This window comes from Cupressus sempervirens, chromosome 10 (assembly GCF_028749045.1).
Source record: "Cupressus sempervirens isolate cs-2001-9-10 chromosome 10, ASM2874904v1, whole genome shotgun sequence".
In the NCBI taxonomy this organism is placed as follows: Eukaryota; Viridiplantae; Streptophyta; class Pinopsida; order Cupressales; family Cupressaceae; genus Cupressus; species Cupressus sempervirens.
In genome coordinates, this window is record NC_143127.1 from 538,894,591 (window position 1) to 539,182,948 (window position 288,358).

Below are 288,358 nucleotides of genomic sequence, written 5' to 3' on the forward strand. Positions count from 1 at the left end.
TTGAGTTCATGTGGGATAATTTTGGGTCGACTAGAAAGGATTTTGATGATATTTAAATGGTTTTGGGTTGACTAGATGAGATTTTGATGATGTTGAAATGATTTGGAGTCGATTATGTAAAGTTTGAATAAAATAGGAATCTATTTTGAAATGATTTGCAATAGATTTGAAAGGGGGTGTGAGTGATGAAGAATATTGTCACAATATGCTTAAATGATAATATAACTGGCCAAAAGAACAAAATTAGTGAAATAAGATAAATGAGATGTGTTAGTAGGAAAAATGTGATCAAATAGTAGACGTGAACCACTTTTTAGCATCTACAAGTATATGTTGAGTGAGTTAGTTACGATCAAGAATACAAAAGTTGAGGTACAACATGAATATTAGTTATGATTGAGTGTCAGGATATTCAAGTGTTGAGTAAATCAATTTTGACATAGGGTAAGTGCACCAAGTTGTGGTGCCAAAAGGGGGGTATAAGTGGACACCTTTTTTCTGAAGTTAGCAATTTTTGAACTTCAACAAGAATTTGAAGATAGTTACACTCAAAATTTTAAGATATGAGTAAAACAAAAGTAGTAGTCCTTTGAACCTAGTTTCTAAAAAACTATTTTTATTCAAAATGGTTTAGTTTTAGGTCCTCAAAAAAGGGGGTCAAAAATGAGTGCCAAATTGAACCAAGGGGTCAAAAATGAGCAATATAAGTGATTTTTCAAGGAAAAAAGGATTTTTATATTTCTTAGAAGGTTATAAAGGTCCTTAGAGTCATTGGGTTAAGTTTTAGGAGTCTAGGAGTTCAAATGTCAAAAATCGTAAAAAAATTGCAAAAGTTGTCGAAGCAAAATTACAAAAATGCTGACAACTTTGAAATTCTGTTGAAAAACTAAGTGTACATTATGAACACAATTTTAAATGTGGTTATAACCATTGGAATGGAAGCACATATTTATGATATGACCATACAAGCCTCAGTGGGTGATGGTTGTATGGATTTGATGTCTTTTAAAGCAATAAAAACTTAATTTTTTGTCATTTTTCCTGTGTTTTGCTATTGTACAGACATGTACAGATTAGCACATGTGAAAATTTGATATGGTTGGATAATTATTTGAATTATCTTTCATTTTCATTTGGTTTGAGGTTTTGATCTATTCATTTGTGTAAGATATTACCATTTTACTGAGGGTTGTCTGGGTAAGCCTGTAAATTGACTAGATTGCACTTCTGGCCCTCTAACTTGCAATCCAACAGTCAGATCTTAATACCATTTGGTGGGAATCAAGTTAGGGGTGTATTCTTACATATGTCAGAGTTTTAGGGGTATAAAAGTTGGTTTACTATTTTTTCTTGTAGGCCCTAGGTTGAACATCATCATGTGTTCATCCCGATTTTGAAGAGAAATTGGTGTAAAACTCTCAAACTTGCTATAATGACCCAGGTGAAGGGTGGAATGGATTATTGGAATTTTGAGAAAGAGTCCCAAGTGGTTGTGCTGATTCTAGAGGGCATTGATATATGGATTGGAAGAAGTTGCAAAGAAAGAAATTTAGTTTTTCAGTCATTTTTACTATTGTTTGGATGTTGCACAAAATGTACAAAATTTTAGACAAATGTGATAGATTTTTGAGATAGAGATTTGAATCAAATTTTTTTTTCTTCTTGTGTCATTGTTCTATGTGTTTTCTAACTGAAGTTATTGCATTTTTAGTGAAACTAGGTTTTTATGATAGCATTTTGGTGCACACAGCAAAAATGGGCCTCTAATTGCAATTTCCTTGGTTGAAATTTCATTCCTACTTGGGAAATGGTAGTTAGTAGGGTCCTTTTTAATATTCTAAGGTTTCAAGGCTAGAGGATGTGTTTTGTGATTTTTCCAATCAAGCCTTAGGTCAAGTACCATAAAGGATTTGACCTCTTGTAGTGTGTTGATTTGTGAATGGCAAGAGTTTAGAAATTGGTGAAGGGTTGAACATTTGGAAATAATTTATTTTAGTGTTGCTGAACCTTTTCCAAGTTGATGAAGTGAAATTGACTAAAAAATGTAAAAATTGCACTTTTTGTGCAAAGATGCATTGTTGAAAGTTGTAAAAGTTGCTCAAATTTGCAACTTAGTGGATAAAAGGGTCATGGTATCAAACTGTCTATTTTGTTAGCTCTAGGTGGCTGTGTAAACCCTAGCCCCAAGCTCATCCTATCATGTAGAGCACTCAAACATTCTCGGGCATGCCAAACTGGAATATCTCTAAGGGTCACTAAATGCCATAGGGCAGTGATCTTTGATGGGGCATATCTTGGAGCTCGTGCGAGATATGGATGTGATTCTAGATCCTATAGGACATTGTTATGGAGACCTACAATAATGTCTCTCACTTTTTGGATATCTTACTCTATTTTGATTTTGTGATGCCATCTCAAGTGATGTTGAAACTTGTAGTGTTGGCCATTACAAAGTTGCCAGCTGCCAAATCTCCCTCACCACTCATCGTGGGATCGAACTATCTATTATTTTAGTTTAGAGTGGCTGGGTAAACTCTAGCCCCAAGCTCATCCCATCCCATTGAGCACTCGAATGTTCTTGGGCACACCAAATCAAAACGTCCCTAAGGGTCACTAAATGCCATAGGGCAGTGATCTTTGACAAGGCATATCTCAGAGCTCGTGTGAGATATGGATGTGATTCTAGGTCCTATAGGACCATGTTGTGGAGACCTACAGTAACCTCTCTCAATTTTTGGAGATCTTACTCTGTTTTGATTTTGTGATGCCATCTCGGGTGATGCTAAAACTTGTAGTGTTGGCTGGTACAAAGTTGTCAACTACCAAATCTCCCTCACCATTTTTCATGGGATAGAACTGTATGTTCTATTAGCTTTGGGTGGTTGGGTAAACCTTAACCCCAAGCTCATCCCATCTCATTGAGTTCTTGAACATTCTCGGGCATGCCAAACTGAAACGTCCCTAAGGGTCACTAAATGCCATAGGGCAGCAATCTTTGATGAGGCATATCTCGAAGCTCGTGGGAGATATGGATGTGATTCTAGATCCTATAGGATTTTTTTGCAGACACCTACAATAACCTCTCTCACTTTTTGGAGATCTTACTCCATTTTGATTTTGTGATGCCATCTCAAGTGATGCTAAAACTTGTAGTGTTGGCCAGTACAAAGTTGTTAACTGCCAAATCTCTCTCACCTTTCATCATGGGATCGAACTGTCTATTCTGTTAGCTCTGGGTGGTTGGGTAAACACTATCTCCAAGCCCATCCCATCTTGAGCACTTGAACATTCTCAAACACACTAAACTGAAACATCCCTAAGGGTCACTAAATGCCATAAGGTAGTGATCTTTGATGGGCCATGTCTTGGAGCTTGTGCAAGGTATGGATGTAATTTCAAGTCCTATAGGACCTTGTTGTAGAGACCTATAATAAATTCTCTCACTTTTTAGATATCTTAATTCATTTTAATTTTGCAACACCATCTCGAGTGATGCTAAAACTTGTAGTTTTGGCCAGTACAAATTTGCTAACTGCCAAACCTCTCTCACCTTTCATCATGGGATTGAACTATCTATTATGTTAGCTCTAGGTGGTTAGGTAAACCCTATCCCCAAGCTTTTCCTATCTCGTTGAGTGCTTGAACATTCTCGGGCATGCCGAACCAAAATGTCACTAAGGGTCACTAAATGACATAGGGTAGTGATCTTTTATAGGGCATATCTCAAAGCTTGTGCGAGGTATGGATGTGATTCTAGGTCCTATAGAACCATGTTGTGGAGACCTACAATAACCTCTCTCTCTTTTTGGAGATCTTACTCTATTTTGATATTGTGATGCCATCTCGGGTGATGTTGAAACTCATAGTGTTGGCCAGTACAAATTTGCCAACTGATGTAAATGGCTTGCTAATGCTCTCCCTCATTTCACTTTTTATGGTACATATATATTGCGGCTAGTCTTAGCATATTGCATGGCCACTCCATTAATGGATATCCTCATGCAAAGCATCCATTCTCTCCTTCTATTGGTGGTCATCGAGCTACTCCCACAGCTACTAACTCAAGCTCCCACTATCCATCTAAAACTCGAGCATCCTTCTTAGTGTTATCGAGTCCCTTCTACACCCAACCTCTATCATTATGCAAGCCACCACCTTTCCATTATCATTGAACCCTTCCAAAATGGATGACTCTATGTTCTTCTTCACACATGCTAGTTTCCACATGGTATCGACTGATGACTTGAACACGCTCTACAATGACCACATTCTCGTTATCTGATTTTGGGTGAGAAATGGCCACCCTCTCCATTTCAACCTCATGATCTTCTTGGTGGCTGAATATTATCATATTCATCACAATGAAGTTGCACCTTTTAAATTTCCCTTGGCCTCCACATGGTTGCAACGACCATGATGAACAAAGCTGCCACCATTTCTATAAGACCCTCCTTATCGGGTTCTTGAGATTGCTTTTAGGCTCACGGTATCCATTCACACCGCTGCAATGCCCTTGTCTTTTTAAGACATTGTTTAAAGGCTCAAATTCTTTAACCCAATATTGACTCCCTTTTACAAACTCAAAGCACTCATAACTAACACAAATTGATTTCCTTCCACTCGGCTGCACTCCAACTTAGAAGTTGATTGCTTTGTCTTCATAATAATTGGGTTCTTAGTTTTAAAGTTAACATAGCTTGCACACACATGGATTTATATACTTCACCACCTTTCTCCATAATCAAACCCGTATTCAAAAAAAACAACAAAGAAATTAGCAATTGAATTGAAACAAGCATTTTATTTCAGTTTTTGTAACCGAATCCTCTCCATGACTAAATCATCTCTTTCTCCTCTACAATTAGCATCTAGAATTGATGGCTATGGGAAAATATGAAGGAACAAACATTATCATATCAAAAAACTCACATGGAGATAGAGAATAGACACAAAAATCCAACAAAAAGAACATAACATTCAACTCAAAAACTTTACATGCATGGCTCTCTGGCTACAAGCTAGAGAGCTGATCCTTTTAGTCTTACTTGCACACCAAGAATTGGTTCTTTCTTAATTGCCCTCTCTTAACTCCAACTGTCCCATTCAGTTCCCACTCTTTCTTTTTTAAAGAGTTGCCGGTGGTTATACAAGGTTGGTTATTAAAATCATATTTCCACTTTTTAAGCCCTATGTTTCCCACATTGTCTCCTCATGGAGATCGCTTTCCTATTCTAATGGAAATGCTTTTAAAATACATCTTAATGCTATACATAACCATTAAAACATATACTTCAATTTTCTAAACCATGTCTACCCCATGGTTCCCAGATTTGAAATTTCTCTAATATTGTGAACTCTTTCCATGATTGGCCATGTTCGAGGGGTCTCCCATCAAACTCTCGGACTGAAAAATTTCCTTGTCCCAAGGAAATGCGCTAGCTTCTTTGTCATGGTCTATTGCTCCTTAGCTTTCTCTACGTCACTCTGATGATGTCTTTGCATCGTCATTGTTGTCCACCATTCTTCATACTACTGCTATACAGTCATCGTACCCATCAAAGATTCTGGAAGATTCTTCCCACTCTCACTCGGTGGTTGCTTCTTGCACGTTCTACCCAACTTCATCCTCATGGAGACAATACCAAGATCTCTGCCTAAGACCTTCCCAAGAACTCTCTTCGTTCTTCCTGTAGCTTGATGGAACACATTGTGCAACCATGAATAACTTGTCCCACTATAATAATGCCAAACCTTTTGCTGGCTCTGATACCAATCTAATGTAAATGGCTTGCTAATGCTCTCCCTCATTTCAATTTTTATGGTACATATATATTGCAGCTAGTCTTAGCATATTGCATGGCCACTCCATTAATGGATATCCTCATGCAAAGCATCCATTCTCTCCTTCTATTAGTGGTCATCAGGCTGCTCCCACAGCTACTAACTCAAGCTCCCACTATCAATCTAAAACCAAAGCATCCTTCTTAGTGTTATCGAGTCCCTTCTACACCCAACCTCTATCATTATGCAGGCCACCACCTTTCCATTGTCACTGAACCCTTCCAAAATGGATGACTCTATGTTCTTCTTCACACATGGTATCGACTAATGACTTGAACATGCTCTACAATGACCACATTCTCGTTATCGACTAATGACTTGACCACGCTCTACAATGACCCTCTCCATTTCAACCTCATGATCTTCTTGGTGGCTGAATATTATTGAATTCATCACAATGAAGTTTCCACCTTTTAAATTTCCCTTGGCCTCCACACGGGTGCAATGACCACGATGAACAAAGCTGCCACCATTTCTATAAGACCCTCCTTATCGAGTTCTTGAGATTGCTCTTAGGCTTACGGTATCCATTCACATTGCTAAAACTCCCTTGTCTTTTTAAGACATTGTTTAAAGGCTCAAATTCTTTAACCCAATATCGACTCCCTTTTACAAACTCAAAGCACTCATAACTAACACAAATTGATTTCCTTCCACTTGGCTGCACTCCAACTTAGAAGCTGATTGCTTTGTCTTCATAATAATTGGGTTCTCAATTTTAAAGTTAACATAGCTTGCACACACATGGATTTATATACTTCACCACCTTTCTCCATAATCAAACCCGTATTCAACAAAAACAACAAAGAAATTAGCAATTGAATTGAAACAAACATTTTATTTTAGTTTTTGTAATCGAATCCTCTCCATGACTAAATCGTCTCTTTCTCCTTTGAAATTAGCATCTAGAACTGATGGCTATGGGAAAATATGAAGGAACAGACATTAACATATCAAAACACTCACATGGAGATAGAGAATAGACACAAAAATCCAACAAAAAGAACATAACATTCAACTCAAAAACTTTACATGCATGGCTCTCTGGCTACAAGCCAGAGAGCCGATCCTTTTAGTCTTACTTGCACACCAAGAATTGGTTCTTTCTTAATTGCCCTCTCTTAACTCCAACTGTCCCATTCGGTTCCCACTCTTTCTTTTTTAAAGAGTTGTCGGTGGTTATACAAGGTTGGTTATTAAAATCATATTTCCACTCTTTAAGCCCTATGTTTCCCACATTGTCTCCTCATGGAGATCGCTTTCCTATTCTAATGGAAATGCTTTTAAAATACATCTTAATGCTATACATAACCATTAAAACATATACTTCAATTTTCTAAACCATGTCTACCCCATGGTTCCCAGATTTGAAATTTCTCTAATATTGTGAACTCTTTCCATGATTGGCCATGTTCGAGGGGTCTCCCATCAAACTCTCGGACTGAAAAATTTCCTTGTCCCAAGGAAATGCACTAGCTTCTTTGTCATGGTCTGTTGCTCCTTAGCTTTCTCTACGTCACTCTGATGATGTCTTTGCATTGTCATTGTTGTCCACCATTCTTCATACTGCTGCTATACAGTCATCGTACCCATCGAAGATTCTGGAAGATGCTTCCCACTCTCACTCAGTGGTTGCTTCTTGCACCTTCTACCCAACTTCATCCTCATGGAGACAATACCAAGATCTCTGCCTAAGACCTTCCCAAGAACTCTCTTCGTTCTTCCTGTAGCTTGATGGAACACATTGTGCAACCATGAATAACTTGTCCCACTATAATAATGCCAGACCTTTTGCTGGCTCTGATACCAATCTAATGTAAATGGCTTGCTAATGCTCTCCCTCATTTCACTTTTTATGGTACATATATATTGCAGCTAGTCTTAGCATATTGCATGGCCACTCCATTAATGGATATCCTCATGCAAAGCATCCATTCTCTCCTTCTATTAGTGGTCATCGGGCTGCTCCCACAGCTACTAACTCAAGCTCCCACTATCAATCTAAAACCCAAGCATCCTTCTTAGTGTTATCGAGTCCCTTCTACACCCAACCTCTATCATTATGTAGGCCACCACCTTTCCATTTTCACTGAACCCTTCCAAAATGGATGACTCTATGATCTTCTTCACACATGGTATTGACTAATGACTTGAACACGCTCTACAATGACCACATTCTCGTTATCGACTAATGACTTGACCACGCTCTACAATGACCCTCTCCATTTCAACCTCATGATCTTCTTGGTGGCTGAATATTATCGAATTCATCACAATGAAGTTGCCACCTTTTAAATTGCCCTTGGCCTCCACATGGGTGCAATGACCACGATGAACAAAGCTACCACCATTTCTATAAGACCCTCCTTATCGGGTTCTTGAGATTGCTCTTAGGCTTACGGTATCCGTTCACATTGCTAAAACTCCCTTGTCTTTTTAAGACATTGTTTAAAGGCTCAAATTATTTAACCCAATATCGACTCCCTTTTACAAACTCAAAGCACTCATAACTAACACAAATCGATTTCCTTCCACTTGGCTGCACTCCAACTTAGAAGCTGATTGCTTTGTCTTCATAATAATTGGGTTCTCAGTTTTAAAGTTAGCATAGCTTGCACACACATGGATTTATATACTTCACCACCTTTCTCCATAATCAAACCCGTATTCAACAAAAACAACAAAGAAATTAGCAATTGAATTGAAACAAACATTTTATTTTAGTTTTTGTAACCGAATCCTCTCCATGACTAAATCGTCTCTTTCTCCTTTGAAATCAGCATCTAGAACTGATGGCTGTGGGAAAATATGAAGGAACAGACATTATCATATCAAAACACTCACATGGAGATAGAGAATAGACACAAAAATTCAACAAAAAGAACATAACATTCAACTCAAAAACTTTACATGCATGGCTCTCTGGCTACAAGCCAGAGAGCTGATCCTTTTAGTCTTACTTGCACACCAAGAATTGGTTCTTTCTTAATTACCCTCTCTTAACTCCAACTATCCCATTCGGTTCCCACTCTTTCTTTTTTAAAGAGTTGCCAGTGGTTATACAAGGTTGGTTATTAAAACCATATTTCCACTTTTTAAGCCCTATGTTTCCCACATTGTCTCCTCATGGAGATTGCTTTCCTATTCTAATGGAAATGCTTTTAAAATACATCTTAATGCTATACATAACCATTAAAACATATACTTCAATTTTCTAAACCATGTCTACCCCCTGGTTCCCAGATTTAAAATTTCTCTAATATTGTGAACTCTTGCCATGATTGGCCATGTTCGAGGGGTCTCCCATCACCAACTACCAAATCTCTCTCACTTTTTGTCATGGGATCAAACTGTCTATTTCATTAAGCTCCGAGTGGCTGGGTAAACCATATCCCCAAGCTTGTCCTATCCTGTTGAGTGCTCAAATGTTCTCGAGCACGCCAAACTGAAACATCCCTAAGGGTCACTAAATGCCATAGGGCAGCGATCTTTGACGGGGCATATCTTGGAGCCTGTGCGAGGTATGGATGTGATTCTAGGTCCTATAGAACCATGTTGTGGAGACCTACAATAAATTCTCTCTCTTTTTGGAGATCTTATACTTTCTTTATTTTGTGACACCATCTCGGGTGATGTTGAAACTTGTAGTGTTGGCTAGTACAAAGTTGTGAATTGCCAAATCTCCCTCACCATTCATCATGGGATCGAACTATCTATTCTATTAGCTCTGGGTGGCTGGGTAAAACCTAGCCCCAAGCTCATCTTGTCCTATTGAGTGCTCAAATATTCTCAAGCATGCCCAAACTGAAACATCCCTAAGGGTCACTAAATGCCATAGCGCAACAATCTTTGATAGGGCATATCTCAAAACTCATGCAAGGTATGGATACGATTCTAGGTCCTATAGAACCATGTGGAAAAGACCTAGAATAACCTCTCTTTCTTTTTAGAGATCTTACTATGTTTTGATCTTGCGACGCCATCTTGGGTGATGCTAAAACTCGTAGTGTTGGCTAGTACAAAGTCAGAAAATATTTTGTAAATCATTTGCCTCTCTGTTTCATTATTTGAATCGATTTACACCTCCTCTAAAGGTTATGAAAACTTTTAGAGATTTGTAATTTGTTTCTTGCCAATAGTGATTTTTTTTAGTACCTTCTAAAAATACATGAATTTACAAGTTCCAACATTTGAAATTTGAGAAGAGCAGGCAAGGAAGTTTTTATTATCAATGGCATGTGAACAGTGCATGCACAATTGTTTGTGTTTGCATTTATCTTTGATTTTGAAATCTAATGGAGCCTCATTTTTCAAGGTCATGATAGGAAACTTCTCCACTCAATTGGTGAGTAAAAATCTTGTATGAATGGCTTCCTTATTTACACTTGTAAATGAATAATTTTGTAAACATGATATAAAAATCTTCTAGGTCTTCAAATCTTGGAGATATAGAAATTGCAGACAGGAAATATCTTAAATTCTGGTTGCTTTTGTGTTTGTAAGATTTAGTTTTCTTCATCTTTCCATTACTATTGTCAGGATTCATAAATCCTCTACTTCTCTTGTGCTTGAATATTTTTTACTGTGTATGCTCTATTTCTAGAGTTTATAATTTGATTGCATCTCATTATGATTATTCACTTATTTTGCAAAGAAATTTTAAAAAGGAAAATATTTGAGAAATTAATGATTTTGTTTTATTTCGCAAAGAAAAATTTCTTTTGAGTAGTTCTATTACAGAAATAAGTGTTGATATAGTGACTTTAGGGGGAAGATTTGTCCCATGTAAAGTTTAAGTTTTCCAAATAGTAGGGTGGGAGTTGATTGGGTTTCCTTCAAAGGAGATGAAGGTCTACTTTTTGCTTTTCTCCTAGACCCTATAAGGTTTGGTGAGAAGTTAAGGTCTTGTAATTATTAAAATATAGAACCAGGGATACCTTCCCTTTTTTGAGATCTATTGTATAGTCTAGAGAATACAAAATCTAATTTTCCCAACAATGGTTCACAGACTAAGATATTTGGGATTCTTGGTTTCTAGAGGTTATTCAATTTTTTCTTTGTCTTTGTTGTTGTAGTTGTCTAACAACATCATATATATCTTCTTCCTCCCTAAGAACTCTACTAGCTCTATGCTAATCTTCTCGAGTTCTCCTAGACTGCCAAGCAAGAATATTTAACTAACTAAGAATATCTTCTTTCTTGTCATGAAAACCAATATTGGGTTCCAACATAGGTATAATATTTTCATGTAATTTGTAAAGAAGCTTTGAAAAAGCCCTAAAAACTATCTCTAACCCAAGGAGCAACCTATTTATTCTTGGAGGAACCTTAATCAAGGGTTGACAACTCATTTCTTGTACGAATCCATACTGTTGGAATGTAGGCAGCAGATTGTGATTGTTTTAGCACAGATTTTACTAGTTTTTAATCTTGTTTAGAGGAAAATCACGTGGATATTATCATTTTGTTGCATGTTGTAGTTGTCTTATTGTTTGTTTTCCATTTTACATGCATTCATTATAGTTTGTGACCAAGTTTTGAAAGGTTTTGTAAATTTCTTTAGAGATACCTATCTGCTGCCAGTTTTGGAGTTGTTTGTCATGAAAGGGTTGAAAGTCTTGTCTCCACCATGGAAATTCCATGGTATGCTAGATTTCAAGGTTAAAAACCCTAATTTATTATATTATTCAAGCAAGGGCCCTGAAAGTGAGTGCAAATAATTCTTTGACCAAGCCCTAGGCGAGCTAGGCAATGCTTGGTTAGGGATTGTCAGCAAAGAAAGAGCTCTCGAGAGCAAAGCTTGAAGAATGAAGCCTTGTCATTTTGAGGAATTGAAGAGGGGTATGAGGAGGTTCTAAATTGTGGAGGAGGAGTCTTTATGAAGTTTGGAAGGTGTCTTAAAAGTAGGGACAACAAGAAGCCAAGAAAACCCTACCAAACCCTCAATTTTGCTATTTTTGTTGTATGACCTGTACGCACCTTGAGACCCTAAAAATACTTGAGCATGATTCCTATGCATCAATTTTTCTTAAGGCTAGAGGTGTTGAAATTCTAAGACAAAGGAGCTATTGGCCCTAGAAATTTGGGTGGAGGCCTAATTAGGGGCTCTCCTTGTAGCCTTTTTGTGAAGAAATCTTGAAACCAGGTACAAACCCATTGTTGTTATCCATTTAAGCATAGTACAAGTGTTACAATAACACCTTAGGACATCATGGAAACCTTTTTTGGATTGGGGAGTTCTATGATACCCTAGCAGACCTATAAAACCTTTGGAGGGATACTGTTCCTAGAAGAGTAAGGGAGTGATGCTACAAGTTTGGATCAGTTAACCTAGTGAGGAGGTTGGGCAAGGTTAGGGGATGTTCTAAGTAGCAAGAGATCCTATAGACCGCATAGGTGTATAGAAAACATCAAAATCCACATATAATATACAAGGTTTCATGGGGGTCGGGGGTACTTGGGGTACTTAGGGTATGAGTACGGGTACAGGTACGAGTATAGCTATTTTTTATAATAGGGGACAGGGGTACTTGGGTATGTCAAACTTTATTTTTAATTATACTTTTATGTTTATAGAAAACCTGAATTTATGAGTCATGAAAATGATTTTTCAAATCAAGAATAGTGATAAAGTTTGCAAATGTAATGTATTGTTTTCAGTTTCAGATTTGTTATATGTTTGTTATAATAATTTATGATAAATGTTTAGATGCAAAACATAGAAGGTAGGTTTAAACATGAACAAGAAGATCATAAATAATATGACAATGGCATATTGTAAATGATAAATTTATGGCTTTAACACTGATAAAGTTTATTGTTGATCAATATTGTATCAAAGTTTCAAACTAATTAGGTATTGAATTAAGCTTGATAAACAAATAACAGAGAAGGAAAACTTTAAACATGAACAAGATCATAAATCATATGACGATGACATATTGGAAATGATAAACTTATACTTAAACAGTGATAAAGTTTATTATTAATCAATATTCTATCAAAGTTTTGAACTGATTTGGTATTGAATTAAGCTTGATAAACAACAAGATGATACACAAACAAAAAAATGAAAAAAATAAATCTAAAATCTCAATCAAGGATCTTAGCTATGATGCTCTCCACCGAGTACCCAATACTTGGGATACATGTACCTGGTGCTTGGGTACGTGGGTACGAGTACCAAGGGTCTGGGTACAAGTACCCATGCAACTTCATAATATATTATGATAAGCAATAATGTCATACATGAATGAACATATAATATATTATGATAAGCAATAATGTCATACATGAATGAACATATAATATATTATGTTAACCAATAATGTCATACATGAAGGAACATATAATATATTATGATAACCAATAATGTCATACATGAACAAACATATAATATAAAATGATAACCAATAATGTCATAAGTCTAAAAATGTCATGCATTAAATAAATGTCATACATCAAATATAAAATGTCATATATACATCAAATGTATATCAAATATGTCCACTGACATAAAATCCAACATATATGTCTGTTGATGCCTATACATGTATGTCTATCAACTATATCGTCTCCTTCCCATGAGGGGAAGGAAACAAATCTCTAGAGGTCTTTGGTCATCATGTGGAGGGAGATGATGGTGATGATGGGGTCTTCCTCACATGTTCCCTCATCCTCTTGTTGAGGCTCTTCTCTAACTCGAGCTGATATAGACAAAGTAGATATAAATCAATACTTATTATACATTAAAATCAAATATATGTACACACAAAATTAATTATTTTCTTACCGCCATCAAATAGTCACTCTGCAAGTCCACCTTGAACGCTCGTGAAAAATTGGGTGTAACATGACACTACAACAATTCAATCAATATAATCACTTATAAATAACATTAGAAATTTTGATTTATTTATTTCAGTTATTATGTAAAACTTTTGGGTTTTAGGATCCCTGTAAAACCTATTTTACTTAATCAAAAATATTAGAAATTTTGATACTAACTATTATAAACAACAACTAAGACCAAGAAAATTCTTTCATACCTCAGTCAATGGCTGTGAACTAGCCATAGCTGCATCAACTCCACAATCGATGGACTACCAAAGATGAGGAGGAGTCTTAGATGTCAAGAGTTGCATGTCATACAATACATGTTACATGTAACATGAAACATGAAACAAATATAATCAAATGAATTAAATTAACATTAAACAAATGTACCTCTATGAAGCTCGTATCATGTCTAGGCTCAAAGTCCATAGTGAATGTCAACAGTCCTATAGAGAACTGATGCACATGCATAAAAATTTTTGTCAATCCTTCATATGATTACTTACTAAATATATGTATTAATTTAAATGATTAAATTGATACATACCTCTAGACTCGTCAACAGGGTGAAAAATGGGGCTGGGGGATCGCTACTAGGGCCACCAACACTCTAACCCTAAAATTTGAACAATGTCAATACATGCTAATTAATTAGTCATTCACTATGCATATGAAATGTGATCAAATTAGTTTATTATAATTGTAATTTACATGTGTGCCAATGCCAAATGTCTCATTCAGGAACTGATCAGTTACTAGCCCATCATCTGCACTATCTCTGGCATGACTACCAAATGTGCATAAGGATTTGCATAATGTGCACATGTGATCATGACGCACAGAAGGCTCCCCCTCAACTAATGGACTCGTGCAATAAATGAGGGTCCACATCAAAGCATTAATATTGCCTAGAGTGTTGAGCTCTACATGTTCCTTCACAACTGAAGGAATAGTCACATGCTCACCCTGTGGCTTTACCAAAAGTGCCCTAGCTACATTAGGGTCACGATGTGCCCCCGAACTCTCAAATGATGACCCCCCACCTCTATCCTAAGATTCTATTATATCAAAATAATTAGAGATCTCCCCAAGGACAAACTCACAATACAATTTCCTTAAGAAATACATTGGGACCTCATGATTGTTGCAAGGAGAGGCATCAACAACCATCCACTGTCTATCTCAAAAATTATTTCTAATACCATCATGTATGCACCAATGGATGGGGAACCGTTTAGTTGTCTCTCTAATAGTATTTTGTTCACCAGGCTTTCTAAATAATGCACAAATGCTACCTTTTGGTATATCTTTTTTTTTACATCTTGATATGATAATTTTTTTGCATAATATATTTTTTGTTCATCCCTCTTAACCCACCAAATATCTAACTAACTACTAATAGAAGCTATGTGGGTCATAATGGACTTGAGGGAAGATGCCAATTGAGCTCTCATTGGATTGGTTTGTCCACAAGCTTTCAACCTACCAATGAGTGCTTCTAATTCATTTTTGCCTCTTTTTGTTTCATTTATTATGTTTTATTGTGTGCCAGGAGGAGTTCTTCCAATCGGTGCAGGTTGAAAAATTTCTTGTTCTTGTTGTGGAGGGTTTTGATTCTCATCTTGTTGAGGGTTTTGGTTTGGATTTTGTTGAGGGTTTTGGATTTGATCTTGTTGGAGATTTTTTAGTTCATTATTCACATTTCCTGATAAGAAATCAATTGCAATCTAAATAAATAAACAAATTTAAAGAAAAATTGAAAAAAACTTACAAAACAATACAAAAAACATATAAAACAATGCAAAAAGAAGGTTAGACAACATACAACATGATCGTGATCTCAAACTTTGATGACGAGGAGGCATATTGATGAGGCGGGTGGCAAAAATCTTCAATTTGCTCAATTTGCATACGTGCTATGAGGAGAGGAAGTTGGAAAATGAGGAAAAAATGAATGGACTATGGATTTGCAGCCCATTTATAATAATTTGGGGTTTTATAAAGCACGTACGCACTATAGCTTGGGATACCCAAGCCATAGTGTGTGCACGCTATAGCGCATATGTGCTATTAAAAGTTAGAAAAAAAATGGGTGTCATCTTTTTGGCACCATAACTTGGTGCACTTACCCCATACGTGTTTATGATGACACAAACACCTATGTGAATAATTTTTGGCTGAATTCTATGCAAGATTTTAGATTGTGGAGATAGCTATGGAGGTAATTATGTGTTTTGTCAGAGGACATAAATTCCTAGGAAGTTAGAGTAATCAATAAGAAAATTAGAAGGACTAAGCGACAAAAGGGAAAATGTTGTATCGTTGATCATAATCTAGAACCTTCTCCAATTATCTATTTAAGAAGGGTTCAAGTCCTAAATCATAAGGATGGTCATGTATGTGTGAGAAGGTCAAGGAGAGAGAAAAGGAAAGCCATCTTTGATGATTAGAAGTAGAAATTAGATAGAGAAGCCTAGCAGTGAAGGGAAGACCATAGTATATCAGATAAGGAGATCAAACCTGTCAAGGAAAGAGAAGATTTTTAATCTAGCATAAAGTACTAACTAAAAAATTAGGTATTGAGACATTCTCACAAGTGAATCAGGGTAAATCTCTTAATAGAGTGGTTTTAACAGACCTATTAAAATCTCCTAATAGAATTCTTACTTAGTTGTAAGTTTAAATCCTTTAATTAAGGTAGACTTAATAAGTCTTGTAATCTCTTAATAGGGAAGACCTTTCATAGGGTAGATCACTAGAAGTGATCAAACATTGTAGCATTAATAGGAACACTTTATTGTTGCACTAGTAAATATTTGTGGGTGTCATCCCCACCCTAGTTTTACCTTCACCTTGGAGGGTTTTTGGGTAGCTAAAATCTTTTTTGCTATGTGTTTACATTTATTTTCATGTTAATGGATGTGATGTATGCTTATATCTATTTCTTTTTTAGATTTTATGGTTATATGGTATGTAATCTAGATATGAGATGAGAAAATGGTGAATGTACTTATTTTGTTTCAAGGAGTTAAAAGTTTTGCAGATCCTGATTCACCCCCCTCTTAGTATCTTCTCATTAATACTTCTAACAATTACAAAGGAACCTCTCCTAGTTTCCCAATGCTAGATTAGAGTTAGCATAGAGAAATTCAAAGAAGAAACTTTTGGTATCTAAGATGATGTCACCTTCATCCCAAATTGACTTATCATTCTTGACCAATACAGAAATTCTATGGTAATATGGTGTTTGAGAGTAGTAAGGTGGAAAAATATGTCATTCCTGTCTCCCTCTTTGAGTCAATTGAATTTGGATATTTTCTTCCAAAACACTTCCTATTTATAAATGATGGCATGATAAGAGGAAATAAAATTTCTCTTTGAAGATTCTTTCAAGGTCATAATCAATTTTTTGTATCTCACCTTGAATCTGAGTAATTTCCATCAAGATTCTAGCTTTGGACTAAAAAATGTTGTTGAAATGAAATTTATTCTAGGACTTTTTTTTAGCATGTCTTGATTTCTTTTGAATTCTAAACATATATATTCCATCAATTCTAATGCTCCACCACTACTAAATATTTTCCATTAAAGCCAAATGGAAAGCCATTTTTTTTCAAATCTAAATGAGAAATTAATTTTCCTCTCCAAAGAATCCAAAAATAGATAAATGAGAAAGTGATTAGAGCCAACCCTATTTAGGATAGACAAGGAACATAAAAAGAGAGATAACTAGTCAACAATGATCAAGCTCATATCCAACCTCACTTGGATACATTCCTTACCCAGTCTTCTGTTAGACCATGTAAACTCATCACCTTGGAGATCCACATTAATAAGGGCTAGGTCATTGATAAAACCCATAAGATCCAATCTACTATCTAGGTCAGTGGAAAAACTCCGCTATTCTTTTTTAAATCTTAAGAGAGGTATTGAAATCTTTGATAATAACCCATCTATTGTTATGAAAAGAAGCAATTAGTACTCTTTTTTCTTTCCCATTATCTAGATTTTCCCCTTTTTGTATTTGGAGCATATAATTATTTTTATTCCAGAAGTCTTCATCTTTGATATTAGTAAAATTAATGTAAACATGATGTTATATTCTTTATATGTAAAATCTCACCTTTTAATTTAGATGAACTCCAGAAAATAGCAAGTCCACCCAAGGCCCCTTCCAAGATAGACCCGACCACTAAAAGATTCTTATTTTTTTAAAGATTATCCACTCTATCCTTTTCATTTTATTCTCTTGAATCAAAACAATATCATGAATATGGTCTATAATCAATTTTTTCAAGATATGCTTCTTGTGTGGTCCATTAAGACCAAGAATATTCCATGTTTCATTTTTCTTGAGAGAGAAGGCTTCCTATATGGTCAACTAGCTTCCATCTACAATATTCTTTCATGAATCTTCATCTCTTATCATGTTGGCCTTTTTCTTCCTAGTGTTTTAGGCTTTTCCCACATCCTCTTTGTTCTTACTTCTCATCGCAACTACAAGTCCCTATTTCTCTTTTCCTTGGGCCTTTTCTTGGATATGATTCCCATTTTTATTCATTATATGTGTTCCCACCTTTGCACTACACAAATAGGAGCTCCATATTTCTATCCAAAAGGAAATTCAAGGTTCTATCCTTCTTTCCCTCTAACAATTCAAGAATCTAAACATCAGATCCTCGCAAAATATTTCATGGCTGACCATCTGCAAATGGGATAGGATTTGGTGTTAGAATTTCCATAGGTTCACTCTTTGGGTGAATTTCCCCTTCCTCCAAAGACTAGTCTTGAGTAGAGTCAGGACCAAAGAGATATTATCCAGATCCTCCTGAATAGAATTTGATGAACCACCCTCACCCTGATCCTAAGCCACAACATTCTCTTCATTTTTATGGCTCCCATGAGAGGTGGGAACCACTTTTGTTGGAAATATTCAAGACTATGCTAGGTTACTGAGAGGGGAGGGGTGAATCAATAACCTCAAAAAATTTACCAAAATCAGATTTTAATTGCAATAATCCAATAACCATTAAATTAGATCTAATCTGCATGCATGAGAAACTGAAAACATAAATATTCATGGCACATGAATACAATAATTTGGTGACCTAGAAACCTTCCAAATAGAAAGTAAAACTGGGGTGGGGATGATACCCACAAAACTTCAATACTGCAACATAAATTTGGTCTATTAAGGCTCACAATGATAACTTCTGATGATCTGCCCTCTTAGGAGTAATTAGGACTGCTAGGTCCACCTTGTTAGAGGATTTTCAAACATACAAAAAAGTATGCAGTCGGTAAAGAGATTTGATAAAAGATTGTTAAGTCTACCTTATTAGAGGATTTAAACTGGTTCACCTGTTAGAATGAAACAGCTAATCTTTGACTTACAACTGATTTTCTGATAGAGATTCTTTGAAGTATTGATCACCTTTATGTGATAGATATGACTCTGCTGCTCCTTTGTTGATATGGCCTTACAATATACTTTGTTGTTGATTCTCATTTGCATACATACATTCATCTATTTTTTCCTTCATATATATTTTTGGATATGATACAATACATTACACACACACACACACACACACACACACACACACACACACACACACACACACACACACAGATATATATATATATATATATATATATATATATATATATATATATATATATATATATATATATATATATATATATATATATAGATATATATCCAATTTACAAAACTACAAAGTCAGCCAATATAAAAGTTAACACCAATATTACAAAGTCGTCTTGAATGAAGACACTCGGGTTGAGAAAACTAACTTGGTGAAGTTTTGATACATGACATCCACTATCATTACTCAACATCATCATGTATTCGATAGAAGTAGAAGCTTGGTCCATACTAATCATCTCAAAGTAGTGTCGAATTCGGTCTATACTAACAACTTGGTATATATTGTGTAACTTGGTAGAAACTGAATTACACATTTACCATGATTGCACTCAATAAACATTGATCATTACATAGCTCAATTAACACTAACTTCACTTGGTAACCATTGGGATGCTTAGTAGGAACTGTAAAGCTCAGTGGCTATTGAATTACATGGCAAACACTGTAGACCGTTCAATGAGCTCGGTAACCATACATAATCTGAATAAGTGTTGTCACTAATAACAAACTTGACTTAATGTCAACACCTTCCCCTCTAAGCTATTTGGGTTCCATTCCTTTCTTCTAATTAGTTATTTCATTAAATCATCTTTATTTTGTAAAGTTCCATCTTCCTTATTCATACTTGATCCTTCCATACCAAGGTTCTCATCCTTATCAATAACCATATTGATTAGTTTCTCTATAGCCATCACTTTATGTTCCCATTATTTCTTTTGTTCTTTCGTAGCTTTCTCTTTTGCAATGAAAGTAGGACAAGATTTCACTATATGACCCACTTTCTTACAATGAAAACAAGAAAAAAGAACACTTTCATAGACATGTTCTTGCAACCATTTTCCTAGCTTGGAATGGATATCAATGATTTTTAGCATGTCCTTCCCTTGTTCCATGCCAATGCAAATCCTAGCATAGGTAAGTCATCTATGAGACACTATAACATGGTCAATAGAGAGGAACTCACTAAAAGAGCTAGCAATCCCATTAAAGATATCTTCATACTAGAATTTGAGTGGGATTTATGTAAGTCTCACCCAAATAACAGCTGGAAAAAAGAAGGAATCATTTAGATAAATGTTGGAGACCACTTCTAAAAGGAAATAGTAGACTAATGAGTCACCCAAGGGCCAGTGCCATAGCAAAGATCTCCACCTGACCTTTTAGGTCCCATTTCTTCTTTGCAAATGGAGTAACATCTATATTAGGCCTCAAACCAACAAATTTTCCATCAAGAGTCAATACCATAAGCCTAATATTATGATTAATAAGTAAGTCTAGGATAAAAATCAAAAAATTCCCATTTTCCTTATGTGATGAATCTTTGATATCTAGGAGTCCAGACTTCCACATTGGCTTAATGCCAAAAAGTGTCATCTTTCAACCAAACTTTCTCATCCTTTTGATTGTACATGATCATAGGAAGGACTAGCCTTACTATTATCACAAATTGAGGGACCCTATAGTTGAAATTTCTCCTTTTTGTTGTCCTCCCTATGAGAATCCTCTTTCCCTAGATCTTTTTGTAAGGCTATTGGGTCCCCATCAGGTTGATCTTCCTCTGCCTGCCCAAAATCATTGGAATCTTTGGACCCATCTCCCCTCGGAAGATTACACACCCTACCTATAAGTATTCCCACATCAATAAAAATTCAAATTTTCTCCTTGCTTACCATGTGACTACTATATGAATCTTATTATTATGTTGCTTTTATTGATTATGAAGTTTTGAAAACTTGGGTTTATTTTATTCTAAGAAAACTTAATATATTTTGAAATATTTAAGAAATGGAAGCTTTGGTTGAGAATAAGGCATAAAACAAGTTAAAAAGTCTTAAATAAGATAATGGGGGTGAGTATTATAGAAGAGAGTTTGATATGCATTTCTAATATCATGGACTGCAGACAAATGATAATTCTTAGAATGCCATAGGAAAATTATGTATTTAAAAGGATGAATAGAAGAACCATGGGGTGTGTAAAGAGGATGAGATTGCATGTATGAATATCCTTACAATTTTGGAAAGATGTTTTAGATACTATCATTTAGTTAATAAATATAGGTCCTTCAAGTTTCTTAGATGTCATTTATTCCAGATGAGGTATGGAAAGACAAAAAGATAAATTATTCATTTATTAAAACTCTTGGTTTTGAAGCATTTGTCCATATCGATGGAGAAAAATAATCAAAGCTTAAGGAAAGATTCAAGAAGTGTACATTCATCAAATTTGGATTTAATAATAACTTTTATCAGATTATGAGAATCACAAAATCATTAGGAGTAGAGACATTATATTTAATGAAAAAATATGTGCAAGGATTTGTTCATAAAAAGAAGCAAGAAAAGGAAGACAAAACACATATTTCTTGATAAAATTCCAAAAAATGTGAAACCACCTGTACCAAAAAATTATGAAAAAACAAAACCACAACATGTTCCATAATTAAGCATGCTTGAGCTGGAGTAGTACTAGGATGGGTGACCTCCTGAGAATCACCTAGATTCAATGAGTAAGTGTTCCATTTATTCTCATGAGAGATGGATTCATGTGTGAATCACTACTCATGAAACATGGGTCAATGAGTTTGACTTAAAAACTACACAGTTAAATCTTGATAGCAATATCCTAATTTGACTAACTGTGGAAATATCTACTACTTATCATTTGATGAGCTTAAGGTGATTTCTAATGAATGGTTTGTAAGGCACAATACTTGGTGAAGGTTTTGAAAATAGGGTTGCAAGAAGAGTGGGTTTAACCATGGAGGAAACTTTGTAGTTAAGCACGCTCAAGCTAGAGTAGTACTGGGATGGGTAACCTCCTGGTAAGTCCTGATGCTTCATCTCAGAAGAATCACCTAGATCCAATGACTTCTAATTATTCCATTTATTCTCATGAGATATGGAATCATGTGTGAATCTCTACTCATGAGACATGGGTCAATGAGTTTGACTAAAAAACTAAATAGTTAAATCCTGAAAACAATATCACACTTTGACTTGTTGTGGAAATATCTCTTACTTATAACTTGATAAGCTTAACGGATTTCTAATAAATAGTTCATAAGGAACAAAAATTCATTAATTTTTTTCAAATGGGGTTTCAAGAAGATTGGGTTTAACCATGGAGGAAACTTTGTAGTTAAGCATACTCAAGATGGAATAGTTTTAGGATGGGTGACCTCCTAGGAAGTCTCAATGCTTCACCTCTATGAGCATCATTTAGATCCAATGAATGTTAATTGTTATATTTATTCTCATGAGATATGGATTCATGTTTGAATCAATACTCATGAAACATGGGTCAATGAGTTTGCTAACAAACTACATAGTTAAATCCTAATAGCAATATCACAATTTGACTTACTGTGGAAATATCTCCTACTTATCACTTGATAAGATTAACGGAATTTATAAATAATGGTTCATAAGGGAAAAAAAATTGTGAAGGTTTTTAAAATGGGGTTTCAAGAAGAGTAGGTTTAACCATGGAGGAAACTATGTAATTAAGCACACTCAAGCTGGAGTAGTACTAGGATGGGCGACCTCCTAGGAATTCTTGGTGCTTCACCTCTGTGAGCATCACCTAGATCAATTGAGTACTAAGTGTTCCATTTATTCTCATGATTTATGGATTCATGTGTGAATCACTACTCATAAAATATGGGTCGATGAGTTTGATTAATAAATTACACAATTAAATCTTGATAGCAATATCACAATTTGACTTGTCATGGAAATATCTCCTACTTATCAAAAGATATAAAGATAGACTTGTGGTTATTATAGTTATTAAAATAAATTTTATTTGAAGTATTATAAGTCTTGAAACTACAAAATACTTTCATCTAGAATTATTAGATGTCAAGGCAATTTTTCTCAATGGATATTTGGAGGAAATGATTTATATATTGCAATCACAAGGATATGAGGTCAAAGGTAAGGAGGACTTAGTGGGTAGGATAAAGAAATGTGTGTACGGGATAAAAAAAGAACCCCAAAAATGGTATTTTAAATTGATAGTTTTTAGATGAATATGGTTGTGATTTTGATCATTGTGCTTATTTTATAAGAGTGGGTGATTACAACTATATTAGCCTATTATTATATGTTGATGACATGATTGTTATTGGGTCTTGAATGTAACATATAGATGACCTTAAACATAAGTTATCATATTCATTTTATATGAAGGATTTGTGTCAACAAAATAAATATTTGGAATAAGGATATCTAGAGACAATAAAAAGCACACATTAACATTGTCTCAAAGTGATTACATATAGAAGGTGTCAAACATATATCAAATGAAGGATGCAAAATTAGTCAAAGAATCTTTGTCCAATCATTTTAAATTGTCCAAGGAGATGAGCCCAAAGACACAAGAAAAAATGGAATACATGTAGAAGGTCTCATACTCTTCAATAGTTGGCACTTTGATGCATTTCATGGTGTGTACATGACCTATTATTACACATGTAGTGAGATCTATAAAAATGTATATGAACAATCTTGGAAAAAAGAATTGGAATGTAGTTAAGTGGATTTTAATGTACTTGAGAGGTAAAACTTATTTTTTATATTTTGGAGGCTTTCATTCCACTATATAAGATTATGTTGATTCAAATTTAGCATGATATATTAATAGAAAGAGGAGCACTGTGGGAAATTCTTTTACTAAAGGCGGCATTAGTAGTGAGATAGATATTCATATTGTAAATGTTTGTATCACTTCTAACAATAGAATATAAAAATATTATTGCTACAAATACTAGTATGGAGATTATTTGGTTACAATAGTTTATGGAAGAATTGGAAAAGACAAAAGAGAGTAGAAGATTGTTCTATGATAGTCAAAGTGCAACTCATTTGTTAATTTAACTCAACCCTTCACGCTAAGACCAAACTCATACAACTTAGGTAGAATTTCATATGCTTATTATTTTAGGATGGAAAATTAAAGCTAAAGGATATACACATTAGTCAAAATCCCCACATATGTGATGACCAATGTAGTAACTCAAAAGAAACTAACTTCTTTCCAAGTCTCCATATTAAAAAAGAAATAAGATTATATGATGGAATATTAAATTATATTTTATTAAGAATTCTAATGCTAATAAAATATTTAAAACTAATAATTTCATATGAAATATTGATATTGAGTTTGAATTGTTCTAATGAAGAGATTATGAAATACAAAATTCATAGATTTTCAAAGGACAATAGATTGGTTTAAAATATTCAAATAAATATGTTGAATTTCCCCAATAAAACTCTTCTTATCATAAAGTGTATTACCTTGAACATTAGAGTTCTAATAGTTCCACTTAGTATTCTTGATAATATATGTTGGTTCATTCAAGTTGTAACAGACATTCTTAAGGTTTGAGTCCATCACAATGAAGTAAACATAATTCAAGTGGGTTTTTGATGCAAAGAGGCCTCACACACTTTGGTTATGTATTTATGCAATTAATAATTTCTACAAGCCTCCTATCTTAGTAGTGACATGAAGTCATATAGGAAAGTGAGGGTTTTTATAATCTAAATGAGATTGTTTGACCCCTTGAACCTCACAAATCAATTTTTATGGAAGAAAGAAAGAAAAAAATCTCACCTCATTATCTTTATACTTTCCAAGTTACAAATTTATACTAGTCCATACAAAACTATAGCAACATGTTAAATGACTAAAACTTGTATTTAAACTTTTTTGAACAAGCCAATTTTACAAAAATGAGCACAACTTATTCAATTCTCCATGACAATAAACAAGACTTGAAGAAGATAAAATTATACTCATATCTATACAAAATAAAATTTATTTCATGTCATTATTATCTATACAAGGTTGTACAAGGTCTAAGAACCAAAGAAAAAATCATATGAAAACTTTAAAAACAAATACACAACCTTAAAATAGGGCATCACCCTACAAAAATGAAAAATCTTTGTCAAATCGCTAAACCTCTTTGAAAATCTTTTTAAAATGATTTGAACCACTCCACATAGCTACAATAATATCAAGAGGTAGAATGGGTCAAAATCCCATTTTATAGTCTCAAACCCTCCTATTAGTTGTCTACATATGCCCATATAGAAATATGGATATTAAATTCATGTATGTAAATGAAAAATCCTAAAAATTATCTTTCTCAATGTAGAAAAACTATTCTATGATTTCCAATTTCAATTCATTCAAGATGAAAACTTGCATGTCATGTACAATGGTTAGAAGTTTAGAACTTAAGAAAAAAGCATTGGAAATCAGCTCTATATTCTTTACAAAAATATAATATTATCCAAACTCTCCACATTGATGTGTAAAAATTCCTAAATAGGCTCTCATTACCTCTTTAAATGACTCAAATTGCCACAAACTAACTATTGCCTTTTTACAAACCCTTGTCTTCCCAATATTGCAATTTTTCAACTGTGCAACTTGATTTTTTTCTTTCAATTTTGACATTTTTCTCCTTGTACAACCAAATGACATATAACACACTTGATTAAATTAAAATAGTTTTTCAAGACCTTAAGAAACACATAAATAATATAAAACCTCATGAATCCTAATTGTTGACCTCAATGTTGCAAATGTTAGCCTTGGTGCTTTGACACCATACACCTAGCCTTAAAATATTTCTAAGTCTATTGAAAAATTCTATACCTAGAAAAGAAATTGATTAGATACTCCTCTTTGTCCTTGTAATCATTTCATCTTCACCTTGGGATTATATTTTTCCTCCTATTGAATTTCCATGCTTTATTTGTCACTTTGATCCTTTAAGTTTTCTCCATTAACTTGAATTTGTACTTCTTGTCTCTAATTTTCCTTCATCCATATACTCTTCCTCATTTCTTCAAATTATTTCATTAAAAACTAACTCATCCTATGAATACTCTCCTTTATCTTTACCCTTGGGTTGACACCCATTAATAATATCAGCATACCACAAAATAACAAATAACTTCCCTTATCTCTGGCTCTTGACCTTCCTCTTCATATAATTTCTCTCAAGTTCTCTATACTTGATTACCATAATAACTTCATATAATGTCTAAAAAAAAAAAGATTGATTAACAAAGAAAAAATATCTTCCCTTACCTTAATTCTTCATCTTCTCTCAATCTCAATTGGATACTTTACAAACTCTTTCTCCTTCTTATGGCTAAATCTAACTTCCTTTCTATCTTAATCCATGATCTCCTAGAGATTTTTGTAAACATCTTTATATATTTACTTCACCCTTCATGGTGACAAGCTCTTCTTCATGCAATTTCACTATTCCCTTTATTATTTCATTTATTTATTGTTGTCTTAATGTCATCTTATTGTCTATCACAAAATCTCTACCAATGCTAAGGCCTTACATAAGACCTTACATTCTTTTATCTCTATACCCTCAATGGTTATCTTCACCTGCATTATTCTTTCAATCTTAGTGCCTTCTTGACAAGACCTTATACTTGAGATTTCTTACAACAAATTTTAATCTCATCATGCTTAAGGACACCATGTAACTATCTCTAATCACATCTTCTAGTTGTTCTCTTGTCTTGGTATATTTTAACCAACTTCTTCTCTATTACATGGGTAAAAGCACAAACCTATGTCACCCTTTTGTAAAGGAAAAGGCTAACAAAAGTATAACTGTTCACCTTCAATGACATAAAATTGGTATTATTATTTTGGATTTGAAAATAAAGTAAACTAATGAAATGTGTATAATGAATGAAGTTTAATTTTTTACAAATTTTAATAATTATTTGGAATAAGAATTGATATATGTTCTTAATTTTTATACATAATTTTTTAGTTGCTAAAAAACACTAAAAAATAGGGGTCTAGTTCCCACCAAAAAACTATATGGAAGTAAACTTATTTCCCTTTGATCTCAAAATATGTTATAGATAACATATATAGCTAGAACAATCAAAAATAAAAATTAGTTTTCTAACCTATATTTTCTCTTTTATAATTATTCAAATTTTAACTCACCTTAAATCGACAGTTTTCATCTCCCACCACATTTTTCAAAACAGATCTATTCTAACCTGGAGAAAAATTATACATTCTAGAAGAGGACTCTCTCCTCTAGAACATCATATAGTTTTTAAATTTTTTTGATATGATTTAATATTTTTTTTCTTTCCCAAACTCAACATCTTTTCAAGTATTAAAATACATGCTTGTAGAATTTTTTAATTACAATATAATATATTTAATTAAAACACTATAAAATCTACATAAGAATATTCTTGAGTCTAAGATCTATAAAATGATGTTTACATCTTATTAAAAATGCATCTTAAAAAATAGTAAGATTTATTGAAATGCCACTTTTTTGAAATAATTTTATTTCTTTAGTAATTGGATATAAACTAGTATAAAACATGAATTTAATAGACATTTCCAAATGGAAAAGTATAAGACCATTTATAAATTTGCTAGAATGAATTTATATAGATCATATGTTTGAAAAAAATTGATTTTTATATAGAAATACTTAAATTTAGTCATTTTGATATGTCAACCTGAAAGGTGACACAACTTTGTACTTTTACCAACATGCCATTTCATTTGGCATTATTTTTCATTCACTCAAATGTCTCTATCCACCTTTATGACTATATTTTAAGTGATAACTCAGTATATTTTTAGTATTATAACCCACTATCATAGTGGTATTTGATTGTCCTATGCCTTTATCCATCTTCAATGGAATCAAGTCACTCTCACTCATAATCTTCTTATCATCTTCAAGCCTTTCAAGATTTGTCCCTTTGTTTTCATCTTTGATATATTCTTTATTTACATTTATCTCAATTTTTAAGACCTCTTTATCCATAAGTTTGTCAACCTCATCTCCATATATTTATTTATTTTTATGTAATCCCCTTCTCAAGAATCCTTGCACACAAGGATCAATCATAAGATAACATTTTTATTTTTGAAAAAAGGTATAACATAGACATTTGGGTTAAAAGAATCAAACCCTATTGGTACTCCAATGGTAAAAAGTTGTAAACTTTTAAGGAAGATGATTCTAAATAACTAGATGAGACACCTTACAAATCAATGATTAGTAAGATCCAATATGTAGTGCACAACATACCAAATATAGAAAAGACAATTGGGTTAGTGGCTAGAATTTCCTCTAATCCTAAAGAATCTCATTTGATTGCAATAAAGAGAATCTTTAGATATCTCAAGAGGACTCAAGATTAGGGTCTATGGTATGAATACAAATGTGATTTTATATTGAATACATTTATTGATATTGGCTAGGTAGGTAATGTAGATGATCACAAGAGAACAAGTGGAGGAGGATTATTTCTTGGTGATAGGCTTATGTTATGGACAAGCAAGAAAAAAAATTATGTATCTCAATAAATACCTAAAGTTGAGTATGTGGCTACTAAAATTAATTAAACATAGGTGATATGGATAAAGAATATTCTTGAAGGAATTTAGGAGAAGATAACTGGATAACTAGTTATCTACTATGATAAGACAAGTGCCATTAACATCTCAAAAACCCCAGTGATGAACTCTAAGACCAAGCACATAATAGTAAGTATCACTTTCTTAGAGAATATGTTTAGGAAAAGGAAGTGAGGTTGGAGTATGTGAAAACTAATAAAAAATTCCCAAGCCCTTTATTATGTTCATACATTTCAACTTCCACCTACTTGATTAATATGCAATCATCAAATTAAAGCTATTAGATTTCCACAATGTATACTTGAATGTTCTGTAGTTTCTAGATTCAATTGTGTTAAAAAATTTACATCAACAATTTGGATCACACTCTATGATTCATCTTTCTCTTTTGCTACTCTCTTGCATCTTGATGATGGATCACAGAGTGTGATCTGAAATGTTTATGTAAGAAATCTTACACAATCAAATCTAGAAACTACACAACATGCAAGATTCATTGTGATTACCACATTGTCATTAATTTTTAAGCCCAAAGAACAATGTCTAGTTTTTTAACCATACAGGTTCATTTACCAATTTAATTGAGAATACTATTTATGAGTCCACATTCAATTTTTACCAACTTAGGGATTTTCCCATCTATATTGGCATGGAAGGATGCATCTCACAAGATGACATTTTAATATATGACAAACTAGTTTAACACATGTGAGGAAGTACATATTTCCCAAAAATGAATCTTTACCACAAAAATGACCTTCTAGATGTGACTAAGCATTTGGGATACAACTAAAGTAAAACTAAGGGAACCCTAGGAACCAAAAACTAGTTAAGACTAGCTAAAAATGACCAAGTGTATCTAGTTATCACTTTATTAAAACATCTTCATGTTACCTTATCGACCACTTCCAAGATGGGGTGCCTATGAGAAGTCACTCCACATGTATACCTATATTTACCCTTTCATGTTGTACAATGAGTGCCACTATACAATGTAAATTTCCAATCCAAACCCCAAATAAGAAAATACTCAACTACCTCTGTCGAGGAGTTTGGGTCTCACAAGATCCTTCCATATGAATTATCACGTGCTTCTGGAGAACGCAACCAAATCCCACATGAATCAATGATATACAATATGAAAGGTTTAGATTTAGGGAATGCACTCAAAAGTCACAAATATAAATACACTTCAAAAAATTAATCAAGTTGAAACCATAAGAAAAATGCAACACATAGCTCAATCAAGCACTTTTTCAACAGCACAATTTCTTCTAGAATCTATAATCTATCTTGCTAGAACATGAGGAAGACAAAAAATGATTAAAAGGAAACCAATAAAAAAAACCCAATAAAAATATGGTAAGGAACCAAAATCCAGAATTTAAACTTAACAAATCACTTTCAGCTCAAGATATAAAAATACTTGGAATTTTCTTTGGCCATTCCAATTCCATGATCCTAATCTTCGTAGTAGAGGGTAATAACATCAAAGTTACAATAAGGCCACCAAAAGAAAAGAAAAGAAAAGATTCTAGGTAACACACATAATGAGGTAATGCATAAAATGCCCAAAATTCAATCTTCCCAGAATTTGACAAAATCAAAAACCCATTTGCAAAGCATGCCCAAACTCCCACAAATCAAATTAAATTTTAAGTTTTGAGTACATGTGAAAATTTTGATAGAACAACTAGGTAAAAAAATTCATTTTCAAACATGAAAACTTATAAATGAACATGCATATCCAACCAAGTCATGGAATCACATGAAAATAGAGGGGAACACTCGTTCTCAACCTCAAACCATTTAGCAACCAAAGGAAGATTAAAATAATTAAATTGAGAGATATCCCTATCTCACTATAACCTAGAAACCAAGAAATAAAACAAATAATTGTAGAGAGATCTAAAGATGATGAAAATCTCAAGGAAGATGGAGAATTGAGCTACAAATTGAACGACCCTATCCTCACGATGATTCGATGAGCCAATCTCCTAGAATGAACAAATCTCTAAAAACTCCAAAAATAGTTTTGGAACAATTTCTCAAATTCTCTAATTCAAAAAAATAGAAGTGATTGTAACAACTCACATTTTGCCTAATATAAGCACTTTAATTAAAAGTGATGTATAAATTAGTATATTAACTAATTAGTAAACTAATTTGCCATTTTTCCCATATTAAATTAAATAATTTTAGCTATTTAGAATTCAAAAACAAAATAATAAGCCAGTAGATCAAATCAAATAAGTTATTAATTAAAATCCCCCAACATTAACTTAAATTAGCTTTTTTTAATATTTTTTTGTGATAACTATGAAACCCTAAATGTATAGACACACTCACTAGTCTAATCACATAATGCATTATGAATCTAATTTTACCAATATTTACCAGAGGGTTAATAATATCACAATAACATGGATATATCATCCATATAAGGAAAACATTGGCTCAGTGTGAAAGGCCAAAGTCACTATCTCTTGTTGCCCATTGTTGAGGATATAGATAAAAACTCAATTCTTGTAACTTAGGATGAGTATACCTTGTACCTATTCAGTAAAAAAGAAAAACTCAAGTGAAGATGCTCAACATATAAGCAAAGTACATACAAAAACATAGTAATGTTGAAGGAGAATAGGATGCCATGTATATCTCGCAAGCAAGTGACTATGCCTCTATTCCCACTTTGTACTAGCACCAATAAACAAAAATGCATACCAATGTAGTACAATATAACCACATATAATAACATGGTATTTCATTTTAAATTTAAATATTTAAATAAATATTTGAATTCAATTACTCATATACACAACATAAAGGCACAACAATCATGAATCCAAATGAACATCCTCTACATATATAACCCATCATCCAAACTCAAATATAAATAAATCATTTCCCAAGTATTCTAAGAACATAGATCAAGGGAAGTAATAATTGAATTACTCAACAACATATATGAAATAGTATACCATGAAAACTCATCCATTAAGGGATACATTTTGTGGAAAATATTCACCAATTGGTGAATTCCACTCACTGGGGACCCCGAATTTGGCAAAGAAAATTGCACTTTCGAAGTGGTTGTGTCATCCACACTTTATGAAAATTGGTCCGATGATTTGACCAATCACTAATAATGATACAAAATTATTTTAATTTTAGTGATTTCTTCACCAATAGAATTTAACTTTTCACATAGTACATTGAATATTTTTACTTACAATTTCCAAGGCTGTCCTTAATCGATAGTCATATTCGCAATTGTGTGGTATAAATTTATGTTAGGTTACAAGTTAAGTATATATATATATGAAACATATCTCTTTTCTGGAGAGTTTCCTTAGAACTTTATATACTTCCTCACTTTGTCCCCAAATAGATTTTTTTATAGACACATATCTTTATTTCGGGAACTCACTCTAAAACTTGGCATCCTTAAAAAAAATTCCCAAAATAGGATTTGGTTGATTGATTAAGGACCATCCAATGGTTATAAAATAGGGTTTCTATATGTCATATCATATAATATTAACTTATGTTCAATTTAACCTTCAAGTCTAATAATTAATTAGGCTCCATAGTAATAATAGAATAATAGTTTTTAGGTATGTGTACTTATGAGCCTATGGCTCATTGGATTTGATTTTCTTCAATAAAAAAGATTTGCCAATATTTTATAGAGTATTAATAGGATTGCAAAAAAATCACCAATTTTTTTTTCCTACTTTGGAAAAATAATCATCAATAGAAATTAATTTTTCCCCCTGAAATAATGTCAAACTCGCCAAATTTTTATAGTTTTTTAACAAAATTAATTTTTCCCTCTAAAATAATGTCAAATTCACCAAATTTTCTTAAAGTTATCCCTACATCCATAATATAAAATGAAAAGTATACCAGATAACATCATAAAGCATCATCATGAAGATACAATAAAAATGCTACTAACAACACAATATAATAAATAGGTCAACACTAATGCAGGAAATGGAATTAGGTACAATAGATAAATTCATCACACAGTGCAACCACTACTTATATCTCAAGGATTCTGACAAAATGACATCATGATACCATACAAATCTAGGTAACCACTAGTGCACACCTTAGTGAAACCATCAAACAAATCACGAGTCTCATAAGCTAGACATAAAGCATAACTAGTCTATAGATATAAACATATGTCAAATCACTCTAAGGGTGTAGAATACTCATGGGTCAAAACATGATTACTCAATAAGAATAATATCAAGGTCACATCCATCAGGATGGAATATAGAATGTAAATAGTAAAGACACTGCATTATCACCCCAAAGACTATGATTTCTCTTGGAAGCCTATAAGTCAAACATGACGCACACATGAAGTGTGAGATCAAACTAATCAAATGCAAGAATAGTGAATTGACTTCTCCACAAGTCTAAACAACTCACTCTAATACATCCCAATAATCTCTACAACCATTGAAAGGGTCACTAGTAAAGTAAAGAGTTCCAAACTCTTATGAATTCCTTCAACAAGGAACTAATGTATTCTAAGAAACATTCATAGCCATGATCTCTATGCTAAGAGGCATAAAAAATCCATTTTACCTTGTCATGAGGTGTCTAATTGAAAATTAGTACCTACCATGTGATTACTCTCTGAGGTTGAAACACCATAACTTCCAATCCAAACCTAGGAACATTGTGAAGAATTATCCCAAAATATTGAAGAACATTACCATGTCCACCTAGAGCATTCTCAAATCCAAAAAAAGACTCATTAAATAACCCAAAAATCTCAAAGGATGAATTTTCTCTGCCAAAATTTCACTCTTCTAAGGATGCTAAGTCCAACTTATGATATCAAGTCATACAAGAATACTCGATTATGAAAACAAAGTAGAAAAATTAATTAAAGTAAATAAAATAATAATAGAATATTGTGAGATTCAAACCTTGAACACTACCACTCATACCATCTCACCTTCAACCAACTCACTTACATGAATGTTTGAAAGTCCTTTATAGGAATTAGGAATGAGGATTTGCACTCATAATTAACAAGGAGGTGAAGAAAAACTTAGAATGGGAAAATATAAAGATTCAAACATAAGGCCTTTTGAGGGAGATTTCACAACCCAACCACAAAACCACATGACTTCCTTGGAGCTTCTTCCATACACATATTTAGATAGCTAGAAATTATTTTGAAGTATTGATCGGTTTTCCAAAACTTAAGCAAATGAATAAGAATTATTAAATCAAACATTAACCAAGGATAATTTCCAACGTACACAACCATAGTTAATGGTATTAACATCCTATAAAAGGGGAGTTTTCCCTACAACCAACATATAGAAAAAATATATGCAAAAACTATAGTAAAATATTTGGAAGGAATTTTCACTTGAAGGAGATCTAGAAAATTGAAGGAAGAAAACTAGACCTAGTTGGAGTCAAGGAGGGACAAGGAATTGAGAACACAGAGAAGCTTTTCCACAACACATCTCGGAGAAACAAGTAGGCCATTATCATACCAATTCTTACTTTTAAAATTGTATGCACTAAGATATGAGAGAAAGAGATTTGTCTATATGAAAATTGTTGCTTGTGTTATGTTTTGTAAAATCTCTGTGCATTGTGGTTATTTATAAATGCATGCACTTCATATTGCTTGTATGATAAATTTTGTTAGAAGAGTGCTAGGAATTTAATCCCTTGGGATGGATTGGTTGGAGGACTCTGTTCTAGGGATTAAGCCCAGATAGTCCTGGAAAACCCTCCACCCCCATTCAAATCTAGGAATTCAATCCATAGCATTCATTTTTTTTTTTGAGTTCTCTAGAATGTTCAATTATATTGCACATATTCACAAGTATACAGTTTATATGCATAAGACTATGAGCCTTATCTTGTCAAACTTCTATCAACATGTTTAATACATATGTGCCATTCTTCTTTATCTATGTGCAACCATTCTAAAAAGATCTATCAATCTTACAAAAGCACAACTCAACATGGAAAATGTGTCATTCTGTTAGATGAATACATAGAACAAGTGAAAAGAAAACAAAAGTACATTTTTTATGTACCTATGTGTCTTTCTTCTTAACAAATGCACAATTATAATACAAGCACAACAATAAAGGGCATATGCACAGTTATAGAAAACAAATGTACAGTTGTATAGTTGCCTAGCCATTTTAATCGAATGCCTTAAATGTTTTAATCCTCTCTTTGATTGATTTTGGTACCTACTTGTTATTGTTCTGATGTAGAGGCTAAAGCATGTTGTTTCTTGCTAATGTGACATTATTAATGGATTTGATCTTAGATTTTTAGTAGGGTAGAATCCCTAGGTGAGTGGCTCACCATAGGTGCTAGGGCTTTTAAGTGGCAGCTAGGGAATTCTATGCTAGGATTCCAGAGCCCTACGTAGGCTTGCTCCTTTATGAGTAAGTAAACAAGTGATAACATAATAAAAAATTTAACTAGGGATTGGGTCATGGGAATTCACATTATATAAGATAATTGTAGAAGTTCTATTGGAGTACTTAGAGTAGGGACTCACTTCATATACTATAGGTCCCTATGCTCAGGGGGTTGATGCCAACATTACTTGGTTGTGCCTATACCTTTTGGAGTACTTAGCAAAAATATGTTATGTGTGGCAAGACAATATTAAGTCCATGGGGTGGATCCCATCATATAGTAAGGTATGATGACACTCACCTAGAGGTGGATATACCCTTCAATCTTTCTCTAGCATTTGAGGTCTCTTGTGATCCCTTTTATCCTTGTGCCCATTATTTCTTTCTATGGGATTAAGCCATAGTTTTCTCCTTAGGCCTTTCTATATCATGGTTTTGTCTCCTAGCTCAAGGGGTGGTTCCTTAGGGTCCACATGGTTGGGAGGAAAAACATAAGGCTTGTTTGTGGCTTAACAATGGAGTTCTTTCTTGAAGATGTGTGGATGATGCTTATGTTGATGTCTTTGAATATGCTCTTAATCATATCGTATTTTATGTAAATTAAAATCTTGCATATTGTAATAGCAAAAATATTGATGTAATTAAAGGAATCTATGTAGAGGGATGGGTAGATAGGAAAGAGGCTTGTATAATGAGATTGTGATATGTAAAAGGGAGGCTTGTTACCTTTATCTTGGAAAAGTTTTATCTTGATAACTTCATTGTGAAATATCTTGAAAGATTTGAATAATATTATGGTTCATTCATTAAATGATAATCTTGTCTATCTTTCTTTTAAAAGCCTGTACATATTTGATTTGATTTGATGTTGTTAAATATTTGTGAGTACTTTGTTTAAGTAGATTGAGATTTAAAATAACCAAGATAATTTAAGGCAATTAATCATAAGATAAATCTTTTGGGAACTTGAATGGACATTATTCAAAAATAATGCTCATTCCTTAAAGGATTCAGTTTAGTCTTACTAGGTTCCTTGGCATGGCATTAAATTTGGTATCATCCCTAGGTTGCTACACTAGGAGCTCCAAGGCATTATTTGTTAAGAAAACATAGAATAAGAAAGACAAAAACATATTAGTTACCTATGAAATTTTGGTCTTCAAGATGCCTCCAAAAACATGAAGGGCTGGAAGGGTAGAGTAAATAAATCACCCCAAGATCTAAACACATAAGATCTCAAGGAGAGAAAGGGGAATCAAATTGGATTAAAGGTACTAGAAGTTAGGGTGAAGAAAATGAAGTAGTATATCTTAGGAGATTAATGCAACAAATGATACAAAGATTAGATCAAATAGAAAAAAAGGATGAATAGGGAAGAAGCTTATCATTTCCATATAGGCGGCCACAAGGAACACAAAAGGAACTAATGTAGGGGCACCGGAGGTTTTTGAAGATTCAAGCATTTTTTATGGAAAGTTAGAGGTGCTCGCTTGTCTCTATGGCAATTCTTGGTTGGAGGCTTGATCGAATGGGCTTGGTGGATAAGCTTGGTGCACAATTAAAGGAGAAGTGATTCTCGATTGCTATTGGATGTGGTGTTGGACAAGGTGCTTAGTTGTTGAAGGAAGGGGGCTCAATCTTTTTTGGAGCTCGACATCTTCTGTAGCTCAACATGTGTTTGTTGCTCGATAGATACTATGCTCGACATGCACTGGGTGCTCAAAATGCACTTGGAGCTCAACAATGCTTGTAGTTTAGCTGATGCTCGACTTGGTTTCCTTGACACTCAATATGGTATTGGTTCCTATAGGTGTTGATTTATCTATGAGTCAACTTTTGGCATTTAATTCATGTTGTATCTAACTTTGGTTATGTAATTTGTGTTGTAGCCAACTTTTGGCTCAACATATATTTAATGTAAAGGTTTTAATTTAATTTTTAATGAACTGGGATGACTTGTGGCTTAGTTGGGTATAAGTAGGGAGTCTTGTCCTTAAGTCATTTTCATCTAGCTTGGAGAAGAGGATGAAGTGTAGGAGAGAATTTTGAGAGGGAGGATGGATCCTAAGTTCAACGTAGAGTAGCTAAAGGGCAAGTTTTCCTAAGTCTATGGATAGAGCACCGAATGTGAGGCAGTTTATAGTAGGATTGTGGTAGAGTTGTGAGTTTGTTAGTAGAGCTAGTACCTGAGGCTTGAGAACCAAAGGATTTCTTGGTGGACCTAAGGGTACAAGTGTAGATTCTTCTTGGTGTTCTTATTCAGTTATGCATTTGGACTAGCAAGGGTTTAGATTGGATGTTGAGGGATCTTGTAGAACTATTACTTTCTTTGTAATTGGTCATAACTTGGAAGGCCTTACAGCCTAACACATTGCATGTAATCAATTATTTTATGAATAAAGAGCTATGATTTGGTATTATATCTTGCTTTGTTATTTTGTTTATGTTGTGTGGTTATTTGTTAAGGGCTAGGACATCTCCTTTGTGGATTCTCCTACCTTGCACTACATCAGATGGTATCAGAGTGAAGGTGTTCCTGAGTGTGTAGACCGATTGGTAAAGTTGAGGAAGTTTGCACGAGGACCTTGGGTTAAGAGAAGTTGATCTAAGAAGATCTTGATCTGGTGGTGGATTGTTCTTTCTGGAGTCCTAAATCTCTTGGTTGTGAGGTGGTAGATCGTGGTTCTGACTTGCAATAATAGTGGACTTTCATATGGATCGATGGATGGAAGATTGATCTTGTTGAGGCATGATCATAGAGAGTTTGTGTATTGCAAATTTGTGTTCCCAAACTTGTGATTTGGCTCCTAATTGATTGTGCGACATGGTAGGTTGCGATCTGACTTAAAAACAATTTGGGTTTGTTACAAGGTGTGGGAAGGATTTGTTGTAGAGGGTTTATAAAGATCTTGGGAGATGGCTTCAAGAGGATTGGACCTTGGGATGGTTGTGAAACTCTGTGATGTGGTGGAGAGAAGGCTTTATAAGTTTTTTGCTCAATTTGAAGCTAGTTTGGCTGATCGAGTTAAGGATGGGATAAGTAAGGCATTCCATAGATTTTTGTAGAGCTGGAGTCTACTGATCCAAAAGAGATTTGTCTGGCTTGTTAGAAGACTTGTTTGTGAGAGAAGATGACATGGCAAGGTCAAGGTGGAAGAGGTTGATTTTGTTGATCAGTTTATAGAGTCTGATATGGAACCTGCAAAGTAACAAGAGGTTATTGCTAAGAATATTCCTAATCTTGTTGATGTTGGGATGGACATTGGTTTTCATGATCAATTGGTTGGGTTTAACATAGAGATTACAAAGCACTTGGTAGTGGATGATATGGTTGCTGTTGGTGGTGAGTTGTGTGTTGTAAAGCATCTTGTTGTGAGCAATGAGATTATTGGTGTTGAGAGTTTGGCATATATTGCTGAGGGGTTACATGTTGTTGTTGATGTGGAGTTTTTTGTTGCTAGTGTGGATTCACTATTTGGTGATGTGAATGAGGTTTTGTTGATGAAACATTATGTTCAATTTATTCCTGGGAGAGAGCATGTTGATTGGATGGTTGAGATTCTAGTGTTTGACAGAATGAGGAAAATGTGGATAATTTGCATGTTGGTTTTCTTGTTCCTATTAGAGTGGAAGCCTTTGGTGCAGATGAAGATGGTTGTGGATTTTTTATTAGGTATCAAAGTGTGGAACACACTATTCTTTGTACCCCAAGATTCGGATGTAGGGGAATCTGAGGTTCCTTAAGATTCAAGCATTTTTATGGAAAGATGGAGGTGCTCAATCATCTCTATGGTATTTCTTTGTTGGAGGCTTGACCAAATGGGCTTGGTTGATAAGCTTGGTGCTCGGTCGAAGGAGGAGTGGTGCTCATTTGCTACTAGATGTGGTGTTGGACAAGGTGCTTGGTCATTGTTGGAGATCAATGTCTTATGTAGCTCGACATCTTCTATGTGCTTGACATATATTGGTTGCTTGGCATGTGTTAATTTCTTAGAAGATACTGTGCTCAACATACACTAGGTACTCAACATGCACTAGGAGCTTGACATGCATTGGGAGCTAGGCAATTCTTGTGGTTTGGCTAATGCTTGGCTTGGTTTCCCTAATACTTGGTCTAGTCTTGGTTATTGTAGGCATTGAGTTGTCTGTGAGCTGACTTTTGGCATTTATTTCATGTTGTAGCTGACTTTGGATATTTAATTTGTGTTGTAGCCAACATGTGGCTCAACATGTATTTAATGTAAGGGTTTTAATTTAATTTGTAATGAACTAGACTGACTTGTGGCTTAGTTGGATATAAGTAGGGGGTCTTGTGGAATGTTTAAGTCATTGTCATCTAGCTTGGAGAAGAGGATGAAGTGTAGGAGAGAATTTTGAGAGGGAGGATGGATCTTGAGTTTAGTGTAGGGTACTTGATGAGTGAGTTTTCTCGAGTTTGTGGAAAAAGCATTGAATGTGAGTCAGTTTACAATAGGATTGTGGTAGAGTTGTGATTTTGTGAGAAGGGCTGGTAGCTGAAACTTGAGAACCAAAGGATTTTTTGGTGGACCTAAGGGTAGAAGTGTAGATTCTTCTTTGTGTTCTTATCTAGTTGTAGATCTGGACTAGCTAGGGTTTAGATTGGATCTTGAGAGATCTTGCAGAACTATTACTTTCATTATAATTGGTCATAACCAAGAAGGCCTTAGAGCCCAACACATTTCATGTAATTAGTTATTTTATAAATAAAGAAGTGTGATTTGGTATCAAATCTTGCATTGTTGTTTTGTTTCTGCTATTCCTAATTGTGTAAATCGATCTGTGAAGTTGAGGTAGTTTGCACTAGGACCTTGGGTTGAGAGAAGTTGATATGAGAAGATCTTGATCTAGTGGTGGATTTTTTTTATGGAGCCTTAAATCTCTTAGTTATGAAGTGGCAGATTGTGGTTCTAACTTGCAATTGAAGAGGACTTGCAGATGGATTGATGGATGGAAAATTGATCTTGTTGAGGCATGATTGTAGAGAGTTTGTGTATTATAGATCTATGTTCCTAGACTTGTGATTTGGTTCTTGATTATTTGTGTGAGGTGGTAGGTTTTCATCTGACTTACAAATAATTCAAATTTGTCACAAGGTGCATAGGAAGGATTTTTTGTAGAGGGTTTACAAAGATCTTGGGAGATGGCTCTGAGAGGATTAGTTGCTAGGATGATTGTGAATCTCCATGATGTGGTGGAGAGAAGGCTTTTTAAGGTGACTGCTCGATTTGAAGGTAGTTTGGTTGATCGAGCTAAGGAGTTGTCTGCTTGATTTGAAGCTAGTTTGGATGATTGAGTTAAGGATGGGATGAGGAAGACATTCTATAGATGTTTGCGAAGCTGGAGTCTACTAGCCCAAAAGAGAGTTTTCTAGCTGGTTAGAGGACTTGTTCATGAGAGAAGATGGCATGGCAAGCTCGAGGTGGAAGAGGTTGGTTTTGCTGATCATTTTGTGGAGTCTGATATAGAATCTATAGAAAAACTAGAGGTTGTTGCTAAGGATATTCCTAATCTTGTTGATGCTAGGATGGAGATTGGTTTTCATGACAATCAGTTGGGTCTAACATGGAGATTGTAGAGAACTTGTTCTTGGATGATCCAGTTGTTGTTGGTGGTGAGTTGTGTGTTGCAACGCATCTTGTTGTGAGCAATGAGAATATTGGTGTTGAGATTTTGGCATATGTTGCTAAGGGGTTACATATTATTGTTGATGTCCATGGAGTTTGTTCCTACTAGTGTGCATTCACTAGTTTCTGATGTGAATGAGATTTTGTTGATAAAACATTATGTTCAGTTTGTTCTTGGGAGTGAGCATGCTAATTGGATGGTTGAGAATCTAGTGTTTGACAGAATGAGGCAAATATGGATAATTTTCATGTTGGTTTTCTTATTCCTATTGGAGTGGAAGCCTTTGGTGAAGATGAAGATGGTTGTGGATTTTTTATTAGGTATCAAAGTGTGGGACACACTCTTCTTTGTATCTCAGGAGTCTAATGTAGGGGCATCTAGGGTTCCTAAAGATTCAAGAATTTTTATGGAAAGTTGGGGGTGCTCAGTCATCTCTATGGTATTTCTCAATTTGAGGCTTGATAGAATGGACTTGGTGGATAAGCTTGGTGCTTAGTTGAAGAAGGAGGAGTGATACTCGATCATTACTGGATGTGGTGTTAGCTGAGGTGCTTAGTCGTTGAAGGGGGTTCTTTCATTATTGATAATTGACATCTTTTATGTGCTCGGCATGTATTGGTTGCTTAACATGTATTGGCTTCTCAGGATGTGTTGGTTGCTTGGAAGATACAATGCTTGACATGCACTGGGTGCTCGACATGCACTAGGAGCTTGGCATGCACTAGGATCTCAGAAATGTGTGTAGTTTGGTTGATGCTTGGCTTGGTTTCCCTAACACTTAGTTTGGTCTTGGTTCCTGTAAGTGTCTAGTTGTTTGTGAGCTAACTTTTGGCATTTAATTTGTGTTGTAGTTGACTTTTGGATCAACATATATTTAATGTAATGTTTTTAATTGAATATGTAATGAATAAGTAGGGTGCCTTGTGGAGTCTTTAGGTCATTTTCATCAACCTTGGAGAAGAGGATAAAGTGTAGGAGTGAATTTTGAGAGGGAGGATGGATCCTGATTTCATTGTAGAGTAGCTAAAGGGCATGTTTTACTGAGTCTATGGATAAAGCACCAAATGTGAAGCATTTTACAGTAGGATTGTGGTGGAGTTGCGAGTTTGTGAGCAAAGCTAGTAGCTAAGGCTTAAGAACCAAATGATTTCTTGGTGGACCTAATGGTACAAGTATAGATTCTTCTTGGTGTTTTTATCTAGTTGTGGATCTAGACTAGCCTGTTAGATTGTGGTGACTGATCAGGAAAGTACTGTACATACTTCATAAATAGTGGGGTTCGGGGCATCGCCCCGAAAATTTTTTTTTTTTGGGAAGTAGCCGACATGGTAGCCGACATATTATGGCCAACATATGGCCGACATGTTATAACCCTAAAGCGGTTTAATACTTGTATAAAAAGGGCTTAGGGTTGGGTATTTTATATATGTGGTGATACGAAATTGGTTCTTGCGGCGGTATTGAGCTGTAAGGGATTACCGATTGTAATCAGGTTGTAATCACTGGATTGTAATAAGATCAGACTTGTTGTTTGGTGGATGTAGCCCAGGGATTGGGTGAACCACGTTAAATCTTGGTGCCTTGTGTTCATTTCTGTGTGTTCTATTATTTTCTGTTATTGGTTATATTTGCATGTAGTTTTTTATTTCTGTCTGTGGTTTATCCTAACATAGCCAAGGTTTGGATTGGATCTTGAGGGATCTTATAGAACTATTACTTTCTTTGTAATTGGTCATAACTAGGAAGGCCTTACAATCTAACACATTGCATGTAATCAGTTCTTTTATGAATAAAGAGTTATGATTTGGTATCAGATCTTGCATTGTTATTTTTTTCCACTGTGTGGTTATTTGCTAGGGACTAGGACATCTCCTTTGGGGATTTTGCTGCCTTATACTGTATCAGGATCACTAGAAGAAAAATATCATAAGACCATCAAAAACTTATTTCCACCCAAATGAAAGATTTACTTAAGTTACAAATACCTAAGTTGTATGCCAATGAAGGAGGATCTATAAAAGAAACTTGGGGTTTTGACCTAGAAAGATGTTTTACTATGCACCCATTCAATAGTAATGTTAAGGATAGATGTGATATTATGAAATTAAGGAAGAACACATCAAATTGGTGGCATTAGGAAGAAGAAAGGTTGCAAATAGGTGTAGATGGCATATAGTGGGAACAATTCATAGTGTCTTTTAGGGATAGCTATCTCTTTGATCAATGGAGATGGGAAAAAGAAGAGTTCCATCAGCTCAGATAAAAGAATTGATTGTAGAGGAATATGAAGTAAATTATATGAACTTAAACCTTTCTCTAGCTATAAGGAAGATGGTTCTATTGTAGTTCAACACTTCATCAGGGGCCTCAATGACTAAATATATGGAGGGGTAGCAGTATTTGAACCAAAAACTCTAAGGGATACAGTTGCTAAAGTCCTTTTGGCAAAAAAAAAAATGTTATACTAGGAATGAGAGGTCATATAGGAAGCTAAACTACCCAAAATAATAACATAAATAATCTAGGGGCCACTAATTCTCAAACAAAATCATCCTTTAAAGGAGGTAATATTTTCCATAAAAGGAAAATGTTCCATAATATTAAGGGGAAGCATGCCAATGATAATTAAAATAGGAAATATAATTCATGGCAAAAATCTCAAAATAATGATAAAGGGAGTGTTCAACAATCCAGTGGTCCCTCCTCCCAGAAATTTGGTATAAATACAAGTTGTTCTTCCTGTGGAAAAAAGGTCATTATAAGCTAGTTTCCCACAAAGAATGAAACAAACTTATTAACAAAAGAAGGAAGTCTCTAATCCTATAGTAGGAAATGCAGGATGCTTGCATTAGATATTTGTAACTCTAGATCAACGTCAAGCATAATGTTAGGGTACCATGGTGGAAACCCTAGGTGTGTTAAAGATCAAAATAATATCTATGTTATTTGATTCATGAGATATAGATCCCTTTTATTCATCCTACTCTGGTAAAATTGTGTGGGTTAGAGGCTAAGGGGTAAGCAGACAAATGACAAGTGAAATTGTCCTCAGGAGCTAAAATATCCACAAACTTGGTGGTAGATAACTATGAGATTGATCTAAGACCTTTATCAACAAAATTAATCCTTTAGGTTATTACATTAGGTTCTTATAGAGTAATTTTGGACATGGATTGGTTGGGTACTCATGAATCTAGCATGGATTGTCAAAATAGGAAATCCTTTTTAAAGATGATTCTAGAAAGGAAAACAAAATCATAGGGATACAAAGGTCCATCCCTTTAAGAATGATATCAACAATGCAATTAAAGTAAAGCATGAGGAAGGGATGTCAACCTTTTAGTAATAGTTAGTGACCCTGAAAGGGAAGGAAAAGAAACAAAAACTTAACCATCCCTTGTTGGAAGAATTTGTAGATGTGTTTTTGAAAGAAGTCCCAAGGATGTCACAAAGGAGGGACATTGATTTTCATATTGGTTTGGTACCAAGGGAAGAACTCATCTCCAAGAAACCTTATAGAATGACTACACAAGAGTTGAGTGAATTGAGACTTCAATTAGAAGAACTTTAGGAAAAAGGGTTTAGTAGACCAAGTGTATTTCCTTGGGGAATTCCCATAATACTTGTCAAAAAGAAGGTTGTGTATTGATTATAGAAAACTTTTAAAAGTTTCCATTAAGAACCAATATCCTTGATGACTTGTTTGATCAAATGAAAGGGGCAAAAAAAATTTCAAAGATTGATTTGAAGTTTAGGTATCATCAACTCAGAATATATGAAGCAGATATTCATCAAACAACATTTGACACCTGATATGGTCATTATGAGTTTAGAGTTGTACCTTTTGGGTTAACAAATGCACCCTCGGTATTTATGAGTTTGATGAATGGAGATTTTAGGACTTACTTGGAAAAAATTGTCATAGTATTTTTGGATGACATACTTGTATATTCCAAAACCATTGAATAGCATGAGAAACATCTAAGACAAGTCCTTCAATACCTTAGACAAAACCAACTACATGCCAACTTGGAGAAGTGTGAATTTTTCTAGACATAAGTCAAATACTTGGGACATGTAATCTCAAGAGAAGGAATCTCAATAGATCCCTCTAAAATACAAGTGATAGTGGACCAGTCAACCCCTACCAATGTGTCAAAAGTAAGGAGTTTTATGGGCTTGGTTGGGTATTACATAAGGTTTGTGATTGGGTTTTCTAAAATTACCCACCCAATTACATCCCTCCAAAGAAAAAAGAAACAATTGATTTGGAAAGAAAAATGTGAACTTGCATTCTAGCATCTTAAATAGAAATTGACTAGTTCCCTAATTCTTGTAGTACCTAATCCAATAAGAAATTTTTTAGTATGTATCGATGCATCTTTAGAAGGCATACGGGAGTTTCTTATGCAAGAAGGAAGAGTGGTTTCCTATGATTCTAGGAAGCTAAAAGATCATGAACTCAACTAACCCACCCATGACTTAGAGTTGACAATAGTAGTGCATGCTCTACTCAGATGGAGACATTTCCTCCTCATGCATAAGTTTGAGGTACATATAGATCACAGAAGCTTTAAATGTGTATTCATTCAACCAAATCTCAATGTAAAGCAATTAAGATGGATGGAATTCCTATGTAAATATGACTTTGATGTAAAGTATATTCGAGGAAAGGAAAATGTAGTAGAAGTTAGTAGGTGAAGGTATGAAGTCTCCTCCCTCAAACTTAATATCGATATACATAGTTAGATTCTTCAAGGGCTATCTTCTAACCAATGGTACCAAGAAGTTAAGTCAGTATAAATAGATTCTAGAATGAACCTAGAAGAAAGGCATATTGTATACTATTTACAGGAAGATGGGATTTTAGGGCATCAAGGTCAAATGTATGTTCTTGAGGGGCTCAGGGGGTTCATCCTATCATAAGCACATAATATACCATACTTAGATTACCCAGGCATTAAGAAAATACACACAAAATTGTGGCAACTATATTTTTAGGTAGGTCTCAAGAGGGATATAGCTGACTTTGTATTCTAATACCTAGAGTACCTAAGATTAAAAGCAAAACATCAATGTTCAATGGTTCATTTACAACCCCACTTTATACTCGAATGAAAATGGGATATTATCATTATGGACTTCATAGTTGGGTTACCCTAGATATCTCAGAGACATGATGCTATCATGATAATTTTGGATAGGCTCATGAACGTATCACATTTTAGTTGGAAACTTACAATTGGGACAATTTTTGTTTTGTTATTAATGTGAAGTCTATTGGTAAGACAAATTTCTACCTAATCTTAATGTCATATCTATTTGATTGATGAAGAGGATTTGAGAAATTGCTCATAACAATAGCACCTAAAGGAAAGGTTGAGTTATGAAAAGGAAGCTACACTAGACATTTGATTAGATAGACTTTGATAAAGCAAAGCGATTGTTCATATCAAGAAAGGTAAGCCAAGCCGAAAAATAGAGTAAAAGGCTAAGGAATGTCTAGTGATGCTAGTGTTAACCAAGCCACAGTAAGTGCCAAGAAAATCTAGTGTTGACTGAGAATTAGTATTGACCAAGAAATTTAGTTGATGTTGAGCCAAAAATTTTACAGAGAATGAGTGTTAAGTGATGATTGAATGTTAGAACTTAGTGATTGTCGAGTAATAGTGTTGAGAATGAATTTGAGGAAATCGTGATTCCCAACTCAATCATTTGATTTCTTGGGAATGTAAACTGTGTTAAAGATAATATTGATGAGTTGGATCATTAAATTCAAGGTGAAGATTTGGTAAAAACCTAACAGATGGATTCTAGAGAATTTTCTAAAGGAAGATCAAGAAAATGGATTTATACAATGAATCATGTTGAATCTGATTATAAACCCTGAGATCTATGGTGATCATGGAAAATGGTAAAGAAAGCATTTCCTATATAAAGAGGTACAAGGATAGTTGAAGAAGAGAGAGTGATAGTGTATGTGTTAATGTGTGAGGTGAGTACAAAAGAAGGATGATCAAAGATGCACAAGTGCATGAGTGAATGTGAAGCTAAAGGAGATTGCTTACACAAATGTTGTTGATATTGATAAGTGAATTTGAAAGGAATTCTTAAGTGTTGTTGAAAAAGGACGATTGATTTCTTGAAGGGTTGCCAAGCTAATCAAGAACAGAGATGACAATGGAGAGCTTATCAGTGACTCAACACATGAAAAGAATAGTGATCTAAACTTGCAAAGTGAGTTGTAATCATATAGATCAAAACCTATTGTTTTCTTTCTAATCATTGTAAACAATTTGTATTAAAATCCTTTTAATAGAGGTTGACCTAACAGTCATTTGGAAGACTTAATAATCTTTGAAAATCCTTTAACAAGGTGACATTCTAAATGGAATAATTAAATTCTTCTGATAAGGCCACTCCTAACAAGGTGATTAAATCCTCTAACAAGGTCACATTTAACAATGTGAATTGTAAACCTTTAACAAGATTGACTCCTAACAGAGCTCACTTTGAAAGAGTGAAAAAGTGGTGATATGTTGGTGGTGGTTTTTTCCAAAATGGTTTTTCATGTAAAATCCTAGTGTCAAACTTGTGTTGAATGCTTTATATGTTTTTACATTTGATAATATTTTCATTAAGAAAATCATGTTATGTTTGAGATAGTAATTTTATCATTACAGTAGAGACCGAGCAACAATAGGATAAGAAGAGCAGTGAGTGTTTATGTTTAATAGCTAAAATGGTACTTATGGAGCTTGAGTAACTAATTCACCCCCTTCCCATCTTAGTTATTCTAAAACATTTCTAACAATTGATATCAAAGCTTTGTTGTTATAGAAAAAATTTTGAAGGTACTTAAAGCCAAAGATCATGACTAATAATAAAGATGCACCAAATCTGAACAAGGAGAACTTTCTTGCATGGAAGACCTTGATGAGGTTGCACATATCCAACATTAGTAATGCTACTATCAACTTTTTGGACAATGAGTATGTGAAGGTAACAACTACTCCTCTGATAGTTGAGCAGTTGAAGCAAAAGAAAGAACACAACAAGCAATGTTGGAGATTGCCTCAACCCCAAGACTTATCAAGTTCGATGACTTAAAAGAATGTGATAGTGAAAATAAAATGTGGGACAAATTGAAAACCATATATGTAGGTGATGACAATGTCTTAAGAGCCAAATTAGAAAGCTTGATAGGAAAATTTGATGAAATGAGAATGATGGAAGGTGAGAATATAGTGCAATACTTCACAAGAGTCAAAGAGGTTGTTTATGCTATTCATGGTGCAAATGGAGAGATCAAAGATGAAACAATAATAAACAAGGTATTGAGGACTCTACTCCCTATATATGCCATTAGAGTTTTAGAAATACAAGAACTAAGATGGACACCAGGTAACACTTCGACATTAGAAGGTGTAATTGGTAGACTTACTACTTTTGAGATGTCTAACTTTTCATTTATTCAAGTGGTATTTAGCCAGAGTTGAAAATGAAATAGGGAAGAGTCTGAAGTTCTTGAGATCTGACACGGGTGGTGAATTCACTTCAAACGAGTTCAATACATTATGCATTGGTAGAGGAATTAAAAGACAGATGTCAGCACCAAGGACCCCTCGTTAGAATGGGATAGCTAAAAGGAGAAACATATTAATAATGAACTATGCAAGAACATTAATGATGGAGAAGAGAATATCAAAGAAGTATTGGAGAGAAGTTGTTAGTATTTTTGTTTATACCCTGAATAGAGTACAAGTTAAGAAAGGTACAAATGTTACACCTTTTGAACTGTGGTATGGGTATGCTCCTAATGTGAAATATTTCAAAATCTTTGGAAGTAGATGCTATATACGTAAAGATAATAGGAATGGGAAACTTGATGCAAAGAGTGATGAAGGTATATTCCTAGGATATTCTACCAAGAGAAAACCTTACAAATGTTTGAATTATAGCACTAACAAAGTTGTGGAAAGTGCAAATGTGAAAGTTGATGAGTTTATAGAAAGAAGTGAAACTTCATATAATGAAGAACCTGAAGATTATAGTACATTCATCTATGTGGATGATGATGCTCCTAGCACTCAAAATGAAAAAGAAAATCAAGTTGCAATTTCCCAACATATAGGAAATGATGAAGTGCAAATACAAATTGTCGAGTAGTAGGGAGTGGGTATCGAGCAACATAATGAAGATGTCGAGTCATAGATAGGAAATGTTGAGCATTAGATAGCAAATGTTGAGCATGCAGAACATGAATTAGAATCTGAACAAGAAAGAGCAAATGAGCTTGAGATTATTTTTCAAGATGAACCTATAAAAGAACAAAGAAGGAAACTACCCATGTTAGCAAAGTATGTGAGAAGACATCATAAACTTGAACAAATCATTAATGATGTTGAATCAAGTGTTATGAAAAAAAAAAGACTCAACAATGACATGTGATTACTTTTTGAATTTGAGCCCAAATTAGTAAAAGATGCTTTAGAAAATGAAGATTGGATTCAGGCAATGAATGAGGAAATTGACCAGATTGAGAAGAACAATACTTGGACTTTAGTGCCAAGACCTAAAGACAAAAATCTTATTGGAACAAAGTGGGTCTTCAGGAACACACTCAATGAAAATGGAGAAGTAAAAAGAAACAAGGCAAGACTAGTATGCAAACGATATGCTCAAGAAGGAGTTGATATAGAGAAACTTTTGCTCCTATGATAAGACTTGAAAGAGTTAGATATTTGCTTGCATACTAAACCTGCAAGAATTTCAAGATATATCAAATGGACGTCAAATTTGTATCTTTAAATGGTATACTTCAAGAAGAAATGTAAATTGAACAACCTAAAGGATTTGTAGACCCAGACAAGAAAAACATGGCATATAAACTGAACAAAGCCCTTTACGGATTCAAATAAGCCCTAAGAGCATGGTATGAAAGATTACATAATTATTTGCTAAAAAATGGTTTTGAGAGGGCAAATGATAACTGCAATCTAGATTTGAAGAATGGAAAGAAAAATGAAGTACTGTTATCTGAAATACTCATTGATGATATTGTATTTGGAGGAAGAGAAGCATTAAGTAAATCATTTGCTAATGAAATGAAGAAGGAATTTGAAATGTCTATGTTTGGTAAAATCAAATTCTTTGTTGGATTACAAGTATGCCAAATGAGGTTTGGTATTTTTATTACTCAATCCAAATACATCAAGGAGATACTAAAGACTTTTGGTATGGAATATTCAAAACTAGTGAGCACACCTATGTCTATAAGACATAAGCTATCTAAGAATGGTTAATCTACTGATGTGAACCAGACCTTATATAGATCCATGATTGAAAAATTATAATATGTTGTTCACGGTAGACTAGATATTTCTTTAGCAGTTAGGATAGTTTCTAGATTTTCAACAAATCCTAAAGAGAATCAAATGATGGCAGTGAAAAGAATAATGAGATATCTGAAAGGTACAAAAGACTATGAATTATATTACAAGAGAAGTGATAGAATTTAACTGAAGGTATTCACTGACTTAGATTGGGAAGGAAATATTGATGACAGAAAAAGAAAAAAAATTAGAAGAGGTGCATTCTTTCTAGGAAAGATATTGGTGTCATGGACAAGCAAGAAGAAGAATTGTATTTCCCAATCAATAGCTGAAGTCGAGTATGTGGCAGCTATAGTGAACTGTTCAAATATCATGTGGATAAAAAAATTATTGAAAGGTATGAAAGAAGAAATTATAGATCTAGTAGTATCTATTGTGATAACACAAGTGCTATCAACATTTCAAAGAATCTAATGATGCACACTAAGACAAAGCACATTGCTATCAATTATCACTACTTGAGGGAATTAGTTCAAGACAAAGAAGTGAAGCTAGAATATGTATGCACCAAAGAATAGAGTGTTGACATATTCACAAAATCCTTACCTAAAGATGCTCATGAATATCTTATAGGTAAATTAGGGGTGATTCCCCTAAACAAAGCTACTTAAGGAGACAAGGTGCATTGCATCAAATGTGCTAATCATAATTCTTACAAATTGGTGCAACACAATTCTACTTTGGGAAATGCCTAAGGTAGATAGTTAAGTACAAAATAAGAGATCAATCATAGACAGATAACAGCATGCAAATTCTACATAATTCAGATGTGTGAAGAGCTTGAAGCTATGAAAACTAAGTGTGTTTGGCATTGTTTTCAAAGAGGGAGATATACAAAAGTCAGAGACAATGATCTATTGTTTTAGAGGGAGAAAATCAGCCAAGAGAATTAGAGTGAAATATTTTGGAATGTATGGTAATAAAATATATATTGAGATGTCAGAGATGTTCCCATCAATGCCAAAGAGGGAGATTGTTGGAAACTTACAATTGGGACAATTTTTTTTTTGTCATTGATGTCAAATCTATTGGTAAGACATACTACTACCTAATCTAAATGTCATATCTATTTGATTGATGAAGAGAATTTGAGAAATTGCTCATAACAATAGCACCTAGAGGAAAGGTTGAGTTATGAAAAGGAAGCTACAATGGACATTTGATTAGATAGACTTTGATAAAGAAAAGTGATTGTTTATATCAAGAAAGTTAAGCCAAGCTTAGCAATAGAGTAAAAGGTTAAGGAATTCTTAGTGATGCTAGTGTCAATCGAACCATAGTAAGTGCCAAGAAAATCTAGTGTTGACCAAGCATTAGTATCGAGTGAGCAAGTTAGTTGATGTCAAGCCAGATTTTTTACAGTGACCGAGTGTTAAGTGATGACCAAGTGTCATAACTTAGTGATTGTCTAGTAACAATGTTGAGAATGAATTTGAAGAAATTGTGATTCCCGATTGACTCAATTAATTTCTTGGGAGATGTAAACCACATTGAGGATAAGTTTGATGAGTTGGATCATTAAATTCAAGGTGAGGATTAGGTAAAAACCTAACAAATAGATTCTAGAGAAGTTTCTAGAGGAAGATCAAGAATATGGATAGATACAATGAATCATGTTGAACATGATGTAAACCCTAAGATCTACGGTGATCGTGGAAAATAGTAAAGCAAGCATTTCCTAAATAAAGAGGTACAAATCCTAATGAAGAAAAGAGATGGCCAATGTGTGTGATAATGTGTGAGGTGAGTATAGAAGAAGGTTGATTAGAGACATACAAGTGCATGAGTAATGCAAAGCTAAAGGAGATTGCTTATGCAAATGTTGTTGATATTGATAAATGAATCTAAGAAGAAGGCTTAAGTGTTGTTGAAAGGGGAAGATTGATTGCTTGAAGGGTTTCTAAGCTAATAAAGAACAAAGATGAAAATGGAGAGCTTATCAATGACTCAACACAGGAACTGAACAGTGCTCTGAACTTGCAAAGTGAGTTATAATTATACAAATCAAAAACCTATTGTTTTCTTTCTAATCATTGTAAACAATTTGTATTAAAATCCTTTTAAAAAAGGTTGACCTAATAGTCATTTGGAACACTTGACAATTTGTGTAAATCATTTAACAAGGTGATATTCCAAATGGAATTATCAAAGTCCTCTAAGAAGGCCACTCCTAATAGGGTGATTAAATCCTCTAACAAGGTCACATTTAATAGTTTGTATTGTCAACCTTTAGAAGAGTTGGATCCTAATAGAGCTAACTTCAAAAGAGTGAAAAAGTGGTGACATGTTGCTAATGGTTTTTCCCAAATTGGGTTTCCATGTAAAATCCTAGTGTCAAAAATATGTTGAATGCTTTATATATGTTTTTACATTTGATATTGTTTTCATTAAGAAAATCATGTTATGTTTGAGACAATAATATTATCATTATAGTAGAGGCTGAGCAACAACAGGATAAGTAGAACAATGAGTGTTTATGTTTAATTGTTCAAATGGTACTTATGGACCTTGAGTAACTAATTCATCCCCCCCACGCCCCCCCCCCCCTCCCCTTAGTTATTCTAAAACATTTCTAACACATTTTATCCAGATTTCCTCTTATACAGCTAGCTCGATGGCCATAATTGTCATGAAGGAGGTGGTCCTACTTCATGGGGTACCTAATAAGATTATTTAAGATAGAGATCTTGTATTTACCTCAAAACTCTAGACGTCACTTTAGAAAGAATTAGGTACACAATTGAACTTCAATTCATCTGATCACTTCAAAATAGATGGACAAACTGAGAGGGTGAATCAGGTCATGGAGGATATGCTTTGGATGTATGTTATGGATCGACAGAGTCATTGGGAGTACAACTTATATCTAGTAGATTTTGCGTACAACAATGGGTATCATAGCTCTATTGGTATGGCACCATTTCAAGCTTTGTACAATTATCCCTATTGTACTCACTTAAGTTGGGATTATCTTCAGGACAAAGTGAATTTTGGTATTGAAATGCTTCAATACATGGAAAGATAGCTACAGAGAATCAAAGAACACTTGGTGACAACTTAAGATAGATAGAAGAAATATGTAGATGCACATAGAATTGATAAACAATATGCAATAGATAGAAAATCTTTCCTAAGAGTGAGGTCACGAAAGAGTCCAATCAGATATGGGTAAGGATCTAAACTAGCATCATGGTTTGTTGGGCAATTTTAGATCTTGCAGAGGTTTGGGCCTATTGCCTACTAGCTTTCCTTGCCACCTAACCTTGCTCGCATATATAATGTTTTCATATATATGTTCTTAGAGAGTATATTGTTGATATTTCTCATGTTTTGGATTGGCATTCCTTACAAGTCACAGATAGATAGCTCACTTTGTAGCCAGTGCACATACTCCAACAGAGGACCCTACACCTTTGGGGTCATACCGTGGAGCAAGTTAGGGTTCAATTGGACCCCAATGATCAGCCATTTTCCACTTGGGAGGATGCTAGTAGATATCGATTATCTTATCCATATTTATTTGTAGCCTTTCAGGAGAAAGCCTAGTCCTAGGGGAGGAGGATGTAGTGCCAATTTATTGACTTGATTTGAGACTTATTATGTATTGGATTTATATTTTATTCTAGTGATAGGAGATGTAATGTTACTTTATATGAGATGCTTAGTGATACATTTCTTATATACATATACACATATATCTTGAGTTTTTAACCCTACCAACTCGCTTGATGCTTATAGTATTGTACTCGTGAGTTTATGTAGATACGTCTGTATTTTAGTTGGTGATGCAGGTGTGTGTGGGTACAAGTACAAAATCCTCTATTAAATCTAAAGATTCGAAGATGGAACCAAGATCCATATAGGAACCCTGAGCCTAGAGATTCCTTATAGGAGAGTCAATTAACGTAATTTGGGGAACTTGGGGATATTATAATTATTGTGATCAATGCTTTAGTTTTATCCATATTTTTAATTTTTTCTTATGGTTAATATATATAGTTATCCAAGTGTATACAAGTGCACATGTATATGCCTGAATATATATGTGTGTGTGTGTGTGTGTGTGTGTGTGTGTGTGTGTGCATGTGTGTGTGCGTGTGCGTGTGCGTGTGCGTGTGTGTGTGTGTATTTGTATCATGTGTATATTAACGTTGGATGTGATTTATGCCTAAATAAAGAAGCAAAATTAATTAAAGTAAATAAAAATAATAAAAGAATATTGTGAGATTTGAACCTTGAACACTACCACTCATACAACCTCACCTTCAACACATTCACCTACATGACTCTTCAAAATTCCTTTATAGGAATGAGGGTCTACACTCATAATTCACAAAGAGATGAAAAAAATGTCAAATGGGAAAACAATTACAAAGATTCAAACCTAAGACCTTTGGAGTGAGATTTCACAACCCAAACACAACACCACATAACTATCTTGGAGTTTCTTCCATACACATATGTAGATAACTAGAAGTTATTGGGAAGTACTGATCATTTTTCCAAAACTTAAACAAATGAATAAGAAATATTAAATCAAACATTATCCAAGGGTTTTCTCCAACGGATACAACCATATTCAACAACATTAAAATCCTATAAAAGGGGAGTTTTCCCAGCAACCAAAAGATCTTAAAACAATATGCAAAAACTATAGTAAAGTATTTGGAAGGAAATTTGCACCTGAAGAAGATCTGAAAAATTTAAGAAGGAAGAAAACCATACCTAGTTAGAGTCAAGGAGGATTGGGGAATTGAAAATACACATAGGCTTCTCCACAACCCATCTCAGAGAAATGAGTAGGTCATTATCATAATAGTTCTTACTTTGAAAATTATATGCACTAAGATACAAGAGAAATAGATCTATCTATATGAAAATTGTTGCTTGTGTTATGTTTTGTAAAATATTTGTTTATTGTGGTTATTTATAAATGTATGCACTTCATATTGTTTGGATGATAAATATTTTTAGAAGAATGTTAGGAATTGAATCCCTTAGGATGGATTGGGTGGAGGATTCAAATCTAAGGTTTAAGCCCAAATAGTGTTGGAAAACCCTCCACCATCCATTCAGATCAAGGAATTCAATTTATAGCATTCATATTTATTTTTATTTCTTTGGTATAAATGTGTAGGTATATTGCACATATGCATAGGAACACCATTTATATGCATAGCACTGTGAACCTTAGTTTGCCAACCTTCTATCAGCTTGTTTAAAACATATGTGTTATTCTTATTTATGTATGCGCAACCATGCTAAAGAAATGCGTTGATCTTACAAAAGCGCAACTTTGCCTAGAAAATGCATCATTTAAGATGAATACATAGAACTAGTGAAATGAAAACTAAAGCACAGTTTTTATGCACCTATACACCTTTCTGCTTAACAAATGCATAGTTATAATACAATAGTAGCAATAAAGGGCATATGTGTAGGCCTAGTCATTTTAATTGAACACCTTGAATATTTTAATCCTCTCTTTGATTATTTTGGCACATGCTTGTTATTATTCTCATGTAGAGACTAGGGCATGTTGTTTCTACTAATGTGACATACTTTTATGGACTTGTTCTTATGTTTTGAGTAGGGTAAAATTCCTAGGTGAGTGTGTCATGCCCAAACTACGAGGGCAAAAACACACAATTTTTTTTTTTAAATAAAGTTATTAAATATTTGCCACATACACATAATATGATATATATATTCAATGATAAAACAAACAAATTGTTAATAACTTATTGGTTAAAAACTTTATTTAATTTAAAACTAATACCCGAATTTACTTTGAAAACAAAACACTTATAATGAAAACTATTGATTAATTTAACTATCTTAATTTAAAAACTTTACACAAACAAAACATACTAACTCCAAGTTATTAACAAAATCTAAATACATTTAAAATTTAAGATTTATTCTAAAATAACATTAATAATATATCTAACATTGAATAAATCGAAATCAAACCAAATTTTATTAATAAAACTTTACTATCTTAAAACGAAAACTACTAAATATATATTAAATTTTGAAACCTTTAAAAACAATTAACAACTAAACTAACATTAAGTTTCTACTAACTTAAAAATTAAGCGAGTCTAATACTAATTTAAATTTAAACTAAATCTAAACTATCTTAAATTTAAAATTATCATGATACTAAACTAAACTAACAACCTTTAACCAAAACTAAACTTACTGACTTAAAACATACAAGGTTGCTAGTGATCTTTTTTAATTAATAGCATTCCTAGCAACTAACCACTAAACTAGAACTAAAGTCCTACTTAATTTACTAACTACCCCAAGAATATTATAACTCTATTATCTAAACACCTCATAAAAGGATCATGCCTAAATTTGAATCTCTAAACATTCATTAATACTAGCTATGCACTGTTCTTAACCCTATATGCTACTCTTCCCTCTTACCCAAGCACCTATCCACCTTAAATTGTGTGCTAACTAACCCCCCACCTTGACTTTCTCCCATGCGAAATAAATCTCAAACCATGGTTTATTTAAAAATTTTGTTTTAAAGTTTCTTGTTTACCTCCAAGCTCGTGCCCCATTCAAGATGGGACCTTCACCCAAGGTTGGCGACCAAGGAGGCAAGGGTGACAAGACATTCCCTAACCTATGTCAGGCTTAGACAGCGCTAAATGCGCTTAGCAAACTTGGAAGGCGTGGGAGGGGATGATGGGGAGGTGGGTCCCCCATCCTCCCTCTTCCATACAAGGCATTTAATAAAAACCTCCATCAACTTGGTCGCCTACCTTTTAATAGGCAACAATTGTTTCAACGTTATTTATTTTTTTGTTAATTATTTAATTGTTAAATGTCCCATCCAAATGCTGGGTCGATCCTCACTTAAGGAATTCATCATTAGTTCTTTTTGACTCTTGATTTGAATGAAAGAGATTTGTACCTTAGGGGCTTACTTTAGATTATTTTATTATGTTATGTCTTACTTGTAAATTAGGTATTCTCTTACTTTATTTAGAAGATACTACAATATATTCCCTGATTATTATATTGGTCTGTATTAGAAGATATTATTTCCACTTCTTCCATATAAAATCCAGAGAGTAAATTGTGTGTCTACAGCAAGCTTTATGTTTTATATCTTATAACTTATATATCCTCTATTTGTTCTCTCTACTACCAAAGTCTAAGGCATCACGATATCTATTGCAATGATACATTAGAGAATCCTAACTATGTTTGATGATCTATATTGATGATCTTTTTCTTTTTTCCATTTGGCTAATAGTCTCAACACTAACAACACATAAGGAGTTATATGAAAGAGATCTGACTATGCTCATCCATGGATTTAGAAAAAATGGAGATACCTTATGTATATAGCTCACAAATTTTCAAGTATCTTATCATTCAGAATAATATTCATAACATGACTATGAGCCAAATTGCAAATTCATTATCTCAGCAATTCATTCTCTACGATAAAAAAATTAACTCTTCACCTCTATACACTTATATTCAAAACATTGCAAACAACATTACCATTACATTGAATTTGAATTATCCATTTTAACCACAATGCAAGAATTGTTTTAACCCCATTAATCACAAAAACTAATCTTTCATTCATAATAGAATTTTCGTTTCCATCATATAAGAAAACTTGAAATTTTGCCAAATTAAATCAACATCATTATTTCCATCCTATTTTTGATGCACATCCATCTAAATTTAAATCGCGATTAAGTCACATGATAACCAATTATACTCAAACACCAATTTTATTGGCCAACCTGATTCAAAGGCTCAGCCGGGAAAGAATCAGGCCAAACCAACAAAGTTTTGAGATAAAAATTACATAGGATTTCAATCCTGAATTACAACACTTAAATGAAATTTCCTTCATGACCCTCAACGAGGGTTCCATATCCAATACAACAACACATTTCTACGAACTGTGGAGGAAACAAAATCTGATTAGGTGATAACAAGCATGTCCAAGAAACAATTCAACCATGCATATTCACACAAGGTTATCACTAAATGATTCACAATGAATCAACACTAGGGAAAGGTGGATTCTTCCAACCAGGAGAAGTCAAGCACAACACCAAACAGATGCCCAATGGGGGCTATAAACCAAGAACTTCGTTCTTCCATTGCAACATACCATAATCATACAAGGTTTGTGCTGACAGGTAGGGGCCCATAACACCCTACCCTTTCTCCCTCTTCTCATCCTGAGAAGAGACTCTACACTGGTTGGAGTCCAACTAAACAGACCTTTCCCAAAATTGGTCACTTCTGCCCTCTCCAAGGGTGAGTAATACCAAAACACCCATGCAAGAAAATCTCAAAATTGCAAACATAAATATGAAAGGAAAACATCCAAAAATAACATGGTTTTCAAATCTTCCCAACATACCCACAACCATACAAACATTCAAACAACAACAAGGTAGCTTAAGCATGAAACAAGAATGAAATCTGAACGAGGGAGATGAGAATTCCAACCTTCACAACGAGGTAATGGCAAATGAATAAGTTTGAGTAGAGCTTCCCTTTCCTTGCTTCAATCTTCAAGAACTCCTCTCTAAATGTAGAGATTGGGTAACAACCTCCACTAGACCAAGAAAGGCCTCTAAATAAGCCTCAAGCTCAACCACCCAAAAGGATCAATAACTTCTCCCACCCACTTACAATTCTAGAAACTCCTAACTCAACCCATACCATGGTTAAACACTAAGTGGAGGTGGGGTGAGACAACTCATGGTAACCACTTGCAATTTTCGCACATAGGCAAAAAGAGACTTTTTGAGTGGCCTCAAAAGTCAATAAAAGGGGCTTAGGGGTTGGAAAAGACCCCTAACCCATACCCATACCCTATGGGTATAATTATTCCATGTTTTAAGCCTTAGGAAAAAGGTTTAGAGCCAAACAAAATCTAAGAATAAAATAGGACCTTCTAACTACTCTAACATGCAAATTAAGCACTAATTCAGATTAGGGATGACTAACCCTGATTAAGAACTCAATTAGCAAACTGACACTAACTTAAACCGACTTAGGTCCATGGATTACACAACTAACCCTAAATAGGATACAGAAGAACATAACCAATTTACGAGTGTCAAGCGACACTAACAGAACATAGTTACGAACATTAACATTCATTGAACACAGAAAGATACATACATACATCTCACAGTACAATACGTGAATTATGAACAACAAGGTTTCCAAAATTAGCACATAGAGATCAGTTATGTTCCTCTGTCGGTTTCCTCGACTAAAATATCTGCACACTCATTGCACACATCAGTAGTCCCGAAAATCACATGTACATATGTACGTATCAGAAATTCACATAAATTGAAACATACATCAATCAGGGTTTCTTTCATCCTACTTAATTCTTAACCATATAAAAAAAATCTCTTAAATCAAAGTATCAATCATACATTTACCGATTTCATCAACATACATATACATAAAACATTAAATGACAAACATCAATATATCTGAAAGTAACATCACATAACATGAAATAATATAATATGTTCTAAGTATCAGATAATGTCTCGACATCTCGAGTCGTGAATGTCAAAATGATAAAGTAACATCTAAGGCTACGAAGGGTCAGGGCGAGGCCTCACAAAGTGGCTCACCATAGGTGTTGGGGCTTGTAAGTGGTGGCCAAGGAATCTTATGCTAGGAGTCGAGAGCCCTATGTAGGTTGGCTCTTTGTGAGTTAGTAAACATTTGATAACATAATAAATAATTAACTATGGATTGGGGCATGAGAATTCACATTAAATAAGATAATTGTAGAAGTTTTGTTGGAGTACTCGAAGTAGGGAATTATTGCATATACTATAGGTCCCTATGCTCAACAGGTTGATCCCAACATTACTTGGTCATACCTATCCCCATTTGAGTTCTTGGAGAAAAGATATTTTGTGCGATTGGACAATCTTAAGCCCAAAGGGTGGATCCCAACATATAGGAAGGTACAATGACACTCACCTAGAGGTGAATATACATTTTACTCTTGCTGAGGTCTCCTTTGATCCCTTTTATCCTTGTGCCCATAGTTTCTTTCTATGGGATTAAGCCCTATTTTTCTCCTTAGGCCTTTCTAGATCATGGTTTTGTCTCCTAGCTCAGGGGGTGGTTCCTTAGGGTCCACATGGCTAGGTGGCAAAAGTTGAGTCTTGTTTTTGGCTTAACAATAGAGTTATTTCTTGAAGATGCTTATGTTGATGTCTTTGAATTGCTCTTAATCATATTGTATTATATGTATATTGAAATCTTGCATATTGTAATAGGGAAAATATTGATGTAATTACAGGAATCTATGTGAAGGGATGGTTAGATAGGAAAGAGGATTGTATAATGAGATCGTGATATGTAAAAGGGAGGGTCGTTATCTTTATCTTTGGAAAAGTTTAATCTTGATAACTTCTTTGTGAAATATCTTGAAAGATTTGAATAATATTATGGTTGATTCACTAAATGATAATCTTTTTTATCTTTCTTTTAGAAGCTTGTAAAATTGTGGTTCTATTTAATGTTGTTATATTGCCATGAGATCTTCGTTTAAGTAGATTGTGATTTAAAATAACCAACTAAGATACTTTAAGAGAATTAATCATAACAAAAACCTTTTGGGAATTTGAGTGGACATTATTAAAAAAATGCTCATTCTTTAAAGGATTTAGCTTAGTCTTACTAGGTTCCTTGGCAACTAAAGACAACTTAAGGGTGACATGAGAACAAAACGCAGCTTAGGACTGGCTGAAAATGACCCAAGACTGCTTAAATGTGACTTTCTGATAGTTTTTCCTAAAATAAACATGAACAATCTTCAACTAGGGCATCACGCTACATCAACCAAAACACTTTTTTAGATCAGAAAACCTCTAACAACATATTAAATAACATTATTGGACCCATTGCACATAGTTACAACAATGTAAAGTGGTGAAATGTGTCAATATCCAATTTTATACACTCAAACCCTCCTATTAGTTGTCTACATGAACATACTTGGAAATATGGCAATAAATTTCACATATGCACATGAGTACAACTCAAAATAGGCTTGTTCAATTGTAGAAATGCCATTCTATGACTTCAAATTTCAATTCATGCAAGAAGACAACTTGTTTGACCTAAAAAATGGCTAGAAGTTTAAAAATTAATGGTTAAAAAAATATTAGAAATCTACACTATATTCCATTCAAAAAACATAATATCCTCCAATTTTCTATATGACATGCACAAATGCCTAAATAGGCTCTCAAAACCTCTAGAACTGACCCAAAATGATAAAAAATTTACCTCTGGAACTGACCCAAAATGATTAAAAAAATTAACTCTTACCCTTTAATGACTCCTCATCTTCCCAATATTGCAAATTTTTGACTTTGCAATTTGGCAATTTTTTTAACAATTTTGACAGTTTTCTCCTTATACAACCAAATGATGTTATACAACCAAATGACGTTCTATGACCTCCAACACACTTTAATACATTAAAAATGGTCTTTCAAGACCTTATGAAACATAAAACCTCATGAATCCTAAACCTTGATCTCCATGTTGCAAATGTTAGCATTGGTGCACCTATACCTATTTGCAAAGATGCTTCATGTATATTAAGATTGATCTTTGATGGATTTCATTCAATTCTATATTATTAATATTGTTTTTATCCAATTCATAGTCGATATTATATTTTCACATTACTTAAGTGTCAAAACCTTTCAAACATGAGAGGGGTCTTACAAACTCAATTAAACCTAATTATTTAGAAAGCAACACTACGAGAATTACAACATAACATCTTGTTAAGATATGTCCTACCGAAAGCTCTTATGGTCCATATAAGTAAACACATATCCTTTCATTCTTACCTAATAAATTGTATATTCTATTTATATTTACTACATGCTACCAAGTACATGTGACAAAATAAAGAGTTCTCTAATTATTTTTTCTACAAATCTCATATAAATTAAGTTGATTTTTCAAGTATTTATTACTACCTCATAAGACTTTAAGAAATTAAATAAAATGCTAAACACATGCATCTATAAATTGCTAGATCGTGGAAAAACACACATGCATACACTCACATATACATGTGCACATGCACGTACACATACATAACACAACACAAAATCCATATGTACGTGCATGCACACCCCATGCACCCACACCCACCCACGCATCGACACATCACACCCACACACATACATGCCTCTATGCAAGTACACATACACACCCACACACATGTGCACACCTACATGCATCCAACCTTACACCTACACATGCATGGACTCCCACTCATTGTTGCATGTATAAATATACCAACATATATTGTCTAGTTTTCATTTTTCACATATGAAATGCCTCTAGTCTCTTAGTTAGTAATATACACCCATGTATTTATTGAATATCTTTAATATCAATATGTTATATGTATTATTCAGTGTCATCTAGATTATATTGTGATGCTTTTAGAGAAAGAATAATGATAAATGATACATCAGTTTGAGACCGGTCGTTGTTATTTGTATATAATATGCATTTGTATGTTCTAAGATTATAATATCTTCTTGTGAACACCAAGGTCATTAATCATTTAATCTATATTAACCTACCAATATGAATCACAATTTTGTATATAATATACAGTTTTACTTATTTCAATATTTTTTGATATATTTATATACATGAGATGTGTGATCTTGAACCATATCAAAACTATAAACTTTGTTTCCAAGGAACTTTTCTCTTTAAAAATCATACTTAAAATTTATTTATTTATTTAAATGTGGGCTTTATTTCTAACAAAACTATCTGATAGTTTTGCTTTCTATATTCTACTAAAGTCCATAATTTAACCCCATTAGTAAGTAGTACCTTATTGATCATTCAATCTCATCTAAACAACTATAAAACACTTTAAAAAGACTTCATCTACAATCGATTCCAAAAATGAAATGAAGTATTCTATGAAACTTTGACATGTTCAAAGAAATTGGTTGGGTAATATACCACCTTGTACATCAATTGTCTAGCTATTTAGATGTTGTCACGAGGACAACCCAAGTATAAACCAATATGAGATTAAAGTGCATAGTATTTTTCTAGGGATTTTGATCCATAATCTCATTAAAAGTAGTCCCAACTATAATAAAGCAATATTGCTACCAATAAAAACAATAAGATTAGACACTCATAATGTTCTCAAAACACTTTTATTTGCAATAAACATGAGACTATAGAAAAATGTTTAATTAAAACTATTATGAACCACCAATTTTTGACATAATTTTTTAATAAAATACACAAATATACTACTAAGCATTTTCTAATTGAAGTAAAATAAACAAGTTTCAAGTAGCTAAACCCAAAAAAATGATTTGTCCACTTTTACTCAAGATCCACCTCATACCATTGCAAGGAACCTGTCCCACCACCTAACTCAAGTTCACAAGCAAATTTGACAAGGTGATCTACAACATCATTAAGATTATTGTTGAATTTGGAAAGGTCCAAAGGCATTTCCAAGTTCTTAGGCCATCTCTTCAACCACCCCTTGATTTTCTCTTTAAGCTCATCTTTTGTCACAAATTGTTCATCTTTAGCCGGTTCTAAAAACACATACATTTCTGATCTAGAGAATGTCATTCGCCCTCTTGCTCTTCTCGATGTTGCACAGGTGACCTATTCAATTCAATGTTGATTCAACTACCATTTTAGGTTCTTTTAAGCTATAAATATCTAGCTCATGTCAAATCAAAATAAAATACACAATTTTCATTCCACATTCGTACTAGTAGGTTATTATGTAAAATTTGACAAATATTCTTTTGGCAAAAAATATCTTTCATTCTATATATATCATATGAGTGCTTAAAATAGTGAGAGTTACAAATCAACACTTTCTCTGTAACAATCATGTTAAGGTTAGGGTTGCTTGTATTCTAGATCATCTTATGTTCAATTTTAAGATTACAACTATAATAGAAAGGTCCAATTTGCTCCTAACATATGTGATAGAAGTATAAACTAGAAAAAAGATATACAATAAGATGGCCTTAGGTTTATGATAACTTGAATCAATTGACAATTTAATATAGTCAATTTTGTTTTCTGCATTACTTATATCTGATTTTTGAAAAAATCAACACACTACAATTTATTTAATTTGTAGTTTTGTTCGGGCTCCATTGAAAATATTTTGATGTGTGAAGGGTTTCGGCACCCTTCAAAACCTGTTTTCCTTAATCAAAAACATTATGTAACATAATTATAAAATATGGTATTTCATAAATATATTGTCTTTCCTATGGAATTTAAACAATCATCTTAAAGATGAACTAAAAATTATTGAAGAAGTGAATTGAATGTACATATATAGTTGATAAATATATACTTTACATCTCATTCTAATGAATGTAATTTTGTATTTACTTCAAAATAATTTTTTGTTCATTTTTCAAATTTTTATAATTTAAAATAGGTATTAAAGCCCAAGCTTTTAGAAGAAAGAGAAAATCTCTATCCTATTTTTTTCTCAAGCCTACATTCCTAATTCATGATTTTATTATCGTGATAGAAAAACTCTTTAAATTCTCCCTCCACGAGATTTCTTCAAAAGTACAAGTTTTCAATCTTTAAACTCAAAATTATGTAGCTTTAGCTTCGCCACATTCTCAAATGGATTAACCCTTCCACTCATACTAAATAAATTCATATTGATGCATTTATGCTTGATAATTTTTATCATGGCTTTTTTCCATTCTGCATACAATACCCATTACCAACTTACATGGAGTTGTCTTTGAAAAGTTACATGAAAATCATGTAGAAACAAATGACTTTGTTAGCAACTCCTCCATAGCCAATGCCCATTCGGATTCTACTAAAATGAAATATACAAAAACAATGACGATAATACTACTATGACTAAGATTTTAGTAAAGTTGCAAGAGAGAAAAACATAAGCAATTGATATGTGATTGACGACATATAAACTTTGAAAAAATATTCTATGGGATATAATTATAATTTTTTTAATAGAGAAAAATAAATTATCAATATTTTTAATTGATAGAATTTGTTGATTTGGTTAGAATATTATAAAATTATTCATGTTGGTACATAATATTCGAAAATCAATATTAATTTTATAAACTTAAAATAAATTGCAAAGTTTAGTATATGTGATATATTTAATTCACACATACAAGTAATGTAATTGTACTCAAACTATTAGCTTGATATAGATATAACATTAACATCTAAGCCTTTGACCTAAATAATTAAAAGAAAATACATAAACTAATTATTTGTTCTATTTTGTTCCATTCTCTATAACAATTTGCCTCTATCAATCCTATAATAATGGGTCCCACTTCTAGAAAATCTTAATGATATTTGCTTAAATCATTTTTTTTAATGATATATAATGATTTTACGCATAGATAGGTTCTATTCAAAAGATTTTAGTTGCAAAGGGTCAGACTAAACTCCCTTGGATAGAACCCCTCTAATATTAAATTATGTATGCATTGGAGTCTTCTCTGCGCATACAAAAAAGTAACTCTACTAAAATTTCATATTCTAAGAGCTAAAGAGTGAGGAGACAAAAGGAAAAAGAAAACCAATGATGAGCACTATGGAAAGAAATATGCTAGCTAAACATACTTCACATGTCTAAAAAAGCAAGTTATTAGGCTCACAAATGCAAAACATCATGGTTAAGTGAAAAAAACAAATGAAAATAATGATGAAAAGAAAAACAATATTATGATTAAACCTAAGTTAGTTTACAAGTAATTTATTACTAAATTTCACAAGATGTTAATTATACCTAAGAGAATTCAACATAGTTTGGACCCTATATCCTATTACCACAAAATGTTAGTGCTTGTTAATTATAGGTAGATTAAAATTAAATGTGATTGCTGCTCTCAAAGAAGTTAATTAAAGTTTTAAATCAAAATACCACATGGGACAAGTATCAAGTACTTAGAGTCAAGAATCTTCAACAAATATACTTCTATTATCAAAATAGCTAAATGAATAGGGCCAACTATGAGAAAATGATCCTCTATCCCACACCTAGAACTCTAAAAAGCTCATGAGGGTGATCCTACAAGATCCATGAATACTATAATGAAAACAATTTTGAATTCTTTAAAGTTCTTTAAATTGATGGAAAAGATTCATTAACTTTATTCGATTGATTAGAGATTATTTACATAAAAACACTAGACGTTGAAGACACAAAAATTAACCCAAATTATATATTATTAATTTGATGTGTTAGTTTCTTGCATATAGATGGATAGATCTTCATCAATTCTAGTCAAATAATTTTCATAATTTGTATTCTTAAGAGTAGTTGAGTTTATAAATTTATTAAATTATGCATCATCTAGGTTTCATTTTAAAATGTTAAGTGTGTGGTCAAAAACCTATAGATGAATCATATCCATGTGCATAGAATCAAATATTGAGTAACTGTGTGGAACCAAATGTCAATATGATATGTTCAAATAAAATTTTTGGAAATTCAAAAATCATCACAAACTTCAAAAGAGAAGAAATGCTTTGCAAACACATTTTAACACTTTGTGAGAATTTAATAAGAAATAGGAGACGAAAAATGGAATGATAGAATGTTGAAAGTGCACAAGAAAATGATCAATGAAAATGCACAAAAGGATGAAAGTATATTAGATTTGGATGCGAACAAATGAACAAGAAGAAGTTCAAATTAATCACGAAGTCCACAAAAAGGTTAAGTGAATAAGGTTGAACATGGGAATAAACTAGAAATTCAGATCAAGAGATGAAGGGAAGACAAAAGAAGTCCATTAGAACTCCATAAAAGGGATTGGAAATGATGGACAAAAAAATCAAGAATCGACAAACGGAAATGGAGCTAGAAGTAGAGGGAATTCAAAGGTGGGGAAAAAGGTGAAATCTATTAGAAACCAACAAGTTTGCAAAAAGGAAACAAGAAATCATGGGTCACAAGAATTAGAAGAGAGTAAGTATTAAAGGTTTGGAGAAAGAAGGGAACAAGAAATTCAAATGAGCTCCACAACTTTCCAAAAGGGAAACAAGGAAGAGAAACAAAATAAAAGAATGTTGGGATATGGATGAGGATGGGAGTCAAGAAAATGTAGAGGAAAATGGACTCACAAGAGTACAAAATATCTATATAATTGACAAAATTAAGACATGATTTCAAACGAGTGGAGGACATTTAGGAATCCACTAGAAAACTCCACAAGTCTACAAATAGTGAGTGAAATGACTTAAATACTAAAACATTTATATTTTTTTAAAGATTTTTACTTCCATCATTTGATAGGAACATTGGGGATGGTAATGCCATTAGGTAATTAGATGAAATGAAAACCAATTTGAAGATGGCTTAAACTAGTTCTATCTAATGGGCATGCTAAGGCCTAATGCATGAAGAGGTTAGGAATGAACCAACTTTAGTGTTTCTAGGTTTAACTCCAATTTTTGCATGGGGGAACATTAAGTGTAGATTTAGATGGTGCTTGCTACATTGATTCTAAGTGATAAATATGTCTACCATATGGGTTGGAGAGAACAGGGTGCTCAAGCCACATAATCATGTTATGATCATTAGGCAACAGGTGTCCCATCATTCTAACCTTAATGTTGGTACATCAATAAGAGTTCATCATTCTTCCTTAACAAAAATCCCATTTCTTTTAAGGTTGAGTTAGTTAATGCACTTTTCAAAATTGTAACCTCTATTCTTAATGAACATGTCACAAATTACTCATCAAGGAGTGTTCTACCTCATCATGCAAATTTGAAACCTAAAGCCACATCCTCAATTGCTCATACCACCAACCTTCCTCCAAATATTTGGTGAGTAAGATGCCCAAGTTTGCAAGAGAATTGATGTAGTTGGAGAGGATTTTTCCACATCATAGCAAGCATGAGAAGGGCCCTTTTAACATGCAACTTTTAATGGATGGTCAAAATCAAGAACCTCAAGGTTGTGATCATCACTTTTCCAAGGGAGATCAAACTCATACCCTCCTCACCTATACTAATTCAAGGTGGGTGATAAACAACATGATTTTTAACAAAACTTTGTGTCAAGTTGGCTCAATCCCAAATCAAAATTGGGAGGCTTTCTATGGTCCCTAATTTCTCCCAAACTTTCTTGTGGCATGATAAGTTGATATTCCAAGCTTAAGAAGATACATCAAAGTGGTGTGGCACACTTCAACAATGTTTGGAGGTAGTTCCCACTGAATTTAGTCATAGCAATCAAATTATTTGTAATCCTTAACTCACTTTAGAAACTATCTATGATGCTCTCAGTATATATGGCAAATGTTAAGACTTTGAGTCTTGATGAGTTTCCTTGAGAGGTTTACAAGGTCATATTACATTTGATGAGATCAAACCTACTCTAAGTTTATGAATGATTCACAAGCATTCATTCGAGTGTGTTTTCAATCATGGTAATATCAAGTTTATTCCTAAAGCTAGAGATCTTAAGCTTACCAATAGTTGGCAGCTCATTACCTCATTAAATATATTTTCCTAATTATTATTCTTGCTAAAGAAATTGCTCCATGTATTTTGTCTTCCATTTTGTGGCTTGAGAAAACTAGTTGTACTAAGTCACTAAATTCTTAATAAAAATAAAAGTTTGGGAAGGGATGAAAAGCTTTAGAGAATCTTGCCTACATATTCTTGTTGTGATGTTGATAAAGAACAAGGTCAGAACCAAGCTATAGAGTATATGTAGAAGAGTGAAATCAGTTGTTATATTGCCATTGATGTCAACTTGTTTGACTGCACCAATTCATGTTAGTTGCAATCATCTGAAGGATGTGATGTTGGATAGAGAAGTAGAAGATAATGAATGAAGATGTGATGTAGAAGTGATGTTGAGTATGGGAACTTAACTGGGCAGCTAATTGATTGGTCTATGACAACATAATGTTGGTTTGATTGTTTTACATGACTTCATGAAGTATTCAGATAATGTATAAACAAGTTATTTTGGGCGGTAAGCATGGTCATGAAGTTGGAGAGTGAAAAGAGAAAGAATCAGTAAGTTACACTGAGCTGGAACTAGTGGTCGGTAAATAAAGAGTAAGTGAAAGGTTCAAGTAAGGCAAGTGTTAACCGAGCAAAACAATATTCATCGAGCAAGAAAGGTTAAAGAGCAAGTCTAGTGTTAATCGAGCGTAGTATTAACCTAGCAAGTATAGTATTGATCGAGCAACGTAAAAGAAAAATAGTTTGGGAAGATAGAGCTCAAAGCCAACATGAAACGAAGATCTAGACGATTCTAGAAGATTCTAAGATAAGGAAAAATTTTGTTAGCAAGATCAATGGCTAGAATAATTAAGAGAAGATATGATGATGGAGATTTGAAGTGTGTTTGGTAAGCCAAGGAGAAGTTCAAAGTTCAAGGTAAAAAGTGTGTCTAGATTCAATGTACTTGAGCTAGAGATTGATCGAACAATTGTGATTAAGTGGCAAAAACCTGAAAAATGTGATGAAGTGGCAAAAACCAGCCTATATAAGAGATAAGCGAGAAGGAATTCCTTGCTAGTCAAGTTATTCATAAGGTGGTAATAAATTTTTTGAAGGAGATCCTACCAAGCAAATCAGAGTGTGAAGTTGACGTGAAACAACGATATTAATGTGATGACCAGTCAGTGAGCAGAGGATATGGACAGAATGGAGATCTAAACATGCACAATTACTTGCACTTTTATCAGTTCATTTCATTGTTACTCTCTAACCATTGTAACAAAAAAATTGAACTAACTAAGTGGACTTAACAATCTTAATTTGTAAATGCTTTTGATGGTGATATTCCATTGAATGTTTGCAAGTCCTTTAGATAGGCCACTCATTGAAGGTTGGCAAGGTCTAGATGATCTTTGGTGAAAATCCCCTACTAGGGTCAGTGCTTGTAACCTTTAACAGGGCTAACTCTTAACTGAGCTCACTTCAGAAGAGTGAAATTGTTTCAAGTGACTAGTCCTAGGTGGTTTTTACCCTAATCATGTTTACATGTTAAAAATCATGGTGTAAATATGTACATGAATATTTTGGATGTTATTTGCTTTTACTATTGAAATCTATCATTGCTACTATTATTCAGTTAATGAAGCTGATACTCGGTATAATAAGTGAAATCTGTTTAAATGCATGAGTGATTAAGTTTGTGGATTTACTAAGAAGTTAAGTTGTTATAAGTTGGTAAAATTATTTAAAAGCGTGTAGGGTAGTTGAGGAAAACTGATTGACACCCCCATCCCCACTCCCACCCCCTAGTTATCTAACAATTCTTTTATCTACGTTGGTCTTTGAGAAGGCCTATCTTCATATTGCACAACCTTTTCTAGTTGTGTTCAAAGCCTTGGGCTACAGGGATTTCTTGACAATACGTTCAACTCCATACATGCATTTCAAAAGCTTCAACTTGTCTTTCCACCAATAGAAAAGCTTTTAAGGATCTCAACCTATTGTGTTCCATCAAAAAAGCATGTCCTCTTGCTCCCTCGATGCATATTCTTGTCACTAAAGATGTTGGGTATAATTTGGTTTGCAAAGCCTCACAGAGCCTAGTTAAGGGTATTTCCATTCCAACTTAATAATAGACATTTTGAAAATGGCTTTTTTCTCATTTTGATGGAGCATCTTGAGTTTTTGAAAGAGGCCATGTCTTTTGTAGACACCTCTTAGCTCATTTTAATATCCAATCTTCAATGTAATAAGACTCAATGGCATAGCCAAAGCCTTTTCCTTGTGCCTTCTTGGTTGAAGGAAACTCATTGAAGTAGATTGATAAATGCAACATGTTCAAGTTTCCCAACATCCCATTTGCCATAAAAAGTGTGACTACCACCTTTTGTTATGCAATTCAATGGGTGGAGATACATATAGTTACATCCCAATTTTTGCCCTAAAATTTTTAAACTAAATATAGCCGTTGAACCAAATTAACTTTTCATGTTCATGTGAAATTGAGTTAGTTCATTATAGCCGTTGTTATATCATGGTAGTTATAGCCATTGTTTATTTCTTCATGTTCATGTGAAATTGAAGCAGTTAATTTTAGTCATTGCATCAATCTAATTATCATATGAAACTGAGTCAGTTAAATCTAGCCGTTGTGTTCATGTGAAATGGAGTCCGTTAACTTTAGCCGTTGTACATTTATGATGAATGAGTTAGTGATTATAATGAAATTTCCTAACGATCACTTGATGATTTTATTTACCAAATTATGAATCTTGAATTGATGTTTTGGCGAGAACGTTGTTCTAAATGTTACAAGATGAAGACCGGAGAAAGAGGGGAAGCATTATGAAACGAGGTCATCGAAAAGGGATGGTCATAAGGTTCAGTCATCAGAAGTGACAAGTTTGACCTACAAACCACCCTGGCAAGGTTATTAGGACTTGACAATATATTTCTTGGTGGAACTGCATGAGCTATAAGTAAAAACAATATAAATATTAAAAATAAACAAAGTTCTTACCTTTAATAAATTTATCAAATAATAATATCATTTAATATTATTTTATCCTCTCAATTAAGATCATAGATAAATAATTACAATGTGGCACCATTACATTAAAATCATTAATCCAATAATGCCACCTTACAAATACGTACCTATAAACTTAATCAAGATAATAAGATAATATAAATGATATAAATTATTTTAATAAAACTCTTCATCTTCCTTTCTTTTAAATTTTCTTTTCCCTCCTCTTTATTTCTTCTAGCTGATTGAATAAAGATTTCGAGCATAATCTTGGTAACTGTTGGGTAGCCGTATGGTCGGCTCAACATTAATATATGCAACCTTGACGTGTATCAAAAACCATTGATTTTACCATCTATCTTTCATACGCAATTTGCTACTGCTTCCATTAAACAGAGTATTGTGCCTTTAGCACCGAAGTCTGAGAACTTGCATCCATTCTCATTATTTCCATTCACCGCTACAAACAGAGCAAAGAGGCGAGTTGAAGCCAAGCGAGAGTCTCTCTGACTACGGTGACAGTGTGTCATGCAAGAACAGTCTTTCTTTCCTTTTTATTTATTCCCTTTGCTATGTCGGGTCGGCCTTACGCATACTTAACATAAATTATGATGTTTCTAAGTAGTAATGCAACATTGTTGTTTCTCTTATTTGAAATAGAATACGAACTGTATGAGAGTCAAACGTATATCGTGCTGTCCACCTCTTAATTGTAATGATTCAGAACATTAGTTGAGGCCGACTGTAATCTCATTTCCAAATTTAAAATATCTTTCCAGAATAAATCGACTACCTTTGAATTGCTAGATAAGAATTTCATCATCATAATAACCAAACATGTAAATCTCTACAAATCTACTTGAATGATTTTTCTTCTTGATAAAAGAGGTTTTACAATATGGAATAATGTTCATATCTGAAATGAGTAACAAATCAGAGTGCCAAGGAATTCACCAAGCGAGAGCCAGATTAAGGTGATTAAGGTACAAGACATATTAGTAAAAGTTAATTGTTCATGCACCAAGGAGTCACCGGCCTGATGGCCTGATTATGGTGAGGAGTTGTAGATGAACTTGTTAAAAAGAAATACAAGAATGAAATCAGTAACCAATACATTTATACATAAACAAACTAATATATGATAGCTCATGCAAGTTCCACTTCTAAAATAGTTGTCAAGCTGAGTGATGGAGAATGGGTTATAAACCCACATTTGAAATCCTTGGCCAGGGTGGAATTAGGGAGACTTGACACAACAAATTGATTGTAATGACCCTTACTATAAAGGCCACTGAAACCCTCAAACTGGACTTAGGAGTTTTGTCAAACAGTTGGCATGTAACCAAATAAGGTTGCAATATTACTAATTGTTGTACAACAAAACCTCAATATATGATGCCAATAATGTATGAACAACAATTCCAGATTATAACACTACCAATCTAAGAGATAGATGATAATATAAAACTCAAATATGAAGTCCAATGCAATTCTGATTTTATGACAGCAAATAGAACTGATTACAATGAGAGACTGTCACAACTATGCACTTCTAACACATCAAGCTCTTGACAATGCAATGTTATGACATGAACAATAACCCAGTTCAGATTTGGAATGCAAATGACGAAACTTTTACAACAGTTATTAATGACTGGAAATAACTGTTTATGCAATGACGGTGCTGACTGTTCTAATCCATAACATGCAATATTTTGGCAATCAAAACTTCAGTTTGTGCACCTGGAATAGCTCCAATTTTGCCGGATATGAATGCTGGATTAATGCCACACGAAGACCTCACAATCTACCCCAAACCAACTCACAAAATTGATGTTGCTGCCCAACTGACAGGGCCGTACAGGTACAGCCTGGTACGGCTGCTAGATAAAAATATTGCAGCGTTGTTTGTCACTCCAAAAGCAATAAATCTGGGCACCTAGGGTTGCTGAATAACCCCCTAAAATATGAAATTCATCTGTCAAGCCAATTAGGAGTTATGAGCAAAAACGTGGGTCCAAACCCTGGACTGACAGTCTGAAATAATGCACAACTGTGTCTACAAACCCTGTTAATCAATCCACAAATGCTAGGGCACAACTGAAACCCCTTATTCCAACCAAAGTAAACCCTTATAACTGAATCTCAATGAAGTCCAAATGAGATGGTTGAATTACCAACTCCTCAAATGCAACAATTCAGGTGATATTTCACACCCTCAAAGTCGCCAATCCAAGGGAGTGATTCGTTCCCAAAGATCAAATAATAATTTGCAGACCCAAGAGACTACAAATTTGCTTCACAATGGAAGAAGTAGAAGAAATTTCAAATCCAAGCATGTCCAAATGAGAGGCCCAGCCCTCTATTTATTCACTTTCCTAAGAAGTTGCTAGAACTTCTAGAAACATCCTTTATAAAATCTCATTATAATGCACTTTTTATAATAAAGTAATTTTATAAAATAAAAAGTGCAACTCAACTTAAAATTATAACATGTAGGCCTCAATAACACATAATAATAAAATATAACCTCTTAACACTTCTTCAAGAGCAAGATATGACCATCTGATCCGCAGAATTGACTCTCTCTCTACACCATTTGCCTACGAGAGTCTGGAATAGGCAAATCCATGATCAATGCCATGTCGAACTAAAGAGGGGACATTACATTGATCGTGTTGTTGTCCAGACGCTTCAGCTATTCCTTTGAATAGCTGCTGGGACTTCAACCCACCTGATTACTCAAATGGCTGGATCAATGAACATCCCAAGCCCCACCTCAGAGTAGGGAGGGTCGTTCTATTAAATTAGAATCTATGGGGATAAGTAAAAAGGTCCACGGCTGGGAGGTTAAGCCTATGTTAATGCTTCTCCTCTCACCAAAGCCAAAGCTTGAACAACCAATTAAGGAAGATTCACAAATAAACATGTGTGTCTTTTTAACTTATAAGTTTAGCATTTCCTTTTCAAGCTTAAAAATTCATTTACTTTAAAGTTAGCTATTTTCTTTAAAATAGTAGATGATCAAATGTATTTAGCTTGCATTTCCATTACAGTTGAACTATAAATAGTTAAGTATTTACTTTCATCTGATCATATAAATTAGCAGTTATTGATGTAGCACTTGTTAGAATTGAAATGCATTAAAGATTTAATTTTCAATTTTTAGCTGTTATTGAAAACTTTGTCATGTGAAAAAGAAATAGAAATTAGTTAGTTTAATAGAAGAAAACTGGTTGTTATATATGGTATCAGAGCGTTGGGCTCCACACTGAACCTAGGCCACATCACCTTTTTTAGATCTAATAAAATTTAAAACTGAATACAGGATGTTAGTACGTAGAACACCTCCCAAGAAAACTTGACATCCTATTTTTCCATACTTCATTAAGAATATGACTAAGTATGATTACTCTTTTTGTTCCGAACCTCAAGATAATGAAACACTGAGCCAAGCTATTCAACGAATGAAAAAGGAGAGAATCCGATTGACTCCTGCCAAGAAGGCAGCATACAAGAATAAACTGATTCAAAACTGGAATGCTCGGCAGAGCAGCCCCCTCCTCCATTTTCATAGATCATGGATGGTACAAGACATGTAACAGACAAAACCAGAAGCTGTAAAATAAGAATAAAGATATTCTATGAATGTAGACTACCTCAATAGAGGAATTTTGTAAATAAAGATTGCTTTGTCAAGCAATGGAAATGAATTTCACTTTGTTAAGCAATGGATATAATTTTGTAAATAAAGATTGCTTTGTCGAGCAATATAAATTTGTAATTAAGGATTGCTTAGTTGAGCAATGAAAATAAATCTTGATATTGAAAATATTTTTGGCAAACAATGAGAAATTTTGAACAATAGAAATGAAATTTTCTTTTTTGAGCAATGAAAACTAAACTATAAATTTAATTGTGTAAACTAACAGGTGAAAGGCGTAAAATACAACATGAGTAACAATGCGAATACAAAAAACCAAGAGATATTTCGTGAGAACCATCAATCCTCCAACGAACTGTTACTTCAAATTTTACAAGAAACACAACTAAAACTAGAAACTATGGAAAGAAGAATGAGCAAGATGGCAGCCCAGAGGGGGCAACATCGTGAGGAAATGCAAGACACACCCAAGGTTGAGATACAAGTCTCGGACATAATAAAACCCCCTCCCCTAAACAAGCTAATAAACAAAAGAAAGGAAATCGTGGCCGATTTATCAGCAAATATTAAGAAAATTAAACCCCCTAAGTTCTCTGGTACTAAGTTCGGAGAAGAAGTCGAAGCATGGTTGATAGAGATGGAACAATACTTCGAGATCCTAAACTTTTCAGAGACCTAAAAGGCAGTTTGGGGCATATACCAATTCACCGGGGAAGCAGCAACTCGGTGGGGAAACACCAAGGTGGAATTAAACATTAGATCTACTGACATCACATGGGCAAAGTTCGTAAACATATTTAGGATGCAATGGCTGCCTCAAACTTTCTATGACCAGAAACTGATAGAATTTCAGAACTTGAAACAAGGAGATTTGTCAGTTCACAAATACTGAGAGAAATTCACCAGATTGCTTAAATACGTACCACCATATCAACAAGATACCAACCTGAAAGTAAGAAATTTTATTATGGGATTGAATAACAGGATAGGGGGAGCCGTAGATGTACTTGCACCACAAACCATGGAGGAGGCTTTGGAAAAAGCTGTCCGACAAGAATATAAGGTTAAAAAGGATGATTCTATTCGGGACAATAAGAGAAAGACCATCTGGAAATCAGAAGGCATTGAATCTGGACCTCCAAGAAAACAGTTTAGGGATTATAAGAACAACAAACCTGAGAACAAAAGCAGTGGAACTAAAGACATCAAAAGAAATTTTCATGTGAACAAAAGTGACAGGAATAATGAGAAAGGAGGACCACCAGGGGGTTGTTATATTTGTGGAGGGAATCACTATAAGAGACAGTGCCCTAACTTCAATCAGCGACAACGCCCATCTTTGCCACAACAACAGCAAGTTTTTCAACAAAGAATTCACGCAGCCTTGGATAATAGATAGGCGGAGCAACAGATAGGTCTCATTGAAACACCGGGTAAGATTTACGGAAATCCCGTGACTATACTCATTGATACTAGAGCAACTGAATGTTTTATTTCACCTAAACTGTTAAGTAAATTTCCAAAAAGAACTGGTTTTATGGCAAAACCATGGACAGTCAAATATGCAAACCAGTCAAGGGCCAAGGTAGAGCAATGTCTATTTGAAGCTCATGTTGATTTTCCTAACTTCTCTACAGAACTGAATTTATATGTAGCTCCACTAGGATCTTATGACATTATCATTGGAATAAATTGGCTTAGTGAACATAAAGCTAAGGTAGATTGCCTTGCCAAAACCGTCAATTTTGTGGATGATAGAGGTAGACCCACAAGTATTTCAAGGATCAAGCATGAAATTAGAGCTCAACAAATTTCAGCAATGTAACTTAAGCAATATGGAAGGAAAGGCTGTGAAATATTCGTAGTAAGGGTTGAAGATACAAGGGAAACCACATATGGAGATGATTATATTTATGAAGATGGAGAAATTAAGCAAAAATTAAAAGAATCATTTGAAGAGAAATATCCCTATTTGAAGAACTATCAAGATGTATTTCTTGAGGAACTTCCTGGATTACCCCCTTCTCAAATATTTGATTTTACCATAGACTTAGTACCAGGAGCAGAGTCTATATCCAGAGCCCCATATAGGATGACCACCATGGAACTTATGGAATTGCAGATTCAATTGCAGGATATTGTAATGATCCCATCTTTTGGCCTTCACGTTCTTTTAGTAGTTGACCAAGTGTGTGTGTGTGTTAGCCTTGTTCTACATGGTCTCGAGGGCTAACGAAGGGTTTAGTGGGATCCTAAAGTGTTTTGGCTTAGTCATTTCCAGTTTGGACCAAAACGAAGTTGATTTACTCAGTTTCAGGCATACTTACTATTTTTAGTAAGTCGGCAGGACACAGTGCAGGTCAATTTTGGTGATTGGATTCGATACTCCTCGGTGAGAGCTTTTCAATGAGCTATCACTCGCATTATTCGGAGTCCGATTGCTAATACATTTTAATGCCTGAAGTTTTGTTAAAGTAATGTCTAATTTAATTGTAAAATATTAAAGTCTTACTTTAATATTTATTTTACGGTGATGTGTACCCAAGGGAGACATAAGGGGTATTTTAATATATGTTTTATATATTACACATCTTTTATCCCACATTGCCCATATGAGTTGAGCGAACCCTTGGGAATAGAATAAAAGGAAGCATTTGTGGCTTTATTAGAGAGGTTGAATATGAGAAGAAATTGGTGTGTGAGTTGCAACTCCGTTCTTGGCATTTGAGGATGTCTATCCTCTCTTGTAACATTCTAGACGTCATTCCCTTGGGGTTTGGCCTTTGGAATTCTTTGTTATTGGCTTCATTATCAGGCAGTTTAGTTGCATTTCCGGCTACAGGCAGATTTGGTATTTTGCTCATATCTTCTTCACTACTTGTCTGACGCTTATGCCGCTTTGAGGGAATGGTATTATGAAGGTAGTGGACTGATTGAAGGACAAAGTATTGTAGCAGCAAGTTCGAAAGCATGGGCTAGAGTATTATGTCAATACTGCTGAAGTAATTAGTGAGTTGATAAATCTGCCATGTATTTGGTTTTATGAATTCTGAAAATAACATTTTATTAGCAGTAGTTCATTTCCACTTTGCATATCATTGTAGTTTCTTTCTTGCTTATGTTGTATGATACCAATTCCATGCATGAAACACAACAAACAAATAAACGTTTGATTTTTGAAGTTATAAGGGGTTTAAAACATTAAACAGAGAAATAAGAAGTTGAATGCAAACTGTTTGACATAATTCCTTTCAGCAATTTGGTTTAGTTTTTGGGACATCCAGGGTTGCCCATTACAGTGGTATCAGAGCTATAAGTCCTGCCATCCTGTGGAGATCATATTGATAGCTAGATAAAGATGTATATTAGTCCAGATCAAGATGTGATGTTCAGACAGTTATTGGGTACATTAGAGAAGGGGCAACATATGCAACAGGAGCAGAATAGGCGAATGGATATGATGTTGCAGGTTATGGCTAGACAGATGGGCATCAACATTGATGATTTGTATGTTGCTCCAGAACAAAAGGTAGTCGATTTCTCAGGTGGGATCGAGACACGTATAGAGTCAGCCAGCTATGATCTTAGTGATGTGGGCATTTTGGCAGAGTCAGTAGAGACATGCGTGCGAAGTCAGGAGACCACATATGAAGCCTTGTCGGGGGATGATGACGTAGCAATAGTGGAATTAGGAGAATGCGAGGATACTATCATATCAGCAGCCACTTCTATGTCAGTTGAAGCATCCAATGAGGAGTTTAATGGTATAAATGCAGTGGTTGATGTATATTCTAATGAAGCCACGCATGTTAATGATTATGAGTTTTCATCAACTACAAATTCAGTTCAGTTTTCTGTTGCAGCAGTTAATGTTGTTCCTATGTCCATATATTTCGATGCGGCAACACCTATTGTTGATACAGTTAGCATGAGTACATATGGTTCACCTACAACTACATCTTTTTCAATGCATGATGGTGATAATATGCATTCCAGTCCAATATATATTATGTGGATGGATAAAGGGAAGAAGACGTTTCATAGATCTTCTATGGAGTTGCCTTATGGTGACACTCTGACTTCATCAGCACAAGTTTTGAATGCTAGGCTACAAAGGTTGGTCCTGATGATGCGGATTTGCAGTTGGTTTAACTTCCATATGGATATCACCTATTGGGATCCAGATGGAGGTTGGAGTCCATTATGTTACTTAATTGCTTGAGGACAAGCAGTTTCAAGGAGGGCGGATTTGTAATGATCCCATCTTTTGGCCTTCACGTTCTTTTAGTAGTTGACCAAGTGTGTGTGTGTTAGCCTTGTTCTACATGGTCTTGAGGGCTAACGAAGGGTTTAATGGGATCCTGAAGTGTTTTGGCGTAGTCATTTCCAATTTGGGCCAAAACGAAGTTGATTTACTCAGTTTCAAGCATACTTACTATTTTTAGTAAGTCGGCAGGACACAGTGCAGGTCAATTTTGGTGATTGGATTCGATACTCCTCGGTGAGAGCTTTTCGATGAGCTATCACTCGCATTATTCGGAGTCCGATTGCTAATACATTTTAATGCCTGAAGTTTTGTTAAAGTAACGTCTAATTTAATTGTAAAATATTAAAGTGTTACTTTAATATTTATTTTATGGTGATGTGTACCCAAGGGAGACATAAGGGGTATTTTAATATATGTTTTATATATTACACATCTTTTATCCCACATTGCCCATATGAGTTGAGCGGACCCTTGGGAATAGAATAAAAGGAAGCATTTGTGGCTTCATTAGAGAGGTTGAATATGAGAAGAAATTGGTGTGTGAGTTGCAGCTCCGTTCTTGGCATTTGAGGACATCTATCCTCTCTTGTAACATTCTAGACGTCATTCCCTTGGGGTTTGGCCTTTGGAATTCTTTGTTATTGGCTTCATTATTGGGCAGTTTAGTTGCATTTCCGGCTACAGGTAGATTTGGTATTTTGCTCATGTCTTCTTCACTACTTGTCCGACGCTTATGCCGCTTTGAGGGAATGATATTATGAAGGTAGTGGACTGATTGAAGGACAAAGTATTGTAGCAGCAAGTTCGAAAGCATGGGCTGGAGTATTATGTCAATACTGCTGAAGTAATTAGTGAGTTGATAAATCTGCCATGTATTTGGTTTTATGAATTCTGAAAATAACATTTTATTAGCAGTAGTTCATTTCCACTTTGCATATCATTGTAGTTTATTTCTTGCTTATGTTGTATGATACCAATTCCATGCATGAAACACAACAAACAAATAAACATTCGATTTCCGAAGTTATAAGGGGTTTAAAACATTAAACGGAGAAATAAGAAGTTGAATGCAAACTGTTTGACATAATTCCTTTCAGCAATTTGGTTTAGTTTTTGGGACATCCAGGGGTGCCCATTACAGATATGTTGGATACGAAGATGATTCGACCTAGTGTCTCGCCATGGGGAGCCCCTATGTTATTTGTAAGAAAGAAGGATGGAACCATGAGGCTATGTATAGACTACATGATGCTTAATAAAGTCATCATCAAAAATCGGTACCCATTACCCAAGATAGATGATCTCTTTGACCAAATGAAGGGTGCAACTGTGTTTTCAAAAATTGATTTAAGATCAGGATATCATCAGCTGCGAATTAAGAATGAAGACATACACAAAACTACTTTTAAAACTAGATACAGACATTGGGAATTTACAATACTATCATTTGGATTAACTAATGCATCGGCGGCTTTCATGAACTTAATGAACAATATATTTCACGATTGTCTAGACAAATTTGTGTTGGTATTTATAAATGATATTCTTATATATTCCAAAAATAAAGAACATCAGAGAAACCTAGAGATAGTATTACAGAGACTTAGAGAACATAAGTTATACGGGAAATTATCAAAGTGTGCCTTTTTTACTAGAAAGAAATTCAGTACCTAGGGCATATTATTTCGGCACAATGCATAGCAGTAGATCCATCTAAGATTAAAGCAATTAAAGAATGGCCTATACCTAGAAACATATCTAAAGTCAAGAGCTTCATGGGATTAGCTGGATTCTACAGAAAATTTGTCAGGAACTTTCCAAGGATAGCCTATCCAATCACATCACTTCGGAGGAAGGGAAAGAAATTTGTTTGGACAGAAAAATGTCAATCAGCTTTTGAGTTTCTGAAAGAAAAACTAACTACTGCACCTATTTTGAGGATACCTGATCCGTAGAAACCGTTTGTGGTAATCATTGATGCTTTAGGTGAAGGATTAGGGGGGGGGTTAATGCAAGAAGAACAAGTCATTGCCTATGAGTCTAGGAAGTTGAAAAATTATGAACAAAATTATGCACCTCATGACCTCGAATTAGCAGCCATAGTACATGCTTTACAAATGTGGAGGCATTATCTAATTGAAAAAACTTTTGAGCTCTGATCTGATCATCAAAGCTTAGAATATATTTTCACTCAGCAAAATCTGAATGCTAGACAAAGGAGATCGTTAGAATTTTTAGCAGATTATGAGTTTGACATAAGCTGCATTAAAAGAAAAGAAAATAAGGTGGTTGATGCCTTAAGTCGAAGAAGACATATTTCAGACTCGACAACGGCTGGATTTGGTAGAAGAAGCAAGGGAGGAGTTTTTGAACCTGCATACGCCGAGGGAAGAGAATCCAGACGGAAGGGGATTGACTCACATGGCTCGGAATGCTGAGGGAGCACAAGTGTAGAGTGAACTCTTCATGCGAGACACTTTCGAAATGGACAGCTTCGGTTGACGAAAACCCTTCTTCACCAAATAGCACGACTGTCGGAAGTAGCATGGGTGTTCAGAACAACGTGGGTGTTTATGATGACTCCAAGGTTTGGAAATTTCTCCTCAGACAATGCATTGGAGTAGATACTCATAGTAAGAAACTGTAAGAGGGGCATTGATTTTCCAAGATTCAAGGTGCTATTAGCTCAAAGCATTTGAAAATACTTTCAAATCGTGAAACCCTTCCTTTACCATATAGGTGGTGGCTTCAAAAAAGGTTTTTTCTTGAATGATCACAAACTTGTGGTCATCTCTAATTATCAATACTTTAATGTATATATAGTAGAGACTCCCACAACTAAAACTCTTCAATTACTTCGAAAAGGCATTCCCACCATCCAAGATCTTGTCTCTTCTAGAAATTAGAACCGATGATCATCCTTGCAAAAAAAAAACATCTTGCTACTTTAGATATACTCTCTATCTCATGAATACATGACCTTATGGCTAATGCTATGTTACACAAGAAAGCACATTTGCATTCACAATAAATATTGACAGTGAAAATGTAAATTAAAAATTTATATTTTATTATCATATTCAAATATTTAATGATGATTACAATGTTCAAAATATTATTGAGTAAATGAATAATGACTTATTGACTCTAATCAATCCCAAAGTTCTCACCAGTTCTCATCACTGGAATTGTTGGATTCCATAAGCTCTAGTTCCTCCAAACCAATACCAACCAGCCATATTTGTGTAGCATTATCATCATCCTTTGTTGGATTCTTTGGCTCTACAACCCATAAAATGTTGAGCTCTTTGTAAGTGTTTTGCTATTAATGAGTCACGTGGCATTGTAAGCATTACAGTTTGTGTTGGCATTGATGTCAACCATCTCTAGTGTGGAATCATTGTCTAACTGCAGAAGAGTTGTTGATTGATGAAGAAGATTTAAAAGAAGGATTTTGATTGTTATTAAGGCTATCGCATTGATTGAAGAATATGTGGTTCCAGAAGGCTAAAATGTGTAGACATTGATTGAGGAAGAAGATTTGTTTTTGGACAATTAAAATGTATAAAAAAGAATATTTGAAGATCTTATTACAGAATTATCTGGAATAATGGTTACTTGTGCCTCTAGATTTCATTATTGATTACTATATATATATTGCACAGTCATGTTTTCAAGTTCCCAAACTGATTATTTAACAAATATTGATTATGTTGTTTGATTGACAGTAAGGCAGGCATCATGATGGACTAAATAGGCTTGAAGAATGACTTGCATTGCTCCGCATTGGTTTTTCAAGGTGTGGTGTTTTAGTTTAGATTTATGTTTCTAGTTTGTTCTGTCGTCGGTAAATATTGTGTAGCTGACAAGGTGCGTGTCAGGATGTATGTCGTCGGTAAATATTGTGTAGCCAACAAGCCCTTCGGGAAGGTTCTTGTTATGTAGCCAACAAGCCCCTTCAAGAAGGTTCTTTGGAAAGTATTTATACACCCTCTGAGATCATTGTAATCATCATCAGAAGCATTTTGTAATATCATTGGCATATGCGAATAAGAAAAGGAGTTATGTTGTTCTTGTTCATTGTCTGTATGCGTTAATCTATTTACCCATGTGGTAAACATTTGGAGCTATTGCCCGATGGACCTAGGACAAAGGCGGAGGAATGAAGACTAATGCCGAATCAACCGAACAAGAATAGAATAAGCTGAAGGAAAAGGACGAAATACGAAGAAAATTTAATTTTGGCACAATAGGACGAACATAGACGAAGGTTTCAACAAAGTACTGACGGACACCGTAGCACTAAAGAATTGTTGGAGGAGACTCGACAACGGTTGGATTTGGTGGAAGAAGCAAGGGAGGAGTTTCGGAACCTGCATACGCCGAGGGAAGAGAATCCAAACGGAAGGAGATTGACTCACACGGTTCGGAGTGCCAAGGGAGCACAAGTGTGGAGTGAACTCTTCATGCGAGATACACTTCCGAAACGAGCAGCTTCGGTTGACGAAAACCCTTCTTCACCAAATAGCACGACTGTCAGAAGTAGCGTGGGTGTTCAGAACAGCGCGGGTGTGCAGAACAATGTGAGAGTATAGAACAACGCGGGAGAGCAAAACAGTACAAGTACACAACAAACCTCTCAACCTTAAATAGTGATGGCAAGACCAAAGGAAAAGTTGTCAAAATTTGATGGTGATGGAGAAGCTGATCCAATCCGACATTGTAAAACATGCGAAACAATTTGGAAGGTGAATGGCGTAACAGATAAAATGAATGGGTTTGACAATTTTCAGCAACCCTAAGGGGGGTAGCAATTGATTGGTATGCCGATACGGATCCGCAAAAATTAACCAGTTGGTACAATGTTAAAAAGGAATTTACCACTGAATTTCAATTGCAACGTGATGACAATGAGATCGTAGCCGAGATATACAACACAAAACAAGGGAAGAATGAAACAGTCCGAGTATACACCAGGAAATTAAAGGACTTAATAAATAAAATGGAAAATAAGTCGGCAAATGGGTTTAAAAAAAGATGGTTCATTGAAGGCCTACACCCGAAATTGCGGAAGAAGATGAAGATTGTGCCGCCATCATCGTACACTGAAGCATACAATCGGGCGAGGAACTTAGAAAGTGAGCAGAAAACAAAGAAGAAGAAGAGTAGCTCATCTAAGTCAGACGACGATGCGTCTTCAGAAGAAGATAGCAACGATGATGAAAACAGCAGCAAGAAGGTCTGAGCTCTCCAGAAGGACATGATCCATATGATGAAGGAATTTAAGAACATGCAGAAAGAAACGAAGGGAAGTGACCTATGGTGCACAGAATGTAAGACAGAAGGTCACACCAAAGGGTCCTCTCCAAAGAACCAATTCTGCGACATCTACCAGATTATGGGACATTCCACAAAAAAATGCCCCTTCAACATGAAAGCAAGAGGACCTCAAGTGCTCCTCATGTAGGAGGCTTCCGCGTCGAGAGGAAGCAGTAACGCCAGTAATGCAAGTGCCACATCGGAAGGGTACAGAAACAATGGATGTGGGTAGAACAACAACAATGCCAATAATAATAATGGAAGCTACAGTTGAATTCAGTACGATGCGAACGGACGGCTGATGGTTCAATGCCGCGCATGCAATTTGTGGGGCCACTTTACCCGAGACTGTACAACGGCAAGCTCACCAAAGTTGTTATGCAGATGGTGCAGTCCGGGAGATCATGAAGATGCTAAGTGTTCGAAATTAGGAGTCAATTTGATCATCATCGGCATGGACGAAGAGGAGGTTCTGACAATCACACGGAAACAAACAAAACTCTACCCCAACCCAATGGAAGAAAAGAAGAGATTGGAGGAAGCACGGGTAGAAATTCAAAAAGCAATGTAGGTGGAGAAAGCAACACATCCGAAGGACACTACTGGTACCTCAGCAAGGAACTGCGCAGAACATAACATAGTACGGCAGATATTACAAACTAAAGTAACCGTCAAAGTAAGTGACCTAGTGCTCTCAATGCCTCAACTCCGATCGGCACTCACAAACATCGCTTAAGCTGCTAAACTACCAAGAGAAAACGGAAGGGAGCAGGAAAGTGGAGCAAGTACAGCAAACCGAAGGGAGAAGGAAAGCGAAGCAAGTGCAACGAACCCAATGTTGTTAGCCCTCACATTTGGACGGCATTCAGCGGTCGTCGAGATGGGAATTCTGGGAACTGTTTTGACAGACACAATTGTAGACAGAGGTTCAGGGGTAAACATCGTACCAAAAGATACCTGGAAGAAGTTGAGACAGCCGACGTTGTGGCTACCTACATTCCAGTTGCTCACAGCAGACCAGCACGAAATCAAACCGTTGAAAATCCTAATGGCACAATCAATGACTATCGGAACGCAGTCGTTCCTACTCGACTTCGTCGTCATCCCGTTGAAGAGGAGAGGATATGACACTATTCTGGGCCGAGGATGGCTTATACAAGCAAAGGTGAAGCATGACTGGAAGAAGAATACACTATCAATGGAAAGTAGGGGACGACGATTCACTCTTGATCTGCACACGCAAATGGTGGGTGAAAAAGCCGTATCATGTGATTCCGAAGAAGAGGATGAAGAAAAGCAGCGATTGGAACCCAATAAGGAAGGAGTCCTACGGTTGGAAGGTGGATCGATGGACGATGATTTGGATTCGGTGAATGGCCTTTTCTACAAGTAGATGGAGGATTACAAGTTTTTTCCAAGCTGTAATATGTTAAGGGTCGACGAAGGTGAGAAACAAGCGTAAAATGAATGTTCGAAGGAATACAGAGAAGCGAAAGAAGGAAAGGTGGTTACGGCTAAAGCTGAAGGGAAGAACATACAGTGCGAACCTAAAAAAAGGAAAGATTCCACCGTATGGAACACAGTGAACAGACCGCGCGGAAAGAAAATGTTACATCGAACCACAGATATAGTAGAAAGGTGCCCGCAACAAGGAAAACACATCATACGGTCTGCAGAGGAAGGGTTTAATAAAAGCTCCGGCAGTACGGAGTAGAGGTGTTATTGACGGCAATAAGGGGCAGCCGACAGAATCCATGGTACCGAGCTTCAATATGGAAAATCGGAGGGAGAGATCGTGTACCTTAAATAAACTTGATGAGCGATGATTGCAAGCACAATGAGCCACGGAGGTGATACAGAACAGGCGCAAAGCATGGCATGATAAACACTTCAAACTGAACAAGTTTCAATCGGGACAGCTAGTGTTGAAGTATAGCGGACGGAATGAAATCAAATCTAGAAAGTTTAGAGTCAAATGGGTAGGACTATACAAGCCACAGGAAGACGGTGATAACGGGGCGATCAAGTTATGGATGCTCAACGAGAAGTAATGGACACGATGAAAGGGTTAGAGTTAAAAATCTATCATGAAGGGAATAGTCCCCCGTCAACGAACAATTGACGTAAGAAATTTTTATTTTTATTTTTTTTAATAGAAAAAAATTGAAAAAAAAAAATTGGAAAAAAAATTGAAAGAAAAAAAAGAAAGAGAAGTATCGTACGACACCTATATCGTACGATGGTCATACATTAGTCTGCACCATACGGCTTGAAGAAGTGTATCATCGTATGGCTTGAAGAGTGTATCACCGTACGGTGTGAAGAGTCACTTATAGTGATTTAAGGAGGCATAGCATCAGCCATATGGCCCTTGCCCGTACGACTCTTTCTACCAAACAAATGCATTCTTCTTGGCACCGTACAGTAATTGGAGATGGCCTGATAGGTACCGTACAGAGGTTACATTGGTTGTATAGACTTGTTTTTTTTTTAAAAAAAGAGTCCTCATGCCATAGGGATTTGAAGAGTACATGGTATACCTGTTGCCGTACAGATTTTGAGGTTAAGTCTCTATTTTCTTCCATACGGATTCGAAGGTTATGTTTTCTAGCTATAGCCATATGCATTTACAAGTTAAGTGTTCTAGTTGCTGCTGTACGGATTTGAAGGTTAACTACTCTGGTTGATGCACTTTCGAATTAGCACCACCGTACGAACTTTCAAGCAGGGTTAAGATATTTACATATCATATGGATTCTTATTGTCGCATCCGTACGGCGACTTATTTAAGGAAGGTACAGTTTCTAAAGGCATGCATGACTTCTTCTGTAGTCTTATATCCATACGGACCCTGCAGTCAAATGGCTATGGCAAAAGCAATCCAGGGTGTAGCTATACAATGGCAGCGCAGAAGAAGGGTGACAGGAGGCTTTCTATTTTTAAAAAAAAAAAAAACGTCGACAAATAAAAACTGATCAGAATGCATAATGAATGATGCCCAAGGGAAGGGAAAAACATAAGCAAGTAGTGAAACATCAGCAGTTGCCAGAAAGAGTGTGGGATCAAAAGAAAATCACAAAAATAGTGTGTTTCATGTAGTTTTGTGTGGGTTTCGAAGTGCTAATTTGGTCTTGGCAGCAAGGGCACTGCCCCTCGACCCTGCTCTATATCGCGACAGGGAGCGCACCTGGGGCGCTGCCCCAAGACCCCACACGACTGGGGGCGTTGCCCCCTAGACCCCCAATCATTGCGGTTACCAATCGTAGGAAGTGTGACTAGTTGATGAGACCTAGAGCTGCTGCAGACATAGAGTGGATGTGTACCAAAGGTGGAGAAAACAATAGAGCAAGCCTTTCGAGAAGGGCGATACGTTTTGAGGCACTTGGATTAGGTGTTGGACGTGAAGTTGTCTTGGTGGATGCATAGAGAGCTCGGGAGGAGTTGATCATCCAGTTGAAGGCAGTACAACAACACTTGGCTCAGGGTACCCAAGAGTTGGAAGCAGAGAAAGCAGCATGGGTGGCTATCAAGGTCAACTTGAGGAGACAGTATTGTGTTAGCAAAGGCTACAGATGCAAAGTGGTCTGGAGACCAATTTGGTGTAGGCACAGGACGAATGTGAAAGTGATGTGCCAAATCTATTTTGTTGTAGTTAGTCAATTAATGTGTTTCGTTTGTTAATTTGTCTAAGATATTTTGTAATTGCAGTCCGAAGACGACTTTTTCTTTTCGAGGGGATAATGTTGTTGATAAATATTGTGGAGCCGATAGGGTGTGTGTCAGGATGTATGTCGTCGGTAAATACTATGTAGCCGACAGACCCTTCGAGAAGGTTTTTGTTATGTAGCCGACAAACCCCTTTGGGAAGGTTCTTCGAAAAGTATTTATACACCCTCCGGGATCATTGTAATCATCATCAAAAGCATTATGTAATGTCTTTGGCATATGCGAATAAGAAAAGGAGTTCTGTTGTTCTTGTTCATTGTCTGTGTGTTAATCTATTTACCCCATGCGGTAAACATGTTCCATAAGTGAGATTTTGTTGTTACATGCACTATTTTGTTGTTTGTGTTCGCCAAAGATTCGTTGTTGCATGCACTATTTTGTTGTTTGCGTTGGCTTTTGGCCAACTTAGTTATTTGCAATGTCCTGATTTATGTTGGATAGATTTGGATATTGTCCAAAGGGAATGACAAGAGGATTAAAATGCTTTTGTTATGGTGTGAATTGGGAATGACAGGATTAAAATGCTTTTTTATGGTGTGATTCACTTCAAATGACATTACATGCATTGGAGAATGTTTTGGGGCCAACCAATAACCTTTTTTTAAATGCTTTTTCCTCATTGCCTTGGATCTGACTTTGGAATTGATTGTAGTACTCATGGATTAATTACTTTTCTTGGAGAAGACATTTTGGAAATTTGGGATGTGTTTGGGTCCTCTCTACCTTCTAGAGTGCACCACATTGAGTATTTTTCATTGAAAGTGGCCAACTTTGTATTGTAATGCTTATTTTTCCATGGCCAACCTTTTCAATGGACAAAACACTATATATTTGGATGGAATGAATGAGAAAAGTAAGTGTGTGTGAGATTCAAAGGTGAAGACAAGATCTGGCAATCAAGGTAGAATTGAGAACCTACTTGAAGGTTTAGACCTGATAATCCGAAAATTAAGTTGGATTTATGATAAACTAGTGAGTTCTTATTTTGTTCATTAAAGATTAAGTGTAATCCCTGGAAGTGTGCCTGAATTAGTAGGAGCAGTAAGTTCCTTGGCTTCTGATCTAAAACATTGTAATCAAATTGTTGGATATAGTGAGTTCATTTCTCACCATGGTTTTTCTCATTTTGGGTTTTCCATGCAAATCTAGTGTTCTTTTGTTTTTTATGTGTATCTAGAATCTTTATACTATTTTGTTGAACATTAATTAAGATGTTTCAGATCTAGAATCAGAGCAATGTTCCTCATGGGGAAGCTTAACTGTTTGGGGTTGATCCATGGCCAGTGAATAGGGTACTAAAGTACCTAAGTTGATGAAATTTGTTAAGCCTTTTGGAAGAAAAGGATAGAGTCACATCTAGATTCCCTATCCTATGGGGTTCTTCATGTAATCAAAGAGCAATATGATTCCAATGCTACAGGTACTCCAAAAGAGATTAAGACACATAAGAACTGTTAAGGCAAGAAATGCAATTATTAGTAGTTTGGGATATTTTGAATTACTGAAGGTTATGGGTTGCAAAGCAGCATTTGATGTATTGGAGAAGCTTGCTAGTATCTATGAGGGGGATAAAAAGATCAATCAGTTCAAGCTTTAAAATCTAAGGCACAAATTTGAAACCTTAAAGATGTCTGAAGATGAGAATATTGTAGGCTACCTACATCAAGTAAATGAAGTTTTCGACTCCAACAAAGGCTCCTTAAGTGTTCTTGAAGATAATGAGATGGTACTGAAGGTAACAAGGACAATGGACAAGACCTACAAAACCTCATTGATTGTCATTCAATAGAACTGAGATATGGAGAAATTATATCTTGGAAGAGTTATGTGGCACAGTCATTGGTTTCAAGTTATCTGAACTAAATGACAACCAATTTGCGAAGGAGGATGTTTCCTTCAAAGCTACTCAAGATATAGGAGAGGATTTCATTTTGGATGAAGTCAATTTTGTTCAGAAGCTGAAAAAAGGATGAATATAGAGGTAAGTTACCTCTTAAGTTTTTAATTGCAGAAGTATAGGACACTATGCCTCAAATGTCCTTTTAGAGAAGATAAAAGGATAACTGACGTTGATGAAAAGTAGTTCGTAGAAATTCAGGCATATGGTAGACAAGATGGCAGATATAAGAATTGCTGCACAATTGAATCTCATTCTTCAAAGGATGAAGAGAGAGATGATTGAAATGACGAGATACTATTCCTAGCTATCAAGGATGAAGACAATGTCAGATAAGAAGATTAAACTTCTCTACACACAATAGAAGAATTCATATCTTGGATCATTGATTTTGGATGCTCAAATCACGACTAGAGACAAAAAGGCATTTTTGTTCACTCAGAAAAATATGATGGAGGTTCAGTTTCATTTGCTAACTATGGCTCAACACATATTTGTGATAAGGGGACTATTTCAATTATTAATAAATATAACACATTGATCTTTATTATGTAAAAGGGTTAAGGCAAAGTCTTTTGAGTGCCAGTCAGTTATGTAACAGAGGTTTTCAAGTCAATTTTCTTGAAGGAAAGTGTGAAATCATAAATGGGTATTAGAAACCTATTGCAGAAGGAAAACAAATGAAAATATCTAATATCTCAAAATGAAAAAATGGAGGAAAGTGCTCCTTGGCTCTTAAAAATTGATGTTGGATTTGACATAATATCATATTTCGCCTTTAGTCCCAAATAGTTTTTCACAAGATAATTGCCCAAGATGAATATGTTCAAGATTGAAAGATCTTATTGAGGGAGGCATTTGTTTCTGGTTATTTTTCATACATTTTTTGGTCAAACCCCAAGCTTCAAGTTTCTTTTGATTGCAGTCAAAGCTCTAAACTAGATTGATTTTCACCTCTCCTGAAAAAAAAAGGAAAAGAAAAAAAAGCATCATGAGCACAATGAGTTTGGAGGAAAAGGTTGGACACTTAAGTTTTGAGAAACCTAGTTTCCTAGAACTCCTTGTTTGCAGGATTTTGTAATGGCCAGAATATATAGTAGGAAAGAAATTTAACAGCTTTCTGACTATTTCAGCAGAATGGACCAGCAATAGACCTAGCATATGAGGGTTTTGAGTAAATGGTTTAACAAACTTCAGCATCTCAAGGGAAGATGAAGGCATCTTAGAAGCATGTGGTATCAGTACTTTTTCCCTTAACCCACACGGGTAAAGAAGCAATGATAGGTTCAGATTCTTAGATCATCCTTGAAAGATTCTCTTTATGAGACCTAATGTGTTTTTCCTTCTTGTAGCACACAATGTTCAAAGTCTATTTTGTATAACTGTCCTATTTGAGACTCTCACTTTTGTTAAGAAAACATGGTTTTCTGGACCTTCCATGCATAAGGAATTAGTTTTGTTAAAGCTATGTTCATAGGGAAAAAAAGATTTTGTAAAATGGTGAGGACGAGAAGAAATATGACAGACTATTGAATTATTTCAGGTATGATGTTCATGCAGCAATGCATTCAAGGTTTATTCCATTTCATATAGCTTACTAAAAACAACTTTAAGAAGAAAGACAAGGGTCCAGTGAAAAGACAGTCTTGTGCTACAAGAAGCATTGGAGAAAGCAAGCACTCACTGATCTATGAGGGGAGGATTTAAGAAGAAAGGCATGATAACTTCTTAAGAGAGTTTGAAATCATGAAAATAAGCATTATGCTCAAAATAATAGTGCTGAGATAACAGAAGCAGGAACAGAGATATCATTTTAAAGGTCAATCTCAGCATAGTACTAACTGTTATAAGCCTTTCTTGAAACAGTAAGATAGCAAATCTCAACAAAAGATAGTTTTAGTAATACATTCATAAGGTCATCAAGCTACAATAGCTAGAGAAAAAGGTTCTTATGCCTGCACAAATGAAGAGCTTGCAGTATAAGGTTTAGAGTTTTTGAAAACCAACTGTAAAGGCAGATTCATGACACAGAGTTGTCAAGAAATTTAGCTTGATCCTTCATTCCAAGGCTAGCAATGAAAGAGACAGTCCCTTGAAGACAGTGATCACAACTACAGGTGCAAAAGAAAGGAAAAGGTCATTTTCAAGAGTATCAATCACAAACCTTGGTGAAATAGCATGTTTCAAAAAGAAAGTCACATGAGATGGCATCTATTAACCATAATTTTGACAAAAGATGGATGGACATTCATGAGGATAATTAAGATGAATTCAGTCCAAAAGCTATGTCAAGAAAGATCATTTGCAGTAGTTTCCATTTTCTCTTTGTATGCAGTGAGCCTGGGGCTTTAAAATGTTTGAAAAAGGGAATGGTTTCATAACAAGGCTTTTGCTGATGACAGTCATAGAAAGATGAGGACAGTCCCTACAAGTATGATCAAAGGTCACAGAAGTGCTTAATATTGTAAAAGACACAGTCCAATGGGTTCAACTATGTAGAGAGGACAGCGTATGAGGTAATCAAAACTAGGTCATGGGTATGAACATGAGTAGCAACAAAAGCAAAGGATTGCTACGAAATCATTTTGACAGTAATATTGAATGAATAGATGGGCAGAAACATTCATCCATGTTGAAGGTATTTCACAAAAGAATCTAAGGAATGACAGTTGAATTCATAGTCATATTATTTTTTATAATCAATGAAATTTTTTAAGGGGAAAAATGTTATATTTTGTGGAAAATAAAAGCCTGGCTGTCTTGATAAGAAACATACAGTATATTAGACCAAATGGCATGACATAATACATTGTGGAAATGAGGTGATTGGGTCAAGCATCCAAGTGTAATGTTCTGATCCCTGCAGTTGCAGACGTGATACCACTGTATACCTGATTTCGTCTCAAAGCAAACTAGGGGCGATGTACAGCCTAGAGGGAGGAGTGTCTAGGCCGTACAGTAGTAGCTGGTAGGCCGTACAGCGAAGTCTGAATGGGTCGTATGGCTGAGGCAGGGGAGTCGTACAGTTGAGATATGGGGCCATACGGTGGAGATAGAAGGGGGGGGGCGGGGTTGCGGCGCATGGGGATTGAAGGTCGTACGGTTACTCTTGGGAGGTTGTATGATGAGGGTAAAGTTACCGTACAGAAGTGGGTTGAAGCATTCGACAAGGGTGAAATGCGGAACAAAGTTGATCTTCAGATGTAGTAATGCTAAGCCCTCTGGATGAATGGACAACTCAAAAAGTTGTGCAAGAGACACCAAAGTATAATAAACATGGATCGATATAGAAATATTCTAGACTAATGGTGTTCCAGATTTGCCAGATCCAAAAGTAGTACACTAACAGTATAGGGTGAGGTTGAATCCCACCGAAACTGAAGAGAGCCAAATAGGGAAGATCTTTCACTTCCAAAATGGCGAATAACAAAGAATCCCAATTGGAATTCTCAATATAAAAATCGAATACCTACTACTACCTACATGTCGTGCTTAAACACCCTTTGGAGAAACTTCCCAATGGTTTACAAAGATAGCCGACGACAATACTTACAGAATCAATTAAATGAAAATGGGTCCGAGATATACTAAATCAATTGGCCCATTAACAGAGGCTTGTTTAGTAATTATTTTATGACGGGAACATTACACCAAGGACAAGAAGTGAATTGGAACAAGCATGACAATGTTCTCAGTAGAGCAGCAACTTAGATGACAAAAAATGTGAGAGCCATGTTAAGTAAGTTCATGCATAATTAACAAAGAGTATGAAGCATGGAGGTTTGTATTTATGCCAAAGAGATGCATTTAGTGGTAAGGTATAGTGAAAGGCAAATGAAGTCCTTGTACAATTAGCAGACTTAGTGGCACTAGGTAGAACTTTGGAGGGCTGTGAAAAGGAATAAAAATCTGCTAGCAAAAGGCATATGACAGTCATAAATAGAGGGCAAAGGTTAATGGCATAACTGATGAAAACGTAATATATTTCAAAGAGATCAGGGACACACATCCATGAACATCAAAGAGCTAAATGACAGAGGCAAAGATTATGACAGTTGAAGGGAAAATGGCCCATAAATTATGATTCATGATATGGTTGAACTGTTTGATAGTATTATTGTCCTCCATTTGTCATCACAAAATGGTGGTAACAATACGAAACTTTTTCAACTAGGTTTCGCATATCTCTTAGATGATTTGCTAATTAATTGGCCAACATTGATCAACCAGTCGTTCCAAATTCGTATAGTGAATCCTTTTACTAAAGGCTTTCGTCAAGTCCTTTTCGTTCTTCATTTTATCACACCTATGCTTGATTTTTGATCCTTCAAAGTCCTTATTTTCATTTTCAAGTTTTATATAGTTTTCTTTAAGCTCTTTGTTACATTCAATCTCTTATTTTTGGTTTTCCCTTTGATCTGGTATATCGAGAACCCAGTTTTGATAAAAGGTAACACTTTTAAATACCAAAGTCATCAATATGCACCCATCCATATGCATCCAACTTGCATTCTAGGCTATACAACCAAAAGTCCATCTTTTCCCATATGCAATCCATCCTTCTAAGTCCGATTTTGGTCGTTTTCATCCTAATACATATGCTTTATGGTTCATTTCCAGCCATCACATGTGTTCCATGAGTTTCTAATCAATACCCTAAACACCTTGTTCTTCATGGATCCAATCCCTTTAGACGATGTATTTACTCTTTGCAATTTCCATGTTGCAGTGCAATACATGTCTGCACCATTAAAATCCACAGGAAAGATGAAATATTAGTATGACAAGGAGCTAGCTCACACAACTGCATCACTTGTTTCATATCCTCTAGATTAAATATCAGCTATGGAGATCAGGCATGTGGACATGGACAATTTATTACAAAGGTTCGAGACTCTTGCCAATAATGACTTGTAGCATATCAAAAGAAGTAATAATCACCTAGTATCCACTTTTCCTATGGCTGCCCTAAAACTTGAGTTCGTCTTTGGTTGTGCTCCACGTTTCAGCCCTAAATCAAAAACAATTAAGGATGCAAATGGTAGGGTCATTATCAGCTTGGATCTAGATGTTATTTAGCAAATCTTCAAGCTCCCTCAGATTTTAGAATGCGTGGATTTGTCTAAAGAAATGTCCCTACAACTATGGAATTAGAGAAAACTAGATTGTCAGAGGCATACCAATGAAAAAAAATATTGGAGAATAAAAGATCCAATTTCTCTAAATTACCTAAAACAATACACAGCTATGACTTCTTCCCAGAAGTTAATGATTTGATAACTCTATGTAGCAAGATCTGTGGCCTCAAAGAATCTAGTAACACAGCTTTGTGCGAACAGTTGATTCATGTGGGAACATCAACACCATTCTACATGAATTCGTACTTAGTCTACATTCTTGCGGCCATGGGAACTTTCTCAATACTTTCCACCAAAGGAGATCGATCTCTAGTTCCTATCTAGAACTACTATGACTAGATTACATTGACACAAAGCAAGAATCATTACTGAAGGGTTCAGGATGCATTCTTTGGACATTTCAGATGCCTTTTTGACAAAGAGTTAGTAGTCAAAAAAGTATCAAATGAAGCCTCACAAAAGGTAAATCAGTTCAAGCGCATTTTCTTGCAATTTCCAACTTTCACCTATCCGAGAGTTGGTTATTTTCAAGGAGAACCATACACCTTACCGAGATATCCTACTAATAGGATCATTCTAATAGAGATTGCCAGACAACTCATGGAGGTGTAGTCATATCAACACAAGACAAGATTCAGCATTACCACTACCAAGCCCCTCTAGATTGGTCAATATACACTCAATTCAATTTATAAAGCAAAATCCATGGAAGGAGAACTTCACCTTTATACCTTGAAGAAATTTGGAGCTAGGAATTTCAGCTAAGTCATCTTTAGGGTACACCTGGAGACATTATTTTTCTATTGATCGATGAGGGACCACTACCAAGAGCAGTGCCCAAGTATTCAGAGATTCGGGTGCAAGAAGATGTAAGATGTGGAGATAAGAAGTCTTAGTATGAAAGGAAATGACCGCATAGCTGAAGTGGAGACACACTGGAAGTTCAATATGCCAAATGCAGTGGCACCAACCTGTAGGGAAGTCCATACGCAAGAATCTAAAGAGACCCGTATGGAAGCTCACACGCCAGGTACAGAAGTCCGTATGCAAGAAGAGCACGGAGTTGGTACGGTAGTCGATAACCAAGCAGACCATAAGGCTAGCAACACTAGCAGCCTGGAGGAAGCAAGTGGAGTACACAATAGTATGTTGGATAAGGAAGAGGAAGGTCGTAAACGGCTTCCTCAGTGGGGTGTAGTACGTTTATCCATGCCTGCAGTAGCAAACTTGGTTACCCTTGAGCAGCAGCCTCATACTAAGGTGATAGATCTTCGATGTCACAAGAAGGTTGCACATAGTGTTCAGCTTGAGACACCGGAAGGTATAGAAGTGACTTAGCCAATTGCTTTAGTGGGTCAATCTACAGGGCGAAAGGAAGTACAAAGGGGAAAGCACGTGGAGGTAACAAGTACTGACAAGGAAGCGACACAAGTTGGGGACATAGTATTGGAGGAGGTAGCTAGATTGCTTGACAAGTTTGAAATGATACCTCTACCTTCATCACCTCCCTTGGTGATGGAAATTGAAGACATAAGGGAGGCACAAAGCAAGGAAGCCTAAAGTGAGCACTTGGAGCCATTAGCGATAGAAATGACAAGACTATCACTAGAGGTCAAAACTGAGATGCTTTTGAGGGAGTTACAGGGGATGGAGCAAATCACCAAGGCAATTCTCAAAGAAGCCCAGGCACAGAACTTGGATACAAGAGTCCAAGCAGCAGAGTCCCTAGTGGCATTCATGGAGACAGATTGTCATATAGAATGGAGTTTACTCATGCAGAGTGGAGTCGGGCACAAGGAGGTAGTTGGCATATAGACAGTTGGACATACCATACCTACTACAACAGAGCAGCCCCACTTTTGCAGTCACTTATTTAGATGGAGGAAGCATTCAAAGGGGCATTCATGGAGCTTCAGCACGAAAAGGAGTTGACAAGAAGGATGAAAGCAAAATGGGAAGCAGAGAAAGCACCACAAGGTGAGAAATTGGCATTAGCTGAAAGAGATCGAACAAACATCTTGCGCCAACTACAAGGAGTTCGGGCTAAGCAAATGGCTGCAGAGCACAAGATACATCTTCATGAGCATGCATCCAATACTGGGAAGTCTTCCCAGCCAACTTTTTGAAGTATCGTTTCCTTTTGGTTTCTTGTTGGGTAGTCATTTGCAAGACAAATTATTTTTTTTGGGAGGGGAGATAAATGTAGGGCATAATAATACTTTGATGTAATTAAGCATAGTTAGTTTTGGGGTTGGGTAGTTAGGTAGCGAAGGGATGTGTCGGTTGGTCTTCCTAGCCAACTGACTTCTATTTAAGGACATTGGAACATGAATGATGTACTTGTTATTTTTGGTAATCAATGAAGTATATTGCTTTTCCCTCGCCATCATTGGTATGTGTGTTATTGGTATTAAATGCTTTATTGTTCTAGTTAGTAAATATTCTACAGACTACTAAGGGATGCATTCGAAGATCAAAAGATCATTCATCCATGTTCAATGCATGGAGGATGTGTGGATTGACTTACACAAGGAGATATACATTATAAAAACGGACTACTGCAAGCTCACGTTGCAACAAATCATCAATCTCAATATGGTTGAGATTCCATAAGGGTTCAAGATTGAAGATGATGACATGATCCTAGATCCAGAGTATCATAATACTCAGTTTGATAAGCTTGGCACTTTTCCTATTCAATGGCAACAAAAGGAAGGAAATTTTATCTTTGATAGATTCCAATCTATCTTACTGAATACTAACAAGTGGTTGTAATTCAAAGGCCTCAAAAGAGTAATCTAAAGCTCGGGGTAGATTGCAATCACTTCGGACCTGTTGGAAGGAGATCACAAGTGGAGATTAAAAAGAAGGATGGTTCATCTTCTTCGGGGCTAGCTAAAACTCTCAAGTTTAAGCTCAAAGGAGGAAAAAGATCAAACCTACCTTTAGATTCTTCTCAAGTGCCCATGCAAGCTCAAGAATAGGAGGAAGAATCAGAGGAAGAACCTGATGAAGAAGATGAAGAGGAAGAAGGTGAGATAATGATCATATTTCCCCCACGGCTGCCAAACAACCAAGAGCCATCTACTCAGGAGGAACCTTTCTTGAATGTCGTAGACAATGATGTGGGATCATTTTCCACTGTATTCACACCTACCATTTCCATCTCAGAGGTGAACATGTCGGCACTCCCCATCTCTTTTGCAACTCCTATCCTCACAACGGAGCAATGTGAGAACTTGGGAACTGTATTTTATGACTTTCCAACTCTCACAGAAGGTCAAGTTTCCCAACTTGATACCTCAACTATAGGGTTCAAGATGTTTATTGCCCCACTTTTCGTTTTCTAACCAGTTGGAAAAAGTGAGTATCGTTTAGTAGGAAAAGTGATTGCAATCCTCAGTCGTATTTGAGTCTAGGTCTAAGGTCTTGAGGTTAGGTGAGCTCTATCGAACTTTCCTTTTTTCCTTCCCTTTCCCTCTTGCTGGGTGGGTGTTTATTTTAACGTGTATTTTCTAGGTAGGTTAGCACCTAGTCCAATATAGATCGAGTTTACTCATTTTACAACCAACCACACCTCATATTCGCTCACGGCGTACCACTCTTTGATGAACAGGCGTTGATGGAAAAATGAAATACTTCTCCTTGGCAGGTCTCATTCCCATGAAGGTGATTTCCCGTCACAACCACTTGAAGATGTGTACGTATTGGAAAGTTCAGATTTGTTGATGCTCAAAGATTTAAGCCTCGGCAGAAAATCTAAAGTTGTCTTCTCCTCGGCGGGTTTTCAACCCATGAAGACAATTTTCCGTAGGACGGCTTGAGGTGAGAAACAAGATGTTTAATGACTCTCAAACAAATCTTCACACCTTAAACAAGCATTCCAAGCTTCCAGAAGTGTTTTTGTTGAAGATTTGAATTAGAAAGAAGCAATGGCGGCAAAATGGAAAATGTCTTCTCCTTGGCGAGTTTTCAACCCATGAAGACAGTTTTTCGATTTTTCAAAAAAATCAAGTTAATGATTAAATCCAACCCTCGTATTGGATGCGAAGGAAGCATGTCAAGATGATATTGGAATGGATCGAATCATTAAAGATAAAGAAGCATAGCAAAGATCTCATTTGGCAAATTTTCCTCAACAAGGTACCCTAATGGTAACTTTTCGAAACTTCAAGGAAAATGGGAAAGTAAGTAATGGAGATATAGAAAGTTACTGTTGAGTTCAACGGAACAGTGAAAAGATCTCTAGATGTGCATTGAACCCTCGCATTTACTATCTAACAGGTATCTCCTTACATTCATTCGTGTGGCGCGAATTCTGAAGATCAACAAATGAATTGAGGCTCTCATATACAGATAGATAAATAGTTGGACAAGTTACTGCTTTTTTTGTGATGTTTCTTTCTATCCACGCATATAACTTTTGAAAAACCTGTGACTGTTACTTTCTTTGTCTCATTCACTTTTTCAATTCAAAATCTCGTTCACAAACTCATGGCAACCAAGTTCGCGAGTTTTGATGGATTAACTGGAATCAAGTATGCATTGCAGAACTTCACAAATACTTCTCTTCACTTCTTTGACATGGCAGACTTCCACAAAAGCTTGAGAGCTGAACAAATTCATCCCATCACCAAGAAGCTCCGAGGATGCAGTTTAGTTGAGGCAACTAGTTTCCCAGTCACAATCCAAGCCCCTGAGTTGATTTATGAATGCATTCATCACTATAATCCAGAGACCAAACAAATTGTGCTACTTGATCTCAATAGATAAGCAAACAGTGGTGAACTACCTTCGAGTGCCAAAGTAGGAGTTCTCCGATTTAGACATTGGTGGAGTCATTTCAGATTTTTCAGCTAAAAAGATGATCTGGAGGAAAGAAATCATGAGGACATGGTTCCAAAAACCACGGAGTGATGAGTAAAATTCCCAAAACCTTGTTCGGGACACACCTCAAGCCAGAAAGCATAGGGTGAAAGGTGAGATAGAGGCTTTGAATTTCCTCGAGCAACATTTCTTTTTAGTTCAAGTAATTTGCTCTGATACCCAATACATTGACTGGGCTCAAGAGGTAAGCGAAATTCTGTCCAATGCTCTCTAGGCAGCTAAGTTCTATAATACATTCTACATGTTTTCCTTCTTGAATTTACATGTTGGCCTCATTGCAATTATGGCCTAGCCTCCCAAGATTAGAAACTTTTCCTGATGATGTTAAATCTTATGAATTCTATCCATGTCTACAGTTACAGAATAGTTATTCAAATTATGTTAAGGTGAATGATGCATTTACTATGAGGATTTGCAGGGAACTATAGGGATGCCCGGAAAGGAGATTCAGCCTAGAAGCCATGGTCGCCATTAATCAATTTGGATGTTTCTTCATTTAGTTCTCATCATTTTCATATTTGCGTCTTGCAGCATTTGACAGGTTCCCCTAAAAGCTGCCAAGGTATCCAAGCGACATGATTGTGCTAATCAAGATCATAAGGCAAGCCCTACAAGTGAATATATTGAGCGGGAGTCTAAAGAAGAAAGGATATGTAATGTTACTAAACAGTTTCAGAGGTGCTCCTGTAATGCATGGTCACTATCCCGTGCTATACGACTACTACCCGTGCTACGCGGCCACTACCCGTGCTGCGCGACTACTACCCGTGCTGCGCGGCCACTACCCATGCTGCGTGGCCACTTTCCCGAACGGTTCTAGAGATGCTCCTGTGCTGCGCGGTCACAACCAGTGCTGCGCGACTACTACCCGTGCTGCGCGGCCACGACCCTTGCTACGCGACTACTGCCCATACTGCGCGGCCACTTTCTCGAACGGTTCCGGAGATGCTCCCGGTGCTGTGCGACTACTACCTATGTTGCGCGGCCACTTTCCTAAACGGTTCCAAAGATGCTCCCGTGCTACGTGGCCTGAATTGGAGTGAAACAAAGCTGTACAGCTGAAATTTAGAATGTCGTATGTTGTGCCTGGAAGGACATACGGTTGAATTGGAGCAAGCCGTACGGTGGATTAGAGATGGTTGTACAATGTCTTGAAGCAGACCGTACAGTGACTCTAGTAGGGTAGTACGGTGATGCAAAAGACATATCTCAATATAGAATGATGGGTAAGTTGAGGTGTATGTACGGTGAAAGCTGTGAGGAAGGATAGTACTGAGAAAGGGGATAGGAACTAGAATCCAACACAGAATGTAATCGTGGTTCATACAAAGTACACCATAGAAAAATCCACAGTAACAGAGACTTAGATGCGAATAATAATTACCAAAGATATTTCAACTTGCTAGATCCAATCCAAGTAATAAATGCAACAATGGAATAGGGTGAGGGTTGAATCCCACCGAAACTGCACGAGCCAAATAGGGAAGATCTTTCACTTCCAAAATAGTGAACAATTCCAAACTCCAACAGGAATCCGCAGTACAGAGAAAATATAATCCAAAGCATACCTACAGACTACCTACAGCAATGCTTAAATACCCATCGGGAAACCATTCTAAGGGTGTACAAAGATAGCCGACGATGACACAAACTACGAAGACAAAATAAAATGGGTCCGAGATAAATTAAATCAATCGGCCCATTACAAAGTTTAATTAAATATATTTATTTTATGACGGGGACATTACAGTCCTCCTGTCCCAAAATTTGCTTGTCCTCAAGCAAATACAAACCCGGTTCTAAACCTTACATAATCAGCTCCTTCAATTCCGAGTCAGGTACTAAGTAGATCTTCCCGTCGAAGTAAATGATATCATCAATAACTTTGTATCTTTCATCACGTACACAACCATCCATCAACTCACATGCAAAAGTGTTCTTGGAATACTCGGCTAATAGATGGGCCCGCCCATTATCCACAGGATGCGAAGAGGTGTTGACTATCTAGTTTTTACTTGCAGCATCTAGGGCCAAGTCCTGTTTAAAAATTGCCTCCATCTTCTTGATTGTGACTTCCCTCGATCCTTTGTTTGACATTCCTCTTAGCAACACCTTCTTGCCATCCGTCTCGAATGAAAAGTCCATCCTTTTGAAACTTTGAGTGTACTAGTCAAGAGTTTCTAACCACTAGATGCCCAAAATGATATCAGTGTCAACCAAATCTATGACAAAGAAATCGTCTGTGAGGATATAGTTTCCCATGGAAATCTGTAGCCGTGGAATCACATGAGTGCAAGGTAACAAGGTTCCTCCTACAACCTTAACCTCAAGTCCTCCATGCTCAACTGCGCGCAAGCCCTTACTAGTGACCAAAGATGAATTGATGAAATTGAACGTAGCGCCACTATCAATCATGATTGGGACTCGTTTTCCATAAAGTGTGCCGTGAACTCTAAAGATACCACCTCCAGTCGATGTAGTGAGGGTAGCAATGGAACCCCCTTTTTTTATCAGGGCATTTATTCTCTCCTACTCGGTAATTTCTTCGTCAGTCGATGCAAGTGTTTGTTCTTCGTCGTCATCAGGCATCACCTCAATGTAGTGAATGTTTCCCTTCCCGAGGCAACGATGACTAGGACCCCATGGTTCTTTGCATGTGAAACAAAGCTTTTTCCTCCTGAGCTCTTGTCGAGAATCTTCATCAGACTGAGGTTTTTTCTGAATTGGCTCCTTGTCTTTGTCTTCTTGTGGGATGGTGTTGGTGTAACTGCTTGAGTTTTGGAGGAAGATGCGGCCATGTCACGTACCTTCTTAATAGCTTCGTTGAGTGTACACAAGTTGAACCCTTTGATCCAGTCTCTCAAAGGCTCTCTCAGCCCATCCATGAATAACACAATCCGACGTCTTTCAAAGATGTCTGTGACTAAGACTGACAGCCTTTGGAACTCAGTGACATAGTTGTCTACTATGCCCGTTTGCTTCAGTTGAGCCAGATCTTTGAAGTTTAGCTCAGGATCCTTCCTATCGAAACGATCAATGAGTCTCTCAATGAACTCGATATAAGAGGTCACTTGGTTGTGTCCGAGAGTGACCAGTCCATGATGCCACCACTCGTGCGCCACTCCTTCCAGATGAAGTGTTGCAAACTTGATTGCTTTCTCTTCGAGCATTGGATTGAGTTGGAAATAGGTATCTGCCTTTGGGACCCACGATTGTGCGGTAATGACTCCAGATCCATCAAATGGCGATAAGTTTACCTTTCCGATCTTTCTCCTGAGATCATCATTAAAATAACTGCAATTTCCTCCACCAGAATATCTCATTCTTAGATCAACATAGTCTCTGTAAGATATATCACCTTCCATATTTGCATTCCGCCAATCTTCCCAAAGTTTTTCTTGCATTTCCTCAAAAGTGGGCTCTCTTCCTTTGTGTGGTGCCTCCGTCCTTGGAAGGAATATGGGTATCAAAGGTCGAAAGCGAGAGGGTTGAAAGTTTGTCCTTCTCGAAATAAAATCATCGCTATGCCCATTTTGTTCTCTTGTTGTCTTTCTGTCAGCCAATTTTTGTAGAGTTTCCTACATAAGCCTTTAGGTTTCGTTGATTTGCCTTTGATTTTTGTTCAACTCTCTTAAAAGATCCATGAGTTCTGTCCTAGGATCTTGATGATCTGCCATTATATCAATAGGGTTATTTCGTCTTCTCCTCTGAGTATGAACTTGCATTCACTTCCTCAGGCAAGCAAGATCAAAGGCTTTGATACCACTATAATATTCCCAAACAGTTTCGGAGGTGCTCCCGTGCTGCGCGATCACTATCCCGTGCTGCGCAACTACTACCTGTGCTGCGCAGTCATTACCCGTGCTATGCGACTATTGCCCGTGCTACGCGGCCACCACCGGTGCTACATGGCCACTTTCCCGAATGGTTCTGAAGATGCTCTCGTGCTGCACAACTACTACCCGTGCTGCGCGGCCACTACCTGTGGTGCACGACTACTGCCCGTGCTGTGTGGCCACTACCCGTGCTGCACAACCACTTTCCCAAACGGTTTCGGAGATGCTCCCATGCTACACAGTTACAGCCCATGCTACGTGACTACTACCTGTGCTATGTGGACACTTTCCCGAATGGTTCCGGAGATGCTCACGTGCTACGCGGCCTAAATTGGAGTGAAACAAAGTCGTACGGCTGAAATTTAGGATGTCGTACGTTGTGCCAAGAAGGCCATACTATTGAATTAGAGCAAGTCGTATGGTGGATTAGAGATGGCCGTACGGTGTCTTGAAGCAGACCGTACGATGACTGTAGTAGGGCCGTATGGTGATGCAAAAGACGTATCTCAATACGGAATGATGGGTAAGTCGAGGTGTATGTACGGTGAAAGCTGTGAGGAAGGACAATACTAAGAAAGGGGGATAGGAACCAAAATCCAACACAGAAAGTAATCGTGGTTCATACATAGTACACCATAGAAAAATCCACAATTACAGAGACTTAGATGCGAAAAATAATTACCAAAGATATTTCAACTTGCTAGATTCGATCCAAGTAATACATGCAACAACAGAATAGGGTGAGGGTTGAATCCCACCGAAATCGCACGAGCCAAATAGGGAAGATATTTCACTTCCGAAATGGCGAACAATTCCGAACTCCAACAGAAATCTGCAATATAGAGAAAATATAATCCAAAGCATACCTACAAAGTACCTATAGCCGTACTTAAATACCTGTTGGGAAACCATTCCGAGGGTGTACAAAGATAGCCGATGGCGACACAAACTACAAAGACAAAATAAAATGGGTCCGAGATAAATTAAATCAATCGGCCCGTTACAAAGTTTAATTAAAATTATAAATACATTTATTTTATGACAGGGACATTACAGGATACGAATTTCATGGGAAATTTGGAGCCTTTAGCTGTGACACTAGATCTGATGCTAAAAATATGATGGTGTTCGAGAAGAAATATAAGCTGGACATGTATGAAGTCCTAAGGCCCATGTTCAACCCGAATGGGTATGCCAAAGATGTTCTGCAAATAGGGAGCATGATAAAGCACATCATAACCATTGAAGACTATTGGGCCAACTGCAAAGAGAAGTTCGAGAGCCATGATCGAGACTTTGCCAAACTGACAGTCGACTACGTGAAAATGTAAAAAGTTAACATTGATGTTGAAGGAAAGAAGACGACAGTCAGAACATGTATAGCAACACTTACTTGACTAAGCTAAGGAGTACTCCAATAAGTTTGGAACCTTACGAAGAAGTTGGGGAAGACCTAGATATGATGATGGCCAAAAATCTACAAGAGAACTGGAAAATGGGTCGAATGGACCACGGCTCGGCAAAGCAGGAGCAAAGGCATAACTGCCCAAGCATCTTTGAGTGTAGTTGCAGCCTCCTCTTCCCAAGGTGGTGCCTCAGGCACAGTCTTGCCTGTCACTCAAGGGCTTGCACAATCGGCCGGTGGAGGTGACCAACCTCCGGACAAGACTATCCCCCTTGATAAAACTTGTTAGGATGGTTCAGTACCAGTAATCAAAACTGAAACAGAGGCTCAGAAGAAGGTGGAGGAATTGAAAGACGGTGCAGTCACAGTAGCTCTCTCACCCCATAGCAATCTAATCCCCATTTGTGAATGCTGCACTACTCCTACCAAGTAGTCCCCAAGTACAAGTGGTGGACCTTGGAGATGGTGGAAGCAGCGAAAGCGAGTCTATTGAGTCTGATGAAGCCGCAAAGAAGACTACAGAAATAAAGAAAGGTCCCGAAGTTTCAAAACTTGTTTCCCAGGTCCCAAAGAACCCTTTCTCTTTAGCTACAAAGATATTGACCTCGGTCAAAAGAAAGATGTTCAGTGTAGACATGCTCAGGACCGCATCCAAGGTGATTGGCACAGAATCATGGTTAGAAGACACCTTGGACAGAAAGAGGAAGAGGAAAGAAGAGGGAGTTTCCAACAAAGAAACTTTATCTCTGGCTATCCGTTCTGGATCAGCATTGAGTAAAGTTAAGAAGCAGAAGACCTTCTCAATTCTTGGACAAGATCCTGATACAAGGAGATGACTATGGAGATTGCTAAGCCCACTAAGGAAGGGAGAATTGAAGACATGTCTGTAGAGGATTTTGCCTTGCATTTTATGGATCTCGGAGAAGTTAGACATGACACTAAGGTGGGCCTGTGGAAGTCAACAAACGATGTGATAAAAGGACAACTCGAAAGCCTTAAGCTAGCTAAAGTCAAAATGAAGGTGGAGATTCATGAACTTAATTGCTTATCAGGCAATTAGTCACCTCGTTGGCAAGCATCTCAGGAATATCAACCACCAGTGATCCTACAGCCACTGACATTCAAGTTATCATCTCCTAGTTATAGGAAGACAAGCACTTCAGCGGAAAACCCAAGTCTAAGGGACTTGCAATCATAGAGCAAATCGTCAATGCAGTATCAAGGCTCAAAACAGAGAAAGATAACATCTCAGCTAATCGAGCTACCCTGGCATCAGAGAAAGCCAAGTGCAAGGATTGCATTTCCTTATTAAAAATGATCATTCACATGAAGGCTAAGGAAGTTGTGGAAGCAAAGATTCTATCTAAGGGAGATGAGCTCTTATTTGAATGGCTACAAAACATGCAATTCAAATCTGAAATGATCCTAGTAGCAGAAAAAGGGTTAAAGGAAACGGAGGTCAAAGTTAAGAAAGATCATGACAAAGACTATGAGTTACTAAGAGGCCTACATATATATTCCCAAGCCGGTGGACAAGGGAAAGGGATAGTTGGGCCTACATATAGATTCCCAAGCCAGTGGACAAGGGAAAGGGATAGTTGGAGTTGTTGTCATGCAAAAGAATTTCTCCAATTATCTGGATAGTTTAACAGAGAAATCTTCTGATCACCATTACAGAGTGTCAAAGCTTCAAAAACTTGGCGGGTGTATACACGTGGCTATGGAGGAAATACAAGAGCGGTTGAGTGCCATCAAAGATCTAGCTAGAGAGCATTACAAGTGACTTTTAAGATACGCTAACGTTCATGTTCATAAACAAGAGGAGTTGATCCCAAGCATTGTTGTCGCCAAAGCCTATAAGGCAAAGTCAGAAAAAGGAAAGAAGGCGAAGTGTTTCTTATCCTACCCTTTCATATTTTGATGCAATGATTGTAACTAACAATTGGCTCCTTGTTGTTTGTCAATTTTGAGGAGATGAATCGATCTGAGCCTCATTTTGTGACGGTCATCTCAAAATCCTATATGTATCTAACTAAAAGACTAATTAATAGAAGGTCAGCTAATTTTTGGCAGGAGATACTTCATATTGCAAAGACAAGTTGAATAAATTTTTGTGTCGATTATTTAGTATTCCATTGTTTTGTGATAGCTTAGGATATCTCTTTCCATTGAATTAAGTTGAGGAATGAAAAGAGCTTTGTTCCCCTATTCAATGCAATAAGCTGTAGATAATACTAGTATTATTCAAAGTTTAAAGAGATTTTGTTTTGTGTTCTTCTTCAAGTTAGTCTCTTCATTATTAGAGTTAGAAGCTTTCAGCTAAGAAGTTAATTCATAAATAGAATTCATTAGCATTCCATCAATTTCTGCGAGTTTATAAGATGTGTGAGTTCATGGACTTGATTAGTTTTAAGACCCGAATCATCGCCTAAGTTCCTTTCTAGGCCTAACTTGGTTTATCTCTCTTGTTCTCTGTTCAAGACCAAACCCCATTTAGATTTAGGGACAAACAAGATTTGTTGCAAATCACAAAATCCGAGGGAGCTGTACCTAAGAATTCAGAGGGAAGTCAATCACTTAGTTATGATTTCCCAACTATTGTAATCAGATATTGTTCAAGAATATTGGGCAATTCAAGAGTTAAATTGAAAGGAACAATCCATTTACCAACAATGTTCATGATAGAGTCATCTCGAAGGACACCCATGGTTCCAGGTATGCAAATTAAAGCATGTACTATGACGACAGAAATACAATTAGGATCAAAGTCTATTGTATCCACTATTCATGTTCCAACAGATGAAGGTTTCAGCCTACCTGCATGGTTGGGGAAAATCACCATGAAAAGGAGGAAGGTCATACTACCCCCAGATAATCTCCTTGCCAAGAACAATGATTCTAAACTCTCAAAGGCAAAGGTCGTTTCAAAAATCATTGTTGATTCTAAAAAGACCAAATATGTAGAGATTGCAAAGCCTTTGGTAGACAAACCAGCTACGGAGCTTAACCACTCAAATTACAAGTTCGCCAAAATTGAACTTGGTATACGGTCATGGATGTGTTGTTTATAGGATGCCCAAGATGCACTCTAAAATTTGTCAAAAAGAAACCACAAGCTCTAGGAAAAGAAGAATTGAGTAAAGTAGGAGAATACTCATCTTCACAAGATCATTCGCCAACAATCCTTGTAGCTTGTAGTCATCACATCTTAGACAACCAAGGTGAATTGGTGAGTTGAGGAAGCAAAGGCTTAGTTCGAAGAAGTTAAAAGAAGTTCAATCGATGAACGATGCAGTCAAAGTCCTTGAATGTATTAGAGATGTTGAGAAACTCCATGACACGATTCCTTTAACCAAGAAACCAATACCTTGAAAGAAATTTTGGGTATTCAGGATCGAATCACAAACGTTGATTTGGATGTCTTCATTTCATGCAATGTCATTGCATCCCCTAATATATTCTACAAATATCAAGGACTCATGGGTCATAAAGAGAAAATACTAGGAAATATTTTGACAAAGTTACAGGGAACCTTAGAAGGCTGTCAAAAGGTGGAAATGGAGATCATGAGTGATCTGGAGCAAATAGGGTGCAAGATCCTTACTGAAAATGATAACCTATTCGCTAAAGAAGAAATGACCTTAGGGTACACCAATAGATTCAATGCTGATTTTGATTCTAAAGAATTTGGATCACATATGATGAACAAGTTTGTTGCCTACAAGTCTGTGGCAAAACACTTGTGGGATTCTCTTGCAGAAAATTACAAAGTTGTAAAATCAGCACATGCAAATGCAATCAAATTTGAAGCCATTTCAAACATAATGGAGATTCTAGATCTTTCTATGGTTTGTTACTGTATTGCCAAATATAAGGCTTTCCTAGACAATTTCAAGGGTTGATTCAACTTTCTCCGCCTTCTTTTTAGTTTTTAGCATTTTATCTTTGTAGTTGTAGAAGATGTATTGCATGTTATGCAATTGCATGTAATTTGATTGCATGTTCTCATGACATGTAATCCAATAATTCTGCTTTCTTAGTTTTACCGGGTCAAACTGGTTGAGTTGCTCCCACTTTTGCCTCCTTTTTCTAACTCATTTTCCTATATAAAAAGTGCCCCCCTCATTGTAAAAATCATTTGTTATTGTATACAAGAAAGCTCTGATAAAATTGTGCAAGCATAACTTTGATTGTGTAGTACTGTTTTGAAGAAAAGTAAATACAAAGAAGCAATTATAGCTGAAACTTTAATTGAGAGCAATTGTGATAGAACAAATTAGAAGATTTGACTGTAATTTGTGTCTTTTATCTTTTATTCATGTTGTTATTGTATGTTTAAATAATGGAGCATAATGAGTTAAGAAACAATGGGAGTCAAAGCTTTTATTGGGAGCAATTGTGATAATACATAGACTAGAAGCTTTGCTTGTAGCTTGTATTGTTGTCTCAGTTCACAAAATAGTTAGAATTCCCTACTTCTGGAAGTCTTTGCACCCCAATGGTAGAGGTTATTCTTATAGAATAAATTAAAACAAGACTTAGAGCCAAACTGGTACGCTTTCAACAAACCTTTGAATTGGTGTTGGTTTATCAGCATCACCATTTCCAACTATTAGATAAAAGTGTAGTTAGAGATTTCATCTTGCCCATTACTCGCTCTACAAGTAAGTGGATTCTTTCATGAAAGATAAGAGGAAATAATATTGGTAACACCCCTTAGAAAATCTCTCAACTTCTTGCTTACCTTAAGTTGATCCAAGAACGGTGAGAAGGGGGAGCCTTCCCTTTAAGGCAAGAGTGACTTTGTCTCATACGTTGTGGCTGGTCTACCTATTTTCCAACTAAATTTAAACAAATTGTTAATAGGCCAATTGATTTAATATATCTCGGACCTTTTTTTTTTTTGTTTCTGTAATTTGTGTTGCCATCGGCTATCTTTGTACAACTTTGGAAAGCTTTCCCCAACGGGTATTTATGCACGGCTTGTAGGTAGTCTTTAGGTATACAATTTGGATTATTTCTTTGTTCTACGAATTCTTGTTGGAGTTCTAGATTGTCGTCATTTCGGAAGTGAAAGATCTTCCCTATTTGGCTATTCCAGTTTCGATGGGATTCAACCCTCATCTGTCAGCCGACTGGATGGTCCCAGCGGTGTTTTTTTAGCCGACGGAATGATTGTCGTCGGTGTTTTGTATTTTGTAGCCGACGGGTAAATAGTTTGTAGCGGACATAATGTTTGTGGCCGACGGACTCCTCCGGGAAGGTTCGGCGGATAGTATTTATATCCTGTCTGAGATCATTGTAAATCATAAAATCATCTTCTATTACGGATATTATGAAGCATAATGTATGTCTGGCATATGCGAATATAATTCTGCTGTTCGTGTTCATGTTCCATTGTCTATATGTGTTGATTTCTTTACCAGTACGGTAAACATTTGGCGCCGTTGCCTTACGAATCTGGAAGGTGGGAGGAATGAAGATTAATGCCAAATCAGCTTAACAAGGATCGGAATAAGGTCAAGGGAAAAGATGGAATCCGTACTGCGCAAGAGAATTTAATTCTGGCACAACAAGCCGAACGCCGACGGAGATTTCAGAAGATTGCCGACGGAAATCGGAGCACCAAAGAATTGTTGGAGGAGACTCGGCAACGGGTGGAATTGGTGGAAGAAGCACAAGAGGAGTTCTTGAATTTGTGTTCGCCGATGGAGGAAAATTCAGATGGAAGAGCATCAACTCGCACGGCTCGCAGTGCCGAGGGAGCACGAGCGTGGAGTGACCTCTTCATCGGGATAGACTTTCGCGGGAAACAACTTCAGAAGATCCTTCTTCTTCACCAAGGTTCGCAGCTGTCGACACCTCCGGTGTGGGAATTTAGATCTCCGGTGTCGAAGTGCAGACGGCCGGTGCGGGAGTGCAGACCTCCGGTGTGGGAGAGCAGTCCGCCGATGTGGAAGACCAGTTTGCCCGTGTGGGAGTGCAGACTGCCGATGTGGGAGTAAAGACCTCCAGTGTGGGAGTGCAGACCTCCGGTGTTGGAGTAAACAGTGTAGGACCCAGTAACACCTCTCTACCAACTTCAATTTTGATGGCGAGACCCAAAGAAAAGATGTCGAAGTTTGAAGGTGATGGTATAGCCGACCCCATCCGACATTGTAAGACATGTGAGAGGATCTGGCGGGCAAATGCAATCACAGATGCCAACGAATGGGTCAGGTAATTTTCGGCAACCCTACGGGGTGTGGCGATTGATTGGTTTTCGGATACAGATCCACAAAAGCTAAATAGCTGGGATAACATTAAAAAGGAGTTCCTAGCGGAATTTAAACTCTTGCGGGATGATAATGAAATCGTAGCAGAGATTTTCAATACCAAACAGGGGAAGCACGAAACTGTCCGCATCTACACCAAGAGATTAAAAGACTTAATAAACAAAGTGGAAAGCAAGCCAGTGGACAAATTGCAGAAAAGATGGTTTGTGGACAGCCTATGCTTGAAATTGCGGAGGAAAATGAAAATTGTGCCACCGTCATCATATGTGGATGCATATAACAGAGCACTGAACCTTGAAAGTGAGCAGAAGACAAAGAAGAAGAAAACTTGCTCCTCTGATTCTAATAACGATGAGCCTGTCGAAGATGATAGTAGCGACGACGAAGGCAGCAGCAAGAAGGTTCGTGCCCTACAGAAGGATATGGTTCACATGATGGAGTTTAAAAACATGCAGAAGGAGCCAAAAGGTAGTGAGCTATGGTGCATAGAGTGTAAGACCGACAGTCATACTAAAGGATCGTGTCCGAAGAACCACTTTTGCAACATTTGTCAGATCATAGGCCATTCCACAAAAGAGTGCCCCTTTAACATGAAGACAAGAGGATCTCCGCAAGTGTTTCTTACATAGAAGGCTTCCCCGTCGGGCAGTAGCGGAAATACGAATAGTGCAGGTGCCACATCCGGAGGATACAGGAATAATATTAGAGGGAAAAATAACAATAATAATCAGAGCCGAAGTCGAACCCAGTATGATGCAAATGGACGGCCGATCGTTCAATGTCGAGCATGTAATTTGTGGGGTCATTTTGCGCGGGATTGTACAACGGCAAACACACCAAAATTATTATGCAGATGGTGCGGACCCAGCGATCACGAAGATTCCAAGTGTCCAAAGTCTGGAGCAAACTTAATCACTGTCGGCACAGATGTAGAGGAGGTTCTGGCAATTACACGGAGGCAAGCAGAGGAAAAGAGAAAATTGGGGGAAGCGCAGGCGGAAATTGCAAAGGCATCGTTGGCAAGGACATCTCAATTGAAGGACACCATCGGCACCTTGGCAAGGAACTTCGCAGAACAAAACATTGTACGACAGATCTTACAAACGGAGATACCTGTCAAGATAAGTGACCTCCTTCTCACAATGCCCCAGTTACGGACGGCCATTTTGAATCATGCACCGTTTCCGAAAGCAACCTAGGACACAGGAAGGGACAGTAGGGAAGTGATGAAAACAGACCCAATGCTGCTGACACTCACATTTGGACGGCATCCGGCGGTCATCGAGATGGGAATTTTGGAAAATGTTCTGACAGACACAATTATCGACGGAGGGTCTGACATGAATGTGTTACCGGAGGATATTTGGAAGAAGTTGGGAAAGCCGACATTGTGGCCACCTGCATTTCAATTGCTCACGGCAGACCAACATGGAATCAAACCGTTGGAAATCTTGAAAGCGCAACCGGTAACCATTGGTACGCAACCATTTTTATTGGATTTCGCAGTCATTCCATTGAAAAGAAAAGGATATGATGCTATTCTGGGATGGGATTGGTTGGTGCAAGCAAAAGTAAAACATGATTGGAAACGAAATACCCTATCAATGGAGCGCGGAGGCAAAAGATTCATAATTGACTTGCACACACAAACGGTAGGTGAGGAGGCAGCATCGTCAGACTCAGAAGGTGAAGGCGACAGTGATGATGAAAGTAATGACGACGAAGGAAAGAGGAGAATGGAACCGGACGAAGAAGGAATATTGAGACTAGACGGAGGATCGAATGACGACGACCTAGACTCGGTGAATGGCCTTTACCATTAGCAAATAGAAGACTACGAACTCTTTCCGAGTTGTAATATGCTAAGGTTCAACGAAGGTGAGAAAAAGGAGGAAAATGAGTGTCCAGAGGAATACAGAGAAGCAGATGACGCAAAGGAGGTTACGGCTGAAGAAAGGAAGGACATATAATACAAACCTAGAAAAAAGAAAGATCCCACCATTCGGTACACGGTGAACGGACCGCACAAGAGGAAAAGAACGCATCACACCATAAAATTACTTGAAGGGTACCAAAAGCAAGGAAAAAAGCTAGATGCGCGATGACCACAGGCACAGTGGGCGATGGAGGTAACACAGAACAGACATAAGGCGTGGCATGACAAACTCAATAAGTTTCAGCCGGGGCAGTTGATACTCAAGTACGACGGTCGGGATGAAATGAAACGGGAAAGGTTTAAGGCAAGATAGGTTGGACTAGATCAAACCCGGGAGGTCGGTGACAATCGGGTGATAAAATTGGAGACATTGGACGAGCAAGAGGTGCCTCCGGTAGTCAATGGATTTAAATTGCAAATATATGGTGCCAGGAAGACTCTGTCGCTGTCACAGAATGGCCAGCTGACTCCGTCGTCGTTGCAGAATGGCGACACCTGGAGGCAAAATTGAGGTGCTGTCTTTCTATTTTATTTTATTTTTATCAAAAAAAAATGAAAAAAATGAAAAAAAAAAAAAAAAAGTGAAAACCTGTCCGGGAGGTGCTCCGCAAGCACCTGTCCAGAGGTCGACGAGAGGTGTCCTGCGGGCACCTATCCGGAGGTGCTCCGCGGGCACCTGTCCAGAGGTTTGCGAGCACCTATTCGGAGGTGCTCCGCGGGCACCTGTCCGAAGGTCTGCGGGAGATGTTCTGCGGGCACCTGTCCGGAGGTCTGCGAGAGGTGTTCTGCGAGCACCTATCCGGAGGTGCTCCGCGGGCACCTGTCCGAAGGTCCACGGGAGGTTCTCCGCAACAGCCTGTCCGGAGGTCCTCTTCCCGCTGGGTATTCACGTGCCTTGCGAAGACCTCTTTCCAGTCTGTGGATGGGTGAATGTTCACAGTTTCAGTTGTTGTAAGCTTCCGTGGGAGAAAAAGAAAGATTAAGCCAGAAGTATTGTCAGTGTTCCGCATAGAACATGGCCGAGGAAAAAAAAAGCGTTGGAAGGAGGGACTTGTAGAGAGTCGGAACAGCAACAGACAAACAGAAGCAGGAGGGGTTGCTTACAAAAAAAAAAAAAAAGACGACAGAATCAAATTGTTCAGAATGAGTTACAGATGATGCCAAAGGAAAGGGGATGCATCTGTGGTTGCGAGAAAGAGTGTAGAATCAGCAGAAATGGTGTGTTTCGTGCAGTTTTGTGTGGATTTCGAAGTGCTAATCTGGTCTTGGCGGTGCCCCAGGACCCGGCGAGGGCGATGCCCCTCGACCCCGCTGGGGGCGTTTCCCCCTGGACCCCCAGTCGTTGCGGATATTAGTCGTGGGAGTCTAACCAATTGAGAAGAGTTGAAGTTGCTGCAGGCATGGACTTTCTGTGTACCAGAGGCACTGGGAGTAGGTGTTGGTTGGGAGGCTGTCTTGGTGGATATGTAGAGAGCTCGGGAGGAGCTAATCATCCAATTGGAGGCAGTGCAGCGACACTTAGCTCAGTGGACCCAGTGTTGAAAGCAGAGAAAGCAGCACGGTTGGCTATCAAGGTCAGCTTCATTAAGGAGGCAGTGTTGTGTTAGCAGAGGCTACAAGCACGAGATGAATGTGGAAGTGATGGGACAGAAGCAGATTTTTCTTGTGGTAGTCACTCTGATAATGTATTTTGTTTGTTAATTTGCCTCAAATATTTTGTAATTGTTGTCCGGAGATGACTTTTCTTTTTGGGGGGGATGGTGTCAGCCGACTGGATGGTCCCGGCGGTGTTTTTGTAGCTGACGAAATGATTGTCGTCGGTGTTTTGTATTTTGTAGCCGACGGGTAAATAGTTTGTAGCGGACATAATGTTTCTGGCCGACAGACTCCCTCGGGAAGGTTCGGTAGATAGTATTTATATCCTATCTAGGATCATTGTAAATCATAAAATCATCTTCTATTACGGATATTATGAAGCATAATGTATGTCTGGCATATGCGAATATAATTCTGTTGTTCGTGTTCGTGTTCCATTGTCTGTATGCGTTGATTTCTTTACCAGTACGATAAACATCACCCTACTCTGTTGTGTACTTCTCAGCTCGGATTTGGCAAATCGGAGTATTATTTGTGTGGAAATATCATTTACTATTCAGTAACAAGTGTCTATCTATTAGGACTCTAGCTTCTACAAGATATTTGTGTTTAATATATTGCATTTGTATTCTAAGTGACATTGTCGAATTCTTCGCATCACCTCAATCCTTCTGCACACCATCTGTTATACGCAACACGCAACATTAGCTATCCATACAGCTATCAAATTGTCCCCGTGCTTCATTTTTCCATACCATACAGCCAAGCTGGTAATCACATTCACCACAGGCTGTCTCTCCTTTCTATCGTACTGCCTTATAATCCACCATATAGCCATCCTAATCCACCGTACAGTCCTTTTGACCAACGTACGGCCTTCTCATACCGTACGGACATCCCTTCTCTCTCTACCATACGACCTGTTTAGCGCAGCCTCCTGATCCATACCGAACTCATTTTGCAACATATGCACCAAACTATTCGCCAATTGTGTTGTACGGACACCGCATGCTAGGTTGGAACATTACAATGGTATCAGAGCTTCGATCTTGCCAGCCTATGGACAATGAATGAGAGTTTATAGCCAGAAGAGATGAACCCATTCCATTTATAGAATGGCTACCAAATCGGAACTCACAACTGCCGAATTCTTGGCACTACTGAGAGAACTTGCGAGGAATCAAGCACAAATCAATGATACTCAATGACTCATGGAAGAAACTCTCAAGAAGTTGACAGACAATAAAATATTCGGTGAACAAAATGGTCACAGCGCGGACTCGGTGTCGAGTAAAGCAAACCCTCATCTAGCATGCTCTCGACCTTCCATGTCGTCTTTTCCACCACGGACAAAGACACCACGTGGAGGAAAGAAGCCAACCTTTGAAGAAATGCAAGAACTGAGAGAAGACTAGAAGAATGTGAATTTTGAGGATGATATATCCTACAAAGATTATGCAGATCTGAGAATGAGATATTCGGGAAGCGGAAACAAAGGATATTTTAATGATGATTTTAAGAGGAAGTTGAGTAAAGTAAATTTGTCGGCATTTGATGGATCTGGATCATATCTGCACAAGCATGGGTAATGAAGGCAGATGCTTACTTCCAGCATAATCCCATGCTAGAAGAAGCAATTAAATTTGTGGCCTTACACTTGGAGGGAGTTACGCATGAATGGTGGCATCACAACACCATTACACTAGAGCATGATCAAATAAATACCTATGCGGAATTCACTGAAAGATTGATAGATCGATTTGATGGTAAAGATCCAGAACTTAATTTCAAAGATTTGGCACAACTGAGGCAAACTGGATCAGTTGACAAGTACATTACAAAATTTCAGAAACTCTTTGTTTTGGTCACGAACATTTCTGAAAGAAGATGGATAGTGCTCTTCATGGACGGACTAATAGAACAACTGAAAGGTTGGGTAAAAGGGTTCAATCCTGCCACCCTGACGGAGGCCATTAAGAATGCAGGGAGTATGGCATCATCAACGGTGGCATCCTCACGAAGTTACTCACATTCCAACCGTCGGTGTTTCTGAGGGATAAAGATAACAAACCTCCATCAAGAAAGTCATCATTGGACGAAGCTACTAGACAGGAGCTCCGAAGGAAGAAACTATGTTTCAACTACAAAGACCATGGGAACTTGGGCACAAATGCCTCGGGAAAGGAAAAATCAACTACATTGAGGTCGTGTTCGATGATGAGGACGAATAGGAAGATATATCCTCCAAAGACAACCAACCCCACGAAGACACCAAAATGGTTAGTTTGAACTGTATGGAAAGAATTGCAGCATTGGTTTGGCACGGAGGTACTATCGCCCTAGCCGGTATCCTGAGGTGCACGGTATTTTGTGTACAGGGAACACTTCAAAGACAAAAGGTTATGGTGATGCTTGATAGCAAGCCCACTCTAAATTTCATAAACTCATCTCTGGTGAAACGAAGAGGTCTACCTATGAAGACGCACACAGGATTCCAGGTCAAGGTTGCCGGAGGGACTCTTCTGCCCTGCACACACCTTATTGCTCAGCTGAGTATCACAATGGTGAATCACACGGTGACCAAAGATTTCTTCATAGTGGACCTTGATGACATGGAGATGATTTTGGGCATACAATGGATGGAGAAACTTAGTGAATACACCCAAAGCTTCAGATGGATGGATTTCAATTTTGTTGTCGATGGAAAGAAGGTTGTTCTCTGCGGAATGGCAAATGAGGGTCCAAGGGAAGTTTTTGCATATCGAATGGAGGCAATTTTTTGACATGATGACATTGCTTGGGCTGCACATTGTTTTCTCTCGACAGAACCTATAAAAGGGCAATAGGCACCTCTCGAGGATAATGATCTCCAGAATGTTTTGAGCGATCACAATAAAATTTTTATAAACATTCCTCCTAGCATATAGCCTCATCGAAGGTTTGAACATACTATCAAGTTGGAAGCAGGAGCCAAACCGGTCATAACCACACCCTACCGCCATCCCAAGAAATTCAAAGATGAGATCGAAAAAATGATTCGAGAACTACTAGAGAAAGGATGGATTCATCCCATTTCTACCCCTTTCGCATCATTAGTGGTATTGGTCAAAAAGAAAGACAGGACGATGCGCATGTGTGTGGACTACCGTGCATTGAACAAAAATAAATAAAGAATAGATATCCCATTCCAAGGATAGATGAGTTGCTGGACGAATTACATGGTGCAGTCTATTTTTCAAAAATAGATCTTCGTTCTAGATACCATCAGATCCGCATGAGGGACAAAGACGTGGAGAAGAAAACTTTTCATTGTCACTACGGGCATTATGAATTCTTGGTCATGCTGTTCGGATTAACAAATGCACCTACTACATTTCAATCATGCATAAATCGCATCTTCAACAAACAATTGCATAAGTACTTACTGGTATTTTTTTATGACATTCTTATTTATAGCAGGACATGGGAAGAGCACCTAAAGCATTTGGATGAAATCCTAAGGATCATGAAGGATCAGTCTTTGTTCGCCAACCAATCCAAAAGTGAATTTGGTATGACAAAAATATTGTACCTAGGACATGTTGCCAATAAATATGGCATTCAAGTTCATCAGGAGAAGATTCGGGCTATCCTTGATTGGCCTCCCCAAAAATCACTCACGGAGCTGCGAGGATTTTTTGGACTGTGCAGTTATTTCCGGAGGTTTGTAAAGGGGTTCTATCAGCTCAGTACACCACTAAGAGATCTGACAAGAAAGGGATCCTTCCAATGGAATGAAGAGTCACAGGTCACTTTTGATAAGCTGAAGGAAGCAATGAGCACTTGTCCCGTGCTAGCTTTACCTGATTTCACTCGATCATTCATTATGGAATGTGACGCATCCAGAGAAGGCATTGGCATAGTACTGATGCAAGATAGACACCCCATAGCCTATGAGAAAAAGAAGCTTACGCAAACAGAACGCTTATATTCCATCTACGACAAAGAGATGTTGACCATCATACATGCACTAACCAAGCTCTAGCAGTATTTGCTAGGTGCCAAGTTTGTCGTTCGTACGGATCACAATAGTTTGAGATATTTTCTAGAGCAACAGGACTTGAATGAGAGGCAACAAAAATGGGTAAGCAAGGTTCAAGCTTTTGATTTTGATATTAAATATGTGAAAAGAAAGAACAATGTGGTTGCCAATGCTTTGTCCAAGAAACCCGCCATCTGTTTACTAACCCAGATTTTGGCTAACTGAAAAGTACATTTGTTGGTAGAATATTACAAAAACACATTTTCTTGTGAGCTAATGGATGGCAATGCCCAGGATGATCGGTATAAAGTGGTGGATGACATCATTTACTATAAGAATCATATATTTTTAGTGCCGAAATCCAAATTGAAGCAGAAAATCTGAAAGGAGGTACACAACTCACCCTTGGCAGGACACTTGGGCTTCCTCAAAACGTACAGACGTCTTAGGGAGAGGTTTTCATAGAAAGGACTTAAAGGAGACATATTGCAATATGTAAAAGAGTGTGGTCTGCCAGCAGAACAAATCCAAACATACTCTACCTATCGGGTTACTGCAACCTTTGCCGATTCCAAAACATAAGTGGGAAAGTATCTCGATGGATTTCATAACTAGACTTCCCAAGGTGAACGGAAAGGATTGCATCTTTGTGGTGGTTGACAGATTGACAAAGTACACACATTTCTTCGCCATCCCCTCAAATTTCTAGGCCACACAAGTTGCCGACCTGTTTTTTAGAGAAGTCTTTCGCCTGCATGGGCTACCTCGAAACATTGTCAGTGATCGGGATGGGCGATTCATTAGTATCTTCTGGACAAAACTATTTCGTTTGGCAGGGACAGAATTGTCACCAAGTACTAGTTACCACCCTCAGATAAATGGACAAACGGAGATTGTGAACAACTGGCTCGAAGGTTACCTTCGCAGCTACATTTCGGCACAACAACGGATGTGGGTTAAATGGATACACCTAGGGAAATATTGTTACAATACCACATACCACATGTCCATCGGGATGCCACCATTCAAAGCTCTATATGGGTACGAACCCCTCTCCTTCATCGACACAATTTTAGGAGACAGTTGTGCACCAAAGGCAAGGGACTGGCTTCTGGAGGGACATGACATCCTAAGATACCTAAAGGAAAATTTACAATAGGCACAAAACAAAAAAAGATGTATGCTGACAAACACTGAATAGAGAGGAGTTTCAAAGAATGAGACTTGGTCTACCTCAGGCTCCAGCCATACTAACAATCCTCATTGAAAGAAAAGGGAAAAGAAAAACTGAAGCCATGATTTTATGACCCTTATCATGTATTGTGCTACATCGGTGAAGTTGCCTACGAGCTGGAACTTCCAGAGGGGAGTCGTATTCATAATGTTTTTCAGGTTTCTTGCCTGAAGAAAGTTGTGGGACAAAACGTCACAGTAGCTACAGACATTTTGTCGCTCAATGAAGAAGGAAAGCTCATATTGGAACAAGCAAAAATTATTGAAGTATGTGAGAAGACCTTGCAAAACCGATTAATGAAGGAATATTTGGTATGCTAGAAACACTTGCTACTGGACGATGCAACCTGGGAAGGCGAGCACATTCTACAGCATCTAGCATTGCATTTGCTTGAGAACAAGCAAATTTTGGGATAGGAGAACTGTAATATCCCCATCATAAAATAAATTATAAATCAAATTATTGTTAATGGACCGATTGATTTAATATATCTCGGACCCATTTTTGTTTTGTTTCCGTAGTTTGTGTTGTCATCGGCTATCTTTGTACACCCTCAGAAAGCTTTCCCCGACGGATATTTACGCATGGCTTGTAGGTAGTCTTTAGGTAAGCAATTTGGATTATTTCTTTGTTTTACAAATTCCTGTTGGAGTTCTAGATTGTCGTCATTTCAGAAGTGAAAGATCTTCCCTATTTGGCTATTCCGATTTCGGTGGGATTCAACCCTCCCACTATTCCGTTGTGTACTTCTCGGCTCAAATTTGGCAAATCAGAGCATTATTTGTATGTGGAAATATCATTTACTATTCGGTAACAAGTGTTTATCTATTGGGACTTTGGCTTTTGCAAGTTATTTGTGTTTAATATATTGCATTTTTATTCTAAGCAGCATTGCCAAATTCTTTGCATCACCTCAATCTTTCCGTACACCATCTATTACATGTAACACGCAACATTATCTATCCGTACAACTATCAAATTGTCCCCGTGCTTCATTCTTCCAAATCGTATGGCCAAGCTGGTAATCACATTCACCACAAGCTGTCTCTCCTTTCTATCATACTGAAATCCATCGAACGGCCATCCTAATCCACCATATGGCCATCCTAATCTACCGTACGGTCCTTTTGACCAGCGTACGACCATCCTCACATTGTCTCCCCACCGTACCCTTCTCCATTCTCCCCACCACCGTATAGTCTCCATTCCTGTTGTACGGCCTTCTCCTCATACCGTATGGACATCCCTCTCCTTTCTACTTACGGCCTATTTAGCACAACTTCTTGAACCGTACGGAACCCATTTTGCAACGTACGCACCAAGCTATTTGCAAGTTGTGTTGTACAGACACTGCATGCTAGGTTGAACATTACAATGTTTCTTCATTAACACTCAACTTCCAGTGGTCAATTTCTTGCTGAGAAGGGTTGCCCCTTTGACTTTGGCTCTTGCACAAACTCCGGTAACGAAGATTGAAGATGACATGATACTTGCAGGAAAAATCTATAAGGATTCCAACTGGTTCAAAAACAATTCCTATGTAGAATCTTTTTTCAAGTTCAAAAATTACCAAACAAACTTCTTTCCCTCAAGAAGCAAATATCTCAAGGGTCGTTTGCTGCTCCATGCAAGGATATACCAAGACAGCCATATCCTAATGTTGCAAATAACTATGCAGCCAAGAATCAAAACAAGCTTCCTCCTATGGAGAGACTTACACTCGAAGCACCACCAAGGTTACTATGAAGCTAATCTTACTCGTGATAATCAAGACGACTATCCTTCCGAGGATACTGCTGCCCAATATCATAAAGATCATCAAGCAGCTAATGACTCTACTATTGGGTATGTCCAATACAATGATGAGGACCATAAGATTGATTTTTCACAAACCTACATGGTTATGACATGTTCGCGGACAAAGCTGGCACATTAACATGAAGAGGTTGAAAAAAACGGACTGCTCCTCAAATGCTTGTTACCATTGCTAAGAGGGGAACAAAGCTGCTAGCCCTACCTAATGACCCAGCTAGAAATCAAGTAAGTGCATCTGCTTAATCCTCCATCTAGTATTTCAAAGCCCAGCGTGCCTAATATTAATGTTAAGCCCCAAGCTGAAATTTTCAATCCCTCTCTAGCTAGTTCTTTCCAAGCTTTTGATATCATAGATCATGCTAAGATGACTGAAATCCAGATGTCTGAGGTAGAATGCCTACAAGCATATCCAGATCAATTGGATAGGCTTACCAAATTTGTCAAGGAATCACAACCTACCCAATCTTATTTGGTTGCCCCCAAATCTAAAAGCATGCCCACAAACCTAGTCACTATTCCATCCTCAGTCCTAGGAAAGATCAAATCTTTCTACCCTTCCCTGAAGATTAATGGTTTCAAGCTAAGCAATTGTGTCATAGATTCTAGCATGTCTAACAATGTCATGCCACCTACGGTTGCAAATGCTTTGGGATTAACCTTGACAAATTCGTTTGGAAATTGCTATTCCATGGAGAATAAGAAAGTACCCTTGAAAGGGCAAATCAAAGTTGCTCAATTCGCTTTTGTGTCCTTCCTAGACAAAAAGATCAAAATGACCACCTTAATTGCAGATGTACCTGCTTCTTATAGGATGTTGCTTGACCGTAATTTCTATAAGGATGTGGGTGGTGAACTCAACATGGACATGGCTGAAGCTAGAATACTTGTTAAAAGTGTTATGCATAAGTTGCATCCTAAGAAAGAAACACAGTATGTGGTGGTCAAATCTAATTATCCACATGCTCAAATTCTTTTTAAATCAGTTGGAATGGGTAATTACTACCTGCATGTTGATGAAGTATCAGAATTTACAGAAGACTAGACAAGTAGCTCTGCAAGTTCCTCCTTGCTTTCAAATGTCGAAAGATTTGTTGATGCTACTGAAGATCAAGAGGAGGTTGTTATTCTAGATCAATCGCTAGTCACGGTTGAAGAAAAAATTGTTCCTAAGAGGATTCTACGGATCTTCTTAAAGAAGAAATTGTTTATGAAGGGGATTCTATGGATTCCCTCGAAGGGAAAATTATTCTTATGGATTGTGAAGTAAGCACAAGCGGCTCTAATTGCGTTTGGACCATGGAGTTCGATCGAAGTTGCGTCTCTATGCGATCTGGTGTGGGAATTGTGCTGATTTCACTTGAAGGTGAGTTTTTCTCTTATTCTTACAAGTTGTAGTTTCTCAATACCAATAACACGTCTGAATATGAGGCCTTGATATTGAGATTGAACATGGCACAAATCAAAGGAATCCAGAACTTGCACATTAAAGGAGATGCCAAACTAGCGGTATCTCAAGTCAAGGGTCGATATCAAGCCAAAAATAACCGACTTAGACATTACCGTGGTTCAGTCTAGGATTTCATCAAGATATTTGATGCTTTCAATATCTCGGTGATTCCTCGGGAGCTAAATGATAGGGCTGATTCACTTTCTATTTCAGCCACTGCTCATTCCTCACCAAGATTTTGAAGATGGCAAATACGAGATTTAGTTGGTTTACAGGCCAAGTGTCTCGGATAATTGCGAACATTGGCAAGTGTTCAATGATGATACTAAGATCATCAATTTCCTTGAAACCAAAGAAGGTTTTGATGATTTGTACTTTGAAGGAGGCAAAAATTCACCAAATGAAATCATTTTTGATGAAGATTATGTTCCTGGTAGTAAGTTATTCAATTGAAAGGAAATAAAATCCCCAAGGGTTTGATATCCTTAAAAAAGCTATTTGACAAACAGGACAACTATGTCAAAGAGCAACAGAAGACAAGGACAAGTTCCTCAGGACAATATGAGAAGTACAACATTGGGATTGAAGAGAATCCAAAATTGGTTAACATTGGTAACTAGTGCACTAACGAGAAGGAGAAATTCATAACATCGCTTCGTGAATACAAGGATGTTTTGGCTTACTCCTACGAAGATTTTAAGTCTTTCTGTCCCAAGGAAGCGCAGCATGACATTCCCTTGAAGTTTGGTGCAATACCTTTTCGCCAAAAGCAGAGGCAGCACAATCCAAAGATTTTGGGTACCATTCTATCCAAAATTCAAAAAGATGTTGGAGGTGGGCATTATTTTCCCTATCCATCATTCATCATGGGTAACTAACATAGTTCCTATAAGAAAGAAGAATGGAAAATCTACATGTGTGGATTTTTGCAATCTCAATCAGTTATCCATCAAAGATAATTATCCACTGTTGATCATGCATCAAGTGTTTGAAGTTGACACTGGTTCAGAGATGTTATCTGTGCTAGATGGTTTCTCGGGCTACAATCAAATTGAAGTCTGTGAAGATGATCAGTATAAGACGACATTTACTATCCCATGGGAACATTTGCATACCGACGGATGCCTTTTGGTCTCATCAATGTCGTGGTGACATTTCAGCGAGCGATGGATTTTGCTTTCAAAGGTCTTATCAATGAAAACATCGTCGTATACCTGGGTGACTTCACTATTTTCTCCAAAACATGTCAAGATCATTTCTATCATCTCCAACAAGTCTTGGAGCGATGCAAACAGCATGGCATATCACTAAATAGCAAGAACTCAATTTTTAGTCTAATGGAAGGCAAGTTGTTGGGGCACATCGTATCCAAAGAAGGTATTAAATTTGAGTCAGACAGGGTGCAGGCAATTCAAAGCCTATCTTTGCCATCAAACAACACAGTAATTCACTCTTTCTTTGAGAAGGTTAATTTCTTAAGAAGATTTGTGCCTAATTTTACCGAAAAGGCTTCACATATTATTGATATGATGAAAGGAAAAGATGCCTTTAACTAGAGTCAAGAAGGGAGGACAGCATTCACAGAAATAAAAAATGCAATAGCACATGCACCTGTGTTAGTGTGTCCTGGTTACACAAAGAGCTTCCTCAGGTATAGTTATGCTTCAGAGCATATTATGTCTACCATCCTGATGCATTGGAATGATGACGGTATTGAATCGCCCATTTTGTTCATGAGTTGCCCTTTGAAGGCTCATGAATTGAAATATAGTTAGATGGAGAAACATGCTTATGTTGTTGTCAAGGCAGTAAAGCATTGCAGGTTCTACATTTTGAACTTGCATATCATTGCTCTACTTCCAGACACTACTGTCAAGACCATCTTTGATGCAACAAGAATTTTATACTTAGAGAGGAAATTGGGTTGCCAAGATTTAGGAATATGATATTGAGATAGGACAGACCAAGCTAGTTTGTGGCAAGGGACTTTGTCAGCTTATGGCTGATAATGTAGTTTTGCAAGTAGAAAATGACAATTCTCCTTCCCTTCCTACTACTCTATTTGTCAGTACAAGGGATGAGTGGTATTCTAATATGGCTCATTATTTAACTTATGGTGAATGCCCCCTGCATTTTTCATACAAAGAACAAAGGACTCTCAAGTTAAAGGCTGCTGATTTTATTCTCTGGAAGAATTGTCTTTACAAATGGGGAATTGATGGAACTTTTCTACACTGTGTGGATAATGTTCAAAAAGTTTGGATTCTGGAGTGCTTTCATAATCAAGCTTGTGGAAGACACTTCTCAGCACCTATTACAACACACAAGATCCTGAAAGCCCAATATTATTGGCCTATGCTATTCAACGATGCTCATTAGTGTATAAGGAAATGCGAATTGTGCCAATAATTAGTAGATAAACAAAAGATTGTTGCTTTACCATTGAAGCTAGTAGTGATCAACGAACCATTTCAGAAAAAGGGAATTGATTTCATTGATACAATCAATCTGCCTTCCAGCAAATGCCACACTCGTATCCTTGCAGCACTGAATTACTTACCATGTGGGTGGAGGCAATCATTGTCAAGGGTTTTATGTCAGAAATTATTTGTGACTTCCCGAAGCAGAACATCATTTCACATTTTGGTGTTCCAAATAAGGTAGTTGCGAACACGCAACTGTTTTCTCTTCCAAGGAACTAACTGAGTTATGTTTCAATAACTTTGGCACATGCATCAGACTATTACCCACAAGGTAATGGTCAAACAAAATCAAGCAATAAGAACATTGTGACTACCATCAAAAAGCTTGTGGAAGCAAATCAAAGAACTTGGCACAAGGCATTGTTCAATACTTTGTGGGCTGACCTGATTGCTCCAAAGCGGGCTATTGGCTTGTCAACTTTTCAATTGTTGTATGCTATCAATGATGAGATTTTTATAACTTTCGAGCTTCCCAATCTCAAGTTGATGAAATTGATTGATAGAGGATGAAACTTACTCAAGTTCATTGGATTAGCAGATAATGTTTCGACAGCTGGAGGAACAAAGGAATAAAATGGTGGATCGACTTGCTACTCATCAACAGCAAGTCAAAGTTCTTGATAAGAAAGCCAAGTACAGAGAATTCCAAGTTGGGGATCTTGTTCTACTCTGGGACAAAAGACGAGAACCAAAAGGAATGCATGGAAAATTTGACACTCTTTGGTGAGGACCTTTCACAATTTACCAGGTTGCAAGCCAAAACAATTTCTTGCTTGCATACCACAATGGAATCTAATGCCACTACCATACAATGGACAACATCTGAAACATTACTTCCAATAATTATCAGATAAGTACCCCATTTACATAGTTTTTATGTTTATTTTGTTCATAAGATTTTTGAATTTAGCTTTGTTTTTAGTTGCCTGACTCTACAACCCAATGGAGTGGATAAAGACACTTGGAGAAATTGGATTATGTGCCACTCTTTGTTTTCAAGAACAAACGAAAGACATTCCCCAAATAGAGCCAATTGTTGTTCTCCATTTTGTGAACCAAAAGGAATGCATGGCAAATTTGACACTGTTTGGCGAGGACCTTTCACAATTTACGAAGTTGCAAGCCAAAACAATTTCTTGCTTGCATACCACAATGGAATCTAATGCCACTACCACACAGTACACAACATCTGAAACATTACTTCCAATAATTATCAGATAAGTACCCCATGTACATAGTTTTTATGTTTATTTTGTTCATAAGATTTTTGTTTTTAGCTTTGTTTTTAGTCGCTTGACTCGACAACCCAATGGAGTGGATAAAGACACTTAGAGAAATAGGATTATGTGCCACTCTTTGTTTGCAAGAACAAACGAAAGACTTTCCCCAAATGGAGCCACTTGTTATCCTCCATTTTGTGATGACAAAATGGAAGTAACAATAAGAAACTTTCTCAACTAAGTTTTGCATATCTCTAAGATGATTCACTAATTGATAGGCCAACACTGATCAAACAGTCATTCCCAATTCGTATACTTAATCCTTTTATTGAAGGCTTTTGTCAAATCCTTTTCTTTTTTTTCATTTTATTAAGCATATGCTTGATTTTTTAAGCCTTCAAAGTCATTATTTGCATTTTCGAGTGTTTGTATAGTTTGCTTTCAGGTTTTTGTTACGTTCAATCTCTTGCTTTCGGGTTTCCCTTCAATTTGGTATATCTTAGGGCTTAATCAAACTTATTAGTCAAAAGATATGACCATTTAAGTGCCCAAAAATTAAACTCTCCGAGCACAATTGCATATTTAAAATATGAAATGTATATTTTAATGTTGAGTTTCACTTTTTGAAAAATATTTAAAATTACTTTATATTATGTTTGTTAGTTACTTTATCACTTTTGATTTATCATAGTGCACTTTATGTTATTTTTGTCAATCAGGATTTGCGCCTTTAGCGAGATGTAAAACCAAGCTATCCTGTGAAACAACTGAAACTCTCTCGGGTGGTGGGTTGTCCTAAAACGAGAGAAGAATCTCCGGAAGCTAGACTGGTTCCTAAGTTGTGATCACCTAATCCTAAATTGTACTCGAGATAAGGGTAAGAAATGAATGAATGAATGATTAAAACTAATCTAAGTGAGGTGATACACCAATGGTTATTAATGTAATTTTGATTACTTCAGCACAAAATGTGAAAAAGACAATTGTTTCACAATATCAGACAATCACGTAATTACAACAGTGTTTCTATATAAGGATTGGGATCTCTTGCTTTAAAAGGGATACCTAAGCTTTCACCAATTTTCTGCAAGGAAACAATAATCACAAACATAGACCTGCAATCACATGTATCATGATTCAAATCTGCGACTAGGAATGTAACTATAATGAAGGTGAACACAACATTAAAGCAAATAATTCACAAAATTGCGCAAGAATCTATGATAAGGAACCGCTGTATCTCTATAATCAAATGCTGAAAAAATCTCTGTCACAAGTGCCCTTACAATCAACTCAAAATCTGCAATCTGCAAAATATCTGAATCCGAAAGAAGGTCTTTTGTAATGAGGACGAAGTACAATATATAGAAGAATAGCCCTAACTCGGATTCCAAAATCATGCCTAGGAAAAATCACCCAAAAATGATGAAAACAATGAAAGAGCCTCTGAAAACTGCACTCAACCACCTGTATAACTGCTGGATAACTCGAAACTGCCTTTAACTCTCCAAAATCATGCACAAAAAACTCAAACTCAGATGTACTAAGAGAACCATAAAAATAGTATGTGAAACTGCTTTAAATTATGCAATATATGCATAAAATAAGCCCTCCACCTGAACTGCATGCATAACTGATGTCAACTACCCCATAAGATGGTAAAAATATCATAAAATAATCCCATTAACGCATGAGAATCTTGAAATGCACTTGACCTCCATAAATATCCCATCTCCAAGAGTTAATTGAACCTCTTCTTTCCCCCGTTTTTAGGCATTTAAAACTTCTTTTTAATTCCCTTTAATTAATTAATAAAATTAAAGGCCTTATAATTATAGCCTTTTAATTTATTAATTTTACAAAAGTTCTTTTATTATTTTTAATTAATATTGATATGTTTTAATAACTATTATTATTATTATTTTTTCTTATTTAAAACATATCAGCATTAGTTAAAAATAACAAGGGAATATTAAATATATTAATAAGTATTATATATATTAGATAAATATTGAGTCATAATTTATTTAATATATATAATTTTTATAATATATATCTTTTACTATTCTTAATGTATCTATATGCCTTGTTAATTGATTTGGCATAATACATATAATAGATTTATCCAAAATCTATATGAAGTTTTAAAAATGCTACACCTAATATAGCCCGGACTTGAAATTCTATTAAAAATAGAAAAGGGCAAACTTGAAATACGTTCAAAGACATTTGTAAAGGGCATTTTCTTTTTTTTTTTTTCTGTCTTATGCATGAAGAAAAAGATGGAGGGTTTTTCACAAACCCTAGCCGCAGCTGTTTTGAAGGTTTCCACTGCGATTTTATTGCCTTGCTGGACGTCTTATGCTATTTCTTACTTTGATTCCAGCTGGTTATAGACGCCATTGTGAGTTGGCTGCAAGCTCGTTTTCTTTCTCCATATGCTGCTTGTTTTGGACGTTTTTCTTTGAAGATGCCATTTTATGGACTCATCTATTGGGCAATATTACTCCCTGCGGGTTGTATTTGGCCATGGACGACCTTTCACTTGCAGATCTGAGTGTCATTCTCCACTGTTGGGGGTTTTTTACCTCGCGTGAGGTCGGATTTCTCCATGGTTGTAGTCGTTTTTGGTAAGTATGAGTTCATCATGCTGTATGGCTATGGATTTTTCTTTGTTAGATGTTTTCCTGCTAAGGTTATTCTTTCTCCATATGCTGCTTCTGCTGTTAAAAATCTTACTTTTGGTTTCAAAGAACGCTCCACATTATATGAAAGCAAAGATGGAGCTGCTGTAATTATTCTACCCAATCGGGAAGCAGGAACACCCAAGCTTCGCAAAAAATCAACGTGTGATTTTATTTTACTATCAACAGTGTACTCCAATATTTGAGGATGCCTTGTAATAATTTTCACCAAGTCTTCAGATTTTACCCCCACACTTAATAAAAAATCTAATCTTCTCTGGACAGCTTCTACTTCTTTGTGTAGGGCAGATTTGCACCTATCATAAATTCTAACCAACTGAGACTCCTTAAAGCCCATGCTCTTCAAGTACTGAATTAAGGGTCCACATCTTGCTTCATATCCTAACTGCTTTGCCGTATCATTTTCTAATTTCTTTGTCATATTGTAACGTCTGATATCTTCAAACTTCGCTGGTTTAATCTGCTCAAAATTAGCTGCTTTAATTTGCTCAAAATCAGCTGTTTTAATCTCTAAATCCATGATTGCACTTTTGGAATGTGTTAACGTAGATCTTCCTGTAAGAAGTCCAATGTCTCCAGCTTTGAAAGATTTAAGCATTTTTTTCTGCTTTGTCTTCTTCTTCATTTCAATACTTTCTATAATCGGCTTAATGCATTTGGGTCTTTCTGTAAGAAGTCCAACATTTCCAGCTTTAGAAGATTTAAGCATATTTTTCTGCTCTGTCTTCTTCTTCTTCTTCATTGCAGTACTTTCTATAAGAGGCTTAACATTTGATAAAAGCAGAATTTTCTGCTCTGTCTTCTTCATTTCAATACTTTTTTGGAAGAGGGTCAACATATTTGGCGTTGGAAGATTTAAGCAAAACTTTCTCATTCAATTTCTTCTTTTCCTTTGCAATATTTTTCAAAAGAGGGTCAACATGTTTGGACTTGACAGATTTTAACAGAATGTTCTGGTCAGCTTTCTTCTTTCCCACTGGAATTCCTTCCATAAGAGTGCCCAAATCTTCAAGCTTGGAAGATTTAAGCATAATATTCTGCTCACCTTTCTTCTTTTCGATTGAAATACTTTCTGCAAGAGTTTTAACATCTTTGGGTACAGAAGATTTAAATAGAGTTTTCTGCTTGGATTTCTTCTTTTTCATTGCAATACTAATTAGTTTATTCTGCGAGATGTTTTTAATGGCTCTCTTTTCCCTTTTCTCCTGAGATAAAGATGTGGTTAGGCTTGTTTCATGCATTGGAAGAACATTTATCTTTTCTTTTGCATGCTTCAGCTCTCTTTTGGAACAAGATGTAGCTTTAAACGTCCTCAGTGACCTAGGATCAGAGGTTCTTCCCACTGATTTGGTATTCTCAGATTTCAAGTTATCAAGGTTTTGTAGAAGATCCTGCCCTGATATAGCTGATTATATCATTACTTTTTCGATCTTGTTGTTGTACCTGTATCTGAGAGTGGCTCTCCTTTCATATGTTGTTGTGCTTGTTTTCCGTTGCCAAAATAAATCTCTCAGTCTGCTCAACACTATGAGTTAATGATTTTCTAATGTTGATAATCCTGTTTCTCTTATTTATTTGGCACTGATAAGTAATTCTGATTGACTCTGTAACTGATTGCATATGTACCCTCCTGATATACGCTGAAATATGCTTGTAAAAAATAACTGAAATTCTTTAACTTCAGACTTTGAAATTATACACATCCTCCATGATTTGACCGGAAGGTCCCATACCTAAATTTATGTATGCCCCCTCGACGGCCTCCTCTCTTTCTTTGCCGCTACATGATTCAACCAGAAGGTTCCACGCCTGTAATGTATGCGTGTTCCTTCAATGATCTCCTCAAAGTCTTCAATCAACTACATTGGTTTAACCGGAAGGTCCCATACTTGTAATTTATGTATGCCCCCTCGACGGTCTCCCCAATATCTTCTGTCTTTGCCCAAACAATCTCAGCCAAAAGGCTTCATGCATGTAATGTACGCATGATCCCTCCATAGCCTCAAGTCTTCATACCTGTTTCTGCACATGGAACAAACTCATTAATAAAAACATGTTTTATTTTCTTCAGATTTTCTTGCTGCCTTGCCTTTTAGCATAGTTCTCTGGATGACCATTTTGTATAAACAGCAGAGTATAGATGATAGGAAAGTTTTCCATTGCTCAGTTCGTATGAACTGATCCATTTCTTTACTCATTTTTGCAGGTTTTACTCTCAGACGGAGATGCAGGATCAGCCCTTCAGCGTTCAATGCAACAACCTTCCATTTAGGCAATGGATGCCTTTCCTTTCTATCTTTTTCAGTACTTTTCTGTTTGTACAATGTGTTTAATTCAGATATTTATGTTAGGGGCTGAGAGCACTAGTAATATCTGAATGCATTGTATTCAAGTACTGAGTAAATATGAACACTTTAAAAAAAAAAATTTGAATACTTGAGTAAAAAGTATTATTTTTTGGTACTTGTATCCTGAAAAAGTGATCAATTCTCTTTCTTATGCTTCTTGTACTTTGTTTGCTGCATTCTTTTCGTTCTGCACTATATACTCTCAGTAGCTAAACACATTTAGTCAGCAGTTAAAACATAATCAGTTTAGCGTAAAACATAACAATTTAAAAGGTATGTTAAATTGGTAACAGTTATATTTTCATATTGAGTTGATTTTTAATTTTCCACTTAAGTGAATATAGTGCACACTATATAGTCTTATTTTATGTTTTATTCAAACCATCTAAGTAAAATGTTGCTTTTAAATAAGTATTTACACCACATGTAAACTATATAGTGTCAATATTTTATTTCGACCCATTTAATGTGATTTTTACTCAATAATCAATTAGACGTACTAAATAGGAAGTTTAAGTTGTGCAACTCACTTACATATCTTTTTTTGAAATATGCTTCATGCAATTGCATCCATAGAGTGCAATTTTTTCTTGCAAACCCAAATGCATGTAAAGTCAAGAATATTTTCAACACATGCAAATGCATTTGGAGAGTGAGATTCACACTTTAAGGCCAAAAAGAACATACACCTTTGCACTCCAAGAGTGGGATTTTGCAATTGAAGAGCAACTTTAGCTTAGGCAAATACAAAAAGCAAGTTTTAAAACATGCAAAAGGCTTCAAGAGTCTGATTTGCATGAGAAAAGTCTTTACATCCAAAAACGTCACATCCAATTGCACTCCTAGAGTGCGTTTTGCACCAAAAAACTTCAAACATGCCATTGCTAAGTCATTTTAAACATGCATTGCCCTTCCTAGAGTCTGATTTGCATGAAATGTGCCTTCTACATGCTCAACATTATATGCAATGGCCCCTCAAGAGTGTGATTTGCACTTCAAACTCAAATACATGCCCATTTCAAACATGTGTTTGCACTCTAAGGGTCTGATTTTGCCTTTGTGTTGAAAATGTTGGACTTTGAGACCAAAAACATGCAAATGCATCTCAATAGTGTGAATTGCTTCTAGGATGCATGTAAACACCATTCAAAGGGCAGTTTTCCTTAGTACACACCAAAATGACACATGTAAAGGCAGCAAAAGGGCAAGTTTTTCTCCAAAAATGCCCAAAGACATTCGTTTCTGCCCACTTGTTTGCATTTGAAGGTCAGGTTTTGGCATTTGAGTGCATGCATTTGAATTTGAAGTCCACATTTTTCACCATTTTATGCAAAAACAGCTCATGTAAATGCATTTTTTAGGCATGTTTTTCTACAAAAATGCCCAAGAACATATATTTTGTCAAAATGTTTTGCATGTAAAGGAGTTTTTAGATCACATTTTGGAATTTACAAGCAAAAATGCCCATGCATTTGACCTTGGAGATCACAATTTGCAACTTTGAATTTGTCATAGGCTATTATTTATTGCATGCGTTTGCACTTGGAGAGCCCAATTTTGGAGAAGATTTGTTCATCCAAACTTCTCTTTCCTCCATTTGTGGCTCATTGAGCTCCAAGTAAGTAGAAGATTCAATTTTGTTTGTATTTCTTACTTGTTTTGCTATAGTATCGCATTCTTTGGCTTGTTTTGTCCATTTGTTCAAATGCAACCCATGATTTTTGCATTGTCTTTAAATAAGTGTGAAATCTTCTCATTTGAAAATGTAAAAACTCTTCCATACTCCAAAAACGAAATTGCATGTAGAGGGATATCTTGAAGTTTGTCATGTTTGAGTCAATAGCAAGAGGTATCTTTTTGTTTTGTTCTTAGTTTTTCTTGTTTGTTTGTTGCTTGTTTTGATTTCTTCTTGGAAGAAAGTTGGGAATGCCCACCTAGGAATGTAAGTGCATCTACATGCTTTCACCTTCCATGCCAATCCATACTTCATCCATTTTCCAAATTCCATTCTCCAACACATGCAATTACTCCCTCCAAACCTGATTAAATGTTTATCACAAGTAAAGATGATTCATTTTTACCACATGTAATTACGTCAAGAGAACCCAATTTTGGTAAAAGGTCACACTTTTAAATACCAAAGTTGTCATTATGCCCACATATATATGCATCCAATTTGCATTCTTGGCCATACAACCAAAAGCCCATATTTTCCCATTTGCAATCCATCCTTCTAAGTCCAATTTTGGCCATTTCCATCCAAATACTTTTGCTTTCCAGTTTATTTCCAGCCATCACATGTGTTCCAAGAGTATTTGATCAATACTTTAAACACCTTGTTCTTCATAGATCCAAACACCTTGTTCTTCATGGATCCAATCCCTTCTGACGATTTATTTACTCTTTGGAATTTCCATGTTGTAGCACAAGATATAGTAGAGAGCAGATTTCCACAATCCACAGAATTCTTAGAATGTTTCTGAATTCAATTGTGTTACTGTTTTTGCATCAACGTTTCGGATCACACTCTGTGATCCATCATTAGGATGAAGAAAGATAGAGAATATGAATGATGAAACATAGAAGGGGTGGAGGCGGGGGTGGGGTCGAGAGTAACAGTTTATAAATTTAATAATTTAAATAAAAGCCTAAACTATAAGTAAAACAATATAAACAAACCACCAAAGCAACAAACCCAAAAAGAAGATGGAGAACTACATATTATAAAACCTAAACCAAGACAAGAAGAAAGAACTCCAAAAGCCAAAGGGACGTCTATATTTATATATAGATGTTAGTAAAACTAAATTATATAGATAGATAGATAAATATATATTTGTATTATACTTATATATCTATCAATATCTATATATACTTATATTAATATTTAGATATTTATATATAATTATATATATGTATATTTACACACACACACACACATGTGTGTGTGTGTTAATAAATGTACATATATAAAAGCCAACTCCTAAATAAAAACGAAGGCTATGTGAGAAGATGAAGGGGAGTACAAGCTAAAGAAGAGAAATAATGAAAGAATGGCCCAACGATAAAAGCTGAAAGCTGAAAGAGAGAGATGCAAAACTAAACAAAATATATATTATATATTATATATATACATATACACATATATTTATATTTATATATTTATACTTGTACATTGTTTTTATAGATATTTATATATATATATATATGCATACCAATATGTACATATATATAATATATGTATGTATATATGTGTATATTATATATGATACATACATACACATAAAATATATAAATATATATATTATGAACACAAACAAACACACTCACACACACATATATGTCTATATCTATGCATATATGTGTGTATATATAAACATACACATATACCTATGAACAAGAATATGTGTGTGTGTGTATCAAGACCTCGTACGCACCTCTGTCCACACCATCAAAATTCAAAGGGAGAATGAAATATCAGTATGACAAGGAGTTGGCTCACACAACTACATCGCTCATTTCATCTCCTCTAGATCAAATATCAGATACAGAGATTGGGCATGTGGACATGGACAATTTCTTACAGAGGCTCGAGACTCCTACCAACAAGGAGATGCGGCGTATCAAAAGGAGTAATATTCACCTAGTATTCACTTTTCCTATGGCTTCCCTAGAACCTCAGTTCGTCTTGGGATGTGCTCGACATTTCAGCCATTAATCAAAACAAAATTAAGGATACAGATGGTAAGTTCGTTATCAGCCTGGATCCGGATGTTATTGAGAAAATCTTCAAACTCCCTCAGACTTTAGAATGCATGGATTTGTCTAAAGAAATGTCTCTACATGTAGAATTAGAGAAAACTGGATTATCAGAGGCATACCAATGAAAGTTGGTTGGAGAATAAGAGATCCAATTTCACTAGATGGTCTAAAATTATACATAGATCTGACTTCTTTCCAAAAGCTAATGATTTGGTAACTTTCCTTAACAGAATTTATGGCTTCAAAAAATTTGGTAACTTTGAACCCTAAATGTATAAGTTCATCCTCCAAGTTTTTGAGAACAAGGGAACCATCTACTGGGGAGAGCTTATAAGCATAGCTTTATGAGAAATAGTTGATTTGTGTGGGAACATCAACACAATTCTACATGAATTCATACTTAGTCTACATTGTTGCGGCCATGGGAATATTCTTAGGACTTTTCACCAAAGCAGACCAATCTCTAGTTCCTATCTGGAACTACTATGACCAAATTAAACTAACACAGAGATAAAATCATTATAGAAGGGTTCGAGATATATTATTTGGTTTAACAAAGAGTTAGTAGTCAAAAGAGTATCAGATGAAGCCTAGCAAAAGGTAAATCAATTTGGATGCATTTTCTTGCAATTTCCAACTTTCACCTATTTGAGAGTTGGTTATTTTCAAGGAGAACCATACACCTTACCAAGATATCCTACTAATAGAATCATTCTAATGGAGTTGGCCAGATAGCTCATGGAGGTGCAATCATATCACCACAATCAACACAGCTCAGGATTTGGCATGTGAGACCCATGTCATCTATTTCAAGGCTTAATAAGGCTAATACACCTCATTTTTATTTCACATTTTCATTTCATTGTTTCGGAGCAGCAAGGAGCAAAGTGAGCAAAAGAGGTTGGAGGAGTTTGTGAGAGATTAGTGGGTGATTTTGCAAGGGATTGCAAGATCAAGAGGAGCAAGAGGAGCAAGAAGATTTGACTTGCAAGTGTCTCACCAAGTTCAAGGTAGGTTTTTTTTATTTTACAACATCTTTTTGTTTTAGAAATCAATTTATATTATATAATTTGCTTCTATCATTGAATTTTTTAATGTTTCATTCGTGAATCTTGTTGATAGTAGATAGTTGATAATTCTTAGATTCTATGATTATCATTTTTAGAATTTAATATGTATATTAAAAAAAAATTATTAAAATAGGCTGAAACGTATTTAGCTTTTTTTTTATTTCGAAATAGTAAAGTTATAAGTAGGCTGAAACTAGTTTGTTAATGTTATAATATTTTAAATAATTCTTAATTACTTGGGCCGAAAATTGAAATGTATCACACTTCATAATCATTTTTTATTTTTATTTTGTGAAATGCAATTTTATAAATGACATCTAGATCCAATCAAAGTGCAGAAGACATGTTAATTAATATAGAGCCTGAGGGAAGTGATCATGGAAATTAATAAGTAGGCTGAAACATGGAAATTAATAAGTGCATCTGATTATGAGCTTGAGCCTCAGGGAAGTGATCATGGGGGTAATATAGATGCCCAATCTGAGGAAGAGCCTCCTTATGTTGCACCAAGGGTGCCTTCTATTGATTGCCCTTCACAGATTTTGGTGCACTTTGCTAGGGGTCCTTATGGTCCAAAGTCCCCTCTTAAACAATTTGTTATGAAAATTACATGCTCTACACCTACAGGTGGTGGCACACATAAATGGAAGTGTAATATATGTGACGCAGGATGGTTTGGGAGCATTATGAGAGTTAATGCACACCATTTTTGGACTAGTTATGGTGTGAACCCATGCATATTCTTGACAAATCCGGAAAATGTGAAATACAGAATTGAAATGAACAAACTATGGGGCATTTCTGATGATATTGAAGTCCTAGTGCCTAGATCTTTGGCTGCTAGGCAACAGGTACAGAGTATACAGTAGCTACAAGGGCAGCGAAATACATCTACTCATATCAAGCATCAAAGAGCAGGGACAATGTCACCTACACCATCCTTTTCCTCAACTACACACAGTTCAACAAGAGATAGCAATAGGGGGAAATGGAAAGCAACAAGTCGTAGTGGTAGTAACCCCATTGCTCATTTATTTAACATGCACGCAAGGGAGCGGTTAGATGATGTTGTTGGTGATTTCTTCTTTTCCAATGGTATCTCTATGCATGTAGCTCAATCTCCCTATTTTGTGAGGATGATGTCCATGGTAGTGAAAGAGGGAGAGCCATCATATGTGCCACCAGGTGACCACAAGTTGAAGACCACAGTGTTGGATAGAGCCTATGACAAGGTTAGGATCTTGATGGAACAGATGAAGGCATGTTGGATGGATTCAAGCTGTAGCATTATCATGGATGGGTGGACGGACATTAGTCATCGTCCACTCATCAACATTATGGTCACATGCACCAAGTGTCCATTCTTTTTGAAGGCAATTGATTGTTCAGGGCATCGTAAAGATGTTTATTTTCAATTTCACGTGCTTAGGGAAGTCATTGAGGAGGTTGGGCCACAAAATGTGGTCCAAGTTGTGACAGATGCAGCACATGTGTGCAATGTAAAAACTCTAAGTATGTTTCCAATAGAATTGCCAATATCGATAAACAAAATTACTATGTATCTTTGATTTATTCAATTTTCAATAATTATCAGCACTACAGGACAAATACTGAATCTAACAATTCAGTTTCAAATTTCACACAATTTAATTGAAATAAGGAAAACAGAATCCAAAACTTATCAAGAAACAATTTTTCAATGATCAACAATAATAGTGAACCTAGTTTTCTTCATAGCACCCCTCACGCAATGGCCATATGAAAGGAAAGGCCGGAATCTATATCTGAATCAAACTCTTAACACACCATCTCCCTAATATCCCCCTTGCAATGCAAAAAACATTGTTGAACAGCCTAGAATTATTTCGGAAGGTCTCCAATGCAGATCGCAGCCCATCAATTAATGACACCCAGCTAATGGCAAACGCAAGCTATAGGCTAGAATGTGTGACAATGCAAATTTGCCTAATTGCGTTATTCCTCCCTGTCACCTCACAAATCTAGCAGCAGATCAAAGCTCAACTTGACGACTAGCTGATTCAATCTCAAACGCCAATTCCCAGTATTAACGACAGTCACCAATTTGCTCAGAATGGATATTAAAATCGATTGCCAGAATGCAGCCAATACAATCAACTTCCTTCAAAGTATTAATCTCTGTAGCCACAGTGATTTCAGTTGGAGAGTTGTGATAATTGTTTACTTTAGCACAATTACCAGTGATGAATCTCAGAAATTCTTCAGAAACGCTCAAGCAATGAAAGAGAAATAAAATGTATAATATTCAAGATGCCTTTCTCTTTAAAATGAAGCCATATTTATAAGACTTTGTGCAATCTGGCTTCACCTTGACACTTCTTACTTAAACATTGCTTTATAATATAAAGTCCAATTACTTTAAAATATAAAGCACCATAATTAATCACCAAAGCATTAAATAATCATTAAGTCTCAATATAATTGCAATAAATATGACTTCACCAAATCAATTCGCCCAGAAAAATAATAAGTGACCAACAAAGTCAAAACCGCCTTGACCAAAATAGAAACTAGCCAAAAGTGACTTACTAAAAATAGTAAGTCCAAAAATAGCAAATCCGTATCAAAGGCCCCCAAAACCAAACATCAACTCACGAGGGTTGCATTGATGAGTTGACAAATCCAGACTCCAGGAACCTGCTAAATCGGGGACATTACATGCAAAGCTATAGGGAGGCTTGTTGAGGCAGCCTATAGGCATATTTGGTGGACTCCATGTTGTGTGCATGCCATGAACAATGCACTCAAAGACATGGGGAAAATTGACAGGATTAGATAGGTGGTTAATGATGGGAGAGAGCTGCAAATGTTTATCTGCAATCACCATACATCACATGCACTTTTCAAGAGCTTCGCAAAGAAGCAATTCCTGAAACCAGTTGAGACCAAATAAGCATCATATTATATTCTCTTGGAGAGAATGATTGAGTTGCAAGAGCCATTGCAACTCATGGTTATGACACAAGAATGGAATCGATGACCTGAGTCCAAAACAGAGCAGGGGAAGAGGGTAAAGGAGATAGAGAAGAGTGATCAATTTTGGAGTGATGCAAAATACATAGTATCCATCATTACTCTAGTGTTTTAAGTGATTAGATATGGAGATGCAGATTCACCTAGCCTTGGAGAGGTTTATGAGTGCATTGATGCCATACTTGGGTAGATGAGGGTTGTACGTGTGAGAGACCCCACTTTAGCATTCTATATGAAGCACATTGAGCCTATCATTCACCACAGGTGGGAGAAGCTGAACACTCCTTTGCACATGGCTGCCTATGCATTGAACCCAAAGTGGTACATACCTAGGCGTGGTAGAGTCACACCACTTCAAGATGATGAGGTGAAGAATGGGTTCTTTCGGTGCATTGCCAAGATGTATGATACTAAGACTGCTAGTGAGATTCGCAACGAGTGGTCTGAATTTGCTAGTCTTTCAAGTAATCCTTAAATCTTGATTCAGTGCTCTAAACTATTTATATTACTATAATTATAAGTTCTTTGAATTGTTATTTATAAGTTATTTTAATATTATGTTGTAAACTAGTAACTTGTTACTTGAAGGATACTCAAATATTGCAAAGGTGGATCTCAAAACTATGGCACAAAATAATCCCATTTTGTGGTGGAAATGTCATGGGTCATAGGAGTCAAAGATCACCTCACTAGCCATCCGACTGCTTTCTCAGGTTTGTAGTTCCACCCCTTTATAATCTTAACTTTTAGAGTTTTACTTTACTTATTTATGATTCATTGATTCAATGATTTATCATTTATCCTTTGTTACAAATTGTATGAACCTTTGTTTGTAAGTTGTAACTTTCAACTTTGTTATCTCAGGTTTCTAGCTCCTCAGTTGTAGAGAGGAACTGGTCTACCTATAGCTTCATCCACTCTGTTAAACGAAACAAACTTACCTCTAAGAGAGTGGAGATGTTTGTTGTTGTACATGGTTACTTGCAGCTCAAAGATCGCAAGACACACGAGTACAAGGAGAGCCCAACAACACCATGGGATGTCGAACCAGAGGATTCAACATAGATTGATGAGGATGACAATGAAGCAGAAGCCAATGTAGGCCTAGTTGGTGTTCCTTTGGAGGATCGGGATCTTACCCACAAGGAGTCTAGTAGTTCTAGCAATGAGGACTTCGGTATAGGGGATGAGTAGAGAGCACTTCGGATGATTTCATTCTCATCATTGACATTTTCTCATTTTGTTGATTGTACTCACTTTGATATGGCTATGATACATTATTTAATTTCACAATTTCATGCTACTCGGCTCATTGTCATCACTAGCATCTTTATGATATATGATATTTATATTTGAACAATGAATTTTGAATCTTTTATCTTTGTCATTTGATAAATTGATAGTCAATGGTTGACTTACATAATACTGTGTGGTTTATATTTTTCATTTATATTTTACTAAGTTCAATAGTCATTGGTAATGGTTATGAAGTTTCAAGTTTCAAATTTGAACTTATGGGTCGTGAATCACATTTTAATTTTCTATTTTCAACTATATTTGGTATGTTATATTGAAGTATCATTTCATAATTAGCATTTTCAGTCATATATATATACTATGCAACCCCCCCCCCCCCCCCTCCGCACCTCACCGCTGCACCCTCATCGTCCCCAAATTGAGGCCATTTTTTTTCCTGCACCCAAAACTCGTCCCGACATCCCCCTACACCGCTACACCCCCGCATCTATGTAACACTGCTTAAAATTGCTATTATGTACTATTATGAGCTAAGTAAAATTTGCAATACAGTTTTTGAGGTTGTATATATAGTTGACTATTTTATTATTTCTGAGATTAATGTAATACACGTGTTGTAATTGCTATTTGGAACTGAACTCCATATATTTATTTGTGTCTATGAATTAATAAAGAAAAAAGAATAAAAAAGTTACCTTAAGGCTTAAACAAAATGTTAAATTTGGTCAATGAAATTCAAAAGGACATGAGTAACAGTAGGAAGACGGAGTCCAACAGAAGCTGCACTACCAAAAAGAAACAAGAACTTGTGAGCTTAAAGCTACAAGCACAACCACAAAGAAAAAGAAAAACAGAGGTGGTTTGCAATGTCAGTTGTTTAGATCACCACCAAGCCTGTACCAATTTGGTGCATGAGAAACCCCATAGTGAACTGTAGACATTCCACAAGAAAGTTGTTTTTCCATTTACCAAATATGCTTATCATGAGGCGTACAACACTAATACCCTTCTAGATTCAAACTTGTGACTTCCACTATGGACTTTACATGCCTTTACCATCAGGCTAACTCAAGCAGTATACCTTGAAAATATATGAAGATGATATAATAGAAATATTTAGCTTTACTCTTTTAACTCTAACCTAGTCTTTGCAACAAATAAAAAGAACTAAATCCACACAAAGAACCAAAAGCTTGCTAACCTTCCCTTGAAAATGATTCTCAGATATTGACTTATTTAACAATCTGAACATTGCATTTTGGCCACTTTGTACTCTAGATGCAGACCATACATTCCCATAGTCAATCAACTTGGGAACGTTGAACTTTCCTGAACCTGCATGTGTTCATAAAGGATTATCTCTTAATGAAAAGGATTAAATAAATCAAGTTTAGCAGATTTTCAAATAAGATAACCATGAAACAATATTTGAAAAATTAAGAAATCAGCCTCAGGCATAGGCTTACGCCATTGAATTAAATATTTTTTTATGGAAAAGTTTCTTTTATTAACTTTAGACTACCAGGTTTTACAAAATCTTGCAGCAACTCTGTCAAAGTAAGGAATATGCCATAATATGCTAATAGCATTGAAATTAACTCTAAAATGTACTCTGTATAATTTAGATTTTTCAAGAAATCCATCTTATATTAACAAACCACTGTGTAGAAATTGATACATGGTCAATTTATAGCTCAACAACAGTCCAGCCTTGAAGTTGGAATGTATTTCTTCTATCTTTTATAGCTTCCATCATCCATTTAATAGAAGCGACATTTATTAATTAGAGAAGGCTGGCACTGGTTTTTCATTTCAATGATTATTTGCAATGGGACTATAAAATTTAAAGAGCTAAGGAGAGAAACCAGAAAACTATACAGTTCTAATTATATGACAAAGTCATTACCTCATATATTCAAAAAGGTGTTCAGACCGAATGTCTTGCATATTCACAACCTCCCTTTGAAAAGTTGAAATGAAATTGACATTAAAGCTAACTTCATAGATTGGTTGTAAATGCTCACCTTGTGTATATGGCATGATTTGATCAAATTAAGCAATGCTTATGAAAAGGATAGACCCACATCAAAAGAAAATTCTATTTAGTCATATTTTTGTCGATGTTATGCTATAGATGAAAGCTCTCTTGAACTCTCCTTCGTGAGAAAAATGTGAGAGAGTGAGACAAATGTGAGAGGGAACTTCCAAGGAGCATCTAAAAGAAGAGACCCAGTCTATCAAGATGTCAATAAATTATAGAAACAAACCTGTCTCAAATTACCACAATGTCAATGTCCAAAGAGAACTAAGGAAGCAAGACTTTGTAATGTAAAAAGAGCTGAATTCTGATCACTCTCTACCTTAAGTTGAATAACCAAAGGCCTTAAGTCTACAAAGAGAGAAGATAAGCACAAGAGCACCTTAAGCATGGAAACTAGGATTGAAATTTTCAATTCATGCCAGAATTTTGAAAAAAGAAAAGGTTTGTAAAATGTCTATAAGAATTGAAAATTCCTGACTGAATCGAACAAATCCAGCTTGTCCAAAACAATTTGGATCCAGCCAGATTTGGTTCAAAAAGTTCATATTTTGTAGCTAAGCTCTAAAGGCATAAAAATCAGCCATGAAATTAACTTTGATAATTCTTGAAGGGATCATCCATTTTACAATGGATAATACACTCAAGCTAGATGACATTCACTCTTAAACATGTACCTAGTGAAACAGCCCTTGAGTAGGACCTCAAACCTAAAAACCCCTCAACCATACTAGGTTTGATGATTAAACCAGAGATATACATTTGAAGAGATGTCCTAGAAATGTATCTCAATGTACTAGCTCTCAAAAAAACAAAGCAGTGTACAGTAGACAAATTGTAACTAAGAAATAGGCCTTAAAATTGATCAAACCTCTAAGTAGGTGTATTTTTTCATGAAGCCTATTACTACTAGAAGTTGGAGAGGTCAAATTTACCATAATCTTAGTTTACGAGATTAATTCCTATCCATCATAGCTCACAAAAACAAGCAAGAACATATACTGTCTTCAATTGCACTCATCAAAGTAATAATATAGAACCAAATCATCAGCATAAGGAAGCACAACATTTTCTCTCAATGTTACTTGGAAACATGTTTCCACCCTAAATTCACCCATTTCAGAAACGGAAACAGTTTCAAAGACTTGGGGACAGCTGGAAATGTTTCCATGCTGTCCCCAATGAAGCAATATTTTTTGTAAACCATCCCTGAAACTTGGGGACAGTCAACAGAAGTTTTGGAAACCTTCGACTGTCCCTGGGATGGCTTAGGCTGGCCAGGTTGTCCCAGAGACTGCTGGCCATTTCTGGCAGAAAGAGGTAAAAAGTAAGATAGTTTTATAAATATTTGCATTTTCTATAAATCTTGTGTGAGCATGACACCTCAAGGCAACCCTAAATATTAGAATATGTTATTACTAATATCAAATCTTAAGCATATGATTGAGAATATCAAATTGTATATTCCTTGCAAGTTGCATATAGATTGGCCCAAGTGAAAAAAGCGATACCCAACTAAGCAATCATTTGCTCTTGCTGTTGTTAGAAAGTGAACAGAGTTATTTGTGAATTCTGAAAGTCTTTGGAAAAAAAAACTGCAAATTGAGAGTGTAAATGTAATATTCCTAAGGTGATCTCTATCCAAAGGTGATCTTTGTCCGGAGGTGTTCTTGTCCGGAGGTGATTTTGTCCAAAGGTGTTTTCCATGCGGAGGTGATTTTTGTCCAAAGGTGGTTTCGTCCAGAGGTGATTCTATCTGAAGGTGTTTTGTTGCCAAGCGTGCGGTGCGCAATGTGGTGTTCATGCGGTATGTTGTTGCTAGGCGTGCAGTGTGCGGTGTGGTGTTCGTGCAGTGCATTGTTGCCAAGCTTATAGCATGAGGTGTGCAACGTGCAGTGAGAGACGTGCGGTTTGTGGTGTGCGGTGTGTTGTTGCCAGGCATGCGGTGTATGGTGTGGTGTTTGTGCAGTGTGTTGTTGCTAGGTGTATGGTGTCCTATATGATGATCGTGAGGTGTGTTGTTGCCAGGCTTACGGCATGCGGTGTGCAGTGTGCGGTGTATAGCATGCAGTGATGTAATGTCTAGGTCATAAAATAAATGTATTTAATTAAACCTTGTTAATGGGCCAATTGATTTAATATATCTCGGATCCATTTTTAATTTAATTGTTTCCATAGGTAAGTATGGCCATTGGCTACCTTTGTACACCCTCGGAAGGTTTTTCCCGACGGGTATTTAAGCATGGCATGTAGGTAGTCGTAGGTATGCAATTTTGATTATTTTCTCTATACTATGAATTCCTATTGGAGTTCTTTGTTGTTCACCATTTCGGAAGTGATAGACCTTCCCTATTTGGTTTGTCCGATTTTGGTGGGATTCAACCCTCACCCTATTCTATCGCTTGTAACACTTCGCTCGGATCTGGCAAATCAGAGCAACATCTTTCGATAAATATTAATCGAAGGTTATTTGTGTTCAAATCTCCATTCTTATTTAGTATTGTCTGATATATTCGGGATTAATAGTTTAAGTTACAGATCTATGACCATTTTCCTTTCGTACCCCATCTGCTACTCGATACACTACCTACCGTACGGCCCACCAAATCGCTCCTCCTACCATACGGACTTCACACCATCACCCACGGTCATTCTCCCAACACCATATGACCTCCCTTCTCCATTCGTACGGCTGGCCAGTTATCCCTCTCCACACCGTACAATCTCCAGTATCCACCGTACAGCCAAACTCTAAACATTGTACAAACCCCTCCTTGCAGTGTATACCATACGATTGTAACATAGGCACTTGCATACTATACGGCTTCTGTTCAAACAATGTACAAATCTCTAGCAAATTATATCCGTCCAATTTTTTTATCCCTCTATATTCCGGAACATTACAAGTGAGGGACATACAGTGTGCGGTGTGTTGTTGCCAGGCGTGAGGTGTGTGGTGTGGTGGTCGTACAGTGTGTTGTTGCCAAGCGTGTGGTGTGTGGTGTGCGGCATGCGATGAGGGTATGGCAGATGGAGGGAGGTATTGCACGAAGATTGGAAAGAGAATACAAACTTAAATGCAAATAACATTAGAACACCAAATCCATCAATTAAATTCCAAACATGAATAGATATTGAATATAGATAACCTCCAATTAATACTCGCATACAAAGATGGTGTTCCGATTTGCCAGATCCGAGCAAAGTATTACAGGCGATAGAATAGGGCGAGGGTTGAATCCCACCAAAACTAGAAAGCCAAGTAGGGAAGATCTTCCACTTCTGAAACGGTGAACAATACAGAATTCCAACATGAATTTGCAGTACAAAGAAATAATTCAAATCGTATTCTAACAACATCCTACATGCCGCACATAAATAACCCTTCGGACAAAACTCCCGAGGGTTTACAAAAGAATGTCGACACAACAAACACCTACAAATAATTAATAAAAATTAGGCCCCATTATTAAATAATTAAGGTCCAAATAATATTATTTAAATTTTGGGACCGTTAATTATTTATAGTATTTTATTTAAATTGGGGACATTACAGTAAATCTGAACAATCTTAGAGGCAGCCACATACAATATTTGTTTTCATTTTGACTTTAACTTTGAGTCTTTTGATATTATATGATACATTAATTATTGAATCTTGATACATGATACGATACTTGAACTTCTCATTTTGCTAAAACTTGCAGCCTTGATACATTTTATGCTATCTATGTTTTGTGATAATTCGATGAATGATCATTGACTTCAGATTTTAAAATGGTGTTGCTATGATGAATGATACAATGTTATATAATTCATGAATATATTTAAAATTTCCGATTTCCCTATATATATATATATATATATATATATATATATATATATATATATATATATATATATATATATATCTGTGTGTGTGTATCTGACCCTTGCTCTAGGGAAAACAAAAGTCCCGAAAACCCATTTCCCCGTCCCCCATCCTCCCATCCTAAAAACTCAAGGTAACATAGCCAAGAATGTTCTCCAATTCATCAATAAAGATCCAAAAAAAATTAAGCAAAAGAGGTAAATCTTGTTTGATTCCAACTAGACTCTTAATAAAGCCAAAGAATTAATAGGAAGTCCAAATCTGGCCAATTAATGCCACATAGAACATCCTATTGTATAGACAAATAAAAATACATATAACAAAAACATTTTTATATAACGATATCCCAAAAAGTACAAGATACTATATTTCAACACAATGGCATCTATTAAAGAGATGCACGAGGGATGTGTGAGTCATAGTTCATAACTATTTAGTATTAGTTTACATTGATAAAATAGTTGTTTCATTTAAATTCCCCTTTGCCCGAGATATTTGCATGTCCAAAGAAGAATATTTTTCTCCGTATACTTTGTCTAATGAATAGAAGACAATAAAGTACATCAAATTTATTTTAATAGGATGTCATACTTCAACATAACGGCAACCAGTAAATTGATATTGGTTGGATGTGTGGACCATGGGTCATACACATTATTACAATTAGTTAATATTAATAATAATAAACAGTTTCACTACAAGCCCCATTTGCTTGTGAGGCTCTTTCCTCAAAGCATGAGAAGAGATGAATGCCCCATGAAAGACTGTTTTTCTTAGTGCACCTTGGCTCATGATTAAGACTTATATTTAATTAGATATTTACTGAGTTTTTAGATAGTTTTATCCAAGAGCAACGATAAAGACCTAAAAGCTTGTATTTTCCAAATAATGGCATTGCTATCATAGTAATGAGCAATGAAAGCTGTGCATGAAATTGTGGTATTCCCAAGAGTGGTAATGTAGAGATCTAAGCTATCGATATTGCATAGATTTTAGAAAAACAAGTACTTAAGTAAGAAATTGGAGGCCTTACCAAAGATCAAAGTGACAAAAGATTTCACAAGGCTACTGATGAGCCTCAAATTTGTTATCATGATGGGTGAGCATATGTCCAATAATATAGAGTTCATGTTCCCTTAATTGAAACTTACCATGCTTCAACTGCTTCTAGATTTTCATGTCAAAAGTGAATTGCAGTTTGGAAAGCGTGATCCCGATAATAGTTTGGTAATTATTCATCTCAAAATTGTCATGTGACTTAATGTATCTACAAAGAAATTCACTTGGGATTGGAACTTTCTGTAAACTCAAGAATGAACAATATGAAATTCATTTGCAGTATAGTGCAAGTAAGACTAGTCAAAAAAAGAAGATTGGGCTGTGTCTAGAGTTTTTGGAACAAGCGCTACATGGTATAGATGACCTTGTCATATGGATGCAACCTATGATATCCCACAATTTGAACCAATAACGAAAACATAAATAGGACAAGGAACATAAACATACCTTGTCATGTATATATCTCATGCATATTAGTTAATTATCATCATTGCATCTGCATCTTAGAAGCATTCCCATAAATGCACTCGTTCATGACGTACCGCCACATAGATGTGCATCTATGCATATACATACATACCCATTCAGACACATATACACATGCATGCATATATAATTACATACATGTACACATACATAGATATATAGGCATACACATACATGCATACATGCACATTTAGATGGTCACATTATACATGAGCACATCCATGTTGAGATCATTGACATATGCATATATCCATATATGCTATATTGTTCTACCATACATCAGAACATTCTATCAAGTATGGTATATCCATACAGTATTGTGTTTCAATATTATATTCAGAGATATAAGAATACCATCATTATCAGTATGATGCATGATCGAGTGTCACTGCCGATCTATGGATAATCAATAATAATTCATGATTACTCGTAATAATCATGACTAATTATTATGAGTAAATGTCTAACAATGGTTATTTATCCTCCATCAGTACTTGGTTGTTATATTTATTACATGCAATTAACCACAAATTGTATTGTTATTGAATAAACATATGGTGGTTCAAGATAGCCAATCTAAGAATATTTGTTACCATTAATTATGGTGGTAAGAATTAACAAGGGTGGCAGCAGTTCATCGTGCCCCTTCAGCATTTACAGATATCCAAGTTGATCAGCTATGAGAGATGTGTATGATTTGACTTTACAAAATAAGTTCCCTTGTGGATTCACAGAGGTTTCAGTTTCTATTGCAACCTTTAATATAAAGTGCAAGCATTAATACAGAAATCAGAGACGACACAATATACAAAGCTCATACATATTGGCATATCAGAGACAGCTTCAGATGCACAATTCATATCAAAAAATATTGGAGACGGCACTATCTTCCATTTGATCATGTCATAGCAGTATATATAATATTGTCTATCAGAGACAGCTCACGGGGTATGTGCATATTCCATATTGCTAATCAGAGACAACTAGATACACACACACACACACACACACAAACTGCTAAGTATCTATTGCAGTCACAATCTTGTTATATTCATTGTATTCTGTTGTGGCATCAATTACTATTGTAAATATATATGACATTTCCATCTCCTTCACATATTTTATTGCCATTGCATTGCTCGTTGCATACTATTTGCATCATAATACATTGTTTACTTTCAGCTACACATTACAACTGCACTTGCACAATAATTCATTAGTATATTTTATCCATCTTAGCATTTGGAATTACCAGTCATATATACATTCAATGTTCTGCATTCATAATTCATTAGCTTTGGCCATGTAATTGCATTAGTTCACATAGTGTCCATGAAATATAAAAGGGGACATTATAATAGGTATCAAAGTCAGGTTTGTAATAACCCTGGTTGGTTAAGGCTTAGGCAAACACTAATTTCTCTATTGTTTAGTGGTTTGACTTTTCCTCAAACACTTGGCTTGCAGTCTCAATTATAGTGAAATGAGTCAGATCCAACTTGCCTGCCAATGCTGATAGATTGCACGTCTTCCCTTTTTCTTGTGACCAGTAATACTTTAATATATATACTTTCAGGATTTTTGCAAAGGAATTTAGTAATCAGAAATGAAATGCTATGGCAATTGTTGCAATGATGGCAACTCTCTATTTGATTAAGTCAATACTCTTGTACAATTCACATTATTGCACTTTGTAATTACAAATACTCTTGCACAATTCACATTATTGCACTTTGTAATTACAAAACTAAGTTCTAATAACCAATGACACCTGATGATTGTGCAGACGTCTTTCCTTTAGTATCTGTGTAGCCAGTCCAGAATATATCCTGCCACCATAGATTGATCGCGGACTTCAATAGAATGCTGCGTTAACATTCAGACTTGTCAACGGGACTCTGTAATTCTTAAACGCAGGTCCTTATACTGATCGCAGACCTTGCCAAATCCATCCACTATAATGTTCCCGTTATAAAATAACTCATTAATCAAACTATTGTTAATAGGATGATTGATTTAAAATATCTCGGACCCATTTTTGTTTTAGTTTCCATTGGTAAGTGTTGACGTCGGCTATCTTTGTACACCCTCGAAAAGGCTTTCCCTGACAGGTATTTAAGCACCGCTTGTAGGTAGTTGTAGGTATGCGATTTAATTATATTTCTTTGCACTGCGAATTCCAATTGGAATTCTATGTTGTTCGTCATTTCGGAAGTGAAAGATCTTCCCTACTTGGCTTTTCGGTTTCGGTGGGATTCAACCCTCACCTTATTTTGTCACCTGTAATGCTTTGCTCAGACCTAGCAAATCGGAGCACCATCATATTGCGAATTGGAAAAATCTCTGTGTTTAATTTGATAAGTTATCTATTGTGTGATTGGGTAATTCAATCTCTTGTTATCTGCAATTTTAACTCTCTTTGTATCACCCTCCTTACCCCTTCTCCATTGCCTTCAATCCCGTCCATCACCCTTACAGCCCAAGCATTTCCCCTTCCAAGCATACCATACGGCTTGAATCACACAGCACCACGACATCATCCTCCCTCACCATACACCAACTCATCCATATTGTGCGGCCTCTTCTAACTGCATTTTGTAGTCACTGTGCAGTAGTTCTTTGTCATTAGATACTAGCATACGAACATCTTTGACGGACGTCTCTAGCAAAACGTTGATAGTCTCCTTGTAGGGTTGTCACAAAAGGGCAATGGAACATTACAGGGGTATCAAAGCTTCGATCTTGCCAGCCTGTGGACAGCGAATGAGAATTTATAGCCGAAAGAGAAGAAGAACCCATTCCATTGATAGAATAGCCGCAAAACTAGAACCCGCAGCTACCAAACTCGTGGCACTGCTAAGAGAACTTGCGAAGAATCAGGCACAAATCAGTGATACACAACGTCTCATGGAAGAAACTCTCAAGAAGTTGGCAGACAATAAAATATCTAGTGAACAAAATGGTCACAACGCGGACTCAGTGTCAAGTAAAGAAAACCCTCATCCAGCATGTTCTCGACCTCCCATGTCGTCTTTTCCCCCACAGACAGAGGCACCACACGAAGGGAAGCAACCGACCTTTGAAGAAATGCAAAAACAGTTGAGAAAAGACTAGAAGAATGTGAATTTAGAGGAAGATATATCCTACAAAGATTACGCAGATTTGAGAATGAGATATTCGGGAGGTGGAAACCGAGGATATTTTAACAATGATCTCAAAAGGAAGTTGAGTAAAGTAAATGTGTCTCCATTTGATGGATCCGGATCCATATATGCGCAAGAGTGGGTAATGAAGGCCGATACTTACTTCCAGCTTAATCCCATGTCAAAAGAAGAAGCAATTAAATTTGCGGCATTACACTTGGAGGAAGTTGTGCATGAATGGTGGCATCACAGCACCATCACACTAGGGCATGATCAAATAAATACTTATGAGAGATTAATAGATTTGATGGTAAAGATCTAGAACTCAATTTCAAAGATTTGGCACAGCGGAGGCAAACTAGATCGGCCAACCAATACATTGGAGAATTTCAGAAACTCTTTGTTTTGGTCACGGACATTTCTGAAAGAAGACGAATAGTGCTCTTCATGGATGGATTGACAGAATCACTGAAAGGTTGGGTAAAAGGGTTTAATCCTAACACCCTGTCGGAGGTCATTAAGAAGGCACAGAGTATGGCATCATCATCGGCGTCATCCTCTCGAAGTTACTCACATTCCAAACCACCAGTGTTTCCAAGGGACAAAGATAATAAACCTCCGCCCAGGAAACCGTCATTGCATGAAGCTACTAGACAAGAGCTTCGAAGGAAAAACTATGTTTCAACTGCAAGGGACCTTGGGAACTTGGCCACAGATGCCTCGAAAAAGGAAAGATCCACTACATTGAGATCATGTCCGATGATGAGGACAAACAGGAAGAAATATCCTCCGAAGACAACCAACATCACGACGACACCAACATGGTTAGTTTGAACTGTACGAAAAGAATTGCAGCATTGGTACAGCACAGAGGAACTATTGCTTTAGCTGGTAGCCCGAGGTGGACAGTGTTTCGTGTACAGGGAACCCTTCAAGGACAAAAGGTTATGGTGATGCTCAATAGCAGAGCTACTCTTAACTTCATAAACTCATCTCTGGCGAAATGAAGAGATCTACCTACGGAGATGCACGCAGGATTTCAAGTTAAGGTTGTCGAAGGGACTCTTTTGCCCTGCACACACCTTGTTCCTCAACTAAGTATCACAAGATGACCGAGGATTTCTTCATAGTGGACCTTGATGATATGGAGGTTATTCTGGGCATACAATGGATGGAGACATTTGATTAATACACTCAAAGCTTCAAACTGATGGACTTCACTTTTGTTTTCGATAGAAAGAAGATTGTTCTCCGCCTAATGGCAAGTGAGGATCCGAAGGAAGTTTCTACACATCGAATGGAGGCAATTATCGACATGATGACATTGCTGGGGTTGCACATTGTTTTGTCTTGGTAGAGCCTATAAAAGGGCAACGAACACCTCCCCAAGATGATGATCTCCAAAATATTTTGAGTGAACATGATAAAGTTTTTATAAACGTTCCTTCTGACATACTGCCTCATCGAGGGTTTGAACATACTATCGAGTTGGAAGCAGGAACCAAGCCGGTCATAACCACACCCTACCGCCATCCCAAGAAATTCAAAGATGAGATCAAAAAGATGATTCAGGAATTGTTGGAGTCCAGTTCTAGCCCCTTCGCGCCATCAATGGTATTGGTCAAAAAGAAGGATGGGACGATGCGCATGTGTGTGGACTTCTGTGCATTGAACAAAAAAATAATAAAGAATAGATATCCCATTCTAAGGATAGATGAGTTGATGGATGAGTTACATGGCGCAATCTATTTTTCAAAAATAGATATTTGTTTTGGATACCATCAGATCCGCATGAGGGAGGAAGATGTGGAAAAGACAGTCTTTGTTGTCACTACAGGGACTATGAGTTCCTAGTCATGCCGTTCGGATTAACGAATGGACCTACTACATTCCAATAGTGCATGAATCGCATCTTCAACAAACAATTGCGTAAGTACTTATTGGTATTTTTTGATGATATTCTTATTTATAACAGGACATGGGAAGAGCACTTTAAGCATCTGGATGTAGTCCTAAGGATCATGAATGATCAATCTTTGATCGCCAAGCAATCCAAGTGTGAATTCGGTATGATAGAAATATTATACCCGGGGCATGTTGTCAGTAAATATGGAGTTCAAGTTCATCAAGAGAAGATTCAGGCTATCCTTGATTGGCCTCCCCCAAAATCACTGACGAAGTTGCGAGGATTTTTTGGACTATGCATTTATTACCGGAGGTTTGTTAAAGGTTTCTCTTACCTCAACGCCCCATTAACAGATCTAACAAGAAAGGGTTCCTTCCAGTGGAATGAAAAGGTGCAACTCACATTTGATAAGCTGAAAAAAGCAATGAGCACTTGTCCTGTACCTGCATTGCCTGATTTCACTCAACCGTACATTCTAGAGTGCAACACATCAACAGAAGGCATTGGCGCAGTATTGATGCAAGATAGACACCCCATACCCTATAAGAGCAGGAAACTTACGCAAATAAAATGCTTATATTCCATTTATGACAAAGAAATGTTGGTCATTGTACATGCACTAACCAAGTTCCAACAGTATCTAGTAGGTGCCAAGTTCGTTGTTCGTATGGACCACAATAGTCCGAGATATTTTATGGAGCAACGGAACTTGAACAAAAGGCAACAAAAATGGGTAAGCAAGGTTCAGGCTTTTGATTTTGACAATGAATATGTAAAAGGAAAGAACAATGTGGTTGCAGGTGCCTTGTCCAGGAAACCCGCCATCTGATTACTAACCCAGATTTCAACTGACTAGAAAGCACATTTGTTGGTAGAATATTCCAAAAACACATTTGCCTGTGAGCTAATGGATAGCAACACCCAAGATGATCAATACAAAGTGGTGGATGACATCATTTACTATAAGAATCAGATATTTTTAGTGTCGGAATCCAAATTGAAGCAGAAAATCTTAAAGGAGGTACACAACTCACCCTTGGCAGGATACTCGAGCTTCCACAAAACTTACAAACGTCTCAAGGAGAGGTTTTCATGGAAAGGTCTTAAAGGAGACATATTGCAATATGTAAGACAATGCGGTCTGCCAGCAAAACAAATCCGAACATACTCTACCTGCCGAGTTATTGCAACCTCTGCCAATTCCAAAACAGAAGTGGGAAAGTATCTCAATGGATTTCATTACTAGACTTTCCAAGGTGAACGGAAAGGATTGTATTTTCATGGTGGTTGACAAATTGACGAAGTATGCACATTTCTTCACCATCCCCTCAGACTTTCAAGCTGCACAATTAGCCGATTTATTTTTTAGAGAAGTATTTCGTCTACACGGGTTACCCCAAAATATTGTCAGTGATCAGGATGGACGATTTATCAATATCTTCTGGACAGAACTATTTTGACTAGCAAGAACAAAATTGTCACCAAGCACTAGTTACCACCCTTAGACGGATAAACGAAGATTGTGAACAAGTGGCTTGAAGGTTACCTTCAAAACTACGTTTTGGCACAACGAGCATGGGTCAAATGGATGCACCTAGGAGAATATTGTTACAATACCACCTACCACATGTCTATTGAGATGGCACCATTCAAAGCACTATACGGGTACGAACCCCTTTCCTTCATCGACGTAGTTTTGGGTGATGCTCACCAAGGGCGAGGGATTGGCTTCAACAAGGATAGGACATCCTAAGATGTTTGAAGGAAAACTTACAACGGGCATAGAATCAATAGAAAATGTATGCCGACAGACATCAAATCGAGAGAAGTTTCGAAGTGGGAGACTTGGTTTATCTTAGACTTCAACCATACTGGCAATCCTCATTAAAGGAAAAGGGAAAAGGAAAATTGAAGCCACAATTTTATGGCCCTTATCAGCTAGTTCGCTGTATCGGTGAAGTTGCCCGTGAGTTGGAACTTCCAGAGGGGAGTCATATTCATAATGTTTTTCATATTTCCTACTTTAAGAAAGCTATGGGACAGAACGTCACAGTAGCTACAGACCTTCCGCCATTCAATGAAGAGAGAAAGCTCATATTGGAACCAACCGAGATCATCGAAGTACGTGAGAAGACTCTTTAGAACCGCGCAATGAAGGAATATTTGGTACATTGGAAACACCTGTCGTTGGACGATGCGATGTGGGAGAGCGAACACATTCTATAGCATCCGGCATTGCATTTGCTTGAGGACAAGCCAAATTTGGGACTGTCATGTCCCCTATTTTCCTTCAATTGAATTAAATAATAAAAAATAAATTTAAAAAATTGAATAAATAAATAATTAGATATAATCAATTATTATATTTAAAAAAAGATATTTCAATTAACTATAATATAATTTATTGATTATATAATGAAAGAGTATAATCATACTAATATATATAAACAAATAATAATATCAATATGTTAAGGCTAATGATAATATTATATAGAACAAGTAATATTTAAATATGAATTATTAATATAATATTTTATCATATGATATTAAAATGTAATATTTCGTCAAGAGACATCTCTCTTCATTCTTCATAGTATTAAGAGGAGGAAAGAAGGATAAGATTGGAGATACGGATGGGCCAACATTGAGGGGACTCTAAATTGAACAAGACCACAAAATCTAAACATAATCGCAGAAAGAGTAGATAGAGACATCGGCAACCAAAACAAAAGGACATACACCGAATCGAAGAAAGGCATCAAATCTTAGCGACAATCATTGAAGGTAAAAAGGATCAATATCCAAGCAATGAAAGTTGTAGCATGACATTAGAAGAGATCAGTTCACAGTCGATCAAATATTCACCGCAGTCCATAAAGGAGGATCATTGTTTGCACAAGGAGGATACAGTAAGATAGCAGTCTATATACATTAGTTGTAGATTAGGAGAGTAAGTTATAACAGAATGATGAATACAAACAGCGATGTTACACAGAAAATGGAGAAATAAGGTGTCGGTGGGGACTAAGGACAATACACCATATACAATAGTTGCCATGTCAGCTTAAACAAGAACATAAGGCCAGAGGCAATTCTGATAGATATCATTCTCAAATAAATAAATAAATACTCAAAATTCACCCATAACTAAGTAATATCGGGAGGAGCTGCTAATGCAATAGAATATATTTGGATTCATATTAAAGGAATAAGCCAGCACATCCGGAATATAATCTAATTCATATCCAACGCAACTCTCCACCTTTGACGAACAAATGACACGCAAAATAGAAGACTGGGCCATATCAATTCCATGGAACATAGAACCATCATAGTATACAAGTCTCAGGCTAGGGATAACAAAGTAGTTTCAGCGGCAACAGGGATAGACAAGAATAACATAGCCAACTCTGCTTAACCAGTATAATAGATTTGTGAGGGAGCTATCATGGAATTGAGATCGAATAAAGTCTCCATCTATTGGAGTGAGCATTTAAATTGGATGTGATACCAAACAATATCCTTTTGGAATAACAGTCAATAGATGGATTCAATACAATTTGCTATTATAAACAAGTTAGAGTTCTCAGCCATAATATATGAAACCTATGGCATTGATCATATACAAAGGAGACTAATATCCAAAACTGAGATATATTGTCAGGTTCAATTGAGGCTATCATTTAAACATAAAATTAACTTAATTAATATTCATTTAATTAAAGATATCAGCGACAGCCAACAAGGGATAAGCAAATAATTGCAAGTTATTAATCACAGTTTGAAATAGACTTAATAAGGAAATAATAAGGAAATCTAAATTCCTTGAGAATTAAGGAAAAGATCTTAGGATCTCTAAAAGACTTCAATAGCTGCCTTCTAATTGAAGCTAGGCAGGTATTGAAAATCTTTGAAGGTTCATCAACTAGAAGTTCGTAAGATTCGGCTAAAGTACAAGGGACGGTACAAGGACGGGAGGACTGGATTGTTTCCGTTATAAAATAACTCATTAATCAAACTATTGTTAATGGGCTGATTGATTTTATATATCTTGGACCCATTTTTGTTTTAGTTTCCGTTGGTAAGTGTTGTCATCGACTATCTTTGTACACCCTCAAAAAGGTTTTCTCCGACGGGTATTTAAGCACAGCTTGTAGGCAGTCATAGGTATGTGATTAATTATATTTCTTTGTACTGCAAATTCCAATTGGGATTCTATGTTGTTCGCCATTTCGAAAGTGAAAGATCTTCCCTACTTGGTATTTCGGTTTTGGTGGGATTCAACCCTCACCCTATTCCATCTATTGTAATGCTTTTCTCAGACCTGGCAAATCGAAGCACCATCATATTGCGAATAGGAGAAATCTTTGTGTTTAATTTGATCAATTATCTGTTGTGTGATTGGGTAATTCAATCTCATGTTACCTGCAATTTTAACTCTTTGTATCATCCTCCTTAACCCTTCTCCATTGCCTTCAACCCCGTCCATCACTCATATGGCCCAGGCATTTCCCCTTCCAAGCATACCATATGGCTTGAAGTTTCCCCACCATATGGCCCACCAGTTAGTCTCCCACCATACAGCCCACTATATCACCGTATGGCCACACAGCACCACGACATCATACTCCCTCACCATACACCAGCTCATCCCTACCGTACGGCCCTACTTTATACCGTATGGCCTCTTCTAATTGCATTTTCTAGTCACTAAACAGTACTTCTTTGTCATCAAATACTAGCATACGAACATCTTTGACGGACGTCTCTGGCAAAATGTTGATAGTCTCCTTGTACGGTTGTCACGAAAGGGCAATGGAACATTACAAAGTGCATGGGGAATGAAGACCACTTTTTAGGCAGATTCACATGCCCATATTTGACAACTGTAGGCTCACAATTCTTCCGCACGACCATTAGAAACAAAATCCAAGCCTAAAACTTGCATCCACAAGCCCTTATTTGTAGTTGCAAGCCCTTTATTGTTGATCACGGGCAGTCTTGGAATGATCACAAGCCACTTACAGCCTTCAACGCTGCCTCCAATGATGCATAGCAGCCCAAGGAAATATCAACTTGCTGCTTGAAGATGAAACGGCAGCCAAGAATGTCTACAAGAAGCCCAGTCTTCAACGTCCAAAATTGTAGATCAATTACAAATCCATTAGTAGAACTCTGAATATGAATACCAACCTCCAGTATCAAATTCAACACCCAAAAGGTATTAAATGTGATTTGAATCAGCCTCTAATTTCCAATCACACTGATATGCACAACAGAATTTCTCATTAACAGTGACCACAGTAGAGAAGCTAAATAAATTTGCTATACCTCAGCAGCAAACGGTTTCTTCCAAAGCAACAGGGACATGAAAATAGAAGACTTAATAAATCCAAACCCTTATACCTTAGCAAGGGCATTAAAAAATCAGAACCTCAGAAATGTCACCAAGACAACAAAAGCAAATAAGATAATCAAATGCTTTTCCATCAACATAAGATCATATTTACGACCCCCCTTGGCACAAAGTTTCCCAGATGCAACTTCACTTAAGAAGCTTCCTCGAGACAACATCATTTTATAATGTGTCATATAATATAATTTATTAAGTTCTTTTTCGCTCCCAAAAACGACATTTTCAACCATATCTTAACATCATCACACACAAGGCCATGATTTCTTGTGCCAAAAATTTAAAACTTTCCAACCCAGTTCCAACAAGCTATGACACTAAGGTAGCCAAAGTACAAGAGCAGCAAAAATAGCAACCTCAACATATTTAGATGAACAGTAATAATAATTCACCCGTCTTGCGAAAATGATTGAAAAAGCTTCAAACCCGAAATCTGACAACACTGGAGTAATCCTGATGAAGAAAGACAATAAATAAACCAGATGGGGTGACTTACTATAAATAGACACTCCCTCCAAGATTCTTGGAGCCCAAAATAAAAATTAAGCGCATCACTCAAATTCTCTAACTCAACTGAGCTCATCGGAACCAATTGTTGACTTACTATAAATAGTAAATTCCTCAAAACTGAGCCAAAACTCACCATAGGCTGTTAGAAAGCCTATAACCCCACAACTGAGACCCTCAAATTCCACTCTCAACTCATGAGGGTCACGATGATGAACTGACTAAGCCAACCGTAGGAACCTACTAAAAATGGGGGCATTACAAGGTTTCCTGTCCAAAGGTGAATGAGAAAACCTCTCATAACACGATAGAAGGAAGCAAAAACAACCAGAGCCAATAGATAATGATCAAGGAGTTAATAAGAAACTCGATCAATTCTTAGATAGACAAAGGAAGACATAGGATTCAATGGATCAATCAATAAGGCATTCGCCCAAACATCTCTTAAACCACCACTAAGGGACACTCTCAATCAGCAACCAGTGACTCTCAACCCAACTTTCTAACCTTTGTTGACTCTCCACCCCACTCAAAAAACAGAAATCCTAGACCCATCATTCCAACATTCACCAACTCTAACTAAACAATCGATTCCCTAACCCTACAAGAACAAATCAAAAGAGATTGGGAAGATAGTAACCTAAGGGAAGAACTAACCTTGAAGGAATACTTTGAATTAATGATGAAATATGATTTAAATGCAATACCCTCCCACAAAATGTCACTACCTCGTCAAGAAGAAAGCACCAACAAAGAGAACATTGTAAAAACCCCAACCTGGCCCAAATCGTTATATTGATGCACAAACTGATATGTTGTATGTTTGGATGATTTTCTGATTTTTAATAAAATATATTCCATTGTGAAGAACCAAACTGGCTACAAATCTGCACTACTTATTGTTTTTGCAATTCTTTCAAGTTCTATAATTTTTGTATTTTTCTAGATCATGTATCTAATTCTTACTCTTTTATTTGAATTATAGAAACTATCAAGAAATAAATTGCAGAAGTATAAAGTTTAAACTAACTGAATATCACTTGCCAATTTATTGAATTGAAGGAATGAACAACCAAGCATATAATCTCAATACAAGTCTGAATATCAAATGGAACCTGAAATGAATGCTTCTGCAATTGTCGTCTCTACTAATATTCATTTGCAGTTGACTCCTCCATTGCAAATCATAGGTGTCAGAATTAAATTGCTGGAGGGCAATCTTGAACGCTGGGCATCAACATGTGGTACGAACAGCTCTCAAAATTCCCAATACCACCGCAACCAATGCACAATTTCCTTTCTGCAGATATGCTCTCGATCTTAACAGCAATCCACACAACTATCGTCTTCAATATGCAACCCAACACTGACCCACAGCTATGGTCAAGATCTTCACATGGGCAATATCAAATCGCACCCCCAGTTTAATGTAATGCTTGTTCTTCAACAGCCGGCCAGCTCAAACGCACACCTGGGAATGTTGTGTGGACTCCAAGGTGATGTCGTCCAAGAAATTTGCCCTTTCTTTCAACCACATCTTCTAGTACTAGGAAATTTGCAGACTTTTCTTTATTAATTCAGTCAGCAAAACCAATATAGAATCTCAACATAAAACGTCAACCTTCCACACCAGATATCTCCAAGCCACAAGAGACAAAATAAGGAAAACATCTAACCAATACCAAATCCACTATACTTCAGCAGTGGAATGAAAACACTTCTCAACTACAGTGATCAACAGTAGAGAAGTTAGACAATCTTAGCTATACCTCAGCAGCTAAATTGCAAGTGCAATTCTCAGAATTTCCAACCCTTATACATCAGCAAAGGCATATAGTTCAGAACCCAGGAAAAAGCCACAAAGGCAAAAATTTAATATATAATCAAGCATGCTTTTCTCAATGAAATGAGCTCTCATCTATGTTCCCCGGGGATGCGTACCCAGCCTAAAACTAGGAGTTTCAGAAACGGGGACATCCCAGGGATGGGGGGACAGGTATGGGACGTCCCCTAGCCATCCCCAAAAAAGGCAAATTAGCAGGGGATGTCCCTGAAACTTGGGGATAGCTAGGAAAAAAAGAGGGACTGTTGGCCATCCCCGGTACGGAAAGCGGGCGCCTAGACGTCCCCCAACCATACTAGGCATGGTCAGCCGTCCCCAAATGTTTTTTTTTTAATTTTTTTTTTTTTTAATTAACAAAAATTTTATGCAAAAAAATTAAAAAGTGAATATTAAAAAATAATTTTACGGCTACTTACTAGATTGCCGAGGTGGGCTCCACCCCTCCAAATGCAGTAGAGGCAGAATAGGAGCAGCAGTCTGTTTCATTTGTCTACGTTATGTTTTTTATGTTGAACGTGAACATGATTATGATACATTGATACTTATTACTTTATGGTAGCCCTCTAGCCTTTGGGCGTATAGCTTTAGGCATATTTAGATTTGGATTTTCAGATTTATCATGATTATTATTATGATACTGTTCACTGATATTGATATGCATTTTGACAATTGAGTACTGAAATCGGATATTATTTCCTAGATGGCATTCAAATGTTGTATGTTACGGTTCTATAATGTTTAAATGACATGCTTTGTGCTTAGTTTCATATGAATGACATGTATATTTGCAAATTTCAATGTATATTTTAAAATTATCCTATATATATAGCTGTCCCCATTTGCCATTCCCCCCCCCCCATCCCCAAAATCGCCAAAAAAACTTGTCGTCCTGGAAACCTGTCCCACTCTCCCCGTACCAAAAACTCAGGGAACATAGGCTCTCATGTATAATCCTTCGTTGGCCAAAGTTTCCTAAAAAAAAACTCCACTTCAAAAATTGTGGAAGTTTCTCAAAAGAACTCAACACTAAAAACTTTCCAACACACTTATTAGAAATATCACTTAATGTCATTATTATAATAATGCAACTTAATAATTAATGAATAAATAAGAGATCAAGCAATTATTAATTTTATTTACAGCAGGTAATGACCAACTGTCGAAGCCATCCACTGCACTACCAAAAATAGTAAATCTATAGCTAGGACCCCCAAAACACCTTGCCAACTCACGAGCTAACTCCATCAACTACGTAGACCTGCAAAAAATGGGGACATTACAAACATTGAGAGACAATGTCATAAGGATCATGCTCCAAGAGAAGTGTTGATTTCAATGAAAGCAAAGGACCCAAGCACCACCCAAGTGAAACGTACACCCGAAAAATACCATATTTTCTAGCTAAAAGAAACAACTCACACAACACAAAAACAAATTCATATCACCCACAAAAGGAGCCAGGGACAACTAAAAGAAGATGGGGAGATGAAGTGACGTTAGATGTATCTTCATTGCCTTATCAAAATGACATCACCATGCATTATCAAACGAATGGAAGAAGAGCTACAAAGTCTCATAAAATCTACTTTTACGAATTCAAAGAACACAAGATTTGCAATAATCCCTTCTTCCATATCAAGAAAGAATTAGAAATTCAACCTACCCTCTGAAGGGTAGACAAGAAGACTCAGAGAAAAAAGGTACACTAGCCAATCTAGAGGGACCCACCCCAATAACCTTTCAAATTAAGGGAAATTAAGGAAGAAAAATAAAGGCACTTATACACAGAAATTCCTCACACAACTGTATCAATTAGGATGATGTACCTAGACACCTATGCAACCCCATCAAGACTAAGTTGGCTAATGGAGGAATTATATTTTGAAACACTATAACACTCCCCCTGAAACTACAGCTTGGAGAATATACATACTCAACTCCATTCCACGTCTTGGAATTAGGGAACATAGACCTCATATTGGGATAACCATGGATGAAGAACATCAAACCATTCAAGCAAGACATGAACCATCAAACTATTACTTTCAAGGAAGAAAGAAGGAAACACATTCTTTAGGGACTCAATGTGGCCATCATCCCTAAAAACAAACAGGCACAACCTCACAAAATCAAGAGGTCTCTACAACCATCACAAAGCAATATTAGGCCAAGGATGGAAGTAATCTTTAAAGGTGATGAGACACCCAGAATATGCATCAACTAAAAGAAGAAAACCATAATAGCGGAAAAATCAAATGCTTGTGGGCAAGCATTTTCTAAGGAGGGGAGACTGTGATATCCCACTATTTTGAGTCAATAACAAAACATAAATAGAAGGGAAAGGAACATAAATATACCTTGTCGTGTATATATCTCATGCACAATAGTTGGTTATCATCATTGTAGGGTGCATAATGTATCCCATGTTTCACACCTCAAGAAGGCACTAGGTAGACATGTGGTTCCATCTCCTATTTTACCCTCATTCAATGATGAGGGGAGGCTTGAGTTGATCCCTGAGGTGATTCATAATACCAAGGAGAGACATTTGCAAAGGAGGACTATCAAGGAGTTTTTGGTTAACTGGAAGGGACTTCTAGATGAGGACACCACTTGGGAACCTAAGGATATACTTTAGCACATAGTTGGAAAACTCGCCAAGCCCCCCAAAAGTTTAATCGAGAAAAAATCGGTGATTTTTAAAAAAACTCGAAAACCTAAAAAAACCGCTGAAATTTAATTAAAAATATATTTGTTTTGCAAAATTTAATGAGAAAATGCATCTAATAAGTTAATTAAAGAGAACACAAAAGAAACAAGCAGAGTTTAGATATATATAAATGCATAGTGGGTACAAAATTTCATTCTCATGCGGAATGCTCATGGCAGGAAGCAAAATAGTAAATAGTTTCAATCTGTCAAACCAGAAGTAAATACTAAAAGTCTAAATACATCAATACAATCACATCTTCCTCTTTCCAGCTGCACTAGCAGGAAAGCGAGGGGGTCTAGTCCTCAAAGAAGTGCCCCGCTCTAGGATAGGGCGTGCGCTACGTGACTGTGAACTCTATGGTTGTGCCTCCTCACTTGACATCCCTACTAACTAGCTCGGTGTTTTGGAAGAGGATGTATCTCCTCCTATATGTGGCACTAGTAATGCCTCGTCCTCTGAGCTTGAATCGTCATCATCCTCATCCTCAATGTCATCCATTGTGAAATGAAAATCAGTTCCAGCATCCCTCTCCATGGCCTGCCTCTCCAAATCAGCGATCTCATCTGGTGTAAACAATGGACCTGGCTCCTGTGCTGTCCAATTAGAATAAAGATCTATCTCTTCCAGATCAAGTGAACCAGGTAGTGTTGAATTCTGTGCTCTTTTTATGCGCAACTTAAGATTATAGTGCACATAAACAAGGTCATTAAGTCGTTTATGAGTCATTCTGTTTCTTTTCTTTGTGTGGATGGACTCAAATAAGCTCCAATTGCACTCACAATGGGATGAGCTACAAGGTTGGCATAGGACTCTGAGAGAAAAATTCTTTAAATTAGGGGTATTGCCACCCCAACTTGCCCACCAAGCATTTGCAAAACAAAATATAAAAAGTTATAAAGCAATGAAAAAAGATATCAAAAACACAACTTATCAATTTGCAAAAGTTTTAAAGTTCAACGCTTTACCTGGTGCTTGAGTAGATCTTGCTCTCTTTGCTAGCATAGAAGAGAACAAATTACCCTTCGATTCTACATAAACTTGTTGTTCGGTCACAACAAGGTCTCTCTCCACTTCATTGGATATCACTCTCTCAATGCATTTAGAGAGACCTTCCATGACCTCTCCATTAGGATCTAAGTAGGAATCATCAGCCCTAAAACAAATAGAAAATGATATCAAGTCTTACTACACAACCTTAAAAAGTAAAGTAAAATAAAGTCTTAGTAAAATCTCAACTTTAAGGACAGCCATAGTACCTAAATTTGGGGTTGAGGAAGTAGCCTGCTACGTGAATGGGTTGGTGGAGCATATTGTTCCACCTCCTATCAATTATTTCCCAAATGGTGTCAAATCTGAGTCTGTCCCTATGATAATAATTTCTGACAGCCTCTTTGGCCCTATCCATGGCCTCATAAAGACCTCCTATTGGGGATTGTTGCCCATCACATATGCGCAAGACTCTAACCAGGGGCATAGACATCTGCATTAGAAATTTGAAAAATACAAATTAGTTAATAACATAGCAAGTTATGAATTAATAATGAAACTTGAATCAACTAAAAATAATGTTTTGATTCTTGAAGTTACCTCCAGAATCTCCTTAGCCTTTGCAAAAAAACTATCATCAAAGACTATCCATGCCACAGCCTCTCCTTCGGACTTCTTTGAGTAAGATGAAGCAACCCAATCAGCACACACAAACATTTCTTTCAGAGCCAATATGTGGTCGAGAATACTTTGCAACGTCAAGAACACCATTGCAAACCTTGTCATAGCGGGTCTAACCAAATCTTTTCCTTTAGTGGTCTTTCTCATCAAACTGAGAACCCATGGGTGATTACAGATATATTTGGTGACTCGCCTAGCATCTTCCACAACTGGACTCACCCAATTAAGTTTTCCTATGTCCTCCAACAGAAGGTCAAGGACATGTGCTGCACAAGGTGACCAAAAAAGTGTGGGATGCCTCTCTTGGAGGATTCTACCTAAAAGATTAGTAAAAAATCAATAATTAGTTACAAACTTTCCATATTTACATCAAATCTAAATTGAATAATACCATAGCATTACATTCATGATTCATATTGAACATAAAAGATTAAATTTACCTGTTGCCACATATGCTATTGCATTATCTGTGATTATTTGCACCACATTCTCTAGTCCCACCTCCATGACAACATTCTCCAACACTAAAGCCAATGTGTGTGCATTTTTCACTTTGTTGGTGACGTCAACAGATTTCCAAAACACCACATCATCTTTGCAAGCAACCAAAAAATTAATAATGGTTCTAATTCTTCCATTTGTCCACCCATCAGATAAAATGGTGCAGCCATACTTCTTTCACTCTTTCTTTTGGTCTTCTATCAATACTCTTGCCCTACCAACCGCATGGTCAAGCAACCTACAAAATTTAGGTGTAATAAAGTGTTATTAAAAAATAGGAAATAACAATTAAGATTTAAAATATAACAATGAATTGAAGTGAATCACAATTATTTACAATTACTAAATAGTAAAATACTAACCTTCCACTCATATCCTTGTGAGTAGGCAACTTGTACCATTTGCCCGATATTGGAATTGCATTCACCAAATTTAACCAATAGGGACTATCAGCCGCATACATTGAGATATTGTTGAAAAACCAAAAATCAGTTGCTACACTATCAGTTTGCTCATGCACCTCTTTAAACCATCCAGTGCCCTCTTATGATGGTTGTGATCCAGTTGTGTTCCTGGGCACAAAATAACTCCCTATCCCTGATGTGGATGGTGATGAAGAACTAGGAAATGTAGAAGAAGTGGAACCGGCAAAAGAGGCATTTTTTTTGCGGATCCGTGGGCCATGAAGAGATCCTGGTATGTTCTCAAGTGCTTCTTCTTCTTCTTGCATATCAAAAGAAGCTCCTTGAGATTCAGCTATAGCTGCCCTCATAGCTAATTTCGCCCTCTCCCTATTCAATTTTTTCTCTTCAGCAACTGCAAGTAGGGCATTGATGAATCTTTTTTCTTCTTCAGTTACCTTGAGACAAGGATTTGAATCATGTTTCTTTATGCCTACAAGGTGGTATTTGAAGTGGTTTATGCCTCTAGAAATAAGTCTCTTGCATGGAATGCATATAACCTTCCCAAGCTCATTTGGAGCTTCATAGGCATACCACTATGCCTTATCTCTTGCATTTTTAGGCCGAGTGCCTATATATCCAAATGGGCATAGTGTTTGTGGCCACTCTTCTTACAGGTTTGTCATGTTTTTTATGCTTGACTGCTGTCCTACACATAAATTTATAGAAAAATGAATAAACAAAGTTAGAACAACTAGGGTTTGTTTTTAGAAAATCTTACATATTCTTCAAAAACAATTGTGAAACATAGAGCTGAATGGCTTTCAAATGATTCAAACATAGAGTTAAAATGCTTTTAAATGATTTGAAATTATTTACAAACAACAACAAAACAATAGAACATTTGTTAAAACTATAAAAAGTTTTCAAACTATGATAAAAAGAACGTCTCTAGAAAGAGGATTTGTCTTCTAAAACCGGTTAGAATCCTCTACAAATCCACTCAAATCTGCCTTGAATCACTTGCAATCACCTAAGAATGCCTCCAAACCTTCTCTCCACACCACAAGCCTCTAGAGTGCACAAATGCAACAGACATTGCAAAAAAATTAACTTTTTGCCCTTTATTTCGGTCACAACGCGGGGTTTCTAACTGGGTCTATCACCATGAGTTTTTACTAAAAACTCACCGATTACTTGCCAAGTAATCGGTGATTAATCGGCGAGTTTTTGCCTAGGCACCGAGTTTTAGTCCCTACGAATTAAACTGGGAAAAACTCAGCAAGTGTTTGAAACTCGGCGAGTGTTCCAACTATGCTTTAGCACCCCAAACTGCAATTGCTTGGAGACAAGCGATCTTGGGGAGGGATGACTTAATGTCCCCATTTTAGTAGATTCTCGTAGCCAGGACTAGTTAGTTCATCATCAAGACCCTCGTGAGATGATAGTGAGTTTTGAGGGTCTCTAAGGCGGGCTTTCTATTTATAGTAAGTCTATTTTTGGGTGATTTCTATATATGGCAGTGCAGTGGGGGCACAGTTGGTTGGGCGCACAGTGCAGTTGGGCACACTTGTTCATATCATTCAGCATTGTCAGCTACAGCCAGCTTGGGCTCTTTACAAACTACAACAATCAACCTTATGAGGGAAAGCCAGAAAGACATAAGTGATTATTATAAGTCGGTCAATTAAAGTATCAATCCCCAAAGTATGATGAAAAAGGCAGCAAGAGCAGAAGATTTAAAAAGATATGTTAACAGCAACAATAGTCCGTATAAGGTCAATATTTAAGCTTATTGATCATATATGAAGACCAAACCATAACGCTATTAAAAAAAATGAATTGATCATAAAACATGATATCAAGCAAGTACGTTTACCACTGCAATCATCATCAATATTCATTAGACAACTATGATATCAAAGATAGTATGAAGAATGTGATGTGGCAAATACAACAAGTGGCAATTGTTGGGATCAAGTGAACAATAGATTCAGATAAGATTAATTTCTAAGAAAGAATCAGAGACTACAGTATGAAAAGTAAGTTGTGGTTCACAAAGGTAAGAAGCTGCTTCTATTAAAGATGGCAGCAATTGAATGGAGAGGTTGGTTTGTTCATCCCATGAGCATCTCATAGGAAACGGATGAGTGAGAAGTCAGAGCCAAGCCCAATAACATTATCACCGAAGAAGATATTGACTAATGGCACATTCAGTGGCTAGAGGAGACGTACCGAACATATTCGTTAAATGACAGCATTGTAATAATAATTAGCGTTATCATTCTAAAGAAGGAACTAACTAATCCAATCGTTAGTCCTCCATATTAGTTAGATAGCAATGGTAACTAATATGAGGAATCGATTTGGCTTGAGGAGGCACATAAATTCATATTAATAGCACTGATTGATGCAATGATCAGACATGGCTAATATTGGCCAAAGCCCTATTGATATCATAAGATAAATCGATTTGTTAATGATCAAATTGTTCATTAAGTGTTGTTGACTTATATCATAAACAGATTGCTAACTATGCCATTTGTTGTTAGCCGACTGGATGGGTCCGACAGTGTTTCTGTGGCTGACGGATTGATTGTCATCGATATTTTGTATTTTGTAGCCGATGGGTAAATAGTTTGTAGCGGATGTAATGTTGTGGCCGACGGACTCCTTCGGGAAGGTTCGGCGGTAGTATTTATATCCCGTCTGGGATCATTGTAAAGCATCAATCATCTACTATTGCGAATATTATTCTGCTACTATATTCCATTGTCTGTATGCATTGATTTCTTTACCACTACAGTAAACATTTTGGCATCATTGCCTTATGAACTTGGAAGGTGGGAGGAATGAAGATTAATGCCAAATCATCTTAACAAGGATCGGAATAAGGTCAAGGGAAAAGATGGAATCCATACTGCACAAGAGAATTTAATTCTGACAGAGCAAGCTGAACACCGACGGAGATTTCAAAAGATTGCCGACGGAAACCGAAGCACGGAGGAAATGTTGGAGGAGACTCGGCAACAGGTGGAATTGGTGGAAGAAGCACGAGAGGAGTTCTTGAATTTGTGTTCGCCGAGGGAAGAAAATTCAGACGGAAGAGCATCAACTCGCACGGCTCGCAGTGCCAAGGGAGCACGAGCGTGGAGTGACCTCTTCGTCCGGGATAGACTTCCGCGGGAAACAACTTCAGAAGATCCTTCTTCTTCACCAAGGTTCGCAACTGTCGAGACCTCCGGTGTGGGAGAGCAGTCTGCCGGTGTGGGAGTGCAGACCGCCGGTGTGGGAGTGCAGACCTCTGGTGTGAGAGACCAATCCGCCGGTGTGGGAGTGCAGACCCCCAGTGTGGGAGACCAGTCCACCGGTGTGGGAGTACAGATTGTCGGTGTGAGAGTGCAGACAATCGGTGTGGGAGTGCAGACCGCCGGTGTGGGAGTGAAGAGCGCCAGTGTTGCAGGACCGAGCAACGCCTGTTTACAGAAACCAATTGTGATGGCGGGACCAAAAGAGAAATTGCCGAAGTTCAATGGCGATGGTACGGCCGATCCCATTCGACATTGCAAAACATGTGAAACGATCTGGAGGGCAAATGGCATAACTGATGAAGACTGGATGAGACAATTTTCGGCAACCCTACAGGGTGTGGCGATTGATTGATTTTCGGATATGGATCCACAAAAGCTAAATAGCTGGGATAACATTAAAAAGGAGTTCTTGGCGAAATTTAAACTCTTGTAGGATGATAATGAAATCGTAGCGAAAATTTTCAATACCAAGCAGGGGAAGCACGAAACTATCTGTGTCTATGCCAGGAGATTAAAAGACTTAATAAACAAATGGAAAGCAAGCCGGCGGACGGATTGCAGAAAAGATGGTTCGTGGACGGCTTACAATCAGAATTGCGGAGAAAAATGAAAATTGTGCCACCGTCGTCATATGTGGACGCGTATAATAAAGCACTGGACCTTGAAAGTGAGCAGAAGACAAAGAAGAAGAAAACTAGCTCCTCTGATTCTGATGACGACGAGCCTGCCAGAGATGATAGTAACAACGACGAAGGCAGCAGCAAGAAGGTTCATGCCCTACAGAAGGATATGGTTCGCATGATGAAGGAGTTTAAAAACATGCAGAAGGAGCCAAAAGGTAGTGAGCTGTGGTGCACGGAGTGTAAGACCGACAGTCATACTAAAGGATCATGTCCAAAGAACCAATTCTGTGACATTTGTCAGATCATGGGCCATTCGACAAAAGAGTGCCCCTTTAACATGAAGACAAGAGGATCTACGCAGGTGTTTCTCAAACAAGAGGCTTCCCCGTCGGGCAGTAGCGGAAATACGAATAGCACAAGTGCCACATCTGGAGGGTGCAGGAATAATAACAAAGGGCAAAATAACAACAATGCAAACAATAACAATAATAATGGGAGCCGAAGTCGAACTCAGTGTGATGCAAACGGACGGCCGATCGTTCAATGCCAAGCGTGTAATTTGTGGGGTCATTTTGCGCGGGATTGTACAACGGCAAACACACCGAAATTATTATGCAAATGGTGCGGACCCGGCAATCACGAAGATTCCAAGTGTTCAAAGTCTGGAGTAAACTTGATCACTATCGGCATAGATGTAGAGGAGGTTCTGGCAATTACACGGAGGCAAGCGGAGGAAAAAAGAAAATTGGGGGAAATGCAAGCAAAAATTGGAAAGGCATCATCGGCAGGGACATCTCAGTTGAAGGACATCACAGCACCTTGACAAAGAACTTCGCAGAACAATTCATTGTATGACAGATCTTACAAATGGAGATACCGGTCAAGATAAGTGACCTCCTCACAATGCCCCAGTTACGAACGGCCATTTTGAATCATACACCGTTTCCGAAAGCAACAGAGGACACAAGAAGGGACAGTAGGGAAGTGATGACAACAGACCCGATGTTGCTCACACTCACCTCCAGACGGCATCCGGCGGTCGTCGAGATGGGGATTTTGGGAAATGTTTTGACAGAGACAATTGTTGACGAAGGGTCCGGCATGAATGTCTTACCGGAGGATACCTACACAGAATCAAACCGTTGGGAATCTTGAGGGCACAACCGGTAACCATTGGTACGCAACCATTTTTTTTGGATTTTGTGGTCATTCCATTGAAAAGAAAAGCATATGATGCTATTCTGGGACAAGATTGGTTGGTGCAAGCAAAAATAAAACATGATTGGAAACGAAATACCCTATCAATGGAGTGCGGAGGCAAAAGATTCACAATTGACCTGCATACACAAATAGTCGGTGAGGAGGCAGCATCGTCAGATTCAGAAAGTGACAGCGAAAGTGACGACGAAGGAAAGAGGAGAATGGAACCAGACGAAGGAGTATTGAGACTTGACGGAGGATCGAATGACGACGACTTGGACTCGGTGAATGGCCTGTTCCACTGGCAGATAGAAGACTACGAACTGTTTCCAAGTTGCAATATGTTAACGATCAATGAACGTGACAAAACATAGGAAAATGAATGTCCGGAGGAATGCAAGGAAGCGGAAGAAGGAAAAGCTGCCATGGTTGAAGCTGAGGGGAAGAACATACAGTCTGAACACAGAAAAACGAAAGATCCCACTGTCCGGTACATGATGAATGGACCGCGCAGAAAGAAAATGTTACACCGCAACATAAAATTAGTGGAAGGGCACCGACAGCAAGGAAATAATCCAGTTGCGCGACGACCACAGGCACAGTGGGCGACGGAGGTGGCACAAAACAGACTTAAGGCGTACGACGGTCGGAATGAAATCAAAGTGGAAAAGTTTAAGGCCAGATGGCTTGGACCATATCAAATCCGGGAGGTCGGCAACAATCGAGTGGTAAAGTTGGGAACATTGGACGGGCAAGAGGTACTTCACGCAGTCAACGAATCCTACCATGCCAGGAAGATGCCGTCACCGTCACAGAATGATTAGATGATTCCCTTGTCGTCGTCGTTGCAGAATGGCGACACCTGGAGGCAAAATTGAGGTGTTGTCTTTTTATTTTATTTTATTTTTGTCAAAAAGAAAAAAAGAAAAAAAAGAGAAAAAATAATTAAAAAATAAAAGTTCAAAAAAAAAAATTGAAAAAAAAAAGACCCCACGGGCAGAGTGTTCGCGGGTGAAAAAAGTCCCACGGGCAAAGTTTGTCCGCGGGTGCAAAAAGCCCCGCGGGCAAAGTCTATCCGTGGGTGAAAAAGTCCCGCGGGCGAAGACAAAGGCCCCGCGGGCAACAGCCTGTCCACGGGTGTGAAAGGGAATGGCCCCGCGGACAGTTTGTCTGCGGGTTAATAAAAGCCCCGCAGGCAGCCTGTCCGCGGGCATAAAAACTTCTAAGTTCCTCCGCCAGAAAGGCCGCAGGTAAAAAACATTTCCACCAGACTCCATTCCCTCCTCCAGCAAGATTTCTCCGCGGGAAAACAGAGACATAAAGAAGAGTGCTTGTTCTACCAAAAGGAGAAGCTCAGGGTTTTGTGAGGAGTGGGAAAAATATGGCATATTTAGTTTGGGCGCTTTTGAGTTTAGCGGCAGCACAGTAAAATTGTAGGAGCCAAGATGGAATCTGTGTAGGGAAGGAGAAGAATTTCTGTGTGCAGAGGGATTTGTAGTGGATTGTAGAGGAAGCAGTAAAAATAAATAAAAAACGACGACAGATTCAAGTTGTTCAGAATGAGTTACAGATGGTGCCAAAGGGAAGGGGACGCATCAGTGGTTGCTAGAAAGAGTGTAGAGTCGGCAGAAAATGACAGAAATGGTGTGTTCCCTGCATTTCTATGTGGGTTGCGAAGTGCTAATTTGGTCTTGGCGGTGAAGGGCGCTGCCCCTCGACCCCGCCCTGTACTGCGATAGGGAGCGCACCCGGGGCGCTGCCCCAGGACCCCACGGGGGCGCTGCCCCTCAACCCCCCCGGGGGCGTTGCCCCCTGGACCCCCAGTCATTGCGGATATCAGTCGTGGGAGTCTGACCAATTGAGAAGAGTTGAAGTTGCTGCAGGCATGGACTGTTTGTGTACCGAGGCACTGGGAGTAAGTGTTGGCCGGGAGGCTATCTTGGTGTATGCGTAGAGAGCTCGGGAGGAGCTAATCATCTAGTTGGAGGCAGTGCAGCGACACTTAGCTCAGTGGACCCAGTGTTGGAAGCAGAGAAAACAGCACAGGTGGCTATCAAAGTTAGCTTCATCAAGGACAAAGCAGGTGTATGAGCTACGTCGCCAGCAGCACACTTTTGGGACACTCCTTCTCTCTAGTATTTCTTCTGTTGTCTGTAAGTTGTCTCCTAATTTTGTTAGTCGTCAGGAGACGACTGTTTTTTTGGGGGGATGGTGTTAGCCGACTGGATGGGTTCGGCGGTGTTTCTATGGCAGACGGATTGACTGTCATCGGTGTTTTGTATTTTGTAGCCGACGGGTAAATAGTTTGTAGCGGATGTAATGTTGTGGCCGACGGACTCCTTCGGGAAGGTTCGGCGGTAGTATTTATATCCCGTCTGGGATCATTGTAAAGGATCAATCATCTACTATTGCGAATATTATTCTGCTATTATATTCCATTGTCTATATGCGTTGATTTCTTTACCACTACGGTAAACATTTGTTAAATGACATGAAGGCAACGATTAAGGACTGGTTGATGAAGATAACATACCTATTTAACAATAAGGATAAGAAAATATTTAATTGGTATGATTAGTTATAAAGAATGACAATTATAAAAGCAAGTGGGAGATATCAGAGATTATTGATAATAATTGGTACCCATCGAATGGATTGGAAATGAGAATCCCTGCAAGCCCAAATCTCTTAATTGGGAGATTGAATTTCTTAGCTACCAGCTTATTGAAGCCATTGTTGAACATCAATTTGAAATAACATTATTTAGACTAGTGATTCAGGGTTATATAATAAATGGTTTAATCTAATTGATTACATAATTATTCATAATCCATTTGAAGTTAGTACTGTCCTAGCCCAATCCTTATTCACTAGCTATTGCCCCTTAAGAGGATAGGTTGGTTCTGTTAGGGAGAGATAGAGTAATTTCTCACAAGCTAGGTGAATCCCAAGATGCAATATGGATGGGGTCTTAAAACTTTGATTGAGCCTACTTTTGGAATGGTTTCCAAGTGCCCTGAGACAAGTAATTCCCCACCCTCCTTAGGGTTGATGATTAGGAGAAAAGTAAGGAATAGGGGCTTAAGTATGTTAACTATCAAATGTATTATGAATCACTAATTGTTTAATCTGATTTAAATCCATACTAATTTATATTAATCATTGGGAATTGGCATTCTCCTAGTAGGAATATTGCAATGGTTAAGTTAAATTTCCATTTCCTGGCCCAATCCAAACTATAGATGGGAATTTTAGAGTAAATCAATTAAAGTCCCAATAGGTGCCATTATATTGGTATTAGAGCATGTCCCTTCCATCCTACAAGGTAAAAGATGAAGCAAGGAATCATTCTAGTTAATAAGAAGGTATTCAATAGTGCATGTATCAGGTGTATACTTCAAGTATGATTTGTGTCTTCATACATTCATGGGTATACTTCGCATTTTCAAATGTATGCTCCATGTGTGATTCTATTTTTGGTTGATCAAGAATAAGAGAATGACTAGGGTGAACCCAAAAGATATGAATTTATTGGTAAATGCTAGTCAAATCCAAATCAATTTTGATGCCATTACAAAGATGTCCTTGATCCTTGTCTGTAGACGATAAGAAAAAAGTATGTTGAAAGAGGTGGCAAGCACAAAAGATTACAAATGAATGTCAATAGCAAGGATAGTCCATATAAGAAGGTTGATAGTCAAGCTTATTAATCATGTATGAAGACCAAACCATAAGGCCATTAAATAAGATAATTAATTTTAAAACTCAATATCAAGGAAGTATGTTTACCACTGCTGTCATCATCAATCTTAATTAGACAACTACGATATCAAATATAGTATGAAGAATGTGATGTGACAAATACAATGAGAACCAAGAATCATTAGAAGGAGCAAGTGACCAATAGATTCAGATAAGATTAGCTTCTAAAATAGAATCAAAGACTACCATATGAAAAGTAAGCAGTCATTCACAAAGGTAATAAGCTGCATCTATTAAGGATGACAACAATTGAACAGAGAAGTTGGTTCATTCATCACATGAGCATCTCATAGGAAATAGTATGATCAAGAAGTTGGAGCCAAGCCCACTAACATTATTATCATTAAGGAAGATATTGATTAATGGTGCATTCAATGGTAGGAGGTGACATATTGAACATATTGGTTAAATGACAGCATCGTAATAATAACAAATATTATTCCAGGAAAGGAACTGACTAATCCAATCGTTAGTCATTAATATTAATTAGATAAAAGTGGATAACTAAAATGATGAATCAATTTGTCTTGAAGAGGCAAGCTCTAAAATTATGTTAATAATAGCAATTAATGCAATGATCAAACAAGGCTAATATTAGCCAAAGGCATATTGATGTCATGACATAAAGCACATAATGAACAGATTTCTTTGATAAGTGTTGTTGGCTACTACACTATTTGTTAAATGGCATGAAGGCCATGATTAAAGACTGGTCGATGAAGATAAGATTTTTAAAATAAGAATGAGAATTCAGAGGTTATTATTGAAGTGGTGTGATTAGTTATGAAGAATGACAATTATGAAAGGATATGGAACATGTCTTTACCAAGTGACTTATCATTCCAAACACATGGTATAAGAAGGCAGTCTCCATCATTCATTCTAGGAGGGAGGAATCAGATATTATTAATTATAATTGGTACTCATTGAATGGACTGGAAATGAGAATCCTTGCAAGTCCTCATCTCTTAATTGGCAGATAGAATTTATTTGCTGGCAGCTTATTGCAGCCATTGCTAAACATTAGTTTGAAATAACAAGACTTACGTTGGTAGTTTAAGTTTATATAGTAGTTGGCCTATTCTAATTGATTCCATAATTATTCATAATCCCGTTGAAGTTAGTACACTCCTGGCCTGTTCTTTAATCACCATTTTAAGAAGATAGGTTGGTTTTGTTAGGAAGAGGCAAAGTAATTTCTCACAAGGTAGGTGAATCTGAGGGTGGGATGTGGATGGATTCCTAAAGCCTTGAGGGAGCCTCCTTGTAGATTGGTTTCTAAGCACTTTATTACAAGTAATTCCCCATTCTCCTTAGGGTTGATGATTAGGAGAGAAGGAATAGGAGATTAAGTATGTTAATTGTCAAATATATTATGAATCTTTAATTGTTTCTTAATTTAATCTAATCTAAATGCACACTGACATATGTTGAAAATTGGGACTTTTCTAGCCTCCTAGTTGGGGACAATACTATGACTCAGTTAAATTAGGTCTTGGGGGACTGGGGCATGAGGGGATGACAGCAGGAGTTTTTGGGACGGGGGGGAAAAAGGGATTCAATTCGAGGACGTCGTGGAGATGGCAAAGGGTGACAAAGGGGGGTGGTGTTGTATATATTATATACTCTACTGATAGTACTTGAAATGCTAGTAACGAAAATATGTCTAATAATATAAGAGGTAAAAGAGTAAAATAGCAAAATCACAAATGCCAAATATAGTACTTGAAACATTAAATACATACTATAGTATACTTGAACCTTGAGGTTTTATACATTAAAAATTGAACTACTAATTACTATGAGAAATCAGAATACTAATTATAATTGTCAAATTGGCAAATGGAAGATTTATATTATATCAAAAATATGACAGTTGCACCATGTGAATTGCAAACATAAAAACCCCACTTTTGATTTTTATTTAGGGTAGTCAACATAACTAGCAATAATGTATGCAATAGCAGCTATAAACACTCTAAAATGCCCATATTATGTTTGCAAATGATCTAAAAGTGTCCTTCAATCAGCCAAAAAAGTGTTTATATGTCTAGTTGTCGATGTTCCAATTGAGGTTGAGCGACAACTGAGTAATGATGAGGGGATGCCAATCCTTGTCCCCAAGTCTCTCGGATTTTCCCATACCGGAAACTCAAGGTTTGGGGGAGGGGGGAAGGGACATTCCCATGTGTTTCACTGTTAAATTTCCATTTCCTAGCACAAACCAAACCTTAGCTGGCATTTTTAGGCTAAATCAAGTCCTTGTAGGGGGCATTACAAGGAATTGGAAAAAAATTGAGTTTTTAAAAATGTTTTATCAGTTTTGTACATGACTTGAGAGATTGATAATGGTCTACATCATTTGAGAACACTAAAATACTAGTTTGTTGATTAGTGCTTTCCTTATTGAAAATTATCATATTTGGTGAATTCTTGAGGAAGATAAGGAATTTCAATCTTTGACAAGTTGTTTTATTTAGAGGTGAAGAAGCATTTTACATCATTAATCCATTGATTGCATTGGGACATGTGATAATCATGTCTCTAATAACCCTTAGTCAAGTTATTTATTACATAGTTCATAGACTCGGATTGAGAAAGTACTCAACAAGCCAAAAAAACTGACTCCTCGAATACTCAAGAAAAACTTGGCAAATTAGCAAGTACTAAAATTAAAATCTCTTACTATTGGCTTCCAAGTCAAGGTGGTGGGAGAAACTCTCTCATCATGCACCCACTTGGTCCCACAATTGAGCATTACCATGGGAAACCACACAGTGATGGAGGATTTATTTATAGTCGATTTGGATGACATGGAGGTCATTCTAGGCAACCAATTGATGTAAACTTTGGATGAGTATACTCAGAGTTTCAAGTGAATGGACTTCTCCTTCATAGTTGATGGAAAGAAGGTTGTCCTGAGAGGGATGGTGAATGATGGACCAAAGGAGGTTTTGGCATGACGGAAGGAGGTCATCTTCCGACATGAAGACGTTGCCTGGGCAGCACATTGCTTCATTTCAACAGAACCTATAAAGGGGCAATAGACATACAACCAAGATAATAAGCTTTAAGTCATCTTGGACAAACATAATAGCATTTTTGTTGACATTCCATCTGGCATATCTCTGCACTAGGGTTTTAAGCATGCTATTGAATCGGAAGTTGGCACCAAGCCCATCATCGCCACACCCTACCACCATCCCAAGAAGTTTAAAGATGAGACTAAAAAGACAATTCAGGAGTTGCTCAACAAGGGATGGATCCGGCCCAATTCTAGTCCCTTTGCATCATCAATGGCAATGGTCAAAATGAAGAATCGAACATTATGTATATGTGGACTATTGTGCATTAACCAAGAAAATAATCAAGAACAGATACCCTCTCCCAAGATCAATGAATTGTTGTTGGATGAGTAGCATGGTGCACTCTAGTTTTCCAAAATAGAACTTTGATCTAGATATCATCAATTTTGCATGAGAGAGCAAGATGTGGTAAAGACGACTTTCCAATGTCACTATGGACATTATGAGTTTTTGGTTTTATCATTCGGGTTAATGAATGCGCCAGCCACATTCTAGTCCTACATGAACCACATATCCAACAAATAGTTGTATAAGTTCCTATTGGTTTCGTCTGATGACATCCTTATTTATAGTAAAACACGAGAAGAGCATTTAAGCCATTTGGATGAAATCCTTGGAATTATGGAGGCATAGTCGTTCGCATAAACAATTCAAGTGGGAGTTTGGGATGACAAATATATTATACCTAAGACATGTCATTAGTAAATATGGAGTTCAGGTTCACCTAGAAAAGATTCGAGCTATTCTTCACTAATTGTTGCCAAAAACTCTTCTAGAGTTACGGGGATTCTTCAAATTGTGTAGTTACTATAGGAGGTTTGTATAAGGCTTCTCTCATCTTAGCGCACCATTGACGGATTTGACTAAGAAGGGACTTTTCAGTGGAGTGAACATGCACAACACACGTTCACTATATTGAAGGAAGCAATGAGTACTTGTCTGGTCTTTGCATTGCCAGATTTTACTCAACCTTTCATCTTGGAGTGTGATGCCTCCAATGAGGGTATGGGCATAGTATTGATGCAAGATCAACATCCGATAGCTTTTGGAAGTTGAAAACTCACACAGGGTGAATGATTATATTTCATCTATGATAAATTGATGTTGGCCATCATGTATGCACTGACCAAGTTTTAGCAATACCTAGTGGATCCCAAGTTTGTTGTCTATACTGATCACAACAGGTTGATATACTTTGGGTTCTAAATGAGAGACAACAGAAATGGATAAGTAAGATTCAAGCCTTTGACTTTGATATTGAATATGTGAAAGGAAAGAATAATGTCATGGTAGATGCTTTGTCAAGGAAACCCACTATCTATTCATTATCCCACATTTCAACCAATTAGAAGGCATACTTGTTTGTGCAGTACTCCAAGAATACTTTTGCATGTAAGCTAATGAATGGTGCATTCGGGATGAACAATACAAGGTAGTTGACAACATCATCTACTACAAGGATAGGATCTACATGGTGCCTGAATCCACCATTAAACAAAAAAAATTGAAGGAAATGCACAAATCACCATTGGCCGGACACCCAAGATTCCTTAAGACCCACAGGCAGATTAGGGAGAGATTTTCATGGGACTTAAGAATTATGTATTGCAGTGAGCTCAGGAATGTGTGGCATGTCTGCGAAACAAATCTAAACACACATCACCAACGGGCTTGTTACAACCATTGTCAATACCAAAACAAAAGTAGGATAGCGTTCCATGGACTTTCAAAGATAAATAACAAAGATTGCATTTTTGGTAGTGGCTGACCGACTGACAAAGTATGCACATTTCTTTGCCATCTCTATCGAGTTCCAACTTGCACAAGTGACGGACTTATTTCTTAGAGAGATTTTTAGTCTGAATTAGTTGCCATGAAACATAGTAAGCGACAGGGACAGCTACTTTCTCAACGCTTTCTGGACAAAACTATTTCGACTGAGAGGGACAAAATTGTCACCAAGCACCACCTATCAACCCCAAACCAACAAACATAACATGTGAATAAGTGGCTAGAGGGATACCTCTAGAACTATGTTTTAGCGTAACAATGGGTGTGGGTTAAATGACTGCATTTAGGAGAGGACTGCTACAACACCACTTACCACTGTCCATTGGGATGGCACCTTTCAAAGCACTCTATGGATATGAGCCTCCCTCACTTGTGGACATGGTTTGGAAGACAGATGTTGGCCAAGATAAAAGGATTGGCTACAAGAAGGATAAGACATATTGAGGTTTCTGAAGGAAAATCTCCAATGGCACAAAATCAGCAAAAGATGTACGTCGATATGCATCAAATTGGGAGAAGCTTTGAGATGGCTGATCTAGTATATCTTCAATGACAGCTACACAAACAATCATCCCTGAAGGTAGGTGGAAAAGAAAAGTTGAGGTCATGCTATTATGGTCCTTACCGTGTAACTCAGTGCATAGGGGATGTTGCCTGTGAACTTGAGCTGTCAGAGGGAAGCCACATCCACAATGTCTTCCACGTATCTTGCCTGAAGAAATCCATAGGGGAAAATATCTTCGTATCGATCATCCTGACATCTCTCCACAAAGAATGGAAACTGGAATTGAAACCTATCGAAATCCTTGACATCCGAGAGACGAAACTAAGTAACAGTACTATCAAGGAGTTCTTAGTACGTTGGAAACATCCATTATGGCCATGCTATTATGGTCCTTACCATGTAACTCAGTGCATAGGGGAATTTGCCTACAAACTTGAGCTGCCGAAGGGAAGCCGCATCCACAAGTCTTCCATGTATCTTGCCTGAAGAAAGTCGTAGGGCAAAATATTTATGTATCAATCATCCTAACACCTCTCAACAAAGAAGGGAAATTGGTATTGTAACTTGTCGAGATCCTTGACATCCGAGAGAGGAAACTAAAGAAATGTACCATTAACAAGTTCCTAGTACATTGGAAATGTTTGTCACTCAACGACGCCATTTTGAAGAGTGAACAAATTTTGCAGCACCCATACTGCAATTGCTTGAGGACAAGCAATTTTTGGGATAGGACTGTAATATTCCCATCATTAAATAAATAAAACCTTGTATGTGGGAACAATTGATTTAGTATTCTTGGGGCCCATTTCTATTTTAATTTATATGTACGTTTTTGCCATGTCATGTGGCATCTCTTAGTTTCTCCCTTGGGAGTTCTCCTCCAACGGGGCATAAATGCCTATCGTGTTGGATTGTTGTAGGTATGTGTCTTAAATTAATTTTATGATACTGTGAATTCTAGTTAGAGTTCTACTTTGTTCACCATTTCGTAATTGAAATATCTTCCCTATTTGGCTTGTGCAGTTTCTGTAGGATTCTCGCCTACCCTATTCTACTTACTTTACTTTGCTTGAATCATGCAAATTTGAGCGCCATCTTTGTTTGCAAATATATTTCCATGTTTCAGTGACCAATTGCATATATCTCTATATTTGGCATGCCTATCTATGTTTGGCGCATATACACTGAGTGTTTGGGTGACTCGGCTAATTCATATCCGTTCAACATCGTTGGTCTTAGCAAGCACATTCGTCCATTGTGTGAAGCAACACCTTCCAACTCTCCCTATTACCTACATTGTATGACGTAAGGTCTACCCGTCAAGTTTACCATACAGCCTCCAATACGTCTTGTACAAATCCCTGCTCTACCAAATGACACTGCCCTCTACACAGTCACCGAGCTACTCCTGGAACACCGTATCGATCGTACAACATTCCCCTCCTATCTCGATGTATGCCATATAAACTATTATTTCTTCATCATCAGCCAAGATTCCTTGCCACCGTACACTCATACTCCTTAGAAAAGACTTTCTACTTGAGGGACAAATACCTCTAGCTCATACGCAGTTATTTGTGCTAGTTAGGAACATTACAAAATATCTTGTTCATGCATGAGTGAAAGGTAGTTGGAGTGTTAGTCAACCCAAAAGTCATGACTAGGAACTTGAAATGTCTATAATGAAACCAAAAAGTTGTCTTCTCTATGTCATCCTCCCTGACTCAGATCTAATGATAGTCTAATATAAAATCCATTTGAAAAGAAAAATAAGCTTCATTAAGTTCATCAATCGTCTCATCTATACGGGAAACTAGTACCTATTCTTAATAGTTCTCTGATTCAGTTCCTTGTAATCAAATGCAGAAATGAAAAGTCCCATCCTTCTTTTCAAACTAAAACTGTTGTTAAAGCAAATGGGCTCTTACTAGACCTAATATGTCTCATCACAAGTAGCTCCTTAATTACCTTTTCAATTTCATCCTTACATCTCTTTGGATGTTTGTATGGAGTGTAATGTTCCTGACAGTTTCTGCCTTCCCAAAACAGTTGCAGACAAAGTTCGTACAGTTGCAGAGGGTGTTTGTACAATTGCAAATGGTGTTTGTATGGTAGTGATAAGTGTTTTCGTACAGTATGTGTGTAGATCATACAGTGAAGAAGGATATCACCGTACAATGAGGGGGAAATGTTGTACGGTGAGTATGGTGACTGTACGGTATGGTCTTGGAGTCCGTACAAACTATAAAGTGATGGTGTACAGTGTTCTAAGATTGGCTGTATGGTGGCAAGAAGAGGGTGAATGGGATGGCTGTATGTTAAATTTTGAGCCCAGAAATCAGTGGTGATAAACAACAATAAGGAGCCAAAAATGAATCAATAAACACCAGAAACATCCTGGGAAAACCCTTTGAGAATGAAGGGAAAAACCCAGCAACACAACAAAAATACCATTTTATTGATCATATAAGTTCAAGTGTACAATACCTATCACTTAATGCGAGATATATAATTTAAGGAGAGACCCTTCACATTCCAACCGAAGGTCTCTCCAAATTTCCAAAACGTGACTCTTTATTACAAATACAATAACAACTCTTTCAATTTCCATGCCTCAATGCATGCCTAAATTACATTTAATATTACAATTTAAACATAAGTGTCCTTTTCAATTGAACATAACAATAATGGTAATAACATTCATATTTCCAAAGATAAAGATATCTATTGCAGCTACCGTCTTCAACACTCCCTCTTAGCCAAAGAGAGATCTGTAGCTGAACAATCACACAAGACTGCAACCAAAATGTTAATGATAAAATCTCATCCCATATATCCTATAAGATTCATGAAAACTTGTAACAATCTATCATATTCATGGAATCACTCAACATGAAACCCTGTAACAATTACTCATATTCATGGAATCACTCAACATGAAAAGAATTGCAACTCGCAGCTAAGCCTTTATTCACGGACTCTCTCAACGTGAACTATCATGGAATCTCTCAACATGACATCTAACTCTCATCATGGAATCTCTCAACATGATGACATCATGAACTCTCTCAACATGATGTTCACTATCGCATAATGAAAGAGTTATCATAGTTGATCTTACAATCTCATTTATTCACACAAGAATAGAAATATGCATAACAAAAATAAGACTTAGTTCCTTTTAAGTCAAATTTTACAAATACCATAAGCATCACAGGTATATAAGACAATGAAGGAGATTTTGTAAGTACTCCCTCTTAACTCTCACAAGAAGATAGCTTATGAAGCCTCCCTCTGAAGCTAAGCCTCTCCTTTTGAATTCAAAGCAACCTCATCTCGTTGCTTCATCGTGTAACAAAGAGAGATCAACCCAATATATCAAGATGCAAATACCAATTTATGATCAAAAATAAATAAATAAAATACTTATCTTTATGATGCTGCCAAACCATAATCCATTAAACAACCTTTGCAGTCATATCTCCTACCATCATCGACATCTCAAGAGCCAAATGTGCCGCCCCCCCCCCCCCCCCCTTTGTATTAGCTTGCTCCCTTAGAGATGCCTCGATGCATGCAAGATCACTATAGATGGAAAAGATGTATTATGAGAAGGATAACACCAGTTCTTTTGGAATGTGATAACCACTTTCCAAAATAACTGACACCACTATCTTTGAACTCTAAAACATGAAAACCAGCCCACTTGATTTGATCCTGATTTATTTATCTCCAAATTACAATTTTATTCACCAAGAAGAAGAGGGTGAGAGCAATTTCCAAGGCATTGAAGTCAACAAACAAGACTAACATAGCATGCAAGTATGATATGACACAGAACATGAACCATCAAAAACTGATGTCATAATAAGAGCCAGACATACAACTGAAGTGATTTACATTTCAAGACTAGGAGATGAAGAAGCTTACTCAACGCATTTTCCATTATAGAGGATATAAGACGAAGCCAAGATATAAAAAAATAATACCAAACACGGCTACAGATTATGGAATATGAATGTGCAACATATGGAGCTTTCAAAAACAAAGGGGTGAATACACATAACAAGATTTCTCAATAACTCATATCCACGAGTCATCCTAAATTACACCATGCACAAAGATAAGACATAGTTATCGAAAAGAAATAGCCAACCTAAGTGAATTAAGAGCGATGCAATCTCTTAATTCTTGTCTTCACACAAAATGAACAAGACCAACCGCATTATGCAGCTAATGTCTATCATAATAGATGAAGGCAATGAAACCGTTACCCAATAAGTAAAACGATCAGATATTATAAAAGAAAATCGACAAAATAACAATATGAAAGGCTTTCACAATTTGAAACGACACACGGCGACACGTAGAATTAAATAATAATATCTACTTCTAGTTCTCTCACAATCAGAGCGAAATTGAGACCTCTAGATTTAGAAAAGACAAGAATAACTCTTACATGATCGGTCATCACATGCAATCAGATAATAAGAAAGAGAATCAATTCTGCCGAAAATATATAATCGTTTCTAACGAAAATGTAGAATGATGGTCAATCAATTCATTGTGGACATGGTGAAGAAAGCTGATAGATTTTAAAAATGGCGAAAGGAGGCTTCAAAATGAATTACAGAAGGATGCTAAAGCGGAAGCATGAGATGCCCGAAAGCTACAATCTCATAGGCAAACTGATATTGCAACAGTATACCTAAAAGATCATCTGTGGAAAAAATCAATCTGACAATATGCGAGAAAATGCATATACGTGCATGTATCATAGCTTTCCAAATACTTTTCAGCATTAAATCCAAACCAAACCAAACTAAAACATTATTGAAATCCAAATCAACAATATCAAAGAACTCTACCAAAAATATGAATCTGGAAGAAATTTGAATAAGAGAACAAAAAATAAATTTTTAAAACAAATCTAATGATCATTGAAAATAAGACAAGAAAAAGGACTTCCTACATTGCTGTAATCAAACTAGGCTCTGATACCATGTTAAATTTTGAGTCTAGAAATCAATGGTGATAAACAACAATATGGAGCGAAAACTGAATCAATAAACACCAAAAATATCTTGGGAAAACCCTGTGAGAATGACGGTTAAAACCCAGCAACACAACAAAAATACCATTTTATTGATCATAAAAGTTCAAGTGTACAATGCCTATCGCTTAATGTGATATAAATAACTTAAGGAGAGACTCTTCACATTCCAACGGAAGGTCTCTTTGAATTCCCAAAACGAGACTCTTTATTACACATACAATAACAACTCTTTGAGTTTCAATGCCTCAATGCATGTCGAATGACACATGTCATTATATTTAATATTACAATTTAAACATAAGTCTCCTTTTCAGCTGAACATAACAATAACACTAATAACAAACATATTTCCACAGATAAAGATCTCTATCGCAGCTACCATCTTCAACACCGTACACTAGCAAATACAGAGTAAGAATGCGCAATGGCGATATGTGGTGTGATTGTATGCCTTCCTACTAATGAATTAGAGTGAAAACCAACAAACCAATCAGCACAAATGTATCGCCAATGAACACTGCAATTTATATAAACATATGTCAATAGTTCCAGAAACAATGATACTCGAAAATAATAACAATGCTCTGATTTGCTAGACCCAAGCAAGAAATACAGAGACGGAATAGGGTGAGGGTTGAATCCCACTGAAACTAGAATAGCCAAGTACGGAAGGTCTTTCACTTTCGAAATGGAGAACATAGAGAGCTCCAACAAGAATTTGCAATACAGAGAGAATAATCCAAATTGCATACTTACTACTACCTACATGTCATGCTTAAATGCCCTTTGAAGAAACTTCCTAACGGTTTACAAAGATAGCCAACGACTATACCTATGGAAAGAATTAAATAAAAATGGGTCTGAGATATACTAAATCAATCGGAACCATAAATACACAAATTAGTAACTTGGGCCCCATCTTAATTAATTAAAGTAACTAATTATAGGTCCCTTTATTATATTATTTAAATTCTGGGACCAATTAATTAATTAATTTAATTTAATTATTACATTAAAATTTGGGGACATGACAAATCCTCTCTGCCCAAAGATTGCTTGCCCTCGAGCAATCCATCATCAGACAAAACGCCAACAGCTCCAGGGTCCCAAATCAAATGTGCAAGTGAGACGAGTGAAATGACATCAATCCTCCGCAGCACCACAATGTCATCAAACTTTCGCTGCGCCACTCTGATATAAATATTGTCGTGTCCTAAGTCACCAAGATCCCAAACTTGAAATTCATTTGTGTAATCCATCATGATTGCCACCGTGGAATAGACTTCATAATTAGCCAACTGTAAAGATTGCTCCTGCAAATAATCCTCGATCGAATCCGAATCACCAAGAGGCTAAACAACCACCGGTAGAGCTTGTTTATTCAGAGGCTCGATGGTAGAACCCAAATTTCCATCAAGTTGATCGTCAAGCATTGGTTCACTAATATTCATTCAAGTACCTTCTTCCAGAATCATTTCCTTCATCTTGGTCTCGGGTACCAAGTAGATTTTGCCTTTGTGGTAAATGATTTTGCCAACCACCTTGTATCTGTCATCCTGTACTTGACCATCCAATAGTTGGCACGCAAAAGTATTCTTGGAGTGTTCGACTAACAGATGTGCCCTCCAATTGGCTGGAAACTAAGCCATTGTGTAATCAAAGTCAAATCTCTCCATTCTCCCAATAGGTTGGCAAAATCACTAGCTTTAATACCACTGTAATGTTCCCGACAGTTTTTGCGTTCCCAAAACAGTTGCAGAGGGTGTCCAAATAGTTACAGATAGTGTTCGTATGGTAGTGATAAGTGTTGTCATACGATATGTGTGTGGGTCGTACGATGAAGAAGGATATCACCGTACAATGAGGAGGAAATGTCGTACGGTGAGTATGGCGACCGTACGATATGGTCTTGGAGTCCATACGGACTGTAAGTTGATGGTGCACGGTGTTATAGGGTTGGTTGTATGGTGGCAGATAGAGGGTGAATGGGATGGACATACACTAGCAAATACAGAGTAAGAATACATAATGTCAATGTGTGGCGTGATTGTATGCCTTCCTGGTAATGAATTAGAGTGAAAACCAACAAACCAATCAGCACAGATGTATCGCAAATGAACACTACAATTTATATAAAAATATGTCAATAGTTCCAAAAACAATGATACTCGAAAATAATAACAATGCTCCAATCTGCTAGACCCGAGCAAGAAATACAACGACAGAATAACGTGAGGGTTGAATCCCACCGAAATCGGAATAGCCAAGTAGGGAAGGTCTTTCACTTCCTAAATGGCGAACACAGCAAACTCCAACAAAAATTTGCAATACAAAGAGGATAATCCAAATCGCATACCTACTATTACCTACATGTCGTGATTAAATAGCCTTTGGAGAAACTTCCCAACGGTTTACAAAGATAGCCGATGGCCATACCTACGAAAACAATTAAATAATAATGGGTCTGAGATATAATAAATCAATTGGAACCAAAAATACACAGATTATTAACTTGGCCCCCATCTTAATTAATTAAAGTAACTAATTAAAGGTCCTTTTATTATAATATTTAAATTTTGGGACCAATTAATTAATTAATTAATTTAATTATTCCATTAAAATTTGGGGACATGACAGGGAGTAATAATCACAAATTTAGCTCTTTCCTTGAGTTCTATCACATGCTCCATACCCCTCTCTATGGCCTTCCTAATGGTATATCCTCAAGCACTTTTGAGTGTTTGGTCAAAATCTCTTGAGCCTGTAAGGGATAATCATGTTTCTATTGCGCACTCTCCTCTAGCATCACCATAATCCCTGTTACCCATTGTACCTGGTCATACTATATAAACCTCTCCATCCATCTAAGTGACACCACCTTAAGCGCCCCATCTGATAGTGCTCTAATTACATCCTTGCCTTGATGTTCAAATTTCAGGGTCAGTCTATCAAGGCTGAAATTAAACTCATGAAGTGAATTCATCCAAGTCATCCCAAGAATATGATCACAGTCTTCCATGTTAACAACAAAAATTTTCCCAACCATATCATACTTTCCCATCCACAAGCGTGACATTAATCACAAGATGCAGTTTATGTTCACTTGCTACTATCACTCTAAAGCCCCCATGCCCCTCTGTCTGGAGTCCTATTCTCTTAACTAATTTTTCTAATAAAAAATTATGCGTAGCACCTATGTCAACCAAAGTAATCACTCAATGCCCCTATATTATGCTCTTCACTCTAAATGTTATTACTTGGTCATCACCGGAGAGCTGCATAATTGTTTTTCCATCACTTGATTCATCTACTTAAGGTTTGTCCCCTTGCCGTCCTCTGAATCAAATTGTGCATCCTCATCCTCAGAAATTGATTCCTCCAATGAAAATTACTCTATTTGAGCTACCTTGGCCTATACAGGACATTTGTGAGATAGGTCCCAAGGTTCCCTACATTAGAACATAATTTATTTCTCCTTAGTTCCTTGAGTTGATTACTATCTAACCGCTTTGTTTCATTTTTAGATGGAAAGTCTTTCTGGAAAGTTTTCTTGTCCTTATCAATCTTTGAAGTAGATGCCTTAGATGGAAATTTATCTCTAGAAGATGAAGACTCCATGTCTCTAGCCTTTTTTATAGGCTTCCTGCAAGGTGGCTGGATTTAGACCTTTAATCCATCCCTTTAGAGGCTCTACAGGTCCACCCATAAATAACACTAATAACCTCCTTTGAAAGACATCCATGACCAAAACCAAGTCTTTCAAACTCTGCAATGAAATTGTCTACTGAACCCCATTGTTTAAGCTGAGCTAATTCTATAAAATGTAGCTCAGGGTCCTCAAAACATTCAATCAACATCTCGGTAAAATCAATATAGGAAGTAATCTAGTCATGGTCCAAAGTGACCATGCCATGGTGTCACGACTCAAATGCTAGACCATCCAAATGAAACATGCAAATTTAATGGCCTCTTTTTCCAGTACTGGGTTTAGCTGAAAATACATATCCACCCTTTGTACCCATGCCCTAGCAATACTCTTACCGCATCCATCAAAGTAAGGCAAAGAATGTTTACTAGCTTTCTTTTGCAAATCAATGTGTTGTCCCCTACCACCTATCTGAGGCATTTGTGTCAACCTCAAATCCATTCTCTCTGAAAGTAATGGCTGCCATGAACTGTTCTCCACCACTTTCCCAATCTCTCCTAAACTGAGCCTCCAACTTAGCAATCCGAGGCTCCTGTCCTTGCTGAACTAAAAATATGGGTGGAATGGTAGCTATGATGAAACTCGAGCATACTGGTTTTGCTGGTTTAGGTACCTAATTAAAACTATCCTCAACCTGTGCTCTTCCATTGTTCTGCCCATTATGTACCCCATCATTGCCTCCATTATTACATGCATTATTCTCACCATCATTTCCTACATTATTCCCACCTTTATCTCTAGCATTATTACCACCTGCATTCACATTTATTCCCAGCTTCCTAACCATCATTTGTATCACAATATCCATCCACTAATTCTATTCTTGTTTTCTTTGTTCAGCTAAGCATTGTCCCTGTGCTATTGTATTTAATAACTGCAAGAATCTCTCCTCTCTTGGATCCTTAGCATTCCTGTCCCCCATATTGTCAACAACCTGTTCAGCTGCAATAAATTGTTCCTCTTGATTTCCCTATTCTTCACCTACGTTTATTCGTGCTCTGGTTCTTCCCAAATTATAATGATGTGACAAAGGTTGAACACTCCAATCTATCATATCAATGTCTAATTGTTTGCATTATTTACCCATGAGGAAGGCAGGATTTTTGGCTCTGATACCACTGAAATATCCCACCCTTAGTCTAATTTATTTGATCTCTAACTCTTGGTCATTATGTTCCAAATTTGCTCGAGTGTTTTAGAAGTTTTTTCTTTCGTTTTTTTTTTTTTCCTGAGTTTCCCTTTCTTCAGTTTCAATGTGATGAGTTTTTGGTTGTTTCATGTAATGATTCTATAATTTTATCCTCTTCAGTACTAAGTATCCAAGAAATAAGACAATGTAATATATATCGCACAAAAAAAAAATGTAATATACTACAACTTCATTGGGTCATCCATTCTAGTTTCAAGAGTTAACAAATTATAACTTAAGTAATAGTGAGGACCAAATCAGTGCATACAGTTTTTTCCTTGGCTTCCGTATTGTCGTATACAATTTGTAATCAACGCTTTCCATTGTCAAGGACGTAGCACACTACTCATGCAGAAAATGGATAGAACTTTGATATTGTTGCCAAGCATTCCAGACTTGTTGCACGCTATCAACCCAGCATGAATTATAAACATGCGTTGTTCAAACAATCATATCCCCATTCACGTTATTATCTCTTGCTTGGTCCGTACATACAGCATTTTCAATATGATTAAAGAACAGCTCAAATGTTATATTGTATGAAGATTGTATGAAGAAGAGATGTTATATTTAATGACAAGGCATTCCCTATCTTTCTAACTCAAGAGAAGAAACCAGTAAAAGAAAATGTTCCATTTTCATTTAACAATTCTAAACAGAGAATATTTGCTCATACTCCTATTTGTTTTTCATCATAACGAACAAAGGTGTAATTTCTATGATGAATGGGACTCTGGAAATGAAGAAAGAAGATAGGACTCATGGCTTAGTGGAATCAATGAACAAGCCTCTAATATACATGATTCAAGCAAGAATCACAATCCCTATTCACTATTGTCAATGAAGAGAGGAAACCACACAACTCACTAATCAATTTGGATAGAAACGCAAATACACCCATCCAACAATATAGTCGCACGGTGTTTGGAGGGGGAACCCCAAATTGGGGTAAACATGCTACGGTCTGCAGTCAACAACAATGGACTGTAGCAAACAAGGCATGCGTCCCTTCTAACACCAAGGAATGGTGTCGACACCCATACTCCCTTTGTCCATGCGCTTCATGATCCAATACAAGCTCCACGCCAACATTAGCAGGCCTCCTCTCAATCACAAATCACTTGTCATGGCATCAAGTGTATGCAAATTCAGCATGGGCTCCATCAAACACAGGCAGAAGCTTTTGAAACTTCCACCGAATGGGAGCATCCTTCATGCCCATGAATCGTCACTGTGGAGCATACTTTACAGTTGGATCGACCTTCCACTAGCACACAGATCCATCCTAACATTGGTACAGGAGAAATCGTAGCTCCTCTTAAAAAAGGTGAACACACATCCCAAATTCAAAATCACATCTAAAGACATGGAATGTTGTCTAGTTCACAAGGCAACAACATAGCTTTGGAAATTTTTGGGCCAACCAATGCACAGTCTGATTAAAATCAACATCATAAGGCTTTTTAATGCTCGTATCCTCACACCTAGGAAGGAACTAGTGGAAGAAGAACATGTTATGTAAAATCTTCAATCATTAGTTCTCTATTCGAACTAATTAAAGACTATATCACAAGTAGGTTAAAAGTAAAATAGAGATTTTAGAACCTCATGTCGTCGGTAAATATTGTGTAGCCAATAGGGTGTGTGTCAGGATGTATGTCATCGGTAAATACTGTGTAGCCGACGGGCCCTTCGGGAAGGTTCTTCGGAAAGTATTTATACACCCTCCGAGATCATTGTAATCATCATCAGAAGCATTATGTAATGTCTTTGGCATATGCGAGTAAGAAAAGGAGTTCTCTTGTTCTTGTTCATTGTCTGTGTGCGTTAATCTATTTACCCCATGCAGTAAACACCTCAATTAAGGAGGTCTACAAGGCAAGGAAGGCTTCCTGCAAGATTTTCTGATCATGAGCTCTTGTTCGTTGAAGAAGCAAAGCCATCATTATTGGTTTCCGAATGCTCAGAGCCAGCAAATTACAAAGCTGCAATCAAGGATACAAATTGTGATTAATGTCAAGCTATAATAGATGAGGAAATGGATTCCTTACTCAAGAACCAAACATTGGATTTTGTCACTCTTCTGCCCAACAGAAAGCCATCTAGAAACAAGTGGGTTTATAAACTGAAGGAAGAAGATGTAGGCAAAAAATGATTTTGTGCCAGATTAGTTGTCAAGGGGTATGTTTAGCAGCAAGGTATTGACTTTGATGAAAGTTTTTCTCTGGTAGTCAAAATGACTACAATACGAGTTGTCTTGGGTTTAGTTGCAATTTGGGATCTCAAACTTGAACAATTAATTGGATGTCAAGTGAAAGATCCCTGATGGATCTCTTCTGCTGATCTGCTGTAATTTTATATTTTTAAATCTGTTTTCCTGTTTATTTATGTTTTCTTGCAGAACTAGACAGAAGTGCAGAAAAGGTTTGTTTGTTTTTTATGGTTATATAACATAGAAAGGAATAGGGAACAGCAACCATGAAACAAAACTGAAATAAGTAAGGTATTCAGTAAAAATCAGAATTATTGTACCAGGCAGATTTGTCTGAATTATAGAGCCAAGCAATAAATCCAATGCATTTCCCAAAGCTCACATACAAATTTGATGTCAAACTGGAAGGTGAAGATTGTTCTTGAATCCAACATACATTTGGAGGTGAATACAAGCAATACTCTATGCACTACGTGGTGTATCTGCTGCAAATGGTGTCCCACAGGCTGCAATGAACCACGTCTCAGCTGGAAAGATGATATGCCACACTGAAACCCTAATGAGAATTGATGCCTCTGTCCTTAATCACCACGTACAATGCCTAAGAGATTCAATGCCAAAGATTGTTGAGGGCTACGTCCCAGCCAATCACTAACCTAGGGTTTGCATCCCAGACTAGAAATTGCTCATTCAAAGCAAATTCATAAACAAGTTGTTAAATATGCAAAAGATGATCTTAGAATGAAGCTTCTATCTCCTTATAACCCCTCTCAATTGCAAATCAAACCCTAAGTGTCTCCAAGTGGCGTTGGGTAGTGAAAATGTTATAATTTCTTATTTTAAAGTGGTCATGTTACTAGAAAATGACCTTTTTCCTTATAGACAGAAATCTATTCATTGAATTGCCCTGAGACGAAAGCAAAAGATTTAGAGAATTTTGAGACCTTTCCAACGAGCTATCACACCATAGGATGCGCATCCAGATGAAGGCAAAAACCCCTTATTACTCCAAAATGGCTAATAACTTAGCCTTATTTAATTATTAAACGCTAACTTAGGAAATATTAAAAATATAACCCAAATAGCCGCAAAATGCCCAACTGACATCACAAACCATAAAATCATCCTGTCACCTGACTGTGACTGAAGTCGGAAATCAAGGATCCACTAGCAATCTCATCCCTAAAATCTAGGGATGCTCCTAAAATTTAGGAAACAAGCCCTATCCCTCTAAAACTAAACCCAAAGAGTAATCTCATGGAGACCCAACCCTGGGCAAGATCATACCTCCTAAAAAGTAGCAACTGCCTCCTAAAAACAAGGAACGTCTCCCAACTGATCAATAACTACCAGAACATCAAGTCCCCAACACTAAATAACCATACTGGGTCTCTATCCAACCCTGTCAACCTACAAGACCCCATAATAAGCTGACTCACATGTCTCTGCTAGACTGAGCTAAAAGAGGGGACATGACATCAAGCCCGCCTTTCTCCATGGGCGTGTCAACGATGAGTTGTACGTGATGCAGCCTGAAGGGTTTGTCCAAAAGGACAAGGAACATCACTTTTGCAAGTTGAAGTGGAGTTTGTATGGGCTTTAAAAAGCCCCAAGACAGTGGTATCTAAAATTTGATCAGTTTATGATTGAGCATTAGTTTGTATGCTCCAAAGCTGATCCATGTGTTTGTTTTAAACGGTTGACTAATGGGGATTTTGTCAAAAACTTCTAGTTTATGTGGATGATATGCTAGTAACCGGCACTAGCATAAGGACTATTCATGAGCTAAAGAAACAATTAGCTAACAGATTTGCCATGAAGGATTTGGGAGCAGCCAGGAGAATACTTGAAATGGCCATTTTAAGGGATATACAAAAGAAGAAAATCCGGTCATCTCAAAAGCAATACATTGAAAAGGTATTGGACCGATTCGGTATGTTAGAAGCTAAGCCGGTTTGTATTCCTCTAGCTTCTCATTTCCGTTTGTATTCTAATTTGTGTAATAAGCAAATTTATGAGTAATCCCAGTAACACTGAGAGGCTATTAAATGGTTCCTGAGATACCTTAGAGGTACTTCTGATTTTGATTTATGTTTTACACAAGAGACACAATTGCAGGGATTCGTAGGTTCGAATCTTGGTGGAGATTTAGACAAATGAAGATCTACTTCCAGTTATGTTTTCACATTTGATGGGGCAGCTATTAGTTCAGGTTCTAAATTGTAACATACAGTTGCACAATCATCCACAGAGGCTGAATATATGGCTTTCTTTGAGGGGGCAGAGGAGATGGTATTGTTAAATATTATATTCAAAGAATTGGGACTGAAGCAATCAGATTATACTATGTTTTGTGACAGCAACAATGCAATATTTACAACCAAACATCATACACTCAATGTCATTCTAAGCATGTCAACTTGCGTTATCACTATACTCGGAATGTGGTTCAAGAAGGCAAGCTTCAAGTTGTCAAGATTGACACCAAGGTGAATCCAACTGATGCTCTCACAAAGGTTGTTACACATGAGAAGTTTGAGTTTTGTCAAGCTTCTCTCGGTCTTTCTAGCATGTAATAACAAGGATCAGAGTAGGAGAATGACTTTGTTACAGCAGTAGTTGATCTTCAAGTGGGAGATTATTGGTGGTGTCAAGCCCAACAGCCATATTGTTTTCTCTCCAATTATATTTGCCCTTTCACTTCTGTGATGAACATTCAACAGTCCAGTTGAAGTTGTATTTATATCAAAGATCCCAAAATTGCCGCAATTCTAGCAATTTTCCGATTTGATACATGTTGTGCAAATTTTTCATGAATTGTTGACTCATATCGCTGATTTTTTTGGCATGAATCGCCATGAAGCATGATTGCAGCAACCTTAACTTTCATATTCCACAATGCCTAGAAAGGATGAGGCTTGGGAATATACCGACAAATTTTCTAAAAGACCAGAACATCAAACAAAATGTATGTTTTGTAAAGACATAAATTTTGGTAGCATCTATAGATTCAAACACCATATTGCTGTCATACCTGGACATGATGTTACCGTGTGCATTCAACAAGCTATTGAGGCAAAACGTTTTTGTCATGTCGCATTAGAGGCATATAAACAAGATAAGTTAAATAAGAAAAGCAACTTGAACAGTTAAGTCCTATTGGCTCCTATGCTCCCGCATCTGCATCTGCAGGTTGTGTTAGAGAGGGTTCTTCCAAGCCTCCCTTTCGTCGTAGTGCTTCTGCTACTACTAGTGCTATTGCTACTGCTAGTCATTCTTATACTAAGTCTAGCTCTATTCCATTTGGACCTAGAGTGTAGAAGTCCAAATTGGATAGTTACTTTGTGCCACGCACTACTCCTAGCACACAACCCTCACTTGAGAGCATTGGTTTGAACAAGGAGATTCATGATGCTATCAGAAAACAAATTTGCAAATTTTGGAACTTTTGCAACATTCCATTTATCGCAACCAGTTAATTAATTCTTTTTTATTTGTTTTCTTTAAGTTTAAAGTTAAATTTTAATTATTTCTATTAGTGTAATCATAGATTCATATTACATAAAGATTTGTCATCTAAATTTCTAAACATAATCTATTTGTGACAGGTCTCCTTATTGGCAAGGCATGATAGATGTCATAATTGTTTGTGGTTCAGGGTTTAAAGCCCCTACTGAGGGTGAGTTGAGTAGCTACCGCTTAGATGAAATGGTAGAGAATATGAAGCTTGAGCTAGAGGGCCATTGATAGGAATGGACAGTAAAGGGCTGCACCATCATGACTGATGGTTGAACGGATAGGAGGAATAGAAAACTTCCTAATTTCTTGTTTCCTGTGGAGGTGATCAATTATTCTACTTTCCTACATGCATTGTGAAGTGTGATTGAATAATTTAAATTTTGATTTATTGATTGCTAATTTGTTGATGATCCATCAACAATTCGACCTCTCTCCAGCACAACCTCCATGGCTCTGATTATGCCTGCATCTCTCCTCATCCAACCCATAATCCTCTATGTCCTCAATGTCAACATCATGCTCCATATCTGTATCCATCTCAGCCTCTTCTGTAGTAGCCACGTCCACATCCGGTGCGGCCTCCTCATCTCCGGGCGCATCCTCGAACTATGGTACTCCCTACTCTCGTGGCGCTAGAATGGCAGCTACTCCAGGGGATACCTCTCCCTCCCTCAGTGACTGAATGGAGGAACCAACCTCTGCAGGAATGAGTCGGAACTGCTATCTCAAGAATACACTAGCTCGATCCATCACCTCAACCTTCTTTGGTTGTGTTGTCTACAGTTGTGTTGTTTGGGTCATCTCAATACTCTCGACCTCTAGTCGGGTTGGCTATGCTAGGTGAGTAGGTTGGGCCAACAAGGATGAAGATATGTTGACAACAACATCAGATCCAATCACATCTAGTCGAACTTGAGGTTTGGGTTCTAGTGCCAGCATCTCCACTAACCCTGCTATTGGCACTACTGCTACTAAGTCTGGTGCAACTAGATCTACTGAAATGTTCCGTGGATTTATAACATCTGTGGTTCATGTTGTGGCCATAGGTGGAGTCATGATAACTAGCGCATGCCTCTGGCCAAACAGAGGAATAAGCAAGGTGGTGGCTAACAAGTGTGCCGAAGTCGACAACTGGGGAGGAGTGAAAAGTGTGGACCCTCCAATTGTCGCATCGTTCGCAACCTCTGCCGACATACTCTCTTCCTCTGAATCGGTCCCACTACCCTCTGTGGTCTCCTCCCTTCCGCTATCTGTGTCACTGTACACATCCAAACCCTGCAATACCCTCTTCTGACCAGCTACTGTGTCACTCGTGTCCAAATGCCTCTAGTAGAATACTAGGGGTTCTTTTGGCCCCAATTTCCCTCTTGGTTGGACTTCAAAATTGTCGACAGGAATTTGATGCAGGGTTGCTTCCAGAAACAAACTAATGGCATGATGCGATATATAAAACGTCTGATGTTGTAATGTCATGAACTCCTCCATTCTATCTGCAAGGATGGTGGCCCAATCATACACAGTACCATTCATGATATCGTTCATGAATGTAATCTGAGGCAGGGTGATATCTGAGGCCCTATTCACCCTAGTTAACCTACTTTTTATTACATCCATAATACATCTCCAATGGCCCTCTTGGATGAAATCTCCCCGTAGTCCTCAACTCTTAGTACCTTTTACAACGACCTCAAATTCCTCTACTGTAAGGTCGCGTCCTACCAATTTTACCCAATACTCCTTGTATTCTTGTGGCAATTTGTGGTTCGTGGTCACCACTTTGCGACCTTGGCCAGGAATGCAAGTACCCTACTGAAATCTCGAGCTTTGAAGGAGACCGTCATCTGATGCTTCTTGTCTACAAACGTGCTTGTTCGATTGTTCCTATTGTACGTTTTGATCATGGTTCTTAGGATCATCTCAAACAACCTAATGGAAAATACTGGGAGTTGTATTGCCCAATGTATTTGCGCGTAGATCCGAATTTGCTTGACTAGGTCTGTGTCCGTCGTTTCTTGCCACCATCTCTGGCACTCACTGCCATTCAACCCTTCGAACTAAACTATGAGATGTGACAGATCGGCCTTCACCTTCTGTTTCTTGTTGCTCAATGCTATCGGCCCTGCAACACGGACTCTTGAAGCCAACACTCACTTTTTTTCCATACTATTTTTCTTTAATTGATCTTTCCACTATCTTCTTTTCCCTGTCGACTGCATATTAACGATCTCTTGTGTTGTCTTTCATTGTGACCGAAACAAAAAAAAGGGTTAGGTTTTTGCTTCTCCTCGGCAATGCTTCTCCGAACAGCACTGGTTTTCGCAGATGGACGAACACTTTTCCCTTTCAACCTTCTGCAGAACCCGTTATTTACCTTCAAAGACTGTCTTGTTGTCAAAAGATTGCCAGTCGCCATCACAACCATTAAATGTATTTACTCCAGCTACCTTTTCCTTTTACACATGGACCTTGCTTCTTCTCCACTGGCAAATGGCGAACTTCTTCCTTCGCTGTTTTTCTTTCTTTCTTTGTTGTGATTGTAGAATTTTGCACTTCTTGGCGAATAGCGAACTTCTCCCCTGACTACGGTTACCCCTCTCACTCTTTTGCGAACTGCAGACCTCTCAACCTCACCGCAAACCTTTTTCCCTTGATCTATGCTTTCCCTTGTCACACATGCTTCTTATTTCTTTGTTTTGCTCCGTAGGTGGTCTTTTTATTCTCCATGGTGAGTTTTGTTTCCTTTCTGCGGGAGGTTTTCTTTGTCTTGTTCCACACGACACATAACTCCACGGCCACGTGTTCGCGAGACACTTGATGTCCACGGCCACATATGTCCACGGGACATTTCCGCATCTCTTCTTTTTGTTTTTGTTTTTTTAGTCTTTTTTTTAGTTTTTCTTTTACTAAAAAAAAAATTCCTAAGTCTAATTTTTGGCTACCCCTTACCTCACCTTCTTGTCATTCATGGTAAATTTTTAGCTCCGAGCCATCGATAGCATCAAGGATTTCTCACCCGTCTAAGGTCCATAGTTTTATAGAACCATTGTCACCTACTTCTCTAATTTTATATGGTCCAAGCCATTTGAACTTGAATTTCTCCAGTTTTATCTCATTGCGGCCATTTTACTAAAGCACTAGTTGGCCTGGCTAGAACTTTGTTCCTTTCAAATATTTGTTGTGCCATGTCTTTCGACAAGTCTGTCCTACCTCCGTCACCCATTGCACTGTTAATCTTCATTCATCTAATTTGTTCAATTGATATAGGCGTTCTCGTAGACTCTCCATATCTCCGAGTCTATTTTCAATTGCAATCTAGAGGCTCGGGACCGTGAATTTAGCTAGTACCATGGCTTCTTGGCCAAACATTAAATAGAACGGCATCTGTCCAATTGTACTTTGAATGTTGTGCGGTAGGCCCACAGTGCCGAGGGCAATTTTTCCTCTTAATTTGCTTGTTCTACTCCCTATGATTTATATATGCTGGCCACGAGAATTTTGTTTGTCACTTCAACCTGGCCATTAGCTCATGGATAATACGAACTTGACAACAAATGAAAAATCTTGAATTTTGTTGTTAGTAATTTGATCACATGATTCAAAAAAGTGACCCCCTCTGTCACTTGTCAACTGGATGGGTATGCCATACCGTGTGATGATCTGTTCATACAAAAACTTTATCGTACTTATTGCAGAGTTGTCGGATAGTGCCCGCACCTCTACCCATTTTGTTAAATACTCAGTGGCCACCACTGCGTATCGGCAACGCCGGACCCTACTCTCCTTCAGCGGACTCATGAAGTCCAGTCCCCAACGTTCAAACAACTTCTAGGCGTGGGACGGGTTTAATGGCATGAAGTCCCTCTTGAGTGGTTTGCCGGCTCTCTAGCATGTATTGCAATTCGCAGCTTAACACCCATTCTCGTGCATCATTGTAAAGTGTGGGCCACCGTAACCCAACAAGCAGGACCTTCCTAGCTGTTGTGTCGGGTCCCATGTGGCCGCCTACTGGACCTTTATGTGCTTCCTATAGAACACTCTGCACTTCCTCTTCTATTACGCATCGCCTTAGTACTTGGTCTGGACCCATCTTATATAGGAGACCATTTATCAATTGGAAAGTTTGGCTCCTTAATACTAGCTTCCATCATTCGCCTGGCAGCATCTCCCTCGAAAATTGAGATGTGGATATATATTCCACAATAGACTTGTACGATCTCGGAAGAATGGCAATTCTAAACAAGTGTGCATCCGGAAAATCATCATTGACCCCTTCCAGTGGCTCTCTGAACCTAATTCAGAAGAGCTGGTCCGCAATGACATGACTCTTCCCGGGTCGCACAATAATAGTGAAGGTGAATTCCTATAGTAGTAACAACCATTGACTAATCCTTCCTTGGATAATTGGTTTGTTCAACATACATCAACACCTGGTGGTCCACGTAAAAGTTGAATGGTGTAGCCAAGAGGTAATGTCAAAATTTTTGTACAGAGTACACCATCCCCAGGGCCTCCCTTTCAGTGGTGTTGTAATTCTTCTCGGCTTTTGAAAGTAGTCGGCTTGCGAAATATACTGGGTAATCCAGGCCATGGTCGCCAATTTGCGCCAACATTGCACCTACGGCAAAGTTAGAGGCGTCTACGTGGATGTGGAACTTCTTGTCCCAATTTGGATATGCCAATATGGGTGCCCCCAACAATCTATTCTTCAGTTCTATGAAGGTAGTCTCCTGCTCAAAGCTCCAGATGTATGGTTCTCCCTTCCTTGTCAACTTGTCGAGGGGAAGAGCAATTCGGGCATAGTTCTTTATGAACCGTCTATAGTATCCAATGTGCCCGAGAAAAGACTTGACTCTAGTTACCTCCGTCAGGGCTTCCATTTCCACAATCACCCTTACTTTGTCTGGGTCGGTCTTCAATCTTGACTTGCAAACAATATGCCCATGTAGTTTGCCTTGAGGAACCATGAACCGACACTTTTTAGGATTCAACGCTAGCCTTGCCCGCCAACACCTCTCCATACATTCCTGGAGTGCCTTCGAGTGGTTGTCTTGTCCACTGAAGATGGACCAATCATCCAAAAATGCTCGGAAGTTGCCTACTGATATTTTGTCAAATATGTGTAAAATAATCCTTTGAAATGTAGCAAGTGCATTACACAATCCGAAGGGCATTTGGTTGTAAGCATATACTCCATCCTTCACCACAAAGGTAGTTTTCAGTTTATCTTCTTCAGCAATGGAGACCTAGTTATAGCCAAAGAATCCATTCATGAAGGAATACGTCTCGTATTCTGCCACTTCTTCCAGAATTGTGTCGGTGAACGAGATTGGGAAGGGAGCTTTTATTTTGATCACATTCAGGCACCGGAAGTCCACACATATTCGAATTTGGATCCTGTCTTTCTTCATGGATATCACAATCGGTAACACCCACTCGCTTGTTTGGACCTTGAATATTATGTTGGCTTTCAACATTTATTGTATTTCCTCATCTAAGCGTGCTGCATAGTTCTTGTTCATTCTGTATGGTTGCTTCCGCACAGGTATGGCTCCGGGTACCAAAGGTATGCGATGGACACACATCTCTGGCGGGACCCCTTTTAAATCGTTAGTCCAAGCAAATACATCTTTATACTCCATAAAGAATTTAAATGTTGCCGCCTTGAGTACAGGGTTCTAGTCATCTCCCACAAGTATGTTCCTCAGATTCTCCACGTCGCCAAGATTGGTAGCCTCCACTAACGGCTCTTCAAAGCAATAAGTGGGACTCTCGTTGATCTCCGCGTTGTCGTCTTTGTATTCCCCAAACTCTGGTGGAAATGCCTCCTCATCTTCAAGTTCCCCGATGCCAAGCATGTAAGAATGAAAGAGCTCATAGTCTTCCATTTGACAATGAAAATGTCCATTCATTGAACTGGTCTCATCTCCCGAACATTCCTCTAACTCCAAAATGCCTTTGTCGTTTGAATCCATACAGGTTCTTCCTTCATCCATCCAATGTTCCCTGTCTGACTCGGACTTTGACGACGATGTCATTTCTTCACTTACCATCTAAGTTTGGAGATCAATAGCAAACTTCCACCCTCCACTTTCCATCGTCAAAATATTTTTCTTCCAATTGTGATTCACCTTGGCTGCCACCAGGCATCCTCTTCCAAGAATGGCATCATATCCCTTTTTTTTCAAGGGAATCACCACGAAATCCAACACAAACGGTTGCGTCCCAATGGTTACTTGTTGAGCCACCAGTGTCCCTAGGGGCTTTATCCCCTGCTGGTCGGCGCTGAGCAGGTTGAATATGGGCAGCCACAGGGTAGGCTTGCCCAATTTCTTCCTTGTCTCCTCAGGGAGAACGTTCACCTTGGACCCACCATCCACGATGGTGTCCATTAGGATGGTTTCGAGGATTCCCATCTCGACCACTGTTGGGTGATGGCCATTGCTCACTCTAAGCAACATGGGAGTATAGTTGGTTGTTCCTTCATCTCCGATGGGTTTGTGTAGGCATTTAATAATGTTGTCCTTAATTGTGGTCCCGTTTGTAAGAAGTCTTGAAGTCTAATGGGCACCTCCATTTGCAGCATTTGATTCACCAAGTTTTTCTCCCCCTCCAATCGTCCAGGAGTAGTATCTTTGATATCTTTTGTATCCTTCATTGCCCTTTCTATTTCTTCTCGTGCCTCCTGCAATTTCTACTTCTCCATGCAGGGATCAGGATAGGTTCGTGCTTGGCCTAGTTGCAGGTGAGAACAAGAATTTTCTCCTCGTCAATGTTAAGGAGGTTCACTTGTTTTGGGCAGTTGGCGTCTTCGTGGTCCCCAAGACCACACCATCGACACAATTTTTGAGGAGTGTCATTCTTCAAGCAATCTCTGGCAAAGTGGCCCCATTGGTTACATGCATGGCATTGGATTATTAGCCTTCCCTTGGAATCATACTATATCCGATTCTTGTTGTCATTTCCGCCCTGTCCCCCTCGACGATTGTTTCTATAGCCGTCGAATGTGGCATTGTTGTTGCCCTGTGTCTCATTATTAGTGCCAAAGGTGGATGGTTGTTCTTGTGTGAAGAGTATTTGTTGGCTTCTTGTCTTCATGTTGAACAGGCACTCCTTCGTAGAATAACCTAAGACCTGACAAATATTGCATATTGCCTTTTTAGGGCACGCTCCGTTTGTGTGTCCTTTCTCTTTACAATCCATACACCAGATTTCTCCCTCATCCGTACGGCTAGTGGTTCTCTTCATGGATTTGAACTCCTTCCGCATATGCTCCAAGTCCTTTTGGAGGGCCTGTACTTTCTTGTTGGGTTCCTCATCACTGTCTACACTGTTTTCCTCTTTAGAGGACTCGTCGCTCTCAAAGGAGGATGAGGATTTACTTTTCTTCTTCTTCTTCTTTGTTATTTTGCCCTCACTTTCCAAGTTCATGGCACGATCATAGGCATCGGTGTACGATGTGGGCGGGACTATCTTCATCCTTCTTTTCAGTACCCTACGAAGTCCTTCTATCAACCATCATTTCTATTGTTCATCGATCGGTTGAGTACCCATTCTACTAAGAAGATCTTTCAGCCTTCAATTGTAGGCTCGTACGGTTTCCTTTTTTCCTTGTTTACAATTGTAGATCTCAGTGACGACCTCGTTGTCATCCTGTAGCAGTTGAAATTTTGCTTGAAATTCTTTCTTTAGATCCTCCCATGTGGTGATCTTCGCCTTAGCCATGTCAAAGAACCAATCCATCGCCACTCCCCGTAGGCTGACTAGAAACTGGTTCAACCACTCATCTGCATCGGTGACCGAGTTGGTGGTCCATATGGTTTCACATGTACGACAATGTCGTATGGGATCTTCCTTCTTGTCACCTGTGAACTTTGGGAGTTTTTGCTTCTAAGACATTGGGTTACTCTGACCACCGTGCAATGTCCCTCCGACACTTTCTTGTGCCTCGATGTCTTCTGTTGGCCTCGCCTCCTTTCCTACTTCACGGGTTCCCTCTTGTAGTGGTGTACGAGATGAATGTAGAAACTATTCCCTTGTCTCCTCGAGCACAATTAATATGCATCGTGTTTCCTCGAGCAACTCCTCGTTGCTCCGTATTCATCGTTTCAGCGAACTATGGCACCCTTCAGTGGTTCCTGCACCTCCCGTGCCCTCTACCATACTCGGTGATTCCTCCAACTGCCCCAAAGTCCGTTCTTCGGCAAGTTGTCTTAGTCGTCGCCTTCGTTTGGCTTGGATTAAATCTCCCCGCACAGATTGTAATTCGTCAACATCCTCCCTCAAGTTCCTATTTTTATTTAAGAGATTGGGCATTTGACATGTACCATTATATTAAAAAAAAACATAACACTTTATTTATTTAATCTATATACATGTGTCAACTCATGCGACAGTTACAGACTCTTGAGTGCTCTTGACACCACAGCTCAAAAGCTCATGGTTCAGTTTTGCGACGTCGTGCATCTCTCTCCTCATAGAAATTCTTGATGGTTTCTTGAAGGAATTCCTCTCGTTCCACTTCTTCCCTACGTCTCTTCTATGCCAGGTATGCATGTGCAATTAGACGGGGAAGTTAATCTAAGAATTTGTCTGTGGTTGGGCTTGCGTGCATAGCACCCCACATATTGTTTGGTGCAACCTCATTCTCCATGGCTTCTCTCCGTACAAAGGTTTCAAGGCTTATGCGGTACAAGATGTGAAAGTTCTGGGTTGCCTCACACTCACCTTCCAAGATTTATGTTTCATTGTCCTCATTCGTTTTCATCGTCCTCATTCATTTTCCGATTGTCTGGTACTGTTATTCTCATTTATCCTCGACCTTCCATTTGCTACTACTCCAGATTAGAATTGGCAATGACGCCAAATATTCAACCCGTAGGTGAACAAGAAAAAAATATATACATAATGCTTCAATAAAGTAAAATACTATTCATTCATCAAATGTTTTTTGTACATAACAATAATGTTTCATACCATGATGTCAAATACATAAGTGAAAGCCTCATTTATAATACCCGACATAGTGCCAAAGAAACGACACAACCGTATCCGTACTAGTAACCGTTTAACTACCCATTTGCCAAACAACATAGTTGGTCTTCAAGTGGGAGTCGGAGATTATTGGGGGTGTCAAGCCCAACAGCATATTGTTTTCTCTCCAATTATATTTGCCCTTTCACTTCTGTGATGGACATTCAACAGTCCAGTTGAAGTTGTGTTTATATCAAAGATCTCAGAATTGCCGAGATTTTAGCAATTCTAGCAATTTTCTGGTTTGATACATGTTGTGCAATTTTTCATGAATCATTCACTCATATCGCTGATTTCTTGGCATGAATCGCCATGAATCGTGATTGCAGCGACCTTAACTTTCATTTTCCATAATGCCTAGAAAGGATGAGGCTTGCGAATATACTGAAGATTTTTCTAAAAGAACAAAACATCAAACAAAATGTATGTTTTGTAAAGACAAATTTGGTGGCATCTATAGATTCAAACACCATATTGCTGTCATACTTGGACATGATGTTACCGTGTGCATTTAACAAGCTATTGAGGCAAAACGTTTTTGTTATGTGGCATTAGAGGCATATGAACAAGAGAAATTAAATAAGGAAAGCAACTTGAACAGTTAAGTGCTATTGGCTCCCATGCTCCTGCATCTGCATCTGCAGGTTGTGTTAGAGAGGTTCTTCTAGGCCTCCCTTTCGTCGTAGTGCTTCTACTACTGCCAGTGCTATTGCTACTGCTACTGCTAGTCGTTCTTATACTATTTCTAACTCTATTCCATTTGGACCTAGAGTGCAGAAGTCCAAATTGGATAGTGACTTTGTGCCACACACTAGTCCTGGCCCACAACCCTCACTTGAGAGCATTGGTTTGAACAAGGAGATTCATGATGCCATCAGAAAACGAATTTGCAAATTTTGGAACTTTTGCAACATTCCATTTATCATAGCCAGGTAATTAATTCTTTTTTATTTGTTTTCTTTAGCTTTAAAGTTAAATTTTAATTTAGTGTAATCATAGATTCATATTACATAATGATTTGTCATCTAAATTTTTAAACATAACCTATTTGTGATAGGTCTCCTTATTGGCAAGGTATGATAGATGTCATAATTGTTTATGGTTCGGGGTTTAAAGCCCCTACTGAGGGTGAGTTAAGTAGCTACCATTTAGATGAAATGGTAGAGGATATGAAGCTTGAGCTAGAGGGCTACCGAAAGGAATGGACAGTAAAGAGTTGCACCATCATGACTGATGGTTGAATCGATAGGAGGAATAGAACACTCCCAACTTTTCTTGTTTCTTGTGGAGTTGATCGATCATTCTACTTTCCTACATGCATTCTGAAGTGCGATTGAATAATTTAAATTTTGATTTGTTGATGATACATGGTAATTAATAGTTTTGCTCTATTAAAATTTTGTAGGATTCGCCATGTTCCTCAAATCTATTGATGCTTCCTCTGATGTCAAAAATGTTACATACTTATGTGAGGTTATTGAGAAAGTCATAGCAGAGGTGGGAGAAAAAAATGTGGTGCAGGTGGTGATGGATAATGCAACAAGTTATGTTGCTGCAGACAAACTTTTAAGTTTTAAGTTTTAACTTATCGAGTTTTGAAAATAAATTTATTTGAACTTTTCTAATTCTAAGTTCCTTAACAAGTGTAAATTTCTAATTAGTTTAAAATTGTTGCAGGTAAACATTTGATAGAGAGGCACCCCACAATATTTTGGTCTCCTTGTGCGGCACATTCTTGACCTCATGTTGGAGGACATTGGTAAGCTTGAGAGAGTCAAATCATGCGTAGAAAGGGCCAAAAATATATGCAAGTTTGTCTACAATCATGCATTTGTCCTCAGTACAATGAGGAAATAAGTGAGAGATAGGGAGTTGGCTTGTCTTGGCATCATGAGTTTTGCCTCGAATTTCATCACACTTAAGTCCTTGATGACATCAAGGGAAGAATTGAGGTGCATGTTTGTTGGGAAAGAGTGGACTTCCTCTTCCTATGCTACAACAACTGCAAGGATAGATGTGGTGAATTGCCTCTTTGATGAGGATGATTTTTGGGCACCTACTAAAGAAATGATCAAGGTAAATTTCTTACAATTTAACATTTAGTATTACTATTTATCATTTAATTGTTTAAGGATTTAGTTTTACTTTAAGTTTTATATTTAAGTTTTGGCTCAAATTGTTTTTTACATTATATGCAGGTCAATGAGCCCCTTGTATCTCTCCCACTAACTGTTGATGGGGAAAAGCCCTCTATGGGCTACATATATGAGGGCATGGATAGGGCCAAGGAGGCCATTAGAGCCCAGTATGCAAGAGTGCAGGAGAAGTATGCCCCCATTTGGATCATTGATAGGAGATGGCAGAATCAGCTCCACATGCCCATCCATCCAGCAGCTTATTACTTAAATTCAGCATTTCATTTCCATCCTAACTTCAAGGCAGATGAGGAGGTTCTAACCGGCCTATATACAATGATGCTAAGGATGAGTAGTGATGGCAGTGCCTCAACTACAATCATTGAGCTAGACAAATTCAATAATAAGGGGTGATTTTCTCTAGCAGGATAGCCATAGATGCTCGGACATCATTACAACCAGGTAAAAATAATATATTCTTAAAGTTAACTATTAAGTTTATGGCTTATAAGTTATACATTTTAGTTTTTGATTTTCAACTTGGCCTTAAAATCGTACTTGTACATGAGACTAGTTGTTTTTCTTTTCCCTTGTTTCAAATAGATGTTGGCAAATGTTTGGGCCCTCAACCCCAAATCTTATTGTCCTTCGCAGTTTGAGTCAACCTAGTAGCTCTTCTGGATGTGAGCGCTTAGCAACGCTTCTGGATGTGAGTGCAGTTGGTCCATATTCGAGCATATCGACTCGAAGAGGTGAAATAAGTTGTATGTGCAGAGGTTGAATGATCTTGTCTTTGTTCATTACAACCTCTGTTTTAGGACCAAACAGATTATGGCCACTCACTCCTCTCTTATCATTCTGGAGGAGATTGATCTAGAGTCAGAGTTGCTCACTGAGACTACCGATGCAGTCTTCACTGAGGAAGACCACGAGTGGGTTGATCAGATAGATAAAGAGGCTGAGGCTCTAGCTCTAGCAGAGGAGGAGACTAGAACACATTCAGGCACTAGCAGATGCACATGCGCACACACAGACATAGGTCCTACTGATGTTGTTCATGAGTCCATCTCACATGCAAGGGCTATGGCTCATCAGTCCTCCAAGACCTACCTTAGACACCTTTGTAATAGGCAGATAGGATACTCAGAGGCTGAGGTTGAGGCTATTGTGGAGCTTGAGGATGATGATGAGGCTTGAACTAGAGCTTGAGCAGATAGACTTGTTTTTTCATTTTGTTTACAAATAGACATATGTTTCATGAATCTTCATCCGACATACATTTATGATTTGATGTCATTGATTTTATGGATCTTCATCTTACGTACATTTATGATTTGAAAACATTTATAATTCTATATATCTATGCCATGACTCATATGATCCTATGATTTCTATTTACTTCAGCTACAATTTACATTTTACGTATGTGATGGATTTATGATCATTTATCATTTATGTTCCTTGTTTATGTATGTTAACTTCTATTTGATGATGTTATAGTGTGTTTAAGTTATCTTCAATAAAAAGTGCATGAAATAAGTTTTTTGATGAATAGTCCCTTATATTTTAAAAAATACAATAAAGTTACATATTCACAAAAAGAGGGGCCAAGGGAATCAAGATCACCCCACGAGTTCATACGGCCAAAGGTCGGATATCAACTATTCATCAAAAAAAATTCAGAAAATATAAAAAATCCTCAAGCTGGCGCAGAAGGAGGATGATCCTTATCATCAGAGCCCCACCCAAGGGTGGGGTGAGTAGACGGCTCAGGGGGAGCCCATCCATCATCAGCACCAGCAGCATTGTCTTCATCTTTCTCTCCCTCAGGCCTAGGAGGAGAAATGGCTAAGTCCAACCGAGGAAACACCCACTTGGTGTCTGAGTGCGCAAAAGGCCAACCGATAGCAAACGCAACAGGAGGAGCCATTGGGGACCACCCCGAGCCAGACCTTCGAGGAGGCGAGGCAGAGTAGTGTCGACCACCAGATCCTCCAGAAGAGCGGTGCCGACCAAAAGCACCACCGCTAGGAGAGCGGTGTGGCTGAGAGCAAGGCATGTGAGAGCGGCAAGCAGAACTACTACGTCCTCGACAGTGACCACGAGGAGTCTGATCGCCGGAGGCGAAATCTGGCAGAACACAAGCTACCGTACATGGGGCATTTCCCCAATGAGCCAAAAGCTCCTATTGGCGAGCCACCTCCAAAGCTACTTTATTTGTTTGTACTTGAATCTGCAACATGACATTGTTATAAATACATGCTTTAGCGTACATAGCAACATTAATATCAAGTGTGTTATTAGCATAAATAACTGCATTGTAATCTTTCCAAATGGTAAATAAGATCTCCAATCTCAAACCATATGACAAGAGAAAGGTTCTGGGCGGAAGGGGCAAAAGAGATCATGGATCCATCGCCAGTAACATTGAGCCCGTCTATAGAACCAAAAAATGTACAAAAAAGTCTCTGGTTGACCACAGAAAGGGCAACAGGGGTTAGGAACACCCAGATGCCGCTGTCGGGGACCCAAAGGCAAGCCCTAAAAAAGAAAACACCAAGCGAAATGCGCAATTTTAAGCTCAGTAATGGCTTGCCACATAGTGGAGAACCTATGACTCCAAGTACGGTGAGAAGATTGCAAATGCCATCATTGGTTGAGAACTTCAACCATGGGCACGTGAGGAACCAGCCATCGATAGCCCAACCTAGGCTTATAGCTGGTTACCGGGGTGTCTGGATACCACTTCCAGTCTTTCCACCAAGGGCGAGAGGACTGAATGCCCACTTTATGTAACAAATGTGGAGGCACCACAGAAACTAGAAGATCAAAAGTCTGTCGATCTGGACGAGTGAGCCAGAATTGCACTTTCATATCCTCCCACAACTGTGAGCTCATAGTAACTCTGGAAAAAAGATCTTTAGGGGTTCTTATGCCATGTTTAAAAAAATGCAGAGCACTAGCCCCATGCACCTTAGCTAGGGTAACACCTTGGATAGCAAATAATGGTGATCACCAGAGATTGTGTTGGTTCATGGAGAGCCCATCTCTGAACCCATTACCAACCCAGTGAAGCCAGGGCTTAACTACTTCCTAGGCTTTCCAAATACTCTTGGCAACAAAAGTGCCCTGAATCTAAATAGGTTCAGTGATGACAAAAAGGGTTTGAAACCCAATCCCCTTTTAGGCTGGCTGGTGAACCGGAAAGCTTGAAGAAATGCAATGTCTTAACAAAATCTTTTAGGCTTCATTGTCGGAAAGAGCTTGAATCACCCATTTGGCACATAAAGCAGTACCTTGCTTCTGGGTGGACAGCAAGCCTAGGCCACCAGACTCTTTGGGAAGATAGCAAAAATTCCAAGCAACTCTATGAAAGCCCTGGTGAGAAGCATCTGACGTCTAGAGGAAATCACGTAATAGGTGCTCAAGTTTGAGATAAGCGGCCTTTGAAGGAGCCCAACAGGAGGAATAGTACACATGGGTGGCAGCCAACACTTTGGAACAATCTGGAATTTGACCGCAAGGGAGAGAGGTTTGGTGATCCAATACTCCAGCTTCTTCTCTATTCTTGCAAGAACCGCATTCCAGAGCTCAACAGCTGAGCCTTGGAAGGCAAAAGGGATGCCCAAAAAACAAAAAACTTCCCCGTGTTGAATCCATTTCCATTGATATTGCCCAAGCCAAGCAAGATGGGGAAGGGAAGACTGCCTGTAGCAAAGGGTTTTGTGCCACTGAATAGCAAACCCTAAAGCAAGACAGAATGTGTCAAGACATTGCAAAGCAGAGGCAACATTTTCTTCATCCTAAATGAGAGTGAGGAAGGAGTCATCTACGAAATGACCATTCACAAGCTGATTAGGGGAATCCGGTAGGTAAATACCACAGACCCGCCCTTGTGAGATGGCATTTGCAAGCAAATACCAAAACCTTCGGCTGCCAACACATATAAAGAGGGTGCCAACGGGCAGCCTTGTCGAATTGAACAATAAAGCCCAAAGGCTTGAGATTGGCGGCCATTAATGGAGATGCAAGCAAAGGCATCCCCAAAAAGCATATGGACTGACTACAAAAAAGTAGGGCCAAGCCCACGCGCCTAAAGCATTGCAAGGATGAAAGGCCACTCAATCCGGTCATAAGGTTTGGCAAAATCTATCTTGAGAAAGATGGCCTATTGCTTGGAATGCCAAGCCCATTCCATCCCTATGAAATAAGTTTTAAATCATTAAATTTCTAAATTCCAAGAGTTTTTTCACTTTGCCAATTCATAGCCGATTCACAAGTCAAGTCAGCCTTGCGGATTCTGTGTTTTGGTTCTTTGATTTATATACAACTGCAGTGTATTCAAATGTATCTTGTATAATGTGATTAGTGAAGAATTTCCCTGCTCAACTGTGAACATAGGCAAGTTTGCTGAACCACGAAAAAATATCTCTGCACTTTGTGTTTTGCATCTACTGTTTGTATCTTCATTTCAATTTCTTTTTCATTTACACTATTCTGCTAACTAAAAGAACATATCTAATGCCTTCTGATCTGCAGAAGGTTCAAAGTAAACAGTAGGAATGTTATTTGATATTCGGAGCTCTGAATATCCCTAATTGCAAACAACGTGCCAATTGTTTAATCTCCGCCTCAGCAGACTGAATGGTCAATTAGTCCTTGTGTACTCGTGATGCCTCTCTATATTAAAGTGTGTACGCGTGCTACAAGTGGTTACAGTGTTAATAGAAAATATCAGTGTGTACCATGAAGTCAGGGGAATTCCTTACGTGAAAAAGCAGGCGACATCAACATTCTTCTTCTTCAGTCCTCCCACGACCACGTCTTCCACCCGACCACCCAAAAGCGCGGATAATAAAATATTTAACAGGTTTCAAGTTATAATATTTTATAATAAATGTTTTCTTATTGTAGTTTTGAAGTCGAATATATCGAGGATGTTTTGTGGGTAGTGTTCTATATCCAACTAGAATGAGTTGAACACTACTAATTGCATATAGGTGATGCTCATTGGGAGGCCACGCATTCCAATATGATCTAAAATGCAATTATGATAAGCTAGAATCTAAATTGGATAAAGCTATATATAATTTGAAATAATTGAATTAAGAAATGTGTTGTATTAAGATATAAAACTAGACCTAGAATTGTAGGCCTAAATCTCGTAATTTAGAATTGGTCAATGTCACTATTTTATAAAGATTTGTGGATCCAATTTTTCATGGAGTCTTTATCTTTGGATTTTTGGGTTTTCAATACATGCAATAAATCCTTGAATGTCATTGTCTAGAGTAAAGAAAAAGGAATGGTTTCGAGAAGTGCCTCAAGGTTTGTCAAGATAGTGGATGTGTATTGTTTCCCCCTAGCACCTTAGTCAAGCCCCATGATTAACGATTAGAGTGTAAAAAGATCATGGAATTGAATATCATTTATTGATATAGCCAAAGGAGAGTGTTGTTAACCTACAAAATGTAGGCAAGTATATGTTGATATATTGTCCTTGCTTTTAAACTTTAACTGATAATAACATTTTTTTATTATAATGATCTTCCTTATGTTGTTTTAAATAGCAATAGAATTGATAGAAATGTATTGATTAATTAATTATACGATTACATTATAAGAGCAGTATAACTACTATGATCACCAAATAGAATAGCACAGTACTTATGTATCCAAGTTGTGATCTAAACCTATTCAGGTAGTAATTTGTATCTATCAAAGTTATATTATATAATTATATGAATTTGTTAATCACAATTATTTTGAGTGATTAGATGACTATAATATAGAAGATTTGTAACTTTAATTAGTGTAATGGGACACTAAAAAGTGCACAGTGATGCTTTTATTTATACAACCCTATATAATTTTTTATATTTTTTATGTGTGCCTTCTTGATTTGTTGTTATTTTAATAGTTGTATTTGTGTGCAAGATTGGTTATATGATAATCACATATCATACTGGAATTAATAATGATTAATTATAGTAAGGGAATGACCAAATATGAAATTTTCTAGTATAACCATTATCTAGGAATAACTCAAGCCTATGTAGCTAAGTGGATGATCATATGTAAGATTTAGCTATGAAGGTAGCCACCCAAGATCTAAAGGCCTAATGGAAAGCACAATAGCAAGAGAGAATGAATATAACAAGAATAGATTAAATTGTCACCAAGAATGCATTAGAATCAACTTGATGCAATATTACGAAGGAGACCCCTTGGTTATGTAAACCAAGGTGAGAATTTAGGAGCGCATAAGATTAGGACAAGTGGTGTAATCTTATGAGATAATAACTTAGATACAACTTGTCACCCACCTCATGTGGAAAAGTGAGTGTCACTTATCTACTTAAGGAGGGTCACCCTTGAAAGCGAAATAAGTATGTGCAACATGTCTACTAAAAGTAGAAAGTGATAAAGTAATAAGTGTACTAAAGGTGGTCTCAACATATAAAGTGGCACATGATAACATTATATGAACACCTTAAATGAAAATTCTCCTAAAAGCTCTTGTGTGGTCCCTAAGTAAACTTAAGAAATTTGTGTGTCTATGTTCTAAGAAAAATAACTTACTACGTATCATAACTAAACACCCCCCCCCCCCCCCCCCCCAACCTCACTCCACTTATGTGCAACTTAGGGATAATGTATGCACACAATGCAAGATGGATCCCAACTAGAGGCCATGATAGGTACTTGTGTACAAATATAATCAATCTCTCAAAATCAAAGAAAAGGAAAAAATTTAATGGGAAAAAACTTCCTTGAGAGAGATCGAAATACAAAGAAATTCTAAAAGATGAATGAGAAGGAGAAAGCCCCATGTGAGGGAAAAGCATCTCTCAAAAAAGAGAAGAGAAACTACATGCAAATAAGTATGTACAACACGCCCACTACATGTAGAAGCTGATAAAGTGATAGTGCACTAAAGGTGGTATCTCTACATAAAGAGGAAAGTGATAACATTATGCCAATATCTAAAATAAAAATTCTCTTAAAAGCTCTTATGTGGTCCTGTTGTGGTCTCACAATGCATGCCCCATTTTGAGTCACAAAATGGGGACCCCCGGTCAGTTAGGACCCTCCTATGGTTCTAGGTCATACCCTAGTCTCCTATCGGGTAGTGTCGATAAGGTTAGATATGCAAAAAGATTAGTTTTGGGGATTTCTGTTTAGAAAGTGTGAAAAGTGCACTTGTGCACCCTTTGGAGGTGTGCACTTGTTTCAAGGTCTATAAATAGACCCCCTCCCCCTTCAACTCCTCATTATCTTCTGCCCCCGTCTCCGCCACTGCACCCTCACACCCTTGAGAGCTTCGCAACTTCATATATGTGCTTTCTCCACACCTTCAGCTCTTCAAGACCACTCCAATCTAAGGTAAAAAGGCAAGCCATGAAGGTGTGCACCCTCATCTGATGTGCATGTTCACGCCTAAATTAAACACAACTTCCTCCCCCCCTCAACAAAAACACTCCTCTTCGCATGTGCGCACATGCACACACTAAGATTAAAGAGGCATTTTTAAATTGCACTGGTGCACCAGCATAGGTGTGCTCGTGCACATATCAAGCATTTGAGGGGATCTAGGTCTTTTTTTTGTTATTATTACTAGTTTTTGCTTAGTTTTTTGTTAGTTTGGGTCCTGGCTAACTGTCATTATGATTTTCTAACATCAGAACACTAATCTTTTTCCCCTTTTATGTAGACACAATAGCGTCTTTGTCATCTTCCATGGAAGCAAATATGACACCAAATCTAGTAGTGTTCAAGTACCAAGGAGCCCCAAAGAAATCATGATTCTAGGACAGACATACAAAGAGCCAGGACACAGAACTAGGACACATTGACTGGAACGTCTTCCTGACCCTCTACAAAAAACCAAAAGAGAGATCAGCGATGGTATCATCCCTGATTCGGAGTGGCTTAGTGAACATCCCTTCACATCCTATGTCAGTTCAATCCTCCGAGTTGATCATGACATTGGCCCAACCTTATGTGCCAGAGGAGAAGGTCGTGAAGAGTGTGATCGGAGAGATAGTCATCGACCTCTAGCCATGAAACATTAAGAAGGTTTTCCACCTCCTAAGGGAAGATCAATACCTTCAGATATCCTTATGAAGCTGTAGATAGATGGTATAGGGAGAATGAAGCAGAGGCCAAGGAGCTGGTACAATCTGAGTACCTAATTGACAAGACAACCTTGGGCCAACATTGTGAGGAAACAACATAAGAAAATATGGGTATGGTCAATCACCTTTGGAGCATTTGAAGTGAAGAAGAAGCAAGATATTACTACATTTGACTCAAAATGGGATCAATATCCCTTGGAGGATTATTAAGCTCCACGTCCATATTTTGATAACATTGGGATGGTGTAACATCTGGTGGGCAAGAAATTTGTACATTAGGAAACAATGGAGGATTATTGGATGAATGCAGTAGATGACTATGATGTTTGTATTAGGGACTATCGTAGAATGAGTCTATACTTGGTAGAAAAGGTGCTCAACATGGAGATACCCTTAAAGACATTGGGAAAAGGATGTCCCTGAGATAATGGATCCCTTATACAATATGGATAAGATCTATGATTGGCCCATTATGAACGCATAAATAGGCATGAGGAGAATGATGGTATGGATCATCAGGGTCAACATGTAGTCGAACTTAAGATAGAATGGATTAGAAAATCATTTTGGATGGATCCAATTCCCTGGGCCATACCTCTTTAGGCTATAGCCAGACCAAAGAAGGGAAAGGGAACAAAAGTCACTATATCGACCTACCCTACCAAATAACTAGTGAGGCCAGAAATGGTACACCATCACAACTGGGAGGTTAAGTATTTTGAGACTGGAAAAGGAAAGGGTAAGAAGAGAAAGGTATCCCCTAGGGCAAGAAAGCAAGTAGAACCATCTGCCAAGCAAAAAGAAGCCCAACAAATGCCAGAACAAGTTCAACAAGAGAAACAACAATAGGTAGAACCACTAGAAGTGCAAGGGGTCCCACTAGCTAGAGCCTTAGAGGAAGAAGCCTCCCCATCGATGCCTAAGAGAGCCCGAACAGAAATGATAGTGATGGGAGTAAAAAGGTGAAAATTGAAGAAGAAGAGCACTCCCTCTCCACAAGTGACAGAAACTATCCATGAAGTGGAGGATGAGGAAGACGGGGGACAAATTGAGTTTATCCCTTTGAATAAAAGAATTTGCTCAAATACTGTGGCCGAAGAAGAGAGAAGGAGAAGGTCTACTCAAACACCTCCATCTGTCCCTCTGGAGCCTATCCAAGTTGAAACTTCTAAAGATGAACAACAAAAATGGATAGAGGAAATGGAAGGTGAGGAAGCCAACATTTTTTACCCCTCAAATTTTGATTTTATGCCCATAGGCACCAAGATGATGGGAGGGAAAATAAGGGATACTCCCAGAAATGAGTCATTAGGAGAGGATTGGAATCAATTGCCTCCTCTACCTCAAGGACCCCTCTGTATTCCTCCACCACCAACACAGGACATGATAGTAATAATGGATAAAGGGTCAATAGGTCCACCTCCTCCAACAATTGAAGCATCGTCAGAAGGTCAAGATATAAAGAAAGGAGAATATATACATTTGCATGCCGATGAAGTATCTAAAGAAGGACAGATAGCAGAAGAAACTCAACAAGTTCCTCCAGATTTAGAGGCTAGGTCCTTAGCCCAACATAACACGTAAACTCTCTCTGAAGATCTTTCTTGACACAAGAAGACTTCAGAGAGGAGTAGTAAGAGAAAGGAGCTTGCTTTAGAACCAACTTCTTCAACATAATACATGTCACCAATGGGGACTAACCATCATGACTGAAGAAGGAGGTCATGTTTTGAAAAAAGAAATAGATGGAACTAACAGAAGAAGAGGGAATGACATAATTGACAAAAGTGATGAAGAAGCCTAAGCCACCTAAGCGTGATGCTAGAACACTTGCCTTCATAATGAAGAATCAAGATCAGGATCTTCTAGTCCATATCACAATTCCTCCTCATGCAGACAATGAAGAACTGACTCCAAAATATTATCAGATAAAGGAAGTCATATTTGGAAGGCCCATGGTGGATACAACAAAGGTATTGATTACTACAGGCCTCAAGAAAGTATTCAAACACATGGATCAAGATGAGTCAAAGCTGATAATATTGTGAAATCAAAATAAGCTATTGAGAGGATAGCTAAATGAGGTAGTGGGACCTATAGACATAGATAATCATGAGATCACTCTTGGAGCTGCACTTGGAAGGAAGCAGGTAGGGGCACAATTGGATTCATTTTTTGATGCATGTCAGCAATGGCATCATAGTTTTAAGGAGAGAGGAGTGCAAATAATATAGGTCAATTTGAACCCGTTGCACAACATCCAAACTAGTGTTGGAAAATTGGTTTCCATCATAAACCAAGATTTTGGGCTAATGGATGAAGTGTGTACCTAGACTAATCACTTGCAGGCACTTAGATCTATCAAAGGGCAAAGGTACGTGATGTTGATGGAGATATACTCATCAGAGGAGCTAGATAAATTAGATAATTGGATAGAAAAGATATTGTCAGAAAATAAGGTTATGGAGGGATTACATGAAAGATTAAGAATAAAGCTCAAGAGCAATTTTTGGAAGCGGATAAGTACTATAATGCCACTTGCCTTAAGATTTTTGAAGATGAGTCAAAGACCAAGCTTTCCTCAATGAAAACAGTGGTTCAACAACTCAGAGATACATTTGAAAATGCTTTGTCAGAAGATGATATAAGATAAGCATTTGAAATCAAAGAAGCATTGTTGGAACTAGACGCCAAGCTTGAGGATTTTGTGGATATAAGAATTGAAGTAAGTAACTATTGGAAAGTAGTTAAATATAAGTGTGATTCATTAGATTTACTGGAGGTTAATGAAGTAGCTGAAATAATAGAGAAGTTCAAAAGCAAACATTGAGACATTATTTTGGTATAAAGGGGAAGAAAACCTAGATGCTAGAAATTCAATTTTTACACTTAGAAGAATTTTTGTTTTTTTTTGTCCTATCACCAAGGTGCAGATGTGTGCTTTTATTAGAGGTGCACCGATAGTTTTGAAGAAGAAGTAGTGTGCTGATAGTTAACTGGTAGTTGCTATTTTAGAGCATTCCATGCATCAGAAACACATTTCGACAATAGTTCAACTCCCAAAGACACCTAAAGAAGGTCGAGCTTCCATTTTTAGAGTCGTTAGAGACTTCTAGATCATCTCATGGTTTCTATCATCTTATGTTTTCATTAGTTTAATCTTTTAAGTCACATAAAGGCTCATGCACCCATTAATTGATATAAACAAGGGTAGAGGCCTGCTTAGCATGCTTTAGAGAGTCAGTTTGTATATAATTAGTTTTATTTTAGTAATTTTTTTGCATGAGTTTGCATTAAAAGAGCTCTCACTCCTAGCACAAAGGGAGGAGATGATTTCTTTTAAATACATGGATGTAATATGTAATTTAGTTTGTTATTTTGATGCAATAATATATGCTATTGGTGCTCTCATTCTAAATGTAGTTATTCTTGCCAAAGTGTGTTATTTTTGTGAATGCATATTTATGAATAATAATGGAGCCAATGGTTTTATTGTGTTGTTATGATTGTGTGATCTTTTAGTTATAGTGTTTGCCTTGTGTTAATGAATTCCAATGTTGTGACTAATTCGAGAAAGGATCATCTTTGTTATTACATAACATTTTATCTTGTGTGAACGCACTTTTTGTGGCCTCACGATTTGATGAAACGTGAAATATCTTTGGTTATTATTGAAGTTCTCATTGATGATTGCACCAGTGGAGTTGAGGAAGAGTTCCTCCTAATTTCATTGATTTCCTACCAAGATCCTTTTGATAATTTAATTCACAGACATGTGGTTACTTTGGCTTAAGTCTATTACGAATTTCCCTTTCAATAATTTTCTTTAATCTCTGGTTAATTTTTCTTTGTTATTTTCTTTTCAAAACACTTGGTTAAAATAGGAATTCATATAGTTGCATTGATAAACTGCATTCATCATAAAACAAAAAATACAAAAATATATCTCTTTTGTTGTTATATTTTAGCAGTAGAGGTATCAATTGGTTGGTACCAACAAAGGCCTCCTTTTGAACATACACATTTATCTTCAATTGAGTTACCCAGCATGTTGAAAAAAAACCATCCGAAACCTTAGAGTTGGTCATTGATTAGCTTTTCAAGAGAGAGATCCAAAATGATTTCTTCCATTCAGCACTATTTGAAACAACCATTTAATATGTCCCTTAGTAGACTTAAGTAATGTGTGTGTCCATGTTCTAAGAAAAATGACTTCAGGTATAACAATTTAAGACACCAAAACCCCTCTTAAGTTTAATTTGGGGAGAATATATCCACACAATACAAGATGGGTCCAAACTAGATGCCATGTTAGGTATCCATGTACAAATGTCATCAATCTCTCATAATAAAAGAAAGGAGAATATTTAGTGTTAAAAAGTTCCTTAAGAGAGAGATGGAAACACAAAGGAACTCTAAAAGATGAATGAGAAGGAGAAAACCTTATTAGAGGAAAATCCCCCTCATCCCACCCCACTAAATAGAGGAGAGAGATTATGTACACCACTCCCCTACATAATCCTAAAAGGAATATGTATGAAGACATCTCAAAATTTATGGAGTCTCTTAAAGTTACTCAAGTGTCCCCCATATTCATGCTAAATGTCATCTCCTCCAAATTAGGATGCTAGGCCATATAACTAGAAAGTACAATCCAATGTCTAGTGAAAATGAAACTAGAAACATATCCAAAAACTAAATTAGATCCTTTAAAGATAAAGATACCTCCTCCAAATTTTGATTCAAATTATCCAAACTCATGCCAAGTTAAGAAGAATGATCATGAAAAGGACAAAGACCCTTACAAAAACAAGAGAATAATCATATTTGGAAAGAGTATGAATACCATTAATGGTGTCTCCCAAAAATACAATATAGGAATCCACAAAAAAAAACTTCAAGTAGTCAACCCAAAAAACTATGTTTAGAAGAAAATATATATCCTATTACATTGAATCACAATAAGTCAAAATTGTAGCAACACAATCATCAAGAAGAGAAATAGTAGATGTAAGATCAAACATATTGATTATTTACCTTCAAAGACTATGAATGGTCAACTATTGGCCTTTGTTAAGTAGTATCCAATGTACTCATGATGCCCCCATTATCTTAATTAAAATGCACAAAAAAATGGTTACAACATTAGTAAAATATGCATTTTGTATTATATAGGCAATGGTATTCCTTACATAAAAAACAAAGGACCGCAAAATCTCTCTTTTGCTCTTGTACTTTCATGACTACATCTTCCTACTTCTCAAATGTGCAACTAATAAAATATTCAACAAGTTTTAAGTTATGATTTATAATAATAAAACCATTGGTTGTAGCATAAATATAATTTAACTAGTGAAGAGGTAGAGCTTAAATTGAAAAAACTAAAAAAATAAAAATAAACATAATTTAGAAAGTGTATTGGATTTAGCTATAAAATTAGATCTAGAATGGGGACCTAAATCTAGTAATTCAAAATTGTGCAAAGTCAGAATCAACTCTCTCATTAAGGTTTGTGGACCTAAAATTTTATGGAGTTCCATCTTTAGATATTTGGATTTTTGAAACATGTTATATAAATATTTAAATGTCCTTATCTGAAGTAAAGAAAAATAAATAGTTTTGGAAAATACATTAGACTTTTCCAAGATGGTGTGTGGAGGTACATTAACATCTACCTTGTGCCTTAGTCAAGATCCATGATTAATAATGAGAATGCATGTAAAAGAGTTCATACAAATGCCATTTTTATCCCAAAGAAGGTTGTTGTAAACCTACAAAATGTTGGTATGGATATGCTACTATATTTTCCTTTATTGTAATGCTTTGACTAACATTAACAAATTTTTTACTGCAATGGTACACTTTGTGATGTTTTATGATTAAAATTATTAGAAATGTATTGATTAAATTATAATGTTACATTGTTAACAATGTTGTGTTGAAGACTTCTGAACCTAGGGACAATAATAGAGATGCCACTAAAGAGGGCCAGGTGAAGGCCAACATTGACAAGAAAGTTAAAGATATTGTGGATGAAAAATGTAGCAAATGGTGGATAGGATGGAGTGTAATGAGACTCTTCTTAGGATTATCCTCCTCCATAACCATGAGGGCCTTAAAGCTTTAGCGAGTAACCTGAAATTTTTTATATGCTATGATGGAGAAAAGAAACAACAAGATCACAAATATAGATTAGGATGGGGACTCAACTACTGGTCAAAGTGTGGGACCTAGGAAAAGAACTACAAGTGGCCTAAATAAGAAAGCCATCAAAGACAGTAAGGGATGAGAGTTTGTTGAGATGAATGAAATGAAGATGGATTTTTAGAGGATGGAAGAGCTTGAGGTGGAAAGTGTTGAGATTCTAATAAAGTTAGTCTAATGTCATGTTGTTTGTTTTGTTTTGTTTAGTTGGTCAAATATGTTGGCCGTGACTATTGGTTTTGCAATATTTAGTCTCTTATGTTGTCTTTGGTTTGGGTCTATTTTATTTTGGTATGTTTTGGATACGAGATTATTGAATATCATATTGTAAATCTGTTGTAAAGGGTTTTCGGGTCCATTCAAACATATTTTAGAACTTATCAAAAACTTATAAGGTTGCATTATAAGGGAAGCATGTTTACTATAATTAATCAAATAGAATAGCATGGCACTTATTTATTTGAGTAATTCCATTTTTCTAATACAAATTAACTTTAAAATAATAAAATAAATTAGGATGGGTCTTACATATTGTTAGTGAATAAATTGTCCTTCGAGAAAATGCATACAAATCTAACCCTAAATACCCAAGTGAAAGGACAAATCAACACCAACAATTGGATAGGTTATCATGGAATTGATAACCTTCCTATTAATTTTATTGGGTACAGCTTGCAATATGAGATATTCAATGAATCAAATGTGAATGCTATTAACCAGAAAGCACAAAAGGATATCAAGCATATATCCATAAAATACAACGTAGATGCATAAACTTAATGAAAGGAAAGAAAGAAAATAGAATACAGCAAATTACACAAAGCTCATTTGTTGTATACTACATTACAAAAGACAAAGGTCAAAGGAATAATTTCCATTCTCTTAAGAAAAGAAGAATCAAACCTTCAAGAAGATCTTGATATCAAAATGCATTTAGAAAACAACACATCTGATGCACTTAAAGAAAATTGAAAGTTACAAGAACATAACCATCAGTGGAAAGAAAGCTACATAGACTCAAAGTTCTAATTTACAGATATCTTTCAAACCTCCCTTCTTTAAGATGTAAAAGACTACACAGATCCTATTACACACTGCATCGAAAAATAAAAACCATCTCCCCTACATTACATTTCAAAATCAAATTCCCCTTTAATCACTAGCACAAATTCTAGCAAACAAAGCTTCGTTCTGCTACAGCTACAAGATCTTCTTTCTTCTCTCAGAAAATTGGAAAATCTCCCCCTTGGAAAATCAGAATCTTCTCCCTAAAGTAGAATAAAATCTCCTTTTGGAAAAGGAAGAATGGAATCTCCTCTCTATTGTTGCATTGTCATATATTTATCACCTCCCCTTTTCCCATGGCTTTTCGGTTTTCCTAACTGAATCTTGAAAAACTTTTTCTTTTCCCTTTTCTTTAGGTGTTTATATCATTATAAAATTAGTTTCATATCTTTGCAAATTCATGGCCCCTATAGTATACTCATGCTGCCAGGTGGCATTTGCTGGTGATGAGGTTCTGTCATGATTTTGTAACTATCGTTGATAGTTTTGACAGTGCTCTAATCAATCGACTGTAACTTGTGAACTAGGAATAATTTCAAAGATTGCTCTAGTCATATCATGCATAACTTTCCTCTTAAAAACATATCCAAGATTGAGCCAAATCCAACGATGCAATTGGAAGTTATGCCCCCCGCACTGAGACCAAATTTTGTGATCTACATTCTATAATTTTTATTACTAAGCCAATAGAGGTGCAAATAGTGATGCATATTTCATGATTTCGGATACATTTTCAAAATTGCTCAAGTCAAAAGCTAGAAAACTAGGATTGCAAACATATATCCAAAATTGAGCCTGATCCAATGGTTGAATTGTGAGATATGACCTCTGAAACATGACTATTTTTTTTATCAGAGAATCCATGTTTGCAGGTTGTATTCTTGCATGGTGTTTCAGGCTTGTCCAAACCTCATGGTGACAAATGATATGATTGGGTTTTATGAGGAAAGAGCATTTCAAAAATTTGTGTGTCTCCCCTATTTTTACAACAACCCCATAGAGATGTAACTTGCATTGGAGAACCAGTATTGTTAGCCATGTTACCTATTGCATTAGATTGACCATCATTGCTTATGATAATAAGAATGAATTGCACTCAGGGTGGCACCTATTCAAAGTATGGACAGTCAGGAGGTATGATCATTCAGGATGCTACTCAAGTGCTCAAATTTTCACTTCAGTCATCGAACACTACCTATATCTTGACTTATATCAAGCCCGCATTATAGGGAGACCACTATCTTTACTTGAACTACAATGATCACAAAATGAGTCTTGTATATCTTTGAATTTCAAACCTTTGGGTCTACATATATGGACATATTTGATCTAAATTTAACCGACCTTGAAAAGCTTGGATTTATTTGAGTTAGATCTTTGAGTTTGAACACTGAACTTCTGAATTAAGGAACTTTGAAGATTCACCATAATGGTATTTTATTCTTTGACCAATGTGCATTCCCAAATTATGGCCTTTGAAACTCTACTCTACATTTCTTCAGATGAATCACTTGAACCACCGAACCAAGCCACTGAATCATACATGTGAACCTCTTAGAATAGATCATCGACCCTACATGAGCACATTGAACTATTTTGAACCACTTTGAACTGCTTTGAACTTCAGTTCGAAGTGGTTCAAAAACTCTATACTTGAAGTTTGAACTGTTGAACCTTTGAAACATCAAACTCACTGAACCTTTGCAACTACTGAACTGACGAAAACTGATCATGAATTGTGAACTTTTCTAAGTCGATCATTCTGTACTTTGAACCATTAGTCTGAATTTTGCTTGTATTGAACCTACAGGATGGATCATCTGAACCTCTAAACCATTTTGAACCACTTTGGACCTCAATTCGAAGCACTTCAAAGAGGCTCAACACCTGAAATTGAAAGTTTTAAAATTGTGACCATATCAGGTACTAACACATATCTAGGTCATGATTTGTATCCATCCAAGTAGTGATTTTAGGAGTTGGTGATAAAACTAGAAGAGTTGAGAACCATCTCCAAGAAAATCACCTATCTCATAGTAGAGATCAAGTAAATATAATAGTTCAAAAATAGCCTAAGATTTTGTATTTATTGTATAATAAAATTGAGATTATAATAAGGTTATTGGAATTATTCAATACATAGATGAATTTAGTTTATAGAAATCAATGTCCCTAAAATTAATTAAAAGGAAAACTCAAACTAAAAGAGAAAATTAGAGATAGATATGCAAACTAAGGTGTATGATATGTAAATTAGAGCCTACAGTGAATTGGACAACACTAAATTAGGTTCAATTGAGTGAACTTAATCTAGGCATGAATGTGCAATACATGTACTCAATTATGCATGAGAATAATCTTGAGCATACGCCCATTCATTTCATGCAACATCTCCAAATGTGCATGAAACAACTAATATATGTATAAAGAACATAAATGCATACTCTAGAATCCTCCCTCTAGTGAAACTTAGGGAGGAATAAAACCTCTAAGCATTAAGTACAAGAATTAGTGGTTCCTAATAACTAGGACTGCTTAGGTACCCATTTACAAATCAATGCATTTTCTCACAAACAAAGAAAATGTGAAAAAAGAAAAGCGAGAAAACTTATCTCCAAAAGAGAGAAAATGCAATAAATGCATTAGTCAGAGAAGGAAATAAGGAGGACTAATTATAAACCCACCCTCTTTGTGCCCCCAAGTAATGTGGTGCAGGAGCACCTAGCAGTAAAGGTGAAACCCTAAGGCATTTTTGGTTTGTAAATGGTCTAACCAACCATTAAGAAAATAAGGACTATGAATAAAGTCCCAAGGTGATTTTAGGAGGTTTGAATAGGCAAGATTTGGAATGTGAGTCAAATTTTGTCAATTAGGTCCTGATAGGCAAGAATTGCTTAGAAAATTGCTCAATAAGGGAAAATATAGAAATAGGCTAGATGTGTTCAAAATTTTCCCTTAAGTGTTTTAAGTTCATTTCCTAAGTTTTGGAAACAAACTAATCAAGTTTGGAAGCTCCACTTGCAAAATTGCACAAGTTGTCAAAATGTTGCTCATTGACAACTTTGCAATTTTTGCAAAATTGCATAGCAACTTTTGCATAGTTTTGGAAAAAAGGAAACATGGGTAGTTATGGGTTGAACCAAAGAGTAAGGTGGTTAAGGGAGTCTATTAGAAGACCTTCCAAATCATTACTAGGAGTTGGAGACACCATTGTATAGATACCATATACAAAAAGGATAGTTCTGATTGATAGAAAATGGAATTTTAAAGGATTGAATAAGATTTTAGATTGATTGGCTTGAATTTTTTTGATGGAGCAGTGTCTTTTTACCATGTGGTGAATTTGTACATAGTTTTTTTGGTTCAAATTTTTCATTTTACAAGGTTTAGAAAATTAATTAGTTTGTGTGTTCCTGTTATCCAGTTTTGTGTTACTAGCACTAAAATGGCTATGGCTTGAACTTCCTTGGTCAAAACACCATGGATCTTGGAAATAAAGAAATAGCCCCTATAAATAATGTATATAATGATTTTGGGGTCTGTTCAAGTCAAGAAGTTAATTATTCAAGTGAGCCCTAGGTAAGCAGTGTAGGCTTGGCAAGGTGTAATGAAAGCTTTAATTGAAGATTTGGTGATAACTATGGATTGGCACGTGCCAATCTTGTTTAGGAAATGAATGATTACAGTGTTAAGGGTTCATAACTTAGAGGAGGAGGTTGGAAGTGGAGTTTGAAACCATTGATGAAAGAATCATTGACATTGCCTTTGAAACCCTTGAAATAGGGGTTTTCTAAAGTCATATTGTACAGTTGTCACAGGGGCCTGAGACCTAAAAAATATTTATTTTTAGATCATTAGGAATCAAATTCCTAAAGACACCAAGTGGCCTTGTTAATATTTTTTGGGAGTTATAGAGTGTTCCTTGTTTTTAGGAGGGCTAATAGGGGCTCCTAGGGCTGGAAGGCAAAACATTGCAATTTGGAGTTGTGGGTGTGTAAAACTCAAAAGAATGATGTAGAATGGTAGGAAATGTGTGAAGAACCTCATAATGATGGTTCAAACTTGATTTTGAACCCTTAGGTGTATTTGGTGGATTTTTGGCACTCTATGCCAAGTAGTGAATAATTGGTGAACTGAAGGTAGAGGATGGAACCTTGAATTGTTGGGTGAGTTTGTTCATGAAAGGGGATTGGAAAGGAGTCCTCTAGGTTGTGGTTTGAGATAGTAACCCTAAGTAGTTTAGGAGTAACCTTGGAAGAGCAAGAAAGCTTTGAAGTGAAGAAGCTCCCCATCAAAGTGGCATCAGAGCCATAAGATTGTGGCTTGTGGTGGTATGATGTATTCTACTAAGTCAAGTGGATCTTCGAGGATGGTTACCAATTTATAGTTAGCAGAGGATGTGGATGAGCAAAAGAAGCTCATAGAAGAGAAGACTTGAATTCTTGATGAGGCCCTAGAGGAGGTGAAAGATAAGATAAAGGAGATGGAAGATGCAACCCAAGCTAAGGAAGATGAAGACTTCAACAAAGTTAAAGAGAAGGTGAGTTTGGAGGATGAAATACCATAACCAAATCCTCCACTTGGTGAGCAAGAACCATTCCTCAAAGCTCTCAAGGCTTTTGGAGGAAAGAATATTGAAAATGTGTCAGTATTACATGGCAAGATAGATGTAGAGGTGGTCCTAGAATGGATTGAAATTATTGAAAACTACTTTGATTGTGAGGGGACAACAGAGGCCCAAAAGGTGAGGTTTGAAAAATCCAGATTGAAAGGTCAAACCTTGACATGGTGGAAGTTTATGCAAGAGGAAAGACAAAGTGAAGGGAAGAAACCTATAGCTAATCAGAAGGCTATGGTGGCAAAGATAAAAGAAACCTATTTTCTAGAAGACTATGAGATTTAGATTCACAAGCATAGGTAGAATCTCAAATAGAAGGAAGTTTCAGAAGTTGGCTCTAAGGTCAAGGGTGCAGGAGGCAAAAAGCATCAAGGTGGCTAGGTATCTAAATGTCCTTAAGTGGTCTATTTAGGATGAGTTGAGTTTGTTTAGTCTCACCACATTGCAAAGCTATTTTCAAATGGCTAGGAAAGTGGAAGATAAATTGAGGAAGAAAGGGAACCCAAGTTCCAAGAACAGAGGTAGAGGTAGAGGTAACGACTTCAGAGGTGGCTCAAGAAGAGGTTCTAGTGGAAGGACTAATGATCAAAGAGGCTATGGGGATTCCAAATGGAATGAGAAGGCTAGTGAGAGCAGTCAAAGGGGAGGCTCTAGTAAAGGAAAAGGATCCAACAACGGAGGCAAAGGCAGATATGGGAATAGCAACAAAGGCTCACACTTTAGCAATATGAAATGTTATAATTGTGGCAAGTTGGGGCATCCTACTTATAGATGTCCAAAGAAGGCATCATCATCCTATGGAGAGAAGAAAATCACATACATCTAAAAGGAAGATAATCAAAAGGTAGGTGAAGTGGACCTTGATATAGAGAAGGGTGAAAACCTCATGTTGAGGAGAGTCTTGGTTAAGGAACCAGTAAAGGAGCAACCCAAGTAGAGAAGAGAACTATTTAGAACTACTTGCAAGATATTAGGTAAGGTATGCAAAGTGATCATAGACTTAGGGTCTACTAATAATGTACTATTAGAGGAAGTAGTACAAAAGCCTTGACTAACAAAGATTCCACATGTGTGTCCTTATAAGGTGACTTGGTTGAACAAGGGGCAAAATATCCTAGTGAATGAACAAGTATGGGCAGACATCACTATTGGAAAGTATCAAGACAAGATCCTATGTGATGTGCTTCACATGGATGCTTGCCACCTACTGTTAGAAAGGCCTTGCAAGTGTGATATGGAGGTAGTGCATCATGGGAAAGAAAACAAGTATTCTTTCAATAAGGATGGGGTCACCTTTAGGATAAAGTCCATAGTGGAGGAAGAAAAGGTAAAGAAGGCTATTGCTAAAACATTTTTGATGAGTGGGAAAGAGTTCCTAAAGGACTTGAAGGAATGTGAAGGAGTAGGGTATGCCATCATGGTGAAGCCCAAGGAGGAGAAGCCATCTTCACAAATGCCTATACCTGCAAAACTACAAAACTTACTGGATTAGTTCAAAGATATAATTTGTGATGGAGCACCACCAACATTACCTCCAAAGAGACCCATAAGTCATCAAATTGAATTCATACTAGGAGCATCACTACCAAACAAAGCGACATACAAGATGACTCCAAAGAAGAACAAGGATATTGCAAGGAATGTCCAATAGTTGCTTGATTAGGGGCCGATTAAGAAGAACATCAGTCCATGTGTCATACTAGTTGTCCTAGCACCTAAAAAGGGAGGTAAGTGGAGAATGTGCACTGATTCTAGGGAAATCAATAGAATCACAATTAGGTACATATTTCGTATTCCTAGGATAGAGGATCTATTGGTTTGTCTAGGTGGAGCTAGGTACCTTTCCAAAATTGATCTCAAAAGTGGATATTATTAGATTAGGATGAAAGAGGGTGATGAGTGGAATTTTGCATTTAAGATTATTAAGGGTCTCTATGAGCGGTTGTTAATGTCATTTGGTCTTACCAATGCACTAAGTACCTTCATGTCATGAATGAGGTCTTGAAAGACTACATAGGAGTGTTTGTTGTTGTATACCTAGATGACATCCTCATCTTCAACAAGACAAGGAAGGAGTATATAAAACACCTAGAAATGGTGTTCAGGAAACTCTAAGAGGAAAATTTGACAGTAAACCTAGAAAAGAGTGAGTTCATGAAGGAGGAGCTAGTGTATTTAGGGTTTGTAATATCTTAAGGGAATCTGAAGATGGACAAGGACAAGGTGGAGGCAATCTTGAGTTGGCCTACCCCTAGATCTGCTACTCAGGTCAGAAGTTTTCATGGCCTAACATAGTTCTATAGGAAGTTTAAAGATTTAGTGAGATTTGTGCACCAATGAATGACACCATCAAAGGAGGCATGAAGACCAAGTTCACATGGACCAAGGCAATAGATGCAAGTTTTGAGAGGTTGAAGAAAGAAGTGGCAATACAACCAATATTAGTTTTTTCCTAGTTTTGAGAAGTCATTTGTGGTGGAATGTAATGCTAGTAACATAGCAGTTGGGGTAGTTTTAAGCCAAGGGGGTAGACCAGTAGCATTTTTTAGTGAGAGGCTTAATGAAGCCAAGACAAGGTACTCAACATATGATCTAGAGATATATGCACTTGTCCAAGCCCTCAAGACATGGAGGCATTACTAATTATCGAAGGAGTTTGTGGTCTTCATAGATAACCAAGCCCTAAGCTTTATCAACTCATAGGAGAAGCTAAGTTTGAGGCACATCAAATGGATGGAGTTCTTGCAATCCTACACTTTCACCATCAAGCACAAAAAGGGGACAAACAACAAGGTGGTAGATGCTTTGAGCAAGACGTTGTTGATAGTACAAGAGGTCAAGTTGTAGAGCATGGGCTTATATGGATTTAAGGACCTATATGAGGAGGACATTGACTTTTTAGAGGCCTACAAGGTATGTACTAACTTTGCTAATCATTTTCATGGTGACTTTTCTTAATACACTTTATGGAATGGGTTATTTTTCAAGGGTCAAAAGTTGTACATTCCAAGGGGATCTATGAGGGAAAATCTCATACATGATAATCACAATAGGAGAATGAGTGGGCACTTTGGTCTTAACAAGACTTTAGACCTTGTGAAGAGGTTCTATTACTAGCCCAAGATGCAAAGGGATGTAAGGAGGTATGTGGAGTAGTGTGACACATGTCAAAAGGCAAAGGGCACTTCATCAAATGTAGGACTCTACCTCTACCCATTCCTATAGGCCTTGGGAGTGCATCAACGTCGACTTCATAGTCAGATTACCAAGGACTAGGACAATATTAGATGGTGTGTTTTTGGTGGTGGATAGGTTAAAAAAGATGAGCCATTTCATCCCATGCAATACAACACATGATTCAAGCAATATTGCCAACCTATTCTTCAAGGAAGTGGTTAGAATATATGGCTTACCAAGGAACATAGTTGCTAACAGAGATGTCAAGTTTATGGGGTACTTTTGGAAGACCCTATGGAAGAGGCTTGGAACCAACATAGCACATAGTTCTTCTTACCATCCCCAAATAGATGGTCAGACAGAGGTCATCAATAGGGTCCTAGGCAACCTATTTAGGTGTCTTACCAAGGAGTATGGGAAAAGTTGGAAACAAGTTATTACTAAGTCTGAATTTGCCTAGAATGAAAATAAGAATAGAACAACAGGGTTAAGCCCTTTTCCAAATAATGTATGGGACTCATCCAAGGGGAATCATGGAGCTAAGAGACTTACTAGGCCTAGCCAACATTAGTGGGCATGCTGATGACTTTGTTCAGTCCATGAAAGAACTGCATGACTAGGTTAAGTAGACCTTGATGAAGGCAAATCAAAAATTAAAGGAGAAGAAGGATGGGGGAGAAGAGAGTTGCAGTTTCAAGTGGGAGACTTAGTGATGGTTTATCTGAACAAATCCAGGTTGCAAAAGGGCATCCCAAGTAAGTTACAGATTAAGAGGATTGGGCCATGCAAAGTACTTGAGAAGTATGGACCCAATGTCTACAAGGTAGACTTACCAAAGGATATGTCTACCTCTCCCATCTTTAATGTCAATGACCTAATACCTTATAAGGGTCCTAAGGTAGATGAAAATGAGTACCAAGAAGAACTAAGCAAGAATATCTCAGACCTACACCTACCTAAAATGAAGCAACCACAAGTGGAGAGGATATTGAATTCTAAGGTGAAGAAGAGTACAAGGAACAAGGTTTATAAATAACAGCTAGTGAAGTGGTTGGATATGATAGAAGATGAAGCCACTTGGATTGCTGAGAGTGATTTCAAGAAGCATGGCATCATCAAAGAATTCCTCTCTCCAGCAATACTTCAGTCTTTTCCTTGCAAGGGGAGAATGGTATAGGAGCACCTAGGGGTAAAGGTGAAACCATAAGGAATTTTTGGTTTTTAAATGTTCTAAAAAAGCATTTAGGAAATGAGGACTATGAATAAATTCCCAAGGTGATTTTAGGAGGTTTTAATAGGTAGGATTTGGAATGTGAGTCAAATTTTGGCAATTAGATCCTGATAAGCAAGAATTTCTCAATAAGGAAAAATATGGAAAAAGAATTATACATGGGTTAAGATGTGTTAAAAAGTGGCCCTTAGGTGTTTTAAGTTCATTTCCTAAGGTTTGGAAACAAACTGGTCAAGTTTGGAATCTCCACTTTTAAAATTACACAAGTTGTCAAAAAGTTGCTCATTGACAACTTTGCAATTTATGCAATATTGCATAGCAACTTTTGCACAATTTTCGAAAAAAGGCAATAGGGGTAGTTATGGGTCAAACCAAAGGGTAAGGTGGTTAGGGGATTACATATGAATACCTTACAACTCATTGTTATGGGTTAGAGGCTCCATTGTATGGACAACATATGCAAGAAGAATAGTTCTGATTGACAGAAAATAGAATTTTGAAGGATTGAAAAAGATTTTGGATTGATTGGCTTATTATTTCAGATGAAGTAGTGTCTTTGTACCATGTATTGAATCTGTGCATAGTTATTTTGATTTAGAGTATTCATTTTACAAGGTTTAGAAAAATAATTACTTTGTGTGTTCCTGTTGTCTAGTTTTGTGTTACCAGCACTAAAATGGCTATGGCTTGAACTTCCTTGGTCAAAACACCATGGATCTTGGAAATAAAGAAATAAACCCTATAAATAATGTATATAATTATTTTGGGTTCTATGCAAGTCAAGAATTTAATTATTCAAGTGAGCCCTAGGCAAGTAGTGTAGGCTTGATAAGGTGCAATGAAAGCTTGAATTGAAGATTTGGTGATAATAGTAGATTGGCACGTGCCAATATTGTTTAGGAAATGAATGAGTAGAGTGTTGAGGTTTCATAACTTAGTGGAGGAGGTTGGAAGTGGAGTTTGAAACCATTGGTGAAAGAACCATTGTCATTACATTTGAAACCTTTGAAATAGGGGTTTTTTGAAGCCATACTGTACAGTCTTCATAGGGGCCTAAGACCTAAAAAATATTCAATTTTAGGTCATTGGGAATCAAATTCCCAAAGGAACCAAGTGGAATTGTTAATTTTTTTTTGGAGTTATAGCTTGTTCCTTGTTTTTAAGAGGGCTAATAGGGGCTCCTAGGGCTACAAGGCAAAACAATGTAATTTGGAGATTTGGGTGTGTGAAACTCAAAAGAATGATGTAGAATGGTAGGAAATATTTCAATAACCTCATAATGATGGTTAAAACTTGATTTTTTACCCTTAGGTGTATTTGGTGGAGTTTTGGCACTCTAGGCCAAATAGTGCATAGTTGGTGAACTAAAGGTAGATTATGGAACCTTAAGTTGTTGGGTGAGTTTCTTGGTAAAAGGGGATTGGGAAGGAGTCCTCTAGGTTATGGTTTGGGATAGAAACCCTAAGCAGGATAGGAGTATCCTTGGAAGAGCAAGAAAGCTCTAAAGAGAAATTTTGTAGGGGATTTGTGAATGGAGATACACGGGGATCTCCATGCATCTTCTAAAGTGTAATATAAAGTGCATAGGGACACTCAAGGTTTAATACAACACACAAGGTCAAAATTAATAGTATATGAAATCAAACCTAAAACATGGCCTACAATACATCCTAAGTCAATTTCATATTGTTAGAATTGTTTATTAGCAATTTGAAAAAAAACAAAAAATAATTCATAAAAACAACTAATCCTAATCATACCTTTGATTGAGTAGAATGGAGGCATCCTGCTCCATTAATTTGCTCGTTGACAAGTTGATATGGGTATTTACTTTCTAAACACAACTATATAATTCTCAAATAACTTCTAAACTCTATGTGGATTGAATGAAAATATTATGATACAATCTAAATGAGAAACTAAACTAAACTAATGGATGGTAATGCAAAAAACTACTATATCATGATTAACTAGAATATAAGAACAATACTATGGAAAATCACTAAGATTACTAAGAGGAATGCTAACAGATATAGAATAATTTTAGCATAAGAAAAATGCATTTAATCGAATAATTAAATGCATGAGGAGATAACATTCTTAGGAATTTGAGGGAAATAAGCAATTGAGATTCAAAGTTGAAATGAAGTGATAGAATACATTTAAGTTGATGAGGTGCAGGCCATGTAAACAAGGGTAGTTGGTCATGCAAGGGGGATGTGTTTCTCATGCATGTGTGAGAAACTTTGAAAGAGATGGATAATAAATGACAAGTGGGGAACAAGAGTGGCTCTGGAGAACAAGAGTGGCTCAAGGTGGCCTTACTAGTGTGAGGGTGGCTCAAGGAGGTTATGCAAGACATATGTGTAAGAGATGGGCTAATTATAGAACGTTAGTGGGTTCAAATTCATGGATTGTGCTCACACATGTCCAAGATAATTTTAAAAATGGGAAATGTGAATGGGTGTAGGAATCCAAAAATTAGCTTAATTAATCATTCATTAATAAATAGATAGGACTTAAGGTATTAGCATGGGTTTTAGGCCAGGGGATTTAAGCTATAGTTATATTAATTAATTTAAAATTAATGAAAACATGGTTTTAGGCATAAGGGAGGAATATTCAGATAAAATATTTGAATATTGGAAAAAAAAAATTTAATATTATTAATTAATTAAAATGAATTACATTAAAAGAATAAAGGAATAATATAATTAATTTTCCAATTAATTACATTATAATGTTTCAATAATTAATTAAAAAAAGAAATAATTAGTTACAAAAGGTATGTTGGTAAATATTTAATAAATTCATAAGGATAATTTTGGATATCTTCATCGAACTGCATTCTAGAATCATTGATTTGTTAATGAGGCCATTTAGATAAGGCTTAACATTGAGATGTGCCAAGATGTCATGTCCCCAAGACTCATAATTTTTCTCTTACAATCTAATAATAGAAGGATGTGTTGATTAAAATTTTAATAGGTCACTATGACCACAAAATGCAAAAATTGTAACTTTAGGCAAAATCACATGAGATTACTCTCCCCTCTTAGCAATAGGAGAGTCTCCCTTCTTATCATAGGAAGACCCAATAGAGTCTTAACTAGAAATTATAAAATAAGATAGTTCTCTTAATCCATTCCTCATTTTCTAGAAATGATTTTGCAAACAACGTATGAACAACACTAAAATTTGGGAGAAACAACATGTATTGCTACAATAATATCAATAACTTTTGAGTTGATGTAAGAAAAAAACAAAAGACACCAATACACTTTATATGCTTGGAATAGTTACAAAAACCCAAAGTCTTTTATACTTATCCTAAATGAATATTTAATAATGCAAACAAACAATAGGGCACAAAGTCTCTTACCAAATATTCACTAGTTTTTATGAAAGTACTTAACGCTAAAGCACAATGTCTTTCAGCCTTGAGCATTTGAAGACACTCTCAACAATATCAATTTGTTCTTCTAAAACAAAAAGTCTCAAAAATATTAAATTTAATTATAATTTTGAACACAATATGCTCTCAAAGTCTACAATAGTGAATTCAAATCCCTCTTGAACAAAGGAAAAAACTCGCAATCAATATTAAGAAAATAACATCACATAACACCTTGAATCAACACAAAGTTTGAAAGAAAGTTTCCTCTTTAATTGAAAGAAATTCAATCTACATGCAAGCACAAAGTCTTAGAGTGCATATAGAAACTAGTATAATTTTATTGCATTGCCAAAAGATGATTATTTACATTGAAACCACTCCTTTATACATGCAATGAGTAGAGAAAAAGATGGAGAAAGAAAGGGAAACCCTTAACCACCTTTGACTTATTCGAAAACCTACTTTGATTTATTCAACATTGCAAGTCTTGATATCCTAAAAGGTGATTACATGTTACAACATTGTAGTTTATACTATCACATGCAATTACATCTTATTTCTACATTATATATAATCTATCAAAAAAAATTACAAAATGCATAAGGAAAAAATTCAAGTATCTTACAAGACAAGACTCCTATTACAACATGATTTTTTGGTCTTCTTGTCATAAGATTTTATGGTGTTAAATATATTGAAACTTGTATGTGAGTGGTGACACTTAGAATGAATTTAGTATGGTCTATATGTGTCAATTTATGGTTGTAAGCTTGTGAAAGGTGTCTGGTAAATATGCCATCAAGGGGTGCTATTTTTGAGTTGAATGACTACAAATGCATCTACAATACGTGAAAATAAGCCCACAACAAATTATAGTAAATTGAGTGGCAAGAACTAACACTTCCTAGCAATAGGATATTTAACAAATGTAACAATTTTAGAAATAAAACTCACAAATCCAAAGAAGACTAATCTAAAAACCACAAAATTACATAAGGTACAAATGGTTAATCTAATAAAAGAAGAATCTCTTTAATGCACATTTGGTTTAACTTTTTATTCTATTTATCTAATTAAAATGCAATAATAACTACACAGAGAAAGATGATTCTAGAATTTAAAAAATGATTTCATAACATTCTAGACTTAATATAGTCTTTACACCAATCTTAAATCATAATAATTTCATAAAACTATAATTAATGGAATTTCTATCACACAAATAGAAACTAAAACAAAAAAGCACACACAAACATAAAACATCGTTGAGTTTTCAAGGAGTTGGCCCTTGCTCCTAGTCTACAAAGTGGAGGAAATAAGAAGACTTTCTTACATTGGTTCAATTAGAAGAATTGCTTCTTTATTTTACATAAGAAAATAATATTGTCTTCTTACACAACAATCTGCATTGCACAACAATTTGTATGACTAAATTAATACAAGCATATTCCCTCATGGTAATGCTTTTTATAATATAGTAACTAGTTCGGTTCAAAATAACCCCTATTTTTAGCCTATAAAAAATAGAATTTCTTGTCTTTACCATAAATAATAGGTGATAGATGTGTCACATCAATTTGATTAACCATCTCCTTTTACATGTCATTTTTTATTTTACAGAAAGAGTAAATTAATTTGGCTCTTTCTAATGCAGATTACTATACTTCTTGTAGGCATGCAAAAGGAGTGAACATAAGGTCAACATTGCAATTTTCTTACAATAGGAGTCATTTCATTCAACCCGATGCCTACCTTGTACTCTGTAACAAACAAAATTATATTTATTAACCATAAAGATCAAGTGATGGTTGTGGCACATTGGTAAGAATGTAGGATTAATGTATAAGGGTCAAATGGTTGAATATGTTGGGTCTCCCATTTTCTAATAATGGGAATGGTTTTGGTGAAATTGAAAATGATACATTATTATTACTGAAAAGCACATGCAATCCAATAGTGATAGAAGAAAACATAATGCATCTTTTAACCTCCCAACAAACCCCATTTTCTTACCAACAATGATTTTGTGGTAATAATGACCATAATAAGTAATAAGACACTTTGTATTATAATATTTATTACATATTAATATGGATTCTCTTCTACATGAAATATTAATTTTCTTGGCATGGTAAATATTAGTAAATACATTCAAATATTAATTTTTCATATATTTTATCTAAAAACTTAAATAATTATTTCTTATGTATATTGAAATATATGCAACATAAAAGGATAAAATGGTACATAAGTGGAATATAGAAATGATAATGAAGGCATATGGGAGGCTAAAATATGGTATAATTTAGGACATAAATAGTTTTCATTATTCTTGCCAACTTAGCAAATTGCACATCCTCGTGGAATCATGATGATCAAGAGGTCTTTGATTTGAACTAGAAGCTCTTGGATTTGTTGCTTTGGGATTTTTCTCCACCCTGAAACATTATACTCATGTATAAAGATAAATCCTTTTCTTGGATTCACATGACAAGTTTTGTTGCTTTTTTTTTTCAATTTTCTATTTCTAATGTTGATAACTCCAATTTTTAATTTTATTTCATTTTTCCTTTTCTTTTGATTTTCATTTTCATAGCACCATGGTTCAAATGGTTATATATATATATATATATATATATATATATATATATATATATATATATATATATATATAGAGAGAGAGAGAGAGAGAGAGAGAGAGAGAGAGAGGAGGTGTCATGAGAATTATGTCTCACAATGTACACCTTATTTGAAATGGGTGAAATATATGGATACAAAACAAAGGATTATGAAGGACAAAAATAATGGATAGTATGATGGGTGATGGATGAAAGACACATAATAGGATGTGACACCTCCCCCCAAATTCAAAGGTTGACCATCCATGGAAAGTAAGGAGAGGCTAGGTATGGATGTTGTGTAATGATTAATATATCAAGAAATACTAAAAAAGTTAAGAGATAAAATAATGAAAAATAAAAATGATTGCGTTACCAACATATTGTTAATAAAGGCCAAGGATAGAAAGAAGAGCATCTAAAAATAGAAACAATGAATTCGCACCAAGGAAACAAGGATTGCACCAAGAAATCCAATACCACACAATATTTCCAGTTGACTTGAAGCACTAGAAAGTATACCACTAGAAGGAACCAATAATTGTGATAGAGTTTACAACTTCAAGAGCCATCTTCAATGGATTAAATCATTGTCCAACAAGTAAATTTCAATATGTTTCATAGAAACACTTCAACTAAATATGTATCACATACTAGAGGTGATCAAAGTTACGATGACAAAACTAAATTAGAAAAGAGCTACAAAATTGAGCAACAAGAGGTGCCAAGAATGAAAGAACCACATAAGCTATTGAGTGTTCTTAAAAAGAATGATTAGCGGGAAACAAGAACACCAATTATTGTATTTTTAATTTTATTTTCATTTTTCCTTTTTTTGTTAATGACAAGTGACCATTGGCAAGCCAATTTTCAAGCACTCATCACTTAATGGTGTTGTAAAATTAGTTTTCACCATTAAGAGTTGATTCTGTATTTAATGTCTACTAGAAGCTATATTTCAGATATTATCTGGCCAACAATGCACAAATTTTTTTATTTTTGAATATTTTATTATTATTTTTCTCTTTTTTCCTTTTTTTTATTTTTGAATAACAGCATAGAATGACCAAAGAAAAATGAATCATTAAATGGATGATAAATAATGATACCATACAATATGTGAGCTCCTTCCATGACCTTAGAAAAGGCATAATTGAAACTAAACTTGAAAGGAGGACCAAGAATAACCTCCACAAAATTGGGAATACTAAAACAATGCAAAAAGCAATCTTGATTCATCTATCACATGCCACTAAATTTGGAAGCTTCTTGTGGAAATTTAGAACACATAACACACTTGGGTGAAAAAGTTACTCATAATGATGGTGATCCTCATAAGACATATTGGTCTATAATTAAAAATAGGATCACATGAAATGGAGCTATGTTATCCTATCTTGTTAAGAATAAGAGATGTTCAATTCATTGTATGAAATAAAATACCTTCATTATAAAAGACATGGTGGTGGAGTGATAGAATATTTTTAGCCTCCATGTCCATAAAAATTTAGGTAGGTAGGGCTCATCACTAGGAAGGATTTGATTACTTGAAATATGCTCAAAATCATGTTGGATATTGCCAAGATTTTGCTGGATTGGATGTGTAGCTCCAAAAAATAGCACTACAAGATTCATGAAGACCAAATTATATACCATCCTCCACATAATATATAATTAAATAGGAGACGTCATGTTCATGAATGTTAAACATCTCCTACCAAAATCTTCTTGTGTTCTCCCATAGGAAGAACAATGAAAAGTAATATTATCCAAATAATGAGCAAGTCAAAAAATATGTTAGCAAAGCCAACATAGTGTGTTATTCACTGCTCATACATAGAAGCATCATCAACTTGTATTAGTGAAAACATATTATCTCACCACAATATAAGATCTATAACCATATTTTCAAGACCAAGCATTCAAGTATAGTAAATAAATATAATACATTCAATAACTCTACCATTAAGTAGGTAATTTATTTCTACAAATGATAGGTAGACTTATCAATATGAATAGATACTTGATAATAATAAAATGGATAAATACAATTATGATAAATGATTATGTAGATATAACGTCAATGCAAATCAACACAAGAAAACATATCATGAATTTTTTAAGGTCTTTCCTAAGTGGTTATTTTAGAAGCACCAATGAAATAATCAATAAGTTTTTATGGTTAATCATCCAAGAACCACAAAACTTGAGGGATTTTCCCCAACTTAACTTCATACTACAAAGTCATGAGAACATTAAAATAATGAAATAAAGAGCTTTGTTTTTAAAAATACTTCGTGCTTTAGTCAATAAATCAAAGATTCCAAGAATTCAATGGATTTCCCCCCATCTAAATGTCACATTACAGAATCATAAGGGGATGAGGATCATCCAAGGAATCAATTAATAGAATAACACCTTTTACCAATGAATGGTCATCTTAATGTAATGAATCAGTTGTGAGAAATATATAGATATTAATACCTTGATCTTTTTAAATTAATGAACATCCATTTGCAACATATTGTATTTGGTCATTAAAGTATTGAAATCCTTCTACTTGTTTTTAATCAATTGGTCCCAAATCAATAAGTGTGAGAGGAGTACACATTTGTATCATAGGCCTCCCAAGATCTAAATGTTTGAATAGTAAAAAAAAAATTAAAGGATAGATCTTGTAAGATATCATTTTGTATCACACACAATATTAGAATGATTAAGATGTACAATAGATCACCTTTCATGCATGATTAGTTTCAATACAGACATGTCTTTTCAATGTTGAAGTCATAGTGAATTATTTCCTTATGTGTAAAATATATTCGAAATTTGTGATTCAAGAAGTTGATAAGAGAGCTAAATTGATGGCTTGTGAATTGATAAATGTGTTCCTATAATTTCTTGAAACATAAAACAAATTATTTCATCATATCACCAATATCATGCCCATTACTAAAATGAAAAAGGATCATTGGAATCTCATCATTATATGTAGTTTGAATCATCTTATTATGTAATGTTTTATTAGGAACTTTAATTTCCCTTGGTGGATATGTAGGAGTAGAAGGAGTTTTAATTTCTCCCCAACTTAACTTCATACTATAAGGGCACAAAATAATAAATAATCAAATAAAGAGTGTTAGCACATTTAAGAATACCTTGTGACTTAATCAATAAATCAAAGTTCCAAGAATTCAATGGATTTCCCCACTACTAAATGTTACATTACAAAATCATAGGGACAATAGGATCATCCAAGGAATTAATTAATAGAATAACACATTTTCCCAGTGAATAGTCATCTTAATGCATTGAACCAATAGTGAGATATATATATATATATATATATATATATACCTTGATCCTTTTAAAATTAATGATCACTCATTTGCAACATATTGTGTTTGACTATGAATACATTCAAATCCTTCAACTTATTTTTAATCCATTGGTCCCAAATCAATAAGTGTGTGAGGAATACACATTTTTATCATAGGCCTCCCATTGGAACTTAGTTATTTGGAAAATTAATCTATATTCCTTGTATAAAATTTCATAGATCTTTGTCTATGAGAATAGTTACTACTAGTACTTGTATGCAGGGTAAAAGGATTAACAAGTGTGAACTTGACAAATAGCATTTGAAACTTTCCAAGGGATGACACAAGGGTTTATCATGCAACTTTGGTTGTCAGTGACCCATTTGGTCCATTGTCATTATCTTCTCAAGAAAGTAAATCTAAATAAGTATCATTAGGATAACATTGGTCAATAATTAATGAAGACAATAGTGGTAAGAAGACTATTGAAATATCCTTTCCTAATAAAACTAGCTCAAAAGAAATAATATGTATCGGTGTATGTCACACAAATAATGTCATTGATGATGTAGCAATGATCATTGTAAGGGCCCGTTTGGTAGCTAGAATTAGAATGGAATTGGCATTCAAAATTCTAAAAAAAAATGAATCCATTATTTGGGTCCACATAATCAAAATTGGAATTGGGAAAAGTAGAATCCGGTATCCCCATTTGACCCCAAAAAAAAGAATTCCAAATTCCTTCAAAATACTTGTTATTTGGAAATCCTATTTTAATTCCCATTTTTTGAGAATATGGATTTCAACTAAAGTAAAATTTAATTGGGTTTCACATCTAGATGCCCATTTGGGGGCACCTATTTTTGCACAAATTTTTGAAATTTAATTTTTTTAAATGGGGGGGAACTTTTCTGCTATTATTTGTTCATATGTTTTTCGTGTTCGGAGTTGCTCACACAGATCACTGCCTTCATATATATCCTCATGTATCATCTTAAAATGGAAGCACTTTCATGTTAAGAGCGTTTAGCCCTCTGAGTAAGTGGTATGGGGTCATGTCAAGCACCTTGAATAGGTCTTTGCATGGATTTGGATGTTTTCCCCCTGTTCTTCTTTTCTCTCTCTATTTCTAACCTATTTATGATTGTAATCACCTAAAAATGGTCATCTAGACTATTAGCCCCCTTCTCAGCATTTTGGCTAAATTAATTTAATCATTTACCTAGATCATTTTGCTAATAATCAATTTATTTGATTTTAACCTATAGTTTGACTATGCTATCCCAAGTTCATTATTTGATTTAAAGAACATGTCCCCTTTTAATTAAATAAAAGACCCCATTCTTCTAACCCACTTAAAGTGCACACATAAAGTCCTTTTTCTATTTTACAATTAAAAGAAAAAGCTTGTGAGACTTTTGTCTTATGTGACAAGTCAACTTATATTCTATTGGTTGACTTGTGTGTGCACATGGATCACTCCTCTTTTTGAATTCCACCGTTGATCATCCACCATCTTCATCTTGATCTCCACCATCCGTACAACTTTAAAAGGGAGAGAGATTTCCCCCTCAAATCCACCCTCATTTGAATGTTGTTATGCTATAGGTTTTCTAACAGGTTTCTTTGGAGCTTTGTGGAGAACTTCTCTTTCTTGTCTACATTCTCTAATCTATGGCATTGTAGCTTAGATTCATGTTGCATGTTAGTTTAACTTCTATTTTGCAATAATCTCTTACATAGCTTAATATTTGGATTGTAACACTCTCATACATGTTTTAGCATAGCTGCATTTTCCATTCTCATCTTAGCTTAGTTTTCATACTTGCATTGCATTCTTGAGGAACTCCTTGAGACATTTGCATTCTTGCATCTTGTCTTTGGAACATCCCATTGCATGGTTTACTAGCAAAAAGAGTATTCCTAAGGCTCAACTGAGAGCCCTTGAACTTGAAATATACTCTCTTGCACTCCATGGATAGGGAGCTCTAAGCCGGCATCCAAGCATTCCAAACTCATGGAACCGTTTGGATAGAAGGGTTTAGAGTGGGACACTTTTGAGTGTACAATGATAAAATGCTTTATGAAACTAAGGACTTTGGCCTCTGGGTCAAGGATGACCTTTTGGGTCAAGGTCAAGCTTGACCTTGACCTAGGTCCAAGACAACCTTGACCCTAACCTAGGGCATGGTCAACCTTGTCCTTGACCCTAGGTCCCATTTTCAATTTTTTGAAGTTTCGAGATGTTGGGCTTAAGAAAGTTGATTTTCCCACTTTCAAGTCGACTGTTTTGGGTTTCAGAATCGTATACTCTTAAATTACAATTAACCTAGGTCCATTCTCAGGGGTTAAGGTTAAATAGGATTTAATGCTCCTATGTTGGCCGTCTTTAGGAGTTTGTGCCCCAAATCTCTATGTAAGGAAGCCTTCTTCCCTCACTTTGACATCCACTCACTATATCTGCAATCTATGCACAAATGACTACTATCTATGAAAAACTATCTACTTCTCAAGATTAAGCAAGCATTCTATCATTCAAGCATTCAAGTTCTCCATTGAAGATCAAGGATTGAAGCATTCAAGATTCATCATTCAAAACCCTAGATCTAGTCATCATGGTGGTATGATCTTCCTTCAAGATCCTTTGTTCATCTTCAAGATCTATTCATACTTCTTTCAAGTTGGATTCAAAGCATACAATCGTGGAGGTTTTGATTTACATTTTCTAATGTTATGTTCAAGATTTCATATCAACATACTTGTTTACATTTTAAATACAATTGCATATCTATTGAGTATCATAGCTTCATTGTTAGATTTACTTCTACTACTTGCTACCATTCTCTATTTCAATTCAATTATTAAGGTTGATTCCAAATTGGGGTTTGATTGAGGCAAACCTCTCATCCAAACAACAAAGCCATTTTTCTTACATATACAAGTGTGGAACAATGAATTGGAAAGTATATTGGGATACCCTTTTGGTCAAACTTGCAAGATTCATGAACATAAATTTTGTCAGAGTAGTGCAAGTCAAGGTCGACTTTTCGGGCTACAATTGTGCCCCGAGGTAAGATTGTGCCCTGCTAATAGGGTGAAGGTCGACCTCCCTTCAAAAAGACAAAATATTTCTTGATTTTCTTCATCTCGACATTTCCAATTGGTAATAGGTTGCAAAATTCCCCAAAATTGTTTACAGACATCATAAATTAGCATTTTCCAGATTCAAGGTTAGTATTTTTCTTTTATCTATTTCAGGATTTAAGCAAATACTCCCCTCATAATAGAAATATTATATAACCTCCTTTTTCCCTATTTTCCATCACTTTATCCATTTCTTCATTGAACACTTTCTTGTGCTTAATTAATTTGGATCATTCCTTTTGGAAATCAAGGTTGAGAAGAGGTTTCCATTTTCTTTCTATTCACCTCCATACCTTCTGTTGTTTGTATTTTTTTTTACTAGTTGTTGCCAAAAAATACACCCAATACATATTTGCATTTTATTTTTCTTAATGTTTCCAATGTTTCTTAATCCTTGTTTGCTAAATCTGTCGGTGCTCATCGGGCTTCCATTGTGGCTCACTTTTTTATTAACGTGCTTGATAGTCACTATTTCTATTGTGTTATTCCTTCACTATTTTGCTTCTCTTGAATATTTTATCGTTATTGGTTGACAATGATTTTTGTTCAATAAATGTACTTCGCTGCTCTACTTTTGTATCTTTTTGTCAGTGCACTTCACCACTGAGTGGAATATTTCAAGCCATCATAACTCATCACTAACTTCCATCTCTCGAATCCAAGCTACTTTGAAGCACAAAATCTTAGTTTGAATGGTAATATTTATTTTACTCCCGTGATTGTATATTGAATCAATGCTTGAACTTCTTTCACTTTATAACTGTGCATGTCCTTCTTTCTAGTCAATGCAAAAAATATATTTATATATAGCATTATTCATACCATCACAATTGCTATTGGAGTGAATCAAAACTTTTAATAATATTGAGCCTTCACCAATTAGTATTGTTGTTGTGTATGCTCATTCACTTTTTAACTCATATGGTTATTTTGGCTAGTATTCCAATTCCACAATGTGCAACCAAACAGAGGAAACCTGTATTCTCATAATGAATTCTTCGTCAACCAAACAGTCCCAAATTGAATTTTCTAATCATAATCTAGATTCCAAATACAATAATCCCAAAGCCATAATTCTGAATGCCAATGCTTAATTTATATTCCAACAACCAGACAGGCCCTAAGTGAATTTGGCTATACCTATACTTGGTGAATGTGTTGGAGTAACCTCTGGTGGCATGGTCTATCAAAGTAGCACATGAGAGTAGTAAATAATATGTTATGCCAATCTCCAATTAAATTATCAAGAAAGCATTACCAATAAAAATGATCAAATGAAGTCATAACATTATTCGGGAAGGTCATATCGATAAAACTACCAATGTTAGGACAACATATTGGTGTGCATGATTTTAAGTCACGTCAATCCCCAATGGACCTATCAATATGTGTGTTGTTGATAAGATTCATTAGAGTAATATATAACATTGGTTAAACAAATTATATGTTATACTAACCCTAGATGGAGATATCGTTATAATAGATGGCGATAAACTTATGATCGCAATAAGTAAACTAGTCAGGGAAGCTTGAAAAGTGTTTGCCTGATTGCTGATGAGACGATCAATAAAGCTTATGCCGACCATCACAATAAAAAGGGATAGTGGCCAAAGGTGTATCAAGCTATTCTGAGACCCCATAAGGGTATCATGATTACATGTGTTGATCATTTGAAGGACATGTGGAGTGATAGGTAAGTCATAGGTCGATGGTGCAAGTTGTGTAATTGACAAGGAGACACTGGGAACAAATATCTTGATGAAAATCTTATTAGTGTAGTAGGAAATGATTAGATTTAGTCAAAAATAGGACACATTAGTGTTACCTATACCAATAATGGAAGAGATAAGTGCACTATAATAGTAAGGAGGCTAGGTTTATTTCGATGGCACCAAAAGCATAATACTCATTGGAATAACTTAAAATGATAAGAGCCCATTATCAAATCATTTCAAATTTTGAGGACTAGTCACAAATAAATGTGTATATTTGGTAAATTTAAGAGAGCACAAAGGGGATCATTATAGCACATTTGTGAATCAATCAAGTAAAGTATCTACAAAGAGATGTAGGGTAGAATAAAATTACAGAGAAAGAAGGAATTATAGAGAAGTGGAGCCATCTAAATCATTTAGCAAAAGGAAAATCATAAAGGACACAAAGACGAAAGGGAAGAAGCATAAAGCAAAAGATGAGCCTCCTCCAAAAAAGTTAAATCAAGACTTGATCAATCAGATGCAGCTTCCAAGGCCAAGTTGAAATGATCAAAGTTAAATATGTCTGATAGGATTAAATTGTGAGACAAATCCAAAGATGTGGGTGATGTATGGACAAGGATTAGGGGCTATGAGCTATTTCAAATTCCTAGGAATGGTCACGAATAAATGTGTATATTGGGTAAATTTAAGAGAGCACAAAGGGGGTCATTATAGCACATTTTTGATTCAATCGAGTACAATAGGTACAAAGAGATGTAGGGTAGAATAAAATTGTAGAGAAAGAAGGAATTACAAAGAAGTGGAGCCATCTACATCATTCAACAAAAGGAAAATCATAGAGGGCACAAAGACAAAAGGGAAGAATCATAATGCGGGAGATGATCCTCCTCCTAAAAAGTTAAATCAAGACTTGATCAATCATATGCAACTTCCAGGGCCAAGTTGAAATGATCAAAGTTAAATATGCTTGATAGGGTTGAATTGCAAGACAAATTCAAGGATGTGGGTGATGTATGGACAAGGATTAGGGGCTATGATTTATTTATATTTCATTAAATTATTCCAAATGTGTTTGTATGTGAAAGTGTTAGATTTGTTGATTGAGAACTATAAGCCATACGAAAGATGTATCTATGATAGGGTTAGGGAAGTTTTCATGAAGGTTTTTGCAGAGAAAATTGAAGAAGTTTTTAGCTTAAATTTGGGGTTTACAAAGAATCTTTCTTTGACTGAGGTGAAAGATGAATATTTTATAACTAATACCACTTATAATGCATGGAAATTGACAATGCACAAAATGGATCTGGGTACCCTAACTAAGGAAGATGGGCCTCCATTCAACATCAGTTTGTTCGGACCTTACATTGAAATCACGTACATGTCATGTGGGCAACTAGGAGAAATTGAAGCCCCACATTTAATGAATGAGGTTTGTATGGTGTTAGTTGTGGATATACAAATTTTTGAACCTAGGTCCTATGACTATGAAGCATATATTGTAGAGAATATTCATGACTATTTCATCAACTTTAAAGATAGTGAAAATCCTATTTTCAAGCTTTATTCATTGCTTATGTGTGTGGTACTCTTCTATGGGTAAAGGAGGGATATTGGGTTTGAGAAAATAAAGTTGAATTTATAAAACAAGGATGGAAAAGATCATCCAGCATAACTTTGGACTTCAAATTGGGATTCAAGGTATGAATTCTTAGATTATGTAATATTTTAGTAGTTGATTGTCAAACTTATGTACTATTATCTCTAAAAGTTGCACCTCGACTGGATCATAAGATTTGGTCAGTTTGAGTAACATGGAAACACTCCTAGGTAGTGGGTGTACCAAGGTTAGGAGCAAATCTTTGGGTTCTAGGCCAATTCCTTATGATGTTTCACTTATTTTCTTCTTCAACATGAAATTTAAACTTGAGAGGGAAAGGGGTAGAATGGTTTGTATGAATGTAAATGCTGAAAAGTAAACTTGAGGTGATACACCAAAACATTAAGATGAGAATATTGCTGGCCTAACATGATGAAGCATTTCTGAACAGTTAAGGTGAACACAATATTGAACTCAGAATATTCATACATAGATATTTCACAAGAAGGATGTACTTCAGACAAGATGCTAAAGGAGATGAAAGCATTCACAATTTAACAAAAAAATTAAAGAAATCACAATGTCACAACTTGCAACCTATATGAGTATTCCAAAATTTCATTTGTAGATAAAGTTGAGACTCAAACTCAGGGATTAAAAATAGATCACAAAAGTCATATTAGATCAGTGCTTTAAAAAAAATGAGACACAAGAAGGGCTTCTGAATTGTTGCTTTATTTAAGCTTCAAAGGTAGTTCTACAACATTCATCAAGATTGGTTGCAAAAGTAATTTGTAGAAAATTATGCTATGAAGGATTCTTCAGAAATCACGACAACACTATTTTTTGCATAAAAATTCCAACCTTCCAGCCCCTTTTCATCATGGGAATCCTTATAAAGAGAAGTATTATAACAAGCTTTAGATGGGAGGGCACATGCCAAAAGACTATGGGAAGAAGGAATAAAAAGATATTTTTAGAATGTTACATATTTTTCATTTTCTGTATTTGGGTAAAACTAAGAAGATGGTTGAGAGATCGGCCAAGTGGCACTTATTGCATGAGCTCTTAACTAATTTTGTTTGTCCTCTGCGACCTTTAATCATGTAAATCTCCAACTGCTTCCATTGACAGAGCCATGAAATATTCAAATGCTTCCAACACACCCATTTCTTTTCTAGGGCCATCCAAAATATATGATTTTATATAGACCTCTTTCTACTTTACTCTATTCAAAATCAAATCTCCTTGTTCCAGCTCTACAACTTGAAACTTGGAATCATTATTTTCTACCACCTTTAGTTAATTTCCAGCTGATTTCCCAACAAGATCCATGTGTCACTATTTGACTATCTAGACCTATCTCCATGTCTACTTTTTGCAACCTCGCAACTATCTTTCCTTTTTTACCAAGCTGACCTGCGATGGTGCACTCAAAGTATTTCACTGCTTCACAGCCATGACTATAGGTTGGCCTTAACCACCAATGAAGATGCAATGAAAGGGAGATCACAACGTCACTACTCTAACCAAGGTTTAGCATTAACTCCCAACCTATGATTAAAGAGGCTTAACCACTTAAGCTGGTTGCTTTGTGACCATTGAAAACACAAATGCTAGCACAACTTGTTCACGTTGTCACAACTTAAGTTCTGACCACATCCTTAATACCTACGACCATGTGAACACTAACCATACCTAACTATTTGAGGCCATTTTGCAACATCACAACATATTTCTTAACCATAGCTCATAACCTAAGAGGCTGTGCAAACCTTCAGATTGATTGTCACCGCACCTTCATAGCCTATTCCCTAAATCATTGGTTACCCTGGTGAATGAGCAAATAAGGCATTCACACCATTGTAACCTAAACCAGGGTTATCATTTAACCCTCTACAAATATGCAACAATGATGCATAGAGCCTTATGGTTCCAATCAAACAAACCTCAATTAAGGTTCAATCTTGAATCCTCCAAGATTCTTATACTTGTCCTTTCACCAATACAAGCCTCCAAGGCTACTCTTCCAACTTGCCTCCTAGGTATAGTTGATTTGATGAGCACTCAACTCCCTCCTTAGGCATTTGTCCAACTAGTCCTACTCTTAGAACCCTAACCCATGCTTAGGATCTTCACCTTCCTTAGAGTCTACTAACCATGTAGATACTCCCCTTAGTCTTCTTGATCTCACTTGTCACTTTTGGTCCCAACAAAATTTTGAGAATGTCCTAACATTTCATTTAGGCTAGATAGGCCTATTATCTTTTAGGTATAGTGACCCTATTTTACCTCCATTCTTTTATTTTCTCCAAACACTCCCCAAAAAAAACTTAGGAATCTGGTAGCTATCTCCTAACACACCAAGAATCCAAACTTTCAAGGTTCTAGGACACCCACAACCCTAATTAGTATCAAGCCCTAGTTTTCAGCCTCAACATTAGGCCTTTGGTCAAGTTAGTAAACTAAAATCTCCCCAACACTTCAAAATTATCAGAAAGCCTCCATTCCTTTTGAATATTCACTTTGACATCCTAGGGCTTCTAGGAAGACACTATTTTTCCTCAACACGATCATGGGTGTTGCCCTGCATTGCCATTTGTCAAACTGTCTAGGCTCATTGATTCCCTACAGTCAACCTAGGGCTTTACCTTTTGGCTCAGGATCCCATCACACACATGAAAATAAAAAATAAAATAGCATATTCATCTTCTAACCTATCACCCCCTTCCGTTTCATGCATTTCCCACCATGGGGTGATTAGGTTAGGGGTATTTTGTGCAAACAATACTGTAAACTAGTGCCTAAACCAGTCAGCAAACAAAAGCTTGTATCTTTCAAACCTTAACACTCCAACACCTAAATGAATATGAAATATAACTAGTAAAATATAATCTACCAAGGAAATAAGATGGATCTACTGTGCCAATCCGTACAAGGTCGTACAACTACCTGAGATCACATGAAACCCTGCAAAGAAAACTGTATAGAATTGTCTCAAGTGGAAAACTTATTGGAAATTCTTCCAACTCCTAAAAATATCATCTACCCTACTCATATAACTGAGCATGGGTAGTTACAAACTCCAAAATTGGTAAATTCACTTTCTTGCAAAAATTGTAAAAGTTGCTCAAGCAACTTTTTGCAATTTTGCAACTTTTGAGCAACATTTTGCTCACAAGACTTTGTGGTCAAATGGGTCCACCTAGGACCATCCTAGGACCTTAGATAGAATAGCTAGGGCCTATTCAGCTAATAAAATACCCTATTTTCTCACCTCTTCCCTAATTTACCCTTTTGAGCAGCTTTGGCTTAATGAATAATTTTTGAACAATTAAGGCCTAATGAGCATTTGAGCTCTTACAATTGGAGTAGTTGTCTTCCTAGGACATGTGAAAGTTAATGAACATACATTCACACCTAACCAACCATTAATAAAACCAAAAAAAAGTTAAGGGAGTGCCCTGTACCAAACCACATAAGCCTTAACTTCAGATGGACTCTTTGCGTGTTCGCAACTTGAATTCTAATTGTAGCACAACCTCACAACTTGAAAAGCTTAACCGCTCATTGACCATGTGATGTCGCACAAGCCATTAGAATTTCCTATTAGATGCTATACCTTTTATTTAACCTTGCTTTTTATCCTTGTGATGTTGTGCACCATGTGTATTGTTGCTTCGTTGAAATGACATCGATTAAACTGACCATCCTTTACTCAATGAAGTATTTGACCCTTGAAATAATGCAGACATGAATCCTTTATGAACCTGGCCCACCATGATTTATGTCACATGCTCATATTCCTAGAATGGCTAAAGGTTGGGCATTTTTAAAATGTGGGGATACACCAGACGTAGATCTGCTAAGATCTAACGATAGCAATATGACTAAAGAACCTTGACAAGATTAGCACTCTTGACCCATCAGGCACTGCCACATCATCACTCACTCTGAAATCCTTCATTTTATGACCTACTACTAAGTTTGGTCCCACCTTTCCCATGTTTAAAATGCTCACTTCCAACTTTGATTAAAGTTTGAGCAACCTGAGAGAGTGCAAATATGCCAGCCCTCGATCTTGGAAGATTCAATGGTCATGAAAATTGTGGGCTCCCTGAGGTCTTAAGGAAAAACTTGACCTGAAACCATGTGAACAAGGAAGATCAATCCATTACAACTTGGGACTAGAGTTTAACTTTTAACCTTGTGACTGTGCAAACAAGGTGATTCACAACTTCACCATCCTGACTCTGAGTTAAACTTAACTCCTTGTGAATCATGCACACAACATGGAATTTGACTGCTATGGTCTGATCATGATCTCACAACCTTCATATCCTTAAGCCTCCTAACACTTATGAAGTTGTACTAATTGTGGAGATAACTGTTTTGCTCATTCACAGCTTCACTGATGGTTAAGTGCTAACTGCCTGCAATCAAACAATGAAGAGTAGTCATAAGGTCGCAACTTAAAGTATTCATAAGAGATAACATGTAATATGGAGAAATTTGAAGACCTAGGGATATAAAGGGTATGACCAATTTTTTATGTGCGCTATCAAGTTTGCATGGCAAATACAAGAATATAATAAATGTAGACATGGCTACCACCCTAATTGTTTAAGACTACTCAACCTTTCTATCAATTTGTACAATGATAAAAATTGTTAACATGTACCATATGTTCAATTTTCTAATCCACTAATCTATTTTAGAAGAAATTAAAAGATTTTTGATACCCAAGAAATTTGGTCTGAAGGAGATTGTTGGCCATAATTGGGGTGACTAGTCTATGTATAATGAGTTTATATATTTTAGAGTCTATGGTTTTGAAAATTTCCCTATTATAAATAGGGAGTATTGGGAAGGGGGGTGAATCAGTGTTCCAAAATTTTTTTCCCAACTATGGATATCATTAACAATGTTTAAACTTGCAAAGATGATCAAACTAAAAAGTAAACGTAAGCATAATGCAATGAAACTCATAATACCATTATTTGTTAACTAGGAAAACCTTAGCCAAGGGAAAGCCTCAGTGGACATGGTACCCACAAAATGATCCACTAATCAAAAGTATCTTGTGAAAAATATTGACCCTATTAGGGGTCTATTACATTTGTATATTATATATGTCCTTGTTAGAAGCCTCAATCTTGTTAGGATTTATGATTAAAATACAAAGTGCGAGATGAGCCCAGTTCTCAAACATGCATATAAAAATTTACAAAGCTATCTATGAGATAGATACAAAAACCTTTGATTGCTTGCTAATAGCTTCAATATATGATTAGTCCTTATAGTTCCTCTTCACAAATTTTTCATACAACTTCTCTACTCTGATTTCAACATCAAATTTGCATCTATATCAATCACATAAAGTGTACATATGAACATTATATCATTACAATAAAGTGCCACACTTCATTACATAAAAAAAAGATATATCCATTATGCCAAAAACTTTAGTCTAGTTGGCCTTGTATTGCCTTGCACATTACCAAATCTTCAAGTTAGGTTCTTCCACATATAAGTTAACATCTAGGATGTCATCCCAACCTTGTTAAGTAATTATTTTTAAAGATAAATAATTCCTTTAAAAAAATGCCAATACTTTGTTGTTTACACTATTTTATCCTCTCAAACATATTCCTGGTAAACTATCCATATTCATACAAACTTGATATTACTTTCTTTCTTCTTGAACACGTATCATATACTATCTATACTACCTTCCCTTAAGTGCACATGACTTCATGTTCTTCCAGTAAAGCTCACCAACCAAAATAAATTAATTGTAGTCTATTTTGCTACTTTGTATTTAATCAATTTTCTAAGTATTTTTCCTCTAGACTTAACTAAAAGTTCCCCCTTCTCAAAATAAGTGATAGGGTTGTCATTAATGGAAACCATATCAAATACCTTTAGCCCAATTGCCAACAATTTCCCCCTTTGGCATTGATGGAAATATGTGCAAAAAATTGGCTAAGTATGAAAAAACTCTTCAAAATATCAAAAATTTGTGTATCATTCAAAATTTTATACCATCATATACTATGCTTTCATCAAATGAAAATCCAAGCCCTATTGTCAACCTAGATTTGACTGTGGGGAAGGATGAGGAACAAAGTGATCTTACTATTGGGCTTATTGCAACTTTGTAGCTTCTCTTTACTAATCCCGAGGACGCCATCAAAGAGCTAGAAAAGGAGCAAGAAAAGGTAGGCCTTAAAGAAATGTTCATTGAAATGGGTCTTAACCATGCTAATTTTGAAGAAAAATTTACAAATGCGGTGGAACAACAAAAATGGGGCTTCAACAATTTTGTGATGTTTAAAAGAAGTGTTACACTTACACAAGGGATCATCAGTTTAAGTAGGGTTTATTTTGTAAAACATATTATCAAAAAGTGTATGAATTTGAAATGTAATTGTTCAAAGGTTGTTGCTTCCCTTTTTGAAGGAAACCACAACTATTTTTGGTATAGTAAATAAATAAATAAATAATTAAGTATATATATGTCAGAGTAATAAAGTTTTTTCTTATTAATTAAACCATATTGATTTAATTATTAAGTCACTTATTATCTCTCGTTTACTTAAGCTAAACTTTGGGCATATAAAAATTAATTCTTTTATTAATTATTATCATGCAACCTAGGTTAGTTACCTGTTAGGGTTTTGATCTCCTCTTATAAGGATTGATCTCTTTGTAATTTGTTGGTTCACTTTTGATAATAGAAATCTCTTTTTGCTCATCAAAAATGTCTCATCTATGGATTTGGGAATTTCAACCTCCACAACTTTTGCTTTTCTCTTTTTGTGATAGGTGTTTGCATGTAAGTGATTCTTGGAAATTGTGGTGTTGATCTTTCATCAACTTCAACATGGTATTAGAGTTCCATATCTTCATACCCTTGTTCTATTTATGAGAGGTTTGGCTTGGCTTTTAGATTTGTATTTTTTCTTTCAGAGGGTTTCATTTTTCATAATGATTTTTGTATTGGATATGGGGGACACCTTTTTTGGTGCATTTTCAGCCCAAATGGACCTCATCATTGAGCTTAGAGTGCCCAAAAACTCCTATTTTCATATAAAATTTATCCAATTTGGACACAGTTAGAATCTAAAGCAAAAAAAATATTGCTCCTAAATTAGGCATGTTTCTTGAGGTGGTGATTTTATGATTTTCCAGCTTAAAATTTAAGATTTTAGCATGGAAATCAAGGTTTTTAGGGATGGAAATTGAGATTTTTTGGCATGAAAATTGAGGTTTTCTTGTACAAAAATAAATATTTTTTGTCATAGAAATCAAGATGGTTTCTAATACAAAATTGGTACGCTTCTCAATGTAATTTTTCTAATAAACTAACACGCTTCCCAAGGTAATTTTGGTACAGAGCCTACCTGCTTCCGAAGATAGTTACTAGTATGAGCTAGCACACTTTTCGAGGTAATTTTTGGTACTAGTGGGTACATTTTCATAGGCATTTTGGCGTGGGTCTTGAAGCAATGATTTTTTATTTTGTCCTTTCAGCTCTTTTTTACATACCTATGCTTTTTTGGTCGCAATTTGCTCATACGGACTCCATTTTTTGTAAACAAGATATCGCTAGAATGATGATTCTGAGCTGGAAGCATTGGTGTAGGTTTTGTTGGTAAACATTTCCAAAATGGTACTTATGTTCTCTATCAAAGTGAGGGGTCCTATTTTGCACTTTGAGAGACATATCTTGAGCATTTGATCTTCGATTTGGGAATTCTTTATATCATTGGAAAGGTCTTTCTATACTCTTTCCATTGATGCTGGTTGTGTTTTCATATTCTACTCTAGGCACATTCTATTCAATTTTTCTCTTTTTTGCATTCTAGTGGATATCTTGATTATTTTAGGTTTGGGGATCAATTTTGTTGCTTTAGATAATTCATCATGGTTTGTACTTTCTATTGTATTAACCTTATGTCTCTTCTAGTCTATGTAGACATCATTTGTATGTATTCTTACAAATGCACTAAGCTAAGGGGCCATATTACATCTGTATTTTCATTTCAGTAGTTTTGCCTTATTTTGCCTTCTGATTCGAGTAGTGTCATTTGAGGACACTCATACAGATTATTGTATTCTTTGAATTCATCATATCTAGTGTCTGATTGTACATGCACTACTCTAATTAAAGTGCCATATGGTATTGATGTTTTGCCCTTTTTTTCCATCTTTGTTTGTTGAGTGACTTTTCCTTTTGTGACATTAGCCTTGTGATGTGTCTAACATTGATCCCATTCATACACACATGTGTATTAGTTTGTGTATCTTGATCATGGTTCCTTGACATGTGGTTCTTTTGACCCACTTTTCTAATTGCCTGTCACATCACCCTTTTCTGCATTAGGGGGTTCTTTTGTTGTTTCTCACACTTCCTTGGTTTGAAGGAGTGAGCTATGTATTAATTTTTTGTTCCCATATACTAAGTAGATGTAGTGGTTGGGTACCTATGCATTTTAGTGAGATGGATCATTTACCATATACACACTTTTCTTTTCGTTCCTACTTTAGTTTCAGCTTTCCATGTTTGATTGATCAACTCTTTAGGATTTGGTGCTTTGTGCCATTTGTATCTTTAAGTTGAGTTGTTTGCCTTGTTTTTCTACTAATTCAAGTAGTGACTTCTAAGAGCACTCATGCAGATTATAGTATTCTCTACCTAGCCAGGTTCTATTTTAGTAGAGGTTCTTTAGATCAACAGTTACTTTTGACAAAGCTTTGCAACTTCTGCATGCTTAAGTGGTGTTCTTCATGATCATCTTTTGTTCCTATCTTCTTGGACATTCCCTAGTTTGGAGGCCTCTTTAGTCCTTTACTAGTTCTTTTCAACATTATTTCCATCTCTTTTTGGACTAGGGTTTTTTCCATGTGGTTTTTTCTATTTGTCCTCTTTTTAGAGATTTGGTTGTGCTTGGGTACCTCATTGGGCTTTGTTGCCAGGACCCAAATTTACTTTTAGTAGCAGTTTCTAGGTTTTTAGCTACTTCATAAGTTTATCTTAAGAGGGGGTGTTATAGTAATAAATTTTTTTCTTATTAATTAAATTATATTGATTTAATTATTAAGTCACTTATTATCTCTAGTTTACTTAACCTAAACTTTGGGCATATAATGATTAATTCTTTTACTAATTATTACCATGCAACCTAGGTTAGTTACCTGTTAGGGTTTTGATCTCCTTTTATAAGGATTGATCTCTTTTTAATTCATTAATTCACTTTTGATAATAAAAATCTCTTTTTTTCTAATCAAGACTGTCCCGTCTATGGATCTGGGAATCCCAGCTTCCATAGCTTTTGCTTCTCTCTTTTTGTGACAAGTGTTTGCATGTAGGTAATTCTTGGGACCTGTGGGGTTGAGATTTCATCAACTTCAACATGATACACATAATATAATGCAAAGTAAACCCCTTTTTTGTTGATATTTGATATTTTTTTGATATTTCAATGGCATGGTGTTTTGTTTTGGGCTCTAATTATTTTATAGCAATTAGATGATATATTTAATTATTACTTTCCGAATTTGTGTGAATCATAATTTCATTTTCTAGTAAGTATTTATTGGTTAGTAGTAGTACATAATACACATGCAAGCAAGAATTGATGTATGAAGTGATGGCTTTTTGGGAAATGTTTCAAATAACATGTCATATCTCCAACAAACATGCGTAATAGGTAACATCCATCTACAAACCACCATCTAATGATAATATACCAATAGTTGAAGGTTTATTTTAGGTCAAATGTCTCAAATGAAGCCTTGACCTTGTTCAAGTATCTGGAATGGTGACACATCTCCTTCCACCCTATACCACTTGTAGTGGACATTAAATAGATGTCTTGTCAATGTTAGTAACATTCCCTCTTCGATCGGCTCCACACATGTTATAAATTTTTCAGTACAAACTTGCATTTATGTGGAAGATTTGCAAAGATTTAATCATTTAAAATAATTGAATTGGAAGTTAGACAAAAAAATGTGTAGGGACTATCACTTAGTCACTCAACTTATTTATAGGCAATTGAGCTTCTTCTTTTTCCATTGTTCATCTCATTTATGGTATTCAATAGTCTAGTAGTTATACTTGTAGTGCTTATTAAATTCTGGTTTGGTTTACTTGGTGTGATAGATTGGTAGTCATTCCTCTGTAGTCACTAGTCTCTAGTCATTTTTCTATAGTTAATTATTTTTAAAATTGTGAATCAAGATGGATACTCCAATTTGCCTGACATGCAAATTGGAAGAGGAACATAAGGCCTTTTTAGGTGACATCCTTGATGAAAACCTCTTGTCAATTTGCAATGAGGTTGTGCCCACTATGGATTTCATTATTAATGTCATGAAAATGGTTTTGGTGTGCAAGTTTTTGGAGAATGAAAATAGGTATTGTGTCAACATGAGAATTACGTCCCATTTTATAGCCTCTTTGCTTGACCTCAGAAAAGAAAGGGTCAACATTTTTCTGCTCCTGATGAAGACTTTTAAAAAAGAATATCTTGGCAATGGCATTGACATTGTTGCTTATGTAGAATTAGGGGCAGGGATCCCTCGGGTAGGTGAAATCTACAAGCTTCTAGAACCTGGCCACAATATGGCCTTGCAACCATTTCTATTGGGCCTGACTATTGGGCAGTTAAAGCAACCATTTCTATTCTATTGATTTATTCCTCATACAAATGCAAGAGGGTGCTGTCATTTGAAAAGTACATACCAAACATAATGGTAGTGCTATAATATTTGTAGCAGTCCTGAGGAAATCAACATGGTCTAAAAGCTAGGCTACAAATGTGATGGATTTGAACACACAAATATCTTCCCATCTTTGGTAGGTTGATTGTAAGATTTTAGAAGTTTAAAGAAACTTTTTGGACTCGATGACTATTTAAAAACTTGAATCCCATCCAACAATGAAATCGAAGAATCAAAAGGATAAGAGAGTTGTGAATTTCCTTTGAAATATTTTGGAAACTCAACGTGGAATTTGAAAGCAATGAGGCTGCTCAACTCTTTGTGTTGTCGGGGAGTCAAGCTGGTTTCAAAGTCTAAATCCACTTACAAAGTTCTCTTGGGGCCCAACTTTTAGTTTAACACCTACATGTTGCTAAGAAACATTACAATCGAGCAAAAGATTGCATTGCGAACAAAGTATGATACATGTTTTCTTTTTCATTTTGGAGTCATTATTATTGTGTATAATGTAAATACTCGTACAATGTGAGATATAAAACTTATGATCAAGGATACCACATGTTCCAACTATCTTAAGTGTATGCTATGACTATCTGAACAACAAATGTCATATGAGAGTCACATCTTCTTTCTGCATCTCTTCTCAATGTCTATCAATGGATATTTTGCAAAATCTTTGAGTGGAGGCTATTGGTGTCATATATAAATGCCAAGAGCAACCTATGGTGTCATTCTAGCATCCTCAATAGTAAAATTAATTTTTGCAACCATATGTTTGGGATATGGAAATAGCAGGCATGAGATCCACAATTTTTGATTAGGTTATTACAAAAATTATCGCTTGGGATCCACACTACTACCTATGCCATTGCAAGATTTTCATTGTTGTTGTTGTGAGAAGGATGTTTTAGTATTTTCTTGTGAACATAGATTGCATTGATTGTTACTTCGAATTGTTAACTCTTTACTTAGATATATTTTTTGGATTGAATACAATTGGAATGTTGATGAGGAAATAAAAGACTATAAATCCCTATTTGTGTGTTTGCACATGGTATGATAAACATTTATACCTTTTCAAATAACTTAGCCTAAAATTAAAGTCATGCAAGAGAGCCATTAATATTTGAAGGAGTTAAATACAAGTCTTCAGAACTAGGGACCCACCACCAACCAAGTAGGTATGGAGGTATATTAATTATCTTTTCTTTTGATATTCTTATGAAATGTGTTTTTTAATTCCTTGCATTGTTAATATATAATGGTAGATATTTGATAGTGTAAGGAAATTATGACATTATTATTTGATACAATATTTGTTAAATGTAGAGAAATTTATTGTATGAGTATGAAAAGTAAAGATTGAGTTAATGTTATCTTATTTCTTATTTAAAATGAAGAGTTGTGTGATTGAAACATGTAAGAGGGTAATAATATTATCGTGCATATTTGATGTGTGTGTGTGTGTGTGTGTGTGTGTGTGTGTGTGTGTGTGTGTGTGTGTGTGTGTGTGTGTGTGTGTGTGTGTATTTAAGTATTATGAATTCTCATTTTAAATGTAAAATCACCCTCTCACTATTGTAGATTATTGAATATAAATCGACCTAAAGTATAAATATATGAATTTATACAATTGATAATTTAATGTGAATCATGATAATATTAATGAGAAATATATTTATGTTGTATTTAGTATTAGGCATGAGTTAAAATACTAACATTCCTTTGTATTATAAGTAGTTTTTTCTTGATCTTTTCCTCTTAGAATGTTCTTACTGGAAGAGAGAGATTGAGATTTAGAGGGCACCTGACATTTCATTAGACACAACCCTAAAAAAGAGGGAGCAAATAGAGTATGTGATTGAGTCAACCTTCACTCATCTAGATGATATTGATTTAGAGGGAGTAAACCATGTTGAGATGGATTCTCTGGTGATCAATAAATTATATTAGTCAAGAGGACTATGATTCATGAATTTACCTCATAACAATGTGATTCTAATAGGCCTACGCCCTGTGTACATCATGTGGAAGTGATGACTTCCAAATGATTTCACTTGTATTTTCAGAAGTTATTGAAAGGTGACGATCTTACAATAACTTAATTTTCTATTATGATGGATATCTTATGATACCTATGTAGATCATGATAGATTTTTTGAAAATGTAGAGGAGGCTAGGTCACTGAGAAGGGGGGAGGGGGTTAATCAGAAACCAATAAATCTTTAACTTCAATTCACCAATTAATCCTTCATAAAATAATTTGATCTAATTGCATGTATGAAAGATTGAAAGTAATAAAACATTCATAACATTTGACACAATATTTGGTAACCCAGAAACCTTCCAAATAGAAAGTAAAACTATGGTGGGGATGATACCTACAAGCTTTAGTACTGCAGTATAAAGTTGACTTGTTAAGGCTTACAAATGATCACTTATGATGATTTTCCCTATTAGGAGCAGCAAGAACTATTAGGTCCACCATGTGAAAGGATTTATACAATACAATGAAGTATGCACTAGGTTAGGAGATTCTACATAAGACTGTTAAGTCCACCTTGCTAAAGGACTTTACTGATGCACCTGTTAGGATGAACCAGTAGATGATTTCTACTCTGCAACTTGGTTTGCTGAATGAGATTACTTTGATGTAGAAAGATCACCTTAATGTGATGGATGAGACTCTGGGTTTCCTTATACTTCTTGTAGCCTTCAAACTCTCATGTTCTTCATATTTCATACTCATTTGGATACAATAAGATATCTATTATTTATACCAATCCAAATAATTACCTTCTAAAGTTAGCTACAATACCATATTAAACAATCTTCACCTAGTCAGCTCAATATTGACACTCAGGTGATATTCTCATACTCGGCAACATAGTGAACTTGGCAATCTCTAGCACTCAATTTAAATTGGTACTCGATCAATATTGATCACTGAGGAGTTGGCATGAACTTAGTTAACACTGATGACTCAGGAAAAAATTAAAGAGCTCAATTAACACTACAACAACTTGATTACTATTGTAGCTTAGTCAACACTACTATCTACTCTGTTTGGTTAACATTGGTTGACTACTCTACTTGGTTAATGCTCCATGCTTAGTTGACACTATCTACAAGGTTATTTAGTGGTGCTCAATGACAATGTAACTGACCAAATTATTAATTGTTTTGGAACTGATTGACAAATAGTCTGACCATAAGGTCAACAATCTCCCTCTTTGGTATTAGTGACAAAAACACTTATCATACCAAAAATTTTGAATGCTCAAATTGATGAGTCAAAACTCCCCTATCAATGTACCTAGGTATGTAGCTTAGTTTTGAATACTGTGCTGATACTCGGCTAACACTAACTCTATTTTTTATTTTTAGCTTTGCTATATACATAGATTCTTTCACAAATGCTATATATAGCTATATTTCCCCCTTGGATGCATGATGTAAATATAAGCAATATAGTAAAACACATGTTGGGATACATGAGTATCCTTTAAAAATCCATGAAATAAATTCCATTTTTAGACATCTCATAAGGCAAAACAAAACTCTTTCCAACATTGGTTTACAATACTTTGCCATTCACATGGTCTGACTGCTATACCCGAGTACATTAATCATAACTTTCAATCCTTACATTTTCTTGCAAAACCCTTTGGATTATTTGTTCTAAATTAGAAATTATAAAACATATCAAAATATGAACCAAAATAACTCAATCCATTAGACGTTATAGTCTCTGCATGTAGACCCATTTTCTCTGTCATAAATAAGAAGTAAAACCAGTAACCCTTCCTTCCATGTCTAATTAATTTCTCAAAAAGACTCCAAATAAAACCAAAAAAATTTTCAAGAAACCTTATATGAGTTTGGCTTCTGAATATATAAGTTATTAAATTTTTCAATTCATAAATTGTTCTACAAGCACCAATCATTGCCTGTAACTTCAAAACAAATCTTTAAAAACCAGTCTTCATTAAAATGACCATAACTGACACATATCTAAATGAAAACGACTCAAAAAAAATGGAAATAAAAGCTGATTCATATATCTTTCCAATTAATATAACTATAACTTCTATTTCATCCAAATATGCCCATACCAAACATATAAATCTGACTGTAGTTGGGCATCCTCAAATCTGCAAATGACCACTTTTACCAAAACTAGCATAACTTCTTCAAAACTTAATAAAATTGTTCCAAAAAAAAAGGAGAGAGAATATTATTCATCCTAATCTTCAAATATATAGAAAATACAAGGGTTCTAGGCTGTACATGTCCGTACAAGACCTGGAACCAGCACTAAAATAGTTAAAACTAATCAAAAATGGCAAATTCTTGAAAACCAATTGCTTCAAAATGACTTTTTTTTGTTCTCATTCACCCCTCTCTATTTGGAACGACCAATACAATGATTTTAAATTTTCTTTGGTGGTTTACAACTTCCCAACCACCTTTTTAACCAACCCAACACAATCTTTTAACCCTTGTACATTTTTCAATGCTTTTTGAAGCACTCCCATTACAATGAAAATGTATTTTTTTCTACTTTTTAATACATCACAATGCAAAGTTATGCATTTTAACCATTTTTTCAACATGGTTATATGAAATTTAAATGACTTAAATATTACAATATTATGCAATTCATCATAATGTATGAAGGGTCAAGATGCTCCCGCATCATACTTCCAAGCTTAAAAGATTTTCATGTCCCACGGAAATGTGTAGTGGAGAGTTTTGCAATCAAATATTTCACTTCCTTTTCTTTATCACCAGGTCCATGCTTCTTTTGCATACTCTATCTTTCTCAAATGATTCCCATCAATGGAGTAAATACTGGCTACTAGCCATCATGCTTTATGCTGCTTCTTCATACCACCTTATTGTCATCTTACCCAACAGTAGACTCGGTCGAGTGATGCACTTCCCACTCTCGCTCAGTGGTTGCTCTCAACATCCTACTCTAGACGTATCTCTGATGGATACAATACTAAGATCCCATCTTGAGATCTTCACATGCACAATTGCAAATGCATCCTTCTTGCAGCTATGATGGATCCACATACCACCAGTTATCTCTACCCACAAAAACACCAGACCTTTCGCTGGCTCTGATACCAATCTGATGTAAATAGAAGCAATATAGTAAACCACATGTTGGATACATGAGTATCCTTTAAAAATCCATGAAATAAATTCCATTTTTAGACATCTCATGAGGCAAAACAAAACTCTTTCCAACATTGGTTTACAATACTTTTCCATTCACATGGTCTGACTGCTATACTCGAGTACATTAATCATAACTTTCAATCCTTACATTTTCTTGAAAAATACTTTGTATTATTTGTTCTAAATTAGAAATTATAAAACATATCAAAATATGAGCCAAAATAACTCAATCCATTAGACGTTATAGTCTCTGCATGTAGACCCATTTTCTCTGTCATAAATCAGAAGTAAAAACGAGTAACCCTTCCTTGCATGTCTAATTACTTTCTCAAAAAGACTCCAAATAAAACCAAACCAATTTTCAAGAAACCTTATATGAGTTTAACTTCTGAATATATAAGTTATTAAATTTTTCAATTCATAAATTGTTCTACAAGCACCAATCATTTCCTGTAACTTCAAAACAAATCTTTAAAAACCAGTCTTCATTAAAATGACCATAACTGACACATATCTGAATTAAAATGACTCAAAAAAATTGGAAATAAAAGCTGATTCATATATCTTTCCAATGAATATAACTAGAACTTTTTTTTCATCCAAATATGCCCGTACCAAACATATAAATCTGACTGTAGTTGGGCATCCTCAAATCTACAAATGACCACTTTTACCAAAACTAGCATAACTTCTTCAAAACTTAATAAAATTGTTCCAAACCAAAAGGAGAGAGAATATTATTCATCCTACTCTTCATATATATAGAAAATACAAGGGTTCCAGGCTGTACATGGTCGTACAAGACCTGGAACCAGCACTAAAACAGTTAAAACCAATCAAAAATGGCAAATTCTTGAAAACTAGTTGCTTCAAAATGACTTTTTTTTTGTTCTCATTCACCCCTCTCTATTTGGAATGACCAATACAATGATTTTAAAGTTTCTTTGGTGGTTTACAAATTTCCAACCACCTTTTTAACCAACCCAACACAATCTTTTAACCCTTGTACATTTTTCAATGATTTTTGAAGCACTCCCATTACAATGAAAATGTTTTTTTTTTTTCCTAATTTTTAATACATCACAATGCAAAGTTACGCATTTTAACCATTTTTTCAACATGGTTATATGAAATTTAAATGACTTAAATATTACAATATTATGCAATTCATCATAATGTATGAAGGGTCAAGATGCTCCCGCATCAATGCACATGCTATATTTCCATCTTATTTTTGACACAAATGCCAAAAATGCATATTTACAGGGTGATACCAAAATGTAAGTGGATATCACTGTGTATCTTCAAAATTAGAGAGATGGTTTTGTCCTAATTTTCTTTCAAATCTTTAGAAGTATGCAAAGCTATATGAACTTTAGCTGATAACTCCATCATATGGTCAGCAATAGAAAAGTTGTTGTCATGGATTAATGTCTTTGCATGAATAGTGTGATTCTACATTATATCCATGTTTTGAATTATCAAAATTTAGCTTTATGATAGTGTAGACTTATTTCTTACTTCTTCTCTCAATAACTCTACCTACAAATTAGTCAAATACTTGATCTTGATAAAATGTGCTAAGCTAGTACTAGGGTCAAGTGACAACTGGTTTGCACTTGCCTTCAAATTAGTATCAATCTTTGACAACTTGTCTCCAATTTCCTTGGTAAAATTTGTGGTATCACTTAATTTTACAAACAAGGAAACAATATTATTTGCAATGCTTTTAAAAGAAATATGAATAATGGACGGTTCTACTTGATCTATGGCAATCTTCTATGACACATTATCCAAAACCATATTCTCAAATTTTCTTTCTGTCCTCTGTAGTAGTTTCTCTTGACCATTAAAATCTTCATTGAACTTGTGGACTATGTCAACAAGTTGGTCCAAAATATAGTTTTTTTCATAAACTTCAATACTCGGTGCATCAATAAATAGACCTTTGATGTCTTCCAACACTTGATTTCTTTTCTTCTTCTCTGCTCCCAGCTTCTACTATTTGAATCTTTTCTTCCAAAGTTATCCAAGAGTGTCCATTTGATCAGGAGTAAGATTGGAGAGATCCAAATCTATAATTACTATGTCTTCATCCATATCAACTTCATCAATGGAAACTTCTACCTCTCTCCCTTTTTCCTTTGGAAGATATGAAGGAATGATTTCCTTACCTTTACTCATATCTTCAGTGCTCGATTGAGGATTGACTTCAATTGTCATTGCACTTGCTGTGGAATCACTTGCAACAATAACAACATGATTGATTGGAGAAACAACAAAAATTGTAAGAATACTTGTAGTACCTTGTTGTAACTCGGTCTAACTTGATTCTGAGATAAGTGGAGCCTGTAACTTGGTAGATGTAGTAGTGGTAATAGTACTCATCTTTGAACTCGGTAAGATAGATCCAACAACTAATTGAGTGCTAGGTTGAATAGTATTTATTCCAATGGTCTAAGATCGAACGTTTTTTTCTCTAAACTTGATGTTATCAATGATTTTTTGAGAGAATTAGGGAAGGAGGCCATTACCTCTGTTGCAATCTTTTTTGGATCAAAATCTTCAATATTATGAATTTTAGCTAGATCCATCCTGACTATTTGATCTCCCCTATCCTCTTCATCTTCATTCAAATCATCTATTTGTACTACTTCCTCAATGGCCTTTAAAACATTCAATCCATAAATGTTTTCCATGCATTTGTATTGGATTGCACCATAGATTCAATATCATTAGACATAATCAAGAATGCATTGAACTTAGGAGTTAACATTTGTTCATGTTTTTTTAATGCCTCCTTCACTTCTTTGTCTAATAAGTTTGGCATTAGCTTCCTCAACGTTACTGCATTATCCCAACGATGTGATACTACCTTAAGTAGAATATCAGGAACTTGTGTTCTTAATTCACTTGGAGAGTATTTCCATTTTTCTATCTTTGGTACTAAGGCTTCTTTAATTTGAATATGCTCCTCTTTATTTCTAGTTTCATATTTAAGAAACTTGAAATCTGCCATACCTCCACCTTCTTTGAGTCACTTTAGTCTTTCCTCAAAAGTTGGAGTAGACATTTTGAATGATATTTGTTGCTCTTCTTTATCTTCTTCTTCATCTACAAGTCTGAGCTTCTTTCTTGATATGGTGGATTTTCTGGTGGTAAAAGCAAGAGTTGAACTTGCTATTCTCCTTGATGTAGGTTTCCCCTTTTTCTAAGGTGGTTCTTCTTCTATTTTTTCTTCTTCATGTTCATCTACTTCTTCTTCATCATGTTCCTCTATTTCTTCTTCAATTTCATCACCCTTACCTTCTGTGAGCAGAAGAGGGGAACCAAATTTTACATTGTCCTTCTTAATCTTTTCTACCCTCTTCCTTCCTCTCTTTAGAATTTGAGGAATCTTGATCTCAAGTGAGATCCTAGTTTTAACTTCATCATAGGTTCCAAAATAGGGTGCTTTGGGGTCCATAGGCTCATTGACAAGAGCCTCAATGATGTCCTTAGTATCATCAATATTCACCTCATAGCAAAGAGATCTTACCCATGCAATTCTAGGTCTGACTATCTAAATATATATCCTATCACAATCAACAAGGAAACATATGTATTGTTCATAGTCATCCACTAGTTGCTTAAGAATTTTGAATTTGCTTTGCATCATTTCCTTTAAAGTTTCAGAATATGCATCCATGATCCCCTCAAAGTTGTCTCCCATTTTAGTTATGAATTTGTTAATTTGATATACAATGGATCTGTCCTTCTTCCATACTACATTGCCCTTGGAAGGAAAAAATTTTTGAACATAAAAGAATAAGAAGATTAAAAGTGAACCAAACTTACATGGATTTGTCTTTGATGCCTGGATGCTTTCCATATTTTTGCTCAACCGGTTTAGCTGTAGCTCGACGAGGTCAAAAGAAAGATTGTTCTTCACTACCTTGAAGGCCAAATCCACAACTTCACATGCAACACTGTTTGGTCGGCTAGAACTATAGATCTTATGTGCAATCACATGAATACCAAACTTAATTTCCATGTCAATGACTTCATTTAGTTTAATTCATCTTCCATCCCACTCAATGAGAGTCTTCTATGCCAGCTCAACTTGACCTAGGTTTTAGGTCATCTTGGATTTATCAAGCATGGGAAATTTAGTATCCCTATGAATCATTTTCTTTGTGATCTTGATGGGTTGATCAAGCCAAAATTGCCTATTGTGAACACGGCTTAGGATGAACCTAATCACTTGATTTAAAAATTCTTTGGCATATGCAAAATATGGGTTAAACCCTTCACTTCCAGGTGTTTGTGCTTGAGTTTTAGGTTTCTATCCACACACAATGCCTCATATGCTTGATTTAGCTCTAGAGTTCCTAATTCTTGAATTGAATAGTGATAAAAATATCTAATATCATGAATTAACAGTACCTCTAGTAGAATTTGTGAGTGTGCACTGACTAGCTCTAATTCCTCTACAATCAAATAATAAAGCTTAAACTTTGGGTCTACATACACAACATTCCTTACTAACATCTTGGATCCCTTTTTAACCTTGCCGCTTGATGAGGATGCCATAATGCTTGGTGATGGAAGGATAATCCTTGATGAATTTTCTTTGAATTTCATGGGATCTTCAAGTTGCTCTATTATGTTCACTCTTAATTTCATAATGAAGAATGAAATCATTTAATTCTTCCTTTTATTCAAAATTTGTCTTTAAGTCACCATAAATGCATTGTATGATAGAAAACTCGGTGACAACATGTTTAACTCGATGGATGAGACATGCTTGGCTAATATCTTTAGTCTTCAACTTAGTAAATTTCATCTACCTTCGTGCTCGGTTAGATCTCCAAGCTCATTAAAGATCGGTTAGAACTAACTTGTGCTCAACTTCACTCAGTTAGGTCATGCAACCCAACTTTGCTTGGTAAGGTCTAAGATACTAATTCAAACTCAGTGATCCCAATGCATCTAAAATGTTGATTTGGATCTTCTTGATTGTTGACTGGAAATGATATAAGATGTTTCTTTAAATCATAGTTCCAATGATCTCCATAGATAATCAGCTTGAAATGGTTGAATCACCCAATTCATTGACTTGGGTGTCAATGCTCTCATGACTTTGACTTGCATTCTCTGGGGATTTTTTTACCCATTTATGCCTCATTTGAGTTCTTGTGCAATTTGCTCCAATATGTCCATGATCACCACAAAAGTGACATTTGTACCATGTATTACAATCACAACCAAAGATAGCTTTCACAATTTCTTCTTTTGGGTTCCATTTCTTGGTTTTGCATTCTAAAGATTTGTGCCCTTTTTTGTTGCATTTGAAACAATTTCCTTCAAACTTGGTTTTCTTTGTGCATTCACTTGCTCTATGACCTTACTTGTTGCAACTATAACATTTTCCACTGAATTTGAGTTACCATTGCTCCAACACTTATTTGATGTATGCCTTTCTTTCTACAATGATTACATGTAGGCCTTTTGTTCTTTTGAGCTCCTTGTTGTGATGATTCACCTTCATTTGTATAGCCCGATATAGCTTTTTCTTTGTGTCTAAATTAAGTTTTCTTGTCCAATTGATTCATGCTTTCTTGAGATCTCATCATCCTTTCATTGGTTTGCCTTTCTATGCTAAGATCATTCTTCAATCTTGCATTATCCATCCTCAAGTTGATAAGCTCTTGATTTGCACAATTGAGTTGATTTATCAAATCTTCTTGGTGAAGAGATAGGTGTTGAATTTCATTATCCTTTTCTTCTATCTTTTCAGTTAGCAATCTTTTTTCTTCTTTTTCTATGTCCTTTTGTTTCATGTCTTCACACATTTTTACTAACTGAATTTCTTGTTCTCTTTTTAGTTATTTGAGTTCTTCATGTAGAGTGACATTCTTTTCAAGTAAGTCTTTAATTGTTGTATCAACTTCATCTGAATTTCTATCTTGACAAATGTCTTCAATTCTTTCTTCTATGTAGAGATTTTCATTCACCTGTGCTTCTAGTTCTTTCCTTCTTTGCAAGGATTTAGAGAGTTGCTCCTTTAATTTCTTGAAATTATCCATGGCCATCTGTAGATCCAACTTTTCATTTTCAATAACTTTCTCTAGTTTGTACACTTTCATTGCCTCTGGTATTTTCTCAAGTTGCTAAACTTTTGATATGAGAACCAAAAGCTTTGATACCAATTGTTGGAAATGTAGAGAAGGCTAGATGACTAAGAAGTTTTTTTTGGGTGGGGAGGGGCGGGGGGGGTTGTGAATTAGGAACCAATAAAACCTTAACTTCAATTCACCAATTAATCCTTAATAAACTAATCTGATCTAATTGCATGCATGAAAACCTGAAAGTAGTAAAATATTCATAATAGTTGACACAATATTTGGTAACCTAGAAACCTTCCAAATAGAAAGTAAAAATTGGGTGGGGATGATATCAACAAGCTTTAGTACTATAGTATAAAGTTGTCCTATTAAGATTTACAAATGATCACTTCTAATGATCTGCCCCATTAGGAGCAATAAGGACTGTTAGGTCCACCTTGTGAAAGGATTTATACAATACAGTGAAGTATGTACTCAATCAGGAGATTCTGCATAAGACTATTAAGTCCACCTTGATAGAGGATTTGATTGATGCACCTATTAGGATGAACCAATAGTCAATCTCTACTCTACAACTTGGTTTGTTGAATGAGATTCCTTTGATGTAGAAATATGATGTGACCACTAATCTTGCTCCTACCATAGCTTCCTCTAGGATCACTTTAGGTCTTTCTCTTGACCTAATAGGGTTTCTAGTTACCGTATTCTCCTTAGAATCCTAACAATGAGGTCCTAGGCCATTCAAATAGTGCACACTAATTAGTAAGAACAACTCTCCATCACCATTCCCTAAGCTTGATTTAGCCTTCTTCTTTACACCAAAACTACAACCAACCCCAACAACTCAAATGACACTCTAAGTGAAGAAATGGTCATCTAGGAAGGAATTTGAATTCCCTTCAAGGTCTACAACCATAACCAAACTTGAAACCCTAATCGAGTTCCAAAAATCATACAAGATTACACAAAAATGCTTATAATAGGGCTACAAGCAATTAACCCTCCCAATGAAGAAAATGCAAAATAACTCAAAATTTAAGTTGTTAACAAGGGAGAAAATAAACCATTGATCCAGACACCCTTTTCAGGGAACTCAATGATTTTGGTGGTCTTGGGTTCTCAAGGAATCCATACAGTACAACCACAAATTAAGCCTAAAAATAAGGGTTTGAAGGGTCTAGTAGGCTATCTGACAAAAAGTATGTTTTACTCTCCTTAGAACTTCCTCCAATGCCTCCCATTGAAATAGGGCTTCTTCAAATATGCTACCATCATTCCTCAAGCTTGGATTGAAGCAATTTGAGCATTCAATCTCTTTTATTAGCTTTGCACTTGATTGTGATCCCTAGCCATGCATCTTTGGCTCACCTAGGGCATCACCAAAAAAATTATTTCCTTGCTTCCCAGGGCCCCTTCTTCACTATACATTATGTACAAGGAGTCATCTCCCAAATCCCAAGAGGTCACAAAAATCCTACTGTGGGAGAGGGAGTTATGACCACATCTTGCTCAAACACTTGATTTAGAACAACAGGTAAACAAAATGCAAAATAATTTATTCAAGCAACTAAAACCTTAAGAAAACACAAAATAAAATTATACAGAATCACCAATAAAACTCCTCTAACACTTCCAAACACAATATTTCCAAATTCAATCCATTAAAATGCCAAGATCCATAAAAGCATAAAAAATTGTAACTAATTAACTTGCTGACAGTCTGTACAACAAAATGTCTCAAACTTCCAACTCTCTAAAAAGGTTGAAGATGACCTTATAAACATATTCTACCTCCTATTCCAACTACTTCAGACAATTATCAAAAGTTTGTCGAATGCAACAAAAAGTTGTCAATGACAATATTGATAATTTTTGAGCAATTTTTACATCTTTAAGTGTTTGACCATCAAACTTGCTCAAAAGGTTACCAAACCTTACCAAAATCCTTAAATGGATACAAGATATGTAATAAGGTTCTAAAAACACTTATTTGGCTGTCCTACCCTTCAAAACACAAAGATGCTCTATTAGACCTAATTAAGAAACTATGAGCAATTTAGGCCTTATGAGGCTTGCTCACCTTAACTCACCTCAACCTAGGACTTTTGAGATCTGATTGAAAAGATTATTTTTGAGAGATTGTTAAAACTAGATTGAAAGAGGGATATTTTTGAAGAAGATTGTTTGTTTCAATCATTGTTTTGTCACTGATGTCAAACTTGCTATTTTTGGTAAGACAACTGCTTATAAGATTCAAATACTATCACTTATTTGATTGATGAAGAGGATTTGATCAAAAGATGTAACAATAACACCTAGAGGAAAGGTTGAGTTATGTTTATTTAATCAAGTACAAGGATTACTCAAGACAGTGATGACATAATGTATTGATAATCTACTTAAGGTTACAAAGGTTGGTTACACTAAGAAAGATTAGAAGAACAAGTTACACAAAGTTTATCTTCCAAGCTTGACCTAGTGGATAATAGGTGTCGAGAAAAGTCAATACAAGATGAATAAAAAATTAGTTGGAGCCAAGTAAAAGTTCATTCTAGTTTATGTCGAGTAGAATAGTGAATATCGAGTAAAGTTTAGTTGATGTCGAGCACCAGTAAACTTTAGTTCGTGCCGAGTAATTTCACAGTGGATGCCAAGAAATGCAGTATGTGTGGAATTCAAAAGGTTAATAATGTCGAGCTGCTGCATTATTTAAAAGATCGTGGATTTGATGAATCTAAGTCGACAAGTTTGTTTTATTAGATTGTGTGAACTAGGTGGAAGATAAGGTTGATTAGCTGGCGGCACAGATTTCAAGGTAAACTATTTTAAAGAAAATTCAAAATGGATTCTAACAGAAGATTCTAGAAGAGATATGGGATATGCGGTAGATACATTTTATCCTACCTAATCCATCTTAACCCTAAATTGGACAATGGAGAATGAGTGGCAAAATATCTTAATTTTCTATTTATAGTAATGGGTGGTCATGAAGCAAGGCTGTCATGTGCAAGAACCTAAGGGAGAGAAGGAGTCAAGGGTTTTGCTTCATCAAGTGACAAAATATCTTAATCCATTTGAACCCTAAATTAGACAATGGAGAATGAGTGGCAAAATATCTTAATTTTCTATTTATAGTAATGGTTGGTCATGAAGCAAGGTTGTCATGTGCAAGAACCTAAGGGAGACAAGGAGTCAAGGGTTTTGCCTCATCAAGTGACCTAAGAGAAGAGTCTGCAATGGCATGTTAAGCAAGAAGGCTTAAGGAGATGAATGCTTGAAGGGTGAACAAGCTTTTAGAGCTACAAAGCATGAAGGCCAAGCATAATTGAGGACTAAATAGAGATCTATAATTTGCAAGAGAAATTGTAAGTTGTATTAGATCAAACCCTTACTATTACTCTCTAACAATTTTATTAGTCTAGGGTAAATCCTTTGGATTAAGGTTGACCTAATAGTCATTTGTAAATCCTTTAACCAGGTGTCATTCCAAGTGAATGGTCTAAAGTCCTCTAATAAGGCTCGCTCCTAATAGGGTGATTGGAATCCTTTAACAGGGTCACATTTAATAGTGTCTATTGTAATCTTTAACATGGTTGGCCATTCACAGGGCATCACTTTAGAAGATTGAAAAGACTAGCATGTTACTGGTAGTTTTTCCTAAATTGAGTTTTCACATAAATAATTGTGTCAAGTGTGTTGATGAATCTATTATGTTTCATGGTTTACATTTTTGCAAGTTGATTTAACAGTAACTTACAAGTTTCTAGTGATTGCATAATCTTATGGATGCATGCATGAGTATAAATGTCTTATGGGTTCAGTAATTCACACCCCCCCCCCCCCCCTCTCAGTTATTCTAAAAGTATTCCAACAATTAGTATTAGAGCCATCTGCTTGAAAGAACTAGTTTGAAGGTATTAGAAGCACAAAGATCAAGATGTCTAAAAGAGAAGTACCCAAGCTCAATAGAGACAACTTTCCTGCATGGAAAAGTTTGATGAAGCTACACTTTGGAGGACTTGGAGATCATGCACAATCTACCATTTTTGTGGAGCATGTTGATCCTACTGGTGCCCTAACTACTAAAGATATAAGGAAGAAGAGAGAACACAACTAGGTAATGATGGAGATTTCCTTTTCCCTAAGTTATGCCTAATTTGATGATATCAAAGGTCTTAACAGTTTAAAGAAAATGAGGGATGCCCTAACCACTATCTATGGAGGAGATGCAAATGTTCTTAGAGCCAAAGCTAAAAGTCTCAGATGTAAGTTTGATGATATAAGAATGGAAGGAGGTGAGAATATTGCTCAGTATGTTGAAAGGATAAAAGAAGTTGTCAATGCAATAAAAGTAGCTACTGGTAATATAAACGATGGTACTATTTTAAGAAAAATTTTGAGAACACTACTACCTGTTTATGTTATTAGAGTTTCTACAATTCAAGAACTGAGATGTATTCCAAGTAATTAACTATCACTTGAAGGTATGGTAGGTAGATTCACTACTTTTGAGCTATCTAACTTTGATAATTACAAGCCTGAAAAGATTGAATCTGCTTTCAAAGCTAAGGTATCATTAAAGGAACCTAATAAGAAGAAGAAGAAGAAGAAGATGTTGAACAACTTGAAGCACTACTAGAAAGAAGATTCTACAAAGGTAAAGGCAAGTTCAAAGGAAAATTACCCATTATTTGTTTTAATTGCAATGAGGTTGGTCATATTGCTTCTAAATGTCTAGAAAAGAAGAACTACATAGGTGGTGACAAGTACAAGAGTAGAAGAGATGAAGACAACAAGGATTACAAAGACAAAGGCAATAAGTCTTACTACATTGATGAAGAGAAAACAAAATATGATTCTAATGAACATGATGATGAGGTGGTGTATGTTGTAATGAAGGACCAATCTGATGAAGATGAGACAAATACACTTGTGACTTGTGTGAACAAGAATGATAGATGGATCATGGATAGTGAGGGTTCACATCACATGACTGGAGACAAAAGTAAGTTCATTACCCTGAATTGTTATGATGGAAATAATGTAAGATTTGGTAATGATTCACCATGTTTGATAAAAGGAAAAGGTCTTATCAAACTTACAAATAAGGTTTTATGTGACAATGCTTACTATGTTGAAGGACTTAACTATAATTTGTTGAGTGTGTCACAATTGAACAATTTGGGATGTAAGGTTGAGTTTGAAAAAAAGATTGCTAAGATATATGACACAAATGGGAAACTGATTGGAAAGGGTGATCAAACTAGAAATAATCTATTTTATCTTGACATAAAAGATGCTACTTGTCTTGTTGTAAAATTTATTGATGTGTGGATATGGCACAAGAGTTTATGTCATGTTAATTTTGATAACCTAGTCAATATCAGTAACATGAAGAAAGTTAGAGATTTGCGTAATTTGAAGAAGCCTGATAATGTAATGTGCAAACAATGTCAGTTAGGCAAAATGAAAAAGTCAAGTTTTAAGAGTAAAAATTATACCTCTAACGGAATACTAGAGATTGTTCATATTGACTTGTGTGGACCAATTGATGCGCAAAGCTACAAAGGAGATAAGTATATTATGTTATTTGTTGATGACTATTCTAGGATGATGATAGTTATGTTTTTGAAACAAAAATCTAATGTTTTCCAAAACTTTAAGTGGTACTTGGAAAGAGTTGAAAAGGAAACAAGTAAAAGTCTAAAGTGTTTGAAATCTAACAGAGGAGGAGAGTTCACATCAAATAAATTTGGGATGTTCTGTAATGACAGAGGAATCAAAAGATAAACATCTGCCCCTAGAACACCTCCACAAAATAGAATTGTTGAAAGGAGAAACAAATCTATAATGGACTGTGCTAGAACACTCACGATGGAGAAGAATGTTGCTTCGAAATACTAGAGAGAAGCTATAAGTACAACTATCTATACCTTGAATTGTGTATAAATCAAAAAAAGTACTCATTCAACACCTTTTGAACTATGGTATGGATACTCACCCAATGTAAAATACTTTAAGGTATTCGGAAGTAAATGTTACATTCTTAAAGATTTTAGGAATGGAAAACTTGATGCAAAAAGTGAAGAAGGTATATTCTTAGGATGCTCCACAAGAAGTAAAGCTTATAAGTGTTTGAATACTAACACTAACAAAATTGTGGAAAGTGCAAATGTGAATTTTGATGAATATACGGAAGTGTATGAGGTTGAACTTATGAAAGAACTAGAAGAATACAAATCATTTGTATACTTTTATGAAGGTATGCCTATTGAAGAAGATGTCGCAAATCAAGTTACTAATCAACAATAAGTTTCAATGACTATAGAGTCACACCTCATGAATACCAAGCTACATTCAGATGCAAAGTTATAGAATGAAGTGGATGCACATTCTAATTTTGAGATTAGTAAACATGAAAGAGATGTTGAGATACCTAACATACATACATACATACATATATAGTGATTCTAAAGTTGAAAGACAAAATGAAGAAACAAGAGCTAAACCAAGATTGTCCAAATATGTCAAAAGACATCATCCTGTTGCTCAAATTATTGGAGATAAAGATGCTAGACCAATGACAAGAAACAGATTGAGAAGTGAAACATGATTGTTGAGCATGAAAGAACCCAAATTAGTAAGAGATGCATTAGAAGATGACGACTAGAGTAAATTCATGGAAGAAGAGATTAAACAAATAGAGAAGAACAAAATATGGAGTCTAGTTCCTAGACCAGAAGACAAAAATGTGATTGGTACCAAGTGGGTATTTAGAAACAAGCTAGATGAAAAAGGTGAAGTCACAAGGAACAAAGCTAGATTAGTTTCCAAGCGATATGCACAAGAAGAAAGAATTGATTATGGAGAGAAATTTTCCCCTGTTACTAGATTGGACGGAGTAAGAACTATACTTGCTTGTTCTACATACAAAAGTTTCAAAGTTTATCAGATGGATGTTAAATCTGCATTTCTGAATGGCATATTAGAGGAAGAAGTTTACATAGAACAACCATAAGGTTTTTCTAGTGTTAACAATAAGAACATGGTATGTAGACTACATAAGGATTTATATGGTTTGAAACAAGCACCAAGAGTATGGTATGAGAGACTTCATAATTATCTTGTGAAGATTGGATTTGAAAGGACTAATGATAACAACAATATGTACACGAAGACAAAGAAAGGAAAAGGTATTTTGTTATCTGAAATATTTATTGATGATATTATATTTGGAGGTCAAGATGCCTTATGTAAGGATTTTGCAAATTAGATGAAGCAAGAATTAGAAACATCTATGTTTGGAGAGATCAATTTTTTTGTGGGTTTGCAAGTATATCAGATGAAATATGGTAAATACATTACTTAGTCAAAATATGTCAAGGAAATATTAAAAACTTTTGGATTGGAGGATTCCAAACCAATAAGTACACCTATGGTGATAGGACACAAGTTGTCAAAGAATGATGATTCAAATGATGTAAATCAAACATTGTATAGGTCTATGATTGGCAAATTGCAATATGTAGTACATAGCAGACCTGATATTGCATTATCTATAGGGATAGTTGCAAGATTCTCTACTAATCTCAAGGAGAATCATTTAATGGATGTGAAGAGAATAAGGAGATATGTGAAAGGAACATAAGAGTTTGTTTTATGCTATAAGAAGAATGAAAAAATTGAAGTCAAAGCCTACACTGATGACAAAAAGAGCACCAATAGAGGAGCATTTTTCTTAGGAAAGAGAATAGTTACATGGACTAGCAAGATGTTGATATCTAATTGAAAAGATTATTGTTGAGAAAAATTATTGAAAGAAGGAGATTGTTGAGGAAGACTATGTTTCAATAATTGTTTTGTCACTAATGTCAAACCTACTATTTGTTGGTAAGACAATTGCTTATAAGATTCATGTACTGTCACTTAGTTGATTGATAAAGAGGACTTGACCAATAAGAGGTAACAATAGCACCTAAAGGAAAGGTTGAGTTATGATTATGTCATTAAGTACAAGGACCAGTTAAGACAGTGATGGCATGATGCATTGATAATCTACTTAAGGTTACAAAGGTTGATTACATTTAGAAAGTTTAGAAGAATAAGTTACACAAAGTTTATCTGCCAAACTTGACTGAGTGGATAGTAGGTGCCGAGTAAAGTTAGTGCAAGCTGAGTAGAAAATTAGTTGGAGCCAAGTAAAAGTTCATTCTAGTGTATGTCAAAAAAAATAGTTGATGACAAGTAAATTTTACTTGATGTCGAGCATCAGTAAACTTTAGTAGGTGCTGAGTAATTTTATAGTGGATGTTGAGCAACACAGTATGTGCTAATTGTCAGAAGGTTGATAATGTCGAGTTACTACATTATTTAAAAATTGAAGATTCGCTGAATCTAAGCCAAAAAGTTTGTTTTCTTGAATTTTGTGAACCAGGTGGAAGATAAGGTTGATGAGCTGGTGGCACCAAATTTGAGGTAAACTATTTTTAGGTGAATTCAAATGGATTCTAGGAGAAGTTTCTAGAAGAGATATGAGATATGGGGTAGATAAATTGTATCCTACCTAATCCATCCAAACCGTAAAATTGGAAGATAGAAAATGAGCAGGAAAATACCTTAATTTTCTACATATAGGAATGTCTGGTCATGAAGCAATGTTGTCATGTGCGAGAACCAAAGGGAGACAAGGAGATAGTGGTTTTGCTTCATCAAGTGACCTAAGAGAAGAGTCTGCAATGACATGTTAAGCAAATGAGGCTTAAGGAGATGAATGCTTGAAGGGTGAACATGCTATCAGAGCTACAAAGTATGAAGGTCAAGCAGAATTAAGGATTGAATAGAGATCTATAACCTACATGAGAAGTTGTAAGTTGTATCAGATCAAAGCTCTACTGTTACTCTCTAACAATTGTATTAGTCTAGGATAAATCCTTTGGATTAAGGTTAACTTGATAGTCATTTGTAAATTCTTTAACCGGGTGGCATTCCAAGTGAATGGCCTAAAGTCCTCTAATAAGGATCACTTCTAATAGGGTGATTGAAATCCCTTAACCTGGTCACATTTAACAGTGTGTATTATAACCTTTAACAGGGTTGGCCTTTTACAGGGCATCACTTTAGAAGAATGAAAATAAGTAGCATGTTACTAGTGGTTTTTTCCAAATTGGTTTTCCACGTAAATCATTGTCTCAAGTGTGTTGATGAATCTATTATGTTTCATGCTTTACATTTTTGCAAGTTGATTTGACAGTAACCTACAAGTTTTTAGTGATTACATAATCTTATGGATGCATGCATGAGTATGAATATTTTATGGGTTCATTGAGGTATGCAAGGTTTTATTTATACATCTAGACCTTGGATGACTGATTCCCCCCCCCCCCCCCACCAATTATTCTAAAAGTATTCAAATAAGTGGTATCAGAGCCATCTACTTGAAGAGAACTAATTTGAAAGTACTAGAAGCACAAAGATTGAGATGTCTAAAAGAGAAGTACCTAAGCTCAATAGAGATAACTTTCCTGCATGGCAAAGTTTGATGAAGCTACATCTTAGAGGACTTAGAGATCATGCATAATCTACCATTTATGTGGAACATGTTGATCTTGTTGGTCCCCTAACTGTTGAAGATATGAGGAACAAGAAAGAATGCAACCAGGCAATGCTAGAGATTGCCTCTGCCCTAAGTTATGCTGAGTTTGATGATATAAAAGGACTTGACAGTGCAAAGAAAATGTGGGATGCCCTAGCTACCATCTGTGGAGGAGATGCAAATGTTCTTAGAGACAAAGTTGAAACCCTCAGAGGTAAGTTTGATGATATGAGAATATAAGAAGGTGAGAATATTGCTCAATATGTTGAAAGGATAAAAAGAAGTTGTTAGTGCAATAAGAGGAGCTACTGGTAATAGATGACGAAACTATTTTAAGTAAAGTTTTGAGAACACTTCTACCTATATATGCTATTAGAGTTTTTGTAATTCAAGAACTAAGATGTATTCTAGGGAATAAGCTATCACTTGAAGGTTTGGTAGGTAGACTCGCTACTTTTGAGCTATCTAACTTTGATAATTACAAGTCTAAAAATATTGATTATACTTTCAAAGCTAAAGTGTCATTGAAGGAACCTAATGAGAAGAGGAAGAAGAAAAAGAAGAAGTATGTGTCTAGTGATAGTGATACAGATGAGGAGGATGTTGAATAGCTTGAAGCACTACAGGTAAGAAGATTCCATAAAGGTAAAGGCAAGTTCAAAGGTAAGTTACCCATGATTTGTTTTAATTGCAATGAGGTTGGTCATATTGCTGCTAGATGTCTAGAGAAGAAGAACTATAGAGGTGGTGACAAATACAAGAGTAGAAGAGATGAAGACAACAAGGATTACAAAGACAAAGGCAAGAAGTCTTGCTACATTGTTGAAGAGAATGATTCTAATGAACATGATGATAAGGTGGTATATGTTGCAAGGAAGGACAAATCTGATGAAGATGAAACAACTATACTTGTGACTTGTGTGAACAAGAATGATCGATGGATCATTGATAGTGGATGCTCACATCACATGAATGGAGAAAAAAGTAAGTTAATTACCCTGAATTGTTATGATGGAAATAGTTTAAGATTTGGTAATGATACACCATGTTTGATAAAAGGAAAAGGTTCTATCAAACTCATAGATAAGATTTTATGTGACAATGCTTACTATGTTGAAGGACTAAACTATAACTTGTTGAGTGTGTCACAAATAAATAATTTGGGATGCAAGGTTGAATTTGAAAACAAGATTGCTAAGATATATGATACAATTAGGAAACTGATTGGAAAAGTTGATCAAACTAGAAGTAATCTATTCTATCTTGATATAGGGGATGCTACTTGTCTTATTGTAAAATTTGATGATGTATGGCTATGGCACAAGAGGTTATGTCATGTTAACTTTGATAACTTGGTTAGTATCAGTAACGTGAAGAAAGTTAGAGGTTTGCCTAAGTTGAAGAAGTTTGATAATGTAATGTGTAAACAATGTCAGTTAGGTAAAATGAAAAAGTCAAGCTTTAAGAGCAAAACTTATACCTCTAAACGAATACTATAGATTGTTCATACTAACTTGTGTGGACTAATTGAAGTTCAAAGGTACAAAGGAGATAAGTACATAATGCTATTTGTTGATGACTATTCTAGGATGATGATAGTTATGTTTTTGAAATAGAAATCTAATACTTTTCAAATGTTTAAATGGTACTTAGCAAGAGTTGAAAAGGAAACAGGTAAAAGTCTGAAGTGTTTGAGATCTGATAGAGGAGGAGAATTCACAGCAAATGAATTTGAGATGTTTTGTAATGACAGAGGAATCAAGAGACAAACATTTACTCCTAGAACACCTCCCCAAAATGGAATAGTTGAAAGGAGGAACATATATATGATGGACTATGCTAGCACACTCATGATGGAGAAGAATGTTGCTTTGAAATACTAGAGAGAAGCTATAAGTAGAACTGTCTACACCTTGAATCGTGTACAAATCAAGAAAGGTACTCATTCAACACCTTTTGAACTATGGTATGGATACTCACCCAATGTAAAATACTTTAAGGTATTTGGAAGTAAGTGTTACATTCTCAAAGATGTTAGGAATGACAAGCTTGATGCAAAAAGTGAAGAAGGTATATTCCTAGGATTTTCCACAAGAAGTAAAGCTTATAAGCGTTTGAATACTAACACTAACAAAATTGTGAAAAGTGCAAATGTGAACTTTGATGAATATACAGAAGTACATGAGGTTGAACCTATGAAAAAGCCAGAAGAATACAAATCATTTGTATACTTTTATGAGGGAATGCCTATTGAAGAAGATGTTGCAAATCAAGTTTTAAATCAATAGCAAGTTACAGTTACTACTGAGTCACATCCTATGAATGTCGAGTTGCATTCAAAAACTGAGCTACATTCAAATGCTGAGTTACAAAATAAAGTGGATTCACGTTCTGATTTTAAGATTAGTACACATGAAAGAGATGCTAAGATACCTGACAGAGATATACATAATGATTCTAAAGTTGAAAGACAAAATGAAGAAACAAGAGTTGAACCAAGATTGTCTAAGTATGTCATTCGACATCATCCTACTACTCAAATCATTAGAGATAAAGATGCTAGAACAATGACAAGAAACAAATTGAAAAATGAAACATGTTTGCATAGCATGAAGGAACCCAAAATAATAAAAGATGCATTAGAAGATGTGGACTAGTATAAAGCCATGGAAGAAGAGATTGAACAAATAGAGAAGAACAAAACATGGAGTCTAGTTCCTAGACCAGAAGACAAAAATGTGATTGGTACCAAGTGGGTATTTAGAAACAAGCCAGATGAAAATGGTGAAATCACAAGGAACAAAGCAAGATTAGTTTGCAAGGGATATGCACAAGAAGAAGGATCTGACTGTATAGAGATATTTTCCCTTCTTGCTAGATTGGAAGGAGTAAGAACTCTACTTGCTTATGCTGCATATAAAAGTTTCAAATTCTAACAGATGGATGTCAAATCTGCATTTTTGAATGGTATATTGGAAGAAGTTTACATAGAAAAACTTGAAGGTTTTGTTGATGTTAAAAATATGAACATGGTATGTAGACTACACAAAGCTCTAAATGGTTTAAAACAAGCACCAAGAGCATGGTATGAAAGACTTCATACTTATCTTGTGAAGATTGGATTTGAAAGGATTGATGATAACAAAATTCTATACATAAAGACAGAGAAAGGAAAAGGTATTTTGTTATCTAAAATATTTGTTGATGATATCATATTTGGAGTTCAAGATGCTCTATGTAAGGATTTTGCAAATCAGATGAAGCAAGAATTTAAAATGTCTATATTTGGAGAGATCATTTTTTTTGTGAGTTTGCAAATATATCAGATAAAATATGGTATATACATCACCTAGTCAAAGTATGTCAAGAAAATATTGAAAACTTTTGGATTGGAGGATTCCAAACTAGTAAGTACACTTATGGTGATAGGACACAAATTATCAAAGAATGATGATTCAGCTGAGGTGAATCAAACATTGTACATGTCTATGATTAGCAAATTGCAATATGTATTACATAGTAGAATTGATAGTACATTATCTATAGGCATAGTTGCAAGATTCCCTACTAATCTTAGGAAAAATTAATTAATGGCTAAGAAGAGAATAATGAGATATCTAATAGAAATAAAAGAATTTGGTCTATACTATAAGAAGAATGAAAAATTTGAATTTTTTTTTTTTTTTTTTTGAAGAGGGGTAAACGCTTTGACCTGGAGCTATGAACCAGTGAGGTCACAAACGGGGGACCTCATCCCCATTAGATTTGAACCTTGATGGCAAGGATAACAACTCAACAACTTGACCATCACAACATGCCACTATTGGTAATGAAAAATTTGAATTGTGAGCCTACACTAATGTTGATTGGGCTGGAAACATTGATGAAAGAAAGAGCACTAGTGGAGGAACATTTTTCTTAGGCAAGAGACTAATTACATGGACTAGCAAGAAGCAAAGTTATACTTCACAATCTACTGCTGAAGTTGAATATGTTGTTGTTGCTTTAAATTGCACAAACATTGTATGGATCAAACAACTACTCAAAGGAATGAAAGAAGAAATCACATAACCAATGATACTTTATTGTGATAATACAAGTGTTATCAATATATCAAAGAATCTAGTGATGCACACAAAGATAAAGCACATTGCAATCAACTATCATTACTTGAGAGACCTAGTTCAAGATAAAGAGGTGAAGATAGAATATGTTAACACAAAGGAGCAAATTGTTGATATCTTCACAAAACCATTACCTAAGGATGCTCATGAGTATCTAAGAGGTAAATTATGGGTTATACCCCTATCAAAGGCTATCTAAGTAACAAGAGGAGTGCCCTGCATCAAACAAGCTAGTATTCATAAGTTACACATTGGTGTAGAGGATCTTACTTTAGGATCTGCCTAGAGTAATCAAAGAGCTAAAACTCCAAAATCAGTCACAAGCAAGGTGACAGAGGGAGAAACTAAAATAAATTACAAAAGCTTATATATGCAAGTTTAAGATGACAAGTTTTTGGTATATGTCTTTGGCATTGTTGTCAAAGAGGGAGATATTTTACTAATCAAGAACAAAAACATATAGGGAGAGATTTATTGATCAAATAAAAAGAGAGAAGACTATTTGCTAGTATAAATGTTGGGAGAGAATTTACTGATCAGATGAAGGTATCAAGAGGTTGTTGTCAAAGAAATGGAGAAGAATATCAGAAAGAGGGAGCAATCCTAATCTACATAATCAGAGGGAGATATAGTAAGACGGAGTTATAAGAAAGAATTTTGTAACCTAATCAAATGATGGAAGTTGTTGATAGAGGAGAAATATCAATACAAGTTTTCTTTTTGGTATTGTCTTATTGTTTTAACCTAGTCAGTTTGGTTGATTTGGTTGATTAGTTTGGTTTTACATCAATGCCAAAGAGGGGGATTGTTGATATCTAATTGAAAATATCATTGTTGAGAAATATTTTTAAAAGAAGGATATTGTTGAGGAAGACTATGTGTTTTAATCATTGTTTTGTCATTGATGTCAAACCTCCTATTTGTTGGTAAGACAATTGCTTATATGATTCAAGTACTATCACTTAGTTGATTGATGAAGAGGATTTGATCAATAAGAGGTAACAATAGCATCTAGAGGAAAGGTTGAGTTATGATTATGTAATGAAGTACAAGGATCATTTAAAACAATGATGGCAAGATGTATTGATAATCTACTTAACATTACAAAGGCTGGTTACACTTAGAAAGTTTAAAAGAACAAGTTACACAAAGTTTTTCTGCCAAGCTTGATTGAGTGGATAGTAGGTGTCGAGCAAAGTTAGTGCAAGCCAAGCAAAAAATTAATTAGAGCTAAGTAAAAGTTCATTCTAGTGTATGTCGAACAAACAGTTGATGCCGAGTAAAGTTTAGTTGATGCCAAGCACCAGTAAATTTTAGTAGGTTCTGAGTAATTTCACAGTGGATGCCAAGCAATCCAGTATGTGCCAAGAGTCAGAAGGTTGATAATGTCAAGCTACTACATTATTTTAAAAATTGAAGATTTGCTAAATCTGAGCCAACAAGTTTGTTTTCTTGAATTTTGGGAACTAGGTGGAAGATAAGGTTGATGAGCTGGTGGCATAGAATTTGAGGTAAACCATTTTTAGGCTAATTCAAATAGATTCTAGGAGATGTTTCTAAAAGAGATATGAGATATGGGGTAGATACATTTTATCCTACCTAATCCATCCAAACCCTAAAATCAGAAGATGAAAAATGAGCAAGAAAATATCTTAATTTCCTACATATAGGAATGTCTTGTCATGAAGCAATGTTGTCATGTGCGAGAACTGAAGGGAGACAAGGAGAAAAGGGTTTTGCCTCATCAAGTGACCTAAGAGAAGAGTCTGCAATGGCATGTTAAGCAAAAAAGGCTTAAGGAGATGAATGCTTGAAGGGTGAACAAGCTATCAGAGCTGCAAAATATGAAGGCCAAGTAGAATTGAGGACTAAATAGAGATTTTTAATCTGCAAGAAAAGTTGTAAGTTGTATCAGCTCAAAGCTCTACTGTTACTCTCTAAAAATTGTATTAGTCTAGGGTAAATCCTTTGGATTAAGGTTGACCTAATATTCATTTGTAAATCCTTTAACCGGGTGGCATTACAAGTGAATGGCCTAAAATCCTCTAACAAGGCTCACTTCTAATAGGGTGATTGAAATCCCTTAACTGGGTCACATTTAATAATGTGTGTTGTAACCTTTAACAGGGTTGGCCATTCACAAGGTATAACTTCAAAAGAGTGAAAAGGAGTAGCATGTTACTGGTGGTTTTTCCCAAATTGGATTTCCATGTAAATCATTGTGTCAAGTGTGTTGATGAATCTGTTATATTTCATGCTTTACATTTCTGGAAGTTGATTTAACAATAACCTACAAGTTTTTATTGATTGCGTAATCTTATGGATGCATGCATGAGTATGAATGTTTTATGGGTTCACTAAGCTATGAAAAGTTTTATTTATACATCTGGACCTTGGATAACTAATTCACCCCCCTCTTAGTTATTCTAAAAGTATTTCAACATAAGAAACAAAATTGTACTTCACAATCTACTGCTGAAGCTAAATATGTTGCTACTGCTATAAATTTTACAAAAGGATTAATAGCTACTCAAAGGAATGAAGGAAAAAATCATGGAACCAGTAATACTATATTGTGATAATACTAGTGCCATTTATATATCAAAGAATCCAGTGATGCACACAAAGACAAAGCACATTGCAATCAAGTATCATTACTTGAGAGAGTTAGTTCAAGATAAAGAGGTGAAGATGGAATATGTAAACACAAAGGAACAAATTGTTGATATCTTCACAAAAGAATTACCTAAGGATGCTCATGAGTATCTAAGAGGTAAACTAGGGGTGATACCCCTATCAAAGGCTATCTAAGTAATAAGAGGATTGCCCTGCATCAAACAAATTGATGTTCAAATGTTACACATTGATGCAAAGGATCTTACCTTAGGAGATGCCTAAAATAATCAAAGAGTTGAAACTTCAAATTAGTCGCGAGAAAGGCGATAGAGGGAGAAGTTGAAGAAATTGAAAAGCTTATATCTGCATATTAAGATGACAAGTCTTTGGCATTGTTGTCAAAGAGGGAGATAATTATGCTAATCAAGCCACTGTAAATGTTGAGGGAGATGATATTGTTGATCAAAATATGATTACTAATAAAGATGGAGATGTCAAGAGATTGTTGTCAAAAAGATGGAGATTGTTACTGATCTTAGAAGGAGCTAATTGATAATATTGTTGATCAAAGAAGAACACAAGTATGATGAGGGAGATAGAGAAGAATATAAGAAAGAGGGAGAAATCCTAATATTTACCTAGTTAGATGGAGATATAGTAAGAGGGAGTTATAAGAAGGAAGTTTCTAACTTTTAGAAGATGAAAGTTGCTGATAGAGGAAGAGATTTCAATACAAGTTTTCTTTTCTATATTGTCTTACTATTTTAACCTAGTCAGTTTGGTTAAACAAAGGTGTTTACCATTTGGGTGATATGGTTGATTAGTTTGGTTTTCCATCAATGCCAAAGAGGGAGATTGTTGAGATTTAATTGAAAAGATCATTTTTGAGAGATTGTTGACGCTAGATTGAAAGAAGGAGAT

The 288,358-nt window shown here is 36.4% G+C and overlaps 2 protein-coding genes across 2 annotated transcripts; both read right to left on the reverse strand.

The window, feature by feature from the left end:
• Positions 1-63,510: 63,510 nt before the first annotated feature.
• CRR7 (chlororespiratory reduction 7) lies at positions 63,511-213,775 on the reverse strand. The gene is made up of 3 exons (XM_089804330.1): positions 213,620-213,775; positions 143,378-143,511; positions 63,511-63,995 (listed from the first exon to the last, which is right to left on the reverse strand). The coding sequence occupies exons 1-3, from the start codon at positions 213,642-213,644 to the stop codon at positions 63,702-63,704; spliced, it is 453 nt and encodes a 150-aa protein (XP_089660456.1). The 5' UTR covers positions 213,645-213,775; the 3' UTR covers positions 63,511-63,701.
• LOC149535029 (uncharacterized) lies at positions 166,083-166,933 on the reverse strand. Its single transcript, XM_089803865.1, has 3 exons — positions 166,743-166,933; positions 166,412-166,635; positions 166,083-166,308 (listed from the first exon to the last, which is right to left on the reverse strand). The coding sequence occupies exons 1-3, from the start codon at positions 166,926-166,928 to the stop codon at positions 166,086-166,088; spliced, it is 633 nt and encodes a 210-aa protein (XP_089659991.1). The 5' UTR covers positions 166,929-166,933; the 3' UTR covers positions 166,083-166,085.
• Positions 213,776-288,358: the final 74,583 nt, after the last annotated feature.

Excerpts from the sequence above, each read along its gene's own strand:
- LOC149535029 (XM_089803865.1), bottom strand. The coding sequence starts at position 166,928 with ATGACAAGGTTTGCAATGGTGTTCTTGACGTTGCAAAGTATTCTCGAC. Across the intron at positions 166,636-166,742 it reads AGGCTAAGGAGATTCTGGAG|ATGTCTATGCCCCTGGTTAG; the intron begins GTAACTTCAAGA and ends TTTCTAATGCAG. Across the intron at positions 166,309-166,411 it reads TTCCTCAACCCCAAATTTAG|GGCTGATGATTCCTACTTAG; the intron begins GTACTATGGCTG and ends TATTTGTTTTAG.
- CRR7 (XM_089804330.1), bottom strand. The coding sequence starts at position 213,644 with ATGTTGATGTCGCCTGCTTTTTCAC. Across the intron at positions 143,512-213,619 it reads GATGTCGCCTGCTTTTTCAC|GTTCAGGAAAGTTCAACGTT; the intron begins GTAAGGAATTCC and ends GAACACATGCAG. Across the intron at positions 63,996-143,377 it reads AGAATCATTTTCAAGGGAAG|GTCACCTGTGCAACATCGAG; the intron begins GTTAGCAAGCTT and ends TGAATTGAATAG.